Here is a 286,804-nt window from a genome sequence, read left to right as displayed (position 1 = left end):
TTTGCAGGTATTGTTCTCTGCAGGGTCTCTTCAAAGAGCATGACCCAGGCACAAGTCTAAGCTTTTACACAGAGAGCCTCAAGGCTCAACCTCTAACGCCCATTCTAAAATGCTTCCTGCTCAAATATTGCAAATTTTTCTGAACCGAGCGTTGGTTCTCACTCTTGCTTAAGGAATGGCACTATTGGTCCACAACACATTGCTTTCTTTCTTCTTGAAACTCCATAGGTAGTATTGACAATACTTTCATTTTAATAGTTAATAATCTATCATTCTGTTCTAATTCATGTGTGTATCTTTTGCCATGTCAATTAAGATGTAGTGTAAAAGCTACAAATTAAGAAGTTTAAAAAACCCCTTTGCGCTAGTATCTCTTCAAACAGAAGGTGCTCCATAAAAACTTTCTGCATGTTCATTCAACCATCTCACAAACTAGAAACACAATGGAGAGAACCTAATCTTTCTTGGTGCCTCCCTTTAGCCAGGAAGATATGAGTAGCTGAAGTATTTTGTGCTATATATAGTCAGTTGATGTCAGCTGGATGCCAGTCTCTTCAGAAAGGCTCAGTCCCCAGTTTGAGTCAGATCTAGGGACCATGCCGTCCCAGGCACAAGGATAAAAACCATCGGGCCCAAGTGCCATCCATATTCCATCTCTAGTTTTTCCTCCACAAATTGGGATTCATCCTGTTGAAAAGCACGGTCTAAGAGCAAGGTGAGTATACTGTATCCTAAAATGCTTTATTAGTCAGTTGTCCAAAGAAGTTCAGAGTTGTGACTCATTAATGGGAATTCTTTGCTTTAAGGACAGCTGTTGATGCTAATATTAAAATGCTACAGTCAAAGAGGTCAGGTTTAATCTGGTGTCCTTTCTTCATTCTTACAGTTTGCTGGAATTGATGTATTGTGATACTGGTACAAATGAAGGCCAGTAAGGAAAACAGTGACAGATTAAAATAAACTGTAGAAAACAGAGAGGGAGGGGAAAGGAGGCCAGCTCTTTCATTGTTTTTCATGGCCTGATAATCATTGTACTAGTGTAGAGATAAGACTGGGCCTGAAACTCTGAGAATCAGCCTCTGTTCACTGTGAGATTGCCTGTCAATGAATAGCACACTCTGTCCCCAGACTCGGAATGCGTATTAAAGTCTTTCAGTAGAAAGCAATAATAAACTCTTAATAAAGAACAAAGATGCTCTCTTTCAAAAGGATGATTACAAAACACTCCAAATGAGTTCTTCACATTGCCTCAATAACGTCCCTTTATTTTTAACAGGGAACAAAAAACCATGTTATCACATAATACCATGGTGAAGCAGAGGAAACAGCAAGCATCAGCCATCATGAAGGAAATCCATGGAAATGGTATCATTAAAAACTCTTCTTAGCATTGATATAGTTCAGCATTCATGTAGACCTTTCCTGATGTTATTTAATATTCTAAAGTTAAAACTTCCTTTAAATTCTTGCTATTCTGTCATAGCAAACCTGGAGCTCTAGGGGGTATAGAAAAGCCTATGGCAACTAATCCTTTTGTAGTCATCCTTTCTCATTTGAAAGCTATTTTCAGATGAACAACTGCTCTAAAGGAATGAAGCAATCTGACAGCTGATGTACATTCTGTTTGGCTTGCCTTTCACACATTTCATATTATAAGTTAATATCAGTCTCAATTTTCTTTTTATTTTTTTGGACAGGTCTCATACAATCTTGTCTTAATTGTCCATCTTACATGCTCTATCTTGATTTCTTTTATGTTATATTACATAAATCATTCAAGATCTGATCATTATTTTTTAAAACTAAAGCTATTAAATTGGAATTCATACTTACTGTGAACTTCTTTAACCCTGAAACCAGTCTTCATATTCAGTAATTGATTTACCAAGACATTTTGTGTGAAAATCTACTTTAACTTATAACTTCTAGGAAAATATAAATTACTTGTAGTCTTAAAGCATATGACTCAAAAAAATTTAATATAAATTAGATGCAAGATGATATTCCACTCTCTCCTTCTAAGCTCTAGCAAAAAACTCTAGAGAGCAGTGCCTTATACATTGCATTTTGATTGTTATAAATGAAATTCAACTTTGTTCATGAGCAAAGGATAATTAACTTTAAAAGTTAATAAGTAGGATATCCAAATCCTTTGAAGGGCTGATTTGAGCCATTTCAGGATATATTTGTGGAGTTTTCAGGGCATCTTCTTATTTCCCTTCTGTCGACAAGGAATGTGAGCTTTTACCTGAACAATATTGAGACCCAGAGGCATGAGATCTCGTGAAGGCAGCTGGGAACAGGCATAAGTGTAGCATTTTCATATTTCACCTTCCATAAAGTAACCTGAATAGAACCAGAGATTGTGTTAGATGCTCCTGTAGTCATATCTATAGAGTTCTGTTGTTTTGTTTTCTATTTTCTGAAATACAAAATCACCATACTGTATTCAACTTAGTCCCATGTTTTACTATGATGTCAAACTAGCTTGGAATAAAGTAAGAATAATTCTGAATCAGATCCCAGAACTAAATTTGTACCAATCCAAGGTTCCAAAATTCATGCTTCTTTTAAATTTTTATGCTACTTTGCATTTCCTGCTTCAGGTAGTTTACTTGAAATTTTTTTTACTAGTTTCCCTGATCAATAAGGCAAAGATCAGATAGTCATTTGAGTTTGAGACTAAACTATTTACCTTAAAACTAGGCTTGGGAAAACATCGTTTTCTAATTGCATCATAATCATAAATTAATCGATCCTTTTAATGTATTCCTAGTTTAAACCATATGCTGGATTCTACTCTTATTCCTGAAACAGACCCATAAGAGTAAGATCATTTTTTTCCTTTTTTATATTTTTTCCTTTCTTAAATATAAGTTTTGATTTTTATGAAGTATAACAAAAAAATATAACTATTATCTCAAGGAGGGGAGGCCCAAAACTACTATCTCACCACCAACAGGTCCTGGCCATGTAAAGTCTGCTGAAGCCCTCTCTCCCAAGTCACGGGTAGATTTCCAGCCCCTTAAGTGGAGTCACATGCTCTGCATTTGGAGGTCAAGTACTCCAGATAACACAGGGAGAATCACAGACTCTTTTTTAATTCATCTCAAATAAAATAATTCTAGTACTTTATGAAGCAGTTTAAATAATTTCTCTCTTTTCTTTCCTCTGACATCGTATATAGAACTTTATAGAACTTATATAGAAATTACAATTTGTATATGACATAATGTTTAGAGAGCTGGAGCTAGGGATGCATTATTTTTTCTAAGGAGGCAGAAATGAGACATGGAATGCAGAGAAACTTTTTCAGGAATAATTCTCCAAACTTCTAAATACTTCACAACAGTAAAAACCTGGCTCAATTAAGATAAAGCATGCAACTGTTTCAATCTTAATTGTCCTTTATAAAAATGAACAGAGAAGCTCTCCAAAGTTCTTCTCCTACCCCTTCTCCTCTTGTGCGCCAAGATTTTTTTTGTAGTATTATAACTCATTTATTTTTTATATCACTTTTCAAAAAACATTTAGCCTGGAGGAGAATGAAACATGACAATGAGATGGCTAAATGAGTTGTGTTCTAAACATGAGCTGGAAGTTCAGTTCAGTTCTTGCTGTGGGGAGAGAGACTACAGACGGTGAGCCTTGAGGTGAATTAGCAGGAAAATACAAGAATCAAAAAGGAGAGTTTTACATCAGAGTACTCATTGAATCTGAAGGGGAAATAACCTCAAAGAATTACTGAGAAATCCTATCCATATAGACTAAAATACATAGAACTGGATAGCATAATTAAAAATGTAGATAACTCCCAGCCTCTACTAACTACACCCCAAATTGTTCACTCATTATAGATCCATTACGATTTGGTGTCAAATTATGTATCAGAAGCCACTATACTACACTCTCAACAAATAATTAATGAAAGTATCCTCTAACACTAAGGCTGTATACTTTCAGATTGACCATCCCCATCATACCATGATGATGATCATCAATATTTGAAATGTTAGAGCTGATGGTAGTAGCCATCATGTGTTACTATTGTGACACAAAACCTATAAGCTTTAAACAGAAGTATCAGAGCCATGTTGCTACCATTGAACAAATGCTATTCCAAATACAAAACACAAAAATATTTTGCCATTATTTGTGCATGAATTCGTTGTAGAGGCAAGAAAAGATAACATATTGGTTCCATGCCCACCATCCCTGTGCTATTTATTCCTGAATCTGTACATATTCTCCTGGTGATCATCATGGTCTTCTCTCACCCAGTAACTCTGAGACTTGAATACTGACGGAAGAGAGATAGGGAAGGCTGAAGGAATAGGGAGCAATAAGTCGACAGAGAAAGAGAAGAGGAAATGAGAATAGAAAGAGGAGAGGCACTCTAGAGCAATGGTCATCTGTCCAGAAATGGTGGGGGAAAGGAATTGAAATTAAAATAACTGTAAGAACTGGGAGTACACTGTCCCCTGATCTTAAGCACAGATAACTGCCCACAGTTTAGAAGAGCTTCAGAATAGGGAGGACCACAGCTGTTTCAGTCACCCTTCAGTTTTCTCACCTGGGCTCTGTGAGGGTTTTTTTTTTTTTTCATGTTTTTTGTTTGTCTGTTTTTTTTCCCTCATGACTGGTGAACAGCTTTTCCCAGCACACAGAAAAGGACTGAGCAGATTGTTTTTGCAATTTCAGGAAAAGAGTTTAGTCTGTGGTCTGAAAACAGGAAGCCAGGTTCTAAATGGAGTGCTGTTGTTGATATGGTACCAAGAGCCCTGGTTCCAGACCAGACATCAGCTTCCTTATTTGAAAATGAAGAGGCTGGACTTGTTGGGACGCCTAGCTTTAAAACTTCATGATATTGAGCTTTGCGCTAAAGTCAAACATCAGTGTATTTGAGTTTCTCCAATAATATAAACAATGATAGTACTGACATAAATTGCAGGGCACTTTGAAAAGCACACAGTATAAAGTCTTGACCTTTGAGTGAAAGATTACGTGAGGACCCCTTTGAATTTTCGTGTATAAGCATATCTTAGAGTGTACCGTAAGCATATCTGCAATTTATCAAGTCATCAATATAAAAATGAGGACACCTGAAGGCCTTAAGTACCACAGATCAAATGTAAAAAGTTTGGGGGTGAAAAAGAACTTAACCTAATGCTTCAATGTACAAGTTTGTTAGTTTTCTTTCGTTTAAACACATGAGCAGTCTTATAATCCCCCAAAAAAGCATGTTTTATTCTGAAAATTTGTGTTTAGTAATATCTTATGAAATTATGGATTTTCTAAACATGCCATAGATTTCTAAACCTCTAATAAGGCCCTCTAGCAAAGAAGCAGCTGAGAACTAGGCTAAATTCTAGTTTATATCAACGTTGCAATTACAGTGTTTAATTCTTGCCATATTCCATCACCCTAGTTTCTTTGTTGTATTTTTCACTCTAATATGCTCTAGATGTATATTCTATAAACATTACTAGTTTGTGTAATTCCATTTGCATAAATAAATAAAATGCATTGGTAATGTCATTTTTACAATGTTTATAGATTTACACACTTATTAAATGGTAGTGTTATAATTAACAGTAAATTTCTGAGAACTGCATCTTAAAAATCAAATCAAGGCAAGGAGATACGAAATAGAAAAATAAAGAATCCCATATGGGTTTCAAAATCAACTTTTTAACGCTGAGAAAATTATTAAAATTTATTAATAAACTTTCAGTCGAATGTAGTCTTTTCAAGCATTATTCAAAGTCACAGTCTGGACTATTAACTTTTATATAATATGTATATATGTATGTTGCAGTATGCTATAATATATATTTATGAACTATTATTCAATCCACATTGGCCAACTATCTGTGAACAGGCAGAAGAGTCCTGTGTAAGTGCAGAGAAAAATCTCTTGGTAAATTGATAGGACCACCCTAAAGAAAATCATTTTCAGTTAACTCCTTTCCTGTGGTTTTGCCCATTCTTACCAGAATTGCAGCTGCCATTGAATCACGGGGAAACTGTTTTAAAAAAATCTTTTGTCTTACTACAATTATTTGTGAATATTTTTACAAACTATGAATTGGATTCACTGACCTAACTAAATACGTAACTTTGACAGGACCAGAATTTCAAATTAAAAATACAGAACTACCTACATGCACACAAATCCTTGTTGACTCAGTTTCAGTGTTAACCTATGAAATAAATGTGAAAAGAAGAATGCTTCCTTTTACAGAAATTTAGGTCCAATGTCTGCTCATAAGATTAAATATTTGAAGTAAGGTTTGAGAAAGGAATTGATCACATTTTCAAAGATCACTGATATTCTCCCACTAAAATGCAATTTTCTATTTGGTTCTCAGTACTCAGGATTGTGGCTCCACAGTATGAAAAATGGAAGGAAAGTACATCCCATAATAAGAAACTTGAACTTTTAAAAAAATTCTATTTTTTTTAAATTGAACTTTTTAATATGAGTTTAAATCTTAGAGACAAAAATAAGGCACATTTGAGGACACTACTGAGAACAAATATTGGTAATAATTATTTAATATTTCTAGCAGATTGAAAAATGTGGGGGGTTTTGTGGAAATTAATTATGGTCAAGACTGTAAAGTTACATGTTAATTTTTTTGTTATTAGGTATTTAACTATTCAGAAATAATCACTGATTTCCCTAAAATAGTAGCAAACTATAATAGATTAAGGCCTATAAAATCTTTAAAGAATAAATGGAAAATTCTGGATCAACATAAATGACATCAAAAGGAAAGTATGCCTAGCAATATTATTTTCAATAGATGATCTAATGCCACAAAGACAACCTTCTAATCCATCAGGGCAAGGATATGTACCCTGAATAAATTATATCATTTATCAGGCATCCAGATTAAACATACTCTTAAGACCCTGCACAGAGTTTGCAATAAAGAGCAGGGAACAGCTGAACTTGGATTCTGTGTGCTCAGTTGATAGCATTTTTCACCCTGAAAGTTTAAGTAGTGAAAGTGTTCATACATTAGATTTCCTAACTCACAGATAATCCGGGACTCCAGCTCCAATTACATCATAAACTTTACTATTGGAAGGAAAGAGAAGGAAACCTTGGAGAATTTAGTTTATGTCTTTTATTGTTTGTTTGTTTATGAAAAATATGTTGACTTAACATGTCTCTTAGTATGCCTGTAAATATTTAACTGGTTCTTTGTGGGAGGAAATGCCTTGGTTTGTAGAGTTTGCCAATTTTTGCGTTATAAATACTCCTGCCATGGCCAATTTCAAGCTACTATTAAGGAAGCACTGAATGCAGAGCTGGGAATAGATGTGTAGTAATACAAAATTATATAGTACTATCCTACAGTAACCTATAATGAAAAAGAATATGAAAAGGAATATATGTATGACTGAAACATTATGCTGTTTACCAGAACATTATGTATTACCAGAAATTGGCACATTATAAGCTGACTATACTTCAATAAAAATAAATTACTTTTAAAAATATATTGTATTTTCACCACACAGATACAATATATATAAGAAAACATCAAGAACATAGATAATAGCCAAAGGAATATAACACTTTGTGATATTTTTGGAGTATTTATTGCTTTGTTTTTAATAAAACTTATCTAGTTATTGCATTTACATAATTTAATTTTAATAATGGTCATGTTCACAGAATTTAACTATTGGCTCACAGACTTCCTGAAAATTTATCAATCAACTCTTGTGAGCCAGTACAAGACTGCTCCAGACACCACTAGATTTCTCATGCAGGGCTTCTGGCCCCAGAGATCCACAATATCTTTAGATGATCACTCAAAGCCAATTTAGTTAGTTACTTAGAGAGTAAGAGGGAGAAAATTTAGGCTTAAAGGAAAGGGAAGTATGAAGACTAAGAAAAGAGGTTGAGAGTTGGTCAGTTATTTTCTTTGCCTTCTCCTCTTTCATTTTGTCTCTTATTTGTCCTCTCTTGTGGTATAAATTTACTAGCAATAATGGATTGTACCAGCTGATTATTGAGGGAAGGTAAGTTCTTCATGGCTCCTGTTGCACATTTACTCCTTGAAGCAGCCTAAGTGATGATTACAGTGATTTGCTTAAAAGGACTGAATGTTTCTTATGACCGCAATGAGTCTGTGGCCAGAGGCATATCCATTTTTTATACTTCTGCTCTCTTTCTCCTTTCCCCTTTCAGACCCCTACTACTGGGCTTCTGGGCTATCTTTCCTTACCCTTCCTTGTGACTCCAATCTTAATAGACTTTTTGGACCTACATCAGTGAGATGAAGATCTGAAGAGAATAACCGTATCAGTTAGCATGTTTTTAGTTGAAAATAGCAGAAAATCAGAAACCGACTAGCTTAAAGAACAAAGGGAATTTACTGGCTCACGTAACTGAAAAATTTAGAGGTGATTCAGTAAGGCTTCATCTGCCGTCTCAAGTATGTCATTAAGGACAGGGTTTCTTTCTCTGCCAATGCTCTGATTTCCTTGAGGTAAGTGTCATCTCACGTCTGGCTGTATCATTCTACCAAGTACATGCCAACAGTTTCCTGGGCAATATAAATCTGTTCTTACATGCAGCAGGAAGAGAAAGCATCTTTGGCACAACACACACAAAGAAAAGTCCTAATATTCACTCTTATTGGCCTAGGTCAGGTCACACACCTGTTCCTGTATCAATCACAAAGGTAATTAATTCCTGTCAAATACACCCTAGAGGACTACTGTAAATCAAGGGGCCAAAGGGATGGAACTCACTTAAGCCATGTGGTTATTTCTGAAACGTTGGTGGAATCAACTAATATTGGTGACCATTAGGAAGAGGAAAATGAGACTAAAAACATTTTCTCAAATTTTTGTCTTGGGGCTCCTGAATTAAACTTATGCCATAGCTTGGAATTCAGAACTTATAAAAATTAATGTAATAATATGCTATTCCCTTTTCTAGTTGAAATAGTTCACTCCTGTCACACTTTCTATAATACTGAGAAATATATTCACAGGCACACTGAAAAACAACCCAGCTCCTCCTTCCATGTCCCAAGCACACAGTAGCAGAGATTCCAAACGCTTGCAAATAAGCTAAAGTGAATATTCCCTGTAGAACTCAGCAGAGCTGGCAAACAAATCCCAGGAAACTATAAAATACCCTCATCTACTCTGCAATGTGCCTTCATTCCTCTTTCATAAGCTACTTCTTCCATCCCAGAGGACTGTAAAGCACAGAAAATTTTTTTTTCATCTTAGTGAGCAGACAAGACCACTCTGCATTTTGTAGGAAGGGCCATGATATTTTTTAAATCAAACATTTAAAAAATAATACTTTTTTTAGAGCAGTTTAGCTCATGGAAAAATTGAGCAGAAAGCATAGAGTGTTCCTATATATCCCTTCTCCTCCCAATACAGTTTTCCCTATTATTAACATTTTGCATTAGTATGATATACTTATTATGATTGATGAACCAATATTGATATACTATTATTAACTCAAGTCTATAGTTTACATTTGGATTCACACTGTGTTGTACTATTCTGTGGGTTTTCATGAATGTACACTGTCATGTATCTGCCATTATAGTATCATACAGAGTAGTCTCATTGCCGGAAATTCCCCTGTGATCAACCTCTGCATCCCTACTCCCTCCCCACAAGCCCTTGGCAACCACTGATTATTTTAACGTCTTCCAAAGTTTTGTCTTTTCCAGAACGTCATATACTTGGAGTCATACAGTATGCAGCTATTACAGACTGGCTTCTTTCACTTAGCAATATACATTTAAGGACCATTCAGGTATTTTCATGGCTTGATAGGTCTTAATTAAATTTCTAATTTTGAGATAAATGTAGTTTACATGCAGTTGTAAGAAAGAATACAGAGCAATCCCATGTATCAGTTCCTCTAATAGTAACATCTTGCAAAACCATAGTACAATATTACACCCAGAATATTGACACTGATGCAGTCAAGAGACTCCTGCTAATTAATCACTAATTGCCTCCCATTCCCATATATATTTTATTTTAAGGTGCTACAAAATGGAATCATACAGTATATAACATTTAGGGACTGGCTTTTTTCACTCAGTCTGATTCTCTGGAGATAGATCCAGGTGTTGTGTGTTGCAATAGTTTGTTTTTTATTGAGGGGTACCATGCTATGAATGGACCACAGTGTTTTTAACCATTTACTTACTCATTGAAGTACATCTGAGTTGTTTCTTTATTAATTATTATTAAGAATAAAACTGCTATGAACATTTGTGTATAGGTTCTTCTGTAAATATAAGCTTTCGTTTCACTGGGATAAATGCCCAGTATTACTGGTAGTTCTACCTTCAGTTTTTAACAGAACCTACTAAATTATTTTCTAGAGTGGTTGTACCATTTTACATTTCCAGCTGCAATGTATAAAATTGCTGGGTGCTCCACATCCTCTCCAACATTAGGTGCTGTCCCTATTTTTCATTTTAGTCATTCTGATATGTGTATAGTGATATCCCATTGTGGTTTTAATTTGCATCTTCCAAATGATTAATGATGTTGAACATCTTTTCCTATGCTTATTTGCCATCTGTATATCTTCTTCAATGAGATGTCTCTTCATGTCTTTTGCTCATATTATAATTGGATAGTTTGCTTTTTTACTGGTGAGTTTTAATAGTTCTTTACACATTCTAGCCTGTTGTCAAATATTTAGTTTGCAAATAGTGTTTCCTGCTCTGTAGCTTGTCTTTTTATCCTTTTAATACAGTCTCTCTCGGAGCAAAAGTGTTTAATTTTGATGAAGTGCAATTTATCAACTTTTCTATTTATGGACTGTTTTCAGTGTCAAGTTTAACAACATTTTGTCCAGCCCTAGAACCCAAAGGTATGATCATACGATTTCTCTTCCTTAGCCTTTTAATATGGTGGAATACATTGATTTTTGAATATTGAACCAATCTTGAAATCCTGGAATAAACTCCACTTACTCATGGCATAGAATTCTTTTTATAATATACAATATAGTTGAATTCTATTTACTAGTATTTTGTTAAGGATTTTTGCTTCTAAAAGCATGAGGGATACTGTGCTGTAGGTTTCTTTTTTGTGTGTTGTCTTTGGTTTTGGTATCAAGGTAATATTACTTAATAAATGAATTGAGAAGTGCTCCTTGATCTTCTACTTTTAGGAAGAAAATATGTAGCATTGGTGTTGATTCTTCTTTAATTGTTTGGTAGAATTCTCCAACAAAACCATCTAGGTCTGAGATACCTTTTTTTGGAGATTTTTAAAATATAAATCCTTATAGGATTACTCAGATTATCTACTTCATGTTGGGTGAGATGTGGTACTTGGTGCTTTTCAAAGAGTTGGTCATTTTTTCTGTTTTCAAATGTATGTGAATTTATATGTAAAGCTGTTCATAGTAGTCTCTTCTTATCCATTTGTTATCTGCAGTGTCTGTGGTGATATTCTCTGTTTTGTTTCTGGTATTGGTAATTTGCATTTTCTATATTTTTTCTGTGTTAGTCTAGCTAGAGGTTTGTGAATTTTATTGATCTTTTCAAAAGCCAATTCTGTGCTCAACTGATTTTCTCTATTGTTTTTCTGTTTCTAATTCCGCTCTTATCTTTATTTTCTCCCTTCTGCTTGCCTTGGGCTTGTTTTGGTCTTATTTTTCTAGGTTTTTGAGGTGAAAGCTTAGATTATAATTTGAGACTTTTATCTCTTTTTAAATATATGCATTTAGTGTTATAAATGGGGCATTGTCTGTGCCTCATAAATGATATGCTCTATTTTTATTTTCACTCAGTTCAATGAATTTTTAATTTCCCTTAAGACTTCTGTGACTCATGGATTGTTCAGAAGTGTGTTTTTTAGTTTCCAAATGTTTGGAGATTCTCCTGGAAACTTTTTGTTACTGATTTCTAGTGTGATTTCATTGTGATTAGAGATCATACTCCATAATTTTGATTCTTTTATATTTGTTGAGGCTTATGTTATGGTCAAGTATATAGTCTATCTTGGTATATACTCTATGTGCACTTGGAAAGAATGTATTCTGTTGTTCAGTAGAACACTTTATAAATATTGATTATAGCCTACTGGTTGATGGTGTTGTTGAGTTCTTTTGTATCCTTGCTGATTATCTGTTGTTCTATCACTTGTTGAGAGGGAGATGTTAAAGTCTCCAACTATAATTATGGATTTATCTATTTCTCTTTTTAGTTCTACTAATTTTTGCTCCATTTACAGTTCTGTTTTTTGGTGCATACAACATTTACGATTTCTACATCTTCTTGATGAATTGACACTTTAATCATTATACAATGTCTACTGTCTCTGATAACTTTTTTGCTCTGAAGTTTACTTTAATATATTAACACATTCACTCCTGCTTTCCATTGAGTAACATTTGTTTGATATATATATTTTCATCCTGTTACTTTCAACTTGCCTATATTGTTCAAGGTACTTATTTGAAGTGAGTTTCTTCTAGATAGCATATATTTCAGTCATGTTTTTAATCCAATCTGCTATTCCCTATCCTTTAACTAGTATATTTAGAACATTTATATTTAATGTAATTATTGATGTAATAGAGTTTAAGTCTCTTTTTTTTTCTTTTTGTTGTCTTTCATTTTTATTTGTTTTCTTTTTCCTAGTTTCCTGTGGGATTACTTATGTATTTTTTAGAATTCCATTTTTATTTATCTATAGTTTTTTGAGTATTTCTGCAATTTCTGTCATTGTTCTAAATATTACATTATATATGCTTAACTTATCAAAGTCTACTGATGTTATCATTTTATCAGTTCAAGTGAAGTATAGAAACCTTACTTAACTTCATGTCCCTTTATCCTCCCTTTTTTATAATATAATTGTTTAACTACTTTCTACATACATTTATAATTATATCAGAGAGTTTTTATAATGTTTTTCTTCTGCTGTCAAACATAATTGAGAAAACTCAAGGGAGAAAGGAAGCTTATTCTATCTACCTACATTTTTTTCTTATTGTTATCTTTCTTTGTTCTTTATGTTCTAAGGGTCCTTATTTTATTGTTTACCTTCCATTTAAAGAACTTCATTTAGTTATTTGCTATGGTCTGAATGTTTGTGTCTTCTCAGAATTCATATATTGAAATCCTAATGCCCATGACAGTATTAGGAGATGGAGCCTTTGGGAGGTAATTAGATCGAGGGTGGGGTCCTCATGAATGATATGAATTCCCTTATAAAAGAAGCTCATATGTCCCTTTTAGAATGTGAGAACACAGTAAGAAGTCAGCAGTCTGCAATTCAGAAGAATGACTTCAACTGAACCAACTATGCTGGCACCCAGATCCCAGGCTTCCAGACTCCAGACAAATGAGAAATATATTTGCTGTTTATAAGCAACCAGTCTTTGGTATTTTGTTATAACAACATGAACCATTCTTTTAGGGTAGATCTCCAGGCAACAAATCTTCTATCTTTCCTTCATCTGAAGATATCTCTACTTTCCCTTTATATCTAAAGAATATTTTCACTGGGTATCAGATTCTAGGTTGACATTTCTTTTCTTTCAGCATTTTTGTGCCACTTCCTTCTGGTCTTCATGGTTTCTGATGAGAAATCCACTGTCATTCTCATTTTTTTCTCCCTATAGGTAAGTTGTCATTTTTCTCTGGCTACTTTCAAGATTTTTCCTTTATATTTAGCTTTTAGAAGTTTATAATATCTCTTATTGTAGAGCTCTATAGCTTTACCTTTTATAGAATACTGTTAGCTTCTTGAATCCATAGGTTTATGTCTCTTGCCAAATTTGGGAAGATCTAGGCCATCATCTCTTTGAGTACTTTTCCAGGCCCACACTCCTTCTCCTCTCCTTCTGGGGTTTCAAAGACAAAAAATGCTATTTCTTTTGCTCTGGTCCCACTAATCCCTAAGACTTTGTTTATTATTATTATTATTTTAGTCCATTTTTTCCTCTGTTGTTCTCATTGGGTAATGTCATTTTTCTTTCTCTCAGTTCATTGATTCCTTCCTTTCTCCCCTCCATTCTGCTATTGACTCCATCCACTGAACATTTTATTTGGGGTATTTTATTTTTCATTTCTAAAGTTTCCATTTGGTTCTTTACAAGTTTTATTCCTCTGCCATGACTTTCTATTTCCTTGCTAAAATTTTCTATTTTTTAAAAATTTGTTTCCAGAAACTTTGTAATTGCTCTTTGAAGCATTTTCATCATGGCTGCTTTAAAATCTTTGTCATATAATTTTAATATCTCACATTAGTATCTTTCTTTTTTCACTCAGTTTGAGATCTTCCTGATTCTTGGTATGACAAATGATTTTTTTTTATTTGAGCCTGTACATTTTCATATTATGTTCTAAGACTCTTGCTCTTGTTAAAGCCCTCTGTTTTATGTATCCTAGTATGATGCTGCTTCAGCAGGAGGAGGAGAGTTCCACCTCTTCACTGCAAGGTGGAAGTAGATAGGAGTTCAGGTTCCCCACCTGATCCTCACTGAAACTTGAGGGGGCCCACTTAGTTACTGCTAGGAGTAGGTAGGAGTTCAGAATTCCTACCTGGTTTCCACCAGCATTGCAAGGACGGAGGGTTGTTACTATATGACAGGGATGAAAGTTCAGCTTCCTCCTTGGCCTCTCTGATACCACCCTTGTAGGGGCATTGGGGCACCTCATTATAGCCTTGCAAGGGCAAAATTCTGGGCTTCCCACCTGCACTTTGTTGATATGGGTGAAGCCAAAGTTTTTGCTGTGATAATTTGGCTGAAATAGAGTCACTATCGTCTTAAAGTTTTCTGTCTTTCTAGGCTGCTCTTTCCCTGGTCTCAGCTAGTGAAAACAATCTTATTGTAAGTTTTTGGTTCTATCCATTGATGTTTCTGGGTTGCTAGCATGTTCAGCTCCAAGTCTGGGATATATGGGGGTAAAAAATCCCAGAGAACTCACCACCATGTTGTTCTTGGGTCCTGAGGTCCCAAGCTGGTCTGTCTTCTTCTCTGCAACTTTCAGAGTGTTTTTGTTTATTTTCTACATAATTTCCAGGATTTTTAGTTTTACTTAATAGAGATACAGGGAAAAGTAGATTTATTCTATCTTCCCAGAAGCAGAAGTTTTATTATCATTTTTATAATTAGTAGAGCGTCTCTCCATGTAACATCAAAATGTAAAAACAAGTTGATTTCTTTTCCAAAGTAAAATGGGGAAAATATTTATAAATAATTTTATTGTTTTATCCCTAAACACCTCCAAAAGCCTAATTATTAGGGTTAACTTGTCACTTCATCAAAAAATGTCCCAATCAACAGACTAATTATTTATTTTACAAATGGCCCAATTTTTCTTCCTGTGCATTTCACAGCAGTCCATAGTGGTAAAAGAACTCTGTGGGTTACACAGAAAAATATTTCTGATTAAAAGAGCAAGAGGAGGAATTTTATTTCTTTTGGATTTTAGAAAAGTCCTTCAGTACTAGATATAGAAAATAATAGTTGTTTACTGAACATCTCCTATATTTAAGGTATGGGGGCACAAAACAACTAAAATGAAGAAAATGTAAACCATAAAATATGTAAAATGGAATCAAGTTACTGTGATTTAGTGCTTTGGAAATACAGAAAAGGCATGAATAATTATGAATATCAGAGATTTCAGAGAAGGGATTGATGAAATAGAACTTAATCTGGAATGAGAAAAATTTGTTCATTCAATACTTATCACCTACCTACTTTATGTTAGGCCCCTTGGTGCCTGATGCAGAATGAATAGTATTCTGACAGAGACAGAGAAATGGGTGACACGGGCTGAATGGCAGGCATTCTTGTAATAGAGACAGCTCAAACTGATACATAAAAATGTGAGGGAGTCAAACAGAGCTTTTGAAGAGAACTATGAACAGTGCTGTTTGAAAACTCACTAAATAAGGAAAGACTAAACTAAGTGTTATTAGCTAACTTTCATTTACTCTTTCTATGTGCCAAATACAATACTAGGTGTTTGATATGAAACATTTTATTTAATCCTCATATTAACCCTATGCAGTATTATTATTATTTGCCCCACTTTAGAGATAAGGAATTTGAGGTTAAGAAAAAATAAGCAACATGTCTATAATCATATAGTTAGAAAGTAACAGAGTCAGTATTCAACCCAAGGCAGCCTTGGTAAAGAGCCTATATCTTAGTCACCATACTAGCATATAGCAGGCAATAAATAATGGAATTTAACAGAGCATTTAAAAATGCTTACCTTGGGGTTTTTATGCACATGAATATTGTTTTACAGATGTGGATGGCATGGATCTAGGCAAAAAGGTCAGCATTCCCAGAGACATCATGTTGGAAGAATTATCCCATCTCAGTAACCGTGGTGCCAGACTATTTAAGATGCGACAAAGAAGATCTGATAAATACACATTTGAAAATCTCCAGTATGAATCTAAAGCACAAATAAATGTAGGTATACCTTGATCATATGGTATCTAAATAAATGGGCAGCATTTCTAAATTTAAATGTATTACTAGGTTCCTAAATAAGTCTACACATTTTCTTTCCATTGATCCTGCTAGACTTTTTTTTTCATGAAAGTAATAAATAGGTGGATAAACAAAAGAAATATTATGCATGATATGAGTATCTTTTTAGTTCAATAGAGACATTTTACTGAACAACTGGTCTGTTCTGCTAAGAGGAGGGAGAGGGAGTGAAGATTTGTGGTACTAAAAGTTTCCATGGCCTTATCACCACTAGTTAAATGTTTGGGATGGAAACACTTCCAAAGCACACAGTGCTCCATAAAGTAAGTATAAGCATTTTATTGGCTGTTATTCTGGCACTGAAATGTGCCTGGGAACTACAGACACAGTTGGTCTCCTCTCAAAGCATTAATTCCATATTTGTGTAGGGAAGTCTGGTACGTATTAACAACAAAACCAATGTGAAGAAAACTCTTTGGACAAAAGTTTTCCTCAACCAAAAGTTTAAAAACAAATTAATTAATTAAATTACAGTTTACATATTGCATTAATACTATGTTCTTTTAAACTATCATTTAGAGAGATTTTAGAGGAAGAAGTTCATAGTAGAAAAACAACCAGCTCTGGGAAAATGGCCTTAAAAATAAAATACCAGCCATAAAGAATCAAAAAGGAATAGTGCATTGGTTTTAAATTTGAAGAGATGGTGAAGACTACAACAAATACAAGTTTTATATCCTGAGGGTTACTTCCTATAGCTATGAAAAGTCTGTAAGTTTACGTATGAATTTAAACCTGAAATGTAGCCAGCTGCCATCATTAGAACATTGTTTTGAATGCACAGCTAAATACTTTACAGCAAACAGACTAGTTTCACTGATCTTTTATCATATTACTAAAACATATTACAGAAGTAACATCCATACCCACAAACACTAAAATGTTATTCATTCCTGAAATTTCTATTTCCCTTGTTTTGATTCTGGTTAACAGTAAACGGTTGGAGGACATCTTAAATTAAACAGGTTTCTTTTTCACATTGCTGAGCACCTTTCAACATCCACAGATTGAATGTGGTTATAATTATGAATTCAGTTAGACATCAAGTTTTACTCAACTACAGTATATACATTTATGATTTTCACTTGCAGTCATGGATAAATACAATGTTATGTTATCCTATAATTATGCTTAGTATCCTCTTATCAGAAAATGTCCACAGTTAATACAGTATGAGCCTGAAATAATCCTTACTTCATCTGAAAGAGTCTAACAATATAATCATATTCCATCAATAATAACAACAGAGAAGCAGCTTTAAGGAATAGCATAAAATAAGGTGGCTTAATGAAAATTCTTTGAAAAGTTACCTACAAGTTTAGGCATCTAAATACATGAATAAATCCAGTTTTCATAACTTATATTTATATATATTAATTTAACGAAAGCAATGGCAAAATAAAGTAGACTGAAACTCAGCTCTCAAAATTCCAGAGTTCTTGGCACTGACACTTGTCATGGTGTAATTAAAGGAAACTCTGGCCTAGGAACCAGAAGACCAGTGTTCAGTCCTGGCTCTCCAACAAGCTGTGCAAATTGGAGTCAATTTAAAAGTTTTTTTGCCCTTCTGAACCTGTTTTCTCATTTATGAAATAAGAGGTTGACTCAAATGTTTTCCAGTTTCTCAAATGCGACTTATAACTTTAAAGATCTATGTTCTCTGATCTTAATTCTAAAAATGACCTGTAAAATAAAGTAGGAGGAAGACAGTGAGCTACATCATATGATGACACCATTTGTTTTATCAAGGCATTAAACTGTAACTTGGAGCAAGCATTGTTAATATGATAGGAATTTAAAAAATAATATTAGGTTCAGGTTTATTTCCATTCATTTATTTATACTTTAGGCAAATATTTATTAAATACCTACTATGTTCTAGAAAATATGCTGGGACTTCAAAGATAGATACAGCCTTTGTCTAGTGATGGAGAGACAAAATAATACTGAAAGATAAAAAACTATTTGCTTATAATCTAGTTCTTGAATCATATTTATATGATTTATATCAAATTAATTTATTGACCTCATTTTCTGAAATGAGCTTTTACTTTTACTGCTTCCCTTGAGCTATAGATACTGTCAAAATAATTATTTAGTGTATATTTATGCATTTCTTATTTTATTATAATGTTAGGACCTCATTAGATGAAAATATAAACCAACTCCCTGGTAATCAATGCCATTTGTTTAAATATTAAGAATCATTTAAAAAAATAAGCACAGCTTTGAGCTTAATCTATTGCTGAGAAACAGGCAAATTCAGGCCACACAAACCTTGCTATGACTTAAAAAATATAGGAAATATGCTTGTTATACATTCCACTTTTGAAGCCCTAATTCATGAACTGATCAGCTTCATACATGAATAGGAAAAAAAAGAGGCGGAGTAATGAAGGAAATAAACATATGAGGGAAAACAAAATAGAAGATTGATTCATCATAATTAAACTCTCTTCTATAAATCATTACAAAAGGATACTAATCAAAGCAATCCACATTTTATAGTTAAGACTACTTATGTTTTTAGTAATTAGGGACTTTTTGAAATCCTTAGAAATCTTAAATAATACTGGGAAAGGGGGAGGTATACTATAAAAAGTAGTTGTGAATTAAGACCAAACTAAATATACTGAGATTCTGAGTATCTATTTTGTTAAAAAAAAAAATTCTACTTTATATTTGGCACAAAATATAGAACACTTCTTTTCTAAACCCTTTTATTTCTATTGATATTGCAACAAAAATTATGAAATGTATATAAACACATGCTTATAACTTACATGTTTGTAATCTATAAGATAGTGCTCTAGTTTTATTTTATTTATGGTTAATTTAACTGAAATAGAAAGAAATAATTTCACTTGTCTTTCCAACTTTTCCAGAAGGGAATTACACATGAGGGAACTCTATAATTTAAGGCTCATGTCATAACTAAAATAAGTAACTAACCAACTATTATAAGGTTCTGTTTGTATACTTAACAATGACAAAAGAGGTACTGGGTGTCTCCTGATAATTAATGACTAGTTGGAAAGAGTTGATTTTCCTGTTCATCATTAATCCCTGGGTAAAATACTATAAAGGAGGTCAATATTACAATTCTTAAATTAATGTAGGTAGAGTGATTTGTAAGTTTAGGTGAAATTCATTTCATGGATACATTTCAGTAACTCAGAATAAGTAATTCCTTATGCATGATACAGTTAAACTTTCTATATTTATCTCAACTGTCTTTTATTTATAATTAATGTCAGCAAAAACGTTTCTCTTTTCTAAGAGAAGGTGGTGTAGGTTCAAAAGTGAAAAAAGATACTAATCTAGTCAATTAAATTGAACACTTAAAATAATAGCTAAACTCAAAACACTGAATACCAGACAGATGTATCTGAGTACAGCATTACTCATCTTTAGAAACTGTTTCTTATGTCTATTGAATAAACTGCAAACGCTTATGCCCAGTAATCAATACCTTGTACTTATCTAGTAAATGTTACCTCTCATGCCTTCCTGCATCTTTGAACAAGCTGGTTTACTACTGCTAACACAGATTGCCCTACTCATCTTCACAGCAACTTTACCAGGGTGCTGACTAGAGTAAGGTGAATAGGAAAGCCCCCTGGAGAGTGGCTGTGGGTAGCTGAAGCCTGAAAATGGGATAAACTTTATTTTCTTCTTAATTTTAGGTGAGGTCTTAATTTATGGTCTTTAATTATGGTAAGCATTTGGATTTTAGGACAAAATAGTCTTTTATCCTCACATTTCTATAAAGTTAAATAAGTATTAAATTATAAAACTTTACTTCACCTAATCATCTTATAAATAAATAAAAAATGAAAAATGTTTTAAATATTTTCTGCTTATGTCACAGAATAAAAGTCAAAATTGGTCTTTATTTGCTATGATCGTCAATTAATTTCTTTCTGAAGTTAAAAGATGATTTGACCTTACATATTTCTTAAATAGATTGGCTTCTTTTTAAAATATATACATATTTCCCATATATAACTAAAATAATATCTTATTATAGAGATAAGCCCTAGCCATACTTCCGAGGCTATAACCTATTACAATGTCTCTTTTTCTCCAGTAAAATGCAAATTGACTGTTTTCAAAGTGCTAAACTGCCATAGAGTATATCCTAAATTGTAATAGTAAAACAAATTAACCTAAAACATTAACAACAAATGCTCTTTTAAGCTTTTTATTTTCTAGAAATCCCAAATTCTTCCTTCTAGAAGTCCATGCAGCTTAAAGTACAATTTTTTTCTTTTGGTTATACATGACTGCTATATGAGTTTCAGATTAAATTTTGAAACAAAACATACTAAAGAATATAATTAAATTTCAACTATAAATAAAGTAGTAATGTAACAATGACTAAGCCAAATGTTTGGCGAGTATGCTGTATAATAATAAATTAACAAAGGCTTAAAAATGAAATAGATTTACTTTATGGGGATGTCGTGAACAGTAAATTAAATAATTGATACAAAGCCCTGGACATAGTGCCTGGCACACAACTAGGCTCAATTAATTATTATTTAGTGGATTGTCATCATGAAAGTGATCTTAGATTGATAACAGTAAAATTTCTGACTCAATAGCTCAACCAATTACCACATAAATTATTGAAACCCCATGAAGTAATGAAGTGGCATTGTATTTAAATTCTAAATTCTAAGTATATAAATGTAGCATTGTACAAAGGATATCTCCTATTGTTGTATCTGATATTTTTTGAGTTTTCAGCTGAGTTTACTTTTGGTCAAATACAGTACAACATTGCTATGCAGAATGAGAAAATGGATGGAAGCAACCTGGAAAGTGGTTCACAGCAAGCCCCATTTACTCCTCCCAACACCCCGGATCCACGAAGTCCACCAAATCCTGAAAATATTGCACCAGGTAAGTAATCCTCTCACAGACAGAACAATAAGGTGCTGTGCACTTGAATATATGACTCAAGTTATTTAGATCCTTTAGCAAATGGTATCTAAATAATACAGCTTTTCTTATTATGTATCTATTTTGTAGATATAGATACATTTTCAAGATAAACGTAAAGATTTAGCCCTAGAAGAGTCATGTAAAACATTTATAGTAGTCTTATGTTCTTTCAGATGGTCCATTGTAGTTATTGGCAATCACCTACTATATTAAAATTAAGTTGTTTGCAATTATATTGTAATCCTATTTGTATAGAACTATACAATTTATCAAGTGATATATATGTCTTCTTTAATTTAATAATTATTATATACTTATGATAATACTCATTTTACAAATTAAGAACCTGACATTATGAATAGCTATAAGCCAATACTGACTGATCAAGAATTAAATCCAGGTCTGGTACCAAATTTACAGATGCCTTATGTGAGGTGACCTTGTGGAGATTGCTTTTGTATTTTCTGCTTCCTTAGAGGACTTTAATCCTTAAGACAGTATATTTGTTTATTATCTTAAAAGAGAAGCAAATCCTTATCAAAGTCAGTTAATGTTATTCAGAAATATTGTTCGATTTTGAAATATTAAATCAGAAAAATTATCTGATCTATTTAGATAATACCTTTTCAAAATAACTCAAAGCAAACTATCTTTAAGTTTTTCCTCAAGTAATGTATAAAGTAGATTTATAAAATTTTCAAAAACTTATATAGTGAAATTAGCAACACCTGTCATATTTTTGTAAGTTAAATAGTAAATTTAGTGGAAGTAATTCTAGAATTCTCAGATAACAATAGGGTTTTTGAAAATATAAAAGTAAAGCAATTGTATAATATGAAATCTTATTTAAAAAGTAAGTCGAATATTAGTCAATGATGAGCCTGGATTTATTAGGACATTCTTACTGAACACAATGAGAAAAAAGTATCAATGGACATAATAAAATAACATTAATGGAAACCAAATGCACAATTAGAATGCATAGAATTCTGAAGTGAAGTTGTAATAAGGTTCTCAAATAGCTTTCCAACAGCTTTTCTACAGCAGAAAAGCAGGCAACAGATTCTACACATACAACATTAAACACATGGTGGGGAGAAACAAGCTTTAGAATCAGACAGATGTTGGTTCAACCTACTGGATCCTTCCATCCCTGCCCATTTTACTACTGTGTTGGGAAATAAAATAAATCTCTTTGAGTCTCAGTTTCCTCAGTCTGTAAAATAAGAAAAATAAATCACACTGAACAGGGTCATAGTGAGAATAAAATATGATAATGCAAGTTTCATCTGTAACATATAATAAAGTATTCAGTTAAAATTAATTCTTTTCCTGTCTACTTTTATATCCTTAACATATAATAGACTATATATATTCTTTTAGCGCCAACCACTGTACTGCAACCTCTTGCGTTCTAATGTTTGGAATGTTAGGGGTTTTTTTTATTAGGAAAGAGAAGACATATAGAAAAGTTTATGTTGATTCAATCCAGTACTCTCATCACTAAGTTAAAATTTTTATTATATAATCATTATTATAAACTATGAAATTGCAAAAGGAATAGAAAAATTCATCTCTATCCTCAAGGAATTCATACATAGGGAGACAGGATGAATGTCCACACTATATTTGTAGTCTCATTTCCTCTCTGCATACATAATTCAATATCATATTATGCATTTTATTTACTGTCAATAATCTAATAATAAAATAAAGAAAATAATAAAAATATATCTATCTGTGTGTATATATGTATATATAAAGAGAAATTTTAAAAGTATAAATTCATATAGTTATTTAAAGCTAAATATTAAATTATTGAATATTAGGACATACCTATGTAATACAGACTAAGAAAAGGGAAATTTGTAGGTTATCACATAGTTTGTCAAGAAGCAACAGTGATGGATCCTTCCTTCTTGGTTGATGAGTTGAAAAGTACAACAAATTCAGGAAGCAAACTATAACTTATTCTAATTCAACAAAAAATGTTATTGACTGATCTACTGTGTATCCACAAGACAACTTAAATTCTTTGAATGTAAATTTTATATTAAAGACATACTTAAAAGTCAAGCAAAAATGTTGACATGTCAAATTACTGAATTGTAATAATTCTGAGAGGTTAAACATATGCACATTCTTTCCTGTAAATAACCCAGCATATCAAAATAGAAAAAGTTATTAGTTAATTATATTAAAAATTGGAAAACCCAGAATACTAGAAAAATGTGAAAAGATTAGACCAATTATGGTTCCTCCAGTCGACAGATGATTATAAAACCCTTAAAATGGTCATGAACATGATGCAGAAACTTTAAAAAATATTTCAAACAAAACTGATTAGCAATAAAATACAAAGTTCCTTGTGCATTAGAATTATAGTTATGTGATCATTATGTTTATGGATGAAGAGAAACTGGGGAGAAAATATATAAAATTTATCTTTGGGTGGTGGGATATCAAGAAAATTTTTAAAATGCAATATTTTTAAATTTCTAATTTTTATACGGCTGACCTCTGATCAATTTTATAAAAGGGACAGAAAATAAAATATGATAGTTATGATAATGGAGTTATGTATGCTATACAAAGGAAAGACACAGGAAAAGGTTAATTCTAGTTTCCTAGGAAAGCCAGGAATGGATACATAGAAGAGATAACCTCAAGCTAAGACTTCAAATAGGAAGTTGAAGTCAACAAGAGTTAGAGAGAGCATTCCAGGTACAGTGAACAAATAGAAGAAGTAAGGAGCCATAAAGAGGCACAAGAAACTTCAAGTAGATCCATGGCTCTGGAACATAAAATGTGAGAGGTGAAGGTAGGAGATGAGACTGGGCAGTTGGGTAGGGCCGTTTGTGTCACGTTGAGTAGTTTTGATTTTTGTCCCGAGGAGCCATTTACAGCACCAGCCCAGAGTAAGGGAAGTGAGTCACCTGATCAAGTTTTCCAGTTAAAAAGGTCACTCAGGCAATGTGGAGGGTGTCTGGAAGAAGGGTTGAGAACTAAAGGATTTGTGTGAAGGCTATTGTGAAAGCCCAGACAAGAAGTGCGCAGGGCCTGAACCACACAAGTAATAATGGGAATGAAGAAGAAGGAATTTGCTAGAGCAACGGTTCCCAACGTTCTGTTTGTAAATCATGTGCATAACATTTGTAAGCCATACCTGAGACTTACTGTCTCTGGAGGGAAGAACCCATTACCAACATTTTAAGTAGGTGCCCAAGGTGATTCAGAAACACAAAGTTGAGAGCCCCTTTTTTAAAAATCCTTAAGTATAGTTGGTAATATTTAATGATTTTTTGTGGAAATGAGGGATTATTTAGGACAATGCTTCTGTTGTGGACATCTGAGAATAGTGATAGCATTTGCTAAGATGACCAGTATAGAAAAAGAAGCAGGATATATTAGAAAATGGCTGTATGTAGACCTAGACAGGTTATAAAGGGTGCCCGGGGAACATTCATTTGGAAAAATATAATAGGTGGTTGAATACAAGGGCTTGAAGATCAAAAACAAACCCTAGAATCATCAATATCTAGGTTACAATTAAAGCCATGAACATAAATGGAATTTTCTAGGCAGACTGTATACTGTAAGAAAAGAGCTTTGAGGAACACCAACATTGAAGTGGCAAGCAAGAAGCCATCTACCAGAGACTATGATTTGATTCTGAAGAGAAGCAGAAGAAAATTATATTGCTGCAAACAAATAACAGCTTATTGGTGGAGTTATAAAGTCTTTAGAAAAGATAAACAAATTTTTAGTGTAAAAAAAGGATAGCCATAGTTTGACAGAAGAAAATAGGAAACATTTTAGAGAGGGAAAAGAGCATCAGGGAAACCTAAAAGTAGAAATGGTCACTTGGGAAAGGGTTTTGACATTTGTGCAAGAGAGAATTATATGAGGGCCATAACTAGGTGGTATGGTAATATAGCTGGAGAGTAAATAGCTGTGCCTTTGAAGCCTTGAAGAATGTGAAAACAGTTTCACATTTATGCCAGGGATTTGTGTGATTGACACTTACAGAAAATTTCTAGCTCATGTGAGAAGAATACATTGAGGTGAGACTGCAAGCAGAAAAGTTTGGTAAGAAATCCTCTGGAAAAAGTAAACAAGGGATGGACACATCAGGGAATAAGAAGATCAGGGCCCAACTAAAGCAGTGGAAACAAGTTACTTCATCATTTTGAAGACTGGACCTCTCAGCAATTTAAGATAAAGAACATTTTCTCTAAAGAATCAGCTCCCAAAGGAAGGAGATTTTGTCTTCACTGCTGTTTCCCCCAGAGCCTAGACCACAGTAGGCAATATACATTTCTAAATTAATTCATTAATTGTGGTATCTAAAGCCAGAATAAATTAATGTAAGTGGTATAGTTTTTAAAAATCAAGTAAACAGTTTCAGTGAACAAATATATACTAAGATAGTCAAGGAAGAAACTAATTGTATGATTTGGTAAAATTCTTTTGGAAATTTCATAAGTTTAAAGGGGTTTTTAAAATGTCTAACACTTTCAGACTACTCTTTTCTGAGATCATAAAAAGAATGCATTCTCCATAAATTACCCCTGCATGAAAAATTAAGACATGGTAAAATGTTAGGTGGAGTTTAGTAACTCTAAGGGAGCACTCTGTTTTTACTTATTCTTGCAATATTTTTCCAAAGGATATTCTGGACCACTGAAGGAAATTCCTCCTGAAAGATTCAACACCACAGCTGTCCCTAAGTATTATCAGTCGCCCTGGGAACAGGCCATTAGCAGTGATCCGGAGCTTTTAGAGGCTTTATACCCTAAGTTTTTCAAGCCTGAAGGAAAGGCAGAACTGCCTGATTATAGGAGCTTTAACAGGTAATTCAATTATCCTGAGTGACACTGTTGGCATGTAATACCAAGGTTTTTATATCATAGTACAGAGAACTGAATTCTCTGGTAGAAAATTTTTTTTCTTTTAAGAAAAGACCTTAAATAGTAATATATGGTATCTCCTTAGCATAGCCAAAGACTCGTTTTTACAATACTAATGTCAAGCCTTGGTCCTTTTTGGTATAAAGATGAAGGCTATGATTCAGAAACTATCACCATTATAATATCAAGATTACCCCCACATTTTAAAATGTTATTTTGATAATAATTTCTAATCCAAAGATTGATATTAGTTATGTGTTCTTTCAAATGACAATGTTGTTCAGGAATCTCAGAAATTATTTGCATGTAGGACTATGAGAATTACTATCTAACTCCACGTTCCAATTTATATTGTGTAGGCTTTAAACCAGATTAAAGGTAATTTAGGGATTTACAGCCCAAGACTCCACACATACACAAACCAAAACTTATGCTACTAAAAATATTGCCAAATAATATCTGCTATGATGATTATAGTTTACACAATAGACATTTATTTTTCACTGTTAACCATTTTTTATAATTTCCATGGGGATTTACATATATTTTTAGTGGTTTCATAATTCATTCTTTGATCACTTAATTTTCATTTTAGAGTAAAATATCTCCAGTATCTTGTCCCACACCCACTCAATTTATAGGTTTCTTAGTGACCATTCTTCTAAAAATTAATAAATTAAGGAGTAACTCTTTGATTTACAAAAGAATCCACAAAGTCCACATTTAAATAGTGATCTTCGGAGGTGGGTAGGGGAGAGTATAGCTCAGTGGTAAAGCTCATGCTTAGCATGCATGATATCTTGGGTTCAATCCCCAGTACCCTCATTAAAAAAGTAAATAAATAAAAGAATAAACCTAAGTTACCCCCTGCATCCCCTAAAAATTTTTACTTTAAAAAAATAGTGATCTTCTTTAGTACTTTTAAAAGTATTGTACTTATTAATTATTAACATTTTAGTTTTCATATACTACTATAGTAATAGTATTAGTACTACATCTATTATTAATACACTAGTGATACATCTACTAGTATTTCATCTAATACTATTAACATTATTAGTAATACTAACTGTATAAGTACTACATATATTGCATAAATGAGGTATACCACAGAATTTAAAGAGGGGTTGGGGAGTGGCAAGGAAAGGATGGAAGCCCATTCTAATCAATGACATAATTAAAAAAAAATGGAGTGTAGAAAATTATAAACAGTAAAACATTCGGGAAAATGAAAATAATGGAATACCTGCAGCTTGTTTTTGAGATTAGTGCTTTAGAGATGCCATATCTGTGTACCTTGCGCTTCCAGTACCCCACACTTGCTGAGCAGCTTGCTTCCAGTTCTACAGACACACTGGTGTATCTGGGTTGCTTATAAAGAGATGCCTATTGATTGTATAAAGACCAAGTGCTATAAAAACGAACACAATACTATATAGTCAGGAAATATAGCTCCCTGTGTTAAATCAAGACTTTTGTAAATGTAACATATAGTGTGTGTGCCTGTGTGTGTGTGTGTGTGTGTGAGAGAGAGAGAGAGAGAGAGAGAGAACTTAACCTTCTACTACTTCTCCTTTACTTGAGAAAAATTTATTTTAATATATTTATTTTTTTCTTCCTGTAAAAGCAAATGGGAACAACAGAGAGGGGGGAAATAAGTAGTTTCCTAATATTTCCAAAGTTTTTGCAAAGAGTAAAATAATATTGTTTGGTAGCCCCATATTATTATACATAATTACTAGATATTGTTAATAAAGCATATAAGGGTGATGCAGTCTAACAGCATTCATCAGTGACAGTGACTGGATGAGAATGGGCTCCCAAGGGTAATCATAATTTCAAAATAGCCCATAGTGTAATACAACTTTGCACTCACTCTTGTACTCATTCTGAGATATTTAAATACAATGCTATATTCAAATAACACTATATTAAACCAACATAACATGTGAGGAAAAGTAAATTAGGGGCAAGGAGGTTTCCAGCTCTGCTTCGAACTATACAAGCATTTCACATAATTCTTTACCTTATAAAATATCAGTAATTATTGTGGGTGTATTATATGTCCAGCACTATTAGTTTTTACAAATGCAAATCAATTATTGATCAAAATAAACAAGAAAGCATATATTAACTGAATATTAGTGAAACAAGCTTATTAGTCACTACATAGATGACAAAGTATAAAACTCACTTTACATCAGATCTATGTTTGAAGAAATTACGTTATAGGAATTATAAAGATACACGGTTAACTTTCAGTAGCTATTCCAAAACTTTTAGTGGAATTTTTTGCTTCACAAACTGACTAAAACTTGAAACTATTTTCAGAGATCTTAAAAATCTTACAAATAGTCTCTTGCTTTGAGAGTTTAACATCTCTGTTAATAGACTTTCTTCACTTTAAGTCCAAGGGTAATAAAAATTCAAACAAACAGGATATAGTCTCAATGGTGCCAAAAAAAAGAAAACTGCTTTTCAAACAGCAACCTTTCACTGAATAAGTGGTAGGAGGTAGAAGATGGGTGATGAAATGGAAGAGAATATTTTCATTTATGGAGGAAAACAACCCACAAATTAGGAGGGAAAAACAAAACAGAACTGGATAAAAAGGAAAAAACGAATGCATTCAGTGCCAAACCCAAACATTGGATTTCAGTGGCACAAGAACATTTCTTTTTTCATTTAATTCAGAAAAAAAATAAATAAATGAATAAAGTTGATTTCTGGAATCAAAAATATAAGATTAATTGACCAAATTAGCCTAAATCTAGAAATGTTCAACTCCAGCCTCTTGTATCCAATGGATAACTGTATATTTTTAAACTCTTAAAAATAGATGTGCAGCCTGTGCAATTGCAGGGGGTCTCACACTTAAAAAGGCCATGGTTGGTTTTAATGCTTTGCCTTAATGTTTGAAATTCTTAACAATTTTTAAATAAGGGGCCCCAAGTTTTCATTTTGCACTGCGCCCTACAAAATTATGTAGCTGGTCCTAATCCCAGGCTCTAAGCTTTACCCTAAACTCCTCTGCATTCAGGACATTTTTCCCTTGAAATAACTATCTTATTCTACAATGTGTTTTTTTTCTCTCCTCATGTTTCACTCTTTACTTGTCTGAGTTCATTGAAATTAAAATTTAATGCAATCTTTCCATCTTTGAATTCCTAAGATATAGCAGAATGTCTAGATGTAGTAAGCAATCAGTAATTTGTTGCATGAATAAATGAATGAATCAACAAATGAACAAACTACTGCTTTACAATGTTAAGTTTCTAAAATGACAAAATATTGTCTTGGACATCTTAGCCATCCAAAAATAAGTTTACTTATAAACTGAAGCAAATTTGAGTCATAAAGGCTCAATTCACTAAGTAAAGTGACAAAATGTGGGACATTAAATCAGTTACATCATGATATGACATCATGAATGTGACTGGTCTGACATCATTTAGACACAGCCAAATGGCTGAGACTCCTAAACATACTGCTCTACTCAGAAAGTGATCACAGAAGGCCCAATACTCCTTAAGAATTAGCCCGTGGGGTACAGTATAAGGTAACATAGAATAGCAGGTCTTCAGTGAGTCTGGAAGCCTGGGTTTAAATCCCGATTCTACGATTTACTAGGTCGGTGACTTTGGACAAGTCATTTAACTACTGAGCCTCAGTTTCATCTATTAAATGGGGATATAAAAAGAATCAACTCATAAAGTTGTGTCAGAATTTAATGATACAATCATGTAAAGCTTTGATACTCAAAGTGTGGTCAGACCAGTTGTGCTGGCAATACCTGAGAACTGGTTAGAAATGCAGAATCTCAAGAAACATAGTAGATCGACTGAATTAGCATCTGCACTTTAACAAGATCCCAAGGTGATTCTTATATCAACAGAGTTTGAGACGAACTTAAAACAGTGTAGGTGCATGGTACCCAGTCAATAAATACTAGCTTTCATTATTACCATGCTTTCTGAAGTTTAATAATCATAATACACCTGACTGATAATCTGAATTCTTAAAGTGCTTTTCCAAACCAATCTCTCTTAACTCCAGAGTAATGGTTTTAGGTCCTGGACGTGTAAGTCTATACTGATATGATGCTGAAATACTACATTAGACTGAGGTCACTACCCCAATCATGCTGTTACCCATATCTTCCACAACAATTTGGGAAAAATATTATAAGGTCAGGCATCTTGAGAATAGATGCAAAAAAAGCAAAACATACCATTCTTCAGAAGAGAGCAAAACAGTGGAAGACAAGAAAATTATGGGCCAATAAGACATGAGATTCTGTACTATATGACACAGTCACATCTGCTATAGCCATTGCTGAGGTCATCGATCCACTCTGTGGACATTCCCTTCTCTGAAGATTTTAAAATCTGGCTCACTGTCTTCTTCCCCAATATTATTTCGGTCATTGCTTTTTGGTGGTTTACCTATCCATCTAAGTGATCCACTGAACTCCTGGCCCTCTCAAGTTCTTGACTATCTCGCTTTTAAGGATTATTTTCTCAATCCCACCTCAGTCACTCTTGACTTAAAGTTTGTCATTTCCAGTACTCATATCACCTTCAAAATCAATCAGTGCTATGCTATAGGAACTTGGTTAAGAAAGACAGTGTGGGCTGGGATAGCAGGAAGGAAATTAGAACTTAAAGGCCACAGGACATACACAAGTGGAGAAGAGGCACAGAGGACATATCTTAAGCAAGTGCAACATTGTTATCAAAGGCACAAAGGCAAGAAATGTTTGTGATGACTCAGGGTACATGGAACAGATTAGTCCAAAACCAAGAGTGCATACAAAAGGACTTTACACCAATTTATTGCCAAATATCTACTTTATCATAAAGGCACAGTCCTTGAATGGAAATGCTTGCCTCAAAGGTCAAAAATTGAAACCCTACTAAGAATATAACATAACAACAGGCCCATAAGATCATGCATAAAATTGTTTTCTATTTTCTGGCAAATAAATCTGAATATTAATTAACGTACTTTTTTTCTTTTCATTTCTCACAGAGTTGCCACCCCATTTGGAGGTTTTGAAAAAGCATCAAAAATGGTTAAATTCAAGGTTCCAGATTTTGACCTACTACTTTTAACAGATCCCAGGTTCATGGCCTTTGCCAATCCTCTTTCTGGCAGACGGTCCTTTAATAGGACTCCCAAGGGATGGATATCCGAGAATATTCCTATAGTGATAACAACTGAACCTACAGAGGATACCAAGGATACCACCATACCAGAATCAGAAGACCTATGAAAAGAAAGTTGTATGTGCCACAAAAACCTCTGAACATAAATGTTGCTGTTTTACTATTCTGCTTACTGACAAAGCCATTTACACTCTTCATTAGTAGCAATAATTTAATAGCAATTTAGCAGTTTTCCTCTTATGGCATCTAATTTCAATCTCAGATCAAATACTAATAAATAACTCATGATCTTATTTTACAAACTTTAAACTCAGTTGTCTTCATTCATAATCTTTTTTTCACCTCGTTTAAGTGATCCAGCCTTTTCATTAGAAAATCTAGAAAAGTAACTGACAACAAAGGGTTTCATTTTTCTTGCCTTTAATATGAGCTATTACTCATGAAAATGTTTTTCAAATGAATCTAGAATGAAAATATAGCACAAGATATTTAAATTAATTCAGAGTTTTATTTAAGGGATAAAAGCTATAGAAGCTGATATACAAACATTACTGATGCAGAAAAGGGTTGGATTCTACTTTTCTGACAAGCTTCAAACAAGCTTGTCTGGATGAAGTCTTTTCATTAGTCATTCTTAGAATTTCTAAAGTGCTTTGTATTTTTCAACGTGCTTTGAATCATTAGGTAATTATTCCAGATGACATCATTCTTCAGAGTTCAGTTGGGTTATTATTTTTTTAGTATTTAGTCAAGGAGACTGAGAGACAGTTACTCAAAGAACATCATACTGTTGCAGTTTTCATGACCAAGGGAGATGGAGCGGGAGAGGGAATTCAATTCCACCAATCCCAATGTTGTGCATTGATCAGTTCAACTTTACGCATTTTTTAAAGAGTAGTAACAAATAAAACACATGCTAATATACATACAAATACATGTATATGAGAGAGGGAAAAAGAGTGTGTATTTAGAACTGGCAGCTTTCTTCACTAAGTCTTTGAATTCTACTCAAATCCTTAAGCACTAGGGAGTACATGTCATAAAACACACAGGAAAACAAGAAATGGAAGAACATAAAAGCATCTAGAAGTAAAATAGCATGCATCTATCATGAAATATATGAATATATTGGTATAAAAGACTCAAACTAATATAAAGTTATAGACATATCTTAAAACATGGGTGAGGAAGTATATGACATGGGACTGGTAAGAAATAAATCACAATTTAGTTAAAAGTTCTGTGATAGATGTTTATACCAGAGAAGAAATGTCTCATCTATAGAAAGCTATTTGCTGGATTAAGTTTAGGAGATAGGAAGAAGAAAAGTACGTAATAGGGTAATGAAAATACCATGTAGCAACATCACATAATTTACAGAAGAATCTGTATGTAATGTTGAAATTGGTGGTTGTTTTAATCAACTTCTAATCTTGAAAGTAGAGAAATTTTTTAAAACTTTGCTTATGAAAATGCAATCCTGAGAAAGGAATAATATTAATGTATCATATTTATGTGCATTATCATTGTAGAGAGTTTGTATAATTTAAAATATACCCTTAAGGTATCTTAGTTTTTTTATGTTTTGGTGTTTATCTGTTTAAAACAACAACGTTGGCAACTGTGATAAACTCCAGATATAAGGCTCCAATCATGCCATTTTTTTGTTCATTTTAATCTTTTAAAAATAAGAATTAGTCATATTCTATTATGCATCTTGATGAAATGGTTTAGTTCTTTATTAGGAAGTTGAAATGAGTTACTATTTTTCATTAAATTGAAACTACACATTATTTAGCTATCTCTGAAGAGTTAAATTCTATGTTCAATGTCACCACTCTGTCAACTACCAAAAGGGGTTAGCAATTAAATAGCTATGAAACAGTATTCTCCAGTATCATAAAGGAGAACTTAAAAGGGGGGAAATCCTAAGTATTTTTTTAACTGGGTAAAAAAATGAAGGAATAACCCTCTGTTCACTATCGTATTTCTTCCTTTCCTGGAAATGTCTATTAATTCTAGCTCAGCTGTCTGACACCTTTAGAAGTGCCAACATTTCACACTCTGGTTACTACACAATTAGAATTTGAAAGGAATTTGAATAGGTTTTCCACTGACCTGAAAAGCAACTAAATCTTTCAAAGTCTGAAGAAATATGATAGCCTTTTTAGGACAGCAGAAAGACTGTGGCATTTTTTCCCAACCACATTTGTATACAAGAAAAATGAAATGCAGGAGAAAGAAAATTTCTTTTAGAAAAAATAAATGAATGAAAATAACATTTGTTGATGGACTACTAAGTATCAAGCACTATATTCACTGCTTTATAAAGGCTATTTAATGTATGTCTTTAATATTAATTTATTTTCATGATTATCCTGTGAGAAAGGTATTATAAATAAACTCTATTTCATAATAAAAAATTGAGCCTTAGAAAACTAAGATTATTACATTAATTCTAGCTCAAAAGTGGAAGAATTTGGTGAGTCGAAAATATATGATCTAAGAACTCATGGTTCATAACTTCTCTCTCAAAATAATTTCAGCCTTAAACTATTTTATTATGTCTAGACAAGAATAATAAAAAAAAAATCTCCATTATCTTAATTTTGAGAAAATACAGCTATAAATTCAGTAATTTTAGAGTCACCCTACAAAGTCATTCAGGCACTCATAACTATAAAAAGATGAATTTTCAGACTGTTGAAACAAGCAATATGCATGTTTAATTATGAAATTAGAGAAACACAAAAGCATACTCTGATTAAACCTGCTTGTTTTTGCTCAGCATTGGGCACGTTTCTGATTCATGTAAACTTTTTTTTTTCCTTTCCCCCATAAGGGCAAAGAAAAAGGAAAGAAGAGGAAATAAAGAGGAAACAAATGCATGACACTAATAACCATAAGGCTGAGCAAAATCATGTGGTGTGATAACACATCAAAAACATTCCTTTAAATAAAAATATTTTCTACTTTTCAAAACTTTAACAGAAACTCAATTTCCATTATACTGTTCAACAGACTTTCAGGCCATGAAATTATACCTCCTATTTTATTTAGCCAATTTCTTGATGATCAGCTGGCTAATTGTTCTCTAGATAATAACTAGAGCTACATTAACAAGAGCTGTGGTTAGAAACATTCTTGGCTTTTAACTCTCCATTCTCTTCAATCATTTCTCAAGGCTAGTATTTTCCATTTCTTAACTCAGTATTTGAAAGGACTTGATAATTTAAAGTAACTGATTATTGGTTATTACAAAATCAAGGCAAATGCAGACAATAATTTTTAGTGAAGATGACCATTTATTGCATCCACTTAAAATTTTATGTTTTCTAAATGGACCCATTTACAAATGTTTTAGCAGCTTGGAAATGGAGGGAGCTAATTATTCTAACAAAGGCTAATGTGGAGCAAAATGTCCAGTCGTGAGTGTGAAAAGAACATCCTGAACTTTCCAACTCAGGGCACAGCCGTACCAGCAGACTTATTAATTCTGGAATTTCCTCACTCTGCTGCTTATACAAGATAAAACTTACATGACATCATTGCAGTTTCTCAGCCACAACTGCTTTTTATTAAGCTTAGGAAAGTATTGCTTTGAATGCCCCTTTTCTTATGAAAAATACTTTCGACCTCCACACGCTCTATTCTGTAGGAAGAAGGGCAGTTCACTTTCTATGAAAGGTGGAAGAGTGCCAGGCTTTTGCCAAAAGAACAAGCAAAGGGAGTCTTTTCCAAACTAACCCATCAAAGCACTTTATAAACACATCAAACAATTTTTAGAAAATAATCATGTTTTAAAAAGTTAAACTTTTCAGAACTAAGAAAAATGTAAGTAAAATTGTATAAGGATTCAATGGCTTAAGCTGATATATTATTAGATAAATAAAAGGATGTGTCCCCTATTTGAATTCCTTTAATAAAAGAACTAGATTCCAACCCAGGATATAAACTTTCCCTGGCTTCTCAATATAATGTGATTTCAACAGGAAGATTTGGTATGTAGGAGCAAAGAGGAGGAAAAAAAGCTATTTCTAAGAGGTTACAGTTCAGATCCCAAAAGAATGTACTTATTATTTTGTATTGTGTAATATTTTGAAACATATTTCAGTGACAACTTAAATAGTATAGGAGATGAAGATGTTGCAGGAAACAGAATTGGAAAAGGTCAGAAGGAAAAAAGATAAATTCAATATCATATCCTATTTTAAAACTGCTGATTGAAGAATTGGTATAGATGCTGCAGCACTATCAAAATAAATCTAAAAGAACAGGGGGATAAAAGGAATGCCAGAATGAAGCAGGCTGAGAGGAAATAACTGTGTTATTCTATGGTTTCTGGAGCCTTTTCCTCACCCCTTTGAAGCAGTTTTTTTCTACATATACACAATTGTCTGACATGAATTGTCACCCAAATAGGCACTCTCACTACATTTTCTTTCTCACCACTAACATACAAACTGCATATAAAAGCAGTTGTATTTAAAAGTGTCAGCTATCTGATCTACCACAAATCAGTGCTATAAATCTCAAGCAATTTATTTTGCCCTGGAAATTAGAGTTCCCACAAATGTGTGAGGTTCAAAGGCCACCTTTGCCTGAGACCTTACTTGACCTCCCCTACTTAAGAGAGCACACTTACAACACCTAACTGTGCTTATATTTTTCTTTATAGCCCTATTATTCCCTAACAAAATGTGTTAGTCTGGGTTCTCTGAGAAGCAGATGCGAAGATGGAGTTACACCTGCAAAAATTTTATTAGGAAAATTGTCCATGTGAGAGAAAATGGGGAGGGTCAAAGAAAGGCTGGGAGAGACCCAAAGGACCCCAGATTGAAGTGCATGGACGTGTTCTAGACTGCTGGTAGGGAAGATCTGGTAAGGCTGTTGAGAGATCCTTGAGCCAAAGTCACCTGCAGGAGAGGTCCTGTGTTTCCCAGAAACAGGTCTGCCTTAGGGTCACTGTCATGGTCAGTCACAAGCTGGGAGCAGACTGTGAAAGGCAGACTCAACAAGAAGGCAGGGAAGGAGGTCCATGTGAGCAGAACCGGGGCCCTCTGTCAACTATGTTGCTGGAGATCTGCAAGATGTGACCACCACACATGATAAAAGTACGTATTTCTTTATTGTTTATCTCATCCACCAGAATGAACACTCTTTGAGAGTAAAGAGTTTGTCTTTTTTATTAACTGCTATATCCTCTGTGCTTGGTACATAGTGAAGAATAAAACTTTGTTAAATAAATAAATGTATCCTAATTATGGGGATAGTACTAGTATCTATCTTAAAAATAATCATTATAAAGTATATTACCCAATACATGGTAAACGCTTGATAAGTATTAGCTATTGTTGATAACAAAATAAAAATTACCAAAAAAATCACACAGTAAGAAAGCAGAGGCATTTAGAACTAAGTTAGACTAGAGGTTATACTGGAACAGCTTTGGGATAGACATATTTGGCCCTGATTTGGAATATATGTTAAAGCAATGAGCATATTAAATATATACATAATCAGAAAGATTAAAGTGGCCTTACTACTTTTAGGATAAGCATTAGTGTTAGCTCTATTCTCCAGACTCAAAATTGCAATAAATGGAGATTTTCAAGGATCTTGCTAAAATAGTACTATTTCTTGTGAGCATTCACGTATTTTGGAGGTCACTTGAGAATTTAAAAAAAAAATCAGTATGGTGAATACTATCCTTGATCAGTATATCCTACCTCTTCAGAAAATACATTACACAACCAGAAAGGAGTTCCCTTTCTGGTTTGATTGCTACATAAACTTTCATTTCTTTTTTTAAATTTATTTAACTAAAATGGATTTTCATTTAAGTATCTGTTTAGAATGTTTCAAATCAAGAATATGTTACCCTTGAATTTCAATGCTTTGGCACAATCATCTCTAGAGAGTTCATGAACAAAAATAATCATCCAAAGTCCCCTTCTCTGAGAGGCTTGTGTAAAGAAGTTAGGGATCTGGTAGTCATAAATAGGGAAAGGAGGTGATTACTCTGTGAGCTGATGCTAACAATAATGGGAAATTCACCTAAATATAGTCAACCTGAAATAACTTTTTCTTCTTTCCATCTTATCTTGAAAAAGCAGGCTTGAATATTTCCCAAGCTCAGTTTTAAACTTAGTTCCTAATTATCTATTTTACCTTACTTCTACCTATGTGAAAATTTGGAGCTAATGAAAATTCTACAACATAGCTGATTTGTCTCAGGGTACAGGCTTCCTGGGCAAGACTGTCTTCTAAGCCATATACCACTCTAGGCTCAGTTTTTATTTTGGAACATAAAGTCAAATGCAAACATGGATCATGTTTATTCAAGAAACATTCTTTACTTCTGATAGGGATACATTTGGGAGTTTGAGATTTGCAAATGTTAGCCACTATATATAAAAATAGATTAAAACGTTCAAATTTCTCTTGTATAGCACAGGGAACTATATTCAATATCTTGTAATAATCTTTAATGAAAAAGAATATGAAAATGAATATATGGGTATATATGCATAACTGGGACATTGTGCTGTGTGCCAGAAATTGACATATTGTAACTGACTGTACCTCAATTAAAAACAATAAAAAAAATAAAGAAAGAGATGTGGACATAGTTTATGATTAATTACAAGAAGCTTCCTCACAAACTCATCAAAATCTATTAAAAACACATTTAACTTATCTTAATGCTATAGATTGAATGTGCATGGCCCCCCTAAAATCAGTATGTTGAAATCCTAATCCCTATTCGATAGTATTAGGAGGTGGGTCCTTTAGGAGGTGATTAAGTGATGAGAGTGTAGTCCTCATGAAAGGGATTAGTGTCTTTACAGAAGAGACTCCACAAAGTTCCCTTGCCCCTTTCCCCATGTAAGTACACAGAGAGACAAGAGCCATCTATGCCATCTATGAATCAGGAAGTGGGCTCTCGCCAGACACCAAATTTGTCAGTGCCTTGCCTTAGTCTTCCTAGCTTCCAGAACTGTGGGAAATAAATTTCTGTTGTCTATAAGTCACCCAGTCTACAATATTCTGTTATAGTAATCTGAATAGACTAAGACACATAGCAACACAGAAAAATTATCATGCTTTCAGATGCAAATACATACAAGTGTATCAATTATGGTTAATGATAATAATTATTAGACTGTATTAGACTATGCCATTTGTACAATTCTATACCCTGATGTTTAAGTGTCCTCTTGTTAGCATATGAAGAGGATATTAATATTTTAGATATAATAGTATGAATAAGCAGAGAGTTATTATTTTGACAAAAATAAACCACAAGTACTATATGAATAGCATAAAGAAACACTCCCCTGGGTTTGAATAAACAATGATTTGCTTAGAATCAAAGCAGTTTAGAATTAGATATTATCTTGAAATAGGCTAGATCAATTCCTTCATTTATAAAATAGAAACTTAGATCAGAGAAGTTAAGAAACTAGCCCAATCTCACATTGCACATCTAAAATCGGAATCAAAGAGTCCTGCTTCTGATCTAACATTCCTTCCACTATCTTATTCTCTCTCCTATCTCAGTTGAGAACAAAACCATCCACATGGGCACCATCCACACACCTTCTGGTGACATTACACACTCTACACAATTTCACATGTACCTATATCTATATAAATATAACCTTATATAATTGGTATATCCCTCTTTTAAGCCATGGAAAAATGTAACTGAATTGGGATAATGTTAGTAATACATGGAGCCAGAGAGTAAAGGTTTTTTTTTTTACTTACAGTGTTAGTAACTTTTCCTTTTGTCAGCAAAAAAAAAGTTAATGTGACAATATCAAACCAAAATGAATATTCTTTTCTAATCAAAAGGGAGTATATTTTCAAACTGTACTAAAGAAAAGAGTAAACATTGCTCCTTCCACTAAAAACTTCTTGGTCCATGTCTTTCAAACTATAGTTGTACTTTGCTAGGTGGTGTAAAAATTAATTTAGATGGTTATGATCAGCAGCTTTTCAAATGGGATAGAACAGAATACATGAAAAGAAAAATCAGAGCATATCACTCACAGAAATACTATTATTTCAGGAAACTACTGATTTTGTTTTATTTTTGTTTGTGTGAACTGGATCTCAATATAAAAATATTGCTTACTCTAGTTGCAGTCTGAAATGTTTAAAAGCTACTGTTCTACCTACTACTAAATGCTGTTTCAAGTTTAAATGTCACTACTGTTTTTAGTAACTGAAATGGCTTTTCTTCATCACATAAAAACTATTATAACTAATTTGATGAAGAGAATTCTTCAGAACTAAAAGAATTTGAAACAGTAGCAGAACTAAACTTGCAGAAAGCAATTTAATCAGAAAACCTTGATTTAAAAATATACAAAAAGGTATTAACTCACATTCCAGGGATATTACTTGCTAAGAGTTTGTTTTTCTTCCAGCACAATTTCAGTTTTAGGGCTTGTTTTAAAGATAAGAGAATGAAAGATTCAAGAGTACTAACAGTTAAGAAATAAAGAAAATAAGTACTCTAAAATTTCTGCCTTTACCTGTAATTCTTTGAATTATTTCTATCACTGCATATTTTCCAACAATTTTATTACTTTATTAAAAAATAAGCCTTATTCCCCTTTTTTCTTTTGACTATGAAGTGAATTTCAACAAGGAAGTTCAACTTGAAAACACTGGTACCCGGAATATTTTTGTCATCTTTACAAAGAAAAGTGCTCTCCAGGGCAACTTCCTTTGGGTTCATTGCTTAAGCCAATACTCTACGAGCAAAAGACTCAGTGTTATTTTACTATTGTATTCCTAAAAGAACTATTTAAAAACAAGTCAGTCCAAGATGTATAGATAGTTGTGTGTGTGTGTGTGTGTGTGTGTGTGTGTGTGTGTGCACGAGTATGCACATGTCATAAAGACTTACATTTCTTAGATTCTTAAAGGGTGGGAAAATAAGTTTGGTAAATTTCCAAACACCATAGTATTTTTCATAAAGTCAGAGTAGTGCTCTTGACTTCTTCCTTATGTCTTTCAGAAGGGCACAAAGGTGTCAAGCACGTTTATCAGCAGTATTTCAATACAGAAGAAATTTGACTGCACTTTAAGAAACAAACAGTGCTATCTTCTACAAAACTTTAGAATAATTCAGGAAAAAATATTCCACAACAGGCAAATTCCATGTGATTAGGAATTGGATTTTAGTCCTGGTTCTATTAGTGTCTAGCATAAGCTTTGATAATTTTACTTCCCTGAGCTTAAGTGTCTTCACCTGAATATTGAGGAATTTTAGCAAACTAATCTCTGAGATCTTTTCTATCTCTAAGATTCTAAAGAACTGTATAATAAAACATTATAAAACTTGTTTTAGAAAAAATTTAAAGAGAAATTGTATTTATGCACAAAAATCCTAGTGAATGAATTTCAATCAAAACCTAGATGTTTTCAACCTTTACTTCTAGATGTATTAGTATGGTACATATTGCCTTCCTCATTTCTACTTGCTTTACTGTATTTCCATGGCAGTAGCCAGACATTAGACTTAACTGTAGGTTCTTTAACTTAGTAATTCAGTTTATGTTTATTGAGTGTCTCCTTTATGCCAGACACTGTGCTAGGTATCTCACTTTCATTGTCTCTAAAATAAGGATATTAATAATATCTAAATATTAATATTTTAGAGTTGTTGGGAAAGTTTAATAAAGTAATTTGCATACAGCACTTACTTCTTGACATATTTTGGAATTAAATAACAACTGGGAAAAGATCCTTTCATTTCACACCTTTAGTAGTTAGAAGCATGGGGTCTAATACCTTCCTTTATGGATTAAGAAAGGTTAAAAGAGGTAAACTGACTTGCCTACATTGATACAGCCTGACAGCAAGAGAGTTCCATACTTACTTGAGAGCAGGAGAGTTTCATAATTCTCTATCCATTCTTTCCATCATATCATGATGTTTCTGAACACAAGCAACTGTACCATCTGTTTCTTTCATTCTTTCTCTCAGATTACAAAACATTGCCAGAAAAAAAAATTGCGCAAATAAATGCCCACAGGGGTGGCAATCCTACTAATCCTGTAAACACGAATCCAGTTAGGGATTAGCTAGGACACCCTGCTACAAACAGATGAGGAAATTTGGGTTTTAGAGTAGTTAATAATTGCTTAAGGTCACACAAACAATAAATGGTAATGTAAGGATTTGAACCTAGGTCTGCCCAGGTCCAAAGGCCATGCTCTTCTATGATACCATGTTGTCATTAAAAATGGTCTCTACCTGGCTTTCTAAACAATTTTAATGCTGTCAATTAGGGTTAACTTTGGCTATAGCTGGAGGTGAATGTCAGGAATCCAGCCTTCATCAACATTTTCCTCAATGATTTAGCTGAAGACAAAGAAGATATCACTAAATTTGGTAATATAAAAATTGAGGAAAAACAGTGACTCTTATGAGATGTGGACTAAAACTTCAAAATGTAATAGGATGCTTTAAATAAATGAAGGAAACAGATGATGAAGTTGCCTCTGTTCTGAGGCAATATAAGCATTTGTGTCCAAAGAAACTAATGGCCTTAAAATTTGTGAAACTTGGCCTAATACTGACTCACAAAAACAAAATAATGAAACAAAAATTTTAGTATTTTGAATATAAACTTACATTGGCTAACAAAGCAATATAGTTGCAAAATGAGTTAAAAACAATCTTACATAAACTGCCCTCACAAAAAGTGTCTGAACCAAGAGAGGAAATAATTTCCCCAAACCATAATCAAGCTAATTGCAAAAATCTGTTTTTATTTTTGGGCACCGTATTTTTTCAGGAGTTGACAACAAAAGTGTGCCCTAAATTTAATTTTATGGATTATGAAGCCTTTTAATGCATTTCCCAGGGACATGTTGATGAATCCATTGTCAGTGAACATAGATAAGAGTCTCCTTAGATGAAGGCTCACAAAGGGGAAAAAGCATTTTAGATGATGACAGAAAAATGTTTTCCTGCTACTCATAACAAATATCATATTCACTTTTGATTTTAGATCAGAGCCAAACAAGTTTAAGCCATAGGTTCATCTCATTCTTTACATTCTACTCATAGTTTAATCTCCCATAGCTCTGATTCTTTTTCTTATTTATATTTGACCACTGTTTCACATTACAGGCAAGTCATTTATTTTTTAGAATTTACTTTAAATCTTTGTAAGATAAGGTGAAGTTAAATGAATGAATGAATGAATGAGTGGATTAGTTTAATACTTACTAGACCTTCAAAAAATTGTTGACAGAACTGAGTAGTTTTAGTTTAAAAACACAAAAGATGTTCTCAAAGTTCAATAGCATCTTATGGAAAAGAGAATATAGGTTTCGGTTGCTACAAAGGACAGAAATAAGACCAGCATGTGAAAATTACTGGGAGGTAAACTTCAACTCATTGTGATGGAAATTTCTTCCCAGTGAAAGAATTCTTAGAGAGGAACAGGATGCCCCACAAAGCATCAGGCTTTCTTTGTCATCATATTTGAATAGAGGCTAGACAACCACTGGCAGGCAGTGAGTGGGAGGCTGGACCAGATGGAATCTAAAGCCTCCTGCATCTTTGAGATTGTAATAAAATACATATTATAGCAAGAAAAACAATAGATAGGTTCTTATAGCATCCCATTATCATCGATGACAGCAGTATTGGTAATCATCATAACAACACTAATGGCCATAATAACACAGTATAGGACTTTACAGTTGCTTTTATCTGGGGCATTATCAAAAGACATCATATATAAGTATTATTTATCATTTCAATTTAACAGATAAGAAAATTAGGATGTTTCAAAGGTAATGAAATTGCCTATGCTGACAATAAGTCAGCAAAAATTAAGGAGGCTACTGATTAAACCACTAACTGTGGTTAACTAGTTAACGTTGACTCTGGTATAGCAGAGGCTTAGAGACATTGAGATTTATGGCTAGTAAAGTTTTGGCTAGGGAAGGAATGGCTAAGATGCCATGGATATTAAATTTGATCTTATGATACTTAACAAAATGTCATGCTGCAGAGATCTGAGGAGTCCAGTGAATACTCAATTCTTGAATTCCCTATATTATAAGAGTACTGAGGACCCTCGGCGACTCTCTCTCCTCCCTCCCCCCATATTGGCCTTATTTTTTCAGACCAGATACTATAAATGACAAGGCACCTTGCCACAAGCACCTCTGAGCTCACATTTTTATAGCTTTGCAATCAGAGACAAAAGGGATCTTCTCTGCAAGCACTAATTTGAAAATTCCTGGGTAAGAATGCTGATTAGCTTGAATCACTCATGCACCAATCACCACAGCCAGAAAATGGCGAAATTCCTCACATGGAGTTATGCTCATCCTGTGGATCTATTACTGAAAGCAGAAAAAGGCAAAGCAATATATGTCCACAATACATATTTTGTCAATTGAAAAAAACTGAAATGTATTATTAACCAGACACTTCCAAATACATTTTTGAAACAGTCTTTTTTCTGAGGTGCACATATTAAAAAACTAGGTTTTTAAAAACTTTTTAGAGATTACTTGAGCAAAACTATTATAATTTTATCCCATTTTTGGTACTATGTCCCTTATTTCTTTTTTCCTTCCTGACTGATTTTTATCATCTCATAGACATTAGTTAATTTGGCCATATTATGACTCTACTTATAGTTTTGTTTGTGAGAAGCTACTTAGGATAGGATGGTATTCGTAAAGCACATCTGAATACTGACCGCAAACAAGCAGTCTTCCAGAAGACATTCTTAGTGATGACAACTTCTTTCCAGGTGTCTTCACTCTGCTCTCTTGGGAACTGTGTATTTTAATTTTACAGAAAAAAGAAAAGGAAGAAAAGAAAGCCTTATTCAGTTTCCATTCAGTGACTTACTGTAGATACTAACTCAGGTGTCAAACATCTCTTTATTGATGCCTACTCTGTGCCACTGTAATAAACTTTACAGACAGAATGATGGTCAAGAGAGGCCTTTCACAGGATTTCCTTCCTAGATAGTGAGGAAGACAATAAACAGTAAGCAAGTAAATAAGCTAAGTAACCACAGGTTGTAAAACATGATATGAGTAAACAGAACACTGTGATAGAGATAAGTAGGGAGTTCTAGGTCAAGGATGACTTTCATAAGAAGATGAAGTTAAAACTGAAGCATAGAAAATGAAAAGGATTCAGCCACTTGGACACTCAGGGGAAGGTGTTGTAGGTCAGGGTTTCTCAGCCTTGGCACTACTGACATCTTGGACCATATAATTCTTTGTTGTGGGGGACTGACTTGTCCACTGTAGAATGTTGAACAGCATCATTGGCCTCAACTGACTGGATACCAGTAGTGGTACCCTCTCCCCACCCTAACTGTGACAACCAGAAATGTATTGGCCTTTGCCAGATGTTCCCTGGGAGACACTGTTCTAGGCATAGAGAATAAAGACTCCAAAATACTTGAATAGCATGAGATGTTGTTAGAGAGGTAAGGATAGGTCATTCAGGGGTCTGCAGGCCTTGGCAATAATTTGGATTTTATTTTATGTAAATAGTAAGTCACTGAACACTTTTAAGTTGGGAAGTAACATGTTGACATTTTAAATAGACTACTTTGCTGCTGTGTGGGGAACAGATTTAAAACCACGAGGATAAATGAGATCTTAGGACCAGGCACTGAGGAACACCATCATTTAGAAGTTAAAAGTAGACTGGAAAGTATAAGAGAAAAGCAGATTGAAAAGGAACAACCAAAGAGGTTGGATGAAAGCCATGAGAGAGAATAATGTTACAAAAACTGGGATATGAGTCAAGGAGGAAGTGGTCGATAGAGACTAGATTTTTCTTCTTGGCTTCATCAAGTCACAGACTGAAGATTTCTCTGGAATTGCACTGGCTTAGCTCATCTTCTTGCCTCACTACAATTTCCCCTACAAGTCTTCTGTATATAATTCCAAACTAAACATCCTGTTCAAGAACTTACAAAGGCTTCCTATTATAGCCCTGCATTGGCCTTGTTCATTCCTATTTCTAAAACTTTGCTCTTAAGCAGTCATGTCTCCTCCTCAGAGCCTTCAAATGTGCCTACCCATGAACCTTCCAAGCTGAAACTCATATCTGGTCTCCCACAGAATCCTTCCTCAACAATTTTGGTCCACACAGATGTCTCTATTCTCTAAAAAATCAACAAAACTTCTAGTTTTTCACTCTCTCCACTGAACACATTTAAGTATCTGTGACAGGCTATGCCCTGGAAATACAAGAATGAAAAACATGGTCCTTGCTCTCTAGAAGCTTGTCAGCACTCAATATATCCTTAATGCATTTAGGAAAATAGGAGTTTGCCTTGTATCTAATCCTGAGTCAGCCATTCGGCTACTTCTTCTCTATGCTTACCCTACACAGCTCAGTCATGTTTGACAGGCCTTTAGCTGTTGATTATCTCCTGGGACTACTGGATCACAGGGTAGAATTTTGTTATTCCTACCACTTATCAGTGATAGGGTGAATATGGTCACAAGGTGGTACATCTCCCAAAGTCTGAGTTATGATTACTCCAGAATAATAGTAACAGGCGTGCCCCTAAGTGTGGTGGTGCTGATAATGTAAACTTTGGCTAGGTCTCAGCCAAACAATATAAGGTGGTCTTTGGCTTTCCAAGCCTATTCTCTTTCATGATTTCAAGCCAGTGTGAGGTGCAGAGATCCTTCTTCATTAATTTGGGTCCACCCAATAAATAACTATTGAATCAAACACACACACATATCCCTCAAGAACAAACAGTAATTTTCAGAGGCAATACATTTAAAACCTATGTCGTGACGTTTCTAACTACAAAGTTTTCTGGGAGCAACTCCTATCCTAAAATGCAGTGCATTGTCAATTTTCCTTTTTTTCTATCTGTTTGTTTCAGATGTTTAACTTGTGATCTATTATAAGTCTATCCTTTAAAACTCAGTACATAGATATGCCAAGAACTGGTAGGAAGTTTGAAATTATATGATTAAAAAAGTGTAGAGTCAGGGTTTAGTCAAATTCTTGAGCAGGGTGAACTGAAGGGCATTCTATAATCTCTAAATGAGGAAGGGAGACAGTATGACTATTATCCACAGTTCAAATTATTTTTCAAGAGTGGAGGTGGAGATTGCTCTGTCAGTTACAGATACAAACAAATAATGATAGTACAACATAATTGTTATAAATAAGTCCAAAAAGGGTGAAAGAAGGGCAGGTCTGTCTCACGGAGCTATGAAAGGTTCCATGGAGGAAAAAGTATTCAACTGAGACCTAAAGGATCTTGAGAGAACCTAGTAGGATCATAGAAGGGCAGGGAGTTCAATACAGCTAGTGTAGAGTAAATGGGCAAGAATGGAGATGAGATTAAATGTCCGGGGTCAGACCATGAAGGGGATGGGGAACCCCTGAAAAAATCTTGGCAGAGGAATCTCATGCTCATAATTGCATGTTAGAAAAATTATTAATAGAATGGAGTTTGGACTGGAGTGGGAAATCTAGAGGCTATAGCAATAGTCCAAGGGAGATGAGCCGGGAGAGATGATTACTTGATGGATTAAGACAGCGAGAGTGGAGATTAAAAAGAGGGTGGATTTGAGAGATCCTTAAAGAGATAAGTCAATAGAATTTGATATTAGGATAGGGAAAATGAAGGAAATGTAATAATAGGGGTATCCATGGATTCTTGACTTGGGCATCTGGGTGCTATTATCTGAAACAGGGAATGAAAGCAGGCTAGGTTCCAGATGGGGGGGAAGAGATATGGCACTGGGAGTAGGAAATGGTAAAACTGATGTTCATGTCAATTCAGGACATAGTTGAGGTATCTGTGTGAAATCCAAGTGAAGATGCTGCTGCTTAAAAGGACCCAACCTGAAGATACACATTTAGGAGTCCTTTATGCCCAGGACACCTGGTAGGTAAGTAAGGTAGGTAAGTCCATCATGGGGAAGAGACTGAGCAAGGAGATAGGAGGAATAACAATAAAAGAAAATGGAGAGTTTGGGAACACAGAGGAAACATATAAGAAGAAAAATATTTAAAGTGAATTGAGGGGTTAGCTTCAGAACCAGGAGAAAGTGACACTAGGGAAACCAAGGGGAGAGTTAACGGTGTTGCTTTTTAAATATAATTTTCTCCTTCTCCGCTAAAAATGTTAAATTTCCCAAAAGCAGGAACTGTATCTTAAATTTCACTGTATTTTCTTCAGTGCCCAATTCAGTAAAGAGAACATAGTAAATGCTCAATAAATTCTCATTCAGTCTCAGATACTATTCGCCCATATCAACCTAAAATGTTTCTTTAACCTGTTTCTTCAAATAAATGTTTAGCGTTACCTTTGAGTTTACTTAAATCAGTTTTGTAATCTGTATGTTCTACCTGCACCAGTTTTGAAATAAGTTCCAAAACCTTACTTACTACTTATTGAGAGGGATCTTTGATACTAAAGAGGACAATGGGATTTTCTTTATTACTATTCCTAAGAAACAAGTTATTACAAAACAGTTTAGCCTGTTTCCCAAGCATTAGCTTGTAACTTAAAACCCCTGTTGAAAGCACACGAAGGAGGCAGCCAAATTTTTCTCACAAAAATTAACCAAATTTTTCTCACACCATTAACCGGGTCAACATGTCTATTAAAGCTTTCATTTTATTAACAGTCACGAAACAATCAGTTGGGGAATATATATTCATGCCAACGGAAGCCATTTAACTGCCAACAGATCCCAATAATTCACAGAAAGCTAAAGGGAATTGTGTCTTCGCATAGGGTTTCGATGCCAGGCAATACAGACGGTTTTCTCTGAGGTAACAACACCTAATTTAAAAGTCCAGGCCTGGGTGGATTCGCTTCCTTAGAAAATACTGAATAAATGACCAAGAGCACAGGAATCATCACCTCCACTTGAGGAACTATCCCTTCCTTCCCTCTACACCACATAGACTAACCTGCAGCCACCTTTCTCCGCCAGCTAAGCCCCAGTGCTCCGCTCCCGCCTTAGGAAAAATGGTCAAGCTCCTGCTCTCGCGGGATCTCGCGCCTCAGAGTAACTCAACTGGATCGCGCGCCTCATCGAACCCCCGCGGGAATACAGTTCAGCGGGTTGGGAAAGCTGGGAGGCGGGGCCAACTCGGGGACCATGAAGGTGGAGCCAGCTCGGAGGAGGCGGGACGGGGACGAGGCGGGGAGAGGGGCGGGGCTCCCAGGACCTGTTGATCGCAGGTGTCAATGTCCTGACTGGCTCCTGGGTGTGGAGGCGTGTGCGCATGCTCCGTGAGCAGGGTCGAGCTCTAGGCGGCGGAGACCAGTCGCCTCTGCTCCAGTTCCCGGTGAGTCTCGGTTACGGTGGCAGCTGTTAGTGTGTCAGCTTGGTGTCGGCTTGAGGCGGAGCTGGGTCAGCGGGAGGAAGCTCTGTGAAAGTAGAAGGCCCGTGTTTCTCTACCTGGACCGCGCTCTCCTCTCGCTAAAAGGGCCGAGCTCAAGGTAAGTCTCCAAAACTAGTCACTGTGTCGTGATCCAACGACCTGCTACCCTCACGGGCCTGTCCGTGAAGCCCTCGTTCCAGCCCCAGACTTCGTCTCTCCCTTCGCAGCCCCGAGACCTCCTCCCCGACCCCACCCTCCTCGGGGCAGACTCAGGGCTCGTTGCCCGGGTTCAGGCTCCCGAGGTCACGCAGCCTTCCCGCCGCGTTCCGGGTCTGGCGGAGATGCCTTTGGCCAGGCTGGAGGCGCCCACGGAGGGCGGAGGTGCTGTACTTACTGGGTAGTGGTTGTTAATTGCTGCTGTGTTTGAGGGCCGGCAAGGAGCTAGAACTTGGGGTCCTGCTGGTTCTCTTAGTGCATTACGCTTACTTGGCGCCTGTCCCTCACTTTCCGAGCCATTGCCTCTCCCGAGCACCAGCATTTTAAAGCTGTCCAGGTGGTTATGTTGCCTTCTTTGGAGAAGAGATGATTCTTGAGAATCTTTGGGCTGGTAGTTTCTGGGTGGTAATAGTAATTTATAAAGTTAATGTTTAGCTTCTACATGGCGACTTATGGGACGTTTATTAAACTACTTTTAAACAACATTGGAGAACAGGAAGTACTTGCACAGGTGTAACAGGGAGGGTTCCTAAAGCCTGCAATCTGAAAGTGCTCTGAGGTTTTGTTATCCTGCTACAAGGTTTTCTTTATCAGTGCGAAGTCTGATTAATACTTGCAAAATGTATTGTAAGGCTTTGTTAGCAGAGTTTGCCAAATATTTTCTTATCTGGAAGAAATATGTATATTTTTGCAAGGAATTTTCAGAGCTACTTCTGAGGGATGTTTAAATTCAGGAGGTTCTTTTGTGATTAGGGTCTGATTCGCTTTTAGTTGTATTCTTTAAAAAAAAAAAGCATTGCTGATTCTCAGTATTTAAAGGGAAGAGAACATGCCAACAAATTCTGATCAAAATGAACTTTTGTCTAAATTAATACTTCTTGTTAGTTTTATTTTCTATTCTTTTCAGTTCCATGATGATGGTCGAAGCAATATCCTTAATCTTGTTAAATAGAAATTAAAATTCATTTTGCAAAAGTAATGTATGATTTATCTGCCATTGTCATAAGAATTCCAAATAGACAAACTCACTGTAGGTTGGAGTTGATTATAATCTGATAAAACAAGGTTTTTGTTTTTATGTTACGTTTTAGAGGCTTTTAAAGTGAGCTCTCTGGCAGTTTGTTTAAATACATGATTACTGGTGAGAAACCACGAAGGTGATTAAATTTATTTATAAACTCAACTCAGGTAGTTACATGTTTTGTTCCTACAATGTAAAAGATCTTTCCTTTTTTCCCTATTTACTAAAAAAAAATCTTTCATGAATGTATGTATACAGTTCATGGAACTTGACACTAATAGTTATTTATTAATATTATTATGTTCTCTAAAAGATACAAAAGTAGTTTTAACAAAGAAAGCTATTTTAACGGTGGAAGGGCACTGTTTTCCACCTAGTTTATTTTTTTTCTTAAAATATCACATAACTTATTATTTAGTATGTACTGTGATTCAAGATCTTTTATATTAGTCAAATAAATGTTTATTTTAAACTGTGTAGTGTCAAGAAATACAATTTTGGAATCATCATTTAGAAGCTTGTTTTAGCAAGAGGTAAAAAGTGAAAATTCTATTTTAAGGTAATGTACACATTCAAAAGTCAAAATCAGTATTATTTTCCCTGCTCATACTACTTGGAACTCACTAACCTATCGTGCTAGAAAGTACATTGTTTACCCTACAATTTTCCAAAAATATGTTTGAAATATAGAAAGCAGTAGATTAAGCTGTCCTACAAAGATGTTTAGTTACTAAAATACTGACCAGATCTTGTTACTTGACAGCTTTAACTCAAGGTTTTTCTTAATTATAGACCTTGAAGACAACCTATAGTAAGGTAGCTTATATATTGCATCTGGAAGTATTTTGAACAGTGTGCTAGGTATGCCAGGGCACAAAAGATTGTCAGTCTAGCCTATTGTTGCTCATAGACGCTTGGATTAAGGAAGGAAGAGTGCTAATTTATGTCATCTTTGGAGAGCTAGCTAGATGTTGGTGATGATACATATGTAGCATTAGTATATCATTACTAATTTTGTACAGCTGTAATGATTTTAGAAAATTTTGCATTACAGTATATGCACACAATAGGAACAAGAAACATTCTACCACAGATAAAATCTTCAGAGGTTATTTAAACTTTAACTTTATATAATATCCTAATATTGGCAAGTTATTATGAGTTTTCTTTAAATAATAAAAATACTACAAATAGAATAGGAAAAAAGTGTCTTTTTTTTTTGTTTTTTCAAGTTAACAGATGTCCTCTATCAGCGGTGGTTAGAACTGAATTTTAATATAATTGTTTTTCTTTGAAATTTTATAAATTTTTTTCTTTCTTCCTTTCCTATTTCAATGCCATAAACTTTGTTTTATGCTTTACAAACACTCTGAGGGGTCCATAGGCTTCATTAGGCCACTAAGGTGTCCATGACACAAATAGTGCCACAAACCATTGCATATGATTGAAGAATTTTTGTTTTCTATGAGTCACTTCAGAAAAGTTGCTTCATATATTCGTAATTCATCAGAAAATAAAATGTTATGCAACATAAAACTATATTTCAACATCTTAGCTGTTTTAGTGAATAAAGTCAATTACCCTAGTGGTCATGGTATTTTTGAATTAATTTGGAAATAATTATATTACTCTTCTAGCTTTGCTACTATTGAACTGCAAAAAGCAGTTTGAAGACATACTTTTCCTCTGGAATTTGGAAGATTTAACTGACTTTTTGTGCTTTTCTGAGCTAGCAGAATTACTAAGTGATATTTATTGACCTTTTTTTTTTATGCTAGACACTAGACATTGGAAAATTAATAAGACAATGTTAAAGTAGTCAGAAATATGAGTTTGTCTTTTCCAAGCCTCATCTCTGGTTATTCCCAGTGCTCCCACAACTGCACTGAATTTCCAAAGATAAAATAGTCTTTTTCTTACACCCTTGCAATTGCAAGGTACTGCTTCTCTTCCAGCTTCCCAGTTGCCACAGCACACCTGTGAATTGTCTTCTGTTCCAGCAAAGGGCAGTAGATTACTTCATTTTGTGTTACTTTGTATACTCCATTGGTAAGATTTATACTGGGTTGCTGTAGAGGGAAGACAGAATAACTAACGGACTGAAGGTGATAGTGTATTGCATTTTAAGTGTAAGGAGAATGATGGATGCATAGCACAAGGGATGAGAATGCAGGTAGAGAGAGCATTCTCACAACCCAGAGACATGATGAGGACAAAGTAAAGGTGTTATTTTGGGTGCTCTAGTTATTGTTTATGGCTGGATGTTTCATTATGTCATATGAATTAAAATTTTCATTAAGGAAGTTCTGTATTTTCTGAAAAGTTGTACATAGGTTGAAGTTTTCTAAATTAAATCTTCGCTGTTGCTTACCTTGTTATTTTAGTGTTGCTTTCCCTTTATTTCCGATGCATTGCCTTCTAACATTTCAATGTGTTTTTTCTTCTGTAGTCCAAATGGAATTTACAATTTCAAATTCACAAAGTTTAAAATAATACTGTGGTGAATCCACTTGTGAAATGAAGCATTCTCAAAATTTTTTGTAAATTAGAATTTTCCATATTTTCAGTTTTCTTAAAGTAGGATATCTCTATAAGTGAAATTTTTTATTTTTTACTAAGAACGACCTTTTAAAAGATATTAAAATTTAGAAATTAAAACTTTATTATACCATTTATTTGATCCCACTAATCTGGATTAAGGCCTTAGTCAAGATTGATGCATCAGTTTAAGGAAATGGAGAAAGATAACAAAATGGGGTATAAAATATCATAATACAGCTTTTACTTTTTATTCAAATGTGTGATTACATTGTTAAAAATCATTTTATATCAAAAATTTTGTGTTTGTTATAATTAGCTTGCATTTACTGAGTGCTTGCTATGTTTTGCGCATTTATTACGTATTTTATGTGTGGTTTATAATTCTTACAATAACTATCAACTTTTTTATATAGATTATGATTATAGATGATGGTACTGATCTGCTTTTAATGATTGAGTAGTTGTATGAAAAGGAATATATATACATATGTATATGCGTGACTGGGACATTGTGCTGTACATCAGAAATTGACACATTGTAACCCACGGTACTTCAATAAAAACAAACAAACAAACAAACAAACAAATAAAATGATTGAGTAATTGAGTATGTGCTGTATTGGTGGAAGCTTTTCACAGAGTTAGAATTGGGAATCATGAAGTCTATATCAGAACATGGATTTCATCCTTGTTAAGAGCCCATCAGAGCATTCTTTGTTTGCCAGGTAACTTCATGCTTTGGCTTCTTCTAAATTTCTCAGCGTGCATAATAAACTCTTGCCCCGATAATGATGGTCCTCCCTGTTTTTAGGTCAGCAGGCTGTTTGAACCCTAGAAGACTTTTCCTCTTATAAGGTACTGCTAAATGGGTCTAAGATAATTTTACCTCCCTGTCGGTATAGTACTGATACTAACCTAGCTATTGGGTGGTGGGGAATTGTCCTGTACCCTTAGTGCCTAGGTCATCTTTGTTAGGAACACTGATTTCAGAGGGTTTGTTGGTTGAGGTTTCACTTTATTTCCTGAGCTTCCTTCAATAATTATTTAATGACTAGGTACCATATACTGTGCCTTGTTTTAGATACTCAGGATTCACTTTGCATTCTAAGAGGATTGGAAGGAGACATAATAAACATAATAAGTCAATTAGATTGCATATTTGTTGGTGAGGAATACCATGAAGAAAAGAAAAAGTAGAGCAGGGCAAGGGGAACTGGGCATGTGGAGTGGATTGCAATTTTAAATAAATATAGGCCTCATGTAGGAGGTGATTTTCGAGCAAGGCAGTCATGAAGTGAACCGGGGAGAACCCAAGTGGGTATCAAGAGGAGTGTATTCCAGGCAGAGGAAGACAGAGTGCGAAGCTTTTAGAGCAGGGATTTGCACGGTTTGTTCAGGAATAACGAGGCCCAGGAAGCTGAAATGGAGAAAGTAATTGGAAAGTAGTTAGAGATGAAGTTAGAGGAGAGAGGATGGGCAGGCGTTACATAATAAGAGACATATATTTGGTCTCTGGTGTTTCCTGCCACACAACTCCTAAAACTCTCATAATCTCCAAGGTGTTTTTTTTGTGTGTGTGCTAAGGAGATGACTGGAGGCTGGGGCTAGCCTCAGGATGGGGGCTGTTTGCCAGGGAACTAACTGTGTGATTAGAGGATTGGAACTTTCTGCTCCACCTGCCCTCCCTGCAGGGAGGGGAGAGTGGTGGAGATTGAGCTACTCACTAATGGTCAGATATTTAATCAAGCATGCCTATGTAATGAAGCCTCCGTAAAAAATCCTAACTGAGGGAGTTCAGAGAGCTTTTGGGTAGGAGAGCTTGAGGTGCTGGAGATGTGGTGTTTCTTGAGAAGGCATGGAAGCTCCGTGCTCCTTTCCATATACTTTGCCCTACGCAGCTGTTCCTTCTGGCTGTTTCTGAGTTGTTGTATCCTTTTATAATAAACTTAACTCAAGTAAGCTGTTTTCCAGAGTGGTGCTAGCAAGTTAATTAAATATGTGGAAGGGGTTGTGGGAACCGCTAATTTATTGGCAGTGGATCAGAAGTGCAGGTGACAACTTGGGACCTGTGGTTGTTGTCTGAAGTAGGGGGTCAGTCTAGCTGAACTGAGCCCTTGGCTTGTGGAGTCTTGACAATAACTCCAGGTAGCATCAAATTGAGTTAAATTGTGGTGTCTGCTGAGAATTGGAGTATTGCTGCTTGTTGTGGAAAAACCCATGCATCTGGTTTCAGAAGTGGTGTGAGAAAATAGAAGTATTGTTTACTTTTAACATGTAGTATGAGCTTTATAGGCCATTATAAAGACTTTTTGGGTTTTGGGTAAGGACCTACTGCAAGATTTTGAGCAGAGGGATGACACTGTGATTTAATTTCAGAAGGATCTCTTTGTCTAATCTTAGGTAAGGGGTCAGGGTAGAAGCTACGAGACAGTTGGGAGGCTATTCTAGCAATCCAGGCAAGATTTGATGATGGTTAAGACTCAAATAGTAGAAGTGGAGGTGATGAGTATTGGCCACATTCTGACCGAGATATGCAAAAAAAAAAAAAAAAAAGATGTCATAGATGATACCAAGATACTTGTTCTGAGCAATTGGAATAATGAACTTACTGTCAGCTAAGATGGGAAAGAAGATATAGGTAGAGCTAGAGTTAAGTTTGTCAAGGCAAAGAAATGTCAGGTTATGCCTGCTTTGGCATAATTTTCTTTTTTTAAATTGAAGTATAGTCAGTTTACAATGTTGTGGCAATTTTTGGTGTACAGCATAATGTTTCAGTCATATACATATATTTGTTTTCATATTCTTTTCCATTATAGGTTACTATAAGGTATTGAATATAGTTCCGTGAGATAAACAGTATAAACTTTTTGTTTATCTATTTTATATATAGTAGTTAGTTATCTGCAAATCTCAAACTCCAAATATATCCTTTCCCTCCTCCTCCCCCTGGTAACCATAAGTTTGTTTTCTGTGTCTGTGAATCTGCTTGTTTTGTAAAAAAGTTAATTTGTGTCTTTTTTAAGACTCCACATGTAAGTGATATTATATGCTATTTTTCTTTATCTGGCTTACTTCATTTAGGAAGACAATCTCCAGGTCCGTCCATGTTGCTGAAAATGGCATTATTTTATTCTTTTTTTGGCATAATTTTCTCCTGAAGATCATGTCTTAAAACATAAGCCATTGCCTTTAATGTCATACTCTGTATTCTGGGTATACGTGTGCTCTTGTCTTTCTCTAGTCACCAGTGGAAACTAGTGATTAGTAAAATTCACAAGAAATAAAACACAGTTTTTCATTGGACACAAAGAAATTGAGCAAAAAAGTACAAAATGCTGAAAACAACTTAAAGTTTGCTGGGTTTGGTGGTGGTTTAGTTTGTCCTTGTTACTTTAATTTTATTTTCTGTGTTTGTTTTGTAGATTTTCTAATATAGTCTTCTCTAGTTCCTCCATTTGTAAAGTGACAGTGGTTTTCTATATCAAAGGACATCTCATTCTTCAATTATCTTTCTTAATGTAATCCTTGAACTTTACAAAAATGAGAGCTGTATAATGGATGAATTTTTTTATTGCTTCAGCTTACTATGTACCTGTTAAGCTTGCTATCTAGTTGTCTAATATAAATGCTTAAATAATATTTAGTAAGATGAGCAGTTATATATCACTGAACAATCTTCAGTGTGTCCTTGAGTAGCTATATTGTTTGTCAGTGAAAAGATGTTAAAGTGAAATTTCACTTTATAGTTTGATGGCTAGGCAAAGATACTATTAAGAGTATATTTCATTAGCTTTATTAACAATGATTCTCTACTACTGTGGGATTTAGATATTTCTGATTTTCTTTATGTTATATTTATATGGTATCTTAGAAATTTATATAAAAAACAAATACTATTTTATGATCAAGAAAACCCAATAAACTTAAAAGAACAAATAAAGGAGTCTCCTGGCTTTGTCAGCTATTGTATTAGTTTCCTAGGGCTGCTGTCACAAAGTGACAAGCTGGGTGGCTTGAAGTAATAGAAATTTATTCTCTCACGGTTCTGGAGTTTAGAAGTCCAAAATCAAGGTGTTTGCAGGATTGGTTTCTTCTGAGGGCTCGGTGTATAATCCTTCCTTGCTACTTTCTAGCTTCTGGTGGTGGCTGTCAATTCTTAGTGTCCTTGACTTACAGCTTTATCATTCTAACCTCTGCCTGTCATCAGCACATGGTGTCCTCTCTCTGTCTGTTTCTTACTCTGATGACTTCTGCTAGTCTTACTGGATTAGGCCCCCATCCTGATGATCTCACCATAATCCAGTTACATCTGCAAAAACCCTATTTCCAAATGAAGTTATGTTCACAGGGATTAGAGGCTAGGACTTCAGAATATCTTTTGAGAGGGGAACACAATTCCACCATAACAGCTTTAATCAGTCCAATTTAAGGTATCATTACCATTTACCTAGACTATTCTAGTAGCCTAATAAAATCATTGGTTGTTAGAATTTGAATAAATTCCATGTAGCCTAGTCCTCTCCATTTTAAAAATAGAAGAAAAAATTTACAGCAATTGAAGACTTTAAATAGTGTGCTATAGATTTCCTAATTATTTAAGGTACTGGGCTTAAACTTTGGAGGAAGAAAATGGAGTTAGTATCTAGGGTAATAAAGGAAAGAAGCCCTGGAATCTTGCCTTTTGAGTCAAGTTATTACTGGTAAAGCACTGATTCATAAGGAAACAGCAGTAATTTTCTATCTTTCCTTTTTCCTCAAACTCTTGGCACATTTTCAAGTTAAAATAAAAAATTTTAAATCATAAGCTTGAAATAGTTGCATGAGATAAGATTGTCAATCCTTCTCAAACTCTTTGAATCAAATGAAGAGGAAACACTTTCAAACTCATTTTGCAAGTCCAGCTTTACAGTGATTCCAAAGGTAAATAAGATCATTGTAAGAAAAGAAAACAATAGGCCAATATTGCTGGTGAATATAGGTGCAAAAGTTCTTAGCAAATTCAATAGCACATTAAAAGGATCATACACTATGATCAAGTGGGATTTACCCCTGGGATGGAAAGATGATTCAACATTTGCAAATAAACACATGTGATATACCACATTAATAGAAGGAAAGTTAAAAGTCATATGAGTATCTCAATAGATTCAGAATAGGCATTTAACAAAATTCAACTTTCAACATAAAAATTCTCAACAGAGTGGTTATAGAGGAAACATACCTCAACATAATAAAGGCCGTATTTACAAGCCCACAGATAACATCATACTCAACTATAAAAGATCCAAAGCTTTTCCTCTAAGAATAGGAATAAGACATGGGTGACCACTCTCTCCACTCCTATTCAGCATTTTACTGGAAGTCATAGACAGGGCGATTAGGCAAGAAAAAGAAAGAAAAGGCGCAACATTGGAAAGGAAGAGGTAAAGTTTCTCTGTTTGCAGATGACATAATCTTATATATAGAAAATTCTAAAAACCACCAAAAAAAACCCTTTTAGATGAATAAATAAATTCAGTAAAGGATCCTGATGCAGGATACAAAAATCAACATACAGAAATCAGTTGCATTTTTATACACTAACATTGAAATATCTGAAAAAGAACTACAGCAGTTTCATTTACACTAGCATCAAAAACAATAAAATAAGAATAAATTTAACCAAGGAGGTGAAAGGTCTGTCCACTGAAAACTATAAGATATTGAAAGACATTAAAGATACACAAATACATGAAAATATACCCGATGTTCATGAATTGGCAGAATTAATATAATTAAAGTGTTTATACTACCAAAAGCCAAATATAAATTCAATACAATTCCTATAAAAGTTCCCATAACATTTTTCACACAAAGAGAAAAAGCAATTCTAAAATTTGTATGGAGCCACAAAAGACCCAAAGCTATCCTAAGAAAGAACAAAGCTGGAGGCATTGCACATCCTGATTTCAAACTACATTAAAAAGCTGTAGTAATCACAACAGTATGGTACTGGGGCAATGGCCAAAAGACAGAGTAGGAAGATAGTGAGCTCACCTCCCACAGGCACACCAAAATTACAGCTAATTAGAGAAACTATTGGTTAGAAAAACCAGCATAGTAGGAGAAAAGACCTTCTACAACTGAAGATATGTACAATATAGGACATATAGGAGGACATGGTATAGTACCTGCAGGTGGGACACCCACAGACAGGAGATTAGTTATAGTTGCAGAGGTTCTCCCCAAGGCATGAATGGTTCAAGTCCCACATCCAGCTCCCCAGCCTGGGGGTCCAGCAATGGGATGATGAGCTCCCCAGAACATTTGACTTTGAAGGTCAATGGGGCTTACTTTCTGGATAGCCAGAGGGCTGTGGGAAATAGAGACACCCTCCACTCCTTAAAGGCGTACACAAAATCTCACATGCTCTGGGACCTAGGGCAGAAGCAGTAATTTAAAAGGAGCCTGGGTCAGACTGACCTACTGATCTTTGAGATCCTCCTGGAAAGGCAGAAAGCAGCTGGGGCTCGCCCTGGGGATATAGACACTGGTGGCACCCATATTTGGGAGCTCTCTTTACCACATGGACACTGGTGCTGGCAAACACCATTCTGGACTCTTCTTTCTACCTTATTAGTGCCAGGACTCAGCCAGGCACACCGGTTTGTCAGCACAAGAACTGGGATGCCTCAGGCCAGGCAACTAGCTGAGCTGAGACTCAGCCCCACCCACTAGGAGGACTGCTGCCCCAAGAGCCCATGAACCCACAGCCACTGCAGGACCTGGCCCCATACACCAGTGCACTGGCATTAGCCCCAGGACCTTGCAGCCAGAGACTTTAGGACCTAGCTCCTCCCACCAGTGGGCCAGCACTAACCCTGGGACCATCTGGGTCTCAGTCCCACCCACCAGCATGCCAGCACCAGTTCCAGGATCCTCGGGGCCCTTCAGCCAGAGACCTAGGAACTCAAATCTTCCCACTAGTGAGTTTGCACTAGTCTAGGATCTCCTGGGCCATGGCCCCACCTACCAGCAGGTCACCAGACTGGAGACACTTTGGACCCCTCAGCCAGCTGCCCCAGGATCTAGCAACACTAACAGCTTTGGGACACCATGGACCCTGCCATTTGCAGCAACATGGAGTGATCTGGAGATTGTCATACTAGGTAAAGTAAGCGAGAAAGAGAAATAAAAATACCATATGGTATCACTTATATGTGGAATCTAAAAAATGATACAAATGAACTTATTTACAAAATGGAAACAGACTTGCAGACATAGAAAACAATTTTATGGTTACCAAAGGGAAAAGAGGATTGGGAAGGCATAAATTAGGAGTTTGGGGATTAGCAGATACACAAACTACTATATATAAAATAGAAACAACAAGGTCCTACTGTTTAGCACAGGGAACTATATTCAGTATTTTATAATAACCTATAATAAAAAAGAATATGAAAAAGAATATATGTATGTATGTGTAACTGAATCATTGTGCTGTACACCAGAAGCTGAGACAAAAATGTAAATCAACTAAACTTAAAAAAGTTTACGAACTCCTATTGTATGACAAATAAGAACTAGGAATGTGTTGTACAACATGATAAATACATTTAACACTACTATATATTTATGTATGAAAGTTATTAGAGTAAATCCTAAGAATTCTCACCACATGGAAATTTTTTTCCTTCTTTTATTTTGTATCTGTATGAGATGATGGATGTTCACTAAGCTTATTTTGGTGGTCACTTCATAATGTATGTAAGTCAAATCGTTATGCTGTACACTTTAAACTCACACAGTGCTGTGTGTCAATTATATCTCGGTAAAAGTGGGGGAGAAAAAGAATCTGAGTACCCTTTTGCTATCACTTTCTCCCTCCACCCCTACTCATTCTCTGTAGGCATCCCCTTCTCCAGTCCAAGCAACCACTGATCTGTTTGTCTCTGGAGCTGTCTGTTTTGGACATTTTGTATGAATGAAATCCTATGTGTGCTCTTTTGTGATGGACTTATTTCACTTATCAAAATGTTTTCAGTGTTCATGTTGTAGCATGTATAATTCTTCATTTCTTTTTATGGCTGAATAATATTCCATTGTGTATTTGTGTGTAAACAGACACATATATAGATACATACATGCTGTATCTTATTTATCCATTCTTTAGTTGAACACTTGGGTTGTTTTTCCATCTTTCAGCTTTTATGAATATGCTCCGTCAGCTCTTTTTTGCACAGCTTCCTAAGTATTTATTGAAAGAATAAATGTAGAATCACATTTGCTTTCCTATAATAAAGCTTACTGGATTATTATTTTTTAATGGTAAATTATTTTTTGACACAGTGATGAATTATGTTTGTTCTGTTTACAAGTGTTGCACCTTGAATTGCATGTCACGTTGGTCTGAGGTTTATCATGTTTTGATATTAAGGTTTTGTTAGCTTTATGACATGATTTGGGGTACTTATTTTTCCTGTGGCCTGCAATATTTTAGCACTACAACTAACAGTTCTTTAAAGCTGAAATAAAATTAAACTTTGATTCCATCTGATCTGTAGATGCCATTTTCAGTGGGAGAACTTTTGTTTCTTTTCTATTTTCTTCTAGTATTTTAAAAAAATGTTCTATTTCTCTTGGGTTAATTTTGGTAATTTGTATTTTTGGTGAATTGGTAATTTTGCTATGAAATTATCTGTTCCTTTAGATTTTCAAAATTATTATCATGAGATTTAAGTAGTATTCTTTTGGTTGCTTATATATATGTGGTCATTTCTTTGTTATCAATCCTATTGGTGTTTACCTTTCTTTTTATTTTTTCTTTAATCAGGCTTACAAAGATTTTGTTTTTTAGCTTTTACAAAAATTTAGTTTTGGATTTATTTTTTCTTTCTGTTGTTTGCCTATTAATGGGCTTGAAAAGTAGTCTCTCTCCCCCTGTCTCTTTTAAGATTTTACAGTTTTCGGCCTACTTCCTTCCTTCCCCATGACATCTTTGGATTTTTGAGTTTTCTATTCTATTTGTCTCTGGGTTTTTCAGTCTTTAATTGTGGAAAACTCTTAATTTTTCTAAAAATATTTAATCAGTTTACTTTTTCCCTTTCTTTGTGGGAACCCTTGTAGATAGGTATTGATGCTTTTAGATTTGATCCATGTGTCTTAGCTTTTTGAACATATTTATAATTTTCACTTCTTTTTTTTCCACTATTTTTAGGAGAATTTCTTGACCTGAAATTATTTCTTATTAGTATAATATTCCCTTCTGTTTATTTTGCTAGTTATTGCATCCTTTGAGTTTTTTACTTCAGTAGTTTCAAAAATAAACTCATATTCAATTGGAGTGTATTTATTAAGTTTATTTAAATTGTGTTCCCTTTGATCTGATCATTCTGTTTCCTGTGGTGTAGATTGTTTGCTTTGCTGCCTTTCTCTCATAGTGTTCACTCTGCAAGCGTCTGGTTATCTTTTTCCTGGGAGTAAAAAGTTATAAGCTAGTAATATTTACATGAAGAAAAGAATGAATGCAATGTGTTTCTTCAGGTGATTTCAGGGAACAGAAGTGGGGATGTAAGGGCTTGATTTGGGGTAACGTGGCTCGAGAGTTTGTTCCAGCAAGAACTACTTGTTGGCCCTGCCTAGAGGTGTGATCTTCTCCAGGTCCTGCTGTCCTCTGTTCTATTTGTGGAGGAAGGTGAGGATAGAACACACAGGAGCCTTGCAGGCCATCTGTACTTGTTACCACTTTCCAAACTGGCTGTGCTCTGGTGCTTTCCTGATGTTATGATCTCCCTTACCCTCCAGATGGCACCGGGGTGGTAGCAGAGCTTTCCTGTTTCACTGCATTGTGTGGGATGGGAATTCTCTGCCCAGAGCAATGTGAGGAATGGAAAAGGTCACGACTAGAAAGATCTCTCCCAGTCTGTGACACTTGGCCCTCTCTCTCTTTTGGCTGCTGTTTCTCCCCAACTCTAGAAGCCAGTTACTTTTGGTATCCTTAATATTTCCCCTTTTGACTACCTGTTGCTTTTGTATAATCTCCAGAGTTGGCTTGAAGGAAGAGAATCAGAAACACATACTAGTTTGACATCTTGTGCAGGAACAGAAGCCACAATATTTTAAAATTATCTACTTGTGCCTGTGCCCTTCACAGAACTAAATTCATTAAGGTAGAGATTGTTTCATATATGTTGGCAGAATTCATGGTAAAGACCTGGTACTTAGTTAAATAATTGTTGAAAGAATATCATTTTAAAGGATTCTTCCACTAAAAACACAAATTTACTGCCAATACAGAGCTCCTTTAATGTTGTAAAATCTTACCTACATTTATTAAAAATTTGTGTGAAAGTTTTTAGGATCATGTAGAACATTTTAGAGGAAGTTACAATCCATAGAGTTAAAATAAAAAGAAGTGAACAACTAACATAATATGGAGTTTTATAATTCTTGACACATTTAACCTCTGTTAAACAGGGCTGTTATTGTTGTCCCCATTTTATAGATGAAGCTGTGAATCAGAGATGACAAGAATTTATATACCGAACAGCTTATTAGCGACAAGCTAATATGTATGGCTGGAAACAAAAGGCTTCTGACTTTAATTCTGTAGAGACTAATGCTTTTCTTCTTTATTCCTCATTGCTTTGCTGTCTTTGAACTGACTTGTGCCATTCTGTCTCTCTTTTTTTTTTATGCTGTGAAAATTAAACTCAATGACTTTAAACCCAGAGTTTAAATTTAAAGCCAAACTCCTTATATAGGGCTTTTAAGATCCTGCATGATCTCTCTCGCTTTCCCATCCTCCCTTTTCATCTGTTACCCTCTTAGTTCACATTTCTCCTGCCGCACTGAGCTTCTTACTACCCTTCCAATTTGCTGTTTACTTCACTAGGTCGCATCTTCACTTCCCTTCAAATCTTTGTGCAAAGGTAACCTTCTCAATTAGACTTTCCGTGACCATCCTATTTAAAAGGGGAAACCGTCTCCCATTATATGCACTTCTTATCCCCTTTCCTTGCATTGTTTTTCTGTTAGCACTCAGTGCATAACTCTTCTGGTATAGGATACAATATATTATTCATTTTATTATTGTCTGTCTTTCCTCATTAAAATGTCAGTTCTAGTGCCTGCACAGCACGTGGCTCAATAAATGTTGAATGAATGAATGCAGGAAGAATATTCAATTGATTAAGCTAAACTTTGTTAGTAATACTTGATTATTTTTAGTTAAGAAGTTGGACAGTTAGTCTTTTAGCCAGGAGCATGTATTCATGAATAATGTGGAAATTTACTTTAACTCACTAAGATACATTTATCAATGTAAGATTTCTTCTGAGTTTTAATGCATGTAAATTTATATAAAATGGGCTGACTTTCTTGGAGAAATGACATGATTCTGTGTAGGGTAACAATATAGTCTCTGTATATGCATTTGTTTTAATAAATAGAGTAATATACTATTGACAGCAAAGTTAGTATTATTCAAAATACTACCTGAGATCTAATTTATTTCTAGTTTTCTATAGAATAATTCCCTTATGAAACCATCATATGACCACTGAAATCTTGAGGTAGGAAGTGATTGATGTTACACTGAGATATTTAAAAAATTTTAAGGATGAACTATGTTTTTGTTTTCATATTTTAGAACATTATTGGTTCTAATCCCTTTATGATTATATATACAATATTTTAATTATGTATTCAATATTTGTGTTCAGATAGTAAAGCAGGAATTTTCTTGATTAGCCATTACTTTTATTTAAACATTTCTTTTCTTTCTTGTAGATTTGCTTTGAGGTCACATTGATATGAAATATGGAGTCACCTTTAATAACTTCACCTGGGAAAGAGAGTCTTCTTATTAAAAAAACATAAGGAAAACAAATGACCAAAGGAATTATACCAAATGCCAACTGTACATCTTTTTGTATCATCTGTTTTTTAAACTATCAAGACAAATGACTTGTGTTTTACAGAATATGACTTGTTCATCGATGTTATTTTTAGCAGTTTTTAAAAAATGTTTTTCATCTTAAACTATACAACTCCTACACTTGATCTTAGCCAAAAGGCCAAGAAGCGATAAACTATACAACTCCTATCAAATTTAACACAAAGATTTTAAAATCTGTAAGGCCTTGTTTAATATAGCTTTTTTCTTTAGCTTTCAGAACATCAAAGCTTACGTACCCTATTTTTACTTGACAAAATCCTCAAAACTTTACAGTATCGAGAAAGATATGGACTTGGGAACTTACATTATTGTAATAGACTGCAACGAATTTAAGTGGAATTCAAGACGTCATCCATTTTATCATCAGAAGCATCACATAAAGTTATAATTCTTAGCTTTAATGAAAACAAAATTGCTTGAAAATGGCATGGGTAAAATTCTTACGGAAACCAGGTGGCAATCTTGGAAAAGCTTACCAACCCGGGAGTATGCTATCCCTAGCCCCTACCAAAGGCTTGTTAAATGAACCAGGACAAAACAGCTGCTTTCTTAATAGTGCTGTACAGGTGAGACTATAATTTCTTGTTAAATTTTAAAAGTGCCTTTCAGGAAATTCTTTGCTTAATGCTGCTTTGACTTGTAAATTAAGAATAAAGTTATTATCATCTGGAATGACCTTTTAATACCACTTATAACAGCTGCAAAAATATTTTGACTGGACATTTTGGTTTTCATAGTAAATGGAAATGGTTTTTTCAACAGAATGATATATTGCTAGGATATAAAAATATTTTTTGGCTTAAAATGTTTTCTTAGTAAATTAAGAATGTTTCTAAAATGCACAGAATTATTTTTTTGAATTAGCTAATCTACCCCCTCCTCCCCAATTTTTGTTGTTGTTTTTTTGTTTAAGAGATTCAGTTGAATCCCTATAGACAGCATAAAAAGAAACAAGGTGCTTGGATCAAAATAAGAAAGCAGAGTTTTTAATCTCAGTACTCAAACTCCCCTCCCTGCTCTGTGGCCTGAAGTCACCTCTGTATAATCATAATTTGGACACCACTGTTTCAGTTAAATTAATGGTTAATTCATTTTGCTTCAGTTGTTGTTGAAATTCTTTCAATTATCAAATATATATTAACCCATTTTTCTGCCTGAGGTAAATATTCTTTCTTATGTATGATAGTTTTTATTCCACAGTTCTAGATTTTGTAGGATCCTACATCCTTCTGACCATTGACTGTGCAGTGCTAAAGATAGGAAGATTAAGAACATTGGAATTTTATTCTATTGACCCTAGAATATACCTTAAATTTTTTAATTTAAAATAAATAACTTTTCACATATTTTTGTTCTATTTTTTTCTCCTGAAAACTGTGAGTAGAAAGAGAAATATTGCTTAACTAACTCATTTGATAAATGGACACATCTAGAATATGTCAGATGCTCAGACATCTGACTCAGACTTGTGTTCTCAACTGCCCACTGTCTGGGACATATGTCAAACTTGAAAGTTTTATAACTCACTCAGGGAAAGAGAAGCAATTGGTATTAGGAAAGCATTAATTCTAATTTATGTTGGGACCATTAAATGATAGTTGCTGTTCTGCCCTGGCTGAGAGATCCCTCTGGCTTTAAGTGCTGCGAGAAAGGCAGGAAAATATTTATTGAATGACACCTGATACAGGGGAATTCTGGGCACCAAAAGACATGGAATTATATGCTTTTGTTTATATCAGGCTGTGAGAAAGGGCTTCTATTATTTCAGATCTTTTCCTGTTACCCCTTTTCCAGTTCTTTTTTACATTTATATATTTCCCTCTGCTTCTGTCCTTTTCTTTGACTCCAAAATACTGTGTGTAGTTTAGGGAGATGAAAAGATGACTATACCAAAAGAAAATTCTGAGTAAGGACACTGACATAGTAAAGAAAATGGAGAAGTATTCCCATGGTGATACATTTTTTAAAAAATAAACATTCCACTGACCTTTAGCTTGAAGATTATTTCTACTTAACCTCCATAGCCGCCATTTCTGGTGCTCATCGCCCCCTAGTGTGGAACCTGGTATCATTTCTCCTGCTTGAAGAACGACCTCTTTTAACATTTCTTGTGATATAGGTCTATTGGTTGTGAATTCGTTTAGCTTTTAAAGGTCTGGAAAAAAAAATCTCTATTTTACTTTTGTTTTTTGAAAAGTATTTTTAGTCATTGAAGAAGTCTAAGTTGACGGTTTTTTCCTCAGTACTTTAAAGATTTTGCTCCTCTGTCTTCTGGCTTTTGCATTATTTCTAATGAAAACTGCTGTTGTTCTTATCTTTGTTACTGTTTGTAATGTGTCTTTTTTCTTAAGCTGCTTTTAAGATTTTCTCTTTTTCACTGGTTTAAAGCAATTTGGTTATGATGTGCCTTGACCTAGTTCTCTTCATATTTCTTTGTATTTAACTTTATTGAGCATTTTAGACCCATGATTTTATAATTTTAATCAAATATGGAAACTCTTTGACCATTATTTCTTTAATTTTTTCTCTCCCCCTACTCCTTCGGAGGATTCAAATTACATATGTAGCTAGTTGCTTTAAGTCCCACAGCTCATTCTCTTTATTTTCTTTCGCATTCTTTTTTCTTCTCTCTCTTTCATTCTGCATGGTTTCTGTTGTGTCTTTAAGTTCATTAATTTTTCTCTTTTGCAATGTTTACTTAATCTATTAATCGAACCAGTATATTTTTTATCTCAGACATTGTAGTTTTTACCTCCTGAAGTTTGATCTGGGTCTTTTAAAAATCCCTTTTATGTCTGTAGTTAACATGTTTGCTCTTTTCTTTAGACTCTTGAACATTTGAATACAGTTATAATAATTGTTTTAATACACTTGTCTACTAATTCTGTGCAAAATCTGGATTTTTTTTTTCTTCTTCCTAGTTTTGGAATATATTTTCTTGTATCTTTTAGCACCTGGTAATTTTTGATTGGATGTCAGATGACATTTTGAGTTTTACCTTGTTGGGTGATTGGTATTTTTATATTCCTAAGAATATTCTTGAACATTGCTGTAGGGTAGGATTACTTTATTTGGAAACAATTTGATCATTTTACTTTTAAGCTTTAATAGGCAGTACCAGAACTGTGTTTATTCTAGGGTTAATTTCTCCGCCCCTGGGGCAGGACTCTTCTTTCTTTAACTAATGCTCTGTGAATTATGACGTTTTCCACTTTGGCTGTTGTGAACATGTACTACCTTGGGATGGTATGTGCTCTGGCACTGTTCCTCTAATTTTAGGGAGTATTTCTTTCCTGGCCTGAGGTAGTTTCCTCAGGCTACCCACCAGAATATTCGAGGGCTCCCCTGCATGTTAATCCTGTGGCTCTCTCCACAGCACTCTGCCCTGCCAACTCTACCTGCTTTGGCTTCTCTGAGCTCTCAATTTCATCTCTTCAACTCAGGGGGCTCTGCTGGCCTCTGATGTTAAAATATCTACCATATACACCATATACCATATGTATATCATATAAAAATTTACCAAACCAGTCCTCACTGACAAAACAGATATTCACATAGACTTTCTGTCAGAAAAAGCCTGACTTCATTTTTAAAAACTCAAGAGTACAGATGCTAATATGCAGTTTGGTGAATATTTATGAAACTACTGAGAAATAAATTGTGGAATATATTTTGTAAGAAATTACTAAAAGTGAACAGTATTAAAATGTTATGGATATAATATAGGTCAGAAAAATGAATTTATATGCAATTTCTCCTTAATTTTGTTTTTTAAATATTATTTTGAAGTGAGGAATATGATGAAAGGTTTGTATCACTTTATTAAATGCATATGCATATATGTATTAATCTTTTGGGAATAACTAAATGAGAAATGTAAACATTCAAAATAACTATATTAATTTTGTTAGCTACCATGTTAAAATGCAATGTGCAAGTGATGCAAAAGAAAAATGTGTATATTGAGCTATAAATTATAAATAAATAAACAAACAAACAAATAAATAAATAGAATATAGTTTCCAAAATGTTAACAATGATTCTCTTTGAAAAAAAAAGAAAAGAAAAATGTGTATATTGCTAAAAACTAATTAGCCCAACAACCAGCTTAGACTAACTTTTTAAAACAGGTGGTAGAATATAATCAATATTTTGAATGAGACAGATTAAAGATTAACTGTAGTTAGAATAATTTTTGATGTGGATTTGTGAACATCATTTTTAAACTTTTATATTGAGTAATGTACACAGAAGTCACATAAAATATTTTCTCTGTAGTTTGGATCCAGTGTAACTTAAACTTTTTGCTAATTGCAGAAAACATTCCGGTTACATTTGAAAGACTCACTTCATTAGCCTTATAAGTAAATTATAGAGGTATTCTTTTGGTTGAATATTTTAAACTTTTATTTGATAAGAAAGTAGTACAATTAAGTAGGTATGACATATTGGTGTGGTTTTAAGTTCTCTAAGTTAAAAGCAAAGTTGTTATATTTAATAATTAACATTTATTGTGTTCTTATAATGTGCTAGACACTTACTGGTACACTTCGTGTTTAATATAATTATTGTAACAATCCTAAGAAGTAGGTACTACTTTTATGCCCCTTTACTGATGAGAAAACTAAGTTTCAGAAAACATTTTGTTCAAATCAGCCCAAGAGCTGGTAGACAGTAAAGCTAGAATTAGAACCCAGGCAGCCTGCCTTCAGAGGTTGTGTCATTAACCACAGTGCTGTGTACTTCCCATGGCTGTGCTCTCATGATCTTCATCTTGACGGATGAGTTTTAAAGTAGTGTATTTTATGGTATGACAGAATATGATCTGCAAGAAAGTTATTAACAATTTCAAATGCTTTGTAAAACACTGAATTATTTGTGATAAGTGAATCCTATTAGTTATGCTTTAAGAAAAATTTTAAAATGGCTTTTAGATATTCAGTAATTAAAAATACAGGAAACCTTAAAAGTTATTTGTTTTTATTAACCTTTATTTTCAGTTGGGAGAAATGTGAGATGTTGAATAGATTTTCTTAGTTTTATTATTTGAGGAAATGACTGAAAGATACAGGGAAACTTGAAGATCTTAATTGTTTGTTGTACTAGTATTTACAGCTACAAATAGCAGCTTGCATTCAGTGTATACCATTGTGTACTGGGTACTGCTCTAAACACTTAACATATTATTACACATATATATTTAGTCCTTATAAGAACTCTGTGAAGCAGACACGTTTACCCTGTTGTATAGATTTCAGATTTTTCTAGAATGATTTTAAGTTCTGGATTGATTTAAATAGTTACTTGTTAATTTGGTTTTGTATTTTAGTAGAAAATGATGAATGGATAATTGCAGCAAATATATTTAGGTTATTTTATAACTGCTGCTTCATACCATGCTGTACCCCCATTACCACACAGATGCCCCCTTTTTCATTCAGTACACAGTGACCACACAGGTCTCTACACTTTTTTCTTGTCAACTGCAGTTAGATTTCCTTCCTAAATTTTAGTTCATTCCAAGTGTTACAGTCACTTCCCCTTTTAAATTTTTGCCAAGTCGTCCATTCAGTATCCCACGTTTTCTACTCATATCGAATCCTTAACTGAGCAGTTACTTTTTTCTTGTTCTATGCCTGTCATGGTTTTTAAATGTGAATCAACAGGAATGTTTTCTAAATCCATCTTGTATAGATGAACTACATGTATTTAGCAGTTCTGTAGTTTTACAGAACTTCAAGTAGTTGTGTATATCTGATTATGAACAGGAGACTAAAAGCAGTTATTTGTCTCCTGCAATTTAGAAATATTTAAATCTATTTATTATAGAGAAATAGAGAAAAGTATTACTATGTTTCTTTCTTCATCCCACTGTTTTTTAGGTTTTATGGCAATTAGATATATTTCGAAGAAGCTTGCGGGTTCTGACTGGACATGTTTGTCAGGGAGATGCCTGTATATTCTGTGCATTGAAGGTAACCTTTTAATAGATCTGAAAAATGACTATTAATTGTTTCTCAAACAAATTGATTTGATTGTTTTATTTGACGTATTTAGTTACTTTACTTGTAATTGAAGTTCATTGTCAAGTGACTTACAGCTTTGAAGGTGAATTCTTAAAGTATGACTTATTCAGGCTTATGTTTCCATTTTCCATTTTTATATAAAGACAGTTTAAGTGAATCTAAATAGTGTAACATTGTTAGGAACATTACATTTTTCATTATTTTGAAATAAAGCTTTATCCATTTTAACAACTATTTTTTGAGTTACTACTGAATTCTGGGCACAGCTGTAGTTACTCTGGATACAGCAGTGAATAGAACTGATAAAAACCCCTTTTCTCATGGAGTTTATATTCTTGTAGGGGAGGAGAAAATAAGCAAGCAAAATATAAAATGTATTAGGTAATGATAATTGCAAAGGAGGGAAAATAAATCCGGGGAAGGAATAGAGAGTGTTGAATAGCCATGAAAGCTTCACTGAGAAAGTGACATTTCAGTTATGACCTAGAAGTGGTGATGGAGTGGACGAGAGCATTCCAGGCAAGCAGGGACACAGCAACTTGCAAAGGCCCTGAGGTGGGAGCGTGTGTGACATGTTCAAGGAGACCTGAGTGGTGGTAGAAGCTCTGTGAGCAAGGGGGACAGTGATAGGAGATGAACTCAGAGGTAAGGTGAGTTATGGTGGCTTCAGACACGTCTGCAGATCTTCTGTCGAAATGTGGAGTCTTAATTCCTTGAATATGTGCTGGTGTTAATGATTCATTTCCATTAAGTAGAATGTGGCAGAAATGATGCCACAGATATCTAAGGTTAGGTTAGATTAGAAAAAGTGATCTATCTGGCTCTGTGTGTTGGGGTGCTCATTCTTGGAAGTGAGTTGCCATGCTGTGGGGAAGCCAAGCTAGTCACAGCTATAGGAAAGGTCCTGGCCAACAGGCAGCTCCAACAACCAGCACCAACCTCTAGAAGTTGGTGAGCGACCTTCAGATATCTCCAAGTCCCAGTGTTCAGACGATTCCGAATGACTACAAGTGGGGCAGAGTTGACCTGTCCTCACTGAAATTGCAGATTTATGATAAAAATAAATGTTATTTGAGTAACTACATTTTGGGGTGATTTTGTTATGGAGTAATAAATAACTGGAACAGGAATCCAGATTATGTAGGGCCTCCTAGGCCTTGGTTAGGACCTTAGCTTTTTCTCTTGAGTGATTTAGGAAGTCATGGGATTGTTTTGACTGGAGGAGTGATATAACCAGTGTTAAGTAGATATAATATTTGGACTGCTTGGATGAGAATAAATAGAATAGGGAGAAAAGTGGAGAAGAGAAGTCCAGTATATGTTAGCAGTTCATGTATGTCATTGAAATTGTTACCCAAGAATTTAAGATTTGATTAATATGTTTTCAGAAATAAAGTTTTAGTCTTTTGCATTCTTGAATATTCTTAATTCACACACACACACACACACACACACACACGGGAAAATAAAAGGTCATTTTCATGCTTTATTTTGATTTATGTTCCTAAAAGGGTGTTTGAATAAATCACCGAAGAAGGCAATTTTATATTCTCTTTTTCAGAACATGGCAAAATAGGGTTATTGTTAGGGGATGAAGGATGAAATTAGATCAAATTACGGTATCATGTTTTATTTACTCTGAAGTGAATTGTGAATATTTTGTCCAATTGTAAAAACCAGTTAAATTTCCTAGCCCAAATCTTCCCACAGCCTTACACATCACCCACCGGCTTTCTCCTCTTGCTTGCCTCCTCAGCCCCGGAACACCTGTGTGCTCACACATGCATGCGTGTGTGCACACCCACGCACACACCCTACACTGTAGCCAGACTGTCCTCCTTGCAATTTCTCAGAGCTGGCTTTCATCTCTGAGTATTTTCATTATTATTCCATGGGTCTAGAATAATTTTCTTCCAGATGTCCTCATGGCTAACACTCTTAATCCCTTCATGCTTCTCCTTAACTATTATTTTACCATTTTTGAGACCTTCCCTGACTACCCTAGATAAAAGGTAAGCTCCCACCCTCTCTCCTACTCCCCGCATCCCTGTCCCTATTACACTGCTTTGTTTTTTTCTCTTGTATTTCCTTGTTCTTCTCTATTGTGCTTATTATATTCTGACATGCTATGTAATTGTCATTACTTAATTTGCCTTCTCGTCATTACTACATTGAAAACGTATGCTCCATGAGGGCAGGGTCTGTGTTTTCTGATGTAGAACAATACCTCATATATACTAGGCAATCAAAAAATAGATGTTGAATGCGTAACAATCTTGTGTAGGATTAATATCTTAAACATTACCTGGAAAAGTTAATTACCTAAATAAGAAATGACATTGGAAAACATTTTTCACTTTTTAGCACTTGTAATTATAGCTAAAAATTTTAGTCCTGGATATCTAATATCATTTACCATCTTTTTTAATTTCTTATTTGTTTTTATTTCTTTTTTATTGAAGTATAGTTGATTTACAGTGTTGTGTTAGTTTCTGGTGTGCAGCAAAGTGATTCAGTTATACATATGTATATTTTAATTTCTTATTTATAAATTAAAATTTCCTGCAGCAGTAGAACAGATTCTTGAAATATTTCCTAGCCTACCATATCTTGGTCTTAAAATTTTTTTTGTGGGGGATGACATACCTCTTGACTAATTAATACAGAACTTAATATGACCAGTTCTTATTTGGTGGTTTGTAACTGAACCCCCCCCCCACAACAAGATGATTGTCATAAACCCAACTTATTTAAAAAGCTTTTCTTGCTTAAATTCAGTAAAGAAGTAAAAGACCAATTAACACCTATAATCATATATTCTTAAATGATGTTCCCAATGTTTCAAGACTAGAGAGTTCCTACTAATTTTTACTTGACTATGTGTTTATTTTTGGATAAGTTTTATTCCTATAGTATACTTTAAGATTTGAAGCAAGTTATCTCAAAATTCTTTACAAACAGCTTAGATCATAGTCAGCGGGGCAAACAGTTTAAAAATGGGCCTTACCTCAGTCAGAATCTCTGAGGATGGGACATGAGAACTTTTCATGTTTAATTCTTATGCACTAACATTTGATTTAGAGGCTGGGGCAGCCATTTCTACACATTACTGATATAAATAAATTTTTGTATGGAATTTTAAAGCAAAAGACTTACTAGTTTCTGCATATAATTTTGAGTTTCACTGTGTTGTGATGAAATTATTCAAGTATTTTTGTAGTTGTTGGGATTAAACTTACTTGTTGATGTATTTGTTGGTTTCCAGACAATATTTGCACAGTTTCAACACAGTCGAGAAAAAGCGCTTCCGTCAGATAACATAAGGCATGCTCTTGCGGAAAGCTTCAAAGATGAGCAGCGATTCCAGCTTGGCCTTATGGATGATGCTGCAGAGTGCTTTGTAAGTATTTCTGATAATCCTTAAATCAGGATTGTAGTTTACATTCCTTAAATGATGCACCTTTTGAGACAAATGAAACATAAATTTATAACAACGGAAAAGCATCAGAACTGCTCAGTGGATCCTTGTCTTACCCACCCTTCAAAGCTCAGTTTAAGTCCACCTGTGTTTTGTGTACTTTGGGTTTTGATTATTAGTGCTGCCCTAATTTTTGAGAGTTAGACTACTAGAATCCTTTAAAATGTATTTATTGGAGCAAAAATATATAAATCATATTATATATCACTTAAGTCATTGTTCTGTTCTACAGGGTTTACACATGCAGCACACTCTCACGGTAACATTTCTCATTCCATGTAGTGATTCTCTTTGGGAACGAAGAGGATCTTGCTGGGCAGCTGTCAGGGGCAGCAGTTCTGATACACACCTTACTCCAGGTTGAGAACCACTGACTGAAGTTGAGGTTCTGAGACTCTGTTACCAGTTTATTAAAAAGTAGAGCATTCCCTTAATCAGGAATGCACTTTATACACCTTGTAAAATATATATGAGGATGATTAATAGTTTTGATACGTAGATGCCACTTATATTTAAGATGTAACCATTCTTCTCTTAGTCTTGCATCTCTTCAGCAAATTCTGTAAATTTATCAGAAGCCCTTTTAAGGTTTGCCTTGCCATATTTCCCTGTCACCGCTTCTTAGCGCAGGCCTGTACTCTCAGCATTATTTAAGCCTCTGTATTAGTGTCTTTTCAGCCTGTCTCCTTTCAGTCTGTTTTTAACGGCCACCAAATGACTACAGTTTTTCTTCAGATTAATGCTTGCTCTTCAGATACTTCTGTGATTCAAATCTGACTTTCTTCTGACATTTAAGGCTCTTTACATTTAAACTCCAACTTAGCTTCCTTCCTGAATTTTCCCTTCTAGTAAGGTGGTTTCATTCTGTTCCCCAAACATGTCTTTTAAATTCCTGTTTTACAGCCTTTGCTCAAGTTCCTGAAATATTTAAAACTTTCCTAACCTATTATTTGTTTAAGTTCAGCCTAAGTCATATGCACAATGCAATGCATCATCAAAGCACCCCAATCAGTTCTCTGAATTTCTGAAGAATTTACTCTTTAGAATTCATTTGGCATTTACATGTTATTATCATCTTTTTAAATGAACAGTTTGACTGTTTATTTAGACAGATGGGAAGCTCCTTGTCTAGTGCACTGCTTAGCGCACTTGCCATGTTTATTAAAATGTGACAAAAACAGCACACACAGTCATGAAATGTATATTTCATATGTCTCATGTTTATAATTGATCCATTGCTTAAAAAGTATATTTTGCACAATGCTAAACTTTGTAGTTTTACTTTCACTTAAATGAAATGTACTAATCCATGATATAATTCATGTGATATCTAGAAATCCAGGCTTAAGTAATTGAATGAGTATAAATGTACTGGGGCAGAGGAGGAGGAAGTTAACTAATTAAAAGAATCCATTGTTAAGTTGTGGTGAAAAGGATTGTTTGTTAAAGAAATGAATACTCCTTATTGATCTGTATTACGGAACCAAACTTTCATATGAAGTTTGTTGCAGAGCAAATCCCCTGAATTAGGGGGTTAGTGCAGGTATTACAAGCCTTTATCATTGATATTTTAAGTTACATAGACTAATCAAATGATCCAAGTAGGATTTTTTTTTTTATCAACTGCTTTTTCTGAACGTGAGAATGCTGGGAACATAGGAAATCTTGTTTTCTAATATTAATTTCTTAATGTCAGCCACCATGAGCTGATTTTTTAAATCTTTATTAAAAGCATATGTTATGTGATAGTATTTCTTTTGCTAGAGTTTTTTTAAAGCTAACTCTGCAAAAGGTGAATTATTGAACAACATTGGAAGGCTTGCTTAAGAGGAAAGCTGAAAAGCTGACAATATGTATGGCACTCCTAAATTTAACACTTTGGAAGATCTTAAGATTTTTTAAATTTTAAAAAGAGTTGTATGTTGAAGTGTCCTGTGCAAGATTTGCAACTCATTTGTCCTTTCATTTTTAAATTAGGAAAATATATTGGAGAGGATTCATTTTCACATAGTGCCAAGCAGAGATGCGGACATGTGTACCTCTAAATCTTGTATCACTCACCAGAAGTTTGCTATGACTCTGTATGAACAGGTGAGATAGCTTAGCTGTTTTGTTAGATATTATATTTATGTGTTATGATTGATAAATAAAACATACGTTTTTACCTGCAGTGTGTGTGTCGTAGCTGTGGAGCATCATCGGATCCTCTGCCCTTCACAGAATTTGTGCGGTACATTTCGACAACAGCTCTGTGGTAAGGACCTGTTAAAGCATACTTATCACAGATGTTAATAAGGCATGTGATCATTTATTGAGCATTTGTTTTATAAACCATAGCATAAATAAACATTTACTCTCTGAGATTAACATATATGCTGCCATCAGGGGTACTAAGTGATGTCTACCTCAGTTGGATGTTTCTGATTTAGCCAAATACAGGTACCACTCAGTGAAATGTATACCTGTTTATATTTATAGCAAGGTTTTGGAACCGTGAAGGAAAGGTTAAAATGACAAGTGCAATGATAAATGGAACTGTATGTGATTTCTTCATTTTTGCTAAGCTGTTACCTTTGTAGTGGCCATCTCTCCATGGCTCCACCATGTCCCTGCGTGGTGATGAAAAGTTAGGGGAAGCAGAAAAGACAGAAAAAAAGTGAAAATAGTCCTCTGTTAGGTTTATTGCATTTAAGACTTCAACATTTATTTGAAATAAAAATTTGCCCTGCTTGCCTGTCCCCTTCCCTCCCTTTCTGTCCATGAAACATCAGCTTAGGAATCCAAAAATGATCTCTTAGGGGGAAAAAATAAAAGATTCCTAGACTTTCCATGATAAGAATTATTTGGACACTGAAACAGATATTTGAGAGTATAAATATTTGATGTGTGATAAGCATTGAATAAGACCATAAATGTTTGCATATGTTTTAATACAAAAGGCAAAATATGGATCAATAGTTATCGATTGGAATGCATTAGTACAATAGTTGCTAAATGCTACCAATATTTTTATCATTGTGCAAAGTGAATATTAGGTGCTTATCTATTTCAATGTATTATTAAACTTCCTGTAGTTTTTGGATATAGCACATTATTTCTTAAAAATCAATGAATATACCAATTTGATTATTTGAATATATACAGTGTTGGGAAATATTGGCTTAAAGAAACATTCCTTAAACTTCAGTCATTTGTTGTCAATTTTATTCACTTTGTAGGGTAGTGTTTGAATAAGGATAGAAGATAAATTAAAAACTGTAACGCTTAAAGTCTACTTTGAAACTCTTGTATAAAGTAACAGTGCTCTGAGGCAGTATCTTAGGTAATAAGAAAAAGAGCTTCATCAGTCTGTCCCTGGTCCACACCACGAGTTGCAAAAGCCCAGACTTTGCATTCTAATTATTATCTCTCGCTTTTTATTGGTAACAAGTATTGAATACCAGTTGTTCATTGCTTATTACTATATTTCAGGTTTTACATAAATTGTCACTTTTAATCTTAACAAAAATTTTTTGTTGATCAAGAAATAAGTTTAATAAGGTTAGTCTGGTAAATGGACAAATTAAGATTGAAACCCAGGTCGGTTTCATTTTAAATTTCAGAATTTATCTCTAGTTAACCACTACTCGGATGCTGTCAATTTCATAAATAACCATTACATGCAATTTGAGTGAACCTGTCAGATTTAGTGCTCTCTAGTCTACTTTTGAAGTGCATTAGAAGAATTGGTAGTTTTAGCTGTTTGTGCATATTGTGTATTATTTAAACCATTAAGTGTAAAATATTTCCAGCTCTAGGACAGTTATATTACTATTAAGTAGAGCCAGAGCTTCAAGGGTGGACACTAGTAGGAGTATTTGAGCTTCCGTTATATATCTTGTTGGAAGTGTTTAAATACTTGTTTAAAGATACTTGATATCTTGATATGTGAAAATTTGACTCTGGGAGAGGTTGAATAAAAAATGGCACACATACCGTGCCTAGGCTTTAATGAAATTGTTAGCATTCATAATAGGAACAAAAGGCACAAACCTGGCTTAAGGACTTTGGTTGTGACTTCTACATTAATCAACAAAGGGCCCTTCTATTAGCTGAAAATAACTTTGTTTATGGGAACTTTAGGCCAGAGAGAGAGCCTTTCCTACAGTTTGTTGTTCTTGTTAGGCAAAAGTTTAAACTCAATTCTCTACTTGTTATGTAACAATGTAAAAGAAACATTTAATTTAGAGCTACCTTTATAGGGAGCATCTTATCTCATTTATATAGTTCCAAACAGTGACATGATTTCATGTTATTTTATTTTGTTCTTGACTTAATTTTTTTCATCATACACCTGCCAAATTTGACAGTTTTTTCATTTCATGGAAGTTTACCTTATAGTCAATTTTTCAGATAAAATTGTGTTTTGAGGCAGAAAAAGTGGTCATACCTATGTTGATAAGTTAGTATTTTTGATGTAAATTTGTTAGTTCTTTTTTAAGTTCATAGGCTAGATTTGGGTCTGTTTCTTTCTTTTGTAGCAATGAAGTTGAAAGAATGATGGAAAGACATGAACGCTTTAAGCCCGAAATGTTCGCAGAATTGCTGCAAGCAGCAAACACAACTGATGACTACAGGAAGTGTCCTGTAAGTATAATCTGGAGAACATTAGTGTGCTTCTGTGTTTGTAAATTTGAATATAGACATTCAGAAATTATCATGCAAATATTATATCTGGAATTAACTTTAAGAATTTATTTTTTCAATGTTATTTTAAATGACTGTTTATACCATGTGAGCTACTTATCTCAATTTTATTTCTTTAAAAACTCTTACCTTTATGAATATATAATATAGCATATATTGATTAATTTTAAGTTCTGAAATTATTATTTGACTATAGAGAATTTTCTTTTTGTTTTTCTTTAAATAAATACTACAGATGGTATTATTCTTTTCTCATTTAATATTACTAATAACTTTAGGGTTTTATTTCTGCCTTTTTTAGGTTGAATTCTTATTTTAACAGATTTATGAAGATACCAAAGAAAAATACTTTGATGTAAAATAAACTTCCTGTTTAATCAATAATTAAGACAATACTTTGTTAGAAGTCCTTTTTAATATGCTGAAGAAATAAGTTTCTTATATATGTTAAGATTGTTGTTGCATAATACAAACTGTATAAGATATACCTGTGGTATATCTGTTTGGATAATTTCAAAAGTTGCCTTTTGTGTTTTTCTTTAGAGTAACTGTGGCCAAAAAATAAAAATTCGGCGTGTTTTAATGAACTGCCCAGAGATTGTTACAATTGGTTTAGTCTGGGATTCTGAGCATTCTGACTTGACTGAAGATGTTGTTCGGAATCTAGCAACGCATCTTTATCTTCCTGGGGTACTGCAACTGTTTCATTCTTTTCCTTTTTATTTTTAAATTCCTCTAAAACATCTTCAATATTATACTGCACTTTTTCAGAACTAAATTTTCTTTCTAAAGGAAATAATATTCAGGTGTATCACTGATAAAATTAATCAAATCAGGCTAACTAGAATGCCTTTCTTGCCTAGACTGGGGCTGGTGCTCTCAGTTACAAACTAAACTATCACAAGCTCTATCCCTCTATCACTCTAGAATGATGATGATATGATAGTATATGCATGTGTGTATACGTTTGTGTGTATGATAATGATTATAAGTATAAATATTAAGCTAGAAAAGTTTAAGATTTAAAATTCATCTATAGCACCTATCTCTTAGTATGCTTATTGCCATCTCGATAAATTTTGAATTGGTTTGTTACAATTCAACTTTCAGATAACTATCTTTTAGATAAAATGTTTAATGTATGTTAAAATATGTGACTCAATCGTGAATTATCAGGAAATACGTAATTTATCTCACGTTTTGAGTATGTATGTAAAGTGTCAGTTCTCTGTTATTAGAGGTACTGTCTATTGAACTAAGTTGTAGTGAATACATTTTATTGGACTTAATGTTTCTTATGGACTAACTGAAAGTAGTAATTCTGTTAACAGTGCAATGTAGTGTCTAGAGTCTTATGTAATATCAGATTGGGGCAGTAAGCATGATAAATATATTTCATAGAGAGTCAAATGCGTGATCCATCAAATTATTGTTCCTCATTTAAGAAAGATACAATATTACATACAAATTATTTTTTAAACAGCTTTTTTATAGGGTTACTGATGAAAATGCCAAAAATAGTGAACTTCACCTTGTTGGCATGATTTGCTACACCAGCCGACATTATTGTGCCTTTGCTTTTCATACCAAGAGTTCCAAATGGGTATTTTTTGATGATGCAAATGTAAAAGAGGTATGTGACACTTTACTAACTGCAATAACTATTGTGATTTTTACTTTTCAGGAATAAATGATATAATAATGATAAAATAACAATATAATTATATAAGATAATGATTATATGTAAATACTTATAGTAATAAATGAACTAAATTATAATAGCATCATCAAAGCCCTCTAGTATTAAAAATTAGAAAACCACATAGATGAAGCAACTACTTTAGACACCAGACAACAGGCAATTGAACAGAAAAAAGGGAAACCAATAAGAAGAGCCTTACAGTGATCCCTGCTTCCTGCCTAGAGATAGTTTCTGGATGACAGTGCAGCGGGAGAACCCAAACAAAGCCTAGTTAGTTTCACTGAGTTGAGGAAACCAAAATTGGAGTTGAGAGAGGCAAGATTGCTAAAATTTGCTGAGCAGATTACCAGAAAGGAAGCTGCACAGAGGGAAAATTCTGGAGATTGGCAGAGGAATTCCCCCTTTAATCTTTGGCTGAGTAGTGATCCACCATGGGTGTGGCAAACTGGCACAAGGTGGGAGAAAGGACCTCTGTAAGAGAGAAGGTCAGACAGTTCCCAAAACATACACAGGGCCTGAATAGTTTGCATCCCCACCAGCAAGAGTGGATACACAGGGCAGCAAGGGATTCTGACAGAATCCTCAGAAAAGTATCACCTTAATAGTGGGGCTAAATTATCCCTAGATTGAAGATTGCTCTGGATCTGACATAAAAAGCTTAAAATGAAGCCTTTAAAGGACCAAGCTGATCCTGTATAACTTAACTTCATGCCAGAACAGAATCCAACAATTTTACAGGAACACAAAAAAATTCAACGCTGAAAAATGTGAAATTCAATGAAATTTCAGTATGCCATTTCAAAATAGGATTCAGGAAAAATCACCAAATATATACAGAAATAGGAAAATATGCCCCATACCCTGAAGGAATATTAATAACAACAGACCTGCTCTACCATTCCATCTCCTCAAATCACATGATGTGGGGTGAGCAAGCAGGCTAGGGAAACAAATAATTCAGTCTCTGTCTTTTCATGTAACACATTGATTGCAAGGTTTTGTTTTGTTTTTACTCATTGTGATTTTTTAAAAGGTTGGAACTAGATGGAAAGATGTGGTCTCCAAGTGTATCCGATGCCACTTCCAGCCATTGCTTTTGTTTTATGCAAACCCGGATGGCACAGCAGTTTCCACTGAAGATGCGCTCCGGCAGGTCATCAGCTGGTCGCGTTATAAATCCACTGCAGAAAATATGGGTAATTCTTTTTAAAAAAATTTTTTTGCGGGGAGGGAAATGGCTCAGTAGTAGAGCACATAGTTAGCATGCAGAAGGTCCTGGATTCACTCCCCAGTATCTCCAATAAAAATAAATAAATACATAAGCCTAAAAATTCTTTTTAGTGTTTTCTTATTATTATAATCACACTAGGTAGAAATGGTAATATAGTGAATGTGAAATGAATGTTGAGGATAATTTCAATATTTAGTTTCAGTAAAGGGGAGTTCAGGAAAATTTTAATACTTAGAGTTAGTCTTTATAAAGAAACCTTTCCTCTTTTATGGCCTCTGAAGCACCTTCAGGAGTCACCCACTCCTGTGGTCCCACAGCACAGAAGGGGATACTTACTGATAGCTCCTACTAGCAGTGAATATTGAGATTTAAAGTGAATTAGTACATTAGAAAAGTCCACAGCAGCTAGGCCATTTTGGATGCATTAGAAAACATGTAGACATCCTTAAAAGATATCAGTTCTCTAAATTTTTAAGTAATTTTGTCTACAGTATTAAAAATGTTTGAAAAGATGATTCAAACAACTCTTCTTCTGGTTGGGAGGAGAAAGGGATGATACACTTTTGTTGGTCTTTTTTAAGGATGTGAGAAGCCCTCAATTTATAAGTCAGATAATTCAAAAGAAAATGGATTTGGTGATCAGATAAAACAGAGAGAAAATCAGAAATTTCAAGCAGATAATATTTCATCATTTAATCGGAGCCATATTCAAACAAGTGGTGGTAGAGGACCAGGTATGTATTTAAATTGTCATTTTTATGTTGTCTTTGAGTAGTTAAGTTTCTCCCTTTCTTCATAGTTAAGCCTCCCCCTTTCTTTACTTACTGAATCTGTAATTCTTAGTAAGGACCAAAAGGAAGGTGCTTATTAACTAGCTTTCCTTGGCCATGAAGAGAAAATAACAAGTAGAAACAAAATTCTTTCTTTTGACTTATGGATTTCTCTGAGACCTCTAGTTTTATCTGAACAATTAGACCTGACTAGTGTTTGAGTTTCTCCATGCACTCAAGGCTGTACATACTAGGCTGGAGGCAATCTGGACTGTTACCAAAGAAAGCTAAAATACAGCCTTTCCTTAAAGGAGTTAATTATTGTCTTGGGGAGGAAAAACATGAGTTAATAATTTGGCTCATATGCCCAAACTGAATTTATTGTCAAGTGAATGCAACAGTAGTTTGAAGTTACTATAGTTGTAGTTTATTTTTAACTTCATTTTTATTCAACTTTCTTGTTATTATCTTTACACAACTTTAATTTTCACATACCAAGTTCTGTGACTAGGGTCAAAATGAGACATCACAGTTTGGTGTGTAGCTATGCTTTACATACAACTCTATTTGGGTGGATAGTCAGGATGATTTTGTAAGCAGCTTTTAAATATATTAATAAAATAATGTCTAACCCTAAAAGTAACCCGTTTAAGGGTGGTAAGATTCAAAATTAACGATTATCATTAACAAAGAGCTACAATACATGCTTTTAAATGTTCTTAATGGAACTATACCTTTCTTCCTCTCATGTATTATTGATGTTCTTAGAGTAAGCCATTATCTGTTTTTCAAGAATACTTTTAAGCCTATAGAAACTGTGCATATGTTTAAGAACACAAACACTAGAGGCAGACAATTTGACTTCATAATCCTGGTTCTACATGTACAAGCTATGTGAACTTGGGCAAATTTTTAACTTTTACATGCTTCCATTTCCCAATCCAAAGCAGACAGTAATTGTACTCATCTCAGAGAATTAAATGAGTCAAGACGCTTAGAGCAGTGCCTGACTCAGTTACCTTAAGCTCTCATTATTTCAATGAAAGGTCACTTATTATCCTTCGTGTTCGCTTTAGGAGTTTTTCAAGAAGTTTCAAAAGACAACATGCACCTCTGTGTCAGGATAAGCATAAAAATGAATTCATGGTATACTTCAATCTGTGTTTTGTTAATATATAGCATCTTAAAATTTTTATATCGTTCAGTTTGTGCTTTTATTGAGTACATTTGAAAAATGATCTGTATCTTTATTATAATGGTTTCCTTTATAGTTAAATTAAGTCACAGTGATCAAAGGGAAAAAATAAAAGACATTTCCAGAGAATGTGCTCTGAAAGCCATTGAACAAAAGAACTTGCTTTCCTTACAAAGAAGAGATTTGGAAAGGGGACAAAGAAAAGATTTGGGCCAACATAGAGGTAAGTTAAGAGCTTATAGCATTCATTTGAAAAGGGGCAGCTAAAATCTATTTTAAAGCTAACTTTTGTATCTTTCATACAATTTAATATAATTAGTGTATTATTTAAGTTTATTTATCTATTATATATTTTAGTGTGATTCCTTTAATATACCTATTAAATCTATAAATGTAAAATTTTCCTGGTTCTTATTCAGTTCTAGCCTGGAATACTTGTGTTTGTTTTGATGTTTTACCTTTACTTTTAACTATACATTTAATTCACCCATATGGTACATTCAAATGATAAGGAATGTTATAAAATTAGGTGGAAAGAGCTTCTTTTTCTGCAGTCCTTCACCTTCGTTCTATTCCACTGTTAATAGTTTCTAGTTCATTATGAGCGTGTCTCACTTTTTATGGTTTTATGCTGTCATCTTTATGGACATAACATAATTTAACTGATGCTGATAGACTCTAAAACTTGATTAAAGATTTTTGGTGCAGTGACATCTTTGATATATACCTTTGTGTACTTTTAGCATATAGCCATACATAAAATTCTTTCAGAATAATTACTGGGTTAGAGTATGTTTATTTTCAATTTTGATAGACGTGGTTCATTTGCCCTCCTAAAATACCTGACAGGCTGTACTCCCACCAACAGTGATTAGATGTCTGTTTCCAGCAGCAGTTGGTTTAATAAACTTTTATATCTTTACCAATCAATATAAGAGGTAGAAATCATTCATTTTTATGATTTTCATTAATTGTGAATGAGATAGAATACTGTTTTTTTTAAACTGCTTTAATTATCTTCTGATCTACTTTAGAGAAATTTTTTTTAAATCATTATATAACTTTATTTTATAAATGCCTCTCATGCAGCATAGAGACTGAAAAAGCACTTTTCAATCTAAGACACTGTGAAATATGAAAACAAATGTATATATGTATATGAAAGACTGAGACATTGTGCTCTACACCAGAAATTGACACATTATAATTGACTGTACTTCAATAAAAAATAAATAAAATAAAATACTATGTGATTTAATTTAAATAATTATTATTTATCTATTACTGTTTAACATTTCTTCTCAAACAAGGTATATGGCTTGTGACTAAAAAGTGAACTACTGAAGAGTAGTATCCTTTGTATCCTTTTTTACTTATTTATTTTTAAAGATTTGGTTGATGACAACCTTCCGCATTTCAAGTCTGGATCACCTCCTGCCCCAAATGGCTTTAGACAATATGGGAGTCCACATCTGTATCATAGTCAAGGAAAAGGACCATGCAAACATGACCGAATTGCCCAGCAGAGTCGAGCTTCTTCACAAACGTTAAGTTCAAGTAAATCCCAGATTCTTGCTCCAGGAGAGAAAATAACTGGCAAAGTTAAGAGTGACAGTGGCACTGGATATGAAACGGACAGCAGCCAAGATTCTAGGGATAAAGGGAGCAGCTATAACGGCAGCAGTAAAAGCCGGAACCGAGGTTGGAAACCTATGAGAGAAACATTAAATGTTGATAGTATTTTTGATGAAAGTGAAAAAAGGCAGCACAGTCCAAGACATAAGTCAGATATTAGTAACAAACCTAAATGTAGCAAAGATCAGAGTTTTAATGATTGGCCAAAACAGAATCCAAAGCAGAAATGTTTAATGACTATATATGAAGATGAAATGAAGCAGGAAGCAGGAAGCAGGAGTTCCCTTGAATTTAATGGAAAAGGAGCAGACAAAAATAAAGGCCTCAAAGTTCATGGTGACAGTTGGCAGATGCAAAGGACTGAATCTGGATATGAAAGCAGTGATCATATCAGTAATGGATCTGCTAATTTGGACTCACCTGGTATCGATGGAAATGGTACAGTAATGGATATCAGTGGTGTTAAAGAAACAGCATCCTTCAGGTAATACACAGATTAAATGAATGATTTTCCCCCTACCATGCTCTCTTATTAATTATTTGAAGTAACTTTCAAAGTTTGGGGCCAATTAAAGTAAAGGAAAGAGCTTGAGCTCAGAGTAACCTGGGATGTTACGGGTTATTTGATATTTCAAGTTTCTATTTTAAAGTTATTTCCTGATTCTAAAGATAACTATTTATTTTTAGGAAATTTAGAAAGAAAAGAAATACATTATAATTGTTGCCACCAAAACTATTGATATATACTACAGGTTTTAAACCATAGATTTAAATTGGTATATCTCAGTCAGTAAGCTAATTGCTTAGTTCTTCAGTCTGTCTAATGCTCATTGTCCTGTCTCTGACATCTCTAACTCACAACTGGGATTATTTTCTGCTGTCACAACTAGTTCCATGGAAGAGATATTTTTTCCTTTAGCAAATACAAAAGAATACAGTGAAATAACTGTTTGTGTTCAATTAATTTTTAATTAATTCTGAAAACATATATTACTGTTAAGAGCCTATTTGTGCTTCTCTGTATAACCTCTAAAACATGTCCACAGCTTAGGATAATTTAGCCAGGGTTTGTTTTTAATCGATCTAAAATGTCTTGAGTTGATATTAGCTGGTGTTTTACCACATTATTAAAAAGCCAGATTTGTAAAAACTAACCTCTCTTCTATTATTAAAATAATCATTGTAATAAAGACTTAGTAAAACTTTTTTATTTGGCAGAGTAACTTCATAATACTTCTTAGAAAGGAGTAGCCTAGGAATCAGAAAGATCAGGACTTTGTAACCAGATAGGCTTAGATTTTAATTATTGGGCAAATTAATTTGACTTTCACAGCTTTAATCTCCTATTGTAAAATGAAGATAATAACTATTTTTAAGTGTTGTTGTGAGATGTAAACTAATAATGTACATTAATCCCCTGTTAGAAGAGCACATGGCATGTCTTAAATGTTATGTTATTTCCTTTTTCTTAGGATAAACTAAATCATACCCCTTGATAGCTGATGTGTTTGGTATGTTTTGTTCTATTTTCTAGTGACCAGATTAAGACAGGCAACCTAAACACAGAACGTGTGAACTGTACCTCCCAACAGAGCAAAAACCACTTGGAAGGTAAAAATTTTATTTAAGTAGATTATAATAGTAGCAGTAAAGAATAAATTGTGGTATTAAGAGTAAAGAAGGTAAGGATAGTCCTGTTACTGATGAGTTTATGAACAATGAGGATGGAAGTTGGGAGAGTACATGCTTGAAGTCTTTTAAAGGATGGGAATTGCTACTTCAGGGACCAGGAATAGGGGGAATTGTGTCGGTCAGGATAGGCTAGGTTCTGGGCTGTCCAATGGTAACAACTTCAAAATCTCAGTGTCTTAACACAAGTTTGTTTCTTGCTCACAATACGTGTCCAGTGGAGGTGAGCGTGAAGTCTCTTCCTAGTAATCACTCAGGGCCCCAGGCTAATGGGACTCTATCTCCACAAATACTGCTCTGATCATTGCGGTACTGGGGGAGGAGGGGCTTGAAGAGGGACACAGCATGGAGAGTCATGTGTAAGCTCTTAAACTGTCAGTCCGGAAGTGACACATGTGCTTCCATTCACATCTCATTGGCCAAGGCAAGTCTTACAGCCAGGCCTGATTTCAAACAGTGTAGACAAGTGCAATTTACATGTCTAGCACAGGAGTTAAGGACAGATAGAAAAACAGCCTCCTGGAAAAGTTCAGTTTGGAAAGAATAAATATGTAATGGTGTGGCATTATTATAGGTGATTGGTTAGCAACACACAGCAGCCCAGAAACAAAGAAAACTAGATGTTTGAATGTATTCAGGATTTGGGATTGTTACTGAAAGGAGATATACCTGCAGGATTTGGGGGACAGGGATCAAGGAGAATGATGAGCAAGGAGATTATTGAAATTGCAATCAAAGGCATTGTTTTCATATTTTAGAATTCAGAGGATTAGAAGGGATACAGGTTTTCACAATAAAAAATAGCCAGGAAGAACACACTTTAAAGTTTGTTTTTAGTCTTTATCATCTTTAAGGCTTTTGTGCAAATTATTTTTCAGGTTGCAGACACTGAATATGATTAAATGTTTATTTTGTTTTCATCAAATGGTATAATATCAGAAGGAAACACTTATATTAAGGAAATAACCTTCCTTTCCCATATAAAATGTCTCGCCTGTTTTAAAAATCTGATAAAAGTCTGGTAACACCAAGTATCACAGGAAACAGTAAAGGGCTGGCCAGAAATCAACAGCAGAAGTCGGTGAATTTGAACAATAACTGCAAGTTCAGTGCTCTTTACAAAATGATGCTTGCTTCCTGATATTAATAAAAACACAAGGTCATAAAGATTGTGATGGTCAGGAGTGCATTGCTATAAGAGCTTTGTAGTGGCTTTCCCCATTTAATATGAAAGAGTGTGTATGTAGCCCACTTAAAAATAATTTTTTTTGTTGTAAAATACACATAACGAACTTTGTTATTGTAACCATTTTTAAGTGACAGCTGAATGGTATTAAGTACATTCACATTGTTTTGCCACCATTACTACCATCTGTCTCCATAAGTCTTTCATCTTCTCAAATTGAAACTGCCTGTGAACTCCCCATTTCCTCCTCCCCACATCCCCTAGCAAGCACCATTCTACTCTCTGTCTCTGTGAATTTGACTCCTCTAGGTACCTCATATTGGTAGAATCATTCAGTCTTGTCTTTTTTGCGACTGGTTTATTTCATGTAGCACAACGTCCTCAGAGTTCACCCATGTTGTAGTGTGTGTTAGAGTTTCATTCCTTTTTAAGGCTGAGTGATATTACATTATATGATATAACATATTTTGTTTATTTTCCTATTTTGGCATTTCAATAAGTTTTCAATATTATACAAATTTATATGATGGTAGAGAACTTTATAATAATGCCATTGTAATTATCTCACTAATAGTTTCTCATTGATAGAGATATTATACAGCCTGTCTCATTATGGGTTCTACTACAAAAAAAACATACCTACACTGCTAAAGCTATTACTTGGGAACATTGTTGAAATTCCACAATGCCATTTAGATTATTTTAGCTCCTCTTTTAAAAATGGCTCTCTAATGGGGAGAATTTCAAATGCCTTAAATTACATTCAAGACAGAAGAAATGACATGTTCAAAAGCACTTGGTCAGGAAAAAATATTACATATTGGACGAATACGTAGTTTGGTTTATGCAGGGCTGGAATGCATAGATGGAAATTGCGAAATGATGGATGGAGGATAGATAGAAGCCAAATCGTGATGAAACTTCTTTGCTATTTTTAAATCCTACAGTAAGTGGAAAGGCACCACAGGACGAGGAGAGTAGCATACTCCAGTTTGCATTTTAGAAAAGACTCTTTGGTGGCAGTGCAGAGGGTGCATTTGGAGTGGTGGGAGAGAAATTTGTTGGATGACTACTTTAATAGCCTAGGGAAAAGATGAGAGTGTAAACTAAGGCAGTATCAGTGTGAAGAAAGAAGATTTGAAAGATGTAAGAATAAGAGGACAGTGGAATCAGCTTTTTTGAGAGACATACAGAATAGGGGAAAAGGAAAAGTTGGGGGTGGCTGTATTTGGGCCTTATGTAAGTAGATTCACCATTCACCTAATGGAGGAATATAGGAAGAAGGAACAAATTTTGGGAGTGAGAGAGGATGCCAAATTTATTTTGAGGTTTGTCATCTAGGTAAATAGATTTATTAGGCAGTTAGGAATATATGCCTGGAAAGCAGGAAAGATGATGTTTTGGTAGCCATCAACAAATGTGAAAATTGAATGCCGTAGACATGGACAATATCACTCAAGAAAATGGGAGATTTGGGGGCAAAAAATAGACGAAGGAACATGACTTTTGCTAAGTAAAAGGGATGAGCTAAGGATAGAGAGAAGGAGCAACTAAAGAAAAGAATGGAGAGTATCTAGAAGGTATGAGAAAATACAGGAGAGGGAGTTATTACAGGAAAATGGGGAGTTTCAAGAAGAAAAGTGGTCACAGATTAAGCCGAATAAGGATTAAAAAATGCCAGTTTGAATTAGGAGTTAGTAAGTCACTAGTGACACAGTAAAAGTGGCATTAGAGGAACATTACAATAGGAGCAAGACTGAGGTGGGACTGAAGTGTTTGGAAGTAAAGGGCCATGATATTTGTAACTCACTCTCAAATGGGGATCAGAATTTAAATGCAGTAAAATGTTAATAAATAAGTGAATCTGAGTGAAGGATATACAGGAAGGTATTTGTAGTAGTTTTAATCATTCAAGGTCAATGTTTTTGAACTTTTTGAAATAATCTCCAAATAGGTTTTTCAAAAAAGATTACAGCAGAATAAGAAGTAAATAAATGGATTTAGCACATGTCTGTCAAAACCTTTGCTGTGAATAGCAATGAAGCCATACCTAGAGGAAAAAAATGAAACCAAGAACTTAGTTTTGCACTTATGTTACAGAGGGTAAGGAACTAATGATGTGCAGAGGATGAGAAAGGTGTGAAGAGAAGAATAGAATAGCAGAATAATTGATGGAGTAAGATCTCTGGAGGTAGTGCTGAATTAAGGGAGTAGTAGTTTTTGGTAATGGGAGAGAAAGGTGAGTGTGGGTACCACCCAGTGTGTATTGTGTGTACCTAATGAACTCTTCTCTATGGAGCAAGGTTATCTACTGAAATAAATATACATTAGGATATTCACAGATTATACATGACAAATCACAAAGGAATTATTAGGTCTTTCAAAAAACTTTGTTTGCCATTTACTTTGGAGTCTGCAATACTTGGCTTAATCTCAGTTAATCATAGAAATCCGGATTACTTCAAGCTGAGAATCTTGATCTTGACAAATAAGAGTGAAAGAAGTTAATCAGTGGTCAAAAAAACTTGCTAATTTCCTTAATTATTCTTAAAAAATATCTGTACTTGCACTATGTTAAGTGAAATATACTACCTTCATGTTAAATCCTAAAATTAGAAAATGAAAAAAACTTTATTGGAAGAGTTTCTTCCTGTACACAAGTGTGATTATTTTCTCCAAGATGTTTTTGGCAAACTGCAGAGTATGTATACATTTAAAATAAATACATTAGAAAGTATACTTAGAGAATGAGGTACTTTTAGCAGTTGATTTTGTTTTTATATGTTGAAGTATCTCTCTACTCCTTTTGGCATACAGTTTAAGTTTAGCCAGAAATATCTATCCAGTTAAACTTTTGTGATTTTTCTAAAGTATTCAAATTTTATTTAAATGTAATTTTATTATAAATCAGGCCATTGACTAGGTTATTACTCTTGAATGTTTAGTTTTTGTAACCGCAGTATTATTATAGTCAAAGCTCCCTATACCACAAGATTAGGGTCACAGTGTCTAGACTAGCAGTTTGGTTTTACTGCTGTGTAAGTCTGTTTTAAACCTAGGTCATCTTTTCAGCTGAAGTATATGTATTTTGATTTCTTGACTCTTGGGCTTTAGATTTTTTTGTATGTAGTATCAAAATTAGCATTATTAATTAAAGCTTCTTCCCTTGATGTTGAAGTAGCTTCCATGCAAAGTGTTAAAATGCGACTTAGATTTGCAAAGAACCTGGAGCCAAAATTCCCATTAAAGACACATGGATGCCTGTGTCAGCAGAAGAGAAAAATAACACATCTATTTTTAAGTTAGTTGGAATTCTGAAGTCAAACCACTTGGTTGAATGCCTGCCATAGTGATATTAAAATTTCAAACAGATTTATGAAACCTCTGCTGCCTCCTGCTGCCCATTGTGTGGATACTTCAATAAAAGTAAATAATTCTTTAAGAATGAAGTATTTGCTTTTTCTTGTGCTTTTGAGTATTAAACTTGAAGTTATGGGTAAGTGAAAAAGTATAATAAACATTCTCAAAAATCACAGTGAGTGGGAAATTTATAATGTAACGTCAACTTACAAATTTTTAAGACTTAAAAAACTTTACAGACTTGAAAAATAATCAAGGTTCTTTTTGACAGCAATTTAAAAAAAAATCATTAGGTAACCATCAAAGACAGGCTTAGTTTTTGAGCCTCAGGCATTGTGTCAACTTGACAAGCAACTAAGGCTCTCTGGGGTAAAATATATTGCCTTTTATTTTTGCGACTTTATTACTATGGCACTTAGTAGACTTACAAATAGGTTGGCAGGGGTGGGGAAGGTAAGAAGAATTTTTCTCCATTTATACTTATCTTGTCCTGGATCAGTGAGTTGGGAATATGGTGGACAGAGTGGGGATGATTTAAAAGAAGAAAAAACAGTATGTCTTTCATTTTTATTGGGAGCTGTCAATTACTGTGTGAGCAATATGACATAAAGAATATTAATTTATCATGTATATTACACCAGTTTTTCTTGGAAATTACTTCCAAGGTTTAACTTACAGAGTCAGTTAATAATCAGTATAGGTTTTTAAAAATAGGGTGATGTTTAGATATTTTGATAGATTCCAATTGAATTTTGAGGGACAGGGTAGTTTTAAAAAAATGTAGGTAGAACATCAATTTTGGGATAAAAAGGCATCTAAAATAAAGTTCTGTTATTATGTAAAAAGGCATCTAAAATAAAGTTCTGTTATTATGTAAAAGATAAAGTTGCTGCTTTTAATAGTTTGATTTTGTTTTCCTTGCAATCATCAGTTCACAGATTTGGTGTGCAGTAGACTAGAAGCATGAGAACAAGAGGAAACAGAAAAATTAACATGAAAAGACAAACTAAAAATAAGGGAAAATACAGAAAAATTTACTGGAATTATACAGAAGTATAGGCAGTGCTCTAAAAATTCAATCTAATGCCATATATTTTGGTATTTTCTATGGGCATCACCACATTGAAGTGTATTAAGTTGTTTGATGTTCAAACTAATGGCCTAGTTTCATCAGAAGGAGATTCTGTACAATGACCTTGTGTTTTAGTGGCATATGTGAAAGAGGGCTTACAGGTAGTGGCTTTGAAGTTGACCCTGGACTGGTTTGAGTGCTGCACCAGCTTTCTGGCATTAGTTAGGTCACTTAACTTCCATAAGTCTCAATTCCTTGGGTATAAAAAGGGAAGTTACTTCACAGAATAGTTGTAACTCAGATTTTAAAAAGATGCCTCTTTGCAACCAGCTGGAACAGTTGTTTTCATAGGTATTGAAGGCCTCAAACAGCTTTTGTTGCTATAGGTTGTATCTATTAATTTTGCTGTATTAGGCATTAAAGCTAAAAATTCAAAATATTTATTCATTGAAAGAATGAATAAATCCTTTTACTCATGCATGATTTTGAAACATCCATGTATCTTCATTTGAAAATACTGGTTTGCTAAATTATGCAAGTCTTCCAATTGTTGATACATATCTTTCTGTATTTTTTAAAAGAACATATTTTTAAGTATCACCACAGATATTAGCAGAAAGTCCTTATAACTATTGAGAAACTATGAAGGTCGTGGTTGTAAATACAGATTTTTCAAAACTCTTACGTTCATCTAAACGCTTGAATTTTTATCATTGGCAATAAATAATGCCAGTTGTTTTCCTTGGAGTGTGACAGGTTCACGTCTTTCATTTTCAAGGAAATTTTCTGACAGATACCCAAACCAAAGTTTGTTCATTGTCTTTTCAAGTAAAAATGGTGTTCAGTTGTAAAGATTAGATGAAATGATTATTATCAACTTCTTACAACTTGAGTAAGCAGTCAATAAATGTAGCTAGTTAGTGGTGGGATAACATTTTATGTGTTACAATACCCTCCCACTCATTCAAATTCAGTTGATGTTCCTAATATTCCTGTGAGATAGGTAAATAGGTATCAGAATCTCATTACATAAATGAGGAAACCGAGACTGTAAGGTTGTGAAGTTTGTTGTGAGATTGTAGTTACCAACCAATAAGCAGTGAATCCAAACTTCAGCTCAAGTCGTCTATCTTCAAATGTGAGGTTTTTGCCACCATTTTCCCAGTAAAGAGTAAACAGAGGAAACCCGGCTCCACATGATGCATCAGGAATAGCACTTTTTGGACATGGCTGACATTTTCAAGTGATAATAAATTGCGAAGAGAACCACTAATTTTGTAAAAAGGGTTTAGAAAAGAGTTACTATTTGAGCTGAGTCTTGAAGAATTAGTTTTTGTCTGTTAATTAGAAGAGAATTACCTGTTTATAGAAAACCTTGTATAAATTATGGAGAAGTACAGATGGAGTAAATTCTACAAGATCACTTGAATTTTTTTCCTCTCTCCCTCTTCAGGTTTTAGAAAAGAATTCAAGAACTTGGAAGTAGGCTGTAAATCTGAGTTCCACCCAGAATCACATCTACAAATAAAAAATCCATTGATAAAAAGGTAATCACAGCTGTTTGGGATACTAAAATCTTTTTAAATTAAATGTATGTATTATAGGGACTCTTTATCAGAAAGGCATATGAATATATTACTACTCTGAAAGCAGTGGGTCTATAGTATTATGATGCATATCTTGTTGGGATCATTAAAAGGATGTAGCCCTTAATGAGAGGGGGCCTACAAAGTACCTGGCACTATATATGGTTGTATTTTTTAATCCTCACAGCATTGTCTTCAGGTAGATGGTATTTTACAAAAGAGAAAATTTGGGGCATAGATTAAGTAATTTGCCTAAAGTAGAGGAGTTGAGGTTTGAATGTAGCTTTTATCTACCTAACAAAGACTCAACTCTTTTCATCTCTGCGCTCTAACTGAATTCTGTGCAATTCATGTGAGGAAAATAATTTAATCATATGAAGATACATAATTTGCAATGTGATATCATTTATCTTCATCTTAGAAGTTAATTATTAAAGGTAATCTTGACTGGATAAATTATTTTTAATTAGTATACTATCCTTATAGCATTATATATCAAAGCTGAAGTACCTCTATTGCTATAAACTTTGTAACTTTGGCTGGGAAGTGTTGAATTATTTGCTTGTAACATTTTCCATAAATCTGTGCTATATCTTATCACAGTAAATGTAATTTCAGTGTTTGTAAGTTGAAATTTGTTTTTTTTTTAATTATACTTCCAATTATTAGAAATCTGAATTTGGTAATGACAGGTGTTTCTGGTAAACATTAATGTATTCTGGCATAAAGATTTTGGATTCAGAGAATGTAAAATGTTAATGGTTGCAAATAGCTTTCCATTTCTGTTTTTATGTTATGTAAATAACATCAATACTATATTAGGAAGTTAAACTACAGGACAAAAACTTGTTTTGCATTTTTGCATTTGATGTTTTAGCTTTGTTTCTATATTTCAGGTCACATATACGTGAAACCAATGGAAAGTTATTCCCCTCGTCCAGTTCACAAACACTCAAGGACCATACAGCAAGAGAGCAGACCCACCAGCCAGATGAACAGAAACTTGAAAGATCAAGTGAATGCAAATTTTCCGAGTGGCTTAAAACAGAAAATTCTGAGAGAACAGGCTTGCTTTTTCCCACTGATGATAATTCTGCTTCTGGAAAGAGAGTGAACAGTAATGAAACAGTCTCATCATCTTCATTGTGGTCGTCACACATGAGAACTGTGGGGTTAAAGCCGGAGACTGCTCCCCTCCTCCAGCAGCAGAATATGCTGGAGCAGTGTTCCTCTGAGATCTCTTTACCCGGGGAATGTATAATTCCGTCAACTTGCAGATCTGATGGTTGTCAGATGCCAAAAGTTGTTTGCCAGCATCCACCACCCACTCTGCCACCAAAGAAATATGCTACAGCCAGTGTGCCACAGTCAGAGAAAAGTGATTCTACACCTGATGTCAAACTTACGGAGATGTTTAAAACTAATTCTTCTAGTCTTCCGAAACACAGTTTAAGTACAGCTTCAGAACCAGGTCTAGAAGTGAGCACGTATATAAATGATGAAAGACCTAATGAACCATTTCAAGGAAACGAGCGTGTTGGCAACACACCAGACTCACCATCTAGCTCTTTCACTAGTAATTTCCAGGCAGACTCGGGTACAGTTGTTGATGCTTTTTGCCAACCAGAAATAGACTCTAGTTCTACCGGTCCAAGTGAGACAATTTCATTAACTACCTATTTTTCAGTTGATAACTGCATGACTGATACATATAGATTGAAATACTATCAGAGGCCCAAGCTCTGTTTTCCAGAGAGCAGTGGCTTTTGTAATGATAATTCACTGTCTCAGAGTGAAAGAGGGCTAGGACCTGTGTTACATAGTGGCCTTGGTTCAAATTGCCCTTCTGGGCAAAGATATAAACCTGGTATACATTGTAATAGATAAACAATGAAACCGGCAAGCTTACATTTATCAGAGACCGTTAACCATTAATTGACTGACCAAACCTAGTGATATATGAAATTAAAAACCATGGCATTTTTAAAGTCATTAATCACTTTAACTTTCCATATAGCTATTTTATTTTTTTTGAAGATAAGCTTATTGGATATTTTAGAAATTCCCTCTCAATTGTCTTGGCATATATCAAAAAAGAGAAAACCCTGCAAAAATGTCATTCATCATATACTGCAGTTGAGTAGAACTGTAATTTATCTGCTTTATTTTCTGACTAGTAGACCCGTAAGTATTAAACCAGTACTCATATGTAGATTGGAAAACTCTGCTAACTGAAAGGTATCAGGTGATAGTTTGTATAGTCAAAGCAGTATTGCTTTGTGAAGAAGCACTTTCTAATGGGTAGCCAAAAGAGGACTTCACCCATTTGCTTTCGACTTCTGTGATAGTCTACTACATATGGCCCCTTTAAGTGTCTTAAGAAAATGTTGACCCATGAAATTAATAGCATTTGGAAAAAAAGCCTTAATGATAAAGCAGTTTTTAAATTAAATTCTCAAGGTCAGAAAAGACTTAACTTTGCTCCTAGAATTTTTGTTTTCAGAATGCCTAGTTAACATAAATTAGGCCTTTGTTATAGTATGCATTTATAATTATTTCAGCCATGTAAGCTAAAAATAATCACTTCACTTTGGTATATTTATTTATCTTGTTACATTTTTTTCTAATTTTATATGAAATGTGAAAGATTTTTATTTTGGTTTGGTTTACTTTGGGCCACTAATAACCAGTGTTAGGAATTAACCTAAGGCTCTCTGAATAAGAATATCACTGTGATTGCCTAAATTTTCCTTGCTATAATCTTATCTGTTTATAGGTTGTCAGCCCACTTTAGTGATTTTCATATTCTTAAATTGAAAAATCTTTCTGGGTTTTCAGATTAAATTTCTGCCTTTCATATAGCAGATTTGATTTTAATGAAATGTATTACTTTGAGCATGCCTCCCTTTTTTCTAGTCTAAACCAATAGTAATTTTACTCCACCTACTTCCATGGAAAAGGCTTTCTTTTAAAAATAAAGGAATTTTCCAATATTATGATGACCTTACCAGTGAAAATAAGTACTTTAATTGCCTTATTTCACAGTTGTCATTTAATTTTATACTAAGCTGGTAAACTAATTGTGGTTTAGAATAGTTTTATATTGTTCACTTATTATAGAAATAAAATTATAGAATCATACAAATGAAATTTTCCTTACATTCATCAGTGGATAAGTTTTACAGATAAAATGTAATAATTCCACAAACTAGTAAATTTAATATTTTGACCTAAATCGTTAAAATATTCCACAATGTAAATGATTAAAAATGAATAATTCTAGATAAGTAGAAAATAATTGCTTGTAGAAGTCTAAACTCACACACTTATCAAGTCTTGGCCAAATTTTGTCTTCCACCTAGAGAAATTTTTAGTAACCTTTTCTAATTATAACAGTAGGTGATTATTACTTTATGTTCTCTTAATTTAGAAACACTTGAATATCAACTAAATAAAATTTTATCTTTAAGAAAGCTTATTTTTAACATAGTTTTTAGTATGGAGGGTTTGTAAATGTTGTAAAGTTTGTAAAATTGTATTTGAAATGTCAGTGTATTTAATTACTACTTTTGTAACACTAAAATACTAGAAAAATGAGCTCCAAGTATTTTTAATAACTTTCAAAAACTTTGTGTACTTCATTTTTGGTTTATGTCCAGTTGAAAATGCATTATTTGAAACATTTAAACTAATTTCTGATACTTAACAGTAATATCACAGATTTGTATGAGAGTCAACTCAAAATTGAATTGTAAACATCAAATAGAAATGTCCAGTTTGGGCTCGTTTTTAAGTACTGTCCGGTTGAAACCTCCTGAATCATGTAATAGTATTAACAAACTAAAAACTGACCGTTTGTTTTCATGCTGATTCAACACTCCAAATATAGACTGAATATATATTTACTAAACTAATCACTCACATGTAAAGTTTTTTATTTCTAGGGTGCCTATTTATTTTTATGTATGTTTTCTTCTGGTTATAAGCTTATAATAACTTTTTAAATGATGCAACCAATAATTGTTGTAATGTTCAAAATACTTCAAAGCATTTTCATGTGAAGTCAGTTTCTTCTGGTTCAGAATTTTGGGGGGGATAAACTGATTTTTAACTTAATATGGTGGGACTTTTCTTTGCATTCATGAACTGTGGCTTCCTCTTAATCCCTGTGAATTATTTTATGGGAAACTAAGTCAATTTAAGGTTCAGGGGTGAACTTGGAACATTGTTGATCATAAAATTTATCACAGGAGACTCCCAAGAGTTCAGCTCCAGCGAGGTCTAAAGGAGGGTTCCTACAGGAGTTGGTAAACTTTCTGTAAAGAGCCAGAGTAGGTAATTTAGGGTTTGTGGACCATAGGGTCTCTGTAACAACTACTCAACTTTGCCACTATAGTGTGAAAGCAGCCATAACAACATTTACATTGCAATATGCAAATGAATGGGGGCATGTCTGTTTTAGTAAATCTTGATCGCTCAGCATTGAAACTTGGATTTTATATCATTTTCACATCATGAAGTAGTCTTTTGATTTTTTTTCTATCATTTTAAGAAGTAAAAATCATTCTTAGCTCACAGGCCTTATAAAGAGAGGCAGTGGGCCAGATACGGCCTATTGATGAAGTTTGATGACCCTTGCCCTACAGCATAATAACCTCTACATTAAATGCCCTTACTAAATATCCTGTAGTCTCTGAATGTATTCCCATGCCATTCAGGGTCCAGGTATATGGAACCCTCTACATCCTAAAATTTTTAGGTATAACAAACCCCTAAAGACTACCTCACAATTGCTCATTAGCCAATTTATTTTAAATGGTTATTAAAACAATCATTTCACGTATATGGATTTGTGAAAGTTACAAAGGAATTTATCAGACTAAAATCACATTGATAGTACTTTTTAAATTTGTTTTTGTTATAGCAAGTTTGCCACCTCTTCTTGGTGTCCCGTTTATCCAGTTAAAAGCCTTCAAATGTGGGCACTTTACACAGTCACTGTCCTTGAGATGGTGCAATTCAGTGGTAGACACAATTTCATCTGTAGGAGAGTCAAACTTCATACTGTCACCATTTTGTATACCACTTACAGTCATGTCACAACAGTAAGATCTCTCCATATTCCCTGTACTAGAAAATTTCAGAATATTCAATAGTTGTGGCTGTCACAGTAGGGTGATTTTAGGTTCAGAAAGGTAGTATGGATTAGAAATCTGTGTGTAACCTAACACAATTTGTCAAAACAAAAGCAAATCAGACCAAATTCACCTGTCCAATAAACATTTATTGGACAAAATTATTAGCAAGCAGCACAAAAACAATCTGGTATCCTCAATAAAATTCAGTTCTGTTTCTCTAGATGCTTCAACCTTTGTATAAAAAGTTCCCTTCAGGCAGACTCAAGAATACTCTGAAGGCACAACTGTTAACCTTACAGACCGCATTAGGCTAAAAATCCTTCAAAATCAATTTCGGATTTCACACCAACCCTAAATGCCATTCTAAAAAGTAGAGGATGTAGAGTTTACCAGATCTATGCTCTGTTTCTAAGGGAGGGGAATAGCCCTGAAATATTTAGGCAATTCCAATATATAAAATGTCACAAATTTCAAAGACAAGAGCCCATTTCTAACATCTGTTGGGTAACAGGAATAGCTTCTGAAGGGCTTATAATAGCTGCTTGGGGAGTATGAATCTTTCACATTAAATACTAGCTGATCACCCCTAGAATGTAAATTCTTGTTAACATACTTAAGGCAAGACTTCTGCCTGTTTTGTTCTCTGCTGTTCCTGGCCCACAGTAAGTGCTCAAATATTTGCTGAATGAGTAAATATGCTGACTTTGCTGAAGTATTTAAGTTAAAGACACTTAAAAAACTTATGTTTTGGGCACAAACGTTCTTAATGCACTCACAATAATAAAAAACAGGTTTGAAACACACAGTCCTATTTTAGGGGGTTCAAGAGCTTAAAAAGGAAGTGAGGGGAAGCAATCAGGTAGAAGGACACACATCCTAGCCTTCCATTAGTGGATATATAATTTCTCTAAAATTGTACCAATCTGACAACCATAACAGAGGTCCACTTAATCTAAGAATTAAACTGAGTCTTAACAGCCAATATGTCGTGGGCCTGTGTTTTCTGTACAGCTTCTAACTCCTTTTTTCAAAATCCTTCCCTTGCTTTTGAATAATAAGTTTTAAGAACTTAGCTACGAGTGAGATCATTACCCATTGGATATAGTCCTAGAGAGTAACAGAATGTGTAGAATGAAAGAGAGGTCCCTTAGAGTTTGAAATTCTTCTGGTGCACAATCCTATCTTCTTTGTTCAAGAAGTTTGTAGTCATTTTCAGAATCCACTCCAGGAGCCAAAATTCTTAATTTAGATATCAGGCAAACCATTCTGTAAAAAACAAGTATTTGTCAACAATGTTTCCTCTTTTTTCTTCAAATTCTTTAAGTCAACTTCTAAAAATTTTGATCAGCGTAGTCACTCGCTTATTCTTAAATGACTTATATATTGATAAGAGTGAAAAAGGCTCTTCCAAAGCTTCAATTTTCTACCTAGAGCTGAAAATTCAGATTGAAAAAAAAAAATCACCATACTTGAGTCTCTACCAAAACCAAACCAAACAAAACCAGGAGTAGTGTGTGGAAAGATTTTCCTTTACAAATGACAGAGGATTTTACAGAAATGTGCATCTCTTCCATTTGTCCCACTGAACCTTCTACCTTCTAATTTGCCACACCATCCAAAAAATCAAAGACAAAGGGGCCTCAGATACGATGAGCTCATGCTCATATCTTTGCCAAAACCTGCGGCTGAGGGTGAGGAAAGAACACATAATTCCCCATCAAGGAGGGCAAATTCATAAGCAAGATGAGTGAGAGAAGTTAAGGTGAGTAAACAATCAACTCCAAAAGAGCTGTTTCATGACTAAATAAGCTACATTGCGCCTTCTCCTCCAGCTCACTGCTTCTCTCCTGAACTTGTCCCTTACTATCATCTTAGTCCTGTGTCCTCCTTGTTTTGCTTCCCCCTCCCCATCCCCTAAGTTCCCTTCTTTTATCCTCTGCCAAAAACTGTCTTTTCAGATTGAGTGGCAATGAAAACGGAGAGCATGGATTGTTTTCCAAGTGGAACCTACAGAATTTTGTGACTTGTGTGTTGGTGGTTTGGGGTGTGAGACTTGGGTATAAAAAGGAGGGGAAATCAGAAAGAATTCCAGGATTCTGGGAGAAGAACTGGGTGGATAAAGTTAACATTTACTGAAATGGGTCACTGAAAAATAAATACCTTTGGGTAAGAAGTTAATTCAGTTCTGGATCTGTTTGAGATAACCTGCGTGGCCTCTTTGTGGTCAAATTGTTGTACAGTAACAGCAGCTTTAGCTGAGCGCTTACTGCGGCCGGGCAATATGCAAATAAACCGCTTTGAGATAAATTAATATCTTATTTGATCAACACTGCAGCCCACCCCACCCGATTACCACTGCTTCCAAACGGTAAATAAGAAAGCTCCCAGAAGCCACATAACATCTCCAGTTTCTTCGTGGTAGCGCAGAAACTCAAATCCAGTTAGTTTCATTCCAAAACATAAAACATTATGATGCCAAGTTTTCTCCATCTCTCTCTCTACACCCTCAACTGAGGTGCCAAGGAAGGATATTTTCTCTCTAGTCTTCATTGCAACTCCCCCACCTACCAGACTCCGCCACTCACCAGCTATAGGACTTTAGACAGACCCTACTCTCTGGAAGTCAGTTTCCTTGCCTCTCCCCACCCACCGCCCCAAATTGGGCTAGGTGGTTTCTAAGCCCGTTATCACTTCAACGTTGCATTCAGAGTACTCACCATGGCAAAAAATACATGAAGAAAAACACCACTAGGTCGAAGAGGATGAAGAGCCAGAGATCCAACCAGTAGGACTGCTTTGGAAACTGGTTTGCCCCGGAACGAGCCCGCACTTGGTTCTGCTGCTGCCTCTCGGCTTCTCCCAAGCCTCGCCGCTCCCAGGGACCATTCCGACCATCTCCCGCCGCCGCCGCGCCCCTTTCCATCTTGCACCAGTCGCCGGGCCACAGTCCGAGCAGCTGGAAAGCCTCAGCTCCCGCACTTCCGTGTTCACCTCGCCGGAAACTGGGCAAACTACGACCGCACAGGCACACGCAGCTCCCCGCCCGGAAGTAGGCGCTGAGCCGCCCCTCCCACGGCGCAGGCGCGGCCGCCGCTCCGCTGTCTCCGTGACCGTAGGCCCGTAGCGCAGCCTCCACCCGGAAGCGGAGGAAGCGCGCCCGCCCACTCCGCCCTGCTGCGTCCAGGTGGGAAGCTAGTTGTTCGGGTTTCACTAGAAGGAATGCTTTGTGGCAAGACTGGAAGTTACCGTCACGTCCCATTCTGGTCAGGTGATGGATTCCACTTTGGAACTGCCCCTGGTCACCTCTCCTTATCCCTGTATTATTCCTTTTGGATCCTTAACGCCATGGATTTAAAAGGGCCGCTCTGATGCGTTTTGTACTGTCCCTAGCTTGTTACAGTTATTTTATTTAATCCCTGAAACAGATGTAATCAGAGAGAGACATCATAATTATGAGCATCTGAGGGGGCTAGAGAGAAAAACGTGAGAATTTTGTATATACCTCAGAGGAATGAATTTAAGAATAATACAAGGGTTTGTGCTTGTGAACCCCCGTGAGATTAGAATGTTAGCAGAAATAAAATGATTTATCACTGTAGGAGAGGAACAATTTTCCTCTACCCTCTTTGGGTCTCCAGCTGGGCCTGAGAGTTAAACTGAGGTAAGACAGATTAACAGAAGAAAAAGATACAGGTTTTACTTATTTATTTTTACACGTACATGGGAACCTTCACAAGAGTGAAGACCTGAAGAAGTCAGGACACAAAGCTTTTATCTTTTTTAGTAAAAGAAATAACTAAGACAAAGGAGTTTGGGCTAAGGGTAGTAAGTTGTGGATAAATGACTAGGGAAAAAAAGTTAGTTTAACAAGGTTTGTTTGTATGGATTTCTTAGTCTGATTTCCCGTCTCTGGCGATAAAAATGTTTTCTTCCGGTGTAGGGAGGGCATCTTTTACTTGGCAGTTTTATCTTTTGCTTTCAGTAAGAAAAAGGAAGGTCAGAGTGCCCTTCTTGCACCTGCTGTTTTCTCAGGTGCCTTTAACTCAAAACAATCAGTATGCCAGAGTGACATATTTTGGAGTGACACGTTCTGAACTCCTTAATTTCCCCTGTCTGAAACTTCCCTAGAAGTTTCACATAAAAGCTGAGTTGGGAGCTGTGGAGAGAAGAATTAGGTTAGCAACTGAGTGGCAAGGAATCTGCAAAGGGGGAGAAGAACATAGATTAGAATGAGGATGAGAAAAAAAGAAAGTAACAAATCTAAGCACATTTCCCCATATCCCATTAAATTAAATCTATCTCTAGGAATAGATGAGTCCAATAGAATGGCTGAACCTCATTGATGGAGACTCTGTCTCGTCCTTCAGAATGTGCAGATTAGACACTATTTGTCCCAAGTGATTTACATAAAAGCAGCATTCTTCACCAGTGACCTCACAAGCTTCTCCTCAGGCTGTCAGTGTCTCCAGGGCAAGGTGATTTTGGAGTCCAACAGAGGCTAAGCTATTAGCTTTTAATTAAAAGGCTTCCAATATTTGCACAATAATGTTGAACTCTTGTTCTGTTACTATGGAAAGATTGAGAACAGTTTTTCCAACTCATAAGCTCCAAGGCCTAGAAAAAAGAGATCTCAGTACTGAAAAGAACTTAGAATTGTGATACACAAGCCAGTTTTCTATAACATCTCACCTAGTATGTTTATGTGGCACTGCTTTATGAGTGAAGGAGCCCAAGTGTATAATTTGGCTAGCATTTACGGTGAAGTACCTCGTAATAGAGGGTGTCAGGAGTTTGTGTCCGTATAGTTCTGACCATCCAGGTAGGAACTTGTCATATACATGATCTCACGTAAAATAAAAACACCAATTATCATTCAAAGATCAGATCAGATTGGAACTTGTGAGGTCCTAGTTGGGGTTTAGTGTGTCTTGTCACCTGTTAGGTTGGCATCTGTACATCTCCATCCTCTGTGTATTCCTGTCAGTCTGTAGGAGCAGAACAGGTTGTGAAATATCTGATACAGGAGGCCTACGGTTAGGCCTTAACAGCTATAATGCTTGCTTGTTTGTTTGTTTGTTTGTTTGTTCTTACCTCATCAACTTAGTCTGAATTTTTGGTCTACCTATATGTAATCTTTGGTCTTTGACAGCTAATTAGGGGAGCAGCTGAGCTAGCCCAGGCTACACAAAGGTGGCTTAGGAGTCAGCCATAACACCTGGTGATTTGACAGGTGTCCACACCATACAAGTCAGTGCTGAGACTATTTATGCCTTCAGGAAGGCTTGAGGATGCTGTCTGTGGAATCAGACCTTAGTATGTCACCTAGGAAAGGTCCAGTACCATGCCTGTTATCAATTCAAATGGAAAAATTCCCTTTTAACATCTCTACCTGAGCAGAGGACAGTCCTTGAGCTTCCACAGAGGTTTTTCTGTGTCCAGTTAACTCACTGAAAGAAGAAGAGTAACATTGTTTTCTTGATCGTGGCTGCCATTGCCCATCAAGCATTCATTTCCAGAGTTGGTCCACCAGGGCTCGGGCTGGCAAGAACAAAAATTATTTCAGGTTCTTTTGCATGACCTAGATGTTGACATGGCCAGCAATCACATTGATTAGTTATTGTGGCCAAGGTTTGGAAAACTAGTGGAGGCAGGGTGTCCGGTTTGTGCTTGATCTGTTGAGAAAACAGTAAGAGCTAATAAGAGTGAAGACATGGTTGAGAGAGCCTGCAGTGGAGGATCAGAGGGAAAATAGAATAGATGGAGACAAGCAATCTCCAGTTAGCCTTTTAATAAATAGCTAAAGAAAAGGAAGGCTTTGTTAAAAGGAAGATTTAAAAAAAATTTCCCTCTGGGTATAGGGAGACCCACTAGAGGGAAAAAATAGGTGAAAGTGAAGTTTCTTGATCTCTGATCTTGGAGAAAACTTCATGATTTTATCTGCTTCTGGGGCCTGGGAACCCTTAGTTTAAGTTCACCTTAGGGATGGTCTTCCAGTTGTCCTGGGAGTGCTGCTCTGGGTCAAAGGTGACATGGCTCGTGTTAATCCAGGAGAATTCTCCCTTTATTTCAGTGGCAGTGTACGTGGTTAGCAGTTTGTAAGGGCCTTCCCAGCAAGGTGACAATGCGTGCTTTCTTCTAAAAACCTTGATTCACACCCCATCTCCTGGTCAAAAGTGATAGGAAAGCTTGCCAATTAGTGAATGCCTTGCCCTTTTTACCTGTAGTTCCTGTATATAACTAGCCAAGCATCAAATTGTTCACTTGAGTCTCTGTACTGTTCTGTGAATCCAGGAATGGAAGGTTTAGGGATGCCAGCAGGCATAATGTGACCAAATACTGTTTCGGAAGGGGTTAATCCATGTCTTCTTTGGAGTATTCTGGATTTTTATAAGGGCCAGAGGTAGTGCTTCTGGCTATTAAGTCAAATCTCTTGACAGACTTTTCCCAAAGTCTTTTTTATGCCTGGATTTTTATGTTCTCTTTTTACTCTGAGGATTGGGCATAGTACATGGTATGAAATTTTAGCGAGTACCCCCAAATTTTTGCAAGCAAGTGGTTTATTTCTGCTGTAAAATGAGTTCCTTGGTCTGACTCAATCCATAAAGGAATACCCAAATGAGAAATAATCTCAGTTATTAAATTCTTTACCACTGTGTGGCTTCAGCATGTCTAGTCGAATGGCATTTAGTTCACTAAATACACAGGCAGGAAATCATCACTGGGAATAGCCTAAAGCTGGAGGTAAATCTGTGGACTCCATGTGAAGTGCTGCAAGGGACAGTGTGGTAGAGGAGAATATTTCCTCGCCTGCAGCTGCTGACAAGGTTGGGTGTTACTGACTAGGTACTTCACCCTGCAGGGCTGCAGCTGCTGAGAGATCCTGGGACCTCTAACATAAGCCGGCAGAAGAGACGAATTCTACCAGTCGGTCTCCCAGATCTCTGCCTGCAGTATCCAGTCAACCCAAGAATGGTAAGAGTCTCTCTTTGTCTTTTTCCTTTCTAAATTTAGGTTGGCAGGAGGAAGCATTTGTGTGAACCACTCTTTCGGATTATAGGGACTCTGGTGTTTTCTGCTGTGAGTACTGTTCTCTTTCTAATGGCTGTAGAGAAAGAAAAGCTTAAAAAACAATCTCCCTAGACCCCAGCACCCTCGGAGGGTACATTTTCCCCCTTTTGAGGGACAATACTCCATCAAATGATAGGGTCAGCTGGCCCCCAGTCCCACCCCAGAGCTCACCATTAAACTTAACAGTAGAGGATTAGAAACTGGACTTCTTAATTGACACTGGTGCACATTTACAGTCCAGAGGCTTTATCTCTACCTATCACCTCTGATTCTATTCAAGCTGTCGGATTCTCTGGGCAATCTGTTTTATTGTCCATATCTCATGCCACCCCAGTAGACTCAGGACTTCAATTTTTTTTTCTCTTCTGTCATTACTGCTTTACATACCTATGATAGTTTTCTTTGACAGTTGTACCGTCATCAAAACGAATAGCTATTTGTTGCAGCTTCTCTTTTAGCTTCATCTTGGCCTTTAGCAGTTCCCATCCATATACCCCACTATTAATCTGTCTCTGCGCCACTCAGCCAGCCTAGTGCCCAGCAAACACCCTTTGCTCCATCCAGATTGCTTTCTTCCTTCTTCCTCATGGAAACTGTTCTCTTGGCCTTTGGGCCTTGGTGCATGTTGTTCTCACTAAACTGTAATGCTTCCCCACCTGTCCTAATCTTACCTGTCCTTTTTCATTTCAAACACCAACTTCAGAAAGTTTTCCTCACTACAATTCACCCTGATCTCTCCATTTGTAGTATTTTTGATACACCAATTGCATAAAGTTCAGATTAACTCATCTCCAACTATTTCAGATGTCATGCTTTCCTGCTGGGGAGAGAGTTATCTTCTGAAGACCGGGCAGTGAAGCATTTGTTCCCGTAGCTTTGGCCTTTCTTCCGTATTAGTTACCCTCACCATTCTTTAACAGCCACCTGTTGATGAAGCTGTTTGTTGGTCATTTTTCAAAATTTCTCTACCTTCAGCTTGAAAAACAATGACATTTTCTTGACATATTCTTTGGTACATTGGCTTGCTTTGTAGCACAATTTTATGTGAACTGTCTTCCCTATCAGAGTATTAAATACTCTTTAGGAGGGAGACTATATTTTTATATAGTCTTCAAACAGTACTTTGAATGTGTAAGAAATTACATTTTTGTTCAGTTATATTTTGTTGTATTCTGCAAACATTAATAGAATTTTGGTCAAAAAATACTTGGTGCACTATCGCTTTTGTAACATAATAGTGTAATGATACCACTAAGATCTACCACTACTGGTCTACCAGTCTCAGTGGGGATACTTTCTGAGGTTTTCTTAGTCTAGTAATGGTTATACACTAATCCTGTCCCCTGTTTTGGATTTCTTGTCTTTAATTTCAGTACATACTCTTTGAATGCCTACTGTGTGTAAGGCACCGTCTGAGGAGCTACAGGAGATAGAGATGCAGTAGTCATCAAATTTAATAGAATTACTGACTGAGGACATCTCACAGACATAGGATATTCAGACACTCTGTCCAGGGCCCTGGGTTTCTGCATCATGGTTTAGGTGTCAGGTAGGCTGAGCAGGACTGGCTGTAAATAAACTGCCTATACTCTTCCCCATATCTACTCGCAGACTTCAACCATAAGAGCTCAGTTTTGTTTACTTTATACTTTAGGGTTTCATAAAATATTTTATTTCAAAATAAAGAAGGTATTCTGCTTCTTTTTGAAGTTTAAAAAGAACTTCAGTACGGTTGGTAGGCATAGATGACAAAGATGTTGAAATGCGCAGCCTTGAAATCTCATTGTGCTAATCAACAGAGCAATCAACCTGATTTTGTTTTACTGAAAGCTGTCAGAGGGACAGTCATTGAGATTGAAAGGTTAGTCAATACATGAGATGTCTATTTTCCCATAAAGTTATAGGCTTCCAAGAGTAGACATGACAATATTAACATAGGCACAAACTGGAATAATCGTGTTGAGTAAATGGATGCCAAGGTGATAGCTGCTATATATAAAATATTAACCCGAGTTACACTTATTTTATATAAGCATGAGAAATGTCAGCGTGTTAACAGCAGTTAACTCTGGGAGATAGGATCACAGATCATTTTATTCTTTGTATGTTTTCACAAGGGAAGTTGGGAAGAAAGATTTTTGAAATCAGTTAGAGCAAGCAAGAGGTAGTTTAGTTCAAAATTATTATTTAACCATTTCTAACATCAGATCACAGGCACGAGGCACATGAGTATCAGGGGATTATAATCATTTCTAACAGCTTTACAAACTGTAGTTCGTGGAGTTCTATGTTTCCTTAGGGAAAATTTAGGGACTAACATAGAGGAGATAGATGCAAGGAGTGAGGCTTCAAATCACTACTGGAAGAGCTCAGCTTTTACGTTCATATTTATAAATATACCCCATTAGAAAACGGATTTTTGGATATTTTTTTTCCTGCTCTGGTGAGAGTTCTGTCGAAAAGTCACCTTGGGAGACCTGTGTTCAAAATGGTGGAGTAGGTAACTCCACGCCTCTGTCCCTCCACAGAAATATTGAAAAATAAGCCAAAACTATCTGAAACAAGTCTGTCGAATCTCTGGGAAACAGTCAAAGGTTTACAGAAACCAAGCAAACCCTGAATCAAAACATATGAAGAAGACATAGATGGAATTAAAGGGAGAAATAGACAGATCTACAATAATAATTGAAAAATTTAATACCCCACTTTCAATAATGGGGAAAATATCTAGACAGAAAATCAATAAGGAAACAGAGAACTTTCAGACAAAGAAAGACAAATACTGTATGATATCACTTATATGTAGAATCTAAAAAGGAAAACGAACTAGTGAATATAGCAAAAAAGAAACAGACTCACATGTATAGATAATGAACTAGTGGTTACCAGAGGGAAGAGAGAAGAGTGGAGGGGCAGGATAGGAGTCGTGGATTAAGAGGTACAGACTACTATGTATAAAATAAATGAGCTACAAGGATGTATTGTGCTACACAGAGCACATAGCCAATATTTTATAACAAATATAAGTGGAGTATATAGCCTTTAAAAGTTGTAAATCACTGTGTTGTACCCCTGAATCATATAGTATTGTAAATCAACTATACCTCAATAAAAAAGAAAAGAAAATTGAGGACTTGCACAACACTGTAAACCAATGAGACCTAACAGACATATATAGACGACTTCACACAAGAACTGCAGAGTACAGCCCATCAATTGGTAATCCAGGCAGACTAAAACAGAGAGTATATTGACTTTAGAAACTGGGAGGAGTAAAGTTCACAAACTGTTCAACGTTACCACCTCACAAAATAATCCTGCACAAATTCCAGCTCAAAATAAACGAAGAAGCTTGAAGCTGTTGCTTGTTTCGTAACACTCATTCAGTTGTACAACTCTGCTCTTCCTAAGCTAGCAACTCCAAGTTCTCATAGAATGTGTTGATTAAAGTCTTTGTATTGTACACCCCAGAAACTCATAAATTTAACTCCAGGACTGTTTTAAGACTGTCATGAGTGCACGGATCAGAACCCAGGGCTTTTACTCTGTTACCATGTAAGCCGTAACTAGAATGGCTCATTCCCCCCACTTCTTTCAGGTTGTTGCTCAAGCGTCACATACTCAGGTTACTTTCCTGACCGCCCTATTTAAAATTGTACTCACGGTCTCACCCCTAGCATCCTCATCCCTCTTCCTGGCCTTGTTTTCTACATAGCGTTTATCTAATGTACTTTACATTTTACCTTTTCCTCCTTTATGTTATCTGCATCCCCCTCCCTGGCGACAGGGATTTTTGGTCTGTCTGCTTCACTGTTGTATTTCTGACACCAAGATCAGCACCTGTATCTAATAAATGTTTAATAAGTACTTGTTGAATCATACTTTGCAAGAAAATTTACCTACATAATGATGCGAAATAAAATTGAATTTGGACTCTAGAACATACAGTCTCTAGAACTAGACTGTTTGGGTTCAAATCCTGGTTCAGCCACTTACTGGCTGTTGACCTTTGGCCAAGTTACATGACCTCTCTTTGCCTCAGTTACCTCATGTGTAAAATGACAATAGTATCACTAGGTCTTATTTACAGAGTTGTGAGGAGTAATACGAGTTGATTTTTATGAAGCATTTTGAACAATACCTGGCTTTTTGTAAACACTGTATGTGTTACCTTGTGTGGTAGTAATAGTGTCATTGAACTGCATCCAAATTAGTGCTGTTTTGTGGATAAAACATTTATTTAGTTTTTACAATTTGCTCTTTGTGTTTGAGCCAATTTATACTTTGAAGATTTTGTAGGCCTTAGGAAGTAGCCTTTTCATGTATGGTTACAGATGAAAATAAGGATGAAAAGAATCTCAAATGTACACTAGGCCTCTTAGAATTCAGGAAAGACCATATCATCAGGCATGTTAGCCAAGACAGGCCGACAGAAAATATAATTGAAGATACTATGTGTTTCTATGAGAACTTAACACTACTTCTTTGTAATGCCCATCACAATTGTTTCTACTTTTAATGTCAGTCTTCAGCCTCTAGATTCTACTCTTAAGCTGGATTCAAAGCTCCATGGGACAAAATAGATTTTTCTTGTTTGCTACAAAAACTCATGTTATACTTGTCACATAGCAGATGCTTAATTCATATATGGTTAAAGAAATATGTACCCTTGGCCACTCAGGATCCAAGGATGCTGTAGTGAACAAGTTATATTTTTATTCACCAGCTGGACAGATTCATTATTTCCATCTCTAAGAACCTATCGCTTCACCCTCTTTTCTTCTATCCGGTTTCTGTTTCCTAGAACTCACCGGGAGCCCTTTTGCCTCATGGCCTCTGTTGTCTGCCTTTCCCTCTGTGCCCTTCTCCTTTTGCCCATTGTTAGGGAGGAAGATATTTTCCTCTACCCTCCTAGGTTCTTTTGACTGGTCTAAGAATTAAACTGACTTGAGAAAATCAAACAAAAGTTAAATAACATGTATAAATGAGAGACCCAGGAAAACTGAGTAACTTGCCAAAATGGCCAAAACCCTCCCCTTAAATATTATCTTCAGCTGGTGACAAAAGAGACCATTGAGGGTAGTGGTTTGGGAATTCAAAGGGAAGAAAAGCAATTCTCCTAAAGATGGAAAAGCAAATGTGTGGTAAATAAATGTTTCTTGGGCCAAGCTGAGAAAATGGGACAGTGAGTGGGCTCTGATCTCTAGGCTCTGCTGAGTTTCCCCTACCATACCTAGCCCATATTCTTTGCAGATATTTCTGGAACGAGCCCTATTTTTAAATATTTTAGGAAGCTAAGAATGAGGGAGAAAGGAAGACTTCCTCAGTTTTCTGTTTCTTAAAAATAACCTAAATTAATGATCATGCCCAAGAGATACATTTGGGGTAGGCAAATTTTGTTGCCCTACACCATCATTACTAACTGATGACTTTTCTTGTATGTATTAAAGTGAAAATTCTCAAGAGAGAGGACCTAACTGGTTTAACTAATTAGAATTATCGGTCTTGGACAAAGTTCTCACTTTGTAGGCTGTTCTCAAGTCTATATAGATTTGCTGCCCTTGGATCAGGTGCCTAAGCTGATACGGGCTGATAGGGTTGATCTGGTTCAGAGTAAGATTATCTGTGATCTGGTTCAGAACAAGAGTATAAGAACAGCTGGAGGTGATGCCCTCAGCAGAGCTTCTGTGTTTCAGTTCTCAAAATGCAGGATGGGGAAGGCTGGCTTGCTGAGGCTAGGCTGTCCAGCATGCCCCATTCATTCACTCCTCTGCAATGATTAATGTTCACTATGTGTTAGAGGGATATGGGGGGAGGGGTGTAGGTGTTATGACTCTATCTCTGCCCTCATGGAGCTCACAGACTAGAGGAGACAGACCAGCAAACCGAATACAGAAAAATGGTACGATAGGTAAGCACGTTGTGCTCTGGGAATGCCCTCAGTGGGGACTGGGAGTGTGAAACAAACACCGTCCTCACTCAGGCCTTTCTACTCTAAGGATATGTTAGGAGAAATTCAGTGCCCACTTGTGTCCCTTGACATCCATGTTATCTTGATGGCTTGTTAAAAAAATATCTGAAACCAAACAAGAAATGGCACTCCGTGTATACTCCTTTACCTAAAGGACTTTCTCGTGTTTGCTTTTGCGTGGTAGGAGAGTCCTGTTCTTTGGCTCTCAGATGTTTTCTCCAGTGAGTGTAGTGAGTGTATCAGAATTGTTGGAAGGGAACCAGTTGCACTACCTGTAATCTAAGGCATGTGGCCTTGAAACTGGGCTGAGATCCTGGGAGAGCATCCTTGCCTTTCTTTAGATTTCTACCACTCTTCTCCCTTCCCAGCAGTCCTAACCACTAATTGCTGGACAAGCATTTAAGTTCCCTCTTTTCTTCCTGATATCACAGAAGGGAGGACTTTGGTAACCCTTCATTCTAGTGAAATTCTCAGTGGGGGAGCATATGGATGAGAGAAGCCCCCTGGAACACTGTTCTTTATCCGGGACTATTAATTTGCTCCGTGCCCCTAACTTCATCTTCTCCCACTGCCTTGCCTACTCTTCTCTTCCAGTCAATTCTTCAGTAATGTCTGTTACAGCCAATAGTGTGAACTTGGGCCTGAACATCCTAGTCATACACCACCCCATGTATTAGCACACACTGCACGGAAGTGTAACCCTACCCCTAAATGACCATCCAGTTTTGAAGACAGTGATGCTGTTCTGGGTGTTCTGACTCAAACCCAGGATGAACCTGAGATCCTGAATCTGTTTGATGAAGTTCTTAGTTACTTAAGTATCTCTACCAGTGGTAGGCATCCTTGAGTACCTGATGCCTGGCACTTAGTACTTTTTAAAAATTATTTTTCATTGAAGAAATGAAAGCAGCTTTAGGGAATTGTTCAGGAAAACAGAAAAGGAGTCTTTGTATTACCTCTGATTATTATGGAAGTTGGAACTCCGGAAACGTTTAATAATTATTTCAGGCTTCACAATATTAGAATGTCAAACCTTTCTGGAACACCCCTCTAGATTCTGAAATGTGAAGACCTTGCTTTGGAAATCTTTGAAAGAATTCATGTCATTGACCAGTAGATGGCAGTCTTACGCTGTTGTTCAGGGAAAGCCAGGCGCAGCAGAAGATAAACATTTCAGGATACAGTTGACCCTTGAACAACACAGATTCGAATTGCACGGGTCCACTCGTACATGGATTTTTTTTCAGGAAGTATACACTACACGACTGGTTGGTTGAATCCATGATGCAGAATTGCAGATACTGAGGGCCAACTGCAAAGTAATACTTGGATTTTCAATCTGGAAGAGGGTGGTGCCCCTACACCCCACTGTTGTTCAGGAGTCAGCTGTGCTGTCCATCCATCATCTTCCCTCCCTCCTGATCCCCACAAACCCCCTCCCACTTCCATTCTACCCCAGACAACTCTCTCACCCACCTAATCACCTCTCTTCAGGTGCCCAGGGATGAACTGCTGCCGGTCTCTAGTTACTCGGAGAAAAATATCTTTTATACTTGTTTATAGTCATCTCATAGGAACAAGACTGGCTACATAATTTGCAAGACCCAGTATAAAATGAAAATGCAGGGCTCCTTGTTCAAAATTAATTGAGAATTTTAAAACACTAACAGCAGAGCATTAAATCAAGCACACAACCCTTCTGAGCCTGCATAGGTCACACACCCATGAAGCCAGCCATGCTTACGGATTTAAAAGATATCTCTCTCTCCCCACCCCACCCCTTGTCATTTCAACACCTCCCTGTGATATATACCAAAGGGGCTGCTTAAAGGAAGAGTCACTGACTTGTTATTCGGATATAGAATCTTAGCACTGGATCTTAGTGCTAGAGATTGTCTGGTCCAGTTAACTCATTTTCAAGATGATTGAACTAAATTCAGATGAGACTTGCCCAAAGTCCCCAAGTAGCTATGTCACAGCCTGGACCAGACCTAAGAGTTCTCATCCGCCAGCCAGGGCTCAATCTACCACACAGGTCCCATGAGGGATATTTTAAGAAGGGAATTCTCCCATCTATTCAAGTCATTGTTGGCCCTGTTTTCTCTACAAGAGAAGGGCACAGGTTCCTATTACTTTCATCTGTTGAGTATCAGCTATGTGCTGGGCACTATGCTAGATGTTTTATAGACAATACCTCAGTTAAGAACAATCTCAGAAAGCCATTGCTATTTCCCCCATTTTTCAAGTGAGAAAAATTAAGTCGCAGAACTTGAGTTCTAGTTAGTAAGTGGAAATGAGACAGGAGGGAAGGGGGCAGGGCACGGACCCTCCCTTGGCAAGGTGTGAACCGGGGACCCGGCTGAAACTGGGACATGACCATTCTCACATGCACCATTTTCCTGCAACAGAAAGGCTAGGGTTTAGGCAAGTCTGTGTGATTCCAAAACCAACACCATTTTCACTATATCACTCCTGAGTTCTAGGGAGGCTGAGGCAGCCTGTATTTCTGGAACATTGGTCTCATTTTTAATTATCTCCGGATGATCTTGGGGACTTTGATGAGGTGATCCATGTTCTTCAAATGTGCCACAACTTGTTCCACAGTATTTCCTCCACATGGAACAGTCTTCCCCCAGAGTGTCCTTGAAAACAGGAACACGTGTCAGATGGGCGATGAGGGATCTGATCACAAGGGGTCTTACAGGCCATTAGAAGGACAGTGGCTTTTGCTCTGAATGAAATAGGAGACACTGCAGTATTTTGTACAGCGGAGTGACACCATCTGATTTAGATTTTTAAAGGCTCATCCTGGCTGCTGTGTTGAAAAAGAGACTAAGAGGGCAGAGTAAGGAAAGTAGAAAGTGGAAGGCTTTTTAGGGATTATTACAGTAATCGGGGAAAGATAAATGGTGACTCTTGCCAAGGTGAGAGTGATGGAAGTGAGGGGAAGTGGATGGCTTCTGGAGTTATATATGTGTATGTATTAAATTTCTAACTTTTTGTCATGGAAAATTTCAAGTACATATAAAAGTTAGGAGAAAAGTTTATGAACTGCCATGCTCCTAATAGGTACCCAGTCAGCCTATCACGTGTCAGACACTTTTCCAACAGCTGCAACAGTTGTCAACTTGTGACCAGTCTTGTTTCATCTTTACCCCTCCCCACTGTCTCCCCAACCCTAGATTGAGGAGGAAGCAATTTGAAGGAAACCCCAGAGGCCACATTTCATGTATAAATGTTTCGGCTTTTACCACTCCAGCTGCTTCTAGCTGCCCCTCTATTCTGAGATTCACGCTGTGGCTCCTGCTTGCTCATTGCTTTGTGTTCTCATGGCTTTCACCTACTGCTTGCCCTCTTAGTCCTCTTTCCGCCTTTTTCCTTCTACCAATTACTGTGTATTTCTCAAATTCAGAATCTCTAAAGAGGGGTTCTTCTAGGTTCAATTAGTTGTGTTGTTCCTTCTGCACAGAGCTTGTAAACTGGCTGAGTTGTGCTGGATTGGCTGCTTTTGGGTCAGGCACCCTCTCTTGGTCAGTCAAGTTGACATGCTATCAAGGCCCATTTCCCAAAGAGGGGTTATAGCAGTGGCAAACTTAGCAAATGATAGGCTGCTCTTCAGTTCTAATAAATAGTAGAGATTTAATGCTAGAAAGGTTATAAATTGTACACAAAAAGTGAGCCTGCAATGAGGCTAGAAATAGATAAGTGCCTAACCACTTAATTGCCATTATTTTACAGTCTGACCTGACTCATTTGGAGTGCTATTCTTGGGTGCCACAAAGGAATTAAGGGACATTTTAAAAGATATTTTTGTTTATAATAGGCTGAGTGATAGCATAGATCATAATGTACTGGGCTGAAAGTCAGGACCTACATTTAGTTCCTGTGTTCATCATGGACTCTGTACTACATTAGACAAGCTAATAAACTTCTTGATGCCTTAGTTTCTCCACTTTCAGATGAGATTAATACCTGCCCATTTCCTGTTTCACATATGTAGATACCATAAAATCAGAGAGGTAAAAGCACTTTGAGACTTTATTTTAAAAAAAGCATGTGAAAAATCTAAATAACTACTATGTCCTATGTGAAGTTTTTAATGAAGTTGTAAAACAAACAGTGGATTTAAGTTCTTGCTTTTTGCAAAAGATTACATATTCTCTAATCTATTCATCTTCATCATGTACTTAGATGTTTTTCTTCCCACATTGTAATGTGTCTGCCATGTTTATATAGCACTTAGAATGGTACCTGGAACTTGGTAAGAACTGTATATATGTTATCTGTTACCTTTATCAGTATGAAAAAAAATTAAAACAAAAGTCTGTAGAGTTAAATGCTTAAAAAATTGATCTCCTTCCCCGCCCTGTAATACATACGCACCTAAAATGCAGTTGCTTGAAATACATAAAATAGAACATCATGTGAATATATGAGTGAAAGAAAACGTTTGGGGCCCTGGAAAATTGTCAGTGTTTATGAATAAAAGGGGGGTGATACTTGGAGGTGACATTTTTGTTATCTGAGAGCCCGTTTGTTCTCAGACAGGTTAGTGTACCTGCTGCATAAGAGTTACTTGGGAGTTTTCTAAAATCCCTGGTTCTGTTTCTGGAGATTCTGATCTAGTAGGCTAACAGTGCAGATTAAACGTGTAATTTTTCTATTTAAGTTTCTCAGCTGATCCTGATGCTCACCCAGGTCTGGGAATCACTGACAATGTAGAAAGATATGATACAGCTCTTTGCCTTAGTATATCATTTCTTTCCTATCATATTATTCAAAGTATGTGGTATGTCTGGGGAAATACACATTTGCACACCCACAAAAGACAACGGGGAGGATGTCTGTTAAAATCAGAATGGTGATTATCTCTGAGTTGTGGGTTTATGGAAATATTTATTTTGCATTTGCCTTTCTTATTTCTAAAATTTCTGGTTGAAGGAAACAAAGGAAAATATTTACAACCAGTGCAGGATTTTAAAGCCTGCCCCCACCGCCATGCAATATATGTTTTCAGTTTACTGAACCCAAAACAGTCTATCAACGCATGTGTTGCATAGCTTTTTTTTTTTTAAAGGAGAGGCTACTTATAAAGCAATGTGGGAACAATATTTATTCATCTGTTTTTTAAAATGTCACAAATTCTTTTTGAACACCAATAAATGTACATCTTTGAGAATGTAAAACAAGTTAAATCCTAATTAGCTTTTGCTTGTTTTGTTCTGGCCAAGACTGGAAATAAAAGCCATTGGCCAATGTTTATAAAAGGACTAATCAGTCAGCAACTTTATACTTGATGAGGAGAGAAAAACGGTCCTGATTCAATATAGATTTTCCATCTAATTTGTGTTCTGGGCTGTGCTCCAAGAACAATGCTCACTCCTTTTTGAAGATCCTCTTGGCTTCTACTCCTTCATATGTGTAAGTCTGAAAAGTATTAACAAACATAGAAGAATTTGCCGTTAAGATTAAAGGCTAAATTAAGAAAAATATTAGTAGTAATATAGTTTTGAAATGAGTTTATAAAGTATTTTTTCTTGTACTTGATAGCAACATTTTATACAAATACAGGATATATCCATTTAAAAACACATTTTGGTTTGTAGTCACTTAAATTTTCAATTAAAATAGGCTTGATGTATTTGACGTATAAGTTCTCTTCAACAAACAGACATCAGAAAATATATTTTTAAAATTAGTAAGATGTATAAGAAAAGTATAGTCTATTTTTTGATGATATAACTCAACAACCCCCCACATAAAATTATTGTTGTATAGTTATTTTTGTCTTTGGGAAATGTTTTTCCCACTCACCTGGACCATTTCACCACCGATAATTTCTCGGACAGTATTTAGTTCGTTTCCATTGTCGAGCCGTTTGAATTTTCCAACAAGTTTATTTCCCTCTAGGCTCCAACTACCCTATATAAAAATAAAGAAAATAATAATAATAAAACAGCAGCTTTTAGAGTCCTGCATGTGTCAGGCACTATTCTGAGATCTACAGGTCTGCTCCTTCAAACGTGACTATAACCCTATGAAGTAGATATTATTATCACTATTTCACAGATGAGAAAACAGAGAGATACAGTAATTTACCTAAAGTCACAAAGCCAGGCTTGATCCTAGGCTGTTGGGCTCTAGAGTGTGTGCTGGTAACCATTCTGCCCGTCCTACTCAGTAGTTTGCAAATGCCAAACATTAAGGCAGATTGGCAGGGCCTCTTTTCTAAACCTTTCATGTTACAAAGAGTATTCTAAATTTAGTCATGGTTCAAATTAGCTTCATGGAGAAGCTCACAAGCTTGTGTTTGTTTTAATTTATGTAATTATTGTAGTGATTTAAAATCAGTCATAATTGATAAAATATTTGACAGTTTGCAATTGTCATTGCAAGCATGTATAATTTAACTAGAAAAATTCTGGGGACAAAAAGTTTTTTAAAAATCAGTTGAAAAATGGGCCTCTGTAAAATTTTATATCTTAAATATTAAAAGGTATATTCCCAGTGACACATATTGTATCATTAGACCTTTCCATTTGGTCACACACTCATTCACTAATTTATCCATTTATTTTATTATTTCAATTATGTTAATTAAATGTCTCTTATGTTTAAGCTAGATAACTCTGAAAGCTTTTGTTGTTGTCAGGTATGTAAACTTGAAAGCACTGAGCTTTAGTTTTCTTTATGAATAGGTGTATACCCAGTCTTTCAAAGGATATTTTTCTAATTCTTATTGTTTATTCCAGGTTCTTTACAGATGTGTGTGAAAATCAAAACATTATGTTTAAAATACTCTGCCACTTGTATGAGATATAATATGGATAAACTCCATTGGCTGCCTCAGTAAATGAAGGAGACCTATATTTATTAAACCATCCAATGACAGAAAGCAGAGATTATTTTAGTACTGTGTAGAAAAATTGGCAATGCATTGCTTATAAAAAATTTCTTACAGTGACTTCAGTTCCATCCGCGAGGCTGTAATTAAAAGTGACACCAAGCTCAAAAATAATTTCAATGCTTCGAAAATTGCTTGATTCTTTGACTGTGAATTTATTTCCTTCCTGTGTGATTACTAGTTTCAAATTGTCATGAGCTGCAAGCTTCCTTTTCACCACATTAATACCTGCAAAGGGACAGAGATTAGAGAAAATGAAGTCAGATTGATGTAGAAGGTGCTTATTTTTCTGAGTTCTGTATTAATGAACTAACTAATTAATTAATTAATATTTTGAGGATGGGAAGGAAAACCTGATAGCATTGCCTTTGCACAAGAGGATTCAGATTGCTTCTGTAGGAGAAGTTCAAGCTAAATCAGATCAAACTATTTTTCTAAAACTTAAGAAAAATTAAATAAAATGTAGAATTGTAGAATCTTAGAACTGAGTAATTCTTTAAAAATTATAAACATTTTTCACAGACATAGAAAACAAACTTATGGTTAACAGCAGGGCAAGGGGTGGGAAGGGATAAATTGGAAGTTCAAGATTTGCAGATACTAACTACTATATATAAAATACATAAATAAAAAGTTTATACTGTATATCACAGGAAACTATATTCAATATCTTGTAGTAACTTATGGTGAAAAAGAATATGAAGATGAATGTATGTATGATCATGTATGACTGAAGCATTATGCTGTACACCAAAAATTGACACAACATTGTAAACAGACTATACTTCAATAAAAATATATATGTTAAAAATTATCAACATTTTAATTTCAGGGTTAAGTAAATCAAATTCCAGGAATGTCCAGTGAAGAATTTTAAAAGTATATTTATATATTTATAAGGATATACAACTTTAATTTTGCATATATGGTACTCTTTTTTTTTTTAAAATGCCACTTTGCTTTCCATATTGGCTTTAACACTTTGAACTTCATAATTCTTTTTGCTTTTTGTGGCATTTCTGACTGTCACAAAAATGAGAAAATTCTTTATTGTAAGGATGTACCAATTCCATAAATTTAAACTTGGAATCTCTGAACTACAGTATATAATTAATGCAGATTTTTATTTTTAAGGGATGACATGAATTTTTTTGCCCATCTTGTTCAGTATATGGGCTGCTAGAGTATTGGTATAGATATTAAAATCAGTTAAATTAAAAACTTCCATAGAAACTACACAGCATCGTGAGATTATTCCAAAAGTTTTATAAGTCAGAGGAAAAGAGAATTAAGTCTCATTTATTCAGAGCTATGACTTTTGATAGAACTCTTTTTCATTACTTTATTATATGGTCTTTGCTTTTCCATCCCCTAGAATTCAGTGTTTCAAAGTCTGAAAGTTACCATTATGCACTGCCATATTTTACTTTCTAAACAATGCCAAAAAAAAAAAAAAGGATCAATTTTCAATCAGCAGTTAATGTGAATGAAACATATCTGGATGTTTTTATGTTTCAGAGAATAGCACCCAAGAGTCTTTTCTTTCACTAGTGAGGCAGTGTATTCTTCCTAATGCTAGAAGGAAGAATATGGTTTTCCCTGCTTGGAACCATCACACTTTCTCAGTCCTCACTGCCACAACAGGTGCCATTCTCTAAGCCTTGAGGTTTAGAAGGAGTTAGAAGGAAAAATATCTGAGAAACAAAAGAACAAGCCATTAAAGTATTAAGCCCTTACCCATTTTTTCCATAAACTTTTCATAGTTCTCATTTCGGTCTACCTTCCAAGTACCATCAAACGCCATGGTCTGCAGTTGATTGAGCCTCTAGGCAACTCTTCTCCAGTTAATTCAGCCTCTAGGCAATCAAAGATTCAGGTCTGTCCTTAGGAGAGAATTTATTCTCTTTCTTATCTTAGAACCAACTTCATACTGTGATGTGGAAGTTTAAAGTTCAAGGGGTCACTTAACTACACTAATGTCACACCATTTTAGTTTTCCGAGTTTCTATAAATTCCTTAGCTCCTCACCTAAAATTCAACTGCATTAAAACATGATAAGCATACCTACTCTGTCTTAAACTACAATTTGTGAGCACATTTATTTCAAGAATTAGAAGGCATACTGTCTGGATAGGTTTTCTGCTTACGAGTTCAAAGTGCATGTTATGTTGAATGTAACATGATTTATCAAATAACATCAGAGAAATGAGACTACTAATGACCTATCCCTTTTTTACAATAGCAATTACCTTGTAAAGTAAGACTTAATGACTGAGTACAACTGAAAAGTTAAAGTTGATATGATATTGAGGCTGAAAATTTATTAATTTTTCTAATGGTGTTCTTTTGCATTGTGTTTTGGGTTGCTAAGACTTTGGCATGACACACAATAGGTACCCATTATATTTTTGTTTTGATCTTGAATGATGATAGGCCACTAAGAAAAATTTCAAGAGGTAGAAGTGTGGCTGGATAACATGAAAACTCCCATAAGAGAGGGAATCAGCTTTAAACATCTACCACATGCAGAGAAGACAAAAGCCAGATGTCAGCTATGCCATTAGCTAAAACCATTCCTTTGTTTTACTCTCACTCCCTCTCATCCCCAAACCTGGTGCAGTCATAAGCCAAAACTCTGTGTGTGTGGTGGGGGGTTGGGGTATGAAGGGTAGATAGAAAGGTGACAAGAGGGGAAGGTCACCGTGGCTCTCCCTTCTCCGACTGCAGTCTTGCAATCTGGCGCAGGCCCTAGCTGGGGTCGGGGGTTAGGGGGCTTTAACTTAGCATAAAGTGCAGAGTTTTGATTATTAGTGAGCCTGAACATATTAATTACTAAAAGGAGACTATTATTGTGAGTGAATGTGACCAGAAAATCTCTTCAGTACAGAAGCTATAGGGCATGCCCAAGATTTCGTTCAGCATCAGGGGAAGGATAAATCTACCAGATTTGAGCAGGACATTGAGAAAAAGAATAAAGTGTTTTTTTTTTTTTTTAGTTTGATATCTATTGGGCACACTCTTTCAGTGGAGTTGCTCACTTTTTATTTTCTCAAGTAAGCACATTAAAAAGTAAACTACCTTCTACTAGCTCCATTATTTCATTTAAAAAGAAAAAGATCAGAGTATACACATGTACACACTCATATACACAGAGAGAGGAGGAGAGAGAAAGTGGGTAGGTCAGGGGAGAGAGAGATCATAATTTTAGAATAATAGTTTTATTTATACTTCTAGCTTTATGGAAAAAAATTGACTACTTTGTCTTTGTTTTCCTCTCTTTTCCCAAAGATAATGAAAACCTCATCATTTGGGAACCATAACCTTTTAGTGGACTTTCAACTTGGAGAAGAGAGGAAAAGTTTATGGTTACTCTAAAGCCAAGATCTAAATAGTCTTTCTGGTAATCCACTACTTACGGTGATTTGTGAATTTAGAAGGCCTTGGAGTATAGATCCAGTCTTTTTTCCTAGATTAGAAAAAACAGATGTATCTGGTCACTAGAACAGAAATGTAGTGTAGTAAAAAGAACATGTGTTTTAGAAACAAAGACTTGGGTTTCAATCCTTCCTAAAACACCCATTATACACTATGCGGGGTATTGATCATATTACTCAATCTCTCTGAGCCTCAGTTTCCTCATCTATAAAATGAAGATAATAACATTACCTAATACATACATACATAGGGTTTTATGAACAAAAATTTGATAAAGCACAAACTTAAGCAGCTGATAGACATCAAGTACTCAACAAACCTTTGTTCCTCGTTACATTCCCTGAGAAAGAAAATCCAACATCAGTAATAAACTTTTGGAAGTATCCCAGGCCTCAGACCACTTTGATGTTCAGTAAAGAAAATACATGTTTTCTGCTGTTTATTAGAAAGTAACCTAAAATTTATTTATTTAGGTATTTTGTGGCTTGCACTAGTGATTAACTTGGTACCAGGTATGACTTGGATTTGCCTGTTAAGGACAGCATGATGCTTTAGGTCTCTCTGGGAATACATCTTTCCTTTCTGTGATCTCACAGCGATTGAAGTAAAGTGGGGATATATATAGCTCAGTGGTATAGTGCATATTTAGCATGCGCACGGTCCTGGGTTCATAGCATGCTCATGGTCCTGGGTTCAATCTCCAGTACCTCCATTAAAAAAAAAAAAAGAAAAGAAAAAGTGCCTGACTCAGGAAGGTGGGAAGGAAGAACCAAAAATGGCTTCTTACCATTGTTTACCTAACAGTGCCTTCCAAACAGGAGTTTACCCCTTATCTCATGGTTACCTTGAGCTTCTCAAGAAGACCAGAATAGAATCAGGTAGAAGCAGATAGTCCTTGGTCTCATGCAAACCTGCTAACAGAATGGACATGTGAAACTTTCAGTGTTCTATTTATCAGTGGCAGTAACCTAATTTAAAGTTGGTTAGGAATCCCTGTTCTCTCTGTAGAATGACATCACTGGATTATTATTTTTTTTATTACCAGATCAAATTTTTAACATTACACTTTTCCTTCTGCTGGTCCCCAACCCTGTAGTTCCCCAATTCTTATCACTTACCTGGAACCCATCTAGAAAAAGTTGCAGTGAACCTATGGACCAGTTTCCCTACAGACCTCTCATGCTGATGATAGAGTTGGGCCAACCAGCTGAGGGCAGAGCCAATCCTTTATTTTCTTCTTTGATAATACTAGAGGATTTAGGTTCCTGCAGCTTGGGAAAGTGAGTGGATTGGGGGTGCATGGACATGTGGGTTCAGCTGCCATGGAGGTAGAGTTGTTTTCTTTGTCTGAACTCTGTAGTCTCTGTCAGCCAGTGAGTGGTGTTGATGGAAGAAGTGGAAATCAGCAGAAGCTCCTGCACATCCCTATCCCATTCCCCTAAGAGAAAATGCAAGCCATGTTCTTTAACGTGGCTTCCCAAGCCCCCACTTTTATCTCCAGTCTCTAGCCGTTCCTTATTGTGTACTCTAAGATCTAAACCTTACAGTCCTCCGTCTCTTGAATGTGCTTGCTTTCTGTTGCTTCAGCTCACAGCTTGGTCACTGAGTGCTCGAAGAGGCCAACCCTGAACCACCAAGAATGGGTCAGGTACGTCTACTTCTCCCAGGTGTAGTGACCTTCTAAAGGTCTCAGCATTAAAAGGCAAGAACAGCTGATTCATGATAACCAGGGAAACATTAGTATCATCGTGAAGTCCAGAGATAACGTGAGGAGGGACAGTATGATGTTGCCAGCTCATCTCAAAGGAATAGCTTTCCAGTGATCAAAAAAGAATATATATATATAATGGAATACACACACACACACACACACACACCCCACATCTTCTTAAAGCAATCACTTGTAGATGGGCACTTAGGTTGCTTCTGTGTCTTGGCTGCTGTAAATAGTCCTGCTGTGAACATTGGGGTGCATCTATCTTTTCAAATTAGAATTTTCTTTTTTCCCAGATATATATTTAGGAGTGGGATTGCTGGATCATATAGTAGCTCTATTTTTTAGTTTAGAATCTCCGTACTGTTTTCCATAGTGGTTGCATTAATTTTCATTTCCAACAATGTATGAGTGTTCTCTTTTCCACACCCTCTGCAGCATTTATTATATGTAGACTTTTTTTTTAAGTGGGGGGAGGTAATTAAGTTTATTTATTTATTTTAATTTTTTTATTGAAGTACAGTCAATTACAGTGTGTCACTCTCTGATGTACAGCACAATGTCCCAGTCATGCATATACATACATATATTTGTTTTCATTTTTCCATTAAAGGTTATTACAAGATATTAAACATAGTTCCCTGTGCTATACAAAAGAAACTTTAAAAAAATCTACTTTTATATATAGTGGCTAACATTTGTTAATCTCAAACTCTCAAATTTATCCCCTCCCACTCCCTTTCCCTGGTAGCCATAATACTAAGTCTGCGAGTCTATTTTTGTTTTATAGATGAGTTCACACTGTCCTATTTTTTTTTTAAGATTCCACATATGAGTGATATCATATGGTATTTTCCTTTCTCTTTCTGGCTTACTTCACTTAGAGTGATGATCTCTCGGTCCATCCATGTTGCTGCAAATGGCATTATTTTATTCTTTTTTATGACAGAGTAGTATTCCATTGTATAAATACACCACAACTTATTTATCCAGTCATCTGTCAACGGACATTTGGGTTGGTTCCATGTCTTGGCTATTGTATATAGTGCTGCTATGAACATTGTTCAGTCTTCTTTGTCATTTAGTCTGTTATTCATTGCTTCTAGATTGGTTTTCATCTCAGCAATTAAATTGTTTATTTTTGATTGGTTCATCTGTATAGTTTCTAGTTCCTTGCTTCAGTGATTGAAGACAATCTTTCTTAATTCAGTTAGCATTTTTATTAACACTTTTTTGATCTCGGGGTCTAGTAGATTGATGAGGTATGTTTCATTGTTTGTTCTTTCAGGGGATTTCTCTTGTTCTTTTAATTGGAGTAGTTCCTCTGCCTTTTCGGTTAACTTAACTTTCTCTGTCTCTATGAATTTAAGAGAAACAGTTATCTACTATGATCTTGAAGGGGTGTTTCTACTTGGACATGTCCCTGTGTGGACTGTGTATGTCCAGGTTTTTTGGTGCAAGTGCTGATTGCCAGTCGATCAGGGACAGGGTCTGCTCCCCAGTTGTTGGAGTAGAAACCCTGAGGGTTGGCTTTGATCAGGCTCTGTTGCCCTTGAGTGTATGCCCGGTCCCAAAGGAAGTGATTGCTCAATCACAGAGGACCTATGTGCCACCTGTGTGGCCATTCACGTTTTTGCTCAGAAGCAGCCCAAAGTCCCATCTCTTTCTCTGTTGTGTTTGTCCCAGTGCTAGTGCAAGGCTGTGATGTAGAGTATGCTGGGCTTGGGGGTTGGGGTGTTGTGGCTGCAGGAGTTAAGGTAGGTATGCTGTGCCTGAGATCTGGGCTGCCTCTGTGTCAGTCTTCTCCCAGGACCTTTCTGCCCTGGATCTAGTGCGAAGCTGCAGTGTGGAGTGGGCAGAGCTGGGAGGCTCTCACTGGGAGCTGAACCTCTGCGTACTCATGAAAGCACTGACAGTGGCTACTGCTGCCCCACCAAGATCACACCCTAGTCCTCCAGGCTGTCTCTGTAGTGACACAAATCCTCTCCCAGGGCCTGTCTGCCTGAGATCCAGCACTTAGCCACTGTGCACGCTCATGGCGCCTCCCTGTATGTGTGCGGACAGTGGTCCCTGAGGCTCCACCCACTGTTCCACGTGTGCACTGACAGTGGCCTTGTGGCTCCACTTGGATCACTTCCCTAGGTGCCCCGGTTTTGTGTGTGCATAGCAAGACTGAGTCTTTGCCCGGATCTCACACCATGCTGTGGTGGGGAGTGAGGGGGGCTGGGGTGTTTACCCCTTTGGATTGAGAAGTGTGGTGAGATGGCAGCTGCTAGTGCAAGGCTCTCTCCACCTGATTGCTAGTCAGCCAGCACACATGAACTCCTTGCCAGTAGAGTCTAGGCTCCTCTGTCTCAGTGGATTTTCCAGCAGGCAAGGGGGCTTGTTTCCTCCATGTAGGATCCCAGGACTGGGATGCCCAGACTGTGGCTTGATCTGCTTGTTTCCTAGGGCAAGAGTCTGCCCGTGTGGACCTTTTCTTCCTTTTGGATTGCTCCCAGGGATGCAGGTCCCAATCCCCTGCCTTTTTTCCCCCATTCTTTTCTTTTCTTTCTTTTTTTTTTTTTTTCTGTTCCATCCAGTTACATAGAGATCTTTTTGGCAGCTCTGGTTGTATAGGAGTTCTTCTGCCAGTTTCTGATTAGTTTTCCATGATAATTGTTTCACATGTTGAAGTATTTTTGATGTGTTTGTGGAGGGAAGGTGAGCTGTGCGACCTCCTGCTTGGCCAACTCGATCCCTGCTTTACCCTACTGCTTTCTATTGTGGTACTAAGGTCATGGGTTTACCTCATGTCATGTAATATTTGACTCCCTGCCTACCTTGCAGCCCAGGTGAGGAGCCCCCATTTGCAGGCTTTCCAAAAGAAAGTTAATTGCAGATAATTGGCCCCAGATATGTCTAGTTGATAGAATACCACAAGGGACTTTGGCTCCTAAATGAAGTGAAGCAAATTTTCATCTCATTGAAAAAAACAATGTTGCCAAAGTGCTCCTTTTTAGGCTTGGTAGAAGTAATATTGCAGAAATCAAGAACGTGTTAATGGTTTTAGGAAAAGTATCAACTGGCTTTGCTATACCTTTTATGAATAGCTTTATCTCCTTGCCACAGAGAATCACACTTTGTGGGGAGACTGCCATAACTGTGTATGTTCATTGTAGATAATTTTGAATATACAGCCAAGTAAAAAGAAAAGTAAAAATTGTTCAAGATGTCATCTCCCAGGGTAATTAGAGCTAGTGTTTATGTATGTTTATTTATAGGTGTAAGTACATGCACCATTCATTTATATAAAATATACATTTTACGTAAATAGATGGGATCATACTATATGTACTAGTTTGTAAACGCTTTAAAAATTAACAACTGTCTTAAAGTTTTCTCATTTTATTAAATATTCTTCTATATCATTAAGAAATTTTTAAAAATTGTAGGTTAATGAGCAGTCAGTGCAGGTAACTTAGAAAAAGGCATAAAGAAAAAATTTAATTGAGGACTCATAATCCCACCAACTGAAGATAATTACTGTAGTGTTTATGTACAGTTCCTCTACTTTTAAGTATATGTGTATGTTTGTACACAGCTGCACATACGTATGTGTGTGTATTTTCATATGTTCCTATGTGCACATATGTGTATAGTATGTATGTATATACATTATGTTTGTATATGAATACATAGGTATGTATTTGTGTTTACTCACATATGTGTATGTATAGAGACCCACACACATCTTCATTTGATCAGATTTGTATTTTAAAGGGCTTCATTTGGCACCAAATATAGGGAGGATTTGAGGGACATATCTGGAAGAGAAGGATAATTAAATATTACTGTAACCTTGCTGAGAAATGAGGACTGAAAATAAGATGGTGAAATGAGATTGGAGAAGAGATAATCACAGATATTTGGGAATGCCCTGATGGTATCAGAGACTAGCATAGCAAACAGGACGGCAGATAACACCTGTACCGGGTGAATATGGTATCTCCCAGGGGCATCAGGGCACTGCATTCTCTTTTCAGCTGGCTCGTCTGTATGGGAGACCAACCTTTGAAATACAGATAAAGTCCCTAAACAACGTCAGTCAATCAGACGTTGAAATTTGCCCCTAGTGAATGTTTCTATACCCTTTTCAGTAGGAATTTGCTTCTTCAGACATCTCCCTGTTAAGGAGACAGATTAATTTAAATAGAACCGTTCTCTTTAGTAACTTAAATTGCCTTGTGCTGTCTATTTTTTTGTTCATCCATTCTTCCTCCCATCCATCCTTCTGTAACAATAAGTTGAGTAAGCATAATTTATGGAGTTTAACTAAAATGCAAATTCATTTTTGTCTTTATCTTTCACTGGGAGTTCTTTTTCCTGTGCCTGTAGACCATTCAAGTAATAAAACCTCCTATCAGGGCCTCCAAGTTGCACAACTCTAGGGGGCACCATGTGCATTGTAATCTTTGTAAATGAGTCTCCTGGAGCCCAGCTCCCAGATTATGATAGGAATGGTGCCGCTGGAGTTTTTCAACATGGCCTTGAGTCTTAAGGTCACTTTAATATCAAAGTCATACTTTTAATTCAGTATTTAGAAATGTTTTATTGACTATATTAAAGAGTACTTTGCTCTTCACTCACTTAAGATTTCTCCTCCCCACCCCTCTCCATTCTAGGGTCTGGCTGCAGGCACACCAGCAGTCTTCAGGGAAGAGTTGCTCTAATCCTTCTTGCTTGACCCTCTAGGATTGGGCGGTTGGGAGGAAGGTGGAGAGGTGGGGCCTGTCTGATTGCCCCGGCCCTCAGTCTAACTTTCCATAGGTAGTAGTGCCTACATTCAGGTGGCACTCCATTGCCCCTTCACTTCTGCCTTGCACCAGTTTTTCCCAAAGCCCCTTACTCCTAGGTTGTCTCCAAACTTCTCAGACCTTCAAACCTTCTTGGACAGGATACCTTTTTAAGTGACCCTAGGTGGATGTTCCTACCACTAGTTTTCATCTAGTACTCTAGAATTCCCATACTTTTGACCCATTATTAGAGAAGAGTGCAGTACCTTTCTAGTCTCTGACCATATCCTGCTGTTGCTTTAGCAGGTACAGATGAGGGTCAGACGTTATTACCTTGTGCCCCTCAATCAGGACTGGGACTTCGGTGGAGGTAGTGAGACATTCACCTTGAGTGCAGAATTACAGAGGGTGCCAAAAAACTCAGCAATCAAGATGAACAATATTTTAATGAAATATTCTTTAAAAAATAAATAGTAATGCAAAAAAAGCATGAGAAATAAGATCAGAATTCTAAATAAAGACAGGATTAGTGCAGAAGATACTCACTGAGTTCTGTGACTGCCTTGAGGTGCTTTGCAAGCAACCCTCATCATTGTTCCCCCATCTTTCTTTCTAGTGAAATAATCCTCAAAAATTCTCTCAGTTTCCATCATCTTTTTTATCTATGTTGAAATTTAGGCTCTGTGTTCTAACAGCTCACTTTGAAATGTGTTTTGTTTTGTATATTGTTGCATCAGTCAAATTATAGTTGCATCAGTTTAAATTATAGTTACCCATCTACCCATCCACCCACTCATCAATCCAATCATTCATTTATGTGAATGAAGGAGAAAAAAGACAATCCTCAAATGCTAATGATTAATTCATTTTAAGAGATGGTTGTGAATGACTGTTAAATGAAAATATTTGCAGTTACAAAGGGAATACTAAATTGGTATGCCTCACTAAGTAGGCCCTGAGCACAAATGGGTATGTAAAATTGAAGGAAGCCGCATTCTACTTTCCTGTTAGAAATGTCCCATAGAAAGTTGTCATGTGACCAACTCCTCTGTTCTGCTTACATTCCCTCCTGTGTAGTGTCAGCTCTTGTGACCTGTTCTGAAACAGCTCATTCCACAGTTTCTGATCAGTTTGTTAGTGTAAACAGAGACCTTCAGAAGTAGAATGGTGAGCCTGCTCTTGTTCAGAGAAAAATTAAGGGCCCTTCAAGCTAGTGGATTGTTAGCTCCTTTGTAGTGTTTGTATTACCCTTTGGCTGCCTTGGAGGTAGCTGTTAACAAAGGATTAAGTCAAACCTTCTATCAAGGAATACAAATATGCATGTCATTGTAGGCATTGAGTATTTTTTTGTTGTTGAAATTTATCTTAAAAGTTTTTCTTTTAAAGCTGATTTATTAAAGGGGTAATTTTGTCAGTAAATATTTGTTGTCTGTGTAGCTTACTTTATACAGAGCAGTTGGCTCCAGTGATTTTGAGTGGTCAAAGATAATTCTCTAAAATCAGTTCAGGCACCTTCAGCCTATTTGTGTAACCAGGTACAAATTAGTGAGTTTCCTTCTTGAGTCCAACTGCAAGGTGTTGTTCTGTAAATTGTTCAGTTGTCAGCTCTAGTTGCCTTGGTCAGTTGAATGACCCTGTTCCATAAGCACAGCCTATAATACATTTGGCCTAATAAACTAAATAAACTAAACTGTAACATGCTGGCCACAGAAAGATGCATTTTATAGAACGATTCCTGCTTGGAAGAGAATAATTGAGATTTGAATTAATTATAATCTTAAAAGTTGTCTTAGCCCAAGGCATATGACCTCTAAGACCCCAAATGCCAAAATCTTACTGTGTAAAAATGATCTATATAATTAAAAAGACACATAAATTAAATTGAATTTTACACTATGATGTTTTCCTAAAATATACTGTCTAAAGAGTTCTTGCAAATCAGTTCCTGCTGGTAAATAATTGACCATATTTAAATCTAATTACAATAGCCCTCCTACAGTGAAAGGCTGACTTGTTCAAAAAATGATTTGGGGCCCAATGACACCAGGGAATCTATGGCCTCATTGCTGGAAGTGAGCAGAAGGTCAGTGAAAATGAACACATATTATGAAGTCCACATTTCTAACAAATATTTCATAAAGAATAAAATGGGAATTCAAGAAACATTAATATTTTTATTGACATTAGCATTGATATGAAAAAGTACATTTTGCATATATATTTATTTGCAACCAAATAAATCCCATTTTAGTCCCTTCTAGTTTAAAAAGTAGAGTAGTGTGGTAGCAGACCTATCCCACTGGTGCTCACTGTTCCTGAGAAGCCCTGATGGCATCTGCTGTAAGGACCTGAGGTGCTTTCCTCTAAAGAAACACGCCTAGTCCCTGCGGGCAGGACATGCTGGAAATGCCAGGGAATCCAAGCCACCAGGAGCAGCCCACAACTAGTAATAGACAGGAGCTGGTAGATAAATATCTAAGCTTCCTTGCCCTTCAGGTAGGATGACTTTAAGATATGTTCTGGGCAATCTCCAAGAGGTCCCAGTGAAACAGCCTCGGTTGCTCATGGGAGTGATCTGCTTGTTAACTCACCCTTCTGCCTTTCCCTCCCTGTCTTACTCCCCTACTCCTTTACCAGTGTTTCCTGGGATAATCTCCCAAATAAGCTACAGCTGACCCTTAACGACACAGGATTAGGGGAGCAGACCCACTGTGCAGTCAGTTCACTTATAACTTATACTGATGCTCCGTATTCATGGTTCCTCCATATCCACCATGCCTCCATATCCCTGAATGGATATGGACATCCACGGATTCAGCCAACCTATGTGGAAAGACTTAAAGAAAATGACATGGCACTTTCCCCAACAAGTGGCCCACCTAGATCACCCTACAGGGAAGTTCACAGTTGACAAGCTCACCAGGCATTTAGTCGTAAGCCTTTAAAAATGAGCTTTAGTCAAGGAGACATTTGAAAAAAGTTCTCTAATATGAAAGGTAGAGAGCAAAACAAATAGATGAAATGATTTTAGATTTATTTGGGAGGTAGAAAGCCTCAAAAATAAAAACAGGAAAATAAGTATAATGAATATCCTCGAAAGTATAAGAGAATATCTCTATCTCTGGAACAAAAACAGGATGCCATGAAAAATTGAACAGGGAACCAAAAAACAGCTCTTGGAAATTAAAAAGTTTGATGGAAGAAATGGAATAATTAATAAAAGAGGTGATAAAGAAACATTCCAGAAAATATATGAAAGAGACAAAGAATAATATGTTGCTGGAGGACAAACTGTGCATATAAAACTTGGATTAAAAAGAAACTTTAAAATTGATTTTTAAATAAGGGGAAATTATAAAATACAAAATATATTTTCAAAGTGACCTATCAATTTGCCTTTCCTAAAACAGTGTACATGACAGTTTCCTTAGACCATATCCTCATTAATAAATATTTTCCTGTCGAATTTTGGTAACACTGATTGTGAATGTGTCTGAGGCTGATATCTTCTTCATGAGAAAAGTTTTAAAATAACAATTTAACTTCTAAAATTATAATAATTTATAGTATACACAATATATGTAATGTAATAATATAGTATATATAACATGTAATATATCTAATAAATGCATAATATATAATAACAGTATAATTTCTTTATAATAATACTTCACATATTTTGGAAGTTTTTTGAGTCAGTTTTGATAATTTTTTTTCTAGGACGTTTTCTTTTTGTCTATCAAGCTTTTTCACTAGTATATTTAATCTGCTTGTATTGGTTTTAGTCTTCTCTTCATTTTGTAATGTTGTAGGTCACACCAAAATATATACATATGTGTGTATATATGCATATGTAGATGTAGCTCTTTACTACAGAAGTAATGCATGTTTATTGTTAAAAAATAAAAAAAATGCAGATAAGCAAAAGGGAGACAGTAAACTTCAGTAAGTCCCCCATTTAGGGGTTACATCTATTCACATCTATTTTAGGTTGGTACCCTGAAAAACAGACTTGAAGAGAGAGAATTAAGTGCACGGAGTTTCATGGGGAGTGCTCTTGGGGAAACACCTGTGAATGAAGGCAGTAGGACTGGGTAGGGGAGAACTCGATCTGCTGTGCAGTAGCAGCGAAGTTCTTGGCCAGTCCTCTGAGGAGGTCTGGAACTGGAATAGCCTTTCAGAGTTGTCCTCACTTAGAAAAGGGGGCCGGATGTTTGTCCCCCTCACTGGCCAATTGGTAGGATGCCGCCTGCCCCTGGGAGAGTGTATAACCTTGAGCCAGGCAGCTCCCTTAGGCCCAGGACAGTTTCAGGGGAGGGGCCCAGCTCTGGGTTGGCACTGTCAGCAGTGAACAGTCCTGACAGCGTGGAGAATGAGTGCCTTTGTGCCTTGGTTCTGCGTGTAAGTAGGGTTGAGGTGGTGGGAGATGACTCTTGTCAGTACACCACAGTATCTAATAAAATCTACCTCTTGCACTGCTTGGATCAACTTGCTTAATATGCCAAGTTTACCTCATCTGGGAACAGCTCCTCCAGGACCGTGACTGGTCTCTTTTTCTGGGAAAAAGTGGAAAGTTAGTAGGATGAATTATTAGCCCTATGGTGGTTGCTGTCTTTGGGGTCACAACTGATGCTTATAATCTCTCTCCTCTATTACCCATTCTAGATTCACCTTGCCCTTAGGGGCTTTCCTTGAGGAGCCCTGGGACCCAGCCCATCATGCCCTTCTCTTGCTATGGCTGCTGCACTTACCCATTTTCTTTCAAAATTTGGCAGAGAAATACTAAAAGATGCTCCAGTGGACCATCTGGGTACCAAACATATTTATTCCTGCTCCCATTGTGTAAGAGCAACCCAGCCTTCTGCTATTCTGGGTCAGTTCCTCCTGTCAGGATGGTAACTTCTTTCCTTGTCATTGGTCTCTTGGGAAATAGAATTTCTAACTTGCTGTGGCCAGAGTTGAAAGATTGGGAAGTGATAACAACATGGCAACTTCTACTGTTACTCCGTTCTTATGACTTAGGCAATCACAAATGAATGATTAACTGGCTGAAATATCATTGATGATTGACTGTGTTGTATATCAAGCTTGTTCAGGGCAAGTAAGAGAGCACTTAGAGGATCCTGCTGAAATAAGCAGATTGCAGTAAATGCTGTTGGGTTACCTTTGCAATAAAAAGCTCACCTCAGGCATTTTTCCCCCTCATGTAAGAAGATAACAACAACAACAAAATTGATGGATTTCTGTTTAACTGGGATGTATGGGAGTAGTATGGAGGAAGGAGGCTTGGATGGAGAAAGAGGGGTAGGCAGCATACGTAATGATCATCCCTGAGAAAAACGTCCAACTCAGCTGCCCTTGATCTCCACCCGCTTCTGCGGTGGTAGACGCGCACAACGGTTCTCCTCTCTGGACAGTGTAATTAGGGTGTATGTTTCCAGGCCAAGAAAGACAGCACAGGTGAGATCTACACTGTAATCACCGCTGACCTCTGGGTGGCAGCTCGCACAGGAAGGCCTGCAGTGGCCTCTCAGAGACGGTGACTAGCCCACTGGGTCCCTTCTCCTGTGACAGCACAGTAGTGAGGAGAGCAGGGACTTGGAAGCCAAACCTGTGTTCAGATTCTAGCTATGCCACCTGTAAGCCACCCGACTTTTGAGTAAGTAACCTTTCTCTGCCTTGTTTTCTTGTCTAAAAAAATGGGGATGAAATTTTCTACTTAATGAGATTGTTGTAAGAATAAAATGAGTTAATGTGTGGAAAGGGCGTGGCACGTAGTTGCTGCTCCATAAACACTGACCGCCATCCCTCCCCTCTGCTAGAAGGCCTTTCTGTAATGCCAACAATTGTCCTCTGGTAATTCTGTAGAAAAGGCCTTTTTAGCATGAAATCACCTACCAGAAGTGCCCCAGGACACAGGCCTCACAGCCCTTGGGGGCATCTAAGGTGCAGGGCTCAGGCCAGAAAGATTTCACTGTGCCTGCGGCAGGGTGGTTGTGAGGGCCTCTCCCTTGCCAGGGAGAGTGGAGCTGTCTTTTCCCTGCGGAGCTGAAACAGCCCCGTCCTAAGCTGGACTTTACCCAGGTTTAGAGAAGGCTCCAAATTAGAGTAGCAGGGAAGGCCTAGGGCCTAGGGCTGAGCAGGTGCCTGTCCCTTCCCTAGATTTTGGTTTCTGATGAAAGCACCACTAGCTTCATCTCCTTTCCTAAATCTCCTTTGAAATGCTGCTCTCTCTCTAGACGTGGAGCAGACTGCAGGCTCAGGGGTGCTTTTTGCCAGAGTCTTCCGCCTGGGCCTTTTCCAAAGCTGGACTGACCCCTTGGTTCTGATCGTGCACAGTGACGGTCAGAGCTCTGGTGCAGCAGCTGTCAGGAATCTTTGCCCTTCCAAATTGCTCCTGGATGTTGATCCAAGCCATCAGGACATATTTAGATGATAAATCAGGACGGGCACCTTTGCCCTCTACCCCCAGATCTAGAAACAACGTGGAGAATGACCAGTAAGCAGTATCTGTAACATATAAAATGTCAGCTCTCTTTGCCCCTCTCAGCCTGTGACATGCCACATCCAATTTGTCTTTATTCCAACTGTGAGAGGACTTAACCTCATTATTCTGGCCTCTTGCAATTAAGTGTTCTCCAAGGATATGATCTATGAGGAGGAGGAGGACTGATAAGGGAGCTAATCTTTCAAAGTCCTGCTTGAGCAATTATAGATAATACAGAAGAAGAGGAAACTCTGGAAACCATCATGATGATCCTACTTCTGCCCTGCTGAAACTCAATCTGAAACCTCCCATGTTTTGACTTCTCTCTTCCCTGTATAGATGGAACGTGTTACGCTTTTGCTGAGATGAAAAATCTAAATAATTAGAGAACAGAATTTTCAGTGAGTTCACTGTCAGATTTCTAGGGATCTCTCTAATAAAAATATTACTGTAATCATTGAATCATTAGTTAAATGGCTTTGTGTGGCTATGTCTTATTTCTTTTTAATATTGGAATTGTAAGCAGTTAGAAGAAAAGAGCAATGTCTTAGATCAGTGGTTCTCAAACTTTAGGGTACATCAGAAAAATGGAGGGCTAATAAAAAATTCAGACCCTCAGTAGATCAGGCATGCAGCCCAAGAATTGCATTTTCATCTGCTGATGCTGATGCTGCTGATCCAGGAACCACACTTTGAAAATTACCGATTTATACAATAAAAGCCTGAACATTTGCAATCTTAGAGAATGGAATTATTTTGCAGTGCAAAGTATACCAGATTTGATGTGCGAAGACTTGGGTTCAAGTGACAACTCTGCAGATTACAAGAGGGGAAACAAATCTCTGAGACTCAGTTTTATCATCTGAAAATCAGGAATGAAAATAATGCCTGCATGGCAGCATTGCTGTAAAGGTGAGATAAGGTCATGTATGTGAAAGAGCTTGGTAAATGGCAAAACACAATCCAAGTTTAATTTATCCTAGATGTACTTTCCACTGTACATGTACTTACCACGTCTTCTGTATCCATTCATCTGTTGATGGACACTTAGGTTGCTTCCATAGCTTGGCTGTTGTAAATAATAATGCTATGAACATTGGGGTACATGCATCTTTTTGAATTGGTATTTTTGTTTTTTTCTAGTTACATACCAAGGAGTGGAATTGCTGAATCATATGGTACTATTTTGGGTTTTTAGAGAAACCTCCACACTGTTTTCCACGGTGGCTGCACCAATTTACATTCCCACCAATGGTGTACAAGTGCTTCCTCTTCTCCATATCGTCATGAACATTTCTTATTTGTGTTCTTCTTGATGGCCCTTCTGACAGGTGTGAAGTGGTATCTCATCTTGGTTTTAATTTACATTTCCGTGATAATTAGCAATGTTGAATGTCTTTTCATGTGCCTTTTGGCCATCTGCATTTCCTCTTTGGAAAAAAGTCTCTTCAGGTCTTCTGCTCATTTTTTAATTGCGTTGTTTGTTTTTTTGATGTTGAGTTTTATAAACTATTTACATATATATTAAATATTAATCCATTATCAGTCATATCATTTGCACATATTTTCTCCCTTTCAGTAGGTTATCTTTTCTTTGTGTTGATGGTTTCCTTTAACTGTGCAAGAGCTTTTAAGTTTAATTAGTTCCCATTTGTTTGTTTTTGCTTTTATTTCCTTTGCTTTAGGAGATGGATCCAAAAAATATCTCTGCAATTTGTCAGAGAGTGTTCTGCCTATGTTTTCATCTAGAAGTTTTATAGTGTCCAGTATTAAATATTTAGGTCTTTAATCCATTTTGAATTTACTTTTGTATATGGTGTTAGAGAATGTTCTAATTTCATTTTTTTTAACATGTAGCTGTCCAATTTTCCCTGCAATTTTATATTCTTGCCTCCTTTGTTATAGATTGATTGACCATACGTGCATGGATTTATTTCTACGTTCTCTATCCTGTTCTATTAATCTGTGTCTGTTTTTGTCCCAATCCCATAGTGTTTTTTCCATTAACCTTTTTTAATGCAACCACTTCTTTTGCCTTATTGCATTTTATATACCCTATTAAGTGTTTTGTCTTTTAATTTTATTTTTTATTGAAGTGTTGTTTTTGTACAATATTAGTTTCAGGTATACAGTAAAATGATTCATTTACATATATATATATATATACGTATATATTTTTTCTTTTCAGATTCTTTTCCATTATATGTTTTTACAAGAAGTTGAGTATAATTCCCTGTGCTATAGGTCCTTGTTGTTTATTTTATATATAATAATATGTTAGTCCTAAACTCCTAATTTATCCCTCCCCTGCACTTCCCCTTTGATAACCATAGTTTGTTTTCCAAGTCTGTGAGTCTGTTTTTAGTTTGTAAATAGACTTTGTATCTTTTTTTTAGATTCCACATATAAGTGATACCATATGATATTTGTCTTTCTCTATCTGACTTACTTACTTAATATGATAATCTCTAGGTCCATCCATGTTGCTGCAAATGACATTGTTTCTTTCTTTTTTATGGCTGAGTAATATTTCATTGTGTGTATGTATGTATGTATGTGTGTGTGTGTATATATGTGTACACGTGTGTATATATATGTATACGTACACATATATATATACATTTTGAGTTTACTTTTATATATAGTGTTAGAGAATGCTCCAATTTCATTGTTTTACATGTAGCTGTCCAATTTTCCCAGAATGACTTACTGAAGAGACTGTCTTTTCTCCATTTTATATTCTTGCCTCCTTTGTCATAGATTAATTGACCATAAGTGTGTGGGTTTATTTCTGGACTTTCTATCTTGTTCCATTCATCTGTATGTCTGTTTTTGTGCTAGTATCATACTGTTTTGATTACTGTAGCTTTGTAGTATAGTCTGAAGTCAGGGAACTTGATTCCTCTAGCTCTGTTCTTCTTAAGATTACTTTGGCTATTCAGGGTCCTTTGTGTTTCCATACAAATTTAAAAATTATTTTAGTTCTGTGAAAAATACCATTGGTATTTTGACCCTGTATATTGCCTTGGTTACTGTGGGCATTTTAACAATATTGATTCTCCTAATCCAAGAAAATGGTATATTGTTCCATCTGTTTGTGTCATCTTCAATTTCTTCATCAGTGTCTTATAGTTTTCTAAGTACAGTTCTTTTGTCTCCTTAGGTAGATTTATTCCTAGGTATTTTATTCTAGGGTAAATGGATTGATATGATAAATGGATTGTTTCCTTAATTTCTTTCTCTGATAGTTTGTTGTCAGTGTATAGAAATGCAACAAACTTCTATTAATTTTGTATCCTGCAACTTTATTAAATTCATTGTTGAGCTCTAGAGGTCTTCCAGTGGCATCTTTAAGATTTTCTGTGTATAGTATCATGTCATCTGCAGCCAGTGACAGTTTTACTTCTTCCTTGCCCATTTTGATTCATTTTATTTCTTTTTCTTTTCTGATCACTGTGGCTAGGACTTAAAAAGCTATATTGAATAAAAGTGGTGAGAATAGGCATCCTTGTCTTGTTCCTGATCTTGAAGGAAATGCTTTCAGCCTCTCACCATTGAGTATAATGTTAGCAATGGGTTTGCCATATATGGCCTTTATTATGTTGAGATCTGTTCCCTCTTTGTCCACTTTCTGGAGAGTTTTTTTTTTAATCATAAAAGGATGTTGAATTTTATCAGAAGCTTTTTCTGCATCTTTTGAGATGATCATATGAGTTTTATTCTTTAATTTGTTAATGTGGTTTTTCACATTGATTGATTTGCAGATATTGAAAAATATGTGCATCCCTGGGATTAATCCCTCTTGATCATGGTATGTAATTCTTTTAATGTACTGTTAGATTTGGTTTGCTAATATATTGTTGAGGATTTTTGCATCTGTGTTTATCAGTGATATTGGCCTGTAATTTTATTTTTTTGTGATATCTCCGGTTTTGGTATCAGGGTGATGCTGGCCTCATAGAATGAGTTCAGAAGTTTCTTTATCTGCAGTTTTTTGGAATGGTTTGAGAAGGATAGGTGTTAAGTCTTCTCTGGATGTTTGGTGGAATTCATCAGTGAAGCCATCTCATACTGGACTCTTATTTGTTGGAATTTTTAAATTACTGATTCAATTTCATTACTCGTAATTGGTCTGTTCAAATTTGCTATTTCTTCCTGATTCAGTGTTGGGATATTGTACCTTTCTGACATACATTTCTTCTAGGTTGTCCACTTTATTAGCATATAGTTGTTCACAGCAGTCTCTTACGATCCTTTGTATTTCTGTGGTGTCAATTGTAACTATTTTATCATTTTTGATTTTGGGTCTTCTCTCTTTTTTTCTTGAGTCTGGCTAAAGGTTTATCCATTTTGTTTATCTTTTCAAAGAACAAAGACTGGAAGGTAGTCTCTTGAAAGTAGCACATATATGACTCTTGTTTTTGTATCCATTTGGCCACTCTGTCTTTCGGTTGAAGCATTTGATCCATTTACATTTAAAGTAATTATTGAGATGTATGTTATTATTGTCATTTTGTTAATTGTTCTGTATTTGTTTTTGTAGGTCTTTTTTTCTTTTTTCTTTTTTTCCCTCTTCTCTTATGATTTGATCACCAGCATTAGTGTTATGTTTGGATTCCTTTTTCTTTTTTGTGTGTATATCTGTTGTAGATTTTTGGTTTGTGGTTACCATGAAGTTTTTGTATAGCAGTCTATACATATACATGATTTTTTAAGTTGTTGGTCTCTTAATTTCAAAGGCATTTAAAAAACCCTTCACTTGTACTCTCCTCTTCTCACTATTACTGTCTTTGATACCATATTTTACGTGTAATTGTTTTGTGTAGCCCTTAACTGCTTCCTGTGGATATAGATGATTTCACTACTTTTGTCTTTTAACCTCCCTACTAGCTTTGTGTGTGGATAGTTTTCTACCTTTACTGTATGTTTGCCTTTACCAGTGAGCATTTTCATTTCGTAGTTTTCTTGTTTCTAGTTGTGGCCTTTTTCTTTTTGAAAAACCTAGGGAAGTTTCTTTAACATTAATTGTATAGCTGTTTTGGCAGTTCTGAACTCTTTCAGCTTTTGCTTGTCCATAATGCTTTTGATTTTTCCATCAGGTCTGAAGGAGAGCCTCACTGGGCAGAGTATTCTTGGTTGTAGGTTTTCCCCTTTCATCACTTTAAATATATCATGCCACTCCCTTCTGGCTTGCAGAGTGTCTGCTGAAAAATCAACTGATAGCTTTATAGGAATTCCCTTGTATATTATTTACTGATTTTTCCTTGCTGCTTTTAATATACTCTCTGTATCTTTAATTTTTATGATTTAAATTACAATGTGTCTTGGTGTGTTCCTCTTTGGATTAATCCTGTATGGGATTCTGCACTTTCTGGACTTCGGTAACTGTTTCTTTTCCCAAGTCAGGGAAGTTTCTAGCTATTGTGTCTTCACATATGTTCTCATATGTTCACATATGTTTCTCTCTCTTCTCCTTCTTGGATCCCTATAATGTGGAATTAGTATGCTTGATGTTGTCCCAGAGGCCTCTTAAACTGTCCTCATTTCTTTTCATTCTGTTTTCTTTTTTTTGTTCAGAGGCAGTGATTTCCACTACTCTGTCTTCCAGCTCACTGATCCATTCCTCTGTATCATTTAGTCTACTGTTGATTCCTCCTAGTGTATTTTTCATTTCAGTTATTGTATTCTTCATCTTTGTTTGCTTGTTCTTTACATATTCTGTTTGTTAAAAACTTCTTGCTCTGTGCATCCATTCTTCTCCTGAATTCTTTGATCATCTTTGGGATCATTACTCTCAACTCTTTCTCAGGTAGATTGCCTATCTCCACTTCACTTACTTCTTCAGAGGTTTTATCTTGTTCCTTCATCTGGAACATGTTCCATTGCCACCTCATTTTTTCTAAGTTTCTGCTTGTTTTTTATACAGGTAGTAGGTTAATTATGTTTCTTGACCTTGGAGAAGTGGAGAAGTGGCTTTCTGTAGGAGATGTCCTTTGTGTCCCGGCAGTGCACTCTCCTGTCGTCACCCAAGCTCTGTGCTCTAGAGGTTCCCCCTAAGAGGGCTGCATGGGTCCTTCTGTTGTGGCAGACTGTGTGGTTGGTCTGGGCTAGGTAAGCCCCTAGCCCAGTTCGTTGTCAGGCCCTGCCTTGTGCGGATGCCGCTAACTGCTAGTTAGCGGGGTCTGGTCACAAGGTGGCTGCTGCAGAACCCTAGAGGCCTCAGGGTTAGTGCTGGCTCACTGGTGGGCCCAGTTAGACTCCAGAAGACTCTGGAGCTTTTGCCTGCTCACTGGTGGCATTAGTGCTGGGTCCCGGAAACTGGCTACAAGGTCCAGGGATCCCAGAACTGGTGTCAGATGGCTAGTGGTGGAGGGTGGCTCCTGACACAGTTGGGTATGGGGTCCGTGATGTCCTGAAGCTTGCGTTGGCCTGCTAGAGGGCAGAGCCAGGGCCCAGCTGGCCCCAGGGTGCTGTCTGGCCTTCTGTGGGCGGATTGGGTCTGCAGGCTGCAGCACTGTGGTTTTCTTACATCTGGTGTCTGCTGCCTGGTGGGGGAGGCTGGTCTGGAGGTAAGTGCAGGCTCCTTTGAGGGCAGGGCCAGTACCTCCACACTGGTGGGTGGAGCTGGGTCCTGGCCCTCTGGTGGGACATATCTAGAGGTGACTGTGGTCTCAGGAAGTCTTTTGGCAGCCTGTCTGGTGATGTGTGGTCCTGTGTCCCCATCCAGTTAGTTGTTTGGCTTGAGGCCTCCCAGCACTGGGCCTGCAGGCTGTTGGGTGAGGCCAGGTCTTGGCACTCACAAGCTAGAGGAAGGATCCCAAGATGGTGGCCACCACAGGAGCGCCCACATGGTAGCATGAGTTCCTAAATATGGCTGCCGCCAGTATCTGTGTCTCCAGGATGAGCTGCAGCCGCCTTCTGCCTCTCTGGGATACTCTCTAAGGCCAGCAGGTATGTCTGGTCCAGGCTCCCATCAAGTTACTGCGTGTGCCCTGGGTCCTGGTGCATGTGTGATTTTGTACGCACCTTTTAAGAGTGAAGTCTCTGTTTATCCCAGTCCTGTGGGGCTCCTGAAGTTAAGCCCTGCTGGCCTTCAAAGCCAAATGCCCTAGGTGCTCATCTTCTCACTGCAGGACCCCCAGACTGGGGAGCCTGATGTGGGGCTCAGAAGTCTCACTCCTGTGGGAGAACCTCTGCAATACTCTCCAGTTCATAGGTCGCCCACCCCAAGGTATGACACTTGATGGTAATTCTGTAGATAGTTGTGATTTTGGTGAGCTTGTGAGAGGAGGTGAGCTCAGGGTCTTTCTGTTCCTGCATTTTGGCAGATCCTCTTCCAACTCAAAACCGCGCTAAAAACTAGCCTATTAAAACACACACACACACACACACACAAATGTATCACATAATTCATGAGCCCATGTGAGAGTTGCTGTGTTAGAGGGAATACTGGCCCCCAAAGATGTTCATATCCTCGTCCCTGGAACCTGTGAATATGTTACTTTTATGGCTAAAGGAGCTTTGTACATCTGATTGTTAAGCATTTTGAGATAGGAAGATCATCCTGGATTATCTGTGTGGGCCAAATGCAATCACAAGAGTCCTTTTAGGAGGGAGAGAGTGTTAGAGAAGGAAATGTGAGGATGGAAGCAGAAGGGTGTTTTGTGTGTGTGTGTGTGTGTGTGTGACTGTAAGAGGGAGAGTGCTCTGCATGTTCTGCTGTTGGCTTTGAAGATGGACGACGAGGCCACAATCTAAGCAGCACAGGCAGCCTCTGAAAGCTCAGAAAGGCTGGGGAATGGCCTCTGGAAGGACTGCAGCCTTGCTGACACATTTTTGACTTTTGATCTCCTGAACCGTAAGATAATACATTTGTGTTAAGTCAGTACATTTGTGGTAATTTGCTACAGCAGCATTAGGAAACTTAACAATTGTGTTTTTTTAATGAAAATTTAGACAATTGAGTAGAGGAGAGATATTTTCATATTTCATTGTCCATGTGAAAATCAATTCATATTGGTGGTGTTAAAGTTCAGGGACCACTTGCTTGTGTTTTTTACTGTCAGATGTGTTCTTCATCTCTATTTTTGTTGCTCCCACTGAGAGCAAAGTCACTCTGTTATAGACTTCAGAACCTGTTTGTATGAAAATAATCTGGATCTTCTGGCCTCTGCAGTTCCCTAATACCATTTATTCATGTTGGTTACATGATTACGCATGATGCTGCCTCGTCTGTTGTGCTGCCTGTGAATACGTGCTTCCAGTGACTCAGTCTGCTAGTGTGCTTCACTGATGATGATCACAAATGCAGGTCTTAAGCAGAATAGACAGAAAAAAATATGAACGATAATTTCTGGTCATGTGGAATTTACTTTTCAAAATTTTGTAATACAAAACAGAACAACGTATCTTCCAACCGTGCTTCTCTTGAATTCTTTAGTGAATTCATGGCATTCCTAAAATGGGACCTCTTATGAGATGAGTGAATGTTGACTTTACTCCTGCCTTCTGTGCATCCACCAGCGGGAAGGAGAGGGGCAGAAGATGTTCGTATTTGTACGTTCTGTCTCTCGAACAGCACAGCTTACAACAGACCCAGGAAAGCACCAGTTTACTTCGTTGATCAGAACCAAGAGAGGACATTGGAAAAAGCCTATTGGTATTGCAGGGCAGGTCTAGAAAGCCCTAGGGAGGTAGGCAGAGCACTCCAGGAACACCGTGTGACGCTGGCTGGTGTGGAGCTTTGTGGAGGTGGGTGGGCCCCTGAATAAGTCCTGCTTGGAAAACATGCTCTGTCAGATGGGTTACCAACACTCCCTGCCTCAGCCCCCAGCCCTCAGCAGGGACGGCCCACATACCCAACACCCTCACCCAGGATTTCCAGCTTGCACTCAATCAGGGTAGGAAGATAAGGAAAATAAACAAATCCCCAGCGTTTACTGCTTTTTATTAGATTAACTGCACCCATTTAAGGACTGTGGACTGATGGCTGTCACCCTCCAGTCAGGTATCTGACTGGGTTGAGTCAAGGGTGGAACAAGAGACCAAGAGTATCATTTTAGGGGTGTTCCTTCATTTGGAAACACAAGAGTAAGGAGCAATGATTCCTCCCAGCAGCTTCTATCAAAGAGTTCTGTTGATAGAGATCTCCGGGATCGGATCCTACGGTCCTGTGGCACCGACTTCGTGCCCTGTGAAGTATTGTCTTCTGTGGATTGCAGTTATGAATTATGAATTTGTCTGTAGTGGTGTGGATTAGTAAATTTTATGGAAATTTTATGGGCCTATTTGAGGTTGTGCTCTTCCAAAGACATTTTGCCTTTGCTTTTGCCAGGTGTCCGGGGATGTTACCTTCCTGAGACTTCTTTTGGTGCTTACTATTTAACTTGTGTGGTCTTGCATCATATTCAGACCCCAAATCTGTGTTAATATGAGGGTAGAGTCAATGTTGTGTTTTTTTTTTTTTTAACCAGAGCCCAGATTAAGACTGGCATGCTTCCTTTAGTTCTGTGTCACTGAATGGATTTCCCTCCCTTTCCACATGTTGAGAGCATAGCTGTTCAGAGTTTTCAGCCTTACTTGGAGGGCTATTCCCCAAATGCTTCACTGGATCTCATGACCATGTTTCCTTCTTGATATAGATCTGTAAATATTCCTGAGTCTGATATAGCGTCAGCTCACATGCTTACTGACTGGGTTTTTAATTAGCTTTGTTTTTGCCTCTGGGATTTCTCTTACTTTAAGAGCTCAAATATACATTTAAAGGATGTTTTCTGGAGCATAATGTATAAAAATATTGAATCATCCTGTTGTACACCTGAAACTAACATAATATTGTAAATTAACTATACTTCAATGAAAAAAAGGACTTTTATACAACACTTACAAGTATTTAAATACAATATTTATACATTATAAATATATTTTTAATCATCATCATTTAAAAGTATAAAATTTACAAGTATTTAAATAAGAAGTGGGAAGGCTTTCAAGTTCTCAAGTTTGCTACTTCTAGGTCTTCACACGTTTCTTCTGCCTAGAATACTCTTCTTCCTTTTCATCTAAACCAGGTGTCACATCCTTAAGGAGCCTCTGTGAGCCTCCACTCCCACCCTCAGTGCACAAAGGTTGTCTATTTGCCCTTATGTGTAGCCTCTGCCAGACTAGATGCTTTGTGAGACCATGCCTGTTAGTTTAGCCCAGCCTGACACTTAGGAGACAATCACGCATTTATGAATGAATGAGTAAATACCTTCTGTTGACTTTTGTTTTTATTTTTAAATGTAAATCTTGTCTTCTCCACAAGATTACTGGCCTCTAGCCTTTATGAATTTTCCTTGGCTCCCAGCAATACAGTAAAACTCCCACTGGTTGTAACTCCAGTGGGGTTATCAAATTTATTAATGAAAACCTGGTAACAAATTTATATACAATAGAAAACAAATATCTTTTTCCCAATTGTTTTATTCCGGTTTTTTTCCATCTTAAAATTCAGCTCTTGTCCAACTGAAAATTTCTAAAAATGCTGTATTGATTTTTCTATTACCCTTTACTGAAATTTCTTTTTCCTTTCTTTATAAAAAATTCAATTTTATGTCAAGTGAGAGAAGATGGAAATCTATTCTTTCACTCAGTATTTCTTGAATACCTTCAAAGCACAAGACAGAAGGCAGAGGTGCTGGTGGGAGGGCTGTGTGATTCAGGTTGGTGTTCTTAGCGCAGGGGAGAATCAAGTATGCTTGAAGGCCTAGGGAATGGAGCCAACATAGAAAAAGAGAAGCAGGTGTTACAGGAAAACAGAGGATTTGTCCTGCCTTCATACACTCCCCAAAGAAGTGCACTACTTACTCTCACAGACTCAGCAAAGCACCCTTAGCATCTGCTTCTGTTGGCTTTCCTGGAGAGCGAGAGCAGCTGTAGCTGAGGCGGTTGTTGACCATGTTTTATGCTTTTCCTCCTTGGTCTGGGTACATCAGCCAGACAGAGAACTCTTGACTTTCAGAGAGCTGGTTGGTGAACGGGAAAGCTTGTGTCTTATGATGGATATGATGGATTGGTGTTGTATAAAGTCTAAAAATCAGCCCTGTTGGGTAAGGGATACAGTGATATGAAGTGAAATGTGGCTCTAAAGTGATTGACTTAGGGGATCTTAAAGTTGGAAGCTATTCTGATAGTTCATGTTCATTCTTCTCTCCCCCACCTTAGCCATACAATCCTGTGTCTTAAATTCCAGTTAGAAAGATGAATTCTAAAACATGCTATTGGGATTGCCATCCGATGATTGAATCATCTTTTTTCCTGTATATTTCACACACACACAAAACGCATGCTCATATACTTAAAATGAGGCAAGCCAAAGAGAACAATCATGCATGCCATTTAATTAGTCAGATTTCTTTTGATTCAAATAATTATTTTGATTCCAGGCGTAATTTTTGTGGATTTTTTATTTTGAAAAAAATGAGTTGTGACCTGGAAACAGTTTTTTTTCTGCCGAAGCTGAATATAGCTTAACGTCAGAGGATATTCTCTGCAAGTTCAAAGTGTTTGTTTCTTATGTGCCTAAAAAACAGAAAATCTTGACATTTGCATGTATCAAGTATATATGTATATAAATATATAAATATATCCTTGCTTGCTGAGAAGTCAGCACAGCTAATAGCAAGAATGTGCGTTCAGAAAAGTTGTCAGATGCTTTCCTTTGATACAAGTAGGGGTGATGTCTCAGTGGATGGAATGTTGAGAATCAGAAAGACTTGAGATGATCAGTTATTTGGGGAGAATCTTAAACTGGACAAATGGCGGTAAGCAAGTCTTACTTCTCCACTGATTTTTTTTTCCATTTGTTTTTCTTTAGCTAGTAAATTTTTTTTTAAATAACAGTTTTATTCATTGTTAATATCCAGTAAGGGTTATTTCTTTAACTACAGCTGAAACTGTGGCGCTCTCTAGTGGTCAGAAAATCTAAAGAAGTATTGTTTACGTGAGCTTTCATTTTATTTTTGCCTTTAGCTTTGTGTACTCGGCATAGCCTAGATGTAGCTCCACACGAAGGGGGCTTGCCTAGTGGCAGAACTACAAAATGAATCATTAATCCTGCAGTGAATTGTACCTCCACGCCTCTAGACTAGCAGCACTGAAGCACGGTGGTACCTGGGATTCTGAAGGCATGGCATTAGCTATTACCAGATGAACTAAAGGAATGTTAACTTTAAAATCTCAAAACCAAATCTGCTGGGTGTGGGAAATCTTGTCTCCAGTGCTTTTAGGTAGACCATTTGATCCAGCAAGAATGGACTTGGGACTTTTTACAATTAAAATTCAAAAGGGGGGCTAAGTAGAATAAATAACCTGCTTTGAAACTAGACAGATCTGGGCTGGAATCCAGCTCATGCCATTTGGCAGGTATTTAATTCTTAAGCCTTAGCTTCTCATGCAACACGAAGATGGTAATAACCACCCTCCATAGCGCTGTTAGGGACTTGGAAGTGGTGAGGTGTATGGAGAATGTTGCCCCCAAACCAGTAGCAAAGGATATTAATAAAAATACTATTACTGAGAGGTGTCTAGGCTAAGGAAGGGAGTTCATTAAACCACATTTTTTTTTCCAGCTTGTGGGACCACAGATTAGCTTGATTAAGGTCTCTCAAACTATTGGGCCCATTCTCCCCACCTAAAATGCAAAGTCCCATAATAATCACACAACACTCCATCTACTTGTTCATTCTTCTTTTTATTTTTACAAAGCACGGCAAAATGAGGAAACAACTGACAAGTGAAGAGTCTGCACAATGGAAAACCACCCTGACCATCACTTGGCATTATAGGGGTCACAGGTGGGTAAGTGTTCCTTTAAAGTGATTTTGTCACAGAAGAGTCATCTGAAACAGTTCTTGTGGTGGGGGGAGAAGGAAAGACAGGAAATCAACATTCACAATTATTTAAAATGACTTAAGAGCTAAACATAATATACATAGTAACTCCTTTATCCTAGTACAAAAATAGTGCCAGAAACTATATATTTGTTCAAATGTATTGAAAAGGTATAAGAATACAAATAGATATTAACAGTGGCTAGTGAAGATTCTTAAGGTTTTCTTTTCTTAAACTGTAATAGAAATTTATATTTTCAACTATATACATGGTTTTCAACATTTATTAAGACATGTTTACACAGGCTTTTGAGAAGCTTATGGAAGGGCAAAGTGAGCTTTAATACTTTCTTCCTCGCTCCCTGTGGTGGAGCAGAAGGGGTCCAAAACTGTGCACAACTTACCAGTCCAGGAGAACTCTGAGTAATCTCTACCTGGCTAGCATATGGAAAAATAATCTATGTAGTGGAATATATATGACTCCTTACTTATATGTGGTGTTCTTTAAGCTAGCAGCAGGCTAAGTGATTCATACTTGTAAGAAGACAGGATGTTCACTGACAATTCTTAGTAAGTTCCAGGTAAAGAAAGTCCTTGGAAAACTATGTAATACATATGTTATAGATGAAAACAAAAGTGACAGATGTACCCTATATTTTCACGTTAAATCTGCAGGATCAGAAGCTGGTCTCTTATCCAACAATCCCTGCAAAGACTGTGAGCTCGGCAAGGTCACTGCTCTGTCTCCACATGTGGAGCACAGTGCCTGACATGTGGCAGGAACTCAATAGTAGGTGGACTGAGCCATGTCTGATACTGAACAGTTATGTTAAATCACTTAATTTTAGCTACAGTTGCTCCCCGGAGAGGAGAGCAGTCACACTTTCGCCCCTCTCAACTTAAATCAATCTTGTGAAACAAAACAAAAAACTAAATGAAACAAAACAGCATTGCTTGTGATGGCCCATAAAGTTTTAGGAATACAATCTGGTGAAAAACACAGGAAAATCAAAAATCAAATTGGAGTAGGTCTAACATTTGTGCTCTATGCTGCAAATAAAGGCACTTTACTGCTAGGCAAGAATATATCTGTGATGGGTTTCCTCCCACAATCCAATATTTCTAGTATATTTTCATACACTTTCTTATCTCCATTACTTCTATTGAAGGAAACTATTTTTCGTAGTAAAGAGATCAGTGGTGACAACATCGTCGTCCAGGGTTTGTACCTTGAGGTGAGGCGCTCAAAGAGCTCTAAATCTCACACTCGCTAGTGATCGGCATGAGAAGCCAAATAAATGTACTGTCTTTTTTCAGTCTTGGAAACGCAGCGCAGGAAATGACGCATGGGATTAGATGGCGTGCTCTGTGGCCTGAAAGCCCATTTCTGACAGTGGCCTCCAGGGCCCGTTTGGGCTTACACAGTAGCTACCTTCTGTGACATCCTCCTTGGAGACAAGGCTTAGCCTGAACATAATTCCTTTAATAGCGCAACTTGTTCACGCCCACAGAAGTTAAGAGATTTACAGAAGTTCCCACAGGATAGTGACCGGCAACACGCAATCCTATGGGAAGTATAGGGCCAGGAATTTTATAGACGTCTTCTTACAACTTAGTAAAATAGTGGGGACTTTGGGGGCTGAAAATTGAAATGAAATGGTATCATGTTATTCAGCTATAACAAAACCAAACAAACTAATCTAGAAAAAGAACAGCTTCTTGCTAGTTACAGGTGATACAGAGCAGGGTGAGGGAAGACTACATGTATATATTTTAACAACTTGAAAAGACACTGGAAAGGAAATATTCACATAAGAACAAAGTTTGTGCCCAGGTACCAGATATATACCCATGTATGGAATGATTTTCCTAAAAATTAAAAATTATTTGAACCAACTAACCAGTTCTAAAAAAGCACTTTTCTTCTGTATGATCTAAAATATCCCAAAATAAAATAAAATAGGCATGGCATGGCCTAACCTCTTTCAATTTCTAAACTAGTAAAGTAAAATAAACCATTATCTAAAGGTAAACCAAACAATTTCTAACCTAAATATATCTTCTTGATTATTAAAATGACACACATACAAATCCTCCAGACATAGTCTACTATATCTTTAAAAAATCTCAGTGACATATATTAGAGGGCTGTAGACAAACTACTAAAGTATTTGACTACAGATTTTAGCATAACGGCTAAATCACAATGTGTATGACAAAAAGATAGGTTATTAAAGACTGCTATTCTTAAAACAATTTTTCTACACTAGGGAATTATGTCTGCATGCGTAGGTGTATACCGATACGTAGATACATTATTTTAGCGACAACCTGTGTAGATTACACACCAGTGCCACCAAGAGTCAACCTTACAGATCTCATGTGTATGACAGAAAATAAAAACAGAATAACATCCTAAAAATGCAAGTGTTACAACAACAATAATAGTACATATAACATTAAACAGTTGAGAACCTTCTAGGCTAGCCTTTACCACTACAAAGTAATGGCAATACAATTTGCTTTGCTTTTTTTTTTTTTTTAACCTGAACGGCAAGAATAAAGCCAGTTTATGTCAAGATACATACACACGCACATAATTTTAAAAACTTAATGAATATGTTGAATTTTAGGCAGTTTAGGGGGAAAAAAGGATATGAACGGAAAACAACGTTTTAGTGAAAAGTCTTCAAGATACTGTATTACCATATCCCTAAGAGATTTTCTATCCAAACTAGTGATAGAGACTTAGAAACTTTTTTAGAGGGTAGGGAAAGGGTTTAACAGACCAAATAAATACCTCTCTTCCTACTCTTCCCTGAGTCCAAACAGTACCGCATATTTGGAGCAGATTTTCTTTTCCTGAACCAGGTGCTCAATTCATTATCCACTTGTCCAGTATGGAAGAAGAGTGCTTTTAGGGGCACACATGTACAACGGCAATACACTTACATGGGCTCAAGTTCTGAGAAAATGTTAACATTTTCTAAATGTACTAAAATAAGCTAAGAGAAGTAGGCACCACCAACTACAAGCTCAGGACCAGTGTTTAGGGTGTTTACCCAAACTTCTGTGATTCTGGGTTGACTAGTCCTGTAAACCAAAATATGGCAGTTTCTCAATCAAACTCAATCCTGCTAAGCTTTTCTCAGGCTTAATGTTTCTTACCATATTGCTCCCTCAGTTTAATTTTTGACCCCAATATCAAGGATAGCCCTTTGCTGTTTATACAATTAAAACTTTTCTCTATACTCCATTTAACAAAGAGAGAGAGAAAAAAAGAGATTCATTCTGTACCCTGTTATCCTACATAGTCATATCTCGCTGCAAGCCAGTGCTCCCACGATCACTTTTTCTTGCTTTTCTCTTGAGTTTTAAGATGTTAACGTACAAAGTATGGCTTATAAGGTGAACATAAGGAAGTTATTTTAAAAGGAAGTTCAGTGTTCAAAACACTCACTGAATCTCAGAAGTGTCCTCCAGCAGAACATTTACTTCACTGCCAGACAGCCTTGGCCGTTCCATCTCTGGATCACACTCGTCCCTCAGTAAAGTAGAAAAATCAGTGCTGGGTCTTCTCCCACAGTCTCCCCTGCTTTCCATCAGATAGGGTAGACTGAAGCAACTTTATAGGTAGCCTTTGGATAGATGTACTGCACTGAAATGAGAAATTTCTCTCCCACCTGTTCTCTAACAAAAAAAAAGCAGATTAATTAAATTTTAGCTTTTCTTTACAATATTGCCTTCCAGTACTTCCCATTTGTTTCAGAGTTTCAATTTTTTTTTTGTTAAAGTAAAACACTGTCGACAAATATACCCCATTCCCCTTAAAATCCACTCAGCCAATGTTTTTCTCTATCCTATGAAGGTTTTAAATGTCACAGAATATATTCAGTTTGCTCCTAGCCTATTTTTGAGAAAGAAAAAATTCCAAACATTCTTGAAAGACTGGTAATTCAGAAAACACAAAACCAATTATTTAAAGTCCCCAAGCAAAACAAACAAACAAAAACCATCTCAGTGCAAGAATGCAGCTTGTACTTTGCAGTACACAAAATATCACAAATAGCGCTGTTACCTAAGTGCTAAGAGTGGGGGTCACTGATAATCTCAGTTCAGTGGCATAAAACAAATATACAGAAAATATGCAAGAGTCTTCTAAAAACATTTCATGCTATGCTGTCAAAAGTTGTGCAAAAATAAAAATACAGCAGTGGCAGAGTATACACCAAATCGGTACAGTGTATATAGCAAAACTAGGCATACTGCAGAATACACCGTCTGTAAACTTCAACTCTGTGTGAACAGGCCACTCAGTTCCGCTTGGCCTGGCTGCTTTCCCCATTAATCAGCGTCTTCTCCTGCTGTTCTGCAAGAGCCTGCCATTTTTGCCTGTTCTTTCTGCAGCCATCTAGCAAAGGGAAGCAGTCCTCCGACACATGGGTCAGGGCCTAAAGAAAGAAAAAGAAAGCCAATGACTCAGAAGGCAGCCAGGAATGAGCCCTCTCCGCAGGCCTGTCCCAATGGGCCATGTCGCACCCTTACTTCATGAGCAGACCACTGCTGGGGTTTTCACAACCTGTGTGAACATACACACAGATCACTTATGAGTGATTTCTCTTAAACTATATAGACAAAGCATACATGCTGAGACAGAGAGAGCAAACGCACACATTCCAAAATGACACTGCTGAGCTGGGAGACAGATCTGTGCGGAATCCGCTTTGCAGGAAAATAATCCATTTTGCTTTTATGTACTACAGATGGCTCTCCCTGAGTGGTGACTGCATTGAGAGCTGCTTAGTTTTTGTGTTTTTCTATAAAATGATTTTATACAATGTACTTAAGTAGATTTTTATCCAAGATTATAATAATAAAGATTAATTTATAACTGTTATGTGGCATTATTATTTACCAACTATAGTGCCTTAAATATTTAGCTACAAGAATGCTCACTGCAGATTTCTTTGTAATAGACAAACATTGGAAGTGACTTAAGTACCCAACAACAGAGTTAGGAATATTGTGTTACATTTTGCAGCCATTAAAAATGTCATAGAAACACATTTGAAACAGAAAGACATACAGTATAATATGGATTGCAAAGCAATTTTTTTAAACGAAAAACATCTAAAAATACAGTATATACACAAAAATGAGATAACAGTGGTTAAGTGGAATTTTAAGTGATTTTCTCTTTTTGCTTCTCTGTATTCTAATTTTTCTCTACAACATATTACTTCTGTAATAAAAGTAAAATGCATATCTATGATTTTTCTCTAACAAATGACTTCTGTAATAATAGTAAAAATGCATATTTATATCCATAGAATTTAACAGCAGATTCAGAGAAGATGAATCCTGGCACAAATATGAAATGTAGAAAGATGAAAGCTATAATGGGTGATCTGATTGTTATTTTGACTATATTTACAGGAATAGAGGGGGAAAAAAATCAAGAGAGACATTAGTATCTGCATCCAAGGAACTCTTAGGCCAAACCATAAGGAAAGTACCTGCTTTGGAAAGAAGGAGTGATCCAAGGGTGTTGGGGACACTCCTCCGAACACACTTCTGCACAGGAGTGAACAAGCAGGTCGCCGAGAAAGGCAGGAGACAGCGGTGCAGAGGCATAACACCTACACCTGATGTTCTTTTGTCCCTTTTCTTCCGCTGTCTTTCCCGTCCTTTCCTCCTCTTTTTTCCCTCATCAGCCACAGCTTCTTTATTAAATTCATTTGATGACTAAAACCCCAGATCCACACAAGAACTGGCCTCTGAGTGCAGTTCTCCCACTACCTGCCTGTTTGGCTGGGACAGACATTCCCTCTCCCTGGGAGAGGGATGTTGCAGAGCCAGTGACTGATCTGTGAGATGTCTGGGTTAGAAGATTTCTAGGGTTTCTTCTGGTCTTGACAGTCTGTGATAACTCCATGATAGATGTTCTTTTCCCAAATAAGTAAAGTTTAAGAGTGTCCTGTTTAAACTTTTAAAGACCAGGACAGCATCTACTTTCTGTATTGGGGCATAAACATCTAAGCTAGTAAACTAGATGTTTTAGGGAGAGTATCTTTACCAAAACCCCCAAATAATAATAATAATAATAATAATAATAATAACAACAACAACAACAACAACAACAACAACCCCAAGCCAACAGGTCTATGGAAATGGGAACCTCCAATATTCTTCCACCTTCTTTTAATCCTTATAAAAATGTTCTTAACAATAGTAAAGCCACACACACTATGACATAAGAAAAAGGTTACATAATTCTTTTTCCTTATTTAGACTTAGAATATGCTAACATGGAATATGCACACTATACCTCCTTGAGGGACATGAGTTTTCTTAGCATTTCCTGCATCAGTTTGCTGGAGCTTATTTAGCACACAGTAGGCACCACTCAGTTGTTATACATTGATGAATTAAAGTTTTTGAGAAACAGTAGATATAAAATATATTCCTTGATCAATACAAACGGCATATTCCTTAGCAAAAGAAATCATCCTGATAATTTTACTTCCAGTTTCTTGATTAAGAAGCAAATAATCTCCTGGTGTTAACTGCTTCAATTTATTTTAGGTTTTAATTCATAACATGGTCAAAGTTTAGTAAGTCTAGTAGTTTTCATAATAAATACCTCATACAGTTGCAAGCAGATGGCATCTATGAATCCAACTTGCATACTTGGGATTTTGTTTTTCTTCTCCCTGTTCATTAGATCCTGAAAACACAGAAACAGACACATGGATCCGCATTTACATAAAGAACACAATGCAAGTTGGCTTTAAAAAGCTGCACTGCTAGGTGAGCTGAGGGAGGCTGGACACCTGCCTACCTGCCTCCTTGCCTTCTTGAGCCTCCTGCACCTCACACCACACCATGCTCAGGAAGGCCCTGGCCCTCTCTCCCTTGTTTGCCAGCTGTGACTTTTCCCATACGAACCCCTGAACTGATCGCTGACCTAGAGTCAACTGCTGACCTAGAGTCCATTGCTGACGTGTATTTGGAGAACACACATGCTTTCACATTGTCTACTGATGTGGAATCAAACACTCTTCAGCTTGTGGAAGAAGCCACTGAGGCCACACTTAATTACAACTCAATTCACACGCAGAGCTTTTTGAGTGAAGATTACGCAGGTGTCACTGCTGCTTATTCTCAGGAGCTCCTGACTGGGCACCAGATGAGCTCAGCATCTCCACAGGAGGCAAAGCATCTCAGTGCTTGTTTAAAATGAAACAAGTTTTCCATTACCTGTGACCATCACTCTGCTACCCGTCATTTTCTGAGAAGATTCTGAGCTCCTGAAGAAGCTACTACTACATCATAGGAGACTAAATAATTGCTGAAGGCTAATGAGACAGGACATCCCCAGCTGAGGATGAAGAGCAGAGTGGAGGGAATGGCACACAGGGGAGGGGCAGCTCGTAACTATGTCCCATTTCATATGGGCTCAATAAATGTCCATCTGAACTGAAAAAAAAAAGAAAAGAAGGAAAAGACTCTATGCTTCATTTCCAGGAAAAACTTCTCCAACGGTCTATGAAGAATATTCTTCTGGTATCTGACATTCCCTACTCTATGCAAAAAGGCAGTATGTATCAAATTTTTTTAAAATCTGTGCACCCCAGAACAGCAATTCTGGGAATTTATCCTAACAAGATCCTGAAAAATGGCACACAAACGTTTAGTAACATAGATGTTTATCAAGTGCTGTTTGTAATGGTGAACTCTGTAAACGTTATACCTAATGGTAAATTATGGTTACATCTATTTCATGTACGCATTATAAATGATACATAAGAGGGCATCTGTTAGAAAGACATTTAAATGGAAAAAGCAAATTGCAAAAGTAGGTATGACATGATGCCTCAGAGTCCTTTTTTGTTCTCTGTTATTTGCTTGTTTTCTACAACAAACATGTATAATTCTTCCAGTAAGAAAAAAGGTTTTAAAAATGATGAGAAACTGCTTTCCTAAGATCTCACAGAAACATGAAAAGAAGTCTACAGTAGAAAGTATATATGAGTAATACCTGCCAACAAAGTCTCATACTCACAGTGGGCTCTATGTTGAGTTCTTTTCTCTCTCTGTCTCCTTGGTCAAAAAATTCAGTCGCAACAAGTTCTGCTATCTGAAATCAATAACAGACTAAGTTTTGGTACTTAAAAGCATATCACCCTGTAAAACAGAGACTTTGAGGATAATAAAATCTATCAAATCTGTAGCTTTCAACCACATCAGTAAAATTAGAATAAAACGGTAATAAGTAACAGAAATTATATTTCATTTGTTTTAGTGTGTACCTAATCACAAAGGCTAGAGTTGGTAATCTGTAACTACATAGAAAAAAGCAACATGTGATTTCAACTTGAGCAGTTAGTGGGGAAAGCACCGCGTACCCCTGTGTATGCATAATCAACGAGATACTTGTCAAGCGCCTGTTATAGCAGGTGCTTTGAAAAACACAGTATCAAATGGGTCCACATACTGAGACTAACTGATATGTCTTTTAAGTTTGTTTTAATCTACCAGTTCCTCCTCTTCTAATTTCAGTTGTTGTTGAATAACTGAGTGGTTTATCCTGCAGTTTCCCACTGGATTTTGCTGATGGCTTTCCCGTGATGAAATTTAATGTCTCTCTGGACCCTGTTATTTCCATACACCAGTAAAGAGAGCTAGACACTTGATTAGATTGAGATTTGAAATTTTTTTGGCCATGACTATTTCCTAGGCAACGCTGTGTATTTCTATCAAGGCTACAGAATGCCTGGTTGCCCCTCTCGGCCCCTTCATGATCTTTGCCTAGATTCATTCATTGAGGGGCTGCAAAAAGGTGATGGGCAATGCAAAACAAACATTCCTTCTTCCTTTGTAGCAATAAAATTCCCCACATCAATTATTTAGTTACCCTAAAGTACAATTTGTATAAATAAAATAGGACAAATACTTGATTTTCTCCACTTTAATTACCATTAAAAAAACTTGGTTCTCAAGCATCCACAAAAGATAACTCTGGAAGGTTGTGCTTTATTATTATCTTGAACTCTTGGATTTAAACATACTTAATGCATTTAAATCCTTACTGATGCTCACTGTTCCATTTTGGCCAGTTGAGAAAGCTTAAAGTTGGCTTCTTTGTTTTCCTGACACAGCTTTATCAGTCTTTGATAAAGTCTTTCTGCTGTAATACGATGTTCTAGGCTCATCTTGTACATATCCTGATTTGGAACTGCAATCAGCCATTTCTTCATGTAGGCCTCCTTCCTTTAACTGAGGTATTTAGAAACCTCAATCTGGGCACTAGTTTCATTTGTTACTACCAGGGTGATCGTCATTTTTAAGCCCTTTCAATGGACGGAGCTAAGACACAACGTAAGTTCATACAGTATTTCCTATTCAAATTCAGGACTGCAGGATTTCCAGAAACCCTTATCCACCCTTTTTTTTTTTTTTTACTCTAGCGAGTCTTTATCTTTCCACTTACACTGAAAAAATCCTACTTCTCAACAATACCAATATAATTTCTCCTTTGCTGTTATCCCACATCACCCACAATGGTGGCTGGATATCTACATAAAATTACCACTAATATGATTACTGAAGAACAGTTTGAAGGCTTTTTTTTTTTCTCGGTAGTTCTTTTTGTTCTTGGTGTCCATCCCACTAGCGTTACATGGTCAGATTACTATTTTAATGTCACTTGGACAAAAACAGTCCCTCTTAGTGTGGTTTTGCAATCAAAATCAGGTTTGTTTCATTTCATTTTCAAGATTTAGTGATTTTTTTTTAAAAAATTCAAATTTTGGAATTATAAAAACAATTTACATGGTTCCTAAATAATGTCTACAAAACAAGTACATGCAAGCAACTCCAGCTTATATGTCTCTGTTCCCTCAATCTTACTCCCTTCTTCCCTGTGGAAAATCATTAACTCTTCTGTAGTTAATCCTTATTTTTTTTTTAAAAAAAGGAAATATGTACATATACTTTACCCCCTTCTCAGATAAATGGTGGCATACCATACCCATTTTTCCCTGCCTTTTTTTTCACTTAAAAATATATCCTTATATACTCCATAGTAGAATACAGATAGTGCTCATTTCTTTTTACTGTTGCAAAGAATTCATCATGTAAATGTACTACAATTTATTCAATCAGTACCCTATTAATGAACATTTGGGTTATTTCCAGTCTTTGCTATTACAACCAGCACTAAAATGAATAACCTTTTGTAAATGTCTTTTTTATATTCTTGCCAGTATATTTTTCGGATGAGATTCCTGGAAGTAATGGTAAATGAATAGATGTATTCATATACTTCCAAAGGGCTAAAGTATTTTGTATTCCTTATTTTCTCACAACTTCCCAACAGATTATGATGTAAAACTTTTGGATGTTTGCCAGTTGGACAGTTGAGAAATAGTATCTCAGTGCTTTTTTTAAAAAAATGAAGTCAAATTACATACTGGGAATTTCACAGACTACAGATATACACATCAGTGTATTGACAAATGCATATAACTATGTAACATGCACCCACCCAAAAAACAGAATATTTCTGTCACCCAAGAAGGTGCCCTCAAGCCCCTTCCCAGTGATTCCCTGCACCACGCTTCCTCCCTCCCCACCCAACTACTGTTCTAATTTCTTCAACTGTTGATTAGTTTTGCCTACTCTAGAATGCCACATAAATGACATCACAGTAAGTATCCCTTTGTGTCTAGCTTCTTTGTTCAGTATAGTGTTGATGAGACCTATCCACGTAGCTGCCTGTTATCAGTGGTCAGTTTCTTTTTACTGTTGAGCAGTATTCCTCTGTGTGAAGGAACAGTACTACATACAATATGTTAACCATTCTCCTGCTGAAAGAAGTCTGGATCGCTTCTAATTTCCAACTATTAGGAAAAAACTGTTAAGAGAGCCTGTACAAGTTCTTTTGTGTCCGTGTAGTTTTAATTTGCATCTTTTCTTATGACTGAGGTTCTGAGAACCTTTTCAAATGAGTAGGAGTCATTTATTTGCATTTCTTTTTCTATCAACTTTTTCAAATCTTTGGCCCATTTTTTCAGTAGGGTTGTTGGCTTTTTTTTCTCTATTTTTTAGAAGTTTCTTAATATTAGGGATATTAACTATCTGATAAAAATTGCATGTATTTTTACCAGTTCCTCATTGTCTTTCTTTGCTATAGTGTCTTTGCCGTGCAAGAAGTTTTATTTTTTCATTTTCATGTAACCAAATTTGTCAATCTTTTCCTTTATTATTTCTGCGTGTTGAGCCACGGTTAGGAAAGTTTTCTCACTCCTTGGCTGTAAAAGAATCCACAAATGTTTTTACTGAGTACTTGTATGGCTTAATTTTCTACACTGAACTCTATGCCCCATTTGGAATTTAGGTATGCAGAATAGATCCAATTTTGTCTTTTGCCATCTGGCTATGAAGATGGGAAAATCGTCCTAACATTTAGTAAGTAGTCTGTCTTTCCCCAGTTATTTGAAATGCTATCTTTATTATATATTCAATGTTCTGTGCAATTCTCAATGCTCTATTCAGTTCCACTAGTCTGACACCAATACCAAACTGTTTAAATTATAGAGGCTTAACAGTGTTGCTTTTTATGTCTGGACCCCAACTTCATTGTTGTACATTTTCAGGGTTTACTTCTGAAGAAAGAAAAGGGTAATTGAAAAGACAAATTCTTCCCTTTTCCATCCTCTTTCCTGTTTGGAAATGGGCATATAGTCCTGTTTATTATGGAGCAGGAAGATCTGTAAAGAACACATTTCTTGAGCGTTTATGGCTTACAAGCTTCGGCACACAAAGAGCACATTTCTGATCTGGTTTTCTCAGCACGTGTGTTTCATGAGATGAGCCTGTCACTGCTGGGCTCTGTGACTATGCAGCTCAGAGCCACGACCAACAGTCAGTAATCTCAGGTAGTACCTTTAGTATTCAAAATGCAGTCTTGAAAACCAAAAACACAATATACACATCATTGCATGTGTACCCATCCCTTTTTTAAGCCTAGGACCTTTATTGCCTCTGCAAAATGTTATGGCAGTTACTTATTTAGAGAGAGGATGTATTTCTAGCCTCCTGGCCCACAGGCCCTGATCAGATCCTTCCTGACATCCTTTATTAACATGTCCTCTAGTTACAAGCCCCAGAAATGTTTGTGTTCTACTTGTTAATGTCATTTAGAGTTGAGGTATAGCCTAGTAGGCTATCTATAAGAAAAATAAGTGCTTCTTCTAATTTTTAAGGTTACTAAAGGGATGTGTTTAAAAGAAATCCTCAAGTGAGCCAGAAGTAGTATTACTGGAATGAAACGTTATCAACAGCTAGGTTTTTGAAATTTTAATATAGATGCTCTTTCTTAACATATCTTAAAACTATTAAGTGCTATTGATTCTTCTAAAAAAAAAACTGTTCACGTCCAATTATCTGTTTTTAATACTACCTAAAATTTAGGAAAAAAAGTTCCACAAATACATCAAAAGCTACATTTAAGAGTAAAGATTTTTCTTATTTTGACTTTTTAATTGTGACTTCTGTCGTCACCAAGCAACATACCCGCTGTTGAATAGGCCAGGGTTTGGTAATTGCAGAAAGGTCACAAGCTGTCATCAGCATCGCTCTGTTAAGGGAAAAGAAGCGCAACACTCCTGTTTACTTTTATGTGAATGAAGCCCTCAGTAGGTAGTTACTAATAAAAAGTCAAATTGAAACCCTCGAAACTGCAGGAATGGCAGTTTATAAAGACTAAAGAAACAATTTATATAGCAGCAGGACTGATACAGTGATACCACAATGTCACTGTTTTGGTTACCCAGTGAACTACTGGAATTTGCCCTCAAACTGCCTCATTTAGTTCGACTGGCAGGAGGAGAGAAATGATTAATCTCTGGGCAAAAATTTGCCTGCTAATATATATTTTTTTACCTTGGTCTTCCATTCTCAGTGACAGTGCAGTGAAAACACATCGATTACTAATAATTAACCATTAAAGGATAATATCAGATAGCCTACTCATGAAGGTCCTGTGACAGCAAGAACCTAATTCACTTGACACATGTAGTGACTCCTGTGTGAAAAGCCTCTGAATTATTAAACAGTATCTGCTGGAGAAAAAGAGGGAAGTGAAAGGATAGTGCTCTGTACTCCCTCTCTCATCAGAGGAGCTGTAAACCAAGCTGGACTTGAGTCTGTGACCAGATACTCTAGAATTCAGTAGTGTGACTATTGTGGAAAATGGTCCTGTGTTTAGTGCAGTGTTTTCCCATGTCAGATCCAAATACCTGCCATCTAATCCTTTTAATTTGAAGTAAGAGGCAAAAAGGCCATCACTGTCATTTAGAAACACTCAAGGTTAAGGACCATATCATTGGTCCCTCTAGGGAGACCCAACTTGAAAGTACATTCTCACTACCCATCCAAGGCCACAAAGAAAATGGTTTTCTGCTGCTATTCTATCTCTTACACCAACTCTTTCACAAGTAATGAGTGCCCAGAGATATTTAAAAATCACTGTTTGGGCCCATTTTTATGAAGGGTTTCAATAACACTTGCCAATACAAACTGTCTCCCCCAGAGAAGACTATGTATGCACGTATATGAGCTTAACTGCAGTCTGGAAAGTGAAGAGTGGAAGGGGCGAAGCTGAGCACCACACGTACTGGGCGCTTCTCTGCAAGAGGTCAGAGTTAGGGTGAAGCAGCGAAAACTGTAGCACAGACTTGGAATCGAGGTCAAATTCCTTTTTTGAGAAAAACTCCACAAATCACAGTAGCATGTCTAAGGCACTGTTCTGAAAAACATGTTAAGACTCAAGTGAAGCATGACTATGCAGAACAGACAGCTGGGCATTTGTATATTGTTTCCTTGTAATTTGCATCTTCTCATGTTAAGTACTATCAGTCTATTTAAAGAAATGTTGACTACACAGTTGTAATAGAGCACCATCCTTAGTATCGCTATGTCTGTCTTTTTCTGTATTGTTAACCCTTTGTTCTTTTTGATTGATCCAGTTCTTGCCATGACAGAGGCAGTGACGGCAGTTAACAGAGGATGGCCCCCATAGCTGCCGGGGAGGGATGGGGTACAGGTGAGAAAAAGCAGAAACCCTGAAGTTCTGACAGTGCTACTCGGCATCACACAAAACGAGTAAACACATCACAGCTGCCTTCTCGCTCACACGGTCTTTGGGAGGCTGTTTTCAGGTCTTCCATTCCAAAGAATTGGGAACATGAACAGGGGAACCTTGTAGCCTTGTGCTGATAACTCTCCACATCTTAAAGGTCCTTTCAGGACAAAAGAGTGATTTATTCACTTGAATTTGCAAATGCATTTCTTTTCAAGTAAATACTCATATTCAGCCCTTTGTACAATACTCTTGAGAATTCTGACAGCCTCTGAGATCATCACATTGTAAGAAATAATTGCAATAAAAGTATTTAGGTAACAAAGCTTTAAGAATAATTATCCTACTTACAAAAACAACTCCTTTTGATGAGGATCTTCCAAATTGAATTGATTTTTTCTTATAAGTTCAAAAAATTCTCCTCTCCTCCTTGAAAATAAAGAAACATATTTGGTAGATACGATGCATCCCCCAAGCTCTTTTATCCCTTTGGTCTACAAAGACTCATGGAGTAAAATTTGGGGGGGGGGATCTCTAGTGGATTTCTTCTCATCTTAGAATCCAATATAAAAATCATTTAAAAATTTTGATACCTCACTTTTCTCTCTTCTATCATATTCTTTGGTTGAAACATTAAATTTCACCTCCTCTTTAACTACAGATCACAAATGATGGTAATTTCAATTCTTAAACACGATTTTAAGAAAAGGAAGCAAGATGAGTTAAATATTTGTTGCCGAGAATGATTTAAGGAACTTTGTGTATGGAATAGTAAGGTCTGCATGGTTTCAGTTTAACTTCACAGCTCTCATTCACATTGTGGGGCACAGGGAAGTGTTCATCATGGTCACTCTGCATCAGGATGAGGCTGTGAAGTGCTTCTGAGCAAAGACAGACGAGTCAAGTGTAAACTGATATCCATTCAGTGTTTAGTGGATACCTCCGTGTGCCCAACATTATTAAGCATCTTGAGAAATTATAAGACATAAGTTCTTTTCAGTTTGTTTGTTTGTTTGTGGGGGTAGTAACTAGGTTTATTTATTTTATTTCATAGTGGAGGCACTGGGGATGGAACCCAGGACCTCGTGCATGCTAAGCAGACACTCTGCCACTGGGCTATCCCCTCCCCACCCACCTTTTCACAGTGTTTCAAATCTAGTCAAAGACACAAGACAAACATGAGAGAAACTTACATAACAAAACTGACTCTGCGATTGAGTACCAAAAATGAAAACAGGTTTCAGAAGGGCTCAGAGGAGAGACCTATGTGGCCTGAATAGGCTGAGAAATCTTTGTGATTACAGGTATTTTTTAAATTCTTTGTAATTTGATAACCTTTATTCTGTAATTATTTTGAATAATCTGAAATTTACTATATATACATTTTTACCCTAATTTAAAGTACTCTAAAAATCCAATGAAACAGACTCTTTTAGATGCAGTTACTTTTGGGTATACAATAGTGGATATCTGGTATGTGTTTCTGTGTGTCTGTTCTATTTGTTTTTACTTCTCAGAAGAGTGGCTAAAACCATAATGTGGATCCCTGTCCAGAGGGAGAGAGAGGCCCACGTTCCAGGGAAATCCCGTAAGTGTGACAACCTGACTCCCCCGACTCCCACACATGCAGCAAAGATCTCCATCACTATGTGGGAAACGAATGTTTGCCCCAGAGCAGCAAAGTCCGTCCTCGCTTTTAGAAAGACAGTTTAATTATGCAAATACATATATATTACTAATACCACTCTGATGCATACTTTAATTTCTGAATCATTAACTTCATTAATTAAAGTTCTGAATTAATACTCCTCCTCTGCCAAAATCCAATAAAAGAAACAAGATTTACTTGTCTGGCACTCGGCTCCTTTTCCTGCCCACATAGGCTTGGATGACAGTATAAAGGAATTGTGAAATGGTCAGAAATTGGGGGAGTGAAGGAAAGGAGGAAAAGCAAATGGCCTATATAATCTTTGGATTGGCCAACCAACTTGGAATGACCTTGAGATGGTTATTTGCTTTGCACATAGCTTCAGAGACAGAGCAGTGGATAAACATCAGAAATAACTCTATTCTGTAATTTCCAGTGTTAAGTAAGGCGAAGGAGTAGACTTTTCTGGCCATAGTCTGATAAACAGCTTTGTCAGGACATTTGTCCTTATAACTTAAGAATATCCCAGTGCAGATTTTTAAAGTTGGAAACAATGCAAACACATCCAGGACTTATTTATCTCAAGATATTTCTTAAAACTTACTTAATGTATAGTGCTAGGTCTGTAGCTAAAATAGCTTGCTTGATTATTTTCAGCGTGGTCTTATATTCTTCAATGGAGAGGCCGCCAAGAATCTGATTGCCCTTTACAAAAAAAGGAGAACCATCATTAGCACTCCACCCAGAGAAGAACAAAATCTGAAAATTTTCTCTTAAATACATGCCTAATATTCTGAACTGATGATGGAGGACACCTGCTTATATAAAGTAAACACCATGAAATAACATTTGTTCTCTATGCTCCCACCCCACGGCCTTGTCATATAAGAAAAAACAGCTTTATAAGAATTCATCAGCCTAAGTACATGTGTTATCCCATCTCTTCTACTCCTTAGGCCTTAGTCCAGGCCTAAAATCTAAGAACTATGTACCTCCATCCTTTGGGCAGTTTAACTACTATTATCTGACAGCATGTGAAACTTCGAAAACTCAAAAAGTGTATTATAGTAGTTGTGAAGAACAGAGTGATGAAATGTTTAAAATACTGATTTTTTAAAAGAGTAATTTCTCTATGGCTTTTGTAATACATCCAATAAGACTTTCGGTGCAAATTTGTATAATTTTCACTTACTATAGAAAACTTTGTATTCCTTAGGAACATGCCAATAGAGACAGGTAGAGGGCATGAGCCAATGGTGTGCCTACGGGTGCAAGGGTTGAAGCATCTATGAGGAGTATTTAAAAGGCAGCTAATCCATGTGCAAATTATCTAAAGTGTTTGCTATGTAACCATTTTTTATTTCTTACCTGTAATTTAAATTACAGTGGCTCTCTAATCTTGAACTAAGTAAAGCACACCTCGAGTACTCAGAATATACTGAAAAACGACATTTGTAAATTGATTCAGATGTACTTTCTAAAGCTCAGGGCTGAGAAAAAAACCCAGAGGCTTAGAAATGGGATCTGGAGGCAAAGGATTTGTTCTGAAGAAAGGAAACTGCTTCAGTGTGCTGCGCTGGGGCCAAAACACTGGTTAGCACGGATTACTAGACACTGAAATTGTGGCACGTGTCTAATTAATGAATCTGTGATTATACCAGAAACATTATTTTAAAATATGAAGTCACTTTAGGTTCTGCGCGAAACAGAAGACTATTCAAAAATACCTACCAATACTTTTATTTTTAAGATAAAACCGTTTCAAGTGGAAAAGTGGAAATGTCTTTTGGTATAACATTTTTATTTTCCAAAAGCACAGACTGTAAACTCTTGTGTACTGGTGCTTAAAAGACAGAATATATAGATGGGTCTTAAAATGTGAGGCCAGTCATATATATATCATGATTCCTTATATGTAAAATAATAACATATTACATAACAGGTTATCTAATAACAGAGGTAGCTATGATAGGCATACTGTTAAATATCCTTTTTGAAAAATTTAGCATATTTTCTTTCTTTAAAACTAAATAGGATATTAAAATGAAAGTTTGAGCCGAAGCACAAAGAGAACAAATTCCAAGGAAGGTACAGATGTTTCTGCTATAACTCGACATACACATTCTTGAAAAGTCTCAGTTCGGAAAAAGTACACACTAAAAATAACATGCTTTATGGGAAAACCAGTGTTGGGGGAGACTACTCAAAACCCATGCAACTCGATAGCCAGAGCACAGACCAAATCAAGGACTGGTACGTGTGGAGGTAACTTGAACAGGCCAGGCTGGCAAGTCTGGAGGCTGCCTCTGAGGATGTTAAAGAAGCACAGAAAAACTGAGTGGAAACACTGGTTTGTGGAGGCCCGGAGACAACGCAGATGGACTAAGGACACTGAGACCGTGGGGCTGCTATTAGGGTGGACTCTGCAGGAAGAGACGGGACTAAAGCAGTCCAAGGGAGCACGCCTCAGGGGCAAGTGCCCATTTTCGTGTTCTTAAAACAGAACGGAGAGGGCTGCACGTGCAGGAGCCAGGCAGATGGCTTTTTCCTTCGTCGCTGAAGGTCAAAATTCAACTCCCATAATTCTGGGGTGAGGAAGGGCTCAGAAGAAACATAGGCAGGGACAAAAGAAGCCAACCAGGGCAATGAGAGAAAGCCTGAAATGTTAAATCAAGTCCAGAATCAGGACTATTACACAGGACTTGACATTTTCGTTTCTAAATTGAGAACTGTGTGCTATATTTTGGGACCTAAAGTAACTAGATGATTTTTACTTATAAAAGAGTGACCAGAAAGGTCAAGGGCCTCCTGAGTTTTCTTCTAGGACTCAGGAAGAACTAGCCCCAATGGGCAAGTGTAAAGACATGGTGATAAAATTGCTTTAATTCTATACCATGCACTGTGCTTGTTCAATGTAGGAGTTGCAACTTTCAGATTTTTCTTATTATAAAAGTAATACATGCAGACAATGGATAGTGTGAATAATGAACAAATCAAAATCAGAAAACAAACAAGTATTAATAATTTAACTAAACAAACCAGCCATTGTGAGTATTTTGGGGTTTATCATTTTAATCTTATTTTCATTAACATAAGTAGGTCTAGCATAGTATATCATATGCTTTCTTACATTGATAAATATTCATGTAGCTAAACTGCTGAATAGCTTTATTCCCTCATGAAAATGTTTATTAGTGGTTAGAAGTTTCAATAAAAAGAGTTGAAAAGATACTGCCTTGTGAAAGCAAACCTTTGAGAGCAGTATAAACCATTTCATTTGACAAAAACAAACAAACAAACAATTAACTGAAAGCCATAAAAATGCCAGTTTTGTTTGTTTCTAATTTGGAATAACCAAATAGAGGTGAGTAACCAATTTTCCCTTATCAGGCAACGTTTATAGACAGTTTTGGTTTCTAGAGGAGTGAGGCTGTGAAGATCTCAGATGTTTTGGCTTTGCCTTTCTTACCCAAAAAGGAATAAAGCATGCTCAAGAATTTATGATGCTGGGAATAAATCCAAAACTTAAAAATAAAACTGAATTTATAAAGCTCTCGTTTAAAATTCCACAAGCAGAAATGAGGTACTTACAGGACTATTAAGTATCATCAGGCACTGGTCAAAATGATGGTGCTCCATGATTGAATGGCAGTAGAGCTGAGCCAGTGGGTGTTCACTTCTGAAAGTAGTTTGTTGAGTAAAGAAAAAAAGGTAAAAAAAAAAAAAGATCAATTTCCCCAGGACATCAGTTTATCAATTTCTTCTTTTTGCTGGTTAAGTGAAAAGGAGGATACTTCACAAAACTAATCCAGCTAACAATTTTCTCTCCTTCTGTGATGAAGAGTGAGGTGATCTCTGGGAAACACATATAGAGAGGCAAGCGGTTCTCAAATACCAATGTAACTACTGCCAGTTCAAAGTATGAACAATTTCATTGGTTTTAATACTCATTAAACCAGTAGAAGGAATAAGGACAAAGGACTACTTTACAAATTAAAAACAAATCTCTGAAATTGCTGTACCAGTAATACTTTTCAATTTCAAAACTGCAGTTAATTTAAAATCTGAAACAAATTTCTATGCAAGCCTTCCCTCTGAAATAAGGCTGAAGGTCAGCGCACTTATGTCTGTGTGTCTGTAACGAAGAATAGAGTTTGCTGAGGTGTGAGTGAAGAGAGAGACAAGGAAAAGGGGGCTGGTTGGCACACAACACCCTCTGAAGGAAGGAAAGAGACAGCTGAGTCAGAAAAGGATCCCCGTGTGGGATCCAGGTTATTTCCGTGCAGGACATCCTGGTAGCTCTCTAAATGGAACAGGGGGAAAACAGCCTTTTGGCTGAGTGAAGCCAGAGGGAGGAATCTTACAGTCAGTTCACGGCATGTAATAGACATTCACAAATCAAGTTCTAAACGACATGTAGTGTCCTCCACCTCGTATTTCCCATGACCCTTCTTCACGAGTGAAAAGAAAGCACAGTTTCTTCTTTAAAAGAAACAGAAAAGGTTATAGTTCCTGAAAGTCTGTTTCTTGGATTCATGGGACAGGGGTCTATGAACTGTAAAGCACAATACAACCGTTGGGTCACACAGCCGGTCTGTTATTTCTTTCTGCTACCACATGAACCATTATTTTACTCTGCACTTCATTTGCTGAAGACAGAGAAGCTACCCAAGACTGAAGTAACACAGCAAAGAAATAAGTAGAGTGAGAGAAACTTAAGGGAAAACAAAAACAGGAAAATGAAAACAAAGGTAAGAGAACAGGTAATCTCATCTACTACTGTTTAGTCCACCACTGACATTGCTGGTCCCCAAACTGCCATGTTTTGCTGCTGTTGTAACTTTTCCCAAAGTAACTCCTGCCTGCGTGTCATCTCTGCTGCTTCCATATTTAGTGAGTTGTTCCGTGAGTCAGATGCTGTGCTTATCACTGGACAATGGGAAGACAATGGATGGAGTAAAATGAGCAGATTTGTAAGAAAAGATAAATTTGCTGGAATCAAGACTGTAGATGCATGGAGACAACTGGGATTCAGTTAGGAGACTAGTGGGAAACTGTTCTAGTAACCGAGGTAAGAGCCTGGAATAGAGTGGTAGAATCCTAAAGAAAGAGAAGCAGAGTTATCCGAGAGCCATTTAGGAGGTAGATTTTTTTGTAATTTGATTCAAATATTTATTGAGCAGCCACGGGGATAAAAAGTTGATTAAAACATGGTCAAAGAGGTGAGGCAAATGCACACGTGCTATAAAGGAGAGCATAAGGTTCAGTGAATCACAGCAGTCAGAAGACTTTGCTTTAGGAGATCAAGAGATTGCCTGCAGCCTGGAAGGAGGTGTGGGTGGGAGGCACATCAGGAAAGGGGACTGAGATAAAATAGAAGACTTCAGTCTGGACTATTGACGGTACTCAGTCTGGACTGTATTTGTCTCTCCTTTCCCTCTCTCCCCATCTCCAGGCTTACTTTACCAGTCGTGCCCAGATGTGTTCACTGCACTTTTTCTCTGTAGGAGCTGGCAGTGAATCCCGAGGTTGGGAGCTAGTGGGGAGGAGGGAGATGAAGGGGAAAGTCAGGAGATTAAGTTTCTGCCTTGTCATTTATTGACAAAAATGGGGAGAAGATGATTAGGGATGGGGGATGAAGATGGCTGGTGGGGCGTGGGCTCTATTGATGTCAAGGTGCCTGAGGTATCCCCAAGAGGGTCTCAATGTCTGCACTCAGGTCTGGGCTGGAGAAATGGATTTGGATCACATCAGCATGCTTGGTAATCCAAGCCATGGGAGTAGATGAGGGTGCAGGAGATGGCCTGGAATAACAGAGGGCCTGGCGTCCACAGAATCCGCGATCTCCCTAAAGTCAACTTCAACATAACAACTGCAGCTTTCCTCATTCCCTTCACTGAGAAAAGGAAATGCTTCCAGAATATCTTGTTATTTTCCTTTATATAAGGAATTCAAAGACATATAGTACTAGCTTCATAACAGTCTTATGCTGTCAGGTGTTAAGTGTTTTTAAGTCTATTACCCTGTTAGACTGTAAACTTCAACAGTTTGATAGATTTGTTTTCCCTGATGAAAACAATTACTATTAACTGAGAGCCTGTATATAACAGGTACTGTGCTAAGTAGTTTATACTTAATTTTTACAATAATCCCACATAGGACACTTCAGCTCACTGCATCAAAGCCCTCGGTCCCACCTCACAGTCCAGCCACTGGTGCAGTGGCTGGCTTCACGCGTGCTGTAGCAGACTACACGAGGGGCCCCTCACAAGGTTACCCTGCCCTGGCCCTCGGGGAACACCTCTCACTTCTGCCCTCCCAGCTGGTGCCACAGGAGCTCTCTCTACACTCATGCTAGTCCAGCCTGCAGTGTGAAGAGTTAAGGCCTATGCGGTCACCTTTGACTAGTGTGGGTTTGGAAGCCTGTGGATAGCTGCCCCTCCCTGTTCTGTCTCTGTCGGTTGGGGAACAGTTCTGGGTCTCATTTCATAAGATGTCTCAGAAGCACCTGGCGGGATTGAACACCAGCTGCCTGGATGGGTGACAGCTGGATACCCCATCCTTTTCCTGCTTTCCCTGCTCTGCTCCCCACTCTCAGGCCTGCATTCCTGCTCCCTGGGACCGTGTGCGCAAGTAAGCTAGATGCCTGCATGCCAGCTTTGGTCTCAGGCTGTGCCTCCAGAGTGACTCAGGCTGAGACCTCTCTAAAACTGGCATTCTAGCATTTGTTCTTTAGATGACTAGAAATTCAGAGAGATTATCTCACTTGTTCACGGCCAATATAAATGGCAGAGCTGGGATTCAAGTACATCCTCTTGAACATACACTGGCTTGTGACCCATGGCACTCTGCACACAGTATCCACTCACTGACCTAGTTAGAAGCCAGGCTAGAAGTGCGATTAGGCGGATGTAACACAAACACATTTAAAACTTCAAATGCACGTTACATTTTTAGAGAATGCAGAAAGGACTGTTTCACATTAGAGAAAATTCTTGGCTTGTGAGATAGATGAATGCAAATTATGTGTTTGCCTTTACTTACATTCTAAAAATACGGACTTACGAATCAATGAAAGGGTGACAAATGCTCCAAATTTCCTGTTTACAAAGATGTTCATGGAAACCAGTGTATTCTATATCCTGTTACTTTTTTACTCTTTCAAATACAAGGCTAAGTTGCCTCTTTATTTGAGGTCATGTCAGAAGGACCCATTAAACCACTCCAGCTGCACTTTCATTCCCACGCTGATGTCACTAAGCATTAACGGACTTGCTGCCCTCCCTGCATCTCCTCTTGTCCTGCAGTCGTTGGTTCGTCTCTGAGAGTGGCACCAGGATGCCGGTGCAGAAATCAGATCAACGTTCCAGGAACCTGGAGCTTTAGAAGTCAACAGAAAATGAAAGTTCCGTGGGAAAACCAAGTCCTGCCACCCCAGCACAGTATCCCTTTCCACTGAATCGAACAACTGTCCTTGAAATTTGGCTTCTCATCCATACATGTTGCTCTGGGTTCAAATCTCTTAACTATTCCTTGTAGCCCTTGTCAACCCATTGGATTCTTAACGTGACAATTTCTCTCCAAATCATCACTACTGTCTTCCATCAGTCTGTGATCACATTCATAGATACTCAAGTGGACGATTCTTTAACCTTGTGACTCCAGTTGTTTGACCTCCTTGACCCTGGCTGATTGTTTTTTTCCCACTTCCTCTCTGTTTCACAGCTCTGAGGTGCCGCTAGGCATAGTCTCTTTGCTACTCCTCAATACACCCAAGGGACCAAGCAAGATCTTGAACTTTTATCTGTCCTTAATAGTGTCCTCCTGTGACAGAAGCTAAAACCTGTAGAGCATGTAATCTGTGCCAGGTACTGTTCCAAGCACCTTGCACCTATTTATACTTCTTAATCCTTGTCAGAAGCCCTGTGAGACCAGTGCTGCCATTATTCTACTATACAGAGAAGGCAACAAAGGGAGGGAGGTGAAATGACTTGCCCAAGGTCACATGGTGAGAGGAGGAGGCAGGCATTGGACTAGCATTGGCTCCATAACCATCACAGCTCCGTGTGCTGGTCTAAGGACTCACTGAGCTCATATATGTGTATAGTCTTTCTCTTCATTCTGCAAATAGTATAAAAGTCCACAAGGAATGGGCTGTTGCTTGTGTGTCTCCAGTGCTTTAGGGAGACAGGACTGAGCCTCCTGGAATGTGAGAGGAATATCTCAAAAAGCTAGCAGTAACTCCTGTGCCAAGTCTGATGGCCCAATTCAAATCGTGGGCATATCCTCAGATGTGTGGTAGGGCTTGGGCTCCAGCTCTCGTGGAGGAATAGGGGTGGAAACTGTTTTGAGATGACAACTGAGCAAAAGAAGACCCAGCACTATATATATATATCTCACACATAAAGTGCTAGAAGGAATTCCAAAATGATAAGGGCTGTGTTAAGTGTTTGGTTCTATTATTATTATTACTATTATTATTAGCTATGGACATTAGGACTAACTGAACTTGCACTTTATTCATGCTCAGATCTCTGGTCTCGCAAGCCCTCCAACCTTATCAGGGATGATCTCATTCCTGGCTAAAACAGACTCTACCCAGTTTGAACTTCACAAATTGTGACTCCTGTGCCGTCTCCACTGCCCCTGGAAGTCTCTCAGAGCTGCTGACCCTGTATTACCACGGCGCCCATTCACAACTCCAGCTCACTCCTTTTCCTCTATTACAGAGCAGAGAGGACCATGGTGCAGAACGAGCTCTTTCAGGACAAAAATACATAATCTGATTGTGGTTACCAGGAAATTCTTTTATTCTGATTTTGCTGAATCTCTAATCTATCTTGGGAAAAAAAAACCCATATCCATTTGGTCATTTTACCTCTTCCAGCCACCATCCTCTTCATTATTTTCTCCTCACTGCCAAAACTCCTCTCCCCTCCACCTTCCCTCCCAAAGGACATACACATGGATACACCCTTCCCAGGCCTTTCATCGTTACCAATGGCACCATCACTATTCCGTTTCTTGGACTGGGAGTCATGACTTTCCCGCTTCCTTCATACATGTAACTAGCCATTCAATATTAAATTTAAAAACTCTCTCCTTCGGTCTCTTCCTCCCTCTGGCCAATAAGTGATGTTCACATGCACCTGGCTTGCTGTAACAGCTTTCTAGCTGAACTCTGTGGTTCTATTTATCACCCATGTACCCTGTACCTTCCTTTCATCCTTTTCTTCCTACACAATGTCTTTATCACCCACTGCAGTGGCTCCCTGTCCTTTCACTATACCAAGTGTAAAATGCACTGCTTAGTCTTAGAGCACCCCCCCCAGAAGGGTCTTATAACTTCCGCTTGTTCATCCTCTTACTCTCCATTCCTAGTCAGTGGACCTTCTGACTAGTCAGGCTAACCATCATCACTGTCCCGTGAAAGCCTCATAGTGTTTCTGGTATATCTTCATGCTTTCTCCTCTCCAAATCCTACCCACTGCAAAGATCCAGTTCAAGCCTCACTTCTTCCATTAACAGTAAAGATGGATTATGCTGATCATGGCCAATCTCCTCTTCTATTGAACACTTACAGTCCATGTTATTAAACAACATAGTATTTATTAGATCCTTCCTTGTGTTAGTCACCACTGTTTCATGAGACTACCAAAATTCCTTGATAACAGGAACTACATTTTACACTTTTATAGCTCTCTTTCCACCTAGCACAGTGCCAGGCCCCAGTAACTGCATATTATCCATCTGCCTAAAATGTAGGATAATTTCACTGTATTTATATTTAGAAAACACCGAGCCTGAATCTAACCAAATAAATGCATCTACAACAGTCGTCTCATATTGACTGCAAGCCTAATGCAGGACATTTCTCTGCATAAGCAAGTATCTGTACTTTGGCCATTTTGTTCTTATTACTGCCTATTTTTTAAAGAATAGAGTATCTGTCTGAAGTCACCCTTTCCTTCACCCGCCCATGTGGGAGAAGGAACCACAGGCAGTGAACTGTTCCCCCAGACATCTCACTGGCGTACTTGTTACTTCTCATAAGGGCGGTCTTCCTATGCCAGGAAGGAAGCAAAGCCTCAGATAATGAAGCAAAACACTGTTTCCTAAACAAGGAATATCTCACTTCAAATTAATTTTCTGAAAAAAAGTTCAAGAAGAATGAATGACAGAAGTTCCACTTCTAACTCTGCTACCACAACAAGGGCTATTTCTCTTTTCGATATGTCACTTCTATTTCTGTGCCTTCTTTGTTTTGGTTTTCTTTATAGAGTGTCTGAGTATCTGATGAGGTCTGGACACGAACACCTTTTCAGAAGCTACATGGAAATGTTTCTGGTACTCTTAATCTCCCGAGAGTCCCCTGGTTAAGAAGACCCCACCTGAGGTGTCAGTCATTTATCACTAAGGAAAGAGAAAAGAAACATCCCTGGAAAATTCTCGGCTTCCTCTCCTCAAACCACAGGGAAGTAAGGAAAAAGAACCCCTTTACTTTTTTTTACAGTTATTATTCCTTGGTGGAGTCTGTTTTGTGGTGTGTGCGAAAGCAAGATTCCGCAGTCTGACTTTTTCCCAGGGCTTTTTTTTTTGAAGAGAAGATGACGTGTCTCCAGATGTTTTCCCGGGCAATTATTTTTAAGAAAACAAAGAGGGAAGTAGCTGCGTGTTCCTTTCACTCTAAATAAAGCAGGGCAAGATGGTGCCTTAGAGCACTCCATACCGTAATAATCCACATCCTAGTAACACTACGCCCAGCTCTGAGGGAGGGAGAGGAGGCAGCACTGCGGCTCTGCGGCTCTGGTCTGCAGGCCACGCTTGGCCCTGTGCTGTAAATCTTTTCACATCCTCGTTTCCTGTCCTAACGACTCCTGTGTTGATAGGAGGCTCAGGACCACCATCACATGACAGAGCACAGGGGGCAAAGGCCATGTCACTCGTCAGTTCTCCAAAACGTTAGATTTTAAAGAGGAAACGGCCAGGCTCTGACAGGCAGGCAAGAGCCTGCTATCTCTTCCCATCTAAGGTCAGCAGAGGACATGGTTGCTACATCGCTGTAATTCTTTTCACATGAAGTTTTCTGTTTACTGTATTTAGATAAAAGGAATGTGATTAGGGAGCTTTCTGAACTTCCCTCAAGAGATCAGACATCTCGACTTTCCTAGAGAGAGCTACGTACTAGTGGAATCACTTGCATACTGAAAAAAAAAGCTCAGTAGTTAGCAGTTTCGCCATTAAAATGTAGGCCTTTCAACTAACTTGCTGCAGGAAAATAAAAATGTCACAGTGGCTCAAAGATCTGATGAAAAGTGGTATCACCTTTATTATCTCATTTGTCGCTGCAAATGGTACTTAAGCACGGTCCGTCCGCACAGGGGGCTGAAAAACTTGTCTGAACTAGCATCTGTGGCTAAGACTTATTTAACACTTAAATATTTATCAGGCATTCTAGCTGGTATGGATGTGTGTTATCTTCTAAAACGTACATCAACCCGATGAGGTAGGTATGCTATTATCTTGACTTCACAAATCAGGAAGTTGAGGTTTAGAGAGATGAGCGCCCCTGCCCACAGACACACAAGAACTTACCTGAATCCCAGTCTGACTGCAAGCTCTCCAGCACTGGCCTCTACTTCCTTCACTAAGACCAAAAGCCTCTTTCTAGTCAGCACTTACTAAACAAGAACCTAGGATCCAAGCTAAGCACCTTTCAAATATTATCTTTTATTCCAGGGTGAAATTCCACCCTTTCTGTACTAGTCATAATAGTTTTCCAATGAAGCTCTTAAGCTGGATGCACATAAACTAAAACAAACTCTTGGTAATTACCTAATGAAATAAGATTCTCAGCATAAATATTTTTGAATTTCAGGCCAGAAATGTTACCAGTACAATACTGGACATGCATTATTTTTCCCATCTTAAATGAAACCAGAGTATGTTATGAACCCTGATCAACTGAAATTTTGAACCATCAAATTTTGCTGTGGGTTTTACTTTTAAAAAGACAGCCCTACAATTTAAAAGAAACATTTTCTTCTTTTGCTAGGGCAAATGCCTTACCGCTGTATGTAAGAGTTATTCACACCACGGTGATCCAAATCGTGGCTTAAGGCAGCAATCAGCAGTGCAAGTATCTCCAGGTCAGTCAGCCTGTTCTGCACGACCAAAGACATTGGAGGAAAGAAAGAGAAAGAACAATTTGGTAAAACGCATTACACTACCTCTTTTCACCAATTGTGTTTTTTTTCTCAGTACTTTATATATGTTTCTTTATAGTCACAAAGGACTCATGCTAGAATCCTGTTCTGCAGGGAATCAGTTGTACTTTGTCTTCAGAATAGAATTATTATTATCAACAGAAAAAGCTGAAATGCCTCAAACAATAATCTGTCCATCTATACTAAATATTTTAAATTCTTAATTATATACATGTATGTGGAGTGACTCAAATAAACTTCATTAATTTTTTTATTTACTAAAATGTAATTTTCTGCTCTTTGCAGTTTTGTTTTGTTTTTACTAATACGAATGCTTTCTAAATTATTCTCTTTAATTTTATGACATTGACTGATGGTTGATCATTTCAAAAAAACTTTAAATAATTGTTTCCTCTCTGACTTTTAGTTCTCTGCAGATTCTGCTGCCTTCACTCTCTACTATCAGTTGCTGTATCCTTAAGGAGCACAGACAATGTGAATATTAGCAAAACAACAGAAAAAAGAGGATTAGAAATGAAAATTTGGCTTTAAAACATTGCACGATATATTCCAGTCAAATATAGGTTATTTTTTAATACCTGCCATTTGAATTATCTATATTACTGTTCTTCATTAGTAAGAAAACACAAGTTGAAATTATTATCAGCTCTGTTCTGCTGGAACTCTCAACACTCTATACAGCGTTATCTTCAACATACACAAAAATCACCGTTTTTTTATTCTTCACAAAAAGCAAGGAGTCTTCAGTGGTCTGGTCCTTGTGAACTTCCCATACCCCAAAATAAGTTTACCCTATTTCTTATAAATGTTTGCTATGGCAGGAAAATACTACTATGGTGTTTTCATAGGGCTTCTCAGACAAAAACCACTTTTTTAAGCTCTAGCCAGTCAAAATGTGCACCCTATGAAAGTAGAGACAAAGAATAATATTTTTAGAATTTACTAAATCAAAAGAGCATGAAAGCTCTGAATTAAAAAGTTATATGATGGATGCCTGGAACCACTTCCCTAGAATAACTAGTCGATTCCCACTGAAGTTAGGATCTAAGGACACAGATACGAAAAATTTGGCCTGGAAAGGAGTGAATTACTTCAACGTTTTCTGCACTGATCTTCCTTGTAGACAGTCTCTGGTCAATGTATATGAAACCAAAACCCTTTCCATGAAACAGTACTTATAAAATTTAACAGAGGGCTCCAGAGAAAAGGCAATAGAGAACACTAGACTCATCTATGGAGCCAGGTGCAGGCACTGAGTAGTTTTTGAGGAATTCTACTATGCAGCAGGTTGAATGGGAGCAGAAGAAATTTGATACTTTTTCTTATATGGTAGGGTTTTCCTTGAAGGAAGTATTTATTTGTCCAAACACTATTAAGTTTAACATTGGAGTTACTGTAAAGATTTTTTTTAAAGCCATATATATTATATATGAAAGAAAATTAATAAGTAATTTGCCATACTAATCTTCATAATTCACAAAATGTAACTTATTTTGTAAGGGGCAATAAATATTATTCTCAATCATCATTAGTGCACATTAAAAAAAACTTAAAAGAAGATGCTATAAATTTTACTACTAAAGCAACAAAATGTTTTAAATACATAAATGGCTCTAATAAGTACCTGAATTTTGCCTGCTTTCAGTGCAGCAAACATGCACTGAGCTGTATTAAAGGCATGTCTCCAATTATGATAGGCAACATTCTTCCGATAGTTCTTCTTAACACTTAAAATCCACCTGCAAAGAACCTTTAGGAAATAGAGCATAAGGAGTAATAATAATTGCTAACGTTTATCACACATGTATTAATCTTAATGTACTGTACAGAGCATTTACGTCTAACCCTTGGGACTCTGAGGGAGTCACTACTACTTTGATCATTTTACAGATTAGGAAACTGACATTCAGGGAGGTAACCTGCCCAAGGTCACGGTGATAGTAAAGGCTGGGGCCAAAATTCAAACCTGAGCAGCTTGACTCCAGAGCCTACCACGCTAACCCCCACGCTAACTAAATTAGATGTAAAATGCAGGGGACCGCTAAGAAAGGTATTTTGTCATGGGGAAGGCACAGACTAGCTTTTTAAAAGATATCATGTCCGTGTGTCATGAATTAGGAGAGTCCAAATAGTCACCCGTGCACGGATTCACTTTCAGAGAGCCATGCAAGAAGCCTCTCTCCAGCTCTTCTCTGATCCCATTCTGTCAGTCTGCAAAGGCATATGTTTCAGGCTCTGGGGGTGGGTTGGGAGCAATGCACACAGCATATGCCCAAGGACAAATTGGAACTCCAAGTCCTGACCCTTGTCCTTTTTAAACCATGCTTAAATTTTCAGGCAGAATTACTGCTTGGTTACCAAGAACTAATTTAAAAAAATAATATATGCAAATGCAAAATAAAGCCCTGGTGAGTGAAGTGAGTGAGTGAATGAGTGCGTGCGTGCGTGCGTGCATGTGTGTGTGTGTATTTTAATGTATACATTTTAAAAGTTGGGAGAAAAAAGGATAGAATGTTCAGAAAACCTCACAAGCTGGGTTTAATTCAGCTCCTAAGTGGTGTGGTCAGTAAAATCTCCAGGGACACATGGGCCCTAAACAAGATAATTTTGTGTTTGTGTTAGCATCAGAGTCTGCCTCTCTTCAGTTCTGAAAGATTTACTATACTTTTGGGAATCTTTAAAAATAAATATGTGCTTCTCCTGACGTATATCACTGGAGATATTTCAAACACAAAGGCAGTGCCCTGGGGAGTGGGAAAAGTACCAGGGGAAAGAATGTTGCTTTAACAATATTCAGCACAGTCTGATTAGCTGCAGAAGTAGGCCAAAAACAAGGTTTCTTCTTTGTTGGTAGAAATCGCCTACAGAGGATTTGGCAGAAAAAAAATCCATGCTTTCATAGCCTCCCTTTTCTTTTCAGATCTCTTTGTTCCTGTTCTATGACGCAGTTCACAGGGAAATCTGATAAAAAGAACCCGAATGTTCCCTTGTTCTTTCACCCTGAGTAACTGTATCTTGCAGAGGATTTCTGTGTGCATAAGACTGACATGTGCTAACTTGAAGTGCACTGCAGACCTTTCATCATGACCATTTCTGAACAAAGTCAGCCCCAAAGATGACAGATTCATCTTATTAGGAGAATTTTAAATAATGCTATTGACTTTGACATGCTTAGAAACTATACACTGAAATGTAAAACATTACTGGTGACTAATTAAAGAATCAAGGAAAATAAGCAGGAAAACCTAGAAATTTAACCCATGGACATATCTCTTTACTAATCATAAATCTGTAGGTATAACTAAATAGGCATATATATCATATAATGTAAATGGTGATAAAAATGACTCTATGAAACATAATTCTTGATGGACTACTCTACTATGCTCCTATTAAGATGGGCCTATTGAATTTGGTAACCCAATGGCTACCCACTGTATCTAGTAATTAGTAACTAAACTTAAGTGCAGTTTTGGATTCTTTTATGAGGGTGTTCTTAACAGCATTTAGGAAAATTATGGTTAGATCTGCTAACTGCCTTGTAGATAAGCCCGGCACATTCAAATCTGTAGAACAGTCTTCTGTACAGGTCTACTGATGATTACGTACAGTCTGGATGACCCTAGGAAGCACACTCAATACATCAAATCAGTTTCCAACAATTACAAAAGCTTCTTAAGTTCTGAGTGGCATACTTAAGATGCTATGGGAGGAAAAAAAGAAAGAGAAAACATAGCTCGACTCTTGCCTTCAAGAATCTCAATCAGTAGTGAAAATAAAAAAGTGCACATATAAAGGAAATAAATTCACATAAAGTTGAAAGCACAAATTTATTAACTGTCAACAGCATTCCAAGTGGCATGAAGTCAATCCTAGCATTCTCCCAGGAACAGAGACTTGAGTCGGGCTCTGAGGAAGAGAAAAGCACGCTGTGGCATAAAGTGGGGCAGACTTGGAAGTGGCCGCCCATTCAGGGGCGGAATGACACATAAACGACAGAAGGTGAAAATAAGCACAGCACATGCACATCTGTCCCACTGGAGTCAGGAGTCTGTTTCCGGGATCAGCAAGAGTTACAGGAGAGCAAGCCAAGATCTGGAAGCCCGGCAGAGACATGAATATCTGACATATTTTTCAGTAGGAAATATTCTGTGTCAGGGCACTTCATGATGCTGCCATTGTCTCTAGCAAAAACGTATTACTTTTACCATCCTAAAATTATAGTGACAATAATATCTGAAATAAACAGAAGAGTCACCAAGGCAGGAAGGCCAACCAGAATGATGGCGGGCGGTGTTCAAGCTGATGTTGGCCGGAAGTGGAACAGCAGTTATTCTAACAGAATAGGAGAGTGGATGCATGAGACACTGAGGAGAAATAACTGCCTAATGGACAAAAATTCAGGAAAAGGTAAGACTAAAGATGGCAAAAGAAATTTTGAGTGACTATCTTCAGATCCAATACCCAAATGCTACCTAAAAACTTATGCTTTTAAGAAATAAGATATATATCAACTCATAAGAATTTTGTAAACAGACACAAGGATCACATTCCTTTGTCCTGGCCAGGCCCTTTCAACAGGATCGCTACTAGTTTAAAGTATGGGAGGTCTCAGGAATGGAAAGGTTTCTGAGTCACTATCTAGGTCCTGTAACCAGCAAGAAGCAGAACTGAGCTATTCACATTTAGAACTTCTGGCTCTAAATGAGATCTTCATTCTATTAATAGAAAGGACTTTTTAAAAATGAGCCCTATAACCTACAGTAAAGAAACCTGATAGCGTACACACATACACGTGCATGCGTGAGTAATTCTCACGAGACTCCCACAGGGGAAGTCATACCATTATCCCCGGCTAACAGATTACAAAACTGAGAACGTAAGAGATTAGCTGCCCAAGGAAATTAGAGTTAATCACTAGTAGAGCTATGACTCAAAATTCATGAGCTTTCTACTCTATTCTGCCGTCTCAATTTCTTCATTTGTAAAACAGGGACAATCATAACCAAAGAGCCTTTCTTGAGAGCTTCTTAAAATAATTGAATGATACATTGTCTCTTAATCAACATGCTCTAATAGAGTGAAGTATTATTAGAGAAGAGTCTACAGACAGTTGTTCTTTGTTTTCACTCAGTTCTGCACAAGATTGAGGTCAGTAACATAAACTTTGGTTAAAGAAAGAGCCAGATTTGGGCCCCGAGTAATACCATAAATAACACTGTGTTAACCTCAGCTATATTAGTCCTTAGTTTTCATGCCTCAGTGAGGCTTTGAGAGCAGGGACGACTCATCACTGAAATGTGCACCTAGCACAGTGCTGGGGACACTGTTTATTGTTAATAAATTTTCATTTTATGAATTAAAGGATTGCTAAATAGCGGAAGCCTTCAAGGTACTTAAATTTCAGATACGAAATCTCTACAAGGAGACTAGACATTCAACTGACAGAAAAAAAACAGCCTTAAAGGCAAATTACTGACTTTTTTCCCCCAAATGGTCCTTTCTATTCTCCCTTATTCTTTGATACAATACACGTGGCCATTATGAAACAAAATAGAATCCCCTGATAACTCCCAACTGATATTAGAAGGTATTGATTTCAGTCTCGCTATTTTCTGAGAGGTGAATAAGGTAATCAACTGGGGTTAAAATCAGTTTTCATCTTTGTGGGTGACCCTGCTCGAACCAAGAGCCTCGCTTCACATCAACCCCTTTACTCCCTCATTTCCAAAGGAGTTCACTATCTTTTTGGTCCTTCTTTCTACTGTGTTATAACCTCCCCAATCAGATCATGTTACTTCCCTGCTTAAAGTTCCTCAGTGACTCAGGATCAGATCTAAATTCCTCTGAATAGCTTACAAGGTGCTACATGACTTGCTTCTTACCTTCCTCTCTGATCGCATTTCTCGCCACTTTCACCCTCAACTAGCGCTCCACGGCCCCGCCCCCTCCCTTCTGTCGTCCCGCCTTTGCACATCCTGCTCTCACTGTTGGGGACACTCTCCCCTGTTCTTCAGCCTGGTGCTTGATACATGTAGGAACCCGTTCCTGTGCTTTTAATGGTTGATTTTTTTCTTTAAAAATCTCAGCTGTACATTAGGTGACAGTTTATGAATCATGGAAACTGAAAAATCCTTATTCCATACTAGTATCCAAAACTAATTCTCTCTCTTCACACACACACACTTTTGTCACTGCATTCCTACCTCATGTTTCATCTGGAAGTTCTGCACAAGGTTGAGGTCAGTGAACATCCGGATTGTGCACAGTGCCGTTTCCAGGTCAGACAGCTCAAAGTCACTGAAGCTGAAATCAGTGATTTTAAGGGTCTGGGCAGATGGTACCACAGCAGCCTTAGGTAAGGGGAGAAGAAGAAAATGAAATAAAGCTGTTAATTAAAGCAGCAGTGAGTCATAAAGTTTTCTTGCTTTGCTATGGGGAAAAAGTACATTGTGGTTTTTTTTTTTTCCTTTTTAATGCAATACACTAGAAATCTTTTCATATAGGAGCTTAGGAGCTACTCCTGTTTTTTTGTTTTGTTTTGTTTTGTTTTTAATCTGAGCCACACGCAGGTAACTAATAATTGTTCTGGGTAAGCCAGGAGAAGAGAGGGTGACTATACCTAGAACAGCAGGCAGAACTAAGGACTCCAGTTATCCAGCCCCTTTATACATCCACAGTGTTATTTGTTCAACAGATATTTACTGAGTAACTATTCTGGACCTGTCTCAGTACCATGAGCTGAAAATCAAGTGGTGAGCAGGATAATGATAATGTTCCAAGCACTTTATGTTTAATTAGCAAGACAACCTTATGAAACAGATACTGTAGCTCCATTTTTCAAGTACAGAAACTTGAGCATGGAGGACCACATCCTACCCACCACAGCCCAGGCAGTTAAGGAATAGAGCCCAGCTTCCAGCGCAGGCAGACTACACAGCTCTCAAATTTGACACAATCTCTACAGACTAACAGAACATCCTTCACCCAAGCCTGATTATAAGAATCACCTAGGGTGCCCACTGAAAGTACTCAGTGGTTCTGATTCAGTAGGTCTGGGATGGGTTGAGAAGCTGGTTTTGTTTTTTTGGAGAGGGATTGTTTTTTAATTAACATCCTTGGTTTTGATTTGTTAATCATTTATTTATAGTAAACACCTGCTATTTCTTCAATACACCTTGCTCTTTTTCATCAGTGTTCCTTTTACCTCCTGCTTCTCATACTCTCTTTAACTGGAGGACTTCTTGAAGGCACAGCTCCCACCCAAAGAAGAGTTATTAAATGCCCTTCAGAGCTAACCCTACCTTGGGAATTCCTATTTAATCACACAAAGTTCACTATAATGTAATTTCCTGTTTGTCTCCTAAATACACTGCAACCAACAGGTGGGGCGGTATCTAACACATCTTTGTTTCCATTGTGACTACTGATAGATACAGTTTTAATATTTGTTAACTGAATATGTATTAAATAAATGGGAGGGAAAAATCTCATTCCCTTCACTTAATTTGAGTCGTTAAGTTCTAGGAGGGTAAAGCCCATTAACCTGAAATCAGAAAACTAGCAGACTGGGATGTGCATTCCAATCTAAGTTTTGTTTGGTACTGAATATTTTTTAAAAATCACCAAATTTGTTACACTGTTTAAAAATTGGGCAATTTTAACAACAACAAAAAGGGTTTCTGGCACCTTCTGAAAAATCAGGCCACACTGAACCCAAATCACATGAAGCAGCACTGGCCACAGCCAAGGCGCCCTGACTCCCTCAGACTGAGCCGGCTTCTCTCCCATATTTCCTGGTGGCCACTCGCGGGCGTCAGAACCTACTGGAACTCTGACTCCTCCACCCCCTTGACTGTTCACTCTGCCGGCACTTTACCTGCCCCAGCCAGGTGGGCCAGATTCACCTGATGAAAAGAGGCTTGAACTTGGTGTGGGGGAGATGCAAGAAAAGTGAAGAAATCTGAACCAGGTTCCTTCCCTTTAATGTTTTTGATCTTGATCTCCTCCAAACCCCTTAAGTTTCTGCTGAGTATCCAGCACATCAGTATGCTCTGCTTTACCTCCATCTTTTACGAAGTAAAAAGGTCAAAATAGTAAGACCTCAGGGAGCAATCTAGAGCTTTCCCCTCCCAAGCCGGGGGCACTTGCATAGTCTCTGCTCATCTTGACCTTCATGTTACTGTTACGTACCAGATGTGTCTAAACTTTAAAACAATGTCACCCTCTTCATACTCCAAAGTAAGAGTCCTTCCCCAAGCCCCAAACTGTCGAGAAATGCATTCCTTTCAGTCATTTCCACAGGCTAATGCGTGGGCTGGACTAGGGGAAGAGAGGAGGACTGAAACTGTTCAGATAAAGGGCTGCCTTGTTTACGCCAGCCCCCAACATCAGAGATGGAGCAGAGGACTCCAGGGGAACTCGGAAGTGCGGAGGTGGGAGTAACCCACCTTTTAACTCAAAGCAGATCACAACTGTCTCCCTTAAACACTGCATGAGAGAACAGATGTTTGTTCCTTAGGGCATCATTATTCTTACAGCAGGAAGTTTTCTTTTTTTCCTTCTACAAAGGATATTCTAAACGCTATGGGATAAAGACAGCCAGCATGGCTTGTGCCTCGCTCCACTCTCTACTGAGAGAAAAGAATCCTTTCTTTTGCTCGTTCGGCCACGCCACAGCACACCTTTCTGAGCTGACCTAGGGGGAAAGGCCGACACTTTCCTTCAGAAGCTTTGGTCAGTGATACAGAGGTTCAGAATTCTTGGGATCGATTACTAACAAGCCACGAGAAAGTCACATGTCATTTGTCAGCTGCTGCTTTGAACATCGCAAGAGAATTCAACTTTCTTTCTGCCCTGAAACGGCTTGGGATAAAGGGGGTTTTAAGCAAAACACTGCCTGTCATTCTAACTTACCATTTAATAAAATACTCTCCATCTTACTAATAGCAGGCGGAAGAGTACGTGGTATTTCTGGGAGAGGTTATGGATGTACAGTTCTGGATTTTCACAGCTTTTCCTTTCAGTGATGGTATGATTTGTTAGAATTTGTACAGTGAGATTTCTGACTTTTTCTTCAGGAGATGATACAACTTACTGCACTTGCTATTGAAGATGAACAAATAATACATTTTATTCTGTGATGCAGTAAGGTGCTATACCTGTGTATATGTATTACAGGTGACAACACAATTCAAAACTTCCGGAACTATGATACTACCTGATACAACTCATTCCTCCACATATGAGAGCACAATGCCTGTCTTCTCAGGCAGGAGCATTTAGCTGTTTTAGTGCTTAGTCTGAATATAGTTAAGTCCTTCTAAAGTTGAGAATTCTAATTTGTGTCAAATTAACCAAATATGGAATGCAAAAAATACACAAAACTCCCTGGGTTAAAAGTTTAACCTGGCAAACAGTTTGGTAGTATAATGTCATTTTTCTTCTGAGTTCTTTAATTACATCTGCCACTCAAACTAATAAAGAAACTCGTTGCCTCTCATGACTCTTTAGAGGAAATTCTTCATTAAGCCCTTTTTTATGACTTTTTTTCTACTGCCTTGGTCCCTTTTCACCATCCTTCTAAAATGTAAAACCGAATGAAAATAACCAACCAACTCTGGAAGTGAAGTCTGCTAAGAGTGGAACTGGAAGTACCTTTGGCAACAGGATTCAACTGGGTTAAAAGAAGCAGTATTCAGATTATAAAAATATTTTAGTTGCTCAGTGATCCTTCACCAAAACCAGTTGTTTTGAATACCACCTGATTGATAAGGAGCTAAATAAACTGGTCATCAGGAGGCAAAATCCTGTATCAGCTACCACATTTGCATTTTGGCATTAGACAATGATCATAAAAAGAAAAACCTGAAAGCAAGATGAAACACATGGTAAAAAGGAATGTTTGCTATTAGGGGTTCTAGTCCTGATGTTCCACTGACTTTGTCACCCTGAACAAGATGTTCCACTTCTCTGCCTATCTTCTCACCTGTAAAGTGTGGTGGATGGATTAGACTGTCTCTAAGGTATAATTTATCTGTGTCCACAGGGCTCCAGGATTTCTTACTGCCTTCTCACTTTACAACCCAATGCCACCCTCTGAGTGGCATCGAAATCTTGCCAGTGACCTTCCTGTACAAGGCCCAAGCTCTGTCTCCGACTCTCTTATCCTTTCAAGTAAATGGACGGGGCACCTTAGCTGTTATGGTTGTCTTTTTCATGCTTGATTCCTCACACATGTCACTCTGTCTGGCTTGCTCACACGACTGGCTTAGATAGAGGATCCCAAACTCTGCATGAGTGCAGAGGAGGCTTGGGCTAGGTATGTAGTAGCTTCTATACTTACTGCAGTAACACTCTAAATGAAAAGTTGAGTTTTTAGACACTGCCATCTATTTTTTTTTTTATGCAAGGGTGGGGAAGTATCTATATTTTTGCCAATTTTTTTTCGAGGTTAAATAACACACACACATACACTCTCACTTCTGGGCCTGTTTAACTGTTTCTCCTCCTCTGCCAGGAATACATCCCCTCACGTTTTCATATAGCTAGTTCTTCTTCATTGTTTATGTTTCAGCTGCACCAGAGAGACATTCACTGGTCCCTGTGGTAGATACTGCAGCAAGACTCCGTTAACCTGACACCTATTTTAACCTTTATCTAGTGAGCCTTCATTTTCTGAAGAGTCAAGAAAGCTCAAAAATATATTTTCCTGATTCCTTTGCAGCTAGGGTTCCAGGTAGATTTTGGTTTCTTCAGTGAGGTATATCTGAGTGAGACCTGAATTTCAAACTAACATATAGTGCCTACCACACGAGGAACCCCTCACCGACCCCCCCCCTTTTTTTTTTAACATGGATCTAGAGGGTGTAATGCTGCTGTAGAGATGGCAGTTTTGGCCAGACTATGTTGTGATGGTTGATTCTGGAAGGAGGAGATAGCTCAGTGGCTTTCTGATTCTGGCCTACATGGAAGTTCCCATTGTGCACTAGATCTGGTTTGGTTTTGGGATTCATTCCTGGGGTCATTCATCCACCCCCTCCAATGATTTGAAAGCACCTAATTACATTCTTTTCTGCTTCAAATAGCTAAAGCAGTTTCTGTTATCTGTAATTGAACTACATTAGGCAAAGTGTTGGCAGGCAACAAATTCTCAAGGCTAGGAATTTGGTATTAGACAGTTGGCTTTGTTGGGTTTGCAGGCAGAATGGAATCAGGTTTCCAAGAGAGCAGTGGCTCTCAATGTTTGGTCCCTGCAGCAGCAGCATCTGAGAACTTGTTAAAGATGCAAATTTGCGCGTCCCAACACAGACCGACTCAATCAGAAACTCTGGGAGTGGGGCTCAGCCGTCTGTGTTAAAATAAACCTTCCAGATGACTCTGATGAGTGCTGGGTTGTGAGAACCACTGCATTAGGGATTGGGTGTTAGTAATCAATAGCACGCAATACCATTTAAATCCTCACTTGTGGTTATGCAGAAGGAAATCCCTTTTGGTGGACTCTGTGGTGGCCACTGTATTGCAGTGAGGTGCAAGGTGGGCTGGCTGTGGCCAGTGGCTTTGGAGGGATCAAAGAAAGCAAATAGAGGCTCTGGGCTTTAAATTTTGGGGTCAAGTCATGGTCAGAAGAGTAGAGAGTTTTTATGGCTCTCCTAAACCATGCTATTTCTTGAAGCACTAATGCAGGTGAAACCCACACACAATCTTATTCTGCAGGTCGCTGAATTACAGTGTAGGATGAAATCACAGACTTGCCATGTTTCTTATGTGTAAGTCACGACATTGATTAGGAGAGAGTGGGGCACCAAGAATGGAACTGAGACATTTGAGAAGATGTTGGTAACTACACACATCTCAGACCATTCACTCCAAAATATGTCTCTATAGTAACATAGTGAATATACTTTCACAGTGCCTATACTTTACAGTCATAGTTCGTTTTTCTGATTATAATTATATATTATTATATAATTTTGTGATCATCAAGCACCTAACCAGTTCTCCATACTATTAAATTTAATTTAATTTGGCAAAGAGCTGTAATACAAATGTTAATATTAGTAATGAACCATGCTGTGTCAGACACAAGACAAATTGTAGATTATCCCTCTTCTCTTACAGTTCAATTACTCTATTTACTTTTGAAAAATTTTAATTATAGTTGAATTCCTTCTTTCATCTGCACAATGAATACTTTGTTGTTGTAATCTTAAAAACTCAGCTTTAGCTTGTCTTAAGTGTCATTAAAGTTTGATTCATTCACTTCTAAGAACACTGGAAACTCAGGATGGGAGAGGAATGACCTTAAAAGTTTTCCACTTTCACCAGCTATGGTAGGAAGTTACTTAAAATGGTCAACTACTAACAATAGCTAATATTTACTGGGGGCGTATGAACCAGGAACTCTGATCACTACAACTCTGTGAGGTAAGTTTTCATTATCCTCCTTTTACAGATGAAGAAACTAAGGCACAGAGAAGTCACAGATTTGCCTGAGGTCAAGGAGATGGAATCTGAACCATCTCTCTCTAGACTCATGTTCTCAACCATCATACTGTATTCATCAAAATGAAAGCTGACAATGAAAATGTATCTCCATGGCTCTTCAAATGTCTGGCTCTGTGACTAGTTAACAGGCTGTTTTATTCATTTCATTAACTATTAAATTATTTCTAGCTTCTTAATCACTTTAAGGAAAAAGAAAGCATAATCTTGTTGACTGAACTGAAGGATCATGAATAGTATTTCATGCTAGATCACAGGCTTTCTAATCTGAAATTTCCAGAATCAATTGATTGATTCATTCATTCAACAAAACAGTAAACCAGGTTCCTGTTAAGCGATCACTAAATGGCAGCCATTATCATCATTATTATCACTGTTATTATTACTCAAGAACTAACAGTCTGATGGAGAAGACATGAGTAATTGAAATACATAGTTTTTTAAGTGCAACAACACAAGTATACTGGTAGTTTGCACAAGGGATTCCTAACAACACAATGATAGAGAATGTAACTACACATTTAGTTACTTTTTTTAGTCACGCATAATAGTTAATTTTATGTCTCAAGTTGACTAGCCACAGGGTGCCCAAATTAAACATTCTTTCTGGGTGTGTCCATGAGGGTGTTTCTGGATGAGATAAGCATTTGAATCAGTGGACTCAATAAAGTAGACTGTGCTCCCTGATGTGGGTGGGCACCATCCAATCCACTGAGGGCCTGCATAGAACAAAAGGCACAAGAAGGAGGAATTTCCCCCCTTGCGCTTCCTACCAGTCTGCTGGAGTTGGGATATCTCATCTCTTCTCAGGCTCTTCGACTGGGATTTCAACCACTGGCTCCCTGTTCTCAGGCCTTTAGACTCAGCTGAACCACACCACTGGCTTTCCTGGGTCTTTAACCTGCAGCCAGAAGACTGCTGGACTTCTTAGCCCATTCCTCAGAATGGGCTATATTTTATATATTTATAAAGTCACCTACTGGTTATTTTTCTCTGGAGAACCTGACTAATAAAATTCCCTGTTTTTCTAAAGTTAAAGAGAATCATTCCTGAGTTTTATCAGTTACTTAAGACAAATGATAACCCTTCTTTTATTCAACTATTTTTTATTACGAAGTCTATTTACACAACCAAAGGGACACACTGGGGCTCCATAAAGTTTCCACACCTGTGGAAACTTTATGGGAATTAATACATTTATAAAGTGTACAGTCTCCTTGAAGCCCATAAAGCATGTGTGGAAAATAATACACTTGGGTAAGGTAAATTTATAAGGGTCATTTAAAAATCATTGAATTTCATATTTTTGGTGAAAGCCTCATGACAAAGGTTTATATTCGGCCTGTGGCAAGGTCTCTGGTAACCCAGCGGAAAACAGAGACACGTGGCTACATGGCTACACAGTTCGCTCAGCTGTATAATCTCTATACAAAACGGTCACGCAAAGGCCTTCTGCCTGCCTTGGGCACAAAGGGTCAGTTCTCAAGAGCTAGAACAGAAATTACAGAAACAACTTCTGATAGTCAACTATTAAGAAAAGGCTCCTTATTCAGAAAATTATTTATTAAAATAAGTCTGAAAAGAAGGGCAAACACTGAACTTGGTCTTTCACAAAACGTCAAATTTTTCCAATTAGCTTCAGTGTTTTAGACGGGAATTTTGTTGTTACTCCTTCATGTTCACTTAGTATAAATGTTAAATGTGTTTTCCTCAGTGATCCATTCTTTAAGGAAATTACTTTCAGGGATGCTCAGTCAGGTGTTGTAAGTTCTCCTTAGCAGTCCCTGAGCCCTATGCCTGCACCCCTGCCGGGGCTCTCTTCTATGCAGAGCAGTTTGGGTCCTGCTTTTTGAATAAAGCCACTTGGACAGCCATCACATTACACTTTACAGAAGACTAACATCTCTCTTCCCCACGTTTAACACGTGCAGAAAATGTGTTTTTAAAGAAAACCCCCCACACAATTAGTTTACAAGGCTGTCAGAAAATATCGTTCTCTAAAAAGGAAGGGAAACCAGATGAGAAAGATGAGAAAGAAATCTGCTAATACAAAGAGAGGTGACTGTTCAACTCAACATGTGGAACCAAATCTTAGAAAAAAGAAGTGAATAAGGCATAGCAGGACTACATTAGTATATTTTCTTCAATAACTATATTAACATTTTCCTTCTTTCTAACGTTATATAAATGGATTCCTTCAAATCTCTATAGGGAAGAGGCACCGACTACAAAAAACTTGAATAATGAGCATATGGTTTTTCAAAACCACATAAAGAAGGCAAATGTCAAGATTCCAATAAAGTACGTATATGCTTATAAGTAAAACTTCAGAGAAAATGTATGGCTGCAACTGAGACTAATACACACAGATTTGGTTAACATCTAGTTAGTATATAAGAAGCTCAAGAACAGTGCCATGATACTTTGGAATTCAGGCTACCACTGGAAGTAATCCTCCAGTAAAATCAAAGCAAAACAGGTCATATTAGCTTGTCAAATGAAAGTAGGACAAACATTACATCTTGCAGTGTGGAAAGGATACAGCCTAATTCATGTTATGACATCTATAAAAATGAATGCATCAACTGCTAGTGTACAGGAGGTCCAAAGGACCCAAACTGATTCAGAGTATTTCTAGCACCTTTTGAGGAGGAAGGTGCCTTCCTGGATGCCTTAAGTTACTACAGTTCAGTGACACTAATTATCAAGATCATAGGGTCAACTCCTCTTTATTATTATCTGCTCAAAATTTTCCATTTATAATTTGACTATTCATGTAGATTTCCCCCAAAAGTGAGGGAATGTGATGATCATCTTGATATAAGCAAGTGGATCTACACTCTAACACTGCCTGAGGCATCAGAGATTTGGGTCAGGTGTCAGGCTCAGCCCCTCACTGCTGTTACCTGCAGCAACCACACGCATGCCCAATCAAGAGGGGTCACATGAAGCTTCTGGCTCTTAAGGTTAAAGTCAAGATGAGGTATAAATTCCGTCCTAATTAGAAGTCCTGTCTAAGTGGTCAGCTCCTCCCTCTCTCGCTATTTTGATATAGTTATAGTAGAACTTTCAGGATCACATCAGGGTCTCAGTCTGCTTTTAGATACATTACTTCTGATGAAAGAAACTGCTGTAAAGCAGAAGGTACAGGGACTGGACTGAATCAGCACTGACTCCATGACAAAATTAAGAAGATTATTTAAAAAAACTAAACTCTAATACCTATTTATTTACTGTTCTAAACAAGAGAAGGTGGCAGAAAAAGGCAATCAATCAGACATTCAGTTACTTGTAATAAATAAACATTTATTACATTTGGACATCTTAACTAACAACTTTCTAATAACCATAACCAGGTTAGTTGGGGTTATTTTACTTCTATCTCAGTAACTTGTGACTAAGGATTATTAAAAGGTATATGGCAAAATGCTTGTTTAAGGCCTTCTTTCTGCTGCACCCAATTTTGAGTCAAGAGAAAATTACATTAAAAAATAGATTAAAAAGTGAGTTTTTTTAATCTCAAGTAAAGCAAGGGGAAAAAAAGGATTCTGAATTTCCTATCAACTTTGTTATATTTTTGTTATGACTAAAAAACTTTTTGGAACAGGGGCATAAATACTTAGTATACTTAAAAAACATTTTTAAATTCTCTTAAGAACTAATTTCTAAAAATAAAAATTAAGAAGTATTTGATGGCTTTTCAATTTATTTTAGGTTTTAAATTGCAATAAATCATCAGACACGTGACTAAGACAGCAATTTTGGTAATTGCTGGATGACGCAGGCACCTGTATAGTGGGGGCTGCAAAGGAATTTTTATTAGGTTGACAGAAAACAAGAATTGAAATCAGTCCTGAATCTCAACCAATTTAAATGAATTATTTGACCTACAAACTATGTAATAATCCTAAATTTCGCAATGCAGCTGCCAGAAATCTATTTTCCAAATGGAACAACAGATGGTTTTGAACAATACTGCAATATAGCAATTTTCAGTTTTTCCAGTGTTTTTCTCTTGCTAAAATTATAAACATAATTGTGAAAATAATTTTCAGATTTTTCTGAGACTATGCTATTTTCAAAGTGAAAAGCAAAGTTTAATATCCCAGTGGATTTTTTTTTTAGCTTTACCTTTAAAAATGTCTCTATTTGCTAGTTTTTATTTATCTGAAACCACATATGGCAGAGTGTAGCCTTGCCCTCATTTTAGAGCTAACTTAATCCCAGTGCCTGCAAGCTCTTCAGAATGTACCTCTCCTTGTGATAACTTTCAGCTCACAGTATGCAGTTAGTTCAAAACTTTATCACTCTAGGAGGATTAGACAAATGGGCCAATTAAGCTTGATGTGAGAGATACTTAAAACCTCTTAACTTCTTAAATAATTGAAAAACTCCTCATTCTTTCAAACATCACCATGAACAAAATAAATACAACCAATTCGAATGAGGCTAACCCCAAAAGACACTTCACCTTTCAGATGAAATCACCTCAAGTTCCTTCAACTGTTCTTGGCAAGATGACTCAGCTTCCTACTTGGTGATCTAATCAATAAAGTGTACAAGTCCTCATTCTCCCGCCTTCTCTCTGAGCTCATTCTCTCCAGGGCTGTGCAATGAAGTGTGGGCTCTGGGTCTGGACTGCCTGGATTTAGGACTGGTGCCATCACTTCCAGTCTGGGTAGGACAGTCTCAACTCTCAACCTCTAACTCCATTTTCAAAATGCTAATAATACTGACCTTACAGGGTGGCTGTGGATTAAATACACTTAGTTCACACACACAAAGAAAGTCAAACACGCCAGGTATATGTTAAGTGCTTAATAAGTGTAGCTAGTCACTATTATTATATCCCGTTTCTCTTGTCTTGGCCAAAGAAATGTCTCTTTAGTGCCTCAGCCACTTCAAAGTCCAGCTCTCTTTCCCTGTCTTGCCGTGCTAGTCTCACACTCACCCTAGATGTCCCCCTTTGACCAAGAATACGTTGGCTCTCTTGCTTGTGAGCCACCCCTGCTCAAACACACAGCAAAACAATAAAAAACTTCACAGAATTCAGCCAACACCCTTCTCAGCTATTTCTCTTTCATGCAAAACCTACATTCCTTACATAGTCTATATTCATTTCCTCATCTTTCTCACCATTTACTCTTCCCTTTTGCAGTTGCACTCCTGAAGCTGCCTTTTCAATAATCACCACATCACTGAACCCAGCAGCCTTTTCTCAGTCTTATTTCTTAACCTTTCTATAACAACTGATGGGATCTCCTTCCTTTCAAACTGTTCCACTTGCCCTTTGTGCCACTGCTGTATCCCAAGTCTGCCTCCCTGCTGAACCACCACTTTCCTTAGCTGGTTTCTCTTCCTATACCTTCCACCTAAATCTCCAGAGTTCTGCCCTCAGCTTTTCATATCTTTCTGCACTCTCCCCCAACTGCTCCATTCCTATTATTTCATGATCACGGGACTCCCCCATATCCCACGATTAAACTTCCAAATCGCCGCCTCTAGTTCTGACTACCAGCCCCTCACCACTCCAGTCCTGCCCTCCCTAGTTGTTGATGATGCCCATTTGGCTGTTCTACCAGCACCTCAAACTTACCATGTTCTAAATCAAATCTATCCATTTTCCTTCTTAATATTTCCCCTTTTGTTAATGAATGGGACTCTCATTCTTTGAATTACCTAGGTCAAAACATTTGATTAATCACTGACCTCTCTCCCTAATAGCTCGTCACAGAGAAGGCAGTGGTTACGTGCATGTGCTCTGGAGAGACACTGTGTGAGTCTGTATCCTCACTCCCCACTTCCTGCCAGTGTGACCTTAGGCACGTGTGACCTTAAGAAGCTTGGCTTCTCCAGCTTCAGCGTGGCCTTCACAGCAGAGCTGTGCACTTTCCATGAGAAAATGCGTGTAGGGGCACAGAGGGTGAGCATCTGGCCAGCCACGACAATGATAACAAAGAAACAGAATCTCAGTGATCCATTCATACCCTTCTCATTCCTTACGTGACTCTCGTCACATCTCACACAGACTTTATCTACATGGCCTCAAGTAAATTGAAACTCAGAGGGCCAGCCTTGGTTGTAAATGTGTAAATGCCTTAAACGTTCATTAATCTCAACCGAGGCAATCTCAGTCAAGACCTAGAACATACGACATTCTACTTACATGTCCATGTGATTTTCTCACATAGCATCCTAAATAAGAATGTAATGAGAATTCAGGAACTGATCTTATTTGAACCCAATTTCACATAACATTCCATAAGCCATATGGTCAGAAATTAAAATCACTCTCAATTCTTGATAATGAAGAACACGTTATCAGTATCAAGCTATAAAATCTTTATTGTCGTTACTCTAGCCAAACAACTGCCTTGCAGTCACCTGTCCATACTTCCCCAGGAACTGAAAACTTGATTTAATTCTGGCTTAAGAAAGATGTAAAGATTATAACAATTATTGGAAAAAAATCAGAATCATACAATGTATTGCAAAATCAATATGTTATTATCTTGTGCTCTGTGTTACCAGTGACTTGGCAGCCCTGTAAGAAAGTGGATGTGGTTAAATACTTTTATAAATGTCTATCCAAATGTTTACCACATTTAATTAAATATCTAGGGGACCATTACCAGAAGAAGCAGTTACCGGAGAGAAGCACGATTTTTATTAGTTAGCTGCCTGTAGTCAGTCATTTTTATAAAGAAAAAGGAGGAGGATTACCGCTAGGGACTGGAGCTCTCTTGTTTCTTCCTCTGCTGCTGAAGCATGATAGGACAGAACCTGCAGGGTAAGAAAAGAAGAAACGCAGGTTTACAGGAGAGGACTGCCAAATGGAGACTACAATTTCAAGCTTGGGATTCTGCTAAAGCTTCCCTCAGAGATAACTAGACTCCTCAGAATGCCGTATCTTGTTTGCTGCTTTCTTTAACAGAAAGAAAACCCCAGATTTTGATTCAATTGCTTATTTTGGAAACAAAAAGCTATACTCTCTATGTTCAAAGAAAACACTTATCACTTTTATTCTGACATTGTTGATATAACAAACATATTATTTATAAGCCATACTATTAGCTCAAACTTGGCAGAAAATTCATTTTGTGTTGCTTTTAAAAACAAATACTGACTTCAGTTATTTTGACTTGTGCACAGAATTAAGAAAAAGATCTTTGTATAAAGTAACATTTTTAGCTTTGCTATTTGGAAAGGAAGTAGTCTAGAAGTGGCTCTTGGATTAGGCCTGTAATAACCGCTGTAGAATTCCTAAGGAAAAACTGCATGGCTGAGATATAATGTCACACAGACTCAGGGATCCCTTTATACTCATAGGATTCAAGAGCTGAGAATAGGGCTGGCCTATAAATCCATCCAGGAACAGCGGACACCTACGCTCAGGGATTCTCACGACCTGGCTGCGAGCTCACACCCAGTGAGAAGACAAGAGGGCCCAGGACCCAGCTTTCAACTCCTAGTACACTTTCCGTTAACCTCGTGGAGTAAGTTATAAGAAGATAGTAAATCAGGTTTACTATCTTCTCATATGATTTAACATGAGACTCATTAATTCCCATTTTCAAAAGTGATAGCTACTAAGTAATGGGATAATATTTTAGACATTCTTTTAAATCAAAGTAGTGGCTGCATTTAAAATGGTCTATCTTATTTTTAAAAATATATTTTTAAAGTCCATTTTTGACAGAGTCAACACAGATTTACTAAAATCCCCAAAAGTTTTAAAATCAATGATAACAAGGTATCCCATTTTTAGACTTTAAATGGGGAGCCAAGTAATTCAGCAGCTCAAACTAGTTGTCCGTGAACCACGTTTTAAAATTTTAAGCAATTTAAAATCTAAAGCCAAATGGTACACGTCTACCATCTTGTGATTCAGAATGTAATAATATCATGCCACATGGGATCTGTCTTAGCATTGGAACCCATTAATCACGAGAAACCTCAGGAAACTTGGAGCTGCTATCTCCTGTTCCTGTGAAACTGACAGGTCACAGCTGCTAACCCGCTGACACCCCAGAGGTGGTTTGCTGAGAAAAGCTAAGACTGTGACCGTGACTTAGTCTTACATAAATCAGAGCACTGCAACATGGATAAACGAATAAAGAAATAACACAACACTGTAAGTTCCACAAGTTAATTTTATCACACAATGAAGATAAAAGCAGCACCCTACTCATCGGGTTGTAGAGATTACTTGTTTTAGAACAAGTGAGAACAGAGCAAGCATTTACCAAAGGCTAGCTATTATTGTTGTTTTTCTGTCATAGTGATCATGTCTTCCAGGTCAAAATAATTCCCTGTCATAAGGAAATAGGAGTGGTTTGTGTCCCTAGCTTTTATCTAATGCTTCATAAGAAAAATTTTTTCAAGGTTAAACCTGTGATCATAGGTATGACTTCCTATAATGAACTGAAATTAAACACACCATGTGAAAGCCTAACTACTCATATATTTAACTGAAGTAAAACTTCAGTGCAAAAATAGAAATAAATCTCAATCGGGAAAATATTTGAAGATTTTGAACAAAATGATATGGTACCTGAGACTTGCTTCAAAATTATCAGTGGATTAACACGGAAGAAGAATGCAGAGAAGTGAAAAAGGGTACGGATGGAATGAGAGTAGCCATGGATCCTTAATTATTGAAGATGGCTAATAAGCACATGGGGGCTCATTAAACTATTCTTTCTACTTTTGTATATGTTTGAAAATTTCAATACTACAAAGGTTTTTTTTAAAAAAATTTCTAATCAATAGCTGGCTTAGATTCATTTCTTCAGTGCAAAACCATGGAAATGGCAAAAAATTAAAAATTAAAGTCATGCACATATGCACACACGCACACATATGTATATGAGCACATAAATGTAATTTGAAACATACATATATGTGTGTGTGTATATATATATACACACACACATACATATATTTGAAACTGAGATTTCCACTGGTTTATAATACAAAGTCTCTTATGTAACACTACAGCAAAACTATTAGTTTTATATATATATTCATGGTGGAAAGTGAAGTGTACCATCTTGGTTATTGATTAATCTTGACTTATGCATATCTTTCTAGCTCTTGAGTTAAACTATTTTTTCATTAGGGATTGAAGGAAAAGTTACCATCCATATCCCAAACATTGATTCCCAATAATCTTGACTAGGTAAGTGTAGGCAAACATTCAAATATATTTCACACCAGCGTTTGAATGACTAAGTAATGCCCTATATGAAGTCCATTTCCCCAAACTGGTCTATGATGTAAGAAATTTCTGTGTTACACGAAGTGAACATTTTCAGGCAGTTAGTGAAATACACTTGGAAAGGACTGGCCCCACTTATTTGGATAGTCCTACTGGGGAAGGAGGTCAGTTCCTCAAGCCAGTGGTTCACATTCAGAATCAGCTAGGGGAGCTTTGTAATCGTGTAGACTCTCAGCCTCTTCCCAAGACTTACTGTATCAGAATTTTCAGAAGTGGGATCCACAAATCTGTAGTTTGAAAGTTTCCCCTTTCCTCATTTCTGATTCTGAGTGTTTAGGATTTCTGTTTTTGTTTTTTATAGTGTGTGAACACAACTGCTCATGAGGAGAGACAGGGAGGCTGAGGCAATGGGGAAGGGACAGATGGTGGCAGAAGACATCTGTGTGAAGGGATTATTATGGTCAAGGATTGCTTTCTACCAAAAACAAGCAGAGGACTGAAGGGACAAACAGCTTGAGTTCTGGTTTGGTGATATGACCTTTGACAAGTTTCTAAAATATTCTGGGGTCTCAGTTTCATCAGCTGTTTAAAAGAGGAAATAAGGATCTGATCATCTAAAATCATATGATTCTCATGAGGATACAAAGATATAACAGACAGACACCAAGTGTCATTACGAGAAAGAGGTACAAGCTGAGTGGCCACAGAGACGGAGAATTCCTGTAAGTGTCAGCTCACCTCTAACGTGACCATTTGCTTGGCCATGGCTCTCTCCACTGCTTCGTACATCTGTGTGTTCTGGATCCCCAAGCCACAAAAGATGACAAAAGCTTCCAGAAACTGTTCATCGTTTCGGTTGAAAGGCTTCACCTTGCCGGTAGTCTCTTCCATTTTATTAACAAGTTGGCAAACTCCTATAACAATCCAAGAAATTGAGCAAATGTCACTACTCATTATCATACTTTTTACTGACTTTCACAAACACCACCCTTCCCGAAGACTGTTTTACACTTCCTTCTTGGGACTGCTTACCATCGCCAAACATGCAAACGAATCTTCACAAACATAAGCTAGAAAAGTTAACTGAATGCATTTACATAAGAACTTGTTTCACAGAGTCTTAAATGTATGTTGCCTGTGTTCAAAAAACCCTAGACTGCTATTTTCTTCCAGACTTGGTCTCAAATTCTAGATCAGTTGAGTCCCCAAAGACAATTTGTCCTTTGAAGACTAATTGGATTTTTGTACACTTGCCAAGAGAACAATTTTGATGCACATCAGAATTTTGGGTCACACAGACTGCCTTCCCTTACTCAGAAACCAGAAGTTAAAAAATACAATTACATACAAGTAGAAACAGGCAATTCATACAGACCATCTCAAATTTCAAATATGCACCTCTGCATCCAGGAGAATGGTATTTGCAGATCACTTCTGATACTGCAAATAAATGCACATAGAAGTAACTATTTACTTAGAGAGAAAAGCAGAACTAACCTTTGAAGAAAATCATAATATATCCTGCCAAGTCCTGGCCTCTCTTAGAAAGTCAAACATATATAGCCAATATAAGTGTAAGATTACATCAAATCTTTTTAAAAAAAATTTTTATTGACGTATAGTTGATTTGCAATGTTGAGTTAGTTTCAAGTGTACAGTGAAGTGATTCAGTTATACACAGATATTCTTTTTTAGATTATTTTTCATCAAAGGTTATTACAAGATACTGAATGTAGTTCCCTGTGCTATACAGTAGGACCTTGTTGTTCATGTAGTTTATATACAGTACTGTATATCTGTTAATCCCAAACTCCTGATTTATCCATTACATCAAATTTTTATTGAACTACTTGCTCTATGGGATTTTGAGCTTACTGGTTTCTGAGAGGAGTCTGGTGACCTCCTACCTCTGGGTAAAACAGTGCTAATAAAGCCCTATCTCTTCTACATCTGTAATAGAGACTTCCACCATGTGCCCACTGTGGGGTAGGTGTTGTGCTTAGAGCTTTAGGACACACATGAACTCTAGTCTGCACAATTTACACTGTGAGGAAGGTGTGACACACCCATTTTATAGATGAAGAAACTGAGTCTCAGAAAGGGTAAGTCATGTGCTCCAGGCCACTTAGCTAGTATGCTTAGGTCTAAAATTCGAACCCCAGCTCAGCCTAGCCCCATAGGCCAGTTTATTGCCACACTGCTGGGCTGAGCTCCTTACCCCACTCAGTTCATTGCTGGCAGTTCCCTGACTGCATCTTGCTCGCCCACACCTTTGCCTATGCTTTTGCACCAGCCTGCACTGCTCCCTACTGCACTCTCCTGTTATCCAGTAGATTCCTACATTCCCTTCACAAGGAGATCCCAGAGGCCCCCACTTCCAGGGTGAGGCAAGCACGTCTCCTTTCTATCCCCTTAACTTTATCGCTTGGAGTATCATGGTGTATTTTATTTCTGTCTCTCTAGACTGCACTTATCCTGGGCCTAGAGATTTAATTTTTTCAGTTCCACTTCCTTAGCTAGCAATGCCCCGCATACAACAGGACTCAAAAAATGTTTACTGACTTAATGAAAGAATGCAGGACTGTGGCTCTGACCCAAACTACTTTCCCATGAAGACCATAGCCCGTTATCTCTTATTTTTCCTGGAGCACAGAAGGATTTCAGAGTCCATGATGATGCCTGGTTGCAAATGAAGTCCCTTTGTTACCACTGATGTACACTGTATTTTTAACACTACAAAGTATCTGTATTCTCATTCTGCTCTTTTTTTGTTTGTGGGAGTTCTCCTACTTTAGACAGTAAAGTCACCCTTATCTATCTGTATTTGTAAGACAGAGATTACATCTCTAACACTTATTCCATTATTAAGAAATACTTTAAGCAAAATATAATGAATTTGGACACTGCAAGTAAAAACCATGACTAAATGGCAAATGGCATTCAGTATCTTAAAAGACCATGTTCCATGTATGGTAAAAATGCAAGGGTTATGTCCTCCATCCTTTGTAAATCCTCAAATTATAAACATGGAGCTGTTTATATAGCCTGGCTATCTCTCAACTCACATTTTTTTTTGTCAGTCACATGTTCCATGCCCTTATCCTTCACAATGTAATTGCTTTTCAATTTTTACTAAAGTTTTCTCCTATTTGGTAGCCACTTTTCATAAATAAGATTTTTCTTTTCATCACTTCATAAGATTGACTGCATGTATGGGAAGGAAAAGATGACCAGGAGGGCTGGGACGTGGCCATCAGGCAGTCTGCCAGGCTTAGGATCGAGCTAAGTAACTCTCTCCTGGACAGCGGATCACATCTGTCTCAGTCAAAAGTCACTGAATGAATACATTAAGTGGTATTAATGAATACCTCATAAATCAAAAGGTAATGAAATGGAATGGTAAGTGTATAAATAGCAAGAGTAGGCTGTAACAACCACAGCTCAGAATTGTCTATGTCACAATCCAACCCCTATGGATACAGATATGCAGACACAGAAGCAAGAAAAGGGGGGAAGACAAATTATCTAACTCTTTAGGCATATAATTTAATTCTTCTTTGAAAGCAGTCATATTTACACAGCATTCATAACAATCCTACTGATCTCTTCACACCTTTCATAAAATTTAATTGTATCAAACAAAAATACTCAGGTTGGGGGGAAGAAAAGCTATGAAGAAGAAAAATGTTTATAACAAACAGGGCTCTTTGTTTCAGAAAATGTAAATCTTGAGCTCATTTACAGATAGTTTTCACAATTTATTCATTAAAGATCTGGATGAGTGGATAAAGGGTATGATACTGAAATTTAAAACTCATCATTTGAGATGCCACATCTACTGTAAGTCATATAAAATCAGAACCACATACATAAAACAAAGTAGTTATTCCAGAACCAAAAATAAAACAAAACCACTCAGTGAAAAACAATCAATATATATAATCATAAGATAAAATATTCAAAAACATATTAGGAGAAAACCAGGAAGTAGTACAGTTAGGTAGCAAAATATCAGTGTTACTTAAAATTAATAGAGTTCACAAATACTTGTACAGACATTATTTCATGTGGTCATCACAGCAGCTCTGAGAGCTAGTTGGCACTGAAAGCATCTCTGGAAATTATGCTGAAGGGAAGAGACAGTTTCTAAAAATCACACAATTATGCTTCCTTTTCTATAATTCCAGGGATCAGATGTTGCTACCAACCACAGTTTTCCTCCTGGCTTCTTGGCAGAACAGGGGGTGAACTCTTCTATCCTGCCTGTAGACCCATGTCCTCCCTACCACCCAGCATCCATAATTAGCATCCTGTCTTGTTAATATGTTAAGGCCTGCCCTTATACCTTATCACCTATGTTGCAAATATCTATTTGTACTTGTCACTTGTCAATTATCTTTATTTAGAGAGGTTTTTTGCTGCGTAAAATAATTTCTCAAATAACTGAGTCATCTTTAAAGTTTTCAACTATAGTGTCTTGCTTTTAAAAGAAGCTTCCCCAATTTTTCCCCATTTTAAGATTACATATAAACCTATATTTTCCTCTAGTACTTTTATAGTTTCATCTATCACACTTAATCTTCTAATTCTACTTAAATTTTTTCCCTGAATTGCTACTGGATTCTTATAAAACTTAAATAGTTATCCATTCTCTAATCATTTGAATTGCCACCTTAAATAATAAATTCATACTTATTTCAACTATGTACTTTTCCCACATTTTAATTTTATGGTATTAGTATGTATACTAATCAAATTCTTGTCAATTGAAATCATTTTTTTCTTTCTTAGAGGTACATAAAATGGTGTCTTTCAATCAATGGCATTTAGGAACAATGAAGTATACTATATCATACACGATAACACAAACATTATATACACCAGACTTGGGTCTGCATTTAGACTTTCTATTGTGTTCCATCAATCTTGCCATCTCTTTTAGCACACATATAGTAATTTTAATTATGCTACTTTTACAGCATTATGTTAATTTCTGGTAAGGCAAATCTCTATCCATCAACTCTGACTATGTTATTCTTTGAGATAAGTTTCATAAATGATTCTTTTTATGTTATTCTTTCAGATAAATTTTATATATGTTGTTCAAGAACTCCCCCCTCTCCTGAAAAAAAATCTTACAAAGATATGTATTAGAATTGATGTAAATCTAAACTGCAAAAATTACCAGCTTACAAAACAGATTCTTATTGTCAGGAAATGTTCTGCCAGTTCACTTACGAAAAATTTTCAAGTTACTCAGTAGACTTTTATAGTTTTCCTCATCTAGATGTTCCTATATCTGGCAAAGTTTCTTTCTTGTTACTATTGTCAATGGGATTGTTTTCCATTATTATTTATCTTGGCATGTAAGAAAGTTATTTTTCTTTAATAATTTGATAGCCAGACATTGTGCTATATACCAGAAACTGACACATTGTAACTGACTATACTTCAGTAAAAAAATAAATAATAATTTGATAGCCAGGCACTTCTTCAACTCTCTTTTTAGATAGGTACTTTTAGCTGATTCTCTTGGGTTTCTCCATTTAACAATCATATCATTTTGGAAGTTATTTTGCCTCTTCCTTTTCCATGCCTCACCTTATTTCATCCTTTCCTGTCACCTGATTGCTTTGGTAAGAATTTACCTCAGGCAATAGAAAAATATTAAACTCTCCTTGAGTTAGTATTGGTTATTACTAATTTTTATAGAATCTCTCCATTTCATCAAAATGTATTGGTACACTGCCTTGTCTAAAATCTTTCAAAAAATTTCTTCTGTATCTGAAACCACAATTCCCTTCTAATTCCTGTATGTGTTTCTCTTATTTTCCTCATTATCTGTGTTGGAGATTTGTTTTTTATTATTGTGTTTGCCCATTACCTCTTGTTTTACTATCCCTTCTCCTTTCATAAATTAATCTTTTCAATTTCTTTCCTCTGCTTTCCTTCTTCCTATTTGTTTACTTTTGGGGGCAGCATAGAGGGTGAGAAAGAAAAAGGCGTTATCATTCTAATTTCTTCTGTTGAACACACAATTCAAATAATGTCATTATTTCCTGATTAATAGTAACAAAATATTTAAAGCTATATACCTCCTCTGAGTGTAGCTTTGACTGTGTACCTTGAGTTTTTATGTTAAATTGATACAACCATTGATTTTCCAAAATGTTACACTTTCATTTTGACCTTTGATGGTTTTCTTTGTCACTTGGGAGAATATTTTTCAGTTTCTAAGGGAGCTTTTTCCTTCCGGTTTATCCTGTTATTACACATTTCTAGTTTTACTGCAATGTGGTCCAGGGGAGTAGCTATCAGTTCTAATTCTTAGTAATGACCGAGTTTGTTGTATGTGTGTATGTCACCAACATTTATAAATTTTGGATGGACATTTGACAGGAATTCGTATTTTTAAATGATGAAATATAAAAGTAAACCTATACATGCTGATTAAATCATTTCATTTTCATATTAATCAAGTCTAATGTTTCCTTATTTTTTCCTATACTTTAACATTCTACGAAAAGTGTACCAAAGCTCGCACTATGACTACCATTTTGCCCATTTCTCCTTGTGTTTTTAATAGCTTTGACTTTTATACGCCAATGATGTTATTTAGTTTGTTCGAAGCATTTATGACAATTATATTTTCCTCTGTGGATTTAACTTAGTCAATGCAAAGCGATTCTGTATATTATATGTTTTTACCTTGAACAGAGATAACATTGTTATCGCAAAATTTTGCCCATTTTGTGTAAAATGGGTTCTTCAAATAGTATATACTTCATATCTTCCAGACATTCCCCAATGTTTCTTGTCCAATAAAGGTAAGCTTCTCTGTTTTTCAGGGCTACTATGAAATTTCTCTTTTTTTTCTATTTCTTCAATCAATTCTTGAAACTATATTCCTTATATTTATTTTTATTTTGTAGATTTTATTTTTATAATTTTCAAGCTATAATTTCCTACTTTTTTTCTCCCTCATTTTCTTCTAATTATTACTGCCCCTACAGTCATATTTCCTGGCACTTCTTATTACTAAGCATAATTTATAATTCTCTAACTAGGAGAAAAAAAAAAGATACTTTAAGCAGTATGTACCATGGATGACACTGCACAGTTTAATTATACTTGCATTATGAAAATCCTAGCAAATATTTTATAAACAAATGAACAATTAGTGATACTGACAGATGATAAAATTTAATATGAAAAATGAAACTAAGTAGAAGTCAAATTTAAACTTACATGATTTTAGAATATTTACTTTTGCTTTGGAATCATACTGCAACACATAAATAAGCAGAGGATTAAGACAGTAATCAGTTTGGAAAATACCTTCAGTAAAAAGTACATACGTGTCTCTCAGACTTCACTGTCAAACAATGAGTGGTATAATACTATAATTTTTATTACTTTTTCACTAAAAACAGAGATGGAAATGTAAGTCATAACAAAAGTGGACATGTTCTCAACAACTTTTTTTGACATGGGAATGGAACTAATTTCTTCAGAATACACCCTGAAATTGGTATGGAAAATAGGCATTAAGAATTTCTGGTAAATATGATAGGAGAAAAAGGCAAATTTAGCCTAATAAATAGGGGAAATAATTGGTTAAAATAAATGAATGTTGAATGAGGAAAATATTTTCTTAATAGTGTTGGAAACACTCTATCAGACAGAGCACTAAGGAAACATGTAATATGAAACGATACCTCAGGGGAATACATTTGATGATACAACAGGCCCCGTCCTGGTCTAATGTCTGTAATTTCATCTAATTGTCAGTAATGGGGAAAAAGGAAGGGGAAAGAAGATTACAAAAACCACATGGGCTCGTCTGTCTTTCTGCATGTAACTCTGTGGGGATTCTGTATTAGAATTACATAATAGCAGAATCTGGTCTGTGACACCAAGAAAAATTATCTACAGCCATGATATTTTCCATGCTACATCTGTGAGTACAAAGTACAGTCAAGAATTCAAATTCTCTGTTTTGTCACACTTATGAGACAGCAGGGAATACTGAAAAATTTTCCTCTTGGAATTAACTTGAGCCCCCACCAGAAACCCCACAAGGGAAATCTTTTTCTTTCTTTCTTTCTTTTTATTGACAGGGAATTTTTCCTTTCCAAAAACAACATTTGCTTACTTTTGGCTCTGTTGTCAAGCAGGGTGACATAAAATGTATGCCAAGAGAAGTCTGATTATTTCAACTGTTTCGGTTTTTTCTTTTGTCTGCTCACTTGCCTAAAACAGTGACAGGATCATAGAATGTGAATTTTTGTCATACAGATCTGAATTTTTGTCACGCAGATCTGAAAGGTGATTTAGTCCAGCTCCACAGAGGTGAGTAACGTGCCCATAATGTTTTAAATGCTTAAAGGAAGAACGGAGCCAGCAGGATGTCGTGAGTCCTATTCCAGAGCAGGGAACTTTGCACTTGCCCACACTAACTTTTATTTATCAAATGTGTAAAGTGATGGAAAAAGCCTGATGTATAACCTCCTCCAGCCACTCCCCATTTCCCATTATTATTCCAAAGAGCTGCTGCTCAGAAAAAGCAAAGATGTGACTCGATGTGACAAGTTGCCACTCTGTCCTCCTTCTTATCAGAAGTTAATAGTAAACAATGCATCACTTCTGGAATTCATGTCACATTTTCAAAAGTCGAAGGCAGCTTGTGGCAAACTTTATATCAAAAAGCATTTTTTAAAAAGCATAACATTTATCAGGTAGTTTTCACCTAACACCCTATGATATAAAATTTAATAACCTATATTTTTACTTGGTATCATAGTGTAGGGCACCCTCATCACTTTCCTTTTGTCGTTTATGTTAGAGGTCTGATCGGTGATAATCTTGCAAAGAGAGCTGACATATGAATTCACTAGGCTTTCCTGTTTCCTCTAAGAATTGAGAACAGTGCAGGTGATGAACAGCCTTCAGAGTCGCCAGGCTGGCTTCCATGAGGTTTTATGAGGCAATTCACCTGGGTCAGTGAGCCCAGCCCTGTAGGCTTAGAAACTAGATTACCATGCTGAGGACAGATCCCACTCTCTGGGGTTGAGAACAGTATCTAAGTTCACAAGACAATTGTTAAAAGCAGAATAGTATCAATGTCCAACAAGAGAAAGATTCTGCCCCAGGTACGTGAACCTGCAGCTCCAGCCTATTGCCTGACTTATGCCAGGTTCAATGATTTATGGTAAGAAATAAGTGGCAAAGTGATCAATACATTTGAGAGCATATGAAAAAATGCATTCTCTTCCTGTGAGTTAACATATCTCAGAAAGAAAATAATCAGAACAAGGACAGTCAGATTGGTGGGCTGTATAATGGCATAAACCCATGGATCTGCCTTGCGGTAGGGAGGCACACCAGCAAAGGGACTGGAATCACTGAGGAGTAACCGGCTACAACTTGCTGCATCCATGGCCACTCAACTGCTAGTCCTGACAAGTGGCCAGAATACTCTATGCACAGATTCAACCCTCTACCTCCATCACCACATGAGGGGCAAAGGGTCCCTGACACCTGGACAGAGCTGGAGAGGTACTTTTAATATTTGCCTTTTTTTTTTCCTATTTTCATGACTGTTATCTCCCCCTCCTCCACCTTTCTGACTGACACTCTCCTTTAATAAAATTATACTCAAGTCTTGCAACTTGGAAACTACTCAGAATTTTTAAGGTAAATTTATTTATCTAAGCCTTGCTCTCTTAGGGTTTTTACTTAAAAGTTGAGCCTTTAAAAGGCACTCATACTTGCTTTATTCCAAGTTCCTGAGGGATTAACAGTTCAGTCCATTTTCACATGATTGGCATATAAAACCCCACATTTCCTGTTCTAATCTTAATGTAACTTGCAATGCCATGAAACAAGTATATCAGCAATAGGAAACATCATCCCATTTTTCTGAGAATGACGTCTTCCCCTATTCCTGAAGCAGACTTTTTTTTACTAACCTTCCCTGAGACAGGAATTTTTGCTTGTTCACTGATTTATCCCAAGCATTTATGTCTAAAGCAGTGGAGTGTTCAATAAATATTTCTGATGAGTGAACGAATACAACCTACAATCTAAATAAACCACATATTCAAAAAAGAAAAATCAGAAACCAAGAAGTGAGAGACTCTAAAAGAATACACATTATCAACTTGATATCTCTGTCTATAATTTTCAACATGCCATTCTTAAAACTTCTGTTGAAATAGGATGATAATTACAAAATACATTATTGTCAATATTTAACAAATGTTTGTTGACATTCAGCAATATAAAATTATTTCCAAATTCTTTCATCATTCCAATTTTTATCTTTTTTCACACATTTTATTCTTTAAATTTACTCTTGAAAGAAAGAAATTTCTAAGAATACATGTTTCTCTTTAATAAGTGCCAAGAGTAGAGGTCAATGAAAAGGCTTTACCTATCACTTTATTCTTCTTTCCATTTTTTATAGGTGTACAAAGCAAACTTCTAATGCACTGCTGGTTTACATTTCCGGTGTTTTCATTCTGAACAAAAACAAAAACAAAACGGCTAAATATTATGAAAAGATTGATGTGCCCATTAGACGCTATCTATATAAACTACACTGGACATCTGAAGCCACTAATATATTCATCTTTTAGTAGCTAGAGATAATATCAGAGTGCAGAAAATGTATAAATTATAATGAAATTCATATAAATGTAATATAAAGTGATCAGTCTTTACACTATTAAAAATAATAAATATCCTATATGAATTTTTTCCATTTTAAACATTCCAAGTAGCTTATAGTAATACTAAGCAAAGTGTTTATTCAGTTTCTACTATCCCCGTGCAGTAGATGTCTCAAATAACAAGAGTGGCAGGAGCCAAAAGCATTACTCCGCCTAGGATACTACGAGTTACAAATTTATCCTTTAGTCCTACCACTGTTTCTAGTGCCCGTATTGCTAAAAGTTCTAAAAACATTTCCTAGATATGCAAACAACAAAATCAAGGCAGCTACCTCAAAGTGCAATACTTTCCTTAAGTAAGAAGTGAGAAAATACTAGAATTCAAAGTTTCCAATGTCTGAAAAACTGATCTGTGTAGCTTTCCTGATGAGGAAAACAGATAATCATTTTTCCACAGAGCTGTTCACTTTGGTGCATCACCGATTACATACATTAAGCCAAATGGAACTTAATTTTTGAGAATAAATTCAAGAACTCTAGCAATACTATCTAAAGTTTGTCATTGACATTAAGTGGGTAATAGTTAAGGTACCTCAAAATTAGTTTATGATAATTCATTCACACATGTTAAAAAAAAACTGATAAAAGTACAGAGAAAAATACTCAACTACAGCTGACCACCTCTCAACAGATGTTAGGAGATGTTTTATTCTTCCTTGAATCAGGGAAAGCAGAGATCACTCCCAGAGAGCCAATTCTGGGGCCTGTCCTTCAGTGAAGAGTCACAGGTGTAAGTGCAGATCTGATAGGGAAACAGTTTTCAAGCTCCACGTCTAAAGTTGGGTTACTTACAGTCCAGGGAAATCTTTTGTCCTTACTGACATCTGGGATATTAAGTGGTTCCATAGTATTTTTGACATACTGAGCATACATGTAATTGATTCTATTTGCATCACGTTCTCTGTGGAAATAAAAGAGATGAGTTCTTGGCTGTGCAGTGAAAAAATGCATGCAAAGTAGAATTAAATAAATGATTATAAGAGAAATATACCAGTCTTAAATTATAGAGTAAAGTGTGTATCTTCATTGGAAAATGCCGCTTAAAACATACTTGATGATTTACAATTTTGGTAGTTACTATAATTGAAATGTTTTGGAGAAAATAAAGACCCATAATTTTTCCAGTTATCTGAAACAACTTTTAAAATGTCCTAAGTAATCATTACCACTGTTAACGGGCATGTTGTAATTTGTGCCACTTAATGTAAAATCCATACGAATTTTTCCCCTACATCTTATTTTCTCATCAGATTATAGAATGACTAATGTTTAGTGCCTAGTTTACTTCCTTAGTTATTTACTTAATCTATCCATCTCAATAAAACAATCTTTGACACATTTCAGACCAAGAAGAAAACCAAGCAGGCCTAGAAGAATTTTATTAACCTCCTCTCTCTTCTTTTTTCTGCTTCGAAATCTTTTATGACATTTTTTAAAATAAAAAATTACTTGAACTTTCAATATTTTCCCAGTTTTTTTCCAGTTTCTCCCTTAATGAGTTGAACATAAAAGACTACCCTGATGTCAGAGGGTTCATAAGTACAGTGCCAGTGCTGGAGTTGGGAAAACAGAACATCTCTTTTCATAAGGAAATGTCACATGTTCCCTGGTGATAGGGGTGAATTTGGCAAACAGGGTCAGGTTATGGAAATTTACTCCTGCCAGAAAGATGTGCCTATGTGAACTGTGTAATACCACTAACTGAAGAAATAGGAAAGCCTAATGGTGTGAGCCATTTCAAAATAAAACATGTGCCTTAGGAGAAATGTCCATTTGTTCTGAGCTCTCAAAGCTTCTGTCCTTCTGGCCAAACCGATTCTAGGACAGTGGATTCAAATGGTGTTCTTTAGCACTAGTGACTCCACAAAGATTCCTGAAGTCTTCAGCCTCATTCTTGGCCAGGATATTTTAGTCTTACCTTTCTTTGCTGTACACTCTAGGTTAAGTGTAATTCAGTCAAATTAGGTACTGACTGTATGTCCAGTATTTATGTAAATGAAAAAGAATGAAAGGGAAATGACAATAGTAATACAGGAATAGATGACTTCAGATTGAACATCCACTGATTTCAGGGTCTACACTCTAATACACCATATCCACCATTTTTTAAAGTGCTAAAAACCTTTTTGCTATTTTTAAAAATAGGTGTTACTGTATTTAACTATGTTTTCCAATATAATTACAGTTAACAAGTATTAGCAAGTATATATATTCCAAGAAAGTAAGCTTAAAGAATTAATTCTATGTATTTGTCCTTTTATGATAAAATGTGAAGTTAACTAACATGGAGTTAGTTAAAATTAAAATTAACATGAAGTTAACTAACATGGAGTTACAGCACTAAAATATCTTTCTTAAAATTAAGAGCTAATTAATAAACTGTACGACATCAAACTCATTTCTTCCTTCTAATTGGGTGGCTCTTTGAGTCAAAGCATATAAACTCTAAAACCTCCCACCATGTGGAAATGAGTTTCCCTTCTAAAATTCTCAGGCGACCCAAAACTTGACAGCTTTCTGTGCTTTATACCACTGATGATATGATTCTCATAATTATATATAATGTTCACCCTAATTTTTGTTTAGTTTTACACTTAACATTTCAAAACTGTCTTCAACAAATTAATTTATAATAGATAATTAGTGGGTTGGCTAGAAAAACACCAAATAGCCATGATTTTCAACTGATACATATCTGCCTACAGAGAATGATTTGCTTACTGATAACATCATCAAATTGCCTAGCATTTCATCTTATGGAGACTGTTGGGATTGACAAAGTATTTAATGAGAACTGGAGAGGCCTAAATTCTATTAATAAATAATTTTAGAAATGTAATGAAGAATCTGCTGGTCAAGTGTCAACGTCAGTTAGTAGTTTTTCAAAATGCTAAAGTTACTAAGCACCATTTTAATTCACCGTTTTCACAAAATTAAGCCTGATATCTAATTTTTATTAAAATAAAAACATATTTACATTACTAAGAGGTCTTTTATTGCATCATTAGAATAAAGGCTAACTATTAGATGATGTAAGGCATTAATGCTGAATAATTTTCATTGCCGTAAAATTGGTTTATAAATCAGTTAAAATGATCCATGTAAATTAGTTTCATTTAAGGTAACCACATTGACCTATTTATCCTTTATAAAAAATATCTTTATACTAAGACTGTCTTGGAAAGATTTTTTAAAGTAGAAAGATATCTTCTATTTTACCTACAGTGAGGGAACATGATATTCATCAGAAACAAATCAAATATATAGTTTAGACGTACATACAGTTAAGACCACACTTAAAAAAATATTCACCAGTAGAGGTCACTATTATACCAAGTGACTAGGTTTGCCCAGCTGTCACTTAGAAAAATTAGAGGAACTGCCAGAATTTTAACGAAAATCAAAATGCAAATACATAAAATATAGCTACACAAGCATATACTGCTATACAAATATTCAAAGGTAAATGTAGATAATTCATCATTTTGTACATTTAATATACATTATCATACTGATTTTCCTATTGTACTGTGGATACACGTAAATTCATAAATATACATGTATATATGTATTTTTTAATAAATACAGCAATTCATTATTTATGCAAGCCGAAAAGTAAAGTAATCAAATATTTACATGTTTAGAAGTTTTCTAACATGTTCTTTATAAAAAGCAACAAAAATGTTATGGCATCATAAAATCAAACTAATATATATTAGCTATATATATTAATGCTCTTCCTAAGAAAAAGTCTTCAAAACTGCCCCAGACAGCATAGCCCAATACCAGCACTTAAGGGAGGTAACAGGACATATTCAAAAAGGATTCAATACCAACTAAAACAACATCAAATATGCCAGAAAATGCATACACAGAGGCATGGAGATGCGACATAAACTTCAGTTCATGACCAGCAATGCTAAAAAGGAAACAAAGGTCGGCTATTCTGTTGTAACTATGTGAGCCAGAAACTCCAGGGTAGCAGAAGAATCTCTGGGTAGAGATACCACAGTTTATCCACCTTGACTACACATCCTACACCCAAGTCAGCAGTCAAGTCAGCAACCAAGGAGTACCTTCTGAGTCAAATAAAATCCCCCACCTGCTCCCAAGTTACATTCACTCTTTTGCTAATTCCTAAAAGTCTTTTAATAGAAGAAAAGTCCTTTCATGTATCATATTGTTAAATAACAGTCTTGAAATAATGAGTTATGATTTAAATATAGTCACTTAACAAGCTAACAACTTCAAGTCACTATAGTCAACAGTTTCTAAGTCTTGATGGGGAACATATAAGGGGACAAGAAGTGCTAGAAGAGATAAGAGAAGAAGAAGAAGAAAGGAAAAGGTACAGAGGACAGAAGACAGTTTCTGCAGACCTCACACTGATCTATGGGTCAGTCTTAATTAAGAGGGTCAGAGCAAAACCATGCTGTGCACTGAACTATTTTCTTCTTCTCCTTCTCCTTCTCCTCCTCCTCCTCCTTTTTTTTTTTTTTTTTTTTGGAATTGCAAGGTTTCTATTCATGAACTGCTTGTATAAATATCACTAGATGAACACTATCTATTCCCAGTCCTTACTCTTCCCTGCAACACTTAACACTTTTGGCTGCTTCTTTCTTTTCTCAAACTTGGCCAGTCATGTATCAGTTTATGTGACAGTGAGTTTATACAACTTTCCTGCTACTTCTCTGACCCCTCTTTTACCCTTGCCAGTGATCATTCTCTAAAGATTTCCTTTGTCCTCTGCTCATCTTCTTTTGCAATCTCTGTCAGTAATTACTCACTTATAATTTTGTTGAAGTATTTTGTTCTTGCAGCTGCAAACTCAGTTCTGCTTTATATGATCTGCAGAGATGATTTTCATTTTACTTTGTTTCCAACTTTTTACTACAAACATTTTCTTCCAATTTTTTATAGTGAACATTTTGAAATACACAAGAAAGCTGAAAGTAAAATGAATATCCTACTGCTAGATTCGACAATTTTTAATATTTGCCACATTAGCTATATCTACATATACATGTGTGAATACATTTATTTGTTTAAATATATTAAATTTAGATACTTATTTATTTTTGGCTGAAACATTTTAAACTAAGGTACAGACATCCTAACACTTCATCCTTAAATACACCAGCATGCATCTCCTAAAAATAAGAACAGTCTTCTACTAATCACGGTGATCTTCCTAATTCCAAAGAAAAGGTAACAATAATTCCCCACCAACATCTATATCTACTCCATATACAAATTTCCAATTGTCCTCAGAAATGTCTTTGATAGCTATTGTTTCAACCAAGATCTAATCAAGTTTCATATACTGCATTTGGCTATTATGTCCAAAAACATCTTATTCAATGACATTGACTTTTTGAAGAGACCCGGCCAGTTATCTTACAGAATGTTCTATAGTTTAGATTTGCACAGAGGTTAATTTTAAAGCACCACCACTAAGGAGCTTGGTTACTGAGGACAGTACTGTGACACCATTCAGTACATGAAATAATTTTCTGATAGGTCAAGTGTAGTGTAAAAAACCTAGAACTTTAATATCAAATAGTAAAGTTAAGGTTCTGTTTCTATGAGCATATGAGGCTTTTAGATGAAACATCAATAATTGAGGGTAAAACTAATTGACACAAATTATTTTGGGGGTGAAATAATTTGAAAGAAATGAATAATGAATAGTATAATAAAATAGCATTACAACCAAGAATTCCTGATGCTTTACCCTGGCAGACTTATATTCCTTAGATTATCCTATCACTTCAGCAAACAACACCAGTATTTTGCTAAGGGTGCAAAGGGAAATATGAGAAAGAACATTTACTCTAAATCCTTTCCAAAATTCTTCAGAAAGCACACATAAAATTGGGGCAGTAATATCTATAGCTTCAATATATTAATACTTTCTACTGTTTCTGAGTACCAATTAACAACAAAAAATGAATACAATTTTAAAAATTACAGAAAACATGAAGAAGAAATGAACTACAATAGAGAACTGATCTGACTCCAGCCATAGGTACATGTACTGGTGTGACTGAGATCACAGGCTCCCTTCCAGTGTTAGTTAAATCCCCATGGCTGATTCCAGATCAGAACAGACTCACAGAAAAAATGTGTTTGAAACCTATCAAATTTCCAGTGAAGTTCCAATATCCAATGAAAAAACGTAACTGAAATATAGTACTTGTGGGCCTTAAATGAGCCAGTTCACAAAACACGCTGTACTCAGGCCTATACTAATCATGACACCATTCACTGTAAGAAAGCATTCTCCTACAGGTCAACTGCAGTGGAAAAAACCCTGGAACTATAACATCAAATAGTAAAGTACTTTCACAAATGGAATTATTTGTGGGAGGAAAAAAGCAGCTGACCCTTCCATGTCTTAAATGAAAAAGGCCAGGAAGTAACTGTTTAGCCATTATTATATACTTGTGATAAAGACAGATAAACAGTAAATCTTCTTACCTTGGTAAAGTATCTGACGATTTTTCTAATTCCTCACGTTCCATGTGAAACACACTAGAAAAAGAATCCTGAAAACAGACCAACAACACAGACTGAAAAATAAGTTTGAGAAGGTAATGAAAACTATCCAGATACAGACAGACAAATCTGTGCGACTGACTGAAGACACCACTGTTTGTGACATTTTTTTAGCTTTTTCTCAAAGAAACCGAGTGCTTTAGGACATCCTCACGTCTACTTCCCGTTACTAAGAACCATGCTCCTGCTGTTTCTCATACTAACTTGCAAAAATGCTTATTTGAATACTATTTGTTTTTGCTTTGCTACCAACTGTTAATGAATATATTAGCTTCAAATTTTCTCCATATTTATTCAAAATCCTCAAGTTTTAGCTTTCATGCATACATTGATTGCTGTTTTTTTTAAAGACATAATTCAGGAATACTTTATGAAACCCTGAAATTATGAAGATTTTAATAACATTGAGAAGTACTTTTGAAGTTCGACTAAAAAGCAGAATACACAGTTGCACTCATGCTGTATTTACAACTAAATAAACTGGAAGGAAACACAGAAATAAAACAATGACATTAGTTTAATTAGGGGGTTGAAGGACGTACATTTTCTTTTTCTTGCTCACATTTAGATTTTTGCTCATGTTGTTGAAATATTTTTAATAAAAAATAATTATAATATAAATGAACACCAAGTCACTTAACTGTTACACTCCACAAATTAATTTCTTAAAAAGTAAGCAAAATATATTAAAGGGCATATTGCTGAGCTATACCTCAAAGCACCACTGACACCAGTCAGTTGCTGCCTTGATAGGTGTTAACTGGTCATTCAGCATGAGCTGAATGTTAATTAAAGTGATATTTAAACTGTCTAAAAATAGAAGTACCCTTGTGTATAACTTTCAAAAATTCAATGCTGAAGAGCAGGTCACAGAGCAAAAATGATAAATTGACATACTGCATTGACGAATTCTGACCTGAACTTTAAAAGGATGGCTGTGATCTTCTAATTATCTCTTTGGGAAAGGAGTTTATAACTGATTGAAAATATGAAATAATATCTTTGAGAATACCGATTATCTTATATACAGCACAGTGAATTCTCATTTGATTTCTTATTAATGAGAATTACACACAAACAGAGAATGATTCAGATAATGCTGAATCATACAGTACAGGCTCACTATTTAAAACAATTTAAAATTTTTAAAATATAAGTATTAAATGTCTTTTATTATTCTACTTCCCCCCAAATCATCAATTCAGATATCATGTATGGATTGTTACTAGCCTACATAATTGAAAACCCCATTCTCTTTCCTAACCCACCAATGAGAGCCTATTCTCAAGGTCTAAAGGAAAAAAAAAACCAACTACATCAAAAAGAAATATCCCCAAAACAGTGGTTCATTGGCTGAGAAGGAAAAGAAACTACATAAAGGAAAACCGCTTTAGGCTAAGAGTCCTGATTCTAACAGCAAAGTCAGTTGGCCTGTCTAGAAGTAACCAGCACTCTGTGAGAACACTCCATCTTTCCTCACACATCTTATTTCTTTACATTACAAATCAATGGCTTGAACTCTACCAATGAGAACAGTTTAGTGGCTTTGCTCTGTGGGTAATGAACTTAGGACTTACAGCCATCTTTAGTAACACTGCCTCCACTGGGCCATGCCTTTTGTTTTCTATACAATCTCTTGTAAAAAGAAATTTCTATACCCAACCTATTCAGAATGGGGGGAGGGGTCTACCTGTTCATTGCAAGAGGGCACCACTATTTCTAACCATAAAAGGTCTGCACACCATAATGACAATGTACTTCTTCATCAAGGCAGGGCAGCCGTTGACAAAGGCAGCACACTGACATTCCCATGGTAGCTACTTAGTGGAGGGCTCCAAGGTGAAAGGGTGCACTGAAGGCATCCTCCAACCTCACCTCTACCCCTTTTCCACCAGAACAGATCATACTGTGGTTGACTTTACATAAACAACCATATTCAGCTGGGTTTGGGAAAGAGTTCTGAGGTCAATGTGAGGTTTAAAAACAGTGCTTTAGGGAATTTAATGTCTGCCTTTCTAAAAATAAAAAAGTCATACTCTGTACTCACGGAGCAATCTTCATCCACTATGAAAATGGTGCATTTCTGCACCTGCATGAAAGAGATAATAGTGGCAGCTATTTTCTTTAGAATTACTTCTAATGATTGCTGTTCTTCAAAAATTAAGCTAGCAAGGTCAAGCAGCACCTAGACAAAAGAAATAAGAACTTATTATTTAGCAATTGCTTGCAATTATTAAAGCAATACGATGATTTATATGTTGTTTTATAAGTTGTTTCTATATAATCTAACAAGTTACAACCAAGCTTTCTTTCAAGTGTTAAATATCTAAGTCTCTGCTCACCAACAAAGCTTCCCTGTTGATGGTTAGTACAATTAGTATAGTGGTTACGATCACCGACTCTGAAGTCAGAGCCAACAGTTTTTAATTCTAGCTTCCCCTCCTGCCAGCTTTGTGATTTAGAGCAAGTTTCTTAAAAATGTGGATAATAATAGCCCCCAAATCATGAGGCTGTTGTGAGAATGAAATAAGTTAACATTTATAGAGCATTTTGAGCAGGATCGAATACAGAAGACACACTACTGTTTTTGTTGATCCAAACTTCTGAGATCAATATTTATCAACATTGCCAATATTTTCACAGAGCACAATAAACACTGTCCAAAATAAACAAAGTTTTAAGAGTTCCTTTTGTGTTTTTCCTGGTAATTTCCCATTCCTTTAATTCCATAGAATTTCATCTAATCTCACAAAATATTTGTGCAATGACAGGGGAGAAAGGGTATGACAGAAAATTTATTGGAGGTGATACTATCCTAGCTCAGTCCAAATCATTCAGGTGAAGTGGAGAAGGAAAATATCTCAGTCAAAAAGAACTGGATTGAGAGAAAGTAGTGGACTGCAAGTTTCAATCAAGTTTTATGAGGATATAGAGTGTAAAGAGGAAAACTGGGGAGATGAGGTTGCAGAGTCAAGCAGAGAAAGGACCTCAAAAGCCCTATACGTCTTCTGAAGCGGTCTGGACTGTGATGGAGGGCAGGAAACAAGTGACAAGACCACAGGTGTGTTTGTAACAATGAAGACTGGATTATGGGTGGCAGGAATGGAGCAGGGAGAAGTTAGGAAGATACTGCAGCTGACGGCAATAGAAGGTCCCCGGTCATATTAACACAAGTTCTAAAAAGAAATTAGAGGGGTGCGGGAGATGAATTATCAAAGAAATAATAGAAAAAGATTACATAAAACTGAATGGCTTAAGTCTCCAGACTGAAAGGAATGACCAGGTAACATCATGATGAATGAAAAAAAGAATCATATTGTGAAATTCAGTTATAAGAGCTAAAAAAAATTGTCTTTAATTCTGAAAAAAATCCAAAAAGCTTAGTGACAAAAAAAAAAATGCCAAGAATCAGAACAATATGGAGGCGAGTAGAAGACAAAGTACCACCTTTAAATCCTTAGGAACTAAATTTTCAATTTAGTATTTTATACCCAGACAAATTGGCAGGATGTTACAATAGATATTTTCATATATGCAAGGCTTTTCGGAAAGCTTACCTCACCAATACCGGTCTCGGGTAGTTAACTGAGAATGTGCTATAACAGAACAAAGGAGTAACTGAGAAAGAAGGAGTGTTGGGATCCAGGGGATAACCAGTGGAGTCTCTCTAAGAAAGCAGTAAAGGAAAGTTCTATGATGACCCCTGTGCAGCAAGCATAGGGAGAAACTGTTTCACTTGAAAGAAGAGAGGGAACTTCAACTTGGAGAGCTCCATGAAAAAGAAAAACTCAACAGAATGCCTAAATAATGGAGAGTTTGGGGGGTTGGGACCAACATGAGGCTACACTAGAGCAAAGAGTTCAAAGAAAAAAAGACAAAATTTCAGAAACATCAAGAAAAACTAAGTTCTATAACAAAAGTAATATGAACAACATTTACATAGGCATGGTATTTATAAACACTTTATTTTAAACTGTAATTTTAGAACTAACCTAGACAAAGCTTAAGAAAAGTTAATTGTGGCTGTAGAACAATACAGTTCTTCCATTTACAATGGGGTTACATCCTGATAAATCCATTGTTAAGTTGAAAATACTGAAAGTCAAAAATCCATTTCATACACCTAACCTACTGAACATCATGGCTTAGCCTAGCCTTCCTTAAACACGCTCAGAACACTTACACTAGCCTACAGGTGGGCAAAATCATCTAACACAAAGCCTATTTTATAACGAATAATATCTCATGTACTTTACTGAATACTGTACTGAAAGCAAAAAATAGAATGGCTGTGTGGGTACAGAACAGTTGTTAAGTGTATTGGATGTTCATCCTCATGATCGCATGGCTAACTGGGAGCTGCACTACTGCTACCGTCCAGCATCGCGAGAAAGCCTCTTACCAGGAAAAGATCAATATTCAAAATTCGAAGAATGGTTTCTACTGAATGTGTGGAATAGCTTTTCCATAACCATAAAGTAGAAAAAAATTCTAAGTTGAGTCGTCGTAAGTTGAGGATTGTTTGTATATATGTTATCAATGTGGGCAACATAAAAGACAAAGTCCAGATGGAAAAAGTAGAGGTAAGGAGTTGTAGTTGGGAAGGAGACATAAGGGATGCTAAGACCCTCATCTTACAAAGCTTGGAATCCAGAGATTCATCCATATCCATCATCCATATAAGGATGATGTCTCTAATTGACAGAGTAAGAAGTAAAACCCTGAATTTAATGCTACAAATGCAACCCATCCAGTAACTTAAAACAGTGACATAGCAATATTGATAGGATAAGGGTAATGGCAAGTAAAGGATGGTGTAAGTAAAATAAATCCTCATCTGCTAAGTTAATGAATACTGTCTAATAGTGATAAAGCAACAGTGCATGGGAATTAGGAAATCCAAAAAATAACTGTTAGAAGAAACAGCTAAACTATTTAAAAACTGAATCTGAACAATTTGGATTTCTAATGAAACACATATATTACTTGGATAATAATTTAACCATTAAAAAAAAAAAAGAATTTCTCTACTCTCTCTTTAGTAATCGGACTTGCCTGATTTCTCTTGTTCTCCAGCAGTGAAGTCTCGTAGAGTTGAGCATTATGAAGAACAATACCACAAAATGCCAAATAAGCAGCAAAGTCCTAGAAAACAGGTAAGACCACAGCCAAGTAAGAACTGTCTATAAAACTGTCTTGTTATATTGCCTGAAACACAAACAGCATCCAAAAATATTTACAGTTTAAATAAATATTAGAAAACCAAACAGTGCAGATGTTTATTCTGCAAAAAATTAGGAACTGATGCAAAGCAAGTGTTAGCTACACGGCACAACTAGTAGATAACAAGTGTTAACACACAGTCTCCTAACGTCATACATTATAAGTTAACAAGGAGAAAGAGGGATCTCTTTATATCATTTGAAATTGAAATTCACTCTATGCAAAATTCAGTGTAGTCTCTGAATTATATTAAGACTAGATTTAAGCTAAGACTATAAAAATAGCTCGTAACTTATTACTGGGGCAAACTGAAAGCTCACATATTTGTTAGGAGGATACTGACAATAACAGTCCCATCCAGAGCTGCAAATATTAGTTTAAAATATGTCTTTTTAAATATAGATCTATCACCTTCATTATACCATACTAAGGTGATGTACTCACAATTACACTAATTATTGATCAACATAAATCTTTACATGGCAAATTTTATTCACAATCATGAATTTATTTTGCCATCAGATGATACAGCCTAAGAATGCAAATCTTTCAAGCAGGGTTTACATTAATGGACTATAAACGAATAACAGAATAAGCAGCCAATCTAAAACCATGTTCCCCACCAAATATTCTCAGCTGTCATTAACAGAATAGGAGACTAGATGTCTATTACACTGATTTTAAAAGGTACTTGCTATGTTTTGAAGCAGTTAAGACATGGGGACCAACACCAGTGCCAATACAGCCTACAGCACAGAGACAGAAATAACTCTGTCTCGTTGGAATGTCTTCCAAAAGCTCCTACTAATTTTCAGGGCAGTGACATAAATAGCAATGGGCTTGAATAGGAAGAATTCAGTGGACTCCATGATATACATATAATTACATATTCAAGATGAGAAATAATAAAACCTACTGACAGAATGAAGTTACAAGCAGATTTAAGGGCTTCTGTCCTTAAATGGAAAGCATGTCGATGTGGTGCAAGGAATGCACTCCTTCAGAGTTGGATAGAAAGAGTAATAAAATAATGCTGACTGCCACTCTTTCTGCAGCTAAATTCACATCATCCAGGCTGAACTCACACCTTGGCGCCCCACCGTCTGTGTGCAAAGCTTATAAAACATTCTGAAATTTGTTTCACCAGGAGGCAATTCCAACTTTTAGTTGACCCGGAGTGCTGAACTTGGAGCAGTACTTTAGGGGTTTTTTACTTAATGTTGAATTTCTTTATTGCAGTAATGAAAGGTAAATGGGACAGTTAAAACACCATGTCACCCTCTGGACGGCCCCAACACGCACACAGCCCTGGGGGAGGCTTGGTGGTGCAAGTGAGGAGGGAGTTGAGGGGGTTCTGTTGACTGAAGACTGAGGGTACCCCAAAGTCAGGTCAGCACTGACTTGCCAGAGGAAAAAGACACTTCTGTACATTTCAGACCGTTGTAAACCGTAATGTTTTTGTGATCAGCAATTTCAGCAATAGCTAACTTGAATAGCTAATTTTGTTATACATATATATATATATATAGCAATAGCTAATTTTGAGGTCTATGCACTCTAAACAGAAAACACCTTCTTAAATTGAGATCACCTCAGACGCAAGTTTTGGTACCTTTTCATCTTTTTCAGTGAATGTCCCACCATTTCCCGATTTCTTGTTGATGGCCTGGGCTACACCAACAACCTGGTAGAACAGAAAATTGGTAATTTTGTTGACTGAAATTACTGGAATAAGTTCACCAAAGTGTATTTATAGAAGAATTTCTACATGAGCTTTAAAATAACAATAAGCTACAAAATCAAACAAACCACTCAGCATTTTAACCAGTTTCGTATCATTTTGTACATTCTTCTTTCCTATTAAGAGTTCAAATGTTTCTAACTTCTTGGGTCTCAAACTTGGGGTATTTGGGATTCTGGAATTTCACGCTGAACTGTGGAAGAAACTACTGGCAATCACTTTTTATGTGAATATATTTCTTGGTTTTTGAATAGAAGATAAACACTAAATTTATATCACATTTCAAATAAAATATATGATAAAATTAACATTTTATATTAGTTTTAAATATAATATTCCAAATGGGCTAAATGCTCTTTTACCAAAAATGAAACAAGACCAATGGCCAATCACAGAATTTAAAATGCAGGAGGACCAATTAGGTTAAAAATAATTCCTAATGTAGGGATGTTGTCCAACTTCTTTTGAAATTTCTGCCCTTGAAAATTATCTAACCTTCAACAGACTTATTTTTGGGGAAAGAAAAATCAAAACAGGACTTAACAGACTGAGCCTTATTTCAAATCAGAAAGTGTTTGAAAGACAAACTGAATCTTAAGAAGACTGAGCTAAACTTTGGAAGTATGTCTTAAGTTTCCACAAAACATTTAGCAAGACTTTTAAGAACCTCCTCATCTTTCTCCTTAAAAGTGTATTTTACTTACCATTTAGCTCCAACTTTGAGTTATTACCTTAGTCTTATAAACACCTTTAACCCTACTTTTGCTTCCTCTTTACTGCTTATAAATTCTATTCCTTCCTTCCTTCTGCAATTTAGTATCAGTGGAAAAACCTATTATTCTCCAAATGGTTATACTTTAGAAATATAAAGCCCCTGGTTTTGTGTGGATGGTTCATTCTTTTTTCTCAGCTCACTCTAGTCCCTCAGCTTTAAGAAATGGATATAAAATTCCCCTCCCAGATAGCAGAGCAAAGAAGGGGAAACACATTTTTGTCTGATGTAGTTTTCTGTTCTTAACACGTTTCCTCCTCATCCCATGACAAAGGGATGTCAACCTTAAAAAGCAGAATTATCCAATTATCCTGTACTTATTTATTATCCTTAGTTCAATTCGTCCTTATTTTTGTACACTTTTTAGCTCTTGGGTAGATTTCTAGATGCTACAATCTCAACGACTAAATGCTTACAAAAGCTTTTTTCTAAGACCAAAATGTCTGGACTCTGAGGAGGCACATTCACTTGAGTATATCTGAAAGGAGCCTCTTGAGGGTCCCTGGGGTCTAATACATGGTGGTACCAGAAAAACGTGGTTATTTTAAGGGTTCATCCTTTTACTCAACAAACACTGAGGTGCCTACTGTGTACCAAGGAGTGATAAAAAATGGGAGAAAGACTACCCAAAAGAAGCTCAGAATCAAGAAAGGGTTATACATAAACCATAAACATACACTTACAGCACGTGGGACAGTATAGTCAGTTTCATGATACAGATGCTAAGAGCACAGAAGGGGGACCTAACACACAAAAGAGAAGGCTTCTCAGAAGGGATAACATTTGAGTTTTTATTTCTAATAAATGGTTTGATAAAAGACTTGAATTTTAAATCTTTATTTTAAGGAAGACGACTTTAAGGCAGATAAAGAGACTGTTAGGCAAATCTTCTCAGATACTTATATAGTATAAAAAAGTATGTATTGATATGCTGTGTACCTGGAGCTGTGTAAGGCAATGTACTAAGCAAGAAAGTAAAGTTCCTGCTCACTCAAAACTGTAATGGGACACAAAGCTAGCTATTTATTAAATGGCTAATAATCAAACTGTATTAACATTTTATTCCATCATGATATCACCATACACTGACAGTGAGATGACAGCTTTTTTCAAAGTCTTAAAAGAAAAGAGAAAAATCAACGGCACAATGCATTTTCTGGTAAAAGTGATAAGATGTTGTTTAGTTGAGGTCTTATAGTTCCTTGAGAACCAGAGGACAGCTGGTTGTGGACACTCAGCTGACTGTGGTCCAAGGCTGCAGTCTACGGATATCCTTAACCCAGTCAGTGGTCTCTGCATGGATTTGGGGTGCTGGGGAGAGTTGGGAGGGAAGGGGGTAGAAATATTTTATGGAGAGTCAATGACCATCAGCCTGTACTAGAAAAGCAGAAGCAAAGTAGACATAGTCTGTTCCCAGTAGGCCTGCAGCATCCTGCCTTCACTTACGTAGAAGAGCATTTCAAACAAGGCTGTTTCAGTGCACATGGGGGTGTTCCTAGAGCTCTCCCTTTATCACCCTGTACCCCAATTTCAGCTTCTGTTTCAGTTTGCACATTTACACTTGGGAGCATATTTAGGTAGGCATTTTTCTAACTGTGGGCTGGAAAGTTTTCTCTGTGTAAAAGAATAATGTCCCAGAAACCATCCTAAATATAAGCCATTATTCAGGATTTTCAACCAACACAACCGTGTTCGTGTGGTTCAATAACTAGTTTCCGTTTCTAGAATCTCTATTTCTTTTCTCAAACTTGTCTATTTTGCCTCCTTTTTTTCCTTTAAATACTAGTGCTTGATAAAGAAGATGTGATATATATACACAATGGAATACTATTCAGCCTTAAAAAGAAGAAAATGATGTCATTTGCAGCAACATAGATGGATCTAGACATTATCATACTAAGCAAAGTCAGACAGAGAAAGACAAATATCATGTATCACTTACATGTGGAATCTAAAAAGAAAAAGACACAAATTAACTTATTTACAAAACAGAAACAGATTCACAGACACAGGAAACAAACTTATGGTTACCAGGGGGGAAGGGGGTGGGAAGGGATAAATTGGGAGTTCCGGATTTGCAGCTACTAACTGTTATATATAGAATAGATAAGCAACAAGGTCCTATTGTGTAGCATAAGAAACTACATTCAATAACTTGTAATAACCTATAATGGAAAAGAATATGAAAAATATATAAAAATGTATAACTGAATCACTATGCAGTACACCAGAAACTAACACAACATTGTAAATCAACTAAACTTCAATTGAAAGAAAAATATCAGTGTCTGTTGTCCTTCATCTCTTTAAACATACTGAGTTTCCAGCATAAGTTCATCCAGAGCAGGGACTATTCCCCCTGGGAGCCTCATGTCCCCTAATCATGAAGTGTCAGACATAGCGATGTGCTGCCTGTCTGGCGCTCACTGGTGATACGAACTTGAGCTCCATATCCGTGTGGGGCACAGGCATGGCTCTTAGGGTTCACAGGTGTCTCTTCTTTCTCTCGCTGCTGCCGGCAGAAGCACACTTCCTTGCTGCTTCCTCTGGCTGCTGGTGGAGCTTTACAGGCCTCATTCCATGAGTGGAACCTTAACAGATCTAGGCTTCCCCTGGGAGCTTAGTTTCACCTCCCTGCCCCCACTGTACTGGCAGAGGGGGCTCATCACCTCTATCTGCAGATGTTACCTGAATCTCACATCTCTGCAGCCCATCTGGCCTTTGGTCACTCACATTGCTTCCCCTGGGTTCCCCTCTTTGCTTCTGACACCTGAGGTTTTCCCTTTCTTGAGATCATCTGTAATTTTTAAAATTGCTTTTGGTGAAATTTTATCTCCTAGTTGTTTGCAGAATGGATGGTGGGTGGTCTTCCGCATCTGTTCAGTCTGGCAGACTAACCAGGAATCTTGTTCACAGGCTTCAAAACCTACGTTGTACCCCTTGAACACCAGCTCTTCACTATATTTAATTTTCCCCCTGAACTATTAGAGCAAGACATTAATCATTAGGCAGCTTTATGGAATGAGGACTTGCAACAATGAATTTTTCATCCTTTCTGGTAACCAATTATTTCTCACTAATAATTTTCTAGATTTAGATATTAGAGGTTAATTTGCTTAAGGGATGAATAAGTAAATATAATTAATAGATTAAAAACAAAACACAAGTTCTTTCAAGAGACTATTAGGCCAGGAACATATATCTAATACACACATGGGCTTCCATCCCCAGGTGGAAGACATTTTTTTAAAAAGCACTGATGAAAATAACAGCTAAAAATCAGAGAAAAGGTATAACATTTGTCCAAGGTCAAATAAGACAATAAAAGATAAAAAGACTTTGATTCTCTGAATTTCAAGGATCCTAAGCAAAACCAGCACCCTCTGCCCTCCTTGTGTTGATACAAAGCCTTCCCTTCTACCATCTATTGCTCCTTTAAACAAATTAATTCACTTTCTTCAAGCCAAGGAACTGCTCACCATAGGTTTTTAAATGTCAGTTTTCAAAGACAGCTTTCATGGCAAGTGTATGTCAGACCTCTGAGAGACAAAGCCCCTGAAAATGCCAGCTTCCGTATCAGAAAGCCCAGTCACTTCTGCCTGCCTGCTGCCTACCTGCAGTGTCCTCAAACACCTAAACTTCATGCTATTTTTTTTTTAAGCACAAAGAAGCTTCTTTTCTATTGCACTGGCACTTTTCACAGCATAAATGAATACTGTATCCTCACAGGGTCAAGTATTCTTTCAGGAATGCAAAGGGCAAGATTTGACTCTCACTGGGTGAGCAGTGAGGAATGTGACAGCTGGTCGCTTCAGGGGCAAGTGATCATCGCCACAGTGAGCAATTTCTTCTTTAATCAGCAGCTGCCCCAGACCCTCACCGAGGCCATACATCAGTCCCAATACATTTCCCACTCAGGGTTCCAGGGGATGCTCAGCATGGAGGCTAAAAGCACAGGAGAAAAGGAACAGGCTCAACAATTCTTAGTTACCCGTCTCTCCCACTCGCAGAATGTCTCTATCATAATCAGACCACATATAACCTGAGCCCAAAGCTTTACTTCACCAAGAAGACCGGAATTTAACATAGACAGAAGCCAGTGGAGAATCCTCTCCAGTGCTCTTTTCAGGCTTTCCTTGACTTGATCATTCATTCAGTAACAAATACTTTATTCAACACATAATGAGTGCTTATTATGTACCAGTCACTGTTCTAGACGATGAAGATGACAAGGTAGAGAATAAGATAGATACAAATCCCTGTCCTCATGGGGCTGACATTCTAGTCAGAATGCAACACATGGAAGGGAATCCCATCCCCGTCATCTTGCCCACCCATGTTTTACAGACAAAATGAAATTGCGACGGTTGACATGACCAAACCAGGCTTTTTCACTTCTCTTCCAGATCCTAGCAATCAGCAAATTATGGTCATATTCCATGTAGTAGGCAAAATAATGGCCTCCAAAGATGTCCTCATCCTAATCCCTGGAGCCAGTGAATGTGCTGCCTTAAATGACAAAGGGGACTTTGCAGATGTGAGAGTTAAGAATCTGGAGATAGGGAGATAATCCTGAATCATCTGGGGAGAAAAGGAACAGGCTCAACAAAGTAATCACAAGAATCCTTCTGATGGAAAATGGGAGGCAGGAGAGTCAGAGTCGGAGATTTTAAGATTCAGCTGCAGGTTTTGAAGATGAGGAAGGGGCCACAAGCCAAGCAATGTGGGCAGCCCATGGACGCAGGAAATGGCAAGACGATAGATTCTTCCCTAGAGAGTCCACACAGCAACACAGCCCTGCTGACACTCTGTGTTAGCCCAGTGAGAACTGTTTTGGACTTGGACCTCCAAAACTGAGGATAATACACTTGTGTTGTTTTAAGCCACTAAATTTCTGCTAGTTTTTTTTTTTTTGCAGCAATAAGAAATTAATACATTCCATTAGAATTACTCTCACATGCTCCTATTCCTTCTTCACTCTCACCCAATACTGTATTTTGTGTTTCACCATCTAAATCCTCACTTTCTTTGAAAGCCCTGACATCTCACGGTTAATTGTTTTCTCAACTTCAGTCCATCTTTGACACTAATGCCAAATTTATCTTCTGGGAACACTGTTTTGCACATACAAATTATCTTATTACTCCAATGAGTAATGGTTCATCCATCGGTCTATAGGACAAAAACTGAAGACTCTGATTCCAAACACTCTGCTTGAACTACAATCACTCACATGCATCTTTGAATGAGAATGCTACAATGACCACTGTTCATATCACTCCCTGAAATATTGCCTTCCACTTTTTCCACTGAGGCTGAGTCTCCAAAAAGCTTCCCTTCAAACGCCTCTGAAATCCTGTGTGGCCGTTGTGTGTGCTATACATCTGATACACACATCTTTACCCTCATTTTCTCTACTCACATCCTAAATCTGCAATAAGATTATTTTTCTAAGGACACGATTTATAGCTTATGCTTTATGGAAACATCAGTACTTTGCATTGTTCTGAATATACTCAATACTTGATATTTGTTGTTGATGATCGTGGGAAAAGTATCGGAGGGATTAGATTTGTTTAGGGTGATGTACTTACTGGATGATTCACACTTGAATAATAGTTAATACTATCTGCACATTTTTTTCTCCGCCCTTTGCTTGGTATTAAGAGATCTGCCCACATCCAAGAACTTTTATGTGGCAGTAAGAAGTTTATACTCTTAATAAGCCTTTTGTTATGGAGTTGAAGCTTACAGCCTAAAAGGTCTTTGGGGGAGTGGGAAAAAAAAGCTTGAGGTTGTGAGTTTTAATTTTAAAAATACAGAAAATCACAGAGAATGAGATGCTAAACATCCATGTCCTTGTCACGAAGAAGAGTAGTGGTAAAGTGGGGCTTGCTAAATAAAACACAGCTAGCTGGATCCCACCCCCAGAGTTTCAGATTCAGAGAGCTGGGTGGGGGCCAGAGAATCTGTTTTACTAAAAGTTCTCAGGTAATGCCAAATGCTGCTGATTTAGGGACAAAAAACACTTTGAGAGCCATTGACATAGAACTACTAAGTGTTAATACTTGGCAATGTTTCCTCTTTTTTAAAGTTAAATTAAGATAACATTAAATTGGACTTTCCCCTTCCCAGTCCCATTGTATTTCATGCCAAATTTTACTTGTTTGATCCCCAAATGTTTGGGTGATCTGTAATTTTTTTGCTATTACAAACAATCTACAATGAACATCTCTGTATAGGTCTCCTTGTGCATGTGTGCCAGAGCTTACATGATGCAATCTTCAAAGGACTACAGGAATTTACACCTTTATCAGCAATGTATAAAAACTCTTGTAAACCTCACATCCTAACCAGCTTTTAAATCTTTGTCAATCTGTTAGGTATAAACATGTATCTCACAGTTGCCTTAACTTGCATTTTCCTGATTACAAGAGAGCATTAACAGCTTTTTAGTTATTATTGACTATGCTGGTATTCCTCTTCTGTGTTGCTTCTACGTATCTTTGCCAATTTTGACCTTTTTATTGTCAATAATGAATTTGAGCATCTAGTTTTGGTACTTCTTTAAATGACTGGTAAGACTGACTTGACTTGGTTGTGATGCTAAATTTCATCCATCTGTACAGACAAGCACTTTGCCACACCTATTTCTCTCAAGGGTATGTTTATGGATCTTTCAGAAGTGGGAGGTAAGACAAGTATGAATACAGGAGAAGTGATGCTTTTAGGTTACTCTTACAGCCTGGGTGGCTGTAAAGCGGCAGCCAAGGTGAAGGGAAGAAGCTTCTAGGATGTTGCAAGATATAAACAGCAGTGCCCCAAAGATAACTGGCACCAGAAATATATAATCAATGGCCAGTATCTCTCATGTAGTTAATAAATCCATTCCTATACCAAAAAAAAGAGAAGAAAAACTCATAATGCTAAAAAGCTTGCCGTTTAAAAAAAGGGAGGGCCTGCTACGTGATAGGCACTTTATCTGTTAGTCCATCTAACTTTTGCCACAACCCTTTCAGGTAGACATTATCATTCCCATTTTATCACAAGGGCAGCTGATGTTCAGAAAAGCTAACTAAATAGGTAGTCTGAGAATGTGCAAACGCAGATGCTCTCCAGCTCTGATCCCAAAGGCTCCGTTTTCTCCTACTACTCCCCTTCAGGGGAAAGCAAAACCGGCACCACTATAAAATACAGGTTCTTAAGCACTCTTGTTTTAAACTAGAGGAATCATGAAGACCGGCGGTTGTCCAGTACATCCAGCACTGTCTTCAGACCCCATCTGCTTGTCTTGTTAAAGTGTGCTTTCATGAAAGGGAATGGAACTGTTTCAAAACTATAACTTTAAGAAACAAAGACAAATCCAGAGTGGCTGTGAAAAGTTCTGTTTTCTTGGACTTTGATTATAAATCTTATGACATATTTTCATACTCAAGAACTACTTACGTAACATAAGAAGCCTTATGTTTCAGGGGAAAATAGATAACAATGCAGTTTCAAAATTAAGCAGTTTATTCAAGAAAAAGCAGAATTAACCTATGGTGACAGAAACCAGAACCATGTTGCCCACAGGTTGTGGGCACTGACAGAGGCAATGAAAGTGTTTTCTATCTTGATTAGGGTGTGAGTTACACTGATGTATAATTTGTGAAACTCATCAAGTTGTACATGAAGATCTGTGTATTTCACTGAATGTAAACTTTAACCTGGTTTTCAAAAAGTAATATTTAATTGGCTGAAAAGTAAATTCATAAAAGCTGATGATATCTGAAAGTGGTGGTTCACATGCTGAGTTTGCAGCTGTCCTGGTAACAGGGAAGCAGACTAAGGTCCTGACCGTCTGCCCTGTGCTCACAGGCAGGACGGATGTTCCCTGGCTCAGGCCAGGACAAGTCCACTTCTGGGGGTCAGTAGCTGTCCTGTCCTGGGAACATTCAGTGGGGCTGGTGCCAACCTGAGACTGGATTTATTCCAGACAAGGGGATGCTGGGCATAATTCTTAATCCTAGCATTTAATCTTATCCCTTTGCGCACACACACACACACACACAAAAAGAGAAGAAAAGAAAAAAATCTTCCCTGCTAAATACCAAGCTCTTTGCCATACCAGCTTTTAAGCAATGAGGTGACCTTAAACCTAGACCATAGGGACCTGCTGCCTTCTTCTTAGACCTTTCTGTCCCTTGGGTTATGAAGATTCAGGCCTGAGACAGAGCAGCACATAATCATTGTGAGCAGTCTCCTTCCATGCCCTTTAAAAACTGCAGAGACACAAAGGTTACACAGCAGAAGAGGGTCTGCTGTCTTTCCCATGGCAGGCTATGCTCAGCGTTTACTGCTGTTATTTAACTTTCCATTCCTCCCTTTGTCTGGCCTTGCAACATTCCAAAGGGAGGAGACAAACGTTTTCTAAACCTCCACTAGGTGATGAGCTCTGGGGTGGGCACCGTCACATTCCTTGTCTCATTACAACAGTCAAGCCCCCTGTGTGTTTGTACTTCATGTTGAAACATCACAGGCAAGTCACCAAAGGCACAGAGAGGTAAAGAAAGATACTCAAGGAACCACTCATCTTAAGCCAGTACTCAAGACCAAGTCGTTTTTGCTACAGTTGAAACTCTTTCAAACTCTCTCTGCCTAATTGGGAAAAAGTCCAAAATAACAATTAAAAATTTGTGTACTCAGTATCTATTGTACACACTATACTTTGTATTAGAATAATCCTATCACTGTTTGTGCCCACCTTTACACGTGACATTGCCAAAAATGACTTCAGAGCCTTGGATCTATTTAATAACTAAGATTTATTTTCAGGGTGGTGTACTGCATTTTGCCAGGTGCTGGCCTGCAAAGCACAGGCTTACCCTGGACACTGCTGTTGGATTTGGACTCTATTAAAACCAGGATGGAACGTGTTCCAGTGCTGTCTGCACTTACAACAGGTCCATGTTTCTACAGCCCGGCCAGATGCTATGCTAGTAAAGCTTCCTGATAATTACAGGGTAGAGGGGTGTGCCCATGATGTGGACCTAATACAAACAGCAGAGAAAAAACACAGCCAAAGTGGCACAGAGTAAGTTTGGATCAAAACACCAACAGGCTGAATCTCATTTACAAATTAAAGTTGGTATCAAAGGTTGACAGAACACCTTCTTATTAACAGGAGTTGAACTAAGTGTTCAGATCACTACTCTTGCCTCTACTGGTCCATCTAACTGCATCAGCACCACAAGAAGCTGAATATCCACAGTGTTTAGCTTAAGAGATCCAGGGGAAAAAATGTGTGTGTATGTGTTTATAATTCTTTTACATTCAACAAATCCTTCACATAGAGAATATAGCCTATAATAATATTTTATCTCTAAGTTTAGTTTTTTCTCCAAATGGAAAATAAGCCTGAAAAGGTAGTCATATAGGAAAGCTCGGTTGCAGACAGACACCTGTCTAGATGTAGGTGTCACCGGCACAGAGACATGCCCTCCTCGACACCGCTGTGCCTGGTCGTATTCAAAGCAATTAATCTGGAATCATTGCATGTAACTCCAGATTTTATTATTATTCCAGTTCATAATCTGCATTTTCAAAAAGCTAAAACAGTAAAAGAGTTGGTTGGTATCTTTACAGGTACAGTCATTAATAAAGATGAAAGAAGGTAATTATTATTTGCTGGTGAGAAAAATGCAGCCTTAGAATAAGATGATGTGGATCTGAACTCCAGCTCTGCCACTTAATAGAGATGTAATGTTGGGAAATTTCCTTAACTCGACCAAGTCCATATTTCCTTATCCAAAAGGGGGATGATAATATCAACAAAAACAGTTATTACTGATCTCCAAGTGTCAGCAGGAAGATCCTAATCCTACTGCCATTGACCAGGTAGCCTTGATTATATTTCTATTTGAGATCCCTTCATTTGTTAATCTATTTTGGTCACCATGGTTTGCTATGGCAAAGAAACACTTCTGAAAAAAGAAGTTCTTAGGTAAACTAGATTATTGCACATCATAGATGCAGTTTATTTATTTATTTGTTTGTTTGTTTCTTGGGGGGAGGTAATTAGATTTCTTTACTTTAATAGAGGTACTGGGGATTGAACCCAGGACCTCGTGCATGCTAAGCATGTACTCTACCACTGAGCTATACCCTCTCCCCCATAGATGCAGTTTAAATTAACCTCCTGTGTGAGGCATTCTTGCCTCACCTTGCTCTCACAGAGCTTACATCTAAGGAGGGGAAACAGAAATAAACCAGTAAGTTAATACAGAGTATATCAAATGGTGATCAAGTACTTAAGTGTTATGGGGAAAACATAGCACAGATGGACGTAATGGCTGATATTTAACAAGGATAGCCAAAGAAAGTCTTCCTGAGATGCCATTTGAGTAAAAGCCTAAAGAAGATGAGAGAGGGAGCCCTGTGGATAACTAGGGGAAGAGACTTCCAGACAGCGGAAACAGCAAGTACAAAGGCCCGGGGGTTGAAGCTTACCTGATTTGTTGAGAAACAGCAAAGCAAGACTGCCAGTGTGCTGGAGAACTAGCTGAGGGGTGGAAAGATAACAGAAGGTGGGATCAGAGGGGCATCAGGACCCTTCTTACAGAGTTCAGTGTAAATCTACTGGAGGGCTTTGAACAGGGGAGGGATGAGATCTACCATGTTTTATAAAATTTGTACTGAGAATAGACTGTAGGGAGTTAAAGGCTAGAAACAGGGATGCTGGTTAGGAGGCTACTCTAATAGTTCAGGCGCTTCATATTGATGGTTTGAACCAGGGCAGTAGAAGTGCAAGTGGAGGGCAGTGATTGAGGGGGGAAAGGCAACAGTGTTTGCTGATGAGCTGGGTGTCTCCTGAGGGAAAGAGAAAGAAGGGACAGATGGCTTCAAGAAATTTCGCCTAAATAACTGGGATGATAGAGACATTGTTAACTGTGGTGGAGATGAGCATGGAGCAGGTTTGGTGGGAAGGAAGCTCAGGAGTGACATTTTAGAGATATTAAGTTCAAGATGCCTGTTAGACAGATACAGGTAGAGAAGTCAAGTAAGCTGTTGAATATGAGTTCACATTGAAGAAATGGTACAACTGCAATGTAAGTCTGGTCAGCACATAAGTGGTATTTAAAGCCAACGGGAGTAAATTAAATAGCAAAAGGAGCAAGTGTAGTCAGAGCAGAGGGTCCAGGGCTGAGCCATTGAGCACTGTTGTGATGAGCAGGAACCAGTGAAGGAAACAGAGAGACAGGAGGAAAAGTGGGGAGTGTGTAGTCTGGAAAGCAAGTGAAGACAGTCTGTCCTGGGGGGAATGAGTGATCACTCACAATGTCACATGCTGCTGACAGGCCAGGTGAGATGAGAACTGAGAAACAATCACCAGCTCTTGCCCTAAGGAAGCCATGGACCCTGCCAAGAGTGGTTTCCATAGCGTGGGGAGGGTGAAGGCTTGGTAGAGTATGTTCAAGAGAGAATGGAAGGGAATGAAAATGGCCAATGTGGACAACTCTCTCAAAGAGGTTAGCTCTAATGGTGGTCAGAGAAAAGGGTGGTCTCTGAAAGGAAATGTGTAGTCCAATGAGTGTTTGCTTTTGTTTTTAAGATGGGAGCAATGACAGCGTGTTTGTATGCTGATAAACCATTTTGGTAGAGGAGAATTCTGGTGATTCTGGACACTGAGGGGAGAGCTGCCCAGCAGTGTCTTTGGGCAGATGGGATGGGATGAGATCTGGTGCACAACTGTGAGATGGACTTTCGCTACTTCACACATGGTTCAAGTAAAAGGAGAACCAGAGGATGTAAACTCAGGGGGAAAGAGAGTGGGGAACTTCTCTTGTGAAAGTAGTCCTCTAATTGCTTTTCTTTTCACTGAAACAGTAAGCAAGGCCACCAGCTGAAAGTGGGGATGGGAAGGCAGCACTGAGATTCGGGGAGAGAGGAGAAAGTAACAGACAGTACAACAGCATCCCCCCAAAAAGAGCGACTTGTTTTGATCCCCACAAACCAATTCCCTCTGTTGCATGTTTTATTTTAGGGAATATTTTCCCCCATTACGTCTATCTAAAAAACCTAGAAATTATTCTAGATTCTTCCTTCTACTTAACCGTCCATCAAATCAATCCCTCAGCCTCCCAAAGAGAAGTGTAACACTTCTTCCACTCTTCTTGTTCCTTCCGCCCCAACCTGGTCCAGATGATGCAAAAGCCTCCATACCAACTTCCCAGCTTCCAGACACATGACTTTCTCAGGGTATGAACAAATATGGAAATCAAAATCTCTCAAGTGTTAAATTATGAGTCTCTGGTTTAAAGATTAAACAAAGAAAACTGTTCATCCTCAACGCTGTGGCCACACAGATCTTTAAAAGATAGCAAATGTTTCCTGGCTTAAAAAAAAATCCAACACCTCTTTGTGTGGCAGTTAGAGGACTCTGCACGATCTGACCTCAGCCTGCTTGCACAGCCTCATCTCCAGTTTATACTCAAACACTGTGCTAAAGTACTAAACACATTCCCTCCACTCTGAATCCATGAGGGAGGCAAAAAACAATGGTGCAGAGAGATAAGAAGGATGCACCAGTGAACATTCCCTGTGAACATGAAGAAGCAAAGGAGTTACGTTACATTCAAACAGTGAAGTCAGGTAGACCTGCACTTGTGACATAATGCTGTAATGTTTAATACCTCAGTCACTAGCCACAGCTCAAACAGCAGGCATCTTCCTCCTTTCCCCCTCAGCCTTCTTCTTTTAACTCTACTTCCTTTATTGATTCATGCCAATCTGGCAGAACATACACACCAACTTGCTATCTTTTTTAAAATTGAAATATAGTTGGTTTACAATGTTGTGTTAATTTTTAGTGTACAGCATAGTAATTCAGTTACACATATATATATATATATTCCTTTTCATATTCTTTTTCATTATAGGCTATAATAAGGTATTGAATATAGTTTCTTGCTCTTTATTTTACATATAGTAGTTAGTATCTACAAATCTTGGATTCCCAGTTTATCCTTCCATACCCAGTCCTTCCCCCACTGGTAACCATTGTTTTCTATATCTATGAGTCTGTTTCTATTTTGTAAATAAGTTCATTTGTGGCATTTTTTTAGATTCCACCTATACGTGATATCATATGGTATTTTTCTTTCTCTTTCTGGCTTACTTCACTTAGTCTGACAATCTCCAGGTCCATCCATGTTGCTGCAAATGGCATTATTTCATTCTTTTTTATGGCTGAGGAGTATTCCATTGTATAAATATACCACATCTTCTTTATCCAGTCATCTGTCAATGGACATTTAGGTTGTTGCTTCCATGTCTTTTGCCACTTTTTTTTTTTTAACCTAGTCTATGTTACCTCTGGTAGTTTCCATTATTTTTTAGTACATGCAAGGTTGAGAAACAATTATTTTTAAGATATTATTTTAATTAACAAGCAGATGTCCTCTTTTATCATCTGGCCAGCTTTAAGGAAAGAGAATAAAGCCTCAAAATCTCCTTAGTACTTCTGGTGGCTTCACAGTATCTCCACCACACATTCTCTGATGCTCTTCTCTTCAAGAGGTGGAGCCTAATTCCTCTACCCCTGGGTCTGGGCTGGACTTGATGCCTGGCTTCTAAAGAACACATGCAATGAAGCAAAGGTGAACACGTCTGGAGATTTGGCCACACAAGGTGCTTTGCTTCCCCCTTGCTTGCCTTCTGCCACGTGGTGAGGACCTGGGGTGACATATGTAGACACCCCCATGCAAGGAACTGAGGCCTCCTGCCAACAGCCATGCTGGTGAGCCCTCTGGGAAGTGTACACTCAAGTATGAGTTGGGCACCCCTGCCCATCTCCTGAGGGCAGCCTGCTTCAGGGAACCCAAGCCAGAACCAGCTGCTGGCTAGGCTGCTCTGGCACTCCTGAACCACAGACATTGAGATAATAAATGCTGTTGTTCAAAATCACTATGCTTAGGATAATCTGCTATGCTGCCAGAGACCACGGATATTGTACGTACGATCATCAAATAATTTGTAATAATCAAATGGATCTGGAATTCTAAATCCAGGTCATTTTCACTTTATCTCACTGCTACCAAGTGATGCAAAAAAACAAAACAACAAAACAAAACAAAACTATGAATCAAAAATTTTGTAAGATCCTCATCTCTTATACTTTAATTTGAATTCTGCATAGGATATTAATTTTCATTCTATGGTAGAAAAGAAACAAGTAAGAACTTTTAGATGAGCACTTAACAAGAAGAAATATAGGATTCTTAGTTGATAAAGTACTTTACGTATATAATTTTAGCTCTTAGATGAATATATATGTGTGCATATACTTATTGAGAGTAGCAATTTCACTGACAACCACCTTAACTTTTTAAGAATGTATGAAAATTATTTAATAATGAAAATCCATCCCAAGGCCTAATTATGTGGCTCTGGCTCAGCTATTATACAAGAAATTGTTTATGCTTATCTGGAGCTGGTTCCAGATCTCTACTAGTCATTATGCAAGGCCTATGTAAAACTTCTCAAAATTAAATTTGTAACTCATCTATATGATTTACAAATGATTTAATAATTAAAAATGTAATGCATTCCAACAAGTGCTGGAATGGTTATTCTAAAAGTACCAGTGAAGATAAACCTCATATACTGAATAAAACAGCATTCAGTCTGAACCAAATTTTCTGAGCATTAAAAATAAGACATGGGTAAACACAGCCGACCACTGACCTAATCTTCAGTCTGTTTTTATTCTCTCTCTCTTATTCTCCTGGCTCAGTAGTGTAGCCTCAGGGTTTTAACCTATTAGCATCATATTTTTCATCTGACGTTCTTAAGAAATGTTTTTTCCTTAAGAAAGTGGTTACCATCTTCTCTGTAAAATACACTTGTTTATTATTTAAAGGGCAATGTGGAAAAAGAAAAAGAAAAGATCATCACCTCATGATATCAAGTCCAGAAGCAACGGAAACTTTTCAGAGTATTTTTGTTTTGTTTCTAAAACAAAGCTACAATAAAATATCACAGGGGAATAAACGAAATGGACAATTTATAAGTTTAAAAAAAAACATATAACTAGCCAAGGCTTCGAGACTAAAATAGATCTAGATCAACTGACAGCCTGCAATGAAAGTCTGCTTAATCTTGTTGCTATTTAGTTTTACCTAGTCTGACTTGGAATTGTTGGACTACATATACAGCTATAACGTTTATCTGCTCCAAGCTTACATGCCAAGTTGAAGAAAAGCCCGAGTCAGTAATGCGAGCAGGACATCACAAGCCAGCATCTGCTCTGCCCACCCTCTGCCCCACGGAAAGCGTGTAGGAGCTTCCTCTCGTAAGCCTATGGGATAAACACGGCAGGGATCTGCTGTATGAAACCACAGCCTTCCTCCTTCCTCTGATTTCTCCAGCTCTAGAAATCCGCAGACTTTCCTTTGAACTTGTGTGCTGAATACTGAACGCACTTAACATTTGTCTTGTTACCCTGTATTGATATATAATTTTTGGTATAAAAGATCAACCTCTACAAATTGAAAAAAGTTTAAAGTAGCTTCCCTGCTTCATTTCATTTTATATCCTCATTGCCTAGATTAGGGCTCTACATATTGCAGTGACTCAACAATTTCTTTCAAAACAAGATAATTTAGGGGAGGGATGAGAATATTTTTAAATGGGTAGATAAATTTATACAGCTTAAATTCTAGAAAACATTGACTTTTGTATATTGCAGTAGGAATCACACAGCTGATTTCATTAATGCTTTACTTTGGGCTTTTGGGCAGACATTAAATCTCTTTGATTCATCAAAGTATTTATCTGATAAATATCTCATAAAAATTAGATGATATGTTTTGAAGTTTTTTAGGCTTCTTTTGAAGGAACACATAAACAATTAGATATTTAGCTAAACTGCTCCTTATCACACTGTAAAAATATCATAAATCTTTTATTGTAACTTATATTTGCATCAAAGAATTATGTCATCAAGTATGATAAAATAAAGATGATAAAAACAGAGAAGGAGAATCAGAACTCTGACTCTAAATCAGATTTCTACTTAATAACTAGAGTTGACATTCAAGCAAGAGAAAACGGGTGTCAGCCTAGCCTCGCCTGACATTTCTGGATATAATCTCCAACTCAGATCAATATGGAATTTTCACGGAATTTGCATTATTTTACAATGTCCTGGCTTCTGCCTCATTGGTGCAGCCCCTATAAAGAAGAGCACTTATCTTCACCATGTCATAACAAGCAATACTTCAAGAGGTGGCAGTATTTCAGAAATAGGTCATCGGAGCTAGAGAGAGAGGCGTTTCCCTCTACTTCTTTACTAAACATGAAACAACAATCTGGTTACAGAAATAAGTGATGCATGTGATGAAAATAAAACTGATCCAAGTACCCAGGTCTGAAAAATCCCGCATTAAGCCTAAAAGAAATTAAACAGCAGCCCCCAAAATTCACACACTTCATGTAAATTTTTTTCATTACACTTCCAGTGCGAATCATGGAGCACACTGGCCCAGATTGATAGGAAACACGCTGCTATAACTCTTTCATCCCTGGGAAAAATTTCTTTTTGTTGACTGGATGGATTTCTCTTACGACATGATAGAGGATGTGACTCAGATCCAGCTTTCTCTCTCCCACCCCTGCTCCCTGCCTCTCTCTCTCTCTCTCTCTTTTTTTTTCTTTCCATTTTAAAAAGTCTGTCTGCAGAGTGGTTTCAATTCTTCACTTGAAGAGCCATCAGAATGCTGCCAGGTCCCCTTGTTTCCACCTTCAAGTCCTGCTTCTGAATGGAACCACCTCTCACACCAGTGTACCTCCCATCCTGAAATCAACAGTAATTTAAATGTTTACTGCAGCAGCTCAAGAAAACACTAAAAGGGAATAAAGTAGACTGCAGTCATCACCCACAGCAGAATTTTAAGGAAACTTCCTGCCCTTATCATGACCCTGTAGTCACGACTGCCAAGGTTTGTATCTCAGCTTCACCAGTTTTTAGTTATGTGACTTTGGCCAAGTTCCCTAAATGTTCCCTGCCTCAGTTTCATCATCTGTTAAGAAGGAATAAAATACTGACTACCTCCTATGTCTGGCTGTTATGAAGATGAAATTAATTAATCCACATCAAATCCTTAGAATAGTTACCAAAGGATAGGCAGTTATTGCCAGAGTCCTACCCTGCTGTCCTGAAACCACCCAGTTACACAGCATGTGCTGGCTCTCTTCTTCCCCTTGACCATTTTACCTTTTGTCTTCATTCATTTTCTCTAGGCAATAGCTCTCTGATCTTTCCAAAATAAGTTATTTTAGCTTCCTCAAGCTACTCCAGTACCCCCCAACCACCACTTTTGCCCATTAACCCCATTCTCTTAGAAGGGCAGAGGGGAAGATTAAAAAAATTTATCATTTTTTTTAAACATTCTGTCACAGAAGTTTTAAGAATCTCTGTGATTGTGACTTTTAAAAAGGCATTACTATATCTATTACACTTAAGATTATAACATTCATGAAAAGAAATCCTGAAAAATTTTAGTTGAAATACTTCACAAGAAGAGATGCAGATGAGACGATTATATATTTTATTGTCTCTAAAAAATCTCTCTCGATTTTCTGGACTCTGTTATAGTTCAGATTGTGGTATATATAGTTCAGACTTGTTTATAGTTTAACTGCTCCATTCAAATAGTTCTACAGAGTTGGTAGCTTAAGAAACTGGGGTCACTAAACTGTACCAGGACATTTTATAAACAACCAATAATCGCATTTCATTTTAGGTTCCTTGGTAATTAGTTGGAATTGGTGTTGGCTCTCTCAGTACAGCTGAACTAACACAAAGACAAGAAACCAAATTCATTTTGCCTCATTTACGAGGAAAAATAATCAAAATAATTTTTTTTACACTTAAAGTTTAGTAAGAGGGTAACAGACCACTTAGGTCAGGACTGTGCTGGTTATGATTTGATCCCAGCTGTCTGGTTACTACGTGGCTGATGACCTCTTCCTACAATTTTATCATTCCTTGTTTCTCTTAAAAGTTCTGTTAGTTCCATGTCTCCTTTAAAAAAATTACAGTTGACATTTATTGATCACTTTCAGTGTGCCAGAACTATAAGCCCGCTGCATGCACGAATGCATTTAATCTTCACAACAACCTTATGAGGTAGGTCCTTTTATAACCCTCATTGTGCAGATGAGGAAACCGAAGATCAAGAGGGATTAACCAATTCCATCCTGGTTACTCATCAAGTAAGTGGTGAAGATGGGGTTCAAGCCCAGAGCAAGCAATCCTAACAATTCATTACTCCCCAAAGCCTTCCTGTGACTCTCTGTTTTGATTTCAAAAGCTTCGTGAGAGAAAGCGTAGTACTTTTCTATTGTGTGTACACAGCAGCAAACACTGCCCTGAGCTTGTTTATGCAGCTATAAATATAAAGACAATTCTGGAAGTTGTATATTGCATCTTCTCAGTGGCTCTGGTTCTCAGTCAGTCAAATTACTTTCTATACTACAGCAGCCACGCTGAGAGTACATTTCTTCTTCCGACTGTTTCTCCTCATTCCTTTTCTCCGAGGAGAGAGTTCTCACAGGAAATAATTTCAAACTGGGCAGTGTGAGCGTGGGAGGAGAGGGAGCAGGGGGGAAGGACAGGCAATGGGGAGGGTCAGCAAGATATTTAAAAGGCTGTGCTTTGGAAACCCTCCCATCAGTAATTTCCTAAGACTCCAGTGCTGGTTTCTTTTATCTCCTGAAATGCTTCTCATGAACAAACTTTTGTGGAAACCAGGGAAGAGCTCAGGCTTCATATCCAGTCATCAAAGGGTAAAACAGACAGCAGGAGAGGGTGTGGGAGCCCGGAGGCAGACACCCTGTGATGCCGAGGAAGCCAGCAGAAATCTTAGGGAGAACCCTGGACAAGCACAACCTGGGGACCCCGAGCTGAACCCACTTTAATTAGGTCTGTAAGTGAGCAGAAGGCCTTTGGCTGAGAGTGGGATTATTGACTCATGTAATCAAATTTAAATTATTCCCCACCAGAATGATGATATTTTTAAAAAACTGACAATACCATGTGTTGCCTAGGCTTTGAAGCAACTGGAACTGTCATACATTGATGGTAAGAATACATATGGTGCAGCCCCTTTGGAAAAGAGTTTGGAAGTTTCTTATAAAAATTAAACATACACCCCCCCATGTGACCTAGCAATGCCCCTCCTATATATTTACCAAAGAGAAATGAGAACATTATGTCCTCACAAACACCTGTATGCAAGCATCAACTATGGCTTTTTCCCTAACACAAAAACTGGAAACAACTCAAATGTCTATCAATGGATGAATGGAGAATCAAACTACAGCATATCCATACCATGGAATAAACACTCAGCAATAAAAAGGAGCAAACCACTGACACATGCAGTAATGGGTGAATCTCACAAGCATTATGCCAATTCAGACACACAAGACTACATACTGTATGATCCCCCTTACATGATTTAAATGACATTCTACAACAGGCAAAACAATAGTGACAAAAAACAGATCAGTGACTGTCAGTGGCTGGAGGCTGAGGCGGGGGGGGTCGACTATAAGGGGTACTGGGAAATAGCTGAGGTGACAGAAATGTTCTGTATCCTGATTACAGTGGTGGTTACATGACCGTATATACATCTGTAGAAAAACTAATCAAACTATATACTTAAAGTGAGTGGATTTTATTGTATGCATTGTATTACACCTCGGTACAGCGGAGGTTTTGTTATTGTTGCTGTTTGTTTTCAATTAAACCAGCCTCACTGGCATTCATAAAGACTGAAATGAAACATGGGTATTCAGAGGACACTCTCTTACAGAAGGGCAGTCCCCCTTACTTTACCTGGTGGTTTTACTGCACATTCTCAGGGGTTCCCCCATGCCCACCGTTCATGCTATTTAGAAGGAGACGTTTAACCAGAGCATGATTTGGGCTGAGTCTCTTGACCAGTACAAAGCTGTTTTGGGGCCAGAGTTTTAAAACATACTCACTAACTAAAAGCTGAAAATCATCTTTTCGAGTGTACACAATCACAGTCCTTGGTTTATAACCAGGGCAGCCAGATAAAATATAGCACAGCCAGTCAAATTTAATTTTAGATGAGCAATAAATAATTTTTTAGTATAACAATGTCTCAAATATTGCATGAGACATATTTTTTATTTGCTCTATCTGACAATCTGATTAATAACACCAGCACCACTAGTCTAGGCATGGCCTCTTCAATTTTATTTACTCACAATTAATTAGCTACTTAATTAATTTCATATGCATGTTTTAGTTGCGTGTAATGTTAGTCACTGTGGCTATAACTACCCTCTTAAGAAACCATGTGGCAACTCTAAGACACAGGGAACTTATTTTAGACTACTGAGAAGTGACTGATACAGGAGTCTGTTAATCAAATTGTGATCTGCAGATCTAGAGCACCAGCATCAACCTGGTGCTTGTTAGAAAAGAATCTCACTCAGGTCTCACCTAGACCTCCTGAATTCAGAATCTGCATTTTAAGATTCGTATGCACATTACTGTTTTAGAAGCCCAGATTTATAAAGCCGTGTTTTTGGAAAATCCCCAAGGGCATATGCAGGGTGGACTGAAGGGAAACTGACTTGAAGTACAAAAACCCCTTACAAGAATATTTTAAAAGTCTATTACTTCAAGAACTGAATTATGGCACAGGCAGCAGGAATGAAAAGAAAGGAATCAAAATGAGAAAGACTAACAGAAAAAAAATTATCGATGGACTCAGTAAAGGACTGAATGGAAGAAGGAAAGGAGAGATGTCAGAATCTGAATGTAAATCAAGTAGAACCATGAAAGTGTTTCTAGTATCCTTGGCAGTGGTTCTCAACCCTAGCAGCACATGATAAACACCTAGTAGCTTTAAGAAATACTGATGCCTGGATCTCAACCCCAGAGATTATGATTTAAGGTGAAACCTGGGCATTAGAATTTCTAAATGCTCCCTGAGTGACTCTAATGTGCTGCCAAGGTTAAGAATCATAAGAATATGGGCTCTTTCAATCTATTTGTTTTCACTTAGAGAAGTGATTTTTCAACCCTAGCTGTACTTTATAAGTACTTGGGGAGCTTTACAAATGTATCAGTATCCAGACCCTGCCCTTAGAGATTCTGGTTTAACTGGTAATATTTTATAAGTTTCACAGTTGATTGTAATGTGCGGACAGGTTGAGAACACTCAACTGGAGCATTCAGTTTAAATGATAATTTATTAACTCTTTTTTCAAATAACTATAAAATGAAGAGAGAATTCAGTGCTTACAGAATCCAAATCTTCCAGTTAGGTGAAACAGAAACCAACTTATTTTCATTTGCTTGTTATAATTTCACAAGAAATTTCACTTGGAATTAGCTACAATTTCCATTTTTCCAAAACCTCATTTTGAATCCCCCTCCCCCGCCAAAATCAGCTGATGATCATTGCAATTGGATAACCATTTATGAAATAAGCTTTATTCAGACGTTTAAAATATAATATGAAATAAATTGATTGTAACCACAACCACAATTATATATCTTAGGATAGAGTAAGGTCCTCAGGAGAGAGAGGTAAGGAAATGACATGTCTAAAATTTATTTCTCAAAGTAAAGTCTCCATCAGGATTCAACCTTATTACTAAAGTCTAAATAAAAAAAATCAGAGAAAGAACTTTATAGTTAACTTATCACTACAGCATTAGTTCGTAAGTGTGCAAAGTAAAAAAAATTTTTCAAAAAGGAAAATGTTTCCAAATGACCTTTTATAAAACGGAAAATTGGCTTACCTCTTCCCTGTGATTCTTAATTGGCATACAAAGAATACTTTGTGTCTTGTAGCCTGTAATTTGGTCAACTTCTGCATTGAACCGTGGATCCTAGAAAGGAAGAAGAAATTCAATTGAATGACTGACCTGTTCAAAGGTTGATTTGATTTTTCTGATTTATTGATTTATAGGATTAGAGAAATCTAATCTTTGACCTATCTTGTTGCTCTGAATGACAATTTTATCACTGTAAAAGGCATCAAGTCATATAAGCACATATCATCTTTGACAAAGATAAATTAAAGATTTTTTAGGAGCCAGTGGTTATGGAAAAAATACAGACATAGACAGATGTTAAGAAATAAAGGAAATTCAAAATATTAACCGATTTAGACAGCCTTACTTAAATTCAGGAGAAAGTGGCACCTCTCCTCCTCTGTAATACAATTTGCCTGTTCCCATCTCACTGATTCTTCTGAAAAAGAAAAGCATCTCTGCTCTGAAACTTTTCCTATAAAACCTACCACCTCCAAAATGGTCTCTCCAATACTGACTTTAGTTTCCTTCTAATGATTGTTTACATGTTTCCTCGGTATTCTATATTTCTGTCTCAGTTGATCATGACAATTAAAATCTTTTCTTTTTTTGTATATATATTTAAAAAAAGCTGCATGGCCTTCATCAGATTATAAACAATTCCTTAATCTTTTAAAGCTCTTTCCTTTTACCAAATATGTCTTATATATCCAATAATCACAAAGGACTTCTGAAAGGTATAAAAGTTCTAAATGCAGGCTAAAGAACGAAAGATACAGGCTATTTTCCATTAAACCAGATTGAGAAGATTAAAGGTAGACTGTAAACTCTATGAGGGGCTTTTTTTTTTTCTTTTGGTTCATCACTATATTCCTAAGATTAGCACAGGAATTCAAAAACATTTGTTAACTAAATGAGGGAATTCATTAACAAATGATATCATGATTATCCAATGTGATCACTTTCAGCTTACTATACTTTAAAGCAAATCTTTTAAGTAGGAGGGAAAACATACTTGAAGAAATGGACAGATACCACTATATGAGATACAATTAAAATGAAGCCAAGATACCAGAACATAAACATCTGAATGAATATTGTTCCCTTCAAAGCAATAGCATTGGGAATTTTCATGCTCAACCTAATCATAGCATCATTGTTCCAAAAACTCTGCTTTTGGAATTCCCTTCAGAGAATATGGAATAGTCACAGTGGAAAAATCCTCGTCTTTGAAGGTCATTCCTATTTTTTTTTTAATTAGCCTGAAGTCACGCAAAGTGAAGGCTGTGAATAAAGCAAATGGTTACATTAGATTCCACCATCTGGGGTCAGAAATGAGGCCAATTTTCCCCGAGAGGGCCACACTTGGCATTAAAGACAATTTTAAAAGAAAAGATATAAAATAGTGGAAAATCTATATAAATATTTTATGTTACAAATAAACACTACTACAGTTTTAATTTTTCTGCAAACATGCTTAAAGTTATATTGAAAGACAGAGAAAACCTTGGCTAAATGTTTCCAAGAACTAGTTCTTAAATTACATACTATATTGCAAAGTATGTAAAGAAAGCAGACAGGACACTGATACTGATGAGTTAAAAGAATTAAAAAATTGTGAATTTACATAGTGAATTATTCTACAAGCTAATAATCAAAATACGAACAGAAATACATCCTCATCAATCATTTTATTAATGAATATCTGAATTACAAAAAATTTATAAAAAAAGAGAATTAAACCCAACTATCTAATCAAAGTAATAGAGGCTGACAGGCTGAAATTAGTAGGACTTTCACAGAAGTTTGTGTGAGTGTGTGTGCATACTAGAAGTTTAAAATAAACAGCAGCCCTGGATTTCACTCTTCATTGAAGGAGGTAGGAGTAATGTATGCTTCAAAATCACTTAAAATGAATTTCAGCATCTCAAAGAATTTTCCTTTAACAATGCACTCAGTGCAAGGGCTATAAACACAGAGAGAACTTCCAATACCTCTAGGTCCAAGAAACACTGAAGAAAAAATGAAGCACTACTATTGTGAATATTTCTTTCACTGTTTATGAGAATATGACAGTGTAAAAAAACACAAAGCTGAGGTACCCATCTGCCATAATAAAACAACTGCTACCAGACTTGCCCTCCTGCTGAAAAATATATGAAATAACTAAAGCACAGACAGTCAACAGGGGTTATCACATGACTGCCTTGTAATAATCTGACTTTCCTCCTGTGGATATTTTCCTGATGAAGAGAAGGCAGGTGGTGCACAAGTAGAGTAACAGTTCCAAATGGAACCGAATTCAGGGCTTCTAAAGTGTCTGGAATTTGCAAGGTAAAGTACCTGATAAGACAGGCTGTGTTGGGGGAGTGGGGGGTAGGGGTGTAAAGGGGGAGTGGCAGAAATTGAGTGGCTAATCATTTCAGAGAGGTATTTGGTAAGACTTTAAGAGAGTCTAGCAAAAATTACTTGTTGAAGACTGAAAGCAGAATGGTAACACCAGATACAAAAATGTTTGAAGACATTGGGGTTCTACTCAGCTAGAGGAGACACATCACTCAGCACCTCAGGCATTCAACTGAGATACAGAAAGGCACTCCTTAGGAGCAAGGACCATACCCTACATTTGGGTGACATTCCCTAAGTCTAAAAAAATTTATAAGTAGGTCCATCCCAACAAATAATACTGAGCCTGACAGAACCAAAAGGATCTTCTAGTAACTTCTAGCACTTCACTGTCTGCAAGAACAAAGGTCAGCCCTGTTTTAAAGGAGGATGATATGATCCAAATGCCCTGCAGCAAAACACTCACAATGTCCAGCATACCATAAAAAATCACAACACATGTGAAGAAACAGGAAACTGCAACCCACAACGAAGAGAAAAAGCAGTCAATGGAAAATGACCCCAAGATGATTCAGATGTTGTAATCAACAAAGACTTCAAAGCAGCTATTATAAATGTAATTAAGGATGTAAAATATGGTGATAATGAACAGATGGGAATCTCTGTAAAGAAAGAAAAATTGTTAAAAACAACAACAACAAAAAAAACCCAAATGGAAATTCTAGAACTGAAAAGTATAAAGTCTAAAATGAAAAGTTCACTGATGGATTTAACAGCAGTTCGGAAATGGCAGAAGGGTCAGTGAACTTTAAGACAGATGAACAGAAAGAATCTAATCAAAAGGACTGAGAGGAAAAAAATACATATAGAAAGTTAACAGAGCCTCAGTGTTTTCTGGGACATCAAGTGGTCCAGCGTATATATAATTGGAGTTCAAAGAGAAGAGAATGGGACAGAAAAAATATTTAAAGACATGACCAAGAACTTCCCAAAGTTAGTGAAAACCTTAAGCACATATACACATAGTGAAAATATCTTTGAAGAATATAGGCAAAATAAAGGCATTTTCATATGAATGAAATCAGAGATCTGTCATCACCAGACCAGTACTAAAGAAGTGCTAATGGAAGTTCTTCAGCCTGAAGGGAACAATAATAGAATCTAAGGAAAGGGAGCAGACAGCTTGGAACTTGGCTTGAGCCTAAGCACAAATATATAAAGAATAAGGAAACCTGCTTTATTTTTGGAGGAGGAAACACCCTCCTTAAGAAAGGAGGAAGAAAACAAAATGCACCCTGAGATGTTAGATTGAAACTGGAGGTAAGAACTCACCGTTGGTAACAGTGTTACAAACAGAGTTACTGTAACAGTTAGATATAGAAATAAATAAAAATTTAGATATATTGTATATACATGTGGTTATTTTCTCCTAGCTCTGTCTGCTGATAAACTAGTAGCAATGACCACACCTAGTGTCCAGATCCTGGCTTCTAAATACCATCTCTTCCACTGAAAGGAACCAGGGCTTCTTGGGGAAAATAATGGTGCTAGGGCTAGGGCAGGGAAAGCATAAAATGAGTCTGGAGCATCTTGTTAAGCAGGTAAAACTTTCAGCTCCCCCAGCAAGCAAGAAATGTCAAGAGTGATGGGGCATATCAAAAAGACAGAGGAGCTGGCAAATCTGGTGTAATTTGAGAATGTGATTAAAAATAATAACAGAGTATAACTCATTGAACAAAATAAAAATCCATGATTCCAAAATGATAGAAATAAATAAATGAATGAGTGAATAAAGAATGCAAAGCTCTTCTTTATATTAGAATGCCAACTAATATACATAGAAGGTATTACGAGGTTGGAAAATCAGTGTATGACAAAACTGGTAAATGTACATTGATGAGGAATAGAATATTTACACAATATCAAAATATCTCCCCTTAAGATACCTATTAATTACAATGGGAAAATTGTACATTATAGTGGACATTATTAAAGTGGACACCACTTTAATAACCAAGTTATCAACTTTAACATCATCAACTGGTGGGTAAAGTAACATCATATGCTACCTGATAATATATACTAAGAAGGTCTGTAGTATAACAAAAATATACGTATTTGGTCTTTGTTCCCAGTTCCTGGCATAAAGCTCCTCAAACCCTTAACATTTCATGAGTGATAGGAGAGTCTTTTTTATTCATAACAAGTTCCTTACAATCACATCTGAGTTCATGCTTATGACAAGATTTATAGAGGAGAGGGCCTCAAATAGCTTCAGGATGAGCTGGCTTCAGGAAAACCAATCAAGTGATTAGCAGATTAGAACTTTTGGCCCCACCACTGACCTCTGGACAGGGAAGTGGGGCTGGAGATTGAGTCCAATCACCAATAACCAATGATTTACTCAATCATGCCTACATAACACAGAAAACAATCAGGTTTGCAGGAACTTTCGAGTTGGTGAAGTTATCTATGTGCTGGGATGGTGGTGTACTGCCCTCTGGAGAAGGCATGGATGTTTTGTGTCCCCCACCTCTCACTCCTTGACCTATGTATCTCTTCCATTTGGCTATTCTGAATTGTATCCTTAATAATAAAATTGTAATTTTAAGTATAGTGATTTCTTGAGTTCTCTAAGTAATTCTAGCAAATTATTAAAACTAAGCAGGGAACCCCTGAATTTGTAGTTGGCCAGACATAAGTGTGATCAGCCTGGGGATCCTATTTGTGGTTGACATCTGAAGTGGGAATAATACCATGGGACTGAGTCCCTAACCTGTGGATTCTGCGCTAACTCCAGGTAGCTAGTGTCAGAATTGAGTTGGATTGTGGGACACCCTGGCTGGTGTAAGAGAAGTGAAGAATTAAGTGACTGTTGTTTGGAAAACCAAACAAGAGCTCAAGATCAACATCTGTGGTATTCCTGCCAAAAGTGCCTAACATGAATCTATTCAAGGAAAACACTCAACAAGATAAGGCCTGTATTCTTCCAAAACATATGTCAAGAATGAGAAACACTGAGAAACTATTCCAGATTTAATGGAGACTAAAGGGAGCCCTGATAGAGGGAAAAAATAACTCTAAAGGGCATTCACAGAACAACTGACCAAATCTGACTATGGACTGTTAGGTAATAGTATTGTATCATAAAACTTCCAGATTTTGATAAATGTATCACAATTGTGTGAGAGAATATTCCTGTTAGAAATTACATACTGAAATATTTAGTAAAACTATCTCCAAATGGTTCAGAAAAATAATATGCATATGTTACTTACACACATTATACATAGAAAAAGAGAATAATAAAGCAAATGGGGCAAAATATAAACAACAGGAGAATCTAAGTAAAAGGTGTACAGAAGTTTCTTATACTGGTCTTGCAACTTTATTTAAAGTTTGAAGTGACATAACAATAAAAATAATAGGAAACAACACAGCAGGCTTACCAAATTATATGCTAGTTTTCTTCCACAGAGTGGAATACCTAAAGATTATTAGAACACTGGAAAAAAATACAGCAGTTCCCAAATGTGTTCCTTGGGGCACAATTATACCATGACAAATTTATCAAAATTAAAACAGTTGCTCTTGTCATTTCTTTCCTAAAATTCATTTTGGAAATAATTCTAATTACTAGAAATTCACTTGAGTAGAAAGTGAGACCTGCAGGGTGAAAGATGGAGAAGATTTATTTACCTGGAGAAAGACTGAAAACAGTGGGGATGGGAGGAGTAGCAGCTGTAGCCGGAAGGCCACGTGGGTGGCAATGTGACCCTTCCCCAAGACCCTCTTTTTTCTCCCTAGAAATCACGGTATCCAGGGAGTGGTTGTTCCATGGAAATAGGAGAAGAGTCCAAGTTTTGCATTCCAGTTGACTTAGGAAAAATGGTTACTTAGACAATATAAATCCTTTGACATAGGAAATCTTGAGGAGGCTTAAGGCTTCCAAAGGACATGGAACCAGGAGGCTCAAGGCCATCTGTGATGATTAATTTTATGTGTCAACTTGAGGATAAAACATTATTTCTGTGTGTGTCTGTGAGGATGTCTCCAGAAGAGATGAGCATTTGAATCACTAGAATGAGTCAAGATCATCAATGCCGGTGGGCATCATCTAATTCCTTGAGCGCTTGAACAGAACAAAAAGGCAGAGGAAGGGCAAATTTGCTCTCTGCTTGACCTGAGACATCCATCTTCTCCTGGTCTCCTGCCTCATCCATTAGAGATCCTAGTTCTGAAGCTTTGGGACTCAGACCCAGACCAGAGTTACATCACTATTCAACCTCCCCACCCCCTGCCCCGATTCTTAGGTCTCCAGACTCTGAATTACACCATCAATTTTCCAGCTTACAGATGACAGCCAGACCATGGAAGTTCTGGGGATCTATAACCAAGTGAGCTAATTCTTATATCATAATCTCTTCTTATTTATCTATATATCTATATATCTCCTCCTGGTTATGTTTTTCTGAAGAACCCACAATCTGATCTAGATATTGAATGATACCTAGTTTTCATATATAAGGAAAATGCCAAACATTTATATAGTTTTTTGATTATTATGTATTAATATCTTATTACTAATAAATGTGGTGCCACATTCAACAAAGTTATATAAATGACGGGATGATGCAGGAGATGATGTGTGACTGAACAGCATTGGTATTTGAGGTCTAAGTTTTGGATTTTGCTTTATATTTTAAATACATGAATGTATTGTTTTATTAGTAATAAAAGAGTTGAAAACCCAACTTTATAACATTCTGTTACAAAATTTTAAGAAGTAAATCAAATGTTTACCATTTCTTACAATGTATTTATCTAGGAGACTATTTTTTCACTCTTAGTTTTAATCTGAGCACTATTATATTTCATGACCACCTCTTGGTTTTCTATCGCTACATTACAACTTTAAAAGCATTCTGTGGTCAGATAAGCTTAAGAAATATTGCTTATCAGTGTTATTTTATGGCCATATGTAAAGAAAGAGGACTCAGAAAGCATAGACTCAGAAAGCATAGTTTTTTTTTCATTCTGACTATTTTCACAAAAGGCTATGAGACAGTGTTTTGACTATTAAGATTATGAGTGGGCTGAGTAATGAATTATCCACTAGCCAAGTCACTTCCACTTGTTAACACCAATGTAAGTTATGTCACAGATCAACCCCGTGACTTCTAATGAAATTCCTGGGACAGGAATAACTTCTGCAAGGCCATTACAAACACGGATCAAGGGTGTTAAGGGTGAAGCAGCAACATGAGGAATCCACAGGCTAAGAGGCTTCCCCCTGGGGGCACGGCAAATCAAGGACCGTGGGTCTATTTTAGACAACAGGACAAGAATTAAATCATTACTAGCTGCAAAACAAAAATGGCACCTTCAAAACTCTAAAGATGGTAAGCAGACTAAACAAAATGCATATAAGTGAAGAAATTTTCAGGCTGAGAAACTCAGGACCACGCAGACAAATGAAGGCTTTCTCAGCAAAGCTGAACCATATTTATGGTCCTACCATACTTGGGACTATAGTGCCATTGAAAAGCGGAAACCCAGCTGTCACCTAAGACAGGAGCGGAATTCTGCAAATTTGGCAGCAATCCTTCAGCTGTGTCTTTAATACCCCTCTGGAGGCTGCTATGGTGTGATGTTACCACAGAGCTCAAAGAGGTCATGGAGACAGCCCCATGAAGAATCAAAATGGAAAAAACTGTTTGTAGAGAACAGATTCTGAAAAACCTCTCCCAATTTAACCTATCTGAACCATCACATCTCCCCGCAGATTCCTGCCATCGGTATTCCTCACCAGTTACCATTATTCACCCAACTTCACAACCTGAGTCATCTCCAACTCCTCTTTTCTCCACACTTCCATCTTCTATTAGCTGCTGAGTCTAGCAGGTTCAACTTCATCTGAAATCCATTTGCTCTATTTGATCTTGAAGGCCAGCGCCCTGGTTCAGGTCTTAACTTACTCAGACTATTAAAATAATCTATCTTCCCAGTGTCCAGGATTTTCCCCTCTCATTCATTTTATGACCACTATAAAATTCATCTTTCTAAAACACAGTCAGAATCAAATCACCTTCAATTATTCCTCATGGCTCTGAATCACATACATACTCCTCAGCCTGGAATTAAAGACCCCAGTAATCACCAGTAGCTCCTCAACACCTAAACTGTCTATTATGCACACATTTCCATACAAGCACCACTAGGTCCAACTTCCTGTCTCCTCTTCAAATTCCTCTTCACATTTGGATCTCACTGTGCACACAACTCAATCTATTCAGGTCTTATCCATTTTCCAGGGTCTTTATCAAGCATTGCTTCCTCAAAGAAACCTCTCTCCATCTCCCCAATTAGATGTGATCTCCTTCCCTGAACCTAACACATTTTCCCTGGCATCTATTATGACCTGCTTTCTATTCTACTTACTTATCTTTACTACTATAATTTTCTCTCAATCAATATTTATAAATACAGTATTTCTATGTGCCAGGCACTATATTAGGCATCAGGAATACAAGGGTGAATAAAATAGCTATGACTTCTCAAATTACACAGCAGAGCCTCAAGCTGGCAATACTATGGAAACTTTACTACAATAGTTAGAAAAATTATTCTATTAAAGTGGTAGAACATAATTCATAAACATACCAAGTGTCATTCAATTAAGATACTTTGTTTAAAACCTCTATTAATAAAATAATAATTTTAAATAAGAAATCTGAAGAATCATACAGTGCAATTTTTAAGTCCATAATTAAAGGCCTGTTCATAACTGAACCAAAAGTGGAAGAACTATCGAATCTTCCCATTGAATTATTTTTGGGCAAAAATTTCCATTTTTTGAAGACATCCATAAATTTATTTGTTTAATAAAAGAAATGAAAAGAAAAGGATGGAAAGAAAGACAATCAGATTTTGGTATCAATGGGGCTTCAAATGAATGAATATGATTAACGGAGTAAGTGAATTTTAGAAGGTTTGGTTTTCTGACTGTTTTGGGACCTATCATTTTGGAATCTGAGTAAAATCGTCAGAAGTTCATGTGGAGATAACACAGATAGAGATGTGTATAGTGATCAGGTAAAAAGATGAAAGCATACAACTATGAGATGAGCCATGCTAAGTTATCATTAAAGAGAAAAACAAGACAAGATTTCTCTCAGGCTCTTATTCTTGACTTAGCCATCAGTGAAGGAATTCTGGCATTTAAAAGATGGGAAAGTTCCTACCATACATTCTCATTTTAAGTAAGTATGCAAATTAGTACATCTCATTCTCAAAACTCCCCATTATTCACAGTAGTTGTCCAATGCCCCAGCCAGGTTCCACTCCCAACCCCCACTCTGTACTAACAGTTCGTTGTTTACCTCATACGCATCCTTGATGTTCAAGGGCTCACCAAGAGCTGCCACATGTCCCACAATGCCTTTGTTCCATTCCAAGCGGATACAGTTATTTGAAGCTTCTTCCAGTGTTGAACCTTCTGCAACATCAAAGAGGCGGCTAATAAGAAACTTGTCGTTGGAGCTGTCCTCACAGACGAGGAACAGGGAATAGCGGTCAGCGGAGATGAGTCCATGGATGTGTAAGAAAATTTTGTGACATAAGGCTGTGACATCCAAGTGACTGGAAATATCTTTCACTAATTCCAAGAGTCTGGAGCACTGGTCCCCTTCATCATTATCAAACTGTGGGGGGGTTAGAGGCATCTGTTCCTTCTTTTCCGAGTCAGAGAGGAAACTCACAGTTCCCTCAGAATCCTTGACAACAATGGGTCTAAGAGGCCGATCAAACTCGGAGGCAGAGATTTTCCTGGTTGGTGTTCCAGGAACACTGCTATCTGCACGGGGACTCTGCTGTGAGGGGCAAGAGCAAGATTCTGGGTGGCCTCTGATGCCTTCCTTGCACACAGGAATGGTGTGAACTCTCTCAGCAAACCATGCATTGACCATTTCTCTGCAGGAAAGAACATGTACACACATTAAATATTTAAGGAGGGAAGGTGCTGTCCTCACCGTAAAGCTTCCAAAAATCCCCTCATGGTAAACTGATGAGATTATAATCCAATTTGTCGTAGAAAATAAAAACAAGATGGTTTATTTAGGACAATTTTATTTGGAAAAACTGTGACGGACAATTGCTTCAATGAAAATTTTAATAAGGTCTGACTCCTATATACATATATTTTCAGATACATGTTTTACAACACATCAAGTGTCAAGTCTGCTCCTCTCACAATCAGTTTGTATTAAAGTAAAAAAAATATAAAATCTGACAAGTCTTAGGAGAACATAAAAGTGGAAAATAATCTGCTATTTAAAATGCACCTTGTTCTGAAGTTGAATATTTTTAAAAATTTACCTAAATTTGGCTAGCCAATATGCTTAACTTTTAGATAGTTTTTATCTATAGCACTATATATAGATTATATTTAGAAAGGGAAAAGGAAAATGTAAACAATTTGATCTGGTATGTGGTAGAAAGATAGACTTCTATTAGTATCATCCTAATAATGCTTGTTCAAGTAATGGTAAAATGATGATCTCTTCTTCTAGATTATCTACTCCTTTCAAAAAGGGCGAAAATTAAAAAGTAGGCAATAACTAGCCTAAAGAATTCAGGCCAAGAGGAATGAAATTATTTATGTTGTTAATGTGCCAACCTATGAAGAAATCTAGCTGAGCTAAAGCCTTCACAGTAGGTGATTTTTTAAAATAAATATACCAGATCATACACATCAAAATGATTATTGTTCAATTCAAGTAATTCCACTTGGAAAGATGTAATCTTACACCAATTGATGGTGCTATTACGTTAGACATTTTGGAACTCTTCTTCTGAAACTAGCTTCTAAAAGAAATTAATAAGCCATATAGGAATATTAGTTTTATCTAAAAGTTAGATCTTGTTTTTCACTAAGCCTTCCTCTCAAAACAAGCAAAACCGCAACAAATCTGAAGAAACAGCTAACTTAATATGTATCTTAAGGATTAGACTTGATTTTTTCCAAAACTAAAACTTACTTCCAAAAGACAAAAACTTGCTACCACTGAGGATATTTAAAAGAACTGGTCTTATAGAGCAATGCAGCCTGCACTCCACGGTGGCTTATTGATCATTTTCACCAAACAGCCAGGATGAAAAAGTTGGACAATGCACCGTTTTGGAGAGTGTCAGGACACAGACACTCTCCAATCCTTCTGGCTGCTGTAAAAATTGGTATCACCTCTTTGGAAGGCAAGTAGGCGATAATCACCTCTTCAGAAGGCAAGCAGGCAACATCTAACGAGTTTTAAAATACATTTATCCTTTGTTTCAGAGGTTTTTCACATGTGGCAAAGGAAGCACCGGGACCTTTATTTACTGTGGTATTGCTTGTTATAGCAAAGATAAGCAGCAACCTAATACCACCTATAGAAGGGGGGCAAATCATGTCATGGCACATTTATAAATGTAACATTAGGCAGACGTTAAAAAATGGTCATAGGTACCGATATCAATGATGATTTGAATTATAATTAAGTGAAAAAGATGCAGAAAGAGAAGAGTTTGCCTTTTTTCGGAGTCTCTACTAAGTCTTACACTTATGGAATGTTCCCTTAATTATTTTATTTTGACCCGCAATCTATTGTTTGGTAAATATCCCTGAAATGGTACTGATCTAGAATGAAATGGGTCAAAAAAAAAAAAAAGATAACACAGATGTTATCAGGATTACCTCAGGATTATCCAATAATTCCAAGTGTTAGATACAGTTATAAATTTTAAAGCTTTCTTTAAAAAGCAATGTAGTAGGTAAATAGACTGCATAGCTCTCCAGTGTGTACCTACAGCACAGAGTTTTTAAAAATATAATTGTCCTAATGTTTTATAAATGCATGCTGTGGCTTGGGACAAAGTTTCCAGTGATGAGAGCAGACAATGATATTAAAATAATGCTGTATCTCAAAGACTTCAATAGAAATGAGGGGACATACTTTGGAAAGCACTAACTTAATCAAAATCATGGTAGTGGGGCAAAAACACTGATGTCAGAAATGCATGTCAATCTGTCAGAAATGTACAGGAAGCATCTGAATAAAGTTGTTTTGTAAAATGTAAAGAAAAAAGCAATATGTTTAAATCAAGATATCTCACATGATTTAAAAATACATGTATATAACTTAAATTGTCAAATCAATATAAAAATTGGCATTTTAACTATTTCAGCTACAAACTTAAAACCTCAACTTATTTCTTCTCATTGGAAACTGGTGATCAGCTTTTTAATTTTTTAATCAAACCACCTACTTGATCACTCCATGTGAATGTCTAAACAGACACCTTAAAATGGTGACATCAGAATTCTAATGCCCGACCTGTCACCTTGCTCCAACCTCACTTCCTGCCAGTCCTCCTCATATGAATAAATAGCACCATCACTGCCCTAGTTACTCAACCAAACATCAAGGAGTTACTCTGAATTTCTGTTTCCTGTAACTCTCACATCCAATCCAGCAGCCAAGTCCTGTCAACTCAACTTCCAAAACCTTATACCCCAATCTGTTCATTTCTATCTCCTGTAATACCTCCCTGGTCCAATGGACTATGGCCACAGCCCCTTAACTAGTCTATTACACTGGTCTCCTTTCAATCCATTCTCCATACAGCAACCAAAATAATCTTTGAACAAAGAAAACCTTAACATCTTAACTATCCTTCTTGGCTCCCCACTGACTTGAGAATAAAACCCAAACTCCTTCAACCCCCTACCACAGTCCCCCTCACCCACGCTGACCCCTGGGTGCTCCTCAACCACACCAAACTCAACGGCGCCCAGTCTGGAATGCTCTCCTCACCTGTGCCTGGCTGAGCACAGCTCCCTCATCCCCTGCGCATACAGGCCTTCCTTGATTACTCCACCTCAAGTGGCCCCGGCATATTCTGTTCCGCCCCCAACACTATCTGATCTTATTCTTGTCTATTTTTCTTGCTTATTAATCTGTTGGTTTATTGTCTGTTTCCTCCAAGTAGATGTAAATTCATAGTTCCTCTGTCTTGTTGGTGACTGCCTCACTGTCCTTAGAAAAAGCCTGTCATGTAGTATATCCTCGATAAATATTTGAGTGAATGAAAAAATAAATAAAGGCTCCCACATTAATCGCATTAGAAAGGGCAATGATCTTTTGCATATCTGAACGCTGGAATATTTGTTACAGAAAATCAACACTGTGCTTTGGCTATTAACGTTCATTATCCCTTGGGTGTAAGCCTCATAGCTGACCATGGCTAATATCCCCTCACACACCCTGCAGGGCCTAATCTATGTCTGAAGCAGAGCCACTGCCCCCAAATTCTTTGTTAGGTGATTTGTATTATTATATTTAATTGTCTCACAAGTGTTTCATTTCTAGATATTTCCTTGGAGAGATGAACTCAGTATTAAATGACACAGGAAAAGTACATCTAGTATAGTCAGTCATTCAGTCACTACCAGTCATGGGAGGAAGGGTTTTCTGATGACCACATTATTGATTATCTGAGTCCCTGTAGATACAGGCCTGCTCAGGAAAACACATTGTCATAACATCAAAACAATCACCTATAATCCAACCACAAATAAAATTAAATCGTCTCTCACGTGTCTCCCCCTTCAGGCAGCCCTTGAGGTTTTGCAGTGCATGACCTATGTCGCTGTATGACATGGGCCTTCCTCCTTAAGACTGATGTCTATCATCTCCTTTTCATTGTTTTTTAATGTTTCAGTCTCAGCAAATACAAATCACCTGCAGACTGAAATTTAAATTCTTACATAAGATACAGAATTTCTAGTAGATAAAAGTGATGTTGAGAACTGTTCTAATATTCCATGAAGCCACTGATAATTAAGGGTTATGCCCAATTAAAGACCAGACAACAATTAAAAGAAGAATCAACAAGGCCAATAACATAATAAATAACTGCAAAGAGAATTCTCTTCAAATAACTACATTAAGAAAGACTCTTCAAATTCTCTTCAAATAACTAGATTAAGAAAGGCTTTTGGAAAAACTGATGAAGTCTTCAAATATTAATTCAAAAAAACTATCTTGGGGGAAAAAAGAAACTCTCCTTATGATTACACTGCATAAGTCAAACAAGAAGTAAACATACTGTTCACGGTATTGTCTAGTCAGAAAATTGTTTATTCTGCAAATTAGCCTGGAGTTTTTATTATAACCTAAATTTTATTAAATCTAAAATAAGATAAATTTACTTTCATAACTTATAGTTCCATTTTTCAAGATAAAGTTCCAATTGAAACTTTTCACTGATATTTTACCAGTTTAATTGAATTCACTTTTAAGTGTCCTTTTTTTCTAGAGTGAATTAGTTTCATGAAGACCCTTGAATGTGTCTGGGACTATGGTGGACATGAGGGAGGCAGGACTGAGCAAACCCAGGCAAATCACAGAGTCACTTCTCCTCCCCAAAGTGAAGTTTATATTGTGTCCTGAAGTTAATTTATATACATCCTGAATTCTTCTGTCATATGAAGTTATATGTAACTGCATACAAATGAATAAAGATGGAAAGATGGACATGTCAAATACGAGGTTAAAAATACCAGATGGGATTCAAGAAACTTGGTTTCTGACGGGACAAATCACTCCTGTGGCCTGGGATAGGATCTCTACTTTCCCTCCTTTCTCTTCTTTGATTCTGTGAGGTTTTGAAAAGTATTTACATTAGTGATATTGGAAGGGGGAAAAAGCACTATTCTGTTTAAACCTATTTTCTACATTATGCAGCTAAATTAAATGGTTGAACCAAACACATTCTGCTAGTTGGTAGCAAGACCAGGAATCAAATCCAGGTCTCCTAATCCAGGTTTTACGGCCTACAAGAATGTAAAAGTTCTCAGAACATTGATGCTTATTATGAAGAAAACACACCATGACATCTAGCTGCATCTGAAAGAGTCAAAATCAAATTTAAACACACAGGGCAAAAAGAGAATAAAATCACTAATAATAACACATTCTCTAACTTAATTCTTTCTGTGTCCAGATCATAAAAGAATGGCACACTAAACCACTGAGGTAAAAACACGGCCTCAAGGGACTCAGAGAACAAATATTCTTAACGACAGTGTCTTGAAAAAAATCTGACTGAATCCCATGTCTACCTGAAAACAGGCCATGGTTTATAAAACTAAAAAGATGCACTGAAAAGAATGTATAATAAATGTGTTAAAGAAAAGAGTAATTCTTACGGCTGCTAGATTTGGCAAATAAAAATACAGGACACCGAGTTAAAGTTGAGTTGCAGATTAAAAAATGAATAATTCTTTAGTATAAGTAGTATATAAAATTCAGATTTTACTGGGTGTCTTGTATTTTAGTTGGCCACATTAGTCATTCGATACTCTGCTTTTCCCAACTGAAACTGCTGGTAGCTAGACGACAAAGAAAAGGTAAGGTGTTCTATGAAGCATACTAATGAGCTCCAAGCTATCAAATCACTAATACTGATTTTATCATCAAAAGAACACAAAGGATCCTGTGTACCACACTCTGATCCTGTGTATGATAGCTGAACCTTTTAAAAGCTCTTGGATTAATACCCTGTAGCATAAAATTCTTCCTTAAATCAAACCTTTTCATTTTACTGTCAAAAACGTACCATATAATTAATAGTGAAAAAACAAATTGCAACCTACTTATAAATGGGATATTGCTTAATTGCTAAAAATCCTTGGAACTACAAAGCACCGAGAGGCTGTGGTTTTCAGCCATAAATCCTAAATTCTCATCTATAACTTAGCATTTGCTACTAATGGAATCTACGATCAGTGGCAATTTTCTTCTTCTTCTGAGTTTCAATTTCTTCCTCTATAAAACAGGGAAAACACTGCCTGTTCTAACTTCTTCATGAAGTGCTAGGTGCTGTCGTCAGCAGGGTATATAAAATCAAGAATACTAAACTGGCCATCCAATTCCAGCTACAAGACCACACACAGATGTGTGACTGAACCAATCACAACTTCTCTGGAGTTCACTTTCCCTGATGTAGAAGCTCTTCATTGCAAAAATGGGCAGCTGTAATTAACAGGCCACAAAGGCCATGGAGATGCCTACAGTGGCTTACATCATCAATAGGCCAGGAGGCAATGATTATGAGGTCAGTCAACTCTCATCTCTTTTTGCCCTTCAGTTTCCTCATTTTTAATTAGAGGAAAGATTTCTTACTCCTTTACTCACCACACAGGGTTGATATATGAGTCCAGTTAGAAAATGCATGTGGAAGCACTTCAAAAATCTCTTCCATATATTTCAGATTTTGCTATCTCCTTGTTTTTGTTAAGGAAAAAGAAAGTGATTTTGTCCTAAAGCTGGCTATTTCTAAATGGGAAATAAAACAAGGGACAAATTAAAATGGACACAAAGTTGTAAAACGTTCTTAAAAAGGGGGTGGTCTTTAAAAAGGAATTTTAAGTATGGTCAGGACTGGACAAGATTGAAATATGCTTAATTAAGTAAATGAGTTTTAATATAAAGAAATAAGCTGGTCAAATTAGAATTTTGATTTCTTTCTGTTAAAAGGACAAGTTTTTTTTTTTCCCTTATTGGTCTGTTCTTGATAGTGACTGACTATAAAGGGTTTTTCTTTGCCTTTGAGTAGTCTGCCTAGAAATAAAGGGGGGGAAAGATCTTATGTCTTGTCAAAGTGGTCACTAATGTACTGTGTAGTCCTCATTCAGTCTTTAATTACTTGAGTAAATCTAGACCTCACAATATTAAAACAGCTGGGTTTTGCTCAAAATTATATAACCTTCTATATTTGAAATTTTCAATTGTCATTTTGGTTCAGTAAATAATTAAACATTGTTTCACATGGATCTAAATATATATGTATTTCACTATCTCCTATACCCTTAGTACTTACTCCAATGGAGATGTGGGACTAGATAAGAAGCAATGGCTGTTCAATTTCTCATAAAGTTACAGCCCAGAGAACCAGAGAAAGTGAGGAGGGGAAGGTCGTGTTCCTACTGGTACAAGCCCACAGGCTGAGGGGGCCTATCAGGGTTTGGCAATAGGCTGGCTACTGCACCCTGAGCATTCGAAGTCCTTGGCAAAGAAAATACTGCAGACTGTCATTCTTTATGGAATCCCACTAAGTTTTCCCTCCAAAAAGAAGAGTTACGGCATAACTCTATGTAAGTTACATTCTAGCCATTTGAGCAAAAAGAATGAAATGGATGCAACTTCCCCAAAGGTATTTTACCCTCTGCTACAAGCACTGATAACTCAGACTGTGCTTTCATGTAGAAGTAAGTCCTTGCTAACTTCCCTGCAATCAAAAGCAGAGTGGCCCTCTTGAAGCCTTTGAGTTGACTTAACTTTTACAAGGCTGTTAATGAAAGACAACAGGCCCTTGATGCTTGAAATAAAGACATGGCCAAGGGAAATACAATGAAAACTGATGCCAAGAATTTATAATCGATGACAAGACCCTGATGTTTAACATCCCATCCAGATCATTCCTTCTCTCCTTACTAAAGTCTGTTTTATGGTCCTCTAGTCAGTTATTTCCTTCCGTCTTTTATTACACACAACATTTCTTACCTCATAAATAATTGTATTATACACCTTTTTTAAACTGGTAAATTAGATTTCACTCTGTTTTTAAACTTTTACAATATGTCTTAAAATAACTGGAGGAACCCTAGAGAGTACCAAAATCACTGTTGAGAGTCACTCCTCTCAGGTAACATGAATGTGAACACCATCTGTGGTTTCAAACTTGTAGATAGGTAGATGCTGCTCAGGGCTCACTGATGGGCTCCCCACACTGAGCAAGTAGAGCACCCAAAATACTGATATTAGATAGCAGGAAGTAAAGCCAACTGAAAGTTGGTATTAAAAAAAAAAAAAACTTCCCATGAGTTATCATAAATGTGAGTTGAATTTTAAATCTCGTATCTTTTAAAATGATACAGTTTATTGTCTTAATATTTCTACTCTTGCAGCTCAAACTGCACATGCAATGATGACTTAATATAAAAATCAGTGTCATGAGGAATAATGTTTACCATATTTTGATTTCCTGAGGATTCTTTATAGCACTCACAACACTGCACCCTTCAAGACGACATGCCTAGGTGGGTGGAGTGCCCTACAAAACTAAATGAGTTCATGCACTCAAAAGGCCAGGCAGTCAGGGTCTAGCAGCTGCTGCAGGAAAAGGCTGGGCTTGACATTTCCAGTGTCGGACATTTTGGGTCTGTAGTAATACACAGAGGGATGAACAAATTCATTCGTTAAAAAAAAAAAAAAGAATTGAAGGAATTAGGAGGTGAATTGTCATTTTGTACAATGGCTGTAGCGGGGAGTTTATCTTACTAAATTATATATGTGGCAGAAATAAAGTGCTATATATTTCATACTACACATCCTGTGTGCTCCTATTTTTAGAGAAGGTGAAGAAAAGTGTATCATTCTTAAAATGAAAAATAATTAAGTTAATGATTAAATTTAATGGTACCAAGCTAGTAACACCTTTTTAATGAATATTTAAATTGGTTTAAATCTATATGATTAGCAAAAGGGATACACACACACGCCTGTGTCCACAGGGGCTCCATGCAGCAACAATTTTACTTTCTACCAAAGTTGAACTGCTCACTCATCTTAGGCAATGAATATTAAAAAAAAAAAAAGCCTTAAAATATATATTCAATACTCCAGATGCCTTGAAAGGGAAAAATAATTAAAATACTTTGTCTAGGTTTTATAGATGATTTCTTGGCATCTAGAAGAGTAGTGAAAAGAAAACAAAAAATTTACGAAAAATGAAAAAGTGAAATTCTGATATAAACATAATAATTCTCATGAGTTAAAAATATAATCAAATAAAACCTACTTGTAGAGCAACTAGTTTAATGTGTTTTGTAGTCTTGCCTAAAATAATATATCAGAATAAAAATTCTTTGAATATATACTATACTTACGGTATTTCTGTTCTAATACTAAAAATATAATTATAACAGTCTAGTACCTAAATTTTCAGCCACTCTCTTTTAAAATGTCATTTCAAAGTTCCCAATTTTCATACTCTAAAATTATATATGGAAACAAAACTCACTTGGGCAAAGTCTCTAAGCCCATCATTTAGCAATGTGCTTGTACATAAAGAGGCCCTAGGAAAAACTTTAACGTCTTCCTGAGTTAAATTCCTCATGATATTAAATCTATGAGCCTTCGTTTTGCTTCCATTAATACTGATACTGCACTCTAGTAGAGAATGGTGGTTAATGGCCCTATGTGGAACAGACTTAGGCTACAATCCCAGAGCTTCTCCTTTCTAAGAATATGACCTCAGATGCATTACTTACTGTCTTTATAAAATGGAGATAATGGCATTAATCCTCACAGGGTTTCTAAGAAAATTACGGAAAATGATGCCAATAAAGTGATAGCATAGAGTCTGGTACACAGTATTTAATATGAGATAGTTACTGTTTTTAAGTTAATCGAACATTAACTGGAGTATATTTTCAAAAGTGATTAAGTGATTAATTTTTTTGTAAAAATACAAAGAATTTATTCATGAGTTTCTACAGAATAACTAGATGTTAGCCATTTGATTAACTGGCTCCTAATTTAAAGCACTAATTTCTCTATAGAAACACTTGCAGAAAAAAAAGTTGTTTTAACGTTAGTAATTTTTCAAATTAGAACTGAAAAACCATAGGCTCCCTAGACCAATAACTATACTCAAATATGACATAATTTTCTGAATATTAAGAGCTGAACATTTAGTTGAGAAGAATCAATGATAGAACATAACTTGTTTTTCTACTACTACTCAGAAATTTTTTAAAAAGTAATTTATAAAATGAGGGATGATTTTTTTCAAGATGTCAAACATTTTTAAGTGTGATAAAGTATACAACTAATCACCGATGATGACAATAATAGCAATATTTCATAATAACCATAATTATAAACTGAAGAGTGGTTTTAATACTTGATAAAACAATACTTTAACACTCTGCTATAGGAGATTTGGGGATGAAAGTTGGTCCATTTTAGTTCCTACCCAAGGGAACTTCCTTGGGGAAATTCTGTAAGTAGGTTGATACCTGGACCTCGAGGATGCTACCCTTGAGTGGTAGCATTTGGAGAGATTTGAAGGATGCCACAAACAAAACAGAGTAAAAAGGTACAGGCCCTGAATGAGCCACAAAACACAATGCATGATCATGTTTTTGAGTCTTCTATTAAAACATCACCCCTTTTTCTTTCTCTCTAGTCTTTTTAATGTGAATTAACCCCTAAATCCAGAATTACAAAGAGCATACTAATTTCCTGTCTGAAAAGGGATCATTGATAACTTATTTAGAAGTGGGCTAAAATTATCTGCAGGAAACACAAACAAAAAATAGTTCACATAAAATATAATGTTAGATATTTTTCCTGCTCTTGGATCCTAATTTTACACAGTTTTAATTGTGGTGTTTGTATAACTTGACCTGGAGCCACTACTCGTAATTGGAAAACACTTAGAGAAGGAAACTGTTCAATCTAAGAAGCTGATATTCTGCTCTCTGGGTGAGAATCAAGAATGCTTAGAACTGAAAGAAATTTTTAAACTCATTTATGAATTTCTCTGTCTTGATTTCTCACTCCCTCCCATCTCTCATTTTAAAGCCAAGTTTTATTAACCCAAGCCGGCCACAAAGCTGGGAACACAATCAGGAGGTCTGGACTCCATTCCAATTCCCTTTCCAGTACCTCACACAATCCACAAAAGGTTCTCTTCAAAACATTAATAAAAATTCATCTGAAAAATGAGAAGGTCACAAAGTCTATTAAATCCCTGTTCTGTTGTTCTAATTCTCACTTATCAGAATAAGGGAATGACTCTCAAAGTCTGCACTTACATTTAAGACACTGATGATTATCAAGGTAAAATAAATAGTAACCTACTGAAAATCACTCTAAAAAAAGTTAGGGAAATATGCATTATTTCCTTTTAATTTCTTAAGAACCCTAGAAGTAAATGCTATCATTTCCATTTTATAGAAAAAGTATATAAAGTACCTAAGGTCATACTCTTAGAAAGAAGTAGCTCTGGGGTTGAAGCTTAAATCTGTCCAATCTGAGGCCCTTACCCACCATAAATAGAAATAAATTTTAAACGGTTCAAAACAGTGGCTCCCAACCAAACAGTGGTGCCAGTCTTTGGGAAGCATTTAGAAATATGTGTCACAATGATTGGGGTGCAGTGTCAGTGTCTGGGGCACAGGGATGTTAAATATCCTACAACATGGTAAACAGCTTCTCACAACAACAAGAAGTGACACCACCAAATGCCAAAGAGCATCCAATTTAAGAAGCATTGGTTTAGATGAATAAAAGATTAACACACTGTAACAGGGTATTAAATGACACAGGGGAGGTCTGGGGCACCTCCAAGTAATTCTGCCAATAATCTCTATTCTGATGCTACAGTGAGTAGTTCACTTGCTTCTGTCATGGACTGGAAACAAACACTACCTAAAGTTACTTAATATTGTGAGATTTCTCCAGCTCTGAAACATGAGACAAAATATATTGGGACAAAATATAAATAAAATGCAGAACTGTTTCATACGGTTTTACATTCAAATTTGAGAGTTGTAAGTGACATGTTTTGTAATTTTCCATGCATGTACAATCACGTATAAAAAATGTTCCTTAAAGGAAACCTACTTACATCTGAAAGAAAACACACTAACCAAAATCTATGCTGTAAATATATAAACTGATTTGTGTTGCAATTTAGATATGGGAGAGACTGGACTGGACTGGCAAGTCTCAACTGAGGTATGAGAAGCCCTAAGAGTCCAAAGCAAGTATGTTTTGAATGTGTATACTGTTTCTATGAAAATGTTTTAATTTTGTGTTTTTATAGTAATACAATTAAAACCAAAAAAGGTGGAAGAAGTATACCTTATTACTGGGATGACCACCTTATAACCAAATATTATCCTGCAATTTTAGCGGTCAGGTTTATATTTGTGTTACACTGCCGCCCAACGGTTCTGGAATAAAGAGAAAATAAAAGAGGTAGACTTGATATGCAAATATGCTTTCAAGCCAAATAAAACCCAAAATCTGGTATGCTGTGTTATAGGAATAAAAGTTTCATGACTGTTAAGAGACCCAGTGGGAGAAATGAATCATCACAGGGCAACTGCAGCAAAGGCAAGCTGATCTCACCAGACCCACACTGGGTAGTCGGGGCCATATTCACTCTGCAAGGATGATTTAATGAATGCTGTCAATTTGCATTCGGCTAGAGTTTTATCAATTTATTCGTAACTAACTTATACATTTATTTTGGCATTACAGTTGCATAAATGCTATAACTATGATTAAATTATACCTACTCTTAAGAATTCCACATTTAAATAACATTAAAATAAAACAAAGTCAGTACTAAATATGGCAGATATCTGGAACTTCTGGGTGTGCTCACATCACTTTCTTTTGGGACTCCTCCCCCAACCCAGTGACATCACACTATGGGTTACCTGCCCCAGTAAGGCAGTAAGACAACCCTATTCTTCCAGACACAATGATTGGTCCAGAGCAGGGAAGTGATACAAGGCCAAAATAATTTTGAGAGGATTGATATAGATATGGTACTTCTCAAACATCAGAAGTCTAAGATCCACATAAACTTGCAAGAAACCTTTCTAGTACATAAAGAAAGCATGCAGGAGATAAAGTCAACAAAAAATAGGGCCAAAAGGATAGATGGATGAATGGATGGACAGGAGGAAGGAAGAAAGGATGGATGGATGGACTGAAGGATGGACAGACAGATTAGACAGATCTATAGACAGAAAGACAGAATCTTGACAAAATTATTTCATCAGCTGAATTTCATATCCACGTCAATCCCCCAGGCTCGTCAATTATGTGAGTCAATTTTATATGAGTTCAGTTGGGTTTCTGTCAATTGCGACCAAAAACTTTCTCACTAAGATACTGGAGATCAATAAGAATGTCTTTCTTTAATAGGGGAACATCACTTCAGTTTGAGAAACATAGGATTACATAATCCCCTCCAACTCTAAAGTTCAAAGATTCTGTGTGTGTGTGTTATAATTATTTCATCAGCCTAAAAGGTCATGATCTTTTCTCTTCTTATAGCCTCAGCACAGTTATTCAACAGAAACTATTTTTAAAAAAAATAGTTATCACTAGGGATATAATAATCAGATGGGGAGCCCTTTTCTCCCAAGTTTACATGTAATGAAATTATTCAGAGAAGACAGTTTGCAAGAAGTTAATCTTACTTTATAATTCAGAATCAAGGGAAATGTCTCAAAGAATACAGAAACTAACAGTGGCACCTAAGACTTTAAAAAGCATGTTCACTACAAACTACAAATAGGGGATATGAATATATATATATCTTTAAAGGCTTCTTAGAATATTTATCAGAATCATTCTTATAAACTTAATACTCAGTCTGCTTTACCTGCCTTAAATTTCCTTGGCAAAAGACACAAATTCCTACCAGTTAGAGAAAATGAATAGAGCACTTACACCATGAAAAAAAAATGATTCAAAATAAAATGAGAATACCAAGTCAATAAATAACAGTACAGAGCTAAATATCAAATGAATGACTCATGTGGAAAAAGTTTCTTCAATTTTTATTCTTAGGTATGTACTTCACAGGCTTTTTTTTTTTTTAAACTAAGAACCAGATATAAGAGATATTTCCAAGGCTACATCAGTCAGCTATAACACTAGTCAACTCAATCTATATCTGTCCAGCTAAACTAATTTCACAGAAATCCTGCAAAGTCAGTATCTAGTCTGCATCCTAAATTCAAAAATTAAGTCATTTTTTAACCTTTCAATATCAATCAACTCAGTGATTTATTTAATTGCCCTCAGTCCCTACTAAAGACTTTTATACTAGGAAGAGTTTCTATTCTACAATCAACCCTGTGAACAAAGAACAAATCTAACTCAACACAACAGTTACAGGTTTAATGAATTGTTAGACTGAAAACTATTCTGGGGATAAACTAATAAATACCAAGCAGTCTTTTTTTTTTTAAGCCTTTTCAATTATGAAAAAAAAATTCCCAAGCATTATTAAAATGTACTAGGAAGTTCAAGCAATTTTCAGTTAATTTGCATTTTCAAATCTAGAGGAAGGGACGCATCCTAGTAAGACATATTCTCTGCAATCAGTAAGGGCAAAGGTACAAGCTTTACCTATCCAACTTGAAAGCACTTCCAAAGATTTTCAAAGAAATGATATGAAACCAGACTCAAATCATTTCTTTAGGTGGAACTATTTAAAAAGGAAATTTTGTTGCACAGTATAATCAAAAGGCTAAAAATCTGCTCATCCTTAGGTGCTGAAGATGGTATTATGAAAATATTGGCAAGTTCTACAAATCTTCAGATCACAAACAAACAAAAAAAAGCTACTGAATTGTACCACAAGCCTATTTAAGTTTCTGTTATACTAAGCAAATAGATTTACTTTGAGATATCTATGCCTAATTGCCACTGCATTAATTCTACCACAGTTTTGGGAATCATTATTTTGTAAGATGGGCTCTGAACTGGATCTGAATACAAAACTTTGAGAACACTAGTGACAGATGAGCAATGAGAAACATCATTTCAGAGACTCCTGTGGATTTTTCCAGATTCAATCCTATCCAAATTCAATCCACATGAGCACTTCTAGGGCACTAAAAAAGTTACCTTAGAACTAGCTATATAAACCCTGATTATACGTAATACAAGGATAAAAGGACATTATTGCACCAGAATTACCATAATAAAAATATTAGAAATAGTATCAAAGTCAGACTGAGCCAATACCCACAGGGTTTTATTACCTTCAACACTAGCGACTACTTAACAAAATATGCTTAACAAACCTTTTGTCTGAAAACTGTGAAAAGTTTATATTCCTATATGATGACCAAAAAATTTTAAGACTGAATAGCAATATTTATTTTACACCCATCATCTGATTTGAAGATAAATATCTTGCAAATAAAAACATTACAGCTTTTAGAGATGAGAAAAAAACTATGGGGAAAAAAAAAAAGAAAGAAAGAATCCCAAACACATGACCCGGAACATCAACTAATTCACTACAGCTTTGCAGTGTCAAATAAAAAGTCTATCATAGAAAAACTACATGGGAGTGTAAAACTTCTGTTTCTGGACTTTGACCCAAGCAGTCATAAAAAGCTGTCCTCACTTACTATCTCCTATTTCCAGTATATGCCAAATATTCTCAAGCTTTTGCCTAGTACAAAACAAAAGCAACAAAGTCAATCATATTACCCCTATAATACTAAATGATCTAAAACATTGCCCATAATCACAAAGCTGATTAGAAACTAATGAAAGGGAAATTATTCTAATAAGATGTCAAGAATAACAACAGATGTTAAAGTGGCATCAGCAAGAGAAAGGCTTCATCTCTGAATGCTTGAGCATTAAAGCCCTTAATGAATACAGCATCTCAAGCCTGAGGACTGCAAAATTTTCTACAATGGCAAGGGTGGGAGTTTTCCATAGGTTGTAGTTTCCAGCCTCAAACTGATTTATATGCCAATTGCTTATGCAATGAATTGTTCAACTGACACTCAAATTTACTTAAACAGGTTGTGATTGCTGAAAAGCACCTATTTTTGTGCTTCACACTATAGCTTTTAGGTAGGTGCTTAGCTCTGTCTTTGAAGGTAATTTTGGAAACAATGTGCAAACAATGTAACATAGTGGTAATAATTGCTTTAAGGCCAATCAAAATTCACAGGTGTTTAAATGAAAGTTTAGGAATGCCAGAACTTTCCTTCCATTCAATGACTACTGAGTGCATATGATTCAGTCTGGAGATAGGGATAGAGAAGCGTGCATGAATATTAAACAATAATTAAATCAAATAATGTAGAAATGGTTCTATCAATGAGCCTGTTCATAGGCACAGATGGCCAGTCTAAGTGAATTCAAATTTATTTTAAATCTTAAAACATGCCAAATGCCTCTACACAAATATTCTGTTTCATGGGCTTTCTGAATCACATGCAGTATTCATTTTACACATACAAAATACAACAAAAGAGAAAAAAGCAAAGTAATGCCAGTTTCTTGTTAAAAACAAAACAAAACAAAACTCAGCTGTAAAGCTAAAGTGTATGCAATAAGTTTACCACAATCATGTGAATCACACTGGGTTTAGCAGTTTCACGTTTTTATAATCAACTAATGTCCAATTTCTCATTCTTATTTTAAGTCTCCAGTTAATGCCACCAAATATAAGCTCAAACTGCAATATTGTTTCTTGAAGAAACCTCTGGCTGCACACAAGCCTTAGATTATATTCTTTATACTGACAACTTTCATTACTTTATACCTTCTAAAATTGAGGGCCTGCACAACTCTTGAATATCTTACACTTTCATTTTCCAACTTGTACGCAACATAAACTCTTCAGAAACACACATATATATCATAGAAAGCATTCGGCCTATTGTCAACATTAACTATAACATAAAAACCCTAAGTGAAGAAAAAGCCTTTAATAGAGTCTCAGCTGATCTAAATTTTACACTAAGCAGCGTAATTTTGAAAATTGGGATTTTAATCCTATTCTATTTGGAAGAAAAAATAATGTGAAAAGAAATGTAACTTAACTATTTCAATTTATTTTCAGAAAAAAGTTATATTTAAAGTTTTGGCAGGCTCTGAAAGTGAAATGTTTTTATGTGAGTTAAAAACTACCGCCGATCTCAAATTTATGTCTTCAAAGGGAGGGGGGAGAAAAAAGAAAAAGGACATTTATCCTAATTTTATTTTAAAACAAATAATTTTGTTCTTTCTTAATAATCTGCCTAAGGAACATCCCCCACACTTAAAAAAATCAGCCCAGTTCCCCTGCCCACTCCCCATTCTATGCGCTATAATTCAATAAGGGCAGAAGGGTGGAATTGTGAAAGAGTGAAAGGAAACTGGGGACTGATGGCCTCGGAGGAGGTAACCTCTAAAAAACTGTTGGTCCCCAGCAATCGATAATTCCAGACTTAGATGGTCTTAGTGCCTCCCCATAAACTCGCTGAAAAGTACCCTTTGAAAAGAAACCACTTTCCATTCAGGGTTTATCCTCTGGTGGCTCCAGATTTAGTATTTTAACGGAAGGCGAAAGCGGGGAAGAGGATTTTAAAAGGAAGGCGAAATAATTAAACAGAAGAGATAAGATTTGTCCCGAACCCATCGTCTCGGTTAACCCTCCCCCCGAAAGTGATCAAATCAACACCAACTCTGAACGCTCGATAGGAGAAACAGAGTTAAAGAGTCCTATGTAAGACTTCAAAGCAATACATCCGCAAGAGGAAAGGAAAACAAAAATAACATAGAGTCTATTTTCAATGAAGCATTGCTCCGTCGGTGTGACGCGGGCGCTACCAATCAGCACCCGGCCCCCACCGCACCCCTGGGGAAAGTGGGAAAGGGGGATGCTGAAGGAAGTACCTTGTCTTGTCTCCAAAAGGCAACATAGCAAAGGTGAGAAGTTCTTAGTGTAGATCATGCGGCCTCGGCGGACCCTAGACTCCGAGGGCGACGACGCGCCCAGGTGAGGCTGGCGACTCGAAGCCGGTTCCTCTACCGCCCCCGCCGTAGCGCCACCGCCCGCTGCTGCCCACTTGCCCCGCGCTGCGCCGCCCCCTGGCGGGGAGCGCCCGGCTGAGCCGCGGCCGCGCGCCGGCGGGTGGGAGCCCAGCTCCGAGCCCCGGCCGGCTCCTCCACCATCACCTCCCCGCGTGCGTCTCCCTGCCCGGCCGAGGCGGCCAGCGCCAGCTACCCGAAGGCTGCTGCCGGGGGCCGGCGACGGCGAGGTTCCGGCCCTTTCTCCAAAGGCGTGCGTCCGGGAGTCAGCCCGAGTCCACGCGCAGCAGCCTTGCCCTCGCGCCGGCTTCGCACCAACTCCTCAGGCTAGTAGGCACCCGCCCGCCACTCACTCTCCACCCCACCCTCCTACTCCCTCGGCTTCAGTCTCAATTCTTCTCCAACTCTCCCGCGAGCGTTTCCCACGCGCGCTCCGACTGCCCCCAGCGCCGCCGCCTCCCAAAGGACAGGCTCCCTCCTCCCCGCCCTCTGCAACGACCGCCCCGGCGCTTGGCTCCGGATCAGGAGGAGCTGGCCTCTGGGGTCGCCTCGGGCCACGCGGGTCCTGACACCTCTCGGGGTCTGCTCCCCGCCAAGCCTCCCCGGTGTCCTTTGTGTGCGCGCCGCAAACCCCTCCGCGTAGCCTGTTCCGAGGCGCCGCCTTGCGCGCAAAAGCGAAGGAAAGGAGGAGCGCGGGACAATCAGGGGACTGCAGGGGGGCAAAAGGCGACAGCACTCACTCTGGGAAGGTTCCGGCATGTTGCTGCCTTAGGGCTTCCCCGTGGTCTCGCCCCTACCCGAGCTTCCCCGCCCCTCCAGGGCCGGGGCAAAAGGGGACGGGGGGAGGAGCGCAGCTGCAGGGACCGCGTTGGAAATGGTGCTTCCGGAGCTGCAGGGAAGGGGCTCAAAAACTGTTTTGGTTTCGCTAAGAAGATTTAGGGAAACCAGGATGCTAGAGAAGGGCCAGAGGAAGGCCCGTGAACGCGGACATATGAAAATAATCTTACTCCCAGAGAATATCAGGACTGCCGGGGTGGGGGTGGGGGGGTCGGCACGTACATACTTGTATTTGAACTTTGTGACCAAGTTGGATCGTATCCGACTCTTGGGTTTTTGGACTGTACTCGCCTAAAAGTCGAGGTCTCTACACCGTAACAGGATCAAGGACCTACTTCAAAAGCAAAGGGCCTGGGAGCCGAGGCTGTTTAATGGTTAACGAAAGGGAAAAACCAATAGGGTAGGGAGACCAGCCCCAAGTCACGCTCCCAGCCCAGGCCGGGTCTTCCGTGGGTCCTCTTCTTACCTGGTGGCTTTCCTAACAAAGTAAGAAGAGGTAAAGTCCCAGTGATCGTCCAGCCACGCTTCTACGGAGTCCCGGTCCCATTGCTGCTGCGGGCGCGCGGAGCCGGGGCCGGCCGGCTCCATGATCAGCGCGGCGCGTCTCTGCGGCTCGCTGGTGCTGGTTTTCCACCCCAGCTGGGGTCCCTCCCTTGGAGGAGCGGCACTCTGCCTGGAGACCCTCCCCCTTCGCCTTAGCTGCAGTCCGGCCGGCTTTCGGCGAAGCTGCTCCGGCACAGGGCCAGCCTCCTGCCGCGCCCCGCCTCTCCCGGTCTTCACCGATCCCAGGTGTGGCGGGCGGGGCAGGGTGCAGCAGCTCCGCGCCTTCGCTGGGATCTGGCTCTCGCAGTCTCCAGATTCCGAGGCGGCCACGGCGGCTACTGGCGAGCTCTCCGGAAGCCAAGTGGCCAGGGCTAGAAGGTGGCCACGCGGCCGCTGGGGTGCGCTGTGTGCCAAGCCGGCTCCAGACGAGCGCGCAAAGGTGACTGTGGGTGTGTTCGCTGAGCGTCCCGCTCTAGGAAAGGGAAGGTCGCGCAGTGGAGACCCATCCCAAGCCCAGAAAGCGGTAGCTAGGGAAAGTTTCGCCCGAAAGCGAGAGATGGTGCTAGCCTGGGCGCTTTTCCTCGAGCTTAGGAGAACAATGACCGTCCCGCCTAGCTTTCCGCCAGCCCAGCGCGTCGGTCTGGGAGGAGCCGGGACCGATCTTTCCCGGAGCCCAGCCATCGCGGTGGCTCAAAGCGCCCCAGCCAACGACCGCGCCCGGGTAAGGAGAGTTGGGGCGTGTGTCACCAAAACAAATTAGCGGGTCCTGGTGGTTAGCTTCCAACAAAGCCATTCTCGTGCTTAATGTTAATAATAATAACAATAATTATAAATTAAGTGCCTTTGCATCAAAGGCATAATTTGCATAAACTCCTTTTCATGAGTGGAAAAAGATTTTCTGGAAGAAGGAAAAGATAAATTGAAACAGTAATCATGGATGGTTTGTGTATGAAGTCAGAAAACAAGGGTATCTCCATACAATTAGGTTAACTTGAGAGTAGGGTACAGTGCAGAGCAGCCAGTTAGCCCAATTTTAAATTAATTCGTCATTTATGTTGAACCGAAATTAATACACACACAACCACGAAAAAAGTGTCCGTTTAAAACGGCTCAGCCTTCCTACCCTTTGTCCTATCCCTATCATACTTTACAAAAAAGAATTAGTGTCTTCCTTTGCTTTCTCCTCACCCTTATTTCTCTGTACGGCATTTGTAGTTTTAATATGGTATTTTGCAATGACCTAATTTTTGGGGCAGAATTAAATCTGGAGCTGTGTGTTTCACAACGTGTGAAGGACACCATTTGCAGTGATACACCAAAAGTGATTTAGCTGACATACTTTTAACAAACTCCTTTCAAAATATTCTTGGCAAGAATGTAAGACATTACTCACTACATAGAAACACATAATTCAATAGATCATATGAGAACTTAAAAAAAGTCTTCCAACCCCCCAATGCAATGGTTTACACTTCCTGCATTGAATAATTGTCTTTTTGTAACTTAAGTTTCTCTGAAACTTTACTGTTGTACATAAGTAGCCACAAATCAATAAAAAAAAAAACAAGCGAAGGAGCAGAGTATGAAGTAATGCATGATAAATTATATGAGATTTTAAAATAAGAGTTCTCTTCTAGTATGTTCTATCATAGTGATTACAGCGCTCATGAATGAGATACTCATTCTCCTCAGTGCTCAGTTTTTCCCTGTGGAAATCCATGCATTTCTCCCTTCAGGAAGGCAATTATAATTTAAAACTACTTTCCTACTAAAGATGGAGTGAATTTTTGGCTTGGATTATTTGCTTTGATTGGCTACCTTGATTATAACAGGCACTATTCAAATGTTCATTTTCTCTCCTAACCTGAAAGGATTAAATTATCAGAAACTAGGAAGGCTTTGGAAAAATTTGTGTAAGAAAAGCAATCCATGGTCTCCCATCAGTGAGTTTCAATTCTGTGTAGTGTAGATGGGGTTGAGGGTTACTGTGAAGGCTTGTTACCTGAGGCAAGCAGACCACAGGGGATGGGGGATGAGGCATTTCAAACTTTTCTAGTCTCCAGGAAACTCAGATAAAACAATACCTCTTGTAACTTTGAAGTACTTAAAAGTGAAGCATATTTTGAACTGACCTTACCATGACCTCTTGTTCCTCAGCTCCATTTTATTCTTTAACGCAATCTGCTCCATTATTTTTTGTATGTTTTGACTTACTGGTATGGATTGCTCTAAGCATCTAAGCTCTAAACATCTAAGCATGCTGTTTTAGAGTAAGTTGAAGAGTGAGTAAATAATAAACATTACTGGGAAATAACTTGGAAAATGATGTTAATGCTACTTCAAACAAACAATTTAACAAAAAGCCCTCCAACATATTTCCATTGTAGTAGAATAAAACCCAAACTCTCTAACATGGCTTACAAGGTTCTGCATGATTTTTACCTACCTCTACTGCTAAAGGTTTTGATCATATAACTAGAAAAACAAACAAAACCATGGATGATCAAATTTCTTTTCTAAAAAAGAGAAACACAAACTATAAAAGCCAAGATATCTCCAATACTTTGTCTTGTTCTTTTAAAAAAAAAAAATACCACATAGTATATTCTATTCCTTTGCAGCAAACCTGTATATCCCAGGCTTGAGAAAATTGAGTAAATGTCTTTGCACATATAATAGAATCTAGGTTTCTCATTGTCGAAAGGGAAGGCTAGAAGGTACATTGTGGTGTTGAAATGGAATTGGAGGTTAAAAATTAAGTGTGTGTGTGTGTGTGTGCGTGCACGTGTGCATGCATCATGTGAGGAAATCCCACATGACAAGGAAATGCAGGCAGTTTCTAAGAGCTGTGGCAGCCTCCAGCTGACAGCTTACAAAGAGTTCCATCCAGCAAGAAAATGAATTCCTCAGTCTGGAATGGAATTTTGCCTACAACTGGAGTGAGCACAGAGGCAGGTATTTCCCCAGTCAAGCCTCAGATGAGACCACAATTCCAGCCAAGAAGTTAACTGCAGCCCTGTGAGATGCTAAGCAGAAGACATCTTCATAACCGACATCTTAATAATGTTGAGTCCTAGAATCTATTAACATAGTATTAACATAGTAACATCCATTTATTCTGATCTTGTAAAATTTCTCCCAGCAATGTCATAGTTTTTAGTGCATGTCTTGCATGTATTTTGTTAAATTTATCTCAGTATATATTTCAGCTCGGTCACTGAGAGATACTAGAAGCAATGACATTGATTTGGCAATGAGTAAACTTACACGATGATTTTGGTTTCTAAATACCACTCTTTACTTTAAAAGAAAGCAGGAGTCTTTGGAGAAAAATTCTAGCTCTGTGATAGGTAATGTACAAAATGTGCCTGGAAAATCTTGTTAGAAAACAAGAAGGGCTTAAAAATGATGCCAACATATCAGAAGAACAGAGGACATATCTGAAAGGGGCTTCCAATGGACAAATCTGCAGCCGTTGGAATATCAAAATATATATTGACAGTAACAAATTATAAACCATTGGCTAAAATAAGAAACCCTGATTCCATACTGAAATAAATAAATAAATAGATAAGCAAATAAATAGAAGAGAATGGAATGTTCCTTACAGTAGAATACCAACTAATAAATATAATAGGAATCATGTAATTAGAAAATCATTAATGGTTGCTAAAGCTAATTAGTGAGAGTTTGATGATGGGTGGAGTATTTATATAGCTTAAAGTATCTCCTCACAGGTTTCTTATTAGTTACTATAAGAAAATAGTATCTTTAAAAAAGAGACCTTGTGGATATCTCTAACCAAGTGATCAACTTAGTGTCACTTATATTGGGACAAACCAACAGTATATACCTTTTAATAGAATATACTGGGAAGGATATGACATTACTCTTGTGTCATTAACTGCCAAAAATATGAATCTAATCATGAGGATTAGATTGAGGGATTTCCACCAAAAACACCCAGACTGAGGGACATTCTTCAACATAACTGGCCTCTATGCTTCAAAGATTGCAAGGTTAGGGAAGGCAAAGACTGAGGAGCTATATATTAGTTATATATTGCTATGCAACCATATTACCACAATATCAGTGGCTTAAAGCAACATACATTCATTGCCTCCCAGTTTCAGAATCAGAAGTCTAGGCTGGTTGAGCTGGGCCCTCTGCTCAGGGGTGACTCATAAGGCAATCAAGGTATCAACCAGAGTTGCAGTCTCATCTGAGACTCAAGTGGAGAAGGATGCCCTTCCAAGCTTATTCAGGCTGTTGGCAGAATTCAATGTCTTGTGATTGCAGAACTGAGAAATTCTTTTTCTTGCTGGGTGCTGGCTGAAGGCCTTTACAGCTTATTGGTTGGAGGCCCCTCTCTGCTTTTCAAAGCCACTTTCAGTGCCTTGCCACATGGAGCTCCAAAATGGCCAGTTGCTTCCTCAAAGCCAGCAAGGGAGACAGCCTCCAGCAAGATGGGCAGTATAATATTATAATAACGTAACCAATCACATACACATAGTCACATATATACATACATACCTTTGCCATATTCTGTTTGTTGGAAGTGTAGACAAAAAAAAAAAAAAGTTGCCTGCCAGTTCAGTAGGCAACGAACGTTGCCCACCATCAAGCCATTAGCCACTGCAGCCACTCCAGCGGTGTTCTCTGAGGAGAATTCTGGATGGAGAAAAACAGGATACTGGCTCTAAATAGTTAAGATGCATATCAAAGGAGTAACTTCTATGAGCCCAGACTCTTACTTTTCTCATACAAAGAAAAGCACTAGAATCACTAACTTGAGATGTCTGCTTTTTGTGATTAGGAGTAATCTTTTGATATTTGACTACATGGGTTACTTTTTTCCAGCAAAAACTCCTATATGCCCTGGTACCTCCTTTCTCTCTTAGGAATAGTTCCTCAGAGCTATCTGAGAGGCTGTATCCTGGGCTATTGTCCTCAGTAAAGCCACCAAATAAAACATAATTCTCAACTTTTGGGTTGTACTTTTTTTTCAGTCGACAGAAGCAAGTCAAATTTTTGCTCTCATACACGAGGAGGGGATCATACTAGGGTGTGAATACCGGGATGAGGGATCCTGGAGGCCCCCTCAGGAATCCATCTACAATAACACTGTAATAAGGCACACTGACTGGGACATAGCATGTGTTCTGCAGATATTTGTTGGGTCAATTTAAAAAGAAATATGGGCTTTTTCTTAGAGTACTTTGGCAGTACTTTTCCTTATTAGATGTAAATAGGACAGCAATTGATCTTTGAGGAAGGGTTATTTCTTTTAGTGGTCTTTGGAAGTCTTATCATGGTTAATAAGATCACCTTTTACTCTTCGCAGCACTAGGTTTCTGTGAAAGAGCAATTTTCTGAGGACAGCGTTGTAGTAGGTGTTTCACGTTGTTGCACAGTAGGGATCAGGCTAATATTTAAGCTGCATTAATTTAAATCATATCATAATTCTCAATTTCAAAGACAGAGCCAATCTATGAATAATAAGACTGTGTCATCGTGCAATAATTTCAAACAGTACACAGTATTTTCCTCCCCAAATCAAACGTAGGGTTTTTCCACCCAAGTCTCTTGAAGCAGCCAAGAATTCAGTTTGATATACAAAGGCTGATCCATGTGGAAAGACATGATACAGAGAATGGCGAGCCGCTGTTCTTCTTATCAAGGAAGGTCACACATGGAGGAAGTGGACTTACATGAAAACCGGAGGGATTTTGGACAGATACTAGACACACTTGCCTGACAGAGGGATGCAATACAGATGGATTTATGATGAAAAACAATAGTGGAATTTTTCCCTAGAGACTTTTACAAATGAGGTGGACAACCATCTGTTGATAATGCTTTGAAGTCCTGCCTCAGAGCAGATCAACCTCAGGAACTCTTGAGGTTCCTCACTGTCCTTTCACCTGCATATGGAGATCATGTTAAACAGAGGGATGATCTTGTTTTCATTGATAAATAATAATAACCACTCACAGAAACATGAAATAACTTAAAACACCCATGTCCAGAACAAATCTATACTCTTTTCATCCACTTTCCTATTAAAGAAAAGATTCCATTCTCTAGAGAAAATACCCTGTGCTAGTCAGAATGACTAAAAATAAAATAATTAGTTTAGAAAGAAATAGCAAGGAGTGAAACACTTTTAAGTCAACTGCATCCAGGTGTGACACACTTAACTAAAAACCAGTTTAAAAGTAGGTCATTTAAAATAGACTCTTTAAAGGTTAAAGGAACAAAAATGTGTCTTTTTGAAAGAAAATCGAGAGAAACAGGTTTGTTGATATTAATTCCAACCTAGAGAATCATTTGTGTTTCCTCTATAAGTTATAGGTGTAAATGTTTTAGTTGATGCTCAGAGTCTCATTTTAAAAATCTCAGATGGCTGCACAGACACTACTGTGAAGCCTGCCTCCTTCCAAATATGTAAGGAAAGGTGTGATTTAATTATCATGCCAGAGGAAAAAAAGAACCTCATGACTGGAGATAACATTCATCTTTTAGGAGCAGCTTTTGGATAAACTTCTTTGAATCAATTCTTTGAAAAGAAAAATCAACATTTTACAATTTAATAAAATTAATTAAAACTCATACAAGATTCCCAAATTAGGGATACTATAAGGTGTGCAAAATTTTCGCTTTGATTCATGCCTTGAAAATACTACATTTTTAAATAAACAAAAGCTAGATGGACATCTAAATGAAGCTAGAAGTTTATTCTTTATAGAAATAGTCACAGTGACTCAGTTTTTCCATTCCATTTTTATAGGTAAATTAACAACATTTTGAAAGGAGATAATGTGCAGCCATTCCAATCTGGAAGTTCCAGCTATGCTTACAGAAAATGTTGTCTTTAAATAATAGCACTTCCAAGAAAAGCAATCAGAAAATCAATAAAAAGAAGGAACTATCCCACAGAACAGGCCTCAATTCCTTTAGTTCATCTGTTTTCATTCTTCCCTGTCTATGAAATCACTGAGATAGTGCATACATTAGAAGTATCATGTAAGCTATTCTAGCATAACTGTAGTCCTGTAAAATTTCTTTCATATTAGGTCTGAGAATCTGAAAAAACATTTCAATAATGTCTTAAAAACTCTAGAATTGATTAATGCAAGTGATTTCCTCTTTGCAATAGTTACACTGGAAGGTCCTATGTTTTTATAAACTGTGTTGCCATTGCTCAAAACATTTTGGGAAATTCTTCTCTGAATGCCTTCAGAGTCTGCATTAGACTTTCTGCATCTCTTCAGTAGTGACAATATTTCAGTTTGCTTACTTTATGGTGAGAGTGAATTTGGGTTTTTGTATATTCTAAACAGACAAAAGTTACTTCACCTATGGTCTGGTGGGAAATACAAATTTTTTTCAGGTAAAATGAGAAACAATCATAAAGCAATGGGACTGATTTTTGTAGTCAAGATTGGAAGTTTATATTATTCTGTTTCCAGCTGTGTGACTGCCCAATGCCTCAGTTTCCTCATCTGTAACAGGAGTAACAATGGCCCATATAGACTTCTTCTGACTGTTAAGTGATATAATAAATGTTATAGTAGCAATTAGAGTGCCCAGCACACAGTTAGAACTCAATAGTTCTTACCTGGAGAATAACTGTTTGAAGGGATTTCTAGTCCTTTCCTTTCTACCAAACTCCTTCCTCCATCTATTCAAATCCAGCACATCATTCAAAACTGACTCCAAATCTATTCTCTGAAATCACATTTTTCAGTGTAACTAATTCATTTTGTAATTTTCTGTTTCCAACCCATCATGGAGTTCTGAAGATTGATCTTACATCATGACTCTTAAATCCATTCCCTTTTCTCCATCCCACTTCTTGTCTTCAATACTTGAAGCCATGCATTCTCCATGCTGCAGGCAGAGTGAACTTTCCACAGTATAAGCCTGATGGAGTCACTTCCCTCTTATAACATTTTAGAGCCTCCCCAGTGTCCTCTAGATAGAGGACAATCTTCTCAGTAGAACATGTAGAGCCATTTACAATATAAACCCAACTTATTGCAAAAGCATCAGTGCCACATTTCTTTAAATGTAGCATGTCCTCACTTCCCCAGTACTTTGCATGTGGCTTTTATTTATTCTCTTTGGCTTCTGGCTAACTCCTACTGTTCCCTTTGGATTTAATTTAGAGATTAGGTACTCCAGGAAACTTATATTCCCAGATCCTCTATAGGCTCCACCTCCTACCCAAGGCTCATTTAGGTATATCTCTTAAGAAATCTCATAGCACCTGCTCAAGCATTGCACTGTATTGTAATCTATTTATTTGAAATTTATTTCCAAATCAGGACATGAGCCACTGGAGGGCAGACCCTGTGTCTTATTTGTGCCCCTCTAGAATCTTGTGTTCATATTGGTATCCCTAGGAACATAATAGGGCTCAGTAATTATTTATTGAATGAATGAATGAACAAATACTGTTTCTGACGTCTTATTTACTGTTCTTGTGACTCATTAACACTTTTTATTGTTACTAAGACTTAAAAAAAAAAAAACTCCCAATTTGGGCTTTCACAACTGCTCTCTCTGCCTTGGAAAAACCCCAACAGTTGCATAGCTCAGCCTCTCACTTAATGTGGGTCTCTATTCACATAGCACCTCAGAAGGGTCTTCTCAGACGTCGTAAGTTAATAGGACAAACAACCACCCCATTGCCAAACACAGCTATATTTTTCTTGATACACTTACTTACTTTGGACATTATGTTCTATATTTATTACTTGTTTATTTTTTCCTGATGTCTGTAAACTCCATAAGGTTGAGTTTGTTTTTTACCACTGGGTCCCCAGTTCCCACAATACTGTCTGGCACAGATAGACTGCTTAATGTCAAGTAAAGTATCAAATACCAGATTATAAAGCCCTTGAGAACAGCAAATGATGTGTGTTCCACATCCTAACCTAATATGTTATAGTATGTAATTAATAAATATACATAGATGTATTTGCTGTAGTCACCTAAAAAAAGTAAGGTGCCTCTTGAGGCAGACAACACCTGTGGATATCCACTGAGGTGGGGAAATTAGAAATTGAGTATCTCAAACCTGTGAGAGAGAAGGCAGGAAGTTTCTCTGAATGGTATCTTTGTTCTACTAAGAATCATGTGAAGTTTTGTTGCCAAAACACAGCCTCTATACCCAGCTTTAGTGAATTGAGACTCGAGGACAGAGTTTTGGATGAAGTAGAAAAGGCAGCTTTATTTCTTTGCCAAGCAAAGGAGGTTACAGTGGGCTAATGCCTCTAAGACTGTGAGCCTACTGGGGAGAGAAGGCAGGGGGTTTTACAGTAAAAGTTCAAGAGCTCAAGGGGAAGAGCTAGTTTCCATAGAGATCATATACAGGTAACAAATTGTTGCAAAGTTGTTCTTATTTTTGCAATGGTCCCCTTCCCTTTGCTGGGTAAGAAGTTCACCTCTGATTTGGGGGCTCTCTTAATATTCTTGTACCTAGAACAAAGGATGCATAGGAAGAGGTTCTGTGGAAAAGAGCTCTAGAGAAAAATTTGTGCAGTTTAAAGTCAGGTTGATAAATGCTTTCAACTTTTTAAGTAGGCTTGGGACATACTGCTGCAGTCCAAGGCCTGCAGCTCAAATAAAAGAATACAAGGAAACCACAAGGGGTCAAAAACAACTGCAGACATGAGCAGTTGAGCAAGTTATGAACAACAAGATGCACAAAACCTCCAACTGCTGTTTCTGAGGTGTCAGGGTCAAGAGGAGGGCACTGGGGTCAGAAGCAAGGCACTAGGGAGAAGAGCAGGGCACTGAGTATGATCCCTGCAGGCAGCACCATGAGGGGGTTGGGTGGACCACCCAAGCCTCCCTCCTCTCTGGCCCAACCTTGGTCAGCAAGAGCATGAGGAAAACCCTGTAAACCATTATATAGTTCAACAGTTACAAACACCATTACAGATATCAGATGGTCATCGATGACAACAGGGTCCTTCTTGGTTACAGTTCTGTCTTTACGTGTATGTGGGATAGGAAGGTTTCCCCTGTTCAAAGAGGAGATGACAATTGAAACAAAAGGCTACTATTCCCTTGAGCAAAGAAAGGTCCCCGGAATGGACTTGGATTAATTTTCATAAGGAACTTGAAGCTTCTAAAAGAGAGGAACTAAAACATGTATCTTTGTTACCTGTGATTTAGCATTAGGAAGTGTCTGGGGGCGGTGGGGGTAGGGGACAGGCTGTCTGTCAAGCTGAATCAGGATGTCCCTGATCTAGGTATAGAGGCAGGGAAGCACAATGATTCCTCTTGAGGAAAAATTATAGCAAAAAGGGCAGAGGTGAATTTATCCCAAAGCTCCAGAAGCTTCCAGGATCATTCATTACAGGGCCCCTCCGGAGTCTCTGAGTGGGTCCCTAGCAATGTGTCCACATGGTTGTAACTATTTAACTGCTAACTGATTAAGATAACTGACTCTTTCCACCACAACATTTCCTCCTCAGAACTCTTCAGTAATACCACTGGAGTGGCTGCAGACATTTTGGGGATCCAGCTAAGAGGAACTTAAGTTAGGGATATTTTTAGTTTGGTTTAAGCGGGATCTCTTTATCTGGTTCAAACTCAGTTCTTTTTGTTGTTAAGTTTTTGCTGGCTGCCCTGGTGTAGGAATGACTTATATAAGAATATTCCTACCGCCCCCTCTTCAGAATCACCTAATCCCAGGACAAAAAGTGTCAGATGTCTTGTCGTGAGATGAATGTGCCTTATATCACCTGTCACTAGAAGTATGTGGATAGTTAAGGAGAAAAAAATCTCTTTCTGGTTTCGGGAATCTGGAAAGCTCTGATGAAACTTAGTTTAAAATGAAATTATAAGATGTTTTAAAATTATTGGGCAGCAAAAAATTCTGGAAGATATAGAATGAGAATGTTACTTTACCAGTCTTTGCTAGAAAATGTATTAACTATTTGATTCCTGAGATAAACCAAAAGGAAAAGTACATAAAGTGTGTTTTTTTTTTTCAGTATGATTTTTAAGACCTTCACCTGGTACTCTACCATTCCCTGCCCTCTATCAAAATAAAATGTTTTTAACAGTGTGTGACGACATTGCCAGGCTCTTGGGATACAAGTGCCCTGCATCTCAAGCCTCAGCATGCTAGCACACACATACTGACACGATGCTAGAAGCCCTGTAAGAATTTGCAGGAATATTCTGATAGGGTGATTCCAAGTAGAGATAAGTTTATTTTTTCCTGTAGGTGGGAAACTGAAGTACCAGAAATTGAGGATGTGTTCTGGGAATGAATGTTCTGTATGTTCTATATGAACACTGATTAAGACTGCAAGAATGAAAGGTACAATAATAGGAAATACAAATTAGACAATGGTGGGCTTACATGGTTCTCTCCTCGTGGTCATTCCTATGTTTTGAAGAACACAGTCCTACATAACTCTAACAGTGCTTGAAAGCCATAAAACAAATGTTTAAAGATTAGGAGAGTCATTGGATATGATATGCTGGATGCCTTCTGTTTGTTCCTCCAGGTCCCACTCTGTGCCCTAGAAGGCTGACCTCTAAGGACTATATCAACAAGCTCCTTTGCCCTCTGGCTATTGGTTGTCTTGGTTAATAGGGAGCATCAGCAAGAGATGGTGGGCCAGGAGAAAACTGAGCTCAGAATCTTTATTAACCTGATATGATGGTTGCAAATTCTTTGCTATGTTCCCTGTCAAAAGGTAGAGTCTAATTCTCCTCTCCCCTTTAATCAGGACTGGCCTAAATGACTTGCTTGAATAATTGAATGCAGTGGAAGTGACATTTTGGGACTTTAGCAGCTAGGTCATCACAAGAGGCCTTGTAGTCCCCACTACCTAGGGCTCTTGGAGCACTCACTCCTGGAGCTCTGAGCTGTCAACTTCTCTGAGACTTCCTTGCTGGAGGGAGCCATGGAGACCCATGGAGACACATGGAGAGAGAGAAATGCTAGCTATCCCCTGTTCCAGCCTTCCACGGCAGATATATGAGTGAAGACAATATCTTGGAGGACACTGTGATCCCAGCAGATATAACATGGAGAAGAACCAAGGAACCCGGCCAACAGCAGTACTGAGGCCCCAGACATATGACCCC

General features: G+C 36.9%; 5 protein-coding genes and 1 pseudogene across 11 annotated transcripts; 2 read left to right on the top strand and 4 right to left on the bottom strand.

The window, feature by feature from the left end:
- Positions 1-551: 551 nt before the first annotated feature.
- Positions 552-32,278, top strand: MYOZ2 (myozenin 2). Its single transcript, XM_006213921.4, has 6 exons — positions 552-715; positions 1,277-1,365; positions 16,296-16,465; positions 21,325-21,454; positions 26,166-26,349; positions 31,438-32,278. Exons 2-6 carry the CDS (start codon positions 1,290-1,292, stop codon positions 31,679-31,681), a joined length of 804 nt encoding a protein of 267 aa, XP_006213983.1. The 5' UTR covers positions 552-715; positions 1,277-1,289; the 3' UTR covers positions 31,682-32,278.
- Positions 32,279-48,849: 16,571 nt separating this feature from the next.
- On the top strand, positions 48,850-98,410 carry USP53 (ubiquitin specific peptidase 53). 3 transcript variants are annotated; one of them, XM_006213923.4, is made up of 16 exons: positions 48,850-49,080; positions 64,889-65,244; positions 70,561-70,653; positions 73,970-74,104; positions 76,160-76,273; positions 76,354-76,436; positions 78,703-78,808; positions 79,412-79,558; positions 80,352-80,501; positions 81,604-81,766; positions 82,383-82,535; positions 83,843-83,989; positions 85,156-85,885; positions 86,936-87,012; positions 94,162-94,255; positions 95,191-98,410. In XM_006213923.4, exons 2-16 carry the CDS (start codon positions 65,101-65,103, stop codon positions 96,179-96,181), a joined length of 3,327 nt encoding a protein of 1,108 aa, XP_006213985.2. In that variant the 5' UTR covers positions 48,850-49,080; positions 64,889-65,100; the 3' UTR covers positions 96,182-98,410. The 3 variants fall into 3 exon arrangements, with proteins under 3 accessions (XP_006213985.2, XP_072794360.1, XP_072794352.1); XM_072938251.1 differs by having other exon boundaries at positions 48,909-48,926; XM_072938259.1 differs by lacking the exon at positions 64,889-65,244.
- LOC116276820 (U2 spliceosomal RNA) lies at positions 64,729-64,808 on the bottom strand (annotated as a pseudogene).
- Positions 98,411-99,557: 1,147 nt separating the features above from the next.
- On the bottom strand, positions 99,558-102,691 carry ARLN (allregulin). The gene is made up of 2 exons (XM_031691534.2): positions 102,150-102,691; positions 99,558-100,698 (listed from the first exon to the last, which is right to left on the bottom strand). Coding segments are annotated over exons 1-2 (543 nt in total). The 3' UTR covers positions 99,558-100,697.
- Positions 102,692-117,698: 15,007 nt separating this feature from the next.
- On the bottom strand, positions 117,699-121,208 carry FABP2 (fatty acid binding protein 2). Its single transcript, XM_006213924.3, has 4 exons — positions 121,113-121,208; positions 119,431-119,603; positions 118,286-118,393; positions 117,699-117,898 (listed from the first exon to the last, which is right to left on the bottom strand). Exons 1-4 carry the CDS (start codon positions 121,177-121,179, stop codon positions 117,848-117,850), a joined length of 399 nt encoding a protein of 132 aa, XP_006213986.1. The 5' UTR covers positions 121,180-121,208; the 3' UTR covers positions 117,699-117,847.
- Positions 121,209-148,500: 27,292 nt separating this feature from the next.
- PDE5A (phosphodiesterase 5A) lies at positions 148,501-279,286 on the bottom strand. 5 transcript variants are annotated; one of them, XM_072938264.1, is made up of 22 exons: positions 274,608-275,159; positions 255,002-255,590; positions 245,259-245,348; positions 222,530-222,601; positions 220,750-220,839; positions 217,742-217,879; positions 215,617-215,684; positions 209,929-210,037; positions 208,839-208,926; positions 199,142-199,317; positions 195,907-195,966; positions 182,886-183,032; positions 178,304-178,429; positions 176,522-176,616; positions 168,044-168,131; positions 165,057-165,157; positions 163,156-163,233; positions 161,238-161,301; positions 156,724-156,798; positions 155,302-155,385; positions 152,925-153,109; positions 148,501-152,348 (listed from the first exon to the last, which is right to left on the bottom strand). In XM_072938264.1, exons 1-21 carry the CDS (start codon positions 274,727-274,729, stop codon positions 152,972-152,974), a joined length of 2,598 nt encoding a protein of 865 aa, XP_072794365.1. In that variant the 5' UTR covers positions 274,730-275,159; the 3' UTR covers positions 148,501-152,348; positions 152,925-152,971. The 5 variants fall into 5 exon arrangements, with proteins under 5 accessions (XP_072794365.1, XP_031547380.1, XP_015103170.1 ...); XM_031691520.2 differs by lacking the exon at positions 274,608-275,159 and adding an exon at positions 279,218-279,286 and having other exon boundaries at positions 148,501-153,109; XM_015247684.3 differs by lacking the exon at positions 274,608-275,159 and adding an exon at positions 274,045-274,090 and having other exon boundaries at positions 148,501-153,109.
- Positions 279,287-286,804: the final 7,518 nt, after the last annotated feature.

Source organism: Vicugna pacos, chromosome 2, assembly GCF_048564905.1.
Source record: "Vicugna pacos chromosome 2, VicPac4, whole genome shotgun sequence".
NCBI lineage: Eukaryota > Metazoa > Chordata > Mammalia > Artiodactyla > Camelidae > Vicugna > Vicugna pacos.
Note: the sequence above shows the minus strand (reverse complement) of the source record. Positions and strands in the feature narration are given on the sequence as shown.

What these genes read in the sequence shown, in the direction of transcription:
- PDE5A (XM_072938264.1), bottom strand. Translation starts at nt 274,729, where the DNA reads ATGGAGCCGGCCGGCCCCGGCTCCGCGCGCCCGCAGCAGCAATGGGAC. An exon ending in TCGTCAGATACTTTACCAAG is followed by an intron (nt 210,038 to 215,616) that starts GTAAGAAGATTT and finishes TTATTTCCACAG; the next exon opens with AGAACGTGATGCAAATAGAA. An exon ending in AACTCAACATAGAGCCCACT is followed by an intron (nt 155,386 to 156,723) that starts GTGAGTATGAGA and finishes CTGTGTTTTCAG; the next exon opens with GATCTAATGAACAGGGAGAA.
- FABP2 (XM_006213924.3), bottom strand. Translation starts at nt 121,179, where the DNA reads ATGGCGTTTGATGGTACTTGGAAGGTAGACCGAAATGAGAACTATGAA. An exon ending in AAAGTTTATGGAAAAAATGG is followed by an intron (nt 119,604 to 121,112) that starts GTAAGGGCTTAA and finishes GTCCCTTTGCAG; the next exon opens with GTATTAATGTGGTGAAAAGG. An exon ending in CGGATGGAACTGAAGTCACT is followed by an intron (nt 118,394 to 119,430) that starts GTAAGAAATTTT and finishes ATTTTTATATAG; the next exon opens with GGTAGTTGGAGCCTAGAGGG.
- ARLN (XM_031691534.2), bottom strand. Translation starts at nt 102,691, where the DNA reads ATGGGACGTGACGGTAACTTCCAGTCTTGCCACAAAGCATTCCTTCTA.
- MYOZ2 (XM_006213921.4), top strand. Translation starts at nt 1,290, where the DNA reads ATGTTATCACATAATACCATGGTGAAGCAGAGGAAACAGCAAGCATCA. An exon ending in TCCTGAAAATATTGCACCAG is followed by an intron (nt 21,455 to 26,165) that starts GTAAGTAATCCT and finishes ATTTTTCCAAAG; the next exon opens with GATATTCTGGACCACTGAAG. An exon ending in GATTATAGGAGCTTTAACAG is followed by an intron (nt 26,350 to 31,437) that starts GTAATTCAATTA and finishes CATTTCTCACAG; the next exon opens with AGTTGCCACCCCATTTGGAG.
- USP53 (XM_006213923.4), top strand. Translation starts at nt 65,101, where the DNA reads ATGGCATGGGTAAAATTCTTACGGAAACCAGGTGGCAATCTTGGAAAA. An exon ending in ATGATGCTGCAGAGTGCTTT is followed by an intron (nt 74,105 to 76,159) that starts GTAAGTATTTCT and finishes TTTTTAAATTAG; the next exon opens with GAAAATATATTGGAGAGGAT. An exon ending in GAGCAAAAACCACTTGGAAG is followed by an intron (nt 87,013 to 94,161) that starts GTAAAAATTTTA and finishes CTCCCTCTTCAG; the next exon opens with GTTTTAGAAAAGAATTCAAG.